Raw genomic sequence first — 287,031 nt, forward strand, 5'->3', positions numbered from 1 at the left:
TTAAATGATACACTGAAAGTATAATAGTTGCCTAGGTACAAACCAGTTATAGAATAATGCATACAAATGTGCTACAGACTACATGTGACAATTCTGTTTAGCTTCTATTTTGATTATTTTATATCAGTATCCAAAATGACAAACTCCAGCATTTTTTCTTAACCTAGTCCTGCATGATTGCAATTCCTGAGGTAAACAGTGTCCACTACCAACATCCCTGCATGTAAACTAAATCCTCTGAGAAGAATTCAGATATTTATACTCCCCATACAATACAATGGAATTCATAATTGTAATCAGGTACTATAGATTTCATTTAAAAAATGGAAATGAGCCCTTATAATACTTCTACATCTGTATATGTAATTTTAGCCCACCAATAGGGCCTCTCAAAATCCTTTGACTTGTAAAGTATGGTTTAAAGCAATTTCTTTAATAACTTTCTGCATTCAGATAAAAATTCTTGGTTAACCTGTAAGGACTGAACCCTGACTAGCACCAAAAATAAAATCAAGTTTCAATAATTTCCAAAAGCAGCACAGAATCTATACCCTGAAAAGAACACCAGTTCTGTCATCTACAGCCCTTATCACCTTCCCTGTCGAAAATGTTTAAGCTAAATGTTGTCAGTGTACAGGCGCCCATGCAGTTTTGTTCTGAATACACCTTATGATTTGTGCCAATCCGGTGTCTACTATAATAGTTTGTTGTTCTCAGTGAAATCAGCCTGAAGACTCCACATTATAAAAATGTCAATAAATATCAAGGTAGCATTTTAGAGATGGCACTATAAGAGCTCTTACTATTTTTCTACCCCAAGAATAGAAATCGACATTTAATAAGACATTCAGAGCCCATACAAGTAAGGGTTGGCCCTTTCATAGCTCATCTTCTAATTGCACAACTGAAGGCCACATGGAGGTTAAACAATGCCATCTTTTAAAAGGTACTTTCTGGTATTTCTCATAAAGCCTGTCTCTTCATGTTTATTCCACATTCTTCACATAATAAACTCTTTGTTTTACTTACAGCAGAATTAAAAGAATTATTCCCCCACACACACCTTTTAATTAAATCTTCTAGGAGAAGCCAAACTGTCTAAGGAAAGAAAAAGTACGTCGTTACCAAGTTTTTTGGGATTTTGGGGGTTTTTTTGGTTTTTGCGGTACGCAGGCCTCACTGCTGTGGCCTCTCCCGTTGCGGAGCACAGGCTTCGGACGCGCAGGCTCAGAGGCCATGGCTTACGGGCCCGGCCGCTCCGCGGCATGTGAGATCCTCCCGGACCAGGGCACGAACCCGTGTCCCCTGCATCGGCAGGCGGACTCTCAACCACTGCGCCACCAGGGAAGCCCGTTACCAAGTTTTAACGTTCAAATTTAGGTAGTAATTCAGATATTTAAACCTAATTATAAATGCTGAAAAATAGCTAGTTCCACCCCTAAAAACAATCAAACTTTATAGGAATTATAGTTTTTTCTGGTTTTGGTGTTCTTTTAAATTTTTTTTTAAACATGAATGAATTTTCCTATAAATCCACATAATTCCAGCCTGAAGGAAATTTAATTAATGTGCCATGGTAAAGAACAGAGCAGGGAATTCCCTGGCAGTCCAGTGGTTAGGACTCAGAGCTTTCACTGCTGGGGCCTGGGTTCAATCTCTGTTTGGGGAACTAAGATCCTGCAAGCCATGTGCTGCAGCCAAACAAAGAACAGAGCATATGGCTATAAAGACCTGATTTTTTTTTTAGAAGAATTTATAGGGTACTAAAAACCCCTTTCATTTCTCAAAAATTTAGAGGCCTTTAAAATCTTCCTAAAAACAACACATTTTCTTTCAAGTCAAATCTGGTAAGCTAGATGACAGAGTTAGCTTTTATTCACAGATGCAGTAAAACACAGGGGCTAAAGGTTTTGCAGAAACTCACATTTCCACAAAGTACAAATACTGGTGATGAATTCTGGTAACATTAGGAGAATAAACAAGTTATTTAATGCATACAAGTTTATAAAGAACGCACCAAATGGAAACGTCATCTCTTCACTGCAGGAGAAGGGTGCAGGTTTTCAGTGTTAGCGCTCCTCCCCTGCTCCTTCTGTAGGTGGTCCTCTGCAATGAGCAGAAGCAAAGGTCAGTACTCATCCCAAGTAAAAATGGGCAGCAGGCAGACTTATCTACATACATTATAGGATGTTATATATTTAATATTGTGTGGGTTCTTTAGATGGCTTAGGACAATTTTAAAAAGGGTTTTTTTTAAACACTATTGAAGAAATGAGAAATGTTTAGTACTAGGGACTCACTCTAATTTTTCACAAGTGTTTCCTGACTTTTTATTTTTCTTTTTATTTATTTTTGGCTGTGTTGAGTCTTTGTTGCTGCGCGTGGGCTTTCTCTAGTTGCGGCGAGCGGGGGCTACTCTTCATTGCGGTGCGCGGGCTTCTCACTGCAGTGCCTTCTCTCATTGTGGAGCACGGGCTCTAGGCACGCAGGCTGCAGTAGTTGCGGCACACGGGCTCAGTAGTTGTGGCTCATGGGCTCTAGAGCACAGGCTCAGTAGTTGTGGCACACAAGCTTAGTTGCTCCGCGGCATGTGGGATCTTCCCGGACCAGGGATCGAACCTGTGTCCCCTGCATTGGCAGGCGGATTCTCAACCACTGCGCCACGGGGGAAGCCCATATTTTTAAGTGAATAGAGTACACCCTGGAATAAACCCATGGATAACTACTTACAAACTTACACTGTATGTAAGGAATGGGAATTCACAAGAAAGGACTGTGTATTCAATTAGTATTTTGAGGGATGCCAAAGCTCAACTAAAAAGAAAAAAAAACAAAACCAAAAAACTTTTCTTCAAATAGAAATCCTCCCAGCAGCACCCTCTTGCGGCAAGAAGAAAACTAGCATGGTTTACAACTTCCTACCAAAATCAGAAAACCCTCCGAGAAACTGTAGAAAATGTTCTTCAGCCAAAAACAAAACAAGAAAGTTCCATGCAGGTTCAGAGGAGCCCAGAGCCCCTGTGACCACACACTGTGCTCCAGAATAGTAAAGAAAGGGCCCTAGTTATGTCTGCTCCATTTCTTTTGTCCTGGGGGAGAGGGTAGGGGGCAGAAGTATTCTCGATTAAAAGAACCTAAAGAGACTTAACATCCAAATGCGACAAAAATGCAACGCACAGGGACTTCCCTGGTGGTCCAGTGGTTAAGAATCCACCTTCCAATGCGGGGGACATGGGTTCAATCCCTGGTCGGGGAACTAATATCCCAACCAGGGAACTAAGATCCCACATGCCATGGGGCAACTAAGCCTGCGTGCCACAACTAGAGAGCCCACGCACCACAATGAAGACCCAGCGCAGCCAAAAAAAAAAAAACAAAATGCGATGTACAAACTAAATTCCTAAGAAAACACGAACCCCCCCAACCCTAACCCCAATTCCCCAAACACTCTTTACAAGTAAAAAACCAAAACCTTTTAATGACCATTTTGATAACAGGAGACAAATTTAGACAAGTTGTTAGAAATATGCAATTGTAGCACCAAAAATGCACACTAGATTTGCTAATTCTGAGGACAAGTTGCTGTACACACAGTCTTGCTAGTCCAGAGCAGCTCCCCATCCTCAGAGGCAGTGCAGAGTGCTAACACCACCACAGGTCTGGAAAATTCATCCCCCTCAGTGTTAGGCAACTTTGCTGGAAGAACAAGATCAACAATATCCTTAGGGCAAAACCATTTTAGGTTTTCTAGAAAAGTGTTATAAAAGACTGAAGTATGTCACTCATGTACTTCATAAATGTGCAATAATGTTGAGCTGATAATGATTTTCTCTATTATAAAATATCTGGGCTTTTATTTATAGCAAAAACTACCTTGCTTTCAATACTACAAGCACTAATATCAGCAGCATTAATGAACTGGCTACCATTTCAAAGGTGAGTGTGCCTGTTATATAAACCCTCTTCATTTTTTTTTGTACTCTGAAAGCTTTAATAAAAGAAGTGCTTTCATGATGGCAGGCTTTGGACTTATCTTCAAATAAAAGAGAATTTAATTTTAGTGTTTTTTATTTCAGCTGGATGACTTTGTGTAGATAGAAGGTATATAATCTGAATAATTATTTTAATACCTTTATAACTTCTCGATGTTGTCAAATAAAACTTATGTATCTTTCACACAATAAGTTGGAGTTGAGAAAGTAAATGGAATGCCTAAATGTGTTACTGAAACATAAGGCAATTTGGGGCTAACAATTCTTCACAATTCATTGCACAACGAGGTTCCTGTTGTGTCAGTAACATTTTTGATGATCAAGAAAAATAATTTGCAATATCACTGTTCTCCTATTAGTGCACTCATTCTCCTTTCTGAGTCTTCCACAGAATAGGTACCCAAAGCTTTGTTGACTTGAACTCGAATCTTTGATGTCTCCGGTACTTTATACAGACAGGAGCCAAGGTAACCCAAGGACTCTTGCATCCTCTCTAGCACACCCTGCCCCCACCCAACTGGAACTAAAAATACCAACGTCATGGGTTTGCTGTGTTAACATGTGTTAATGTGTACAATATCCACTGGTGACAATTAAAGAGAAACTGGCATTATCATATATTCTTGGCAAGCATGTAAAGTGGTAAAGCCTTTTTGGAGGGGAATTAAACAATATCTGCTACATTTTTTAATATGCATATATTTTGAACCAGCAATTCTACTTCTAGGCATCCACATAAGAAAAATACTAATGCTACCCTGCAATACTGTAAAAGCAAACAATTTAAAACATACAAAAGTAGGACTTCCCTGGTGGTGCTGTGGTTAACAATCCACCTGCCAACGCAGGGGACACAGGTACAATCCCTGGTCTGGGAAGATCCCACGTGCCACGGAGCAACTAAGCCTGTGCGCCACAACCACTGAAGCCCGAGAGCTCTAGGGCCTGCGTGCTGCAACTACTGAGCCCACGTGCTGCAACTACTGAAGCCCACACGCCTAGAGCCCGTGCTCTGCAACAAGAGAAAACATCACAGTGAGAAGCCCGTACACCACAACTAAGAGTAGCCCCCGCTCACCACAACTAGAGAAAGCCCACGCGCATCAACGAACACCCAACGCAGCCAAAAAAAAAAAAAAAAACATACAAAAGTAGATCAGTAAAGAGTGATTAGCAACAGTACTATGGAATACTACAGAAAGAACGAGGTAGAAGCAGATATACATAAATTGATAAAATAAGTGTAAAAAGCAAACTGTAAGATAATATGTACAGGAACAGTGCATATAAATTTAAATACGTAGAAATGACTCCTGAAGGACACCCACCAAGCTGCTAACAGCACTACCTTCTGTGCAAGGGAGGGAAATCAAGGCGCTAAGGAGAGGCAAGGAGGGAGGAGGTTAGAGGGAATTTCACACTATACTACTGTTTAGAGATTTACTCTTGTACCGTGTGTTTTGTTTTGTTTTTTAAGTTCTTGCCAAATAGTAGGCAATAATGACAGTTCCTTACCAATATTTGAAAAAGAAATTAAGAAAACTTCTCCATATTCTTTAAGTGGAAAGTGTACAGGAATGGCAATCAAGGGTGCTGACTCTGCTAAAAATGATCAGCTACAGGCTTCAGATGAGTCAATGAACCTCTTAGTCTTGGTTTTCTCAACTGTAAAATAAGAAGACGGGAATGATTTCTTTTCCAATGTTCCATGGACTTAGAATTCTAAGATATATAGAAGGATAACTCCTAGTAAAGTCAGAACTAACCTGCAAGAGATCACCCTGATTCACAAATATTTTGCTTTCAGATCTTAAGAGACAGAGTAAGTATTTAACATGATCAATATATTTTTTTAAATATTTGCAATTATCTCAAAAAGCCATTAAATACTCCTTTTTTAAAATTTTTATTTATTTTTTATTTATTTTTGGCTGTGTTGGGTCCTCGTTGCTGTTCGCGGGCTTTCTCTAGTTGCGGCGAGCGGGGGCTGCTCTTCATTGAGGTGCACAGGCTTCTCATTGCAGTGGCTTCTCTTGTTGTGGAGCACAGGCTCTAGGCGCACGGGCTTCAGTAGTTGTGGCTCGCAGGCTTTAGAGGGCAGGCTCAGTAGTCGTGGCTCATAGGCTTAGTTGTTCCGCGGCATGTGGGATCTTCCCGGATCAGGGCTCGAACCCGTGTCCCCTGCACTGGCAGGCAGATTCTTAACCACTGCGCCACCAGGCAAGTCCCCAGCAGTTTTTGTGTTTTTTTTGCGGTACGCGGGCCTCTCACTGTTGTGGCCTCTCCCGCCGTGGAGCACAGGCTCTAGACGCGCAGGCCCAGCGGCCATGGCTCACGGGCCCAGCCGCTCCGGGGCATGAGGGATCCTCCCAGACCGGGGCATGAACCCGCGTCCCCTGCATCGGCAGGCGGACTCTCAACCACTGTGCCACCAGGGAAGCCCAACACTTCTTTATAGAAATTATATCTAAGAATTTTGTCTAGTCATCTCCCCACCCCTCACAAGATTCTCCTTCTGAAAAGCATGTTTTTTTGAGGATAAATAACACGGGCTAACTATATTGGATATAAATGGAATTAAACTTTGACTGAAAATCTTAGGAAAAACTGTTCCAAAGATAAAAACAGATAGGAAGAAAATATACTTGCTGATAGCTAAATGATAAGTCTCAGCAAACTCATACCCATGTGCTTTCTTCCATTAGGCTGTCTGCCAAGATGTGGGTTTGGAGGCTGAAGTGAGGCCCCGTTCAGAGATGTATTCTGGATGTCATCCTTAGTGCCATGCAAGAAATGAGCTAAAATTCCATATAAAAGAGGTCTATAGCAGGAAGAAAATCAAAGTCAATTCAATTTGAATAAATAGGAAGAGCTTAAAAATATCTACTCTTTAAAAGGTAGCCTCTGACACGAAAATAGCCAAGTAATTCACCAGACTTAAAAGAAAAAAGATGCATGGTTATTATCCAAATTGCAAACTGTTCATGCATTTTCAAATTTAAGTGTACCATTTAACTCTAAAGACAATTTTAAAACCCAGAGAAATCACGTTAACAACTTAAACCTCACCTAAGCTGAAATACAATTTCAATCAATGCACAGGAATCAGCTTTTTTTTTTAAACTCCAAAGTCCAGTATAAGATTTCCCACTACCTAACATGGTCTGATACAAAACAACTATTCAGTATATACTTATTGGATTAATAAATCCTTGCCTGGGTTCAAATCCTGGCCCTGCCACTTGACCTCAGCAAGTTTCTTAACGTCCCCAGCCTCATAAATGTTTCTTCCTCTATAAATGAGGATAAGCATAGTCTCTACCTCATAGGGCAGTTATGGACGAAATGAGTTAATAAATGTCAAGTGCTTAGAACCATACCTGGCACATATTAAATGGTATATAAATGCAAGCTATACAGCAGTCGGGTAAGAACTAATATTTTAAAAGCTACTTTACAGTTTACAAAACACTCTTCTCTCTCTTCATTTTATCCTCACCTTGTGATGTCATAATCATCATCTCCAATTTATAAATGAGAAAACCACAGCTCACTGAGGATTTGCTAGAGATTGCTTAGATAGTCAACAAACTTTACACTTGAACCCCAAGTCCCATATTCTTTTTTTTTTTTTTTTGCAGTATGTGGGCCTCTCATTGTTGTGGCCTCTCCCGTTGCGAAGCACAGGCTCCGGACGCGCAGGCTCAGCAGCCATGGCTCACGGGCCCAGCCGCTCCGCGGCATGTGGAATCTTCCCAGACCGGGGCACGAACCCGTGTCCCCTGCATCGGCAGGCGGACTCTCAACCACTGCGCCACCAGGGAAGCCCCAAGTCCCATATTCTTTTCCTTACAGCATGCTGCCTGGAGATTTACATTAGTGCCCTTGCACCAATGGAGGCTGCTCTGATGACAATAAAGAGTGGTTTTCCCTTGTTTCCAATATCACAGTTGAAAATATCAATTTAGGATTGTCTTTTTGAGATAATCTATCTACTTATTAGCAGTTGTGGTGGTTCAAAGTATGGCATCCTTTCCCTTCAAAAGGTGGAGTCTAACTGCTCTCCTCTTGAGTGTGAGCTGAACTCACTTCTCAGGAACTGAGTAAGGCATTAAGTGACAGCACTTCCAACTTCAGAGTCTAGGTCATAAATGGCATTGTGGCCTCCTCCTTGCCTTCTCTCTTGGTCATTCTCTCTGGAGTGAGTCAGTTGCCATGTCACGAGGACACTCAAACTGTCCCACGGAAAGGTTCACGTAGTGAAGAACTGAGGCCTCCGACAAGCAGCCATGTGAACGTGCCACATGGAAACGGATCCTCCAGCTCCAGCCAAGCCTTCACATGACTGCATCCCTGGACAACATCTTAACTGCAATCTCATGAGTGAGACCAGCCACAGAAGCCACGCCCAGATTCCTCTCCACTGATAATAAATGTCTGTTGTTTTAAACCACCAACTTCTGGGGTAATCTGTTATACAGCAATAAATAACCAACTATACACAAAAGCAATTTTTCCATACCACAAAGAAACCAAGAGAGTGAGTTTCTCTATTTAATAAGATGCCTCAGCTCTTATAAAAGCTTCATACAGGAATATAAAATAGGTCTCTTTGTCTACTTTAAACCATTGTTTCCCAAAGTGTTAACTGGTCAAAGAAGATTTTTAAATTAAAAAATTCTGTTTTCCAAATTTACAATAAAATTTACTTAAGATTTAAAATTTTTAAGACATATTAGAAAATATAAAACTACCACATTTAACTTGCAGCTTCATGAATATTAAGGTTTCTTTTTTCAAAAATCCTACTTAATGTTTTTAAAGTACAGCTTCACAATGCCTTATTTGCAATTCTGAAAAACAAAAACTCTGAAAACTAATTTTCTTCATAAATTTGGCACAAACTCATTTGGTGGCATGGCTTGACCTAACATAAGGTTATTATACACTTTATCCTACTTTTTGTGAAAATTCTTAAGTTTCACTGAAAAATATTAATGTGACTATTAGTGCTACTTCAGACTTCCACTGGTACCTACACCATACACGTACCACATTACTTTTTAAAAATCTGAAAACTTTTCAATGGAAATGTTTTAAAGCAACATTTACTTTCAGAAAGCAAACTACTGGCAGCGTGACACGAGTTAGAAAAGAAAGTGACTGGAGAGAAACGGGACAGACGCCTCCAGAACTGCACGGCGTAGGTCGTGAGGACAGACAGGCGCTACTGCACAGGTCAAATTGATGAGACTCGCAAAATGACTGGTGGAGAAGTGAGAAGGAGCCAGAAGTGCAAGAGAGCTCTCAGGTGAAGACCTGAATGGCAGTATGAGGTAGCTACGAGGGGGGCTTGAAGAGATGAAAATAATGGACTTGATTTTTTGGACACACAGAGTTTGAGATGCCAGCAGAAACGTGGGCCCGTTAATTCACGAGCTCTGTAAGATTTAAAGCAGAGTCACCAGCGTGGAGACATCATTAAAGACTCAAGACTACATAGAAAAGTGGGCAGGGGGACAAGAGGAAAAGAAAGTTATGGACAAAACTTCGGGGAGAGTGCGCACAATTTAAAGGAACCCTAAAAGAGCCAATGAAGAAACTGTGATGACCGTTAGGGAGACAGAAAAACCAGGACAGTAAAGGGTCATAAAAGACAAATGACAAGAAGAAGTGTTTTAAGGAAGAGTTGTCAATATTACAGAACACTGCAGAAACTCAAGTAAAGCTGAGCTTCTCAAATTGGAAATATATACCCACTCTTAGTGCTAGGGGCCTGGTACAAAGTACAGGTGGCATATGATCCCAGAACACTAATTTTACACAAAGGTTTGAGGGAGAGTTCAATTAAATAGGCATGTCATTTAAAACATTTTAATGGTAAAAAAATTATATCATGAAGTAGAGTGAAAAATTTCAATAAACTTTTAGAAAGAGAAAAACATGAGACTTCCAAGAAATTTCTTACTAGGGGAAAGGTGCTTTGATCTATGTTCCCAGGCCTCCTAGGTACAATTTTTTTCTGCCATTCAGGGATCCTCTAGAAAAAGTTTAAGAAACACTAAAGTAGGAAAAAATCTAAGAAACTACTAGAAGTGGTCACTCTTTTTCAAGAGCATAGTTTCAGTACAAACGGTGAGGGGAGAATTTAAAATGCAGAGAAGGCAAAAGAGGGGGTAATAACAAAATGAAAACAGGGGGTTGATCTTCACTAAGTTCAGTGATAAAAAGGAGTTAAGAGGTATTTTTGGAGAGGGGAGATTTGAGTACATTCCCAAGTTGAAGTGAAGGAAGCAGTTAGGAGGAAGAGTTAAATGTGAGGAAGAAAACAATTGATAGAGGAAAGCCTCAGTTAAAAAACAAAAGGATGGATCAAGAAGCCAAGAGACGTGACCCTTAGGATGAAGCAGGGGTGCTCAGTCCTCTGAAACCACAGGCATTTAGCACCTACTCACAGCTGCACACCGTGGACGTGTGCTAGATACACACTGGGCCCAAATAAATACCTCCTGAATTAAAATGAAATAAAATCACTGCTATGCAATTATGACTCCAATACAACAATATCTGAAAACTTATTTTTTTAAAAAACTTCTTACATTGTATTATCCTTTGATTCTTCAAATGCATTTAGTTCACGGATGAGAAACTGTCTGTCCAATGGAACTATGGGTTGACCAGATTCTGGGGGGAAAATCATAAAACACCGAGTCTTTATTAATGTAAAAAGTAAATAGGATTTTGATAAAAACCACACTTATGAGGTATACACATTTTTCAGATTTTAGAATGATGAAGGCACACGCCAAGGCAGATGCAACTGTATGTGATTTTACGACTTTCAGAATAGCTACTTTGTTAAATACATATTTTAATACAGTTTAACATAAATTTATTTTTTAAATCCCCCAATTTTGAGTTGGGAAAATATTGTTTCTATATACTAGACTTCAGAAGTCCTATTTTCTAAGAAGCCTGTAAATTAAATACACGACAGCGCTGATATCCATTTGGCGGCAATAAATCTAAAAGTACAATGAACACTAATATGAAGTGCTGGCAAGGATACAGGGCAACTGGAACCCTCATACTCTGCCAGTAGGAGAACAAAATGTTGCATCCACTTATAAAGGTAAGCATACACTTACCACACACAACCCAGCAATCCCACTCTTAGCTCTTTATCCAAGAGTCATGAAAACAACGTTCGGCCAAACCTTGTAAATGAATGTTTTATAGCAGCTTGACCCATAATTGCCAAAAACTAGAAACAACCCAAATGTCTATCAACTGATAATAGATAAATCAATACAACCATACAATGGAATGCTATTCGGAGGGGAAAAACAACAGCATGGTCTCAAATGTGTTATGCTGAGTGAAAGGAAAAAGATTCAAAATGCTACATCCTGCATGGTTTCACTTATATGATGTTCTGGAAAAGGCAAATGATAGTTACAGAAAACAACAGATCAGAGGTTGCTAGGGGTTTGAGGGTAGGAGAAGAGGTTTCTACAAAGGGACACGGAATTTTTTGAGGTGATGGAAATGTTCTATATCGTGATTGTGATTGTGGTGGTAGTTACACAACTGTATGAATTTGGTAAAATCCATAGAACTATATACTAAAAATGGTAAAGAATCTTATATGTTGGGCTTCCCTGGTGGCGCAGTGGTTGAGAGTCCACCTGCCAATGCAGGGGACACGGGTTCGTGCCCCGGTCTGGGAAGATCCCACATGCCGCAGAGCGGCTAGGCCCGTGAGCCATGGCCGCTGAGCCTGCGCGTCCGGAGCCTGTGCTCCGCAACGGGAGAGGCCACAACAGTGAGAGGCCCGCGTACAGCCAACAACAACAACAACAAAAAATCTTATATGTTAATTTTACCTCATTTTTTTAAAAAAGCCAAGACACTGTAGAAACTTAACTATTGTCATTATATTCCTTTCTAGGTAAGCACAAGTCCAAGACATCTAATTGATGATATTTTCATATTCTTCTTTTCTGATTATTAATGTATTATATAGCCATCTATAACAAACTGAAGTGAAGATACTGATATTGAAGATCCTTAAACCAATAAAAATCATCAGTCTTTATTCAGTTAAGGTATTAACATTCAGTTAACATTAAATAAAAGATCTAGAATATTAACAAAAGATCTATCAAATGGAAAGTTCCAGCATCACAAATAAGGAATCCATTCTCTCTTCCAAAATCCACTTCATGGTCTTTCTTTGATGAAGCATATCTCCAAGGCACCAAACAGTCTTAAAGCACAGATTACACCTTGAACAAGGGAATCAAGTTATGTACATGCAAGGTGTTTTTGATCATCCTCCCAACCTCCTCATCTCCCCCAGCCCAGAGGCAATGCTGATCCTGACTACTGTGCATATTCTTCCAGTTCTTTTGCTTTCTTAAGAAATAAAATTTAACAGATAAAGTAAATTTCTTTTTAACTGTTGACTCCCTCCCCACAATACCATTTCTCTCCCTCCCATCACTAGAATGAGTTTGGAGTTTACCTTCCTAATCCTTTTCTTTTTTTTTTCTTTTTTTTAATTGAAGTATAGTTGACCTCTTCTTTCTTTTTTTATTTAAGTATAGTTGGTTCACAATATTATATTATATTAGTTTCAGGTGTACAACACAGTGATTTGAAATTTCTATAGATTATCTAATCCTTTTCAGACATCAGGCTTTCACATACATTTGTATACAGTGCCTGATCTATACATGGTAGTAATATTTTGAGGCTTTATCTCCAATGTTTTATATTTTTTAATAAATAATATATATTAAATCTGTGTGTGTGTGTATTTTTAAAGCATATACATAGAAAAAAGACTGACAGCATATAGGATAAAATGTAAAGAACTGTTTCTTCTCAATACCAGTAAACAAGTATTTATTGTCAGTGCCAGGAATTATGGATGATTTTTCAAAGTATGCACCTAGTTTAAGTGTTTATTGAGTTATTTTCCCCTACAATACAATAAACCTCACGAGCACTTGTTCAGGCTATGGAAAGAGCCCATGGGAGTTTTATGTCCCAGTCATGTCCCAGATGATACTGTTGGTAATGGAATTAGATTTCTAGGCTAAACACTTTCTGAGAATTGGCAGAAGGGAAGAGGCAGATTTCGTATCAGGTAACTAACAATAAATAACCTCTTACCTGCTATGAGGACAGACGCTGTATACTTATATTTGTTGAATTCCAAATACTCCCGAATTAATTCATTAATTAGAAGGTTTTCATGAGACAATGATGGTCGAGGTTCACTTTCATCATCAAGAGCATTGAAAACTTCAGCTCGAATCCTTGCTTTTAAATGCCCTAATACTCCTTTTTTTTCCAAGGTGTCCTTTAAAACTGTTAAATATAAAATATTAATGCTTCAGTTACAGAAGAAATTTTGTCATCCTTAGCCAAACTTTGAAGAAAAATGCTTAAAAGGTAAATGGCATAACACACATTCAACCTATACTCTATGACAAACGGAACAATCATCACATTAGCTACCAAAAGCCACATATGTAATAAAAAATAAAGTTCCTGAGTTGAGATGATTTACTATTTTAATATATTTAAGCAAATCCAAGTTTATCCTTCCAACATCGTCACTGTCAGAGGCTGTAGACTGATACACATTCTTTTTTTTTTTTTTTTTTTTTGCGGTACGCAGGCCTCTCACTGCTGTGGCCTCTCTCGTTGCGGAGCACAGGCTCCGGACGCGCAGGCTCAGCGGCCATGGCTCACGGGCCCAGCTGCTCCGCGGCATGTGGGATCTTCCCGGACCGGGGCACGAACCTGTGTTCCCTGCATCGGCAGGCGGACTCTCAACCATTGCGCCACCAGGGAAGCCTGATACACATTCTTTAGTGAAGAAGAAAAGGGGGAGAGAAATATACTTAGCTTACTGGGACGTGAACTTATCTCCCAGTGTCTCATATCTTTTCAAGAATGGTTGTCACTGCAGACAGGTTCTGTATGTCACTAAAACCCTCTGGTCCAGAAAGTAGATATTAAAGATAACAAGTACACTCCAAAAAGGAAGGACTATGTCGTGTCCTTTGTATAAAAACTGATACCCAGAACCCTTGGGAAATGGCCCATTCTGAACAAAAAGGTGGGCTTTTGTTCTGGGGGGTTTGTTTTTTAAAGGCAATTATGAGTTACGTCCTTAAAACAGTAAGATTTTGAAATTGTAAGCCTACTTAGAAATCCAACATGTAACTTTATCAATGTCATCTCAAGGAATCAGGGATATATATGCTGAATGTAATCTAACTTCTTGATAAGCAAGGGTCATTATTACAAATATCAGTAGTTATGATAATAAGATTTAGCTATAAATACTAATATGGATAGGGCTGAATTGGCATCATCCCTTGCAGTGGTCTGGAACCTTTTTTTTTTTTCTCACGTTGTCCTTAATAGCTAAATAACAACTCCAGAGAATTAACACATTTCACCCATAGTGCCTAGAATAGAGAGCTGCCTAGAGGCATTATAATACTGTGCTGTATACTATTGGTGTAATAAATATAGTTTAATACTGTATTATGCTATAAATAAGCACACCACAATAATGACAATTCAGAAAAGGAGCCCAGGGACTTCCCTGGTGGTGCAGTGGTTAAGAATCCGCCTGCCAACACACGGGAGACGGGTTTGAGCCCTGGCCCGGGAAGATCCCACAGGCCACGGAGCAACTAAGCCCGTGCGCCACAACTACTGAGCCTGCGCTCTAGAGCCCACGCTCCACAACAAGAGAAGCCACCGCAATGAGAAGTCCCCAGAACGAAGAGTAGCCCCTGCTCGCCCCAACTAGAGAAAGCCCGCGTGCAGCAACGAAGACCCAATGCAGCCAAAAATAAAATAAAATAAAGGGAGCCCAGGGAGTGTATCCAAGTAGGCATGGACATGAAATTTTTTTAAGCTTTGATAAACAACAAAAACCTGAGTCAGGTTTTGTTGATTAAAGAGATAAAATCTAGACTAGACGTTAACCTTTCTTGGCCCTTATATTTAGATTCATCTCCTCAACCTTTTTTGCAGGTGTGTTAAGAGTAGTTATCACCCAGCCAGACTGTGTAACAGGCCCATAAAAGGAAGGTACAGCTTTATTATATTGGGATCATAACCGAACCTCTGTTCTCCAATTCCATCTTTAGAATTTAGATGGAGAGATTTTTTCCCCCCAATTACTCTGTATTTGCACACAGCACAGCCCCGAACTCAGCAAAGAAATGAGAATTAGTGAAGCTGGAGTTAGGAAACCCAGCATGTCTCATCACTACCTCAGCGGTAGATCACTAACTCCTGCCTCACTTGTCTTCTCCAACATGAGTTCTATGTCTCAGAGGTAGAACCAAGTAAGGTGGAAAAATGTGAGGTGAAAGTGCTTTAAAAAGGTGAAAGCCCATATACGATAATTGATTGGCAAGCATTTTCAATGGGTTTCTCTTTAACACTAAGCACATTAAGAGCTCACGAATGCAGAAAAGCATAAAGGGCTCCCTACATCTGTGTAGGACATCCCTTGTCTAGAGAGTTCTAGGGTTCCATATCATCCTGATCTGCCCTCTATTATCATGCTTATTAAAACACTGTACCATGACAATTTCTTTGGAAAGAGCTTCTTAACCTGGTTTATATTCCAAAGTATCTTTAAATCCTCAGAAGTTGCATGCAATATTACAGGTGATATGTGTTTCCTGGGGAGAGAGTTCACCAATTCATGTCAAGTCTGTCCTTGTGGATAGAGGTATGCCTTTTTAATGATTGTTCATAAGTCCTGGGCCACAAATATACATTTAAATCAATAATTCCTGAATCATATTCTCAAATCATGCTCTCCCCACCAAATCTCTAAGAATCACTGATTTGGAGTCTAAATTCCCTGAAAAATGGAACTGGTTTTACTAGCCGGGCAGCAGTATCACTCAGTAACTAAGACCTGCAGGCCTGGTGCAGCATCTCTAGGTTCTCACTCTGCCTCTTTCTAGCTAAATTACTTTGGTCGATCTAGTTCACCTCTCAGCACCTCAATTTCCTAATCTATGAAATGGGCATAAGGTTAATACACAGAATCAATTAGATAACACAAGGGCTGGGCTGTGCCTGACACATAAGGCTCGATGACTTATAACTATAATCACTATTACTTGTTTGGACATCTGCGTCAAAACTAACGGTGTACAAATGTTCTCAGCTTAAGGACTCGAACCTTTGTGGAACTTTTCCTAAAAACACAGGAGAATGGCCAGGCCAGACACCTTTCTACCTCCACTTTTTCCCAATGGAAAGTCGCGACCCACCTCGCAGGTGGTTGTAAGGATGGAATGAGATAAGCAAGCAAATGGTTTAGGATTGTGCTAAACACAAACAATGGTGGTTTACATATTGTAATCATCAGCCCGGAGGGAAAGGCCGGGCTCACGGCCTCGCCCCCGTCGAGGTCCAGAAGGATGCACCAGAGCCCCAAGGTACAGAACTATAGACCTCTCAGGTACCTGGGGATCCTGGGACCCCTCCTGCAGCTCAAAGGCGGTTTAAACATTGCCCCTATGCAACCACATCCCCTCAGGGCCCCCGCGCGGCGGCCGCCACACCCTCTGGACGCTCCGCAGGCCCTGACGCCACAGAACGACCCCGAAAAGGCTGACTATGTTCCGCGCACCCTTCTTTCGTCCCATCCTTTTCACAGGCTGAAGGCCGACAAAGTTCAGCCGGCAAGCTTCCCATTCGCACTCACCGGCCTTCAGCTCGGCAACAGTCGCCATTTTTCAACGGCCCAAAAGAGCGCGCTTACGCCGTGCGCACGCGCAGCTCCGCCCCGCTCCGCGGCGTGGCCTGTAGCCAATAGGCTCGCCGCTCTCCCCTCCCACACCCCGCTCCTAGTCCCGCCCCTCTTCGTTTACGCTCTCCGTGGTTGGATGGGTGGTGACGGTCCAGAGAGGCCCCACCAATCAGCGAGTGCTCTAGGCGGGCCCTACGGAGGGAGGAGGGAGCGTAAGCCCGGGCTGAGGCAGGTCGGAACCTTACCGGGAGGGCTGCTGGCACACTAGGGCTTAACTTTAGCCTTCATGATTTGCCCACTGCTCACCTCTGCAGCCTCAAGTACTAATTGTTAATAGTTACCAGGGGTCTTCCCTGGTGGCGCAGTGGTTGAGAGTCCGCCTGCTGGTGCAGGAGACACGGGTTCGTGCCCCGGTCCGGGAAGATCCCACATGCCGCGGAGCAGCTGGGCCCGTGAGCCATGGCTGCTGAGCGCGTCCGGAGCCTGTGCTCCGCAACGGGAGAGGCCACAACAGTGAGAGGCCCGCCTACCGCAAAAAAAAAATAGTTACCAGGTATTAAACTTGAGAAGGCATCAGAATCACCTAGAGAACTTGTTAAAACAGATTTCTAGGCCCCACCCCAGGAGTTTCTGATTCAGTAAATCTGGGGTGAGGTCCGAGAATTCCATCCTAACAAGTTACTAAATGATGCTGATGCTGCTGGTCTTGAGGATAACACCTTGAGAACCAGTGTATTAAGGGCTTACTATGAATGAGCCTGACACTCTTATAAGTGCTTTACACGCGTTGACATTGATTTCTCTATTACTACTACATTTCACAAGGGAGGAAACAGTGTTTGAAGACTGCAGAGGCGTAACCAAGACCACCAGCAAATGGTGGAGGTGAGATTTGAATCCAGGCCTCTTGCTCTTCAAAGCCTGTTCTCTCCACTGGCACTTAATACTGGCAATGCACATAAGGAATCCAAGAGCTGTTTGTGAAGATGATTGATGAACGAATAAGCTCTAGCATCCCAAGGAAATGAAGAAAAAGGAACAAGGGAATAATGTACCCAAAACTGAGTGTGAGGTTCTATGATTCCAGTTGTATTTCCAGAAAGGTCAACATTTGTGACCTAGAACACTGCCCTTTAAACAACTAGCCTTAACCCAATAGTAGATTTTGAAATCTATTAGCATATCCCAATGAACATATTTTCAATGAAATGGAATGGAACAAATAGAAAACAGAAGTATTGTTTTTGAAACTTTTGTTTCAGGTCTATATGTGTGTTCTGGTTCCTGGTGTATTTCTTAAAGTGGATGGCAGTGAAAAAAATCTTCACAGCCATTGTAACCTAGAGGAACCCATTCCTATTCCAAACTCGATTCATTTTGACCTCGTCGGACACAGATTTGTTCTGTAACCTTAGAACGGTGCTATCCTGTTGCACTTCCCTATTCTGTAAAGCCCACAGTGCCTGAAATCCTAGCCAGCATCTGAAGAGATTTATAAAGATTAACTAAATTCCGTAGGCAGAATGTTTGAGCTCTTTGGAGAAAAGCTTTTGTGAATATACTGATGAGGAACTCAGAGAGAGAGGCAAATAATAATGATTAATAGTGGTAATCATACAGTAACTATTAACCTCCATTGCCACTCTGTGTGTGGCAGGCCCTGCTCTTAAAGCTCTACTTTAAGTCCTCACCAACAGCCCTATGAGATAGATATGCATAGAGCAGTCGTCTAAACTGAAATCTCATTTAAAATTGTAGTGATATTGGGTAATACACTGTGTTGGTGATGATGTGGTGAAACAGGTATTATTGAGTTGTGGCCAGAAAGTTCGTTCTGGTGTTTCCATAAGATGTTACGGAAACACCAGAACGAACTTTTTGGCCAACACAATGCCATACCTAGCTGGTAGGCAAGGAGACTGGCCCCACCTTCTCAGAAGGCTGTTTGGCATACCTAAACAACCTTTCACATCCTTGGCCCATCAATTCTAGTTCTAAGACTATATCTTACAGTTATACTCATACCCGATTATAAAGGATATGTGTATAAGAATATTCATTGTAGCACTGTTTGCGGTAGACAAAAATCTATATATACCTATGGGAATGGCTGAAATAAAAACAACTGACACTGACAATACCAAATGCGGGTGAATTGGCATATATTGCTGGTAGAAAGACAAAGTGGTACAGTCACTTTGGAAATCAGTTTGGCAAGTACTTATTAAGTCAAACATGCACTTACCATACAGCCCAGTAATCCCACTCCTAGATGTTTACCCAAGAGAAATAAAAACGTATGTCCACACAAAAATTAGTAAGCAGTAATAGCAGATTTATTCGTGATTGCCCCAACTGAAAATGACCCAATGTTTTCCAGCTGGTGAATGGATATAAACTAGCTGTGGTATATCTGTACCATGGAATATAACTCAGAAATAAAGAGGAACCAAACACTCATACACACAACAATATGGATGAATCTCAAATGCATTGTGCCTAGTGAAAGCAGCAAGGCTCAAAGGCTGCATCCTGTATGATTCCATTTATATGACATTTTGGAAAAGGGAAAGTCCTTTTGGACAGGGTATGAAAAGCAGATCAGTGGTGGCCAGGGGCTGGGGATGAATGAAGGGGATGACTACGTATAAAGATGCACTAGGGAGACTTTTGAGGGATGAAATTGTTCTGCATCTCAGTTGTGACTACATGATTGTATATGTTCATCAAAATTCATAGAGCTGTATGCTACTGCATGTATACCTCAATCATCTTGACTTTTAAAAAATACTAGAGGGCCTCCCTGGTGGCGCAGTGGTTGAGAGTCCGCCTGCCGATGCGGGGGATACGGGTTCGTGCCCCGGTCCGGGAGGATCCCACATGCCGTGGAGCGGCTGGGCCCGTGAGCCATGGCCGCTGAGCCTGTGCGTCCGGAGCCTGTGCTCCGCAACGGGAGGGGCCACAACAGTGAGAGGCCCGCGTACCACAAAAAAAAAAAAAAAAAAAATACTGGAAATAACAATATCATCAGTAGGGGGATTGGTTAAGTAAATTAAGGTAAATGAAATACTATGCAGTCATTCCAAAGAAGAGGGAGCTCTAAACATATATATATGTAATTATCAGAAAGACGCATAAATAGAAATTTTTAAAAGCACAGTCCAGGAGACTGTGTGTAGTATGTCACCGATGGTCTAAAGAAAGGGAAAATATTATTTGTTTACCTATGAAACCATTCTCCGTATAATTAAAAAACTCATCCTTCTCTGTGATGACCTAGATGCGGGGAAAGAGGAGGAGGGAGGTCCAAGAGGGAGGAGATATAGGTATGCATATAGCTGATTCACTCCTTCATACAGCAGAAACTAACACAACATTGTAAGGCAATTTTACTCCAATAAAAAAAATTAATACATAAAAATAAAGAGAGGGAAGGTTGGGGGCAAAAACAAACAAACAAACCCAACTCATCCTGAAACTGTGCCTCATAGGATTAACAGAAACTGGTCACTAATAGAAATTCTTGAGTTTGTCTAACAGCTTGCTTAAAAACCCCTCTGCTTGTAGCCCACCTTCACTAGGCAAGCTTGCCTTAATTATTTTGTTCAAATTGCATAGGCAGCAAGCTTCATGAAGCCTAAACAATAAGATGTTTGCCTGAGTTGTTTTCCAGGAACTTGGAGTCAGCTGTGTCTTGTTCAAGCTCAATCAGGCTAAGACTGGTTGGGTAGTCCCAACCCTAAAACTGGGCATGTGCAGGTGTCTGATGAATAACCTTTTGATGTCAGAGGGCCAAAAATGCCACCCTCAGATCGTGCTAAGTGCCTCCATTTTTGAACATACATCCCATGAAAAAGCGTGTAACTCAGATATGTCTGTGTAGAACAGTGATTACCTCACATTTTCCCTACCTCCAATCACCTTTCCCCATATCTAAGACCAACCTTCTTTTTTTAATTAACTAATTTATTTATTTATTTATTTTTGGGTGTGTTGGGTCTCTGTCGCTGCACGCGAGCTTTCTCTAGTTGCAGCAAGCGGGGGCTACTCTTCGTTGCAGTGTGCGGGTTTCTCATTGTGGTGGCTTCTCTTGTTGCAGAGCACAGGCTCTAGGTGCACAGGCTTCAGTAGTTGTAGCCCATGGGCTTAGTTGCTCCGCGGCATGCAGGATCTTCCCCGACCAGGGCTCGAACCCATGTCCCCTGCACTGGCAGGTGGATTCTTAACCACTGTGCCACCAGGGAAGCCCCATCCTTCTTCTTTATCCCATAAATATCTCAAGCCCCTGGCCTTCAGGGAAGTGGATCAGAGATTTGTTCTCCTGTCTCTTCACTTGACTACCTTGTAAATAAACCCTTTTTTTTGCTGCAAACCTTGGCACCTCAGCATTTTGGCTTGTGGCACATCAGGCAAACAAACCTGGTTCACTAATAGCTATACATGGCACACATCTGAAAAGATATACAAGAAAGTACAAACAAAAATTGCCCCTGGGGAAGACTGGATAGCTAGGGGTCAGTGGTCAGAGAGAGACATTCTTTAACCCATGGAGTAATTTTGATTTAAAATTTTAATTATGTGTATACATTACTGTGCACAACCAGCTGTGTGCAGGTGAAACTTGATAGCCCTCCTTTTGACCACATTAAGGGTCTTGACATGCTCAATTCTTGAATCGGGGGGGGGGGGGTAAGTAACACCTCCCTTGACCAATGGGAGCCAGTGAATAATCCATGTCTCAGGTGGACATTTATGAAACATATTCTACATAGTTCCCTAGAGGGTCTCCAGTGGGATTAAGCCCTAGTCACCCAGAGCAGTAACTCACCACTGCACTGATTTCACCTTCTTCCCAAGTTCACTGTCACAGTTCCCCCACTCCAGTTTCTCAGAATTCTTCCCCGCAAAAAACTATTTCCAAAATAATTCCTTGTCTCAGATTTTGCTTTTTGGATTAAACCAAGCTAGGACAATTGAAGGAAATGCAGAGTTCTTGAACGATTCTTCATCATCGCAATGAGGAGTTTCAGCTTCTTGACACAGGATCATTGCAACTGATCACCTCAAGTGCAATAAATGGCAGCTCATGAACTTCATGGAATCTGAATTCACGAGCTCTTATGATGACCAAATGGGAATTTTATTGTTGCAGCTCACTTCTTTGTGTGTTATCATTATGTAATGTTGTACGCTGATGCAAATATTCAATTGGCCAAAAAGTTCATTCAGAGAAGCCGAACAAACTTTATGGCCAACCCAATATATGTAACTGATGTGTACAGAGAGCTTTCCAAACAAGGGAAGGAAGGGTACATAGAGGAAGGACCTGAAATGTTTTCTCGAACCACAGAGACTTGCTTTGGTGTTTTAATAATCTGGTTTCTGGGGTTGGCTGCCTCTTTCTGTAAATAAAGTCCAATTAGGACACAGCCATCGCCACTTTCTAATGTAGGGTCTGTGGCTGCTTTCATGCTACAAGAGTTGAGTAGTTGTAAAAGACCACTTGTAATGGGGTCCACAAGCATAAAATACTCAATCTGATCCTTTAATAAAAAGTTTGCCAACTCCTGACTTCTTGTTTTATGATTTTTCTAGGCAAAGAGTATATTATTAACAAATGGACCATTATTATTTTCAGAGCAATATCCATTAATAATAAACAGAGCAACCAACATTTATAAGCCCTTACTGTGTGCATGTTATTTCACGTCATCCTAAAAATACTGGGACTTCCCTGATGGCTCAGTGGTTAAGAATCCGCCTGCTAATGCAGGGGACACCGGTTCTCTCCCTGGTCTGGGAAGATCCCAAATGCTTCAGAGCAGTTAAGCCCGTGAGCCACAACTACTGAAACCGCGTGCCCTAAGGCCCACGTGCCTCAACTATTGAGGCCACGTGCTGCAACTACTGAAGCCTGAGCCCCTAGAGCCCGTGCTCTGCAACAAGAGAAGTCACTGCAAGGAGAAGCCCGCGCACCGCAACAAAAAGTAGCCCCCACTCGCCACAACTAGAGAAAGCCCTCACACAACAATGAAGACCCAGTGCAGCCAAAAAACAAAAACAAAACAAAAAAAACCTGGGAGGCAGGTATATCATCCCCTTTCATAAAGAAACTGGGGTTTAGAGAGCTTATGTAACTTTCAGGTAAATGGCAGAGTCAGGACGACCTCAAGTCCACTGACCCCTGCTCAGCTATTTTCAGTTAATCCCGAACGAGAGGCACTTCTTCCCTGCCCCTCCCATTGCCCCCGCCCTCTTACCACTGGACCTTTGCATATGCCCTTCCCTCAGCCTGAAAACTTCTTCCTGCTCTCTCCTCTCCCTCCTAGTCGATTCCCACTCATTCTTCAGATCTCAGTTTATATCTCAGTTCTTCCTAAATGTTCTCTGGCTAGAATAGGTTTCTCTTCTCAGATCTATTTTGGGGGCTGGGAGGGGCTGAGAAAAGGGAGGAATATAGAGACAGGAGAAGGCTTTCAAATAGAGATGCACCCCACCTGGTCCCCAAACCAAGGCTCAAGGTCATGCCCCCCTTCTTGAGGGCAGACCACTACCAGTGCCTGGTCCATGCTGGAGTATAAAGGTCCAGACTTCGCACCCCAGCTTGGGACAATTCCGTGGGGACCCCTCAACTTCAGAACTTCCTGTGGTAGGTTGAGGCCTTTCTGGGACCCAGCTTCCTCCTCCCCTCTCCCGACCCCCCTCCCTAGGTGTTGAACCCAAGAGCCCTCCCTAATAATAATCTCACTTGTTAATAATCTCACTCTCCAAGTCGGCTTCTCTGGGAACCTGCCACTCAATCCCACAGACCAGGGTTAGCTCCAATTGCCCTTGGTCCCCTGCCTTCCCCCTTTCTCTGATGACTCATCACTCAGCAATTCCAGTGTTTAGGGCATTCCCTGCATTGCACATGGAGAGCGGCAGGAATGTAAAGTCACAGTCATCCTCAGAACGCCCCAGAATTCCCCCACACTGCACCAGCACCATGGCAGAGCCACCTACATAGGCTGGAGACTCTTTGTTTCACGTCCGGTGCCCACACTGGACTGCTTTGAAGGACAGAAACCTTGCCTACCTTGCTCCTCTCTGGTAGAACAAATATTTGTAGAATGACTGAATGAATGAAGTCCTGCAAGGTGGCTCATTTTACAAATGACACTGAGACTCAGAGACGTAACTGACCCACAACAATTGACTATGAGTGGTGGAGTGGGGATTGCAGCCCAGCCCTTCTCCTCCAGAGGGACTGAGAAAATGGAACCCACGGAGATCATAGGTCCTGATTTCTGCACCGTGGCATATACATAGTTCTCACATTGGAACGTTGTCATGTAGGAGATTTTAAAGTGGAATTTTGGGGGGTAGGAAGAGGCAGTGGCAATTAATGTAAGTCCTTTAGAGGAAGTAAAATGAATCTGCCAGGTAAAATGACATTCTCAAGCCACTGCCAACAGGACATTTTTGGAGGGATGGATGAGCAATAAATTCATTAAATGCTTTGTTTACCAAGAGGGCTAAGGATTAAGGAATTCTTGAGGTAAATCTTGCTGATGTGTTCTATCAGAGGATCCCAGCTGGACCAAAGCTGCTGGTTGAGATCAAAAGAGTTAAGTGTCCCTTACCAAGATTTAGTCACCTCCCTCCTGGTAGGGTCCCTTTTCTTAGGAGCTGCAGGAAAGGTTGTCTGGAGAATGGGGGTGAGGTGGGGAGTGCAGATGGAATTTTACAAATTGGAGACAGCTACTTTATAGAAACGGTATCCTCAACAGACAAGTCAAGGCATCTTTTGAAAATATGACATGCCTGCACATAAGTCATTCACAGCCTGGGAGACTATGGCATCTAAGCTGCTGAGTCAGAGATGGGTCTGAATCCCAGGGGAATTCAAATTCTTTCTGATTCATTAAGGAGGAAAACAGCTACTGTCTTTTTTTGCAATATTGTTGCACTGGGCACAGTGCTAAAAATAGGAGTGACTTATTTTTTAAATACTTGCCTCTTATTAGACACTGTGTGAGACATTTGCATGTATCATGTAATTGAATCCTCACATTATCCCAGGAGGTAAGTATTATTGTTATCCTGCTTTAAAGATGAGATGAGGAAACAAGGCTTCAGGAGGCAAAGTGACCTCTTCAGGTCAGACAGCTGGACTGAGACCTGACCATTCAAACAGTCTGATGCCAAGTCTAAGTGTTGCCAAACAAAGTTTGTGTGCCTGAAGCATAGTAAGGCCAAACAAACCAAAAACATCAGAGTTTGGAGCAGAGAAAGGTTTACTGCAGGGTCAAGCAAGGAGAACAGGCGGCTTGTGCTCAAAAACCTCAAACACCCCAATTGTTTGGGGGGAGAAGTTTTTATAGGCAAAATTTGGCATGAGGGCTGCAGGGTGTGTGACTTTCTACTGATTGGTTGCTACTGAGGCAACAGGGTGGTACTCCAGGGATCTTGTGCTCAGCCTGAAGTTACCATCCTCTCCCCATGTGGGGGCCATAATTCTGCAGAAGAACTCAAAGATATTGTTATATATATATACTCCTTGAGGAGGAACCAGGACGCTGCCCCAAGGCTGCACTATTATTTCTTGACTGCTCCTCCCTTGTTCCTGCATTCCCTCCCTTCCCATATCTGCCCTTTTGGAACTCAGGGAAGGTCAAGGAGACTGAATGAAGCTTATTTCCTACAAACAAGAAACGGGGGACACAGAAAGGATTTGTACCCGGGAGCCCCACAGGGTCCTGCTCAGTTTCACAAAGTTTCCTGTTCCATTCATACAACAAGTGGACAGACTAGTTGATATTCCAGATGGGCTAGACAAACCTATGATGTGTGGTTGTTATAATGAACTTACAGATCCACACAATAAGGACATTTTCATGCTGGAAAAGAAGGTAGGATAAAGATGCTGTCTCGTCCAAAATCTCTCCCAGCTTTCCTAGTCTTTATCTCAGTTAGGGCTTCCGTGTCCTCTCTGAGCTCCAATCACAGTAAAACCGAAGCAGAGAAGGGTCAAGTAACTTGTTCAAGGTCACAGAGGTCACACAGCTGTTTGGGAGAGGAAAATTTCTCCTTTACCCCTTTGGGTTCTTTTGACTGGTCTAATAATGAAATTGACATAAGAGAGAGAAACAGGAGAGAAACAAATCTAATTTTGTACATACCGAGGTCACAAAGGTATAGGACCTAAGAAATGACCAAAGCAGGCTGTTTATAGACCCTTTTAGACAAAGTAACAAGTGAAGGTTACCTGCTTTAAAGCTTTTGGGTAATATTTGTGGAGAAGGGTTTGAAGATTTGTATTTGCTCTTGACAAGTACATTGACCCTTGAGCAACACAGGTTTGAAATTCACAGGTCCAATTAGACAGGGACCTGCACGTCCTGCACAGGAACCACATGATCTATGGTTAGTTGAATCCGTGGATGTGGAACTGCAGATACCGAGGGATGAGTGTAAAATTATAAATGGATTTTTGATTTCTTGGAGGGCTGGTGCTCCTAATCCCCATGTTGTTCAAGGGTCAGCTGTAATCTTAAGGAGGCTGTGGTTTAGAGTTTGGGCAAGAGAGCCCTTTTAGCAGTTTGTATTTTTATTTTTTTTTAATTTTAATTTTTAAAATTTTTATTTGTTTTTGGCTGCACTGGGTCTTCGTTGCTGCGCGTGAGGGCTTTCTCTAGTTGCGGTGAGCGGGGGCTACTCTTCATTGCGATGCATGGGCTTCTCATTGCGGTGGCTTCTCTTGTTGTGCAGCACAGGCTCTAGGCACAAGGGCTTCAGTAGTTGTAGCTCGCAGGCTCTAGAGGGCGGGCTCAGTAGTCGTGGCGCATAGGCTTAGTTGCTCCGCGGCATGTGGGATCTTCCCGGATCAGGACTCAAACCCGTGTCCCCTGCATTGGCAGGCGGATTCTTAACCACTGCGCCACCAGGCAAGTCCCCAGCAGTTTGTATTTTTAAAAGCCCTCAAAAATAAAATAAACTAGGGAATTCCCTGGTGGTCCAGTGGCTAGGACTCAGCACTTTCACTGCTGTGGACCCTGGTTCAATCCCTAGTCAGGGAACTAAGATCCTGCAAGCTGCGAGAGGAAAAAAAAAAAAGAAAAGAAAAGTAAATAAATATATAAAATATCCTCTCTCTTTAGTCTCAAGCAAGTGTGGGCATGGTTTTAGATACCTCCTGGAGTATTTACATTTCAAAGACAAGGTAAGGTTTCCGTCTTCAAGGGACATAGAGAGAATGCAAATTTTCTCCTAAGAGTTTTGGAGTGTATTTATCTATTATCAGAAGTCTACGGTAATTGCTGTTAATTTTTTTCCTTCTTCCTGAGTGCATAATTCAACTTTAGGCCAATTCACTTTAGAGGAGACAGCCTCTAATATCATACCTATCAAATCTTGACTATTAGCCTCCAGCTGAGCTACTTCCTGGTCATTTGCAGGAGGGCCTGGGAAAAGTTCTGGCCACCTGTTTCCTTTGTGAAAGGGGATGGGGGTTTAGACCAGGGATCCATAGATCCAAAAGATCTTCTAGAGGATCAAGGACAGGCTGTTGGGGATAAGGGATGTATAAGAGGGAGGGAAAGGGGGAATTTATGCTAGATTTGGTTTTTAATTTTGTTCTAAATTTAATTTCTGTTCTCTCATCTTATTAAGAGAGTCCCAAAGGCTGGGTGTTATATTTCTTTGTATCCACTTTTTAGTTTGGTCTTTTTATGGGTACCAATGAGACAATTGTTTGAAGATGAGAAAATTGTCAGTTTAGAAGTTTTTCCAATTCAAAGGATCCATTGTCTGGCGAGTAGGGTTTTCTTAACAGCCACCCAACCCAATAAGCCTTTTTATGGCTTCATTGTGGATTCAAGACATAGTCCCAAGGAGAGTGAAAAGATGCAGCTTTCACAAAATCCAGGAAGTTCATTCCCAAAGAGAATCTGAGAAAGCAAAGCAAAAGCTCAGCCAGGCAAGGTGACATCTCTATCCATCACCCTGCTGTATTGGCTCTTGATAACATTCTTACAAATGCATCTGTGGTACCCTTGCAACTCTGATTTCCCACCTAGGACAGCATTGCAAGATCCTGGTTATCTACACAAGCTCTATTAAAATGCAGCACTGGGTGTGAATGCTGGATAGTTACATGGCCTTGAACAAATTGCTCTACTTCTCCGAGCCTTGATTTTCCCATCCATCAAAAGGAGACTAATCGGGGCTTCCCTGGTGGCGCAGTGGTTGAGAGTCCGCCTGCCGATGCAGGGGACACGGGTTCGTGCCCCGGTCCGGGAAGATCCCACATGCCGCGGAGCGGCTGGGCCCGTGAGCCATGGCCGCTGAGCCTGCGCGTCCGGAGCCTGTGCTCCACAACGGGAGAGGCCACAACAGTGAGAGGCCCGCGTATCGCAAAAAAAAAAAAAAAAAGGAGACTAATCATACCCACTTCCTGGGATGTTGGCTACAAATTAGCTAATGCATGATAAGCGCTCAACACAGTTCTTTAGAAAACGGCCTTTATTTGATTAGTAGTTGAAAAACATTAACAGATACAGAAAAACAGTTTAGTCAGCTGGAGAGACGATAGACACTGAATGCCCCCCAAGAGAACTGACGGGAGGAAACGTGAAAGGCTGAGGAAAAGGGGCATTGTGAACCAGAGCCCAACCCCGCCACCCAGGTGAGGCAGGTTATAGCACCTTCTGAAATGTTTAAGTGCCTCAGGCATGAAACCGAATTCCAATTTACTTAGCCCAGCCCGGGGCCAGGGGTACTGGGATGTGTGGGGCGGAATGAGACACATTGGTGGTGGTGGTGGTGGGGGGGTGAGACGGCCATCTTTGACTAGAGAAACTGACAGAAAGGGAATTTTTTCTTTCTTTCTTTCTTTCTTTCTTTTTTTTGCGGTACGCGGGCCTCTCACTGTTGTGGCCCCTCCCATTGCGGAGCACAGGCTCCGGACGCGCAGGCTCAGCGGCCATGGCTCACGGGCCCAGCCGCTCTGCGGCATGTGGGATCTTCCCAGACCGGGGCACGAACCCGTGTCCCCTGCATTGGCAGGCGGACTCTCAACCACTGCGCCCTTTCTTTAAAAAAAAAAAAAAAAAGACACTTTCAGCAAGGATGACAAATAACAGTACTAGGAAATCCAGTTATACAAAAAGAAAAAACAATACTACATCTAGTCTGGGGTAGATACATTTATTTGGGGTAATGTACCTTCAGTGGCACTAATTACACAGTAACTATAAGGTAACTAACATGAAACCATGGAACTGTAACTTTGCCACAGCTGCATGGACTTGGGCCTTTCTGGCTGAGCACATCAAAAACGGGATGCCTACCCTAGAGCTAGGCCAGTGAAATCTGTTAAGGAGTAAAGCTCTGCAGAGGTGACTCACCAGAATACCTTGCAGCTGACAGATAATAGGCAGGACATGTTAGTTATAAAGCAGTTATAACCACTTTATAGTTACTGTCTTGGTCTGAACACGGGTTGGAAAAGAATTTCCAGACATAAGGCAGAATGTAAAGAAGATAGAATTTATTAGAGGGAAGTGTCACTGCCAGAACAGCAGGCTGACTTCCTAGTAGTCTGGGAGACTCAAGCCCGAACATGCGCAATTGATCAGTTTTTATGGCCAGAAAACAAAGTAATGGTCCGAGGTGAAAATTTCGTTTACTGATTGGTCGAGGGACATATACTTTCCTTCTATAGGGTGGGAGTGGGACAGGGCAGATGCCTTTCCTTATTTGGGACAGGTCCCGCTGCCCAGGTGGGCATTGCCCAGGTGGGCTCAGGAATTTCATAACCATCACAACATGGTGGGGAGGGCAAGTAAGAGTCCGATAGGGGGTGTAACGCTGACACTTTTTCAGGCAGGGTTGTCCTTGGTCCTTGAAGCACCATTGTCCTTGGAGCACCATGGTTATAACTTGAATTAGTGCCTGGTGTGTCAGATGGGAGAGCAGAGGGCTGTTAGAGCTATGTCAGAGGAACCCTGGCAGGCCAGATGGTTTGGACATCATCGATAACCATTGTTGACTTCTAAACACTGATAGCAAGATGACTTCTGATATGTAATCTTAGATAAATTATAGATAAATGAAAAAGGCCAGTAATCAGCCGCTAAGATTAATAAATAGCTCTTCGAAATTTACTGCATGAGGGCCGTGCTTTGCAGCACAGTTTCCCAAGATGAAGCGCCCAGATTTTTCCTTCCTATATCTGGCTTGCAGAGCTGCTCTCATGCCCATTTCAAAAACCTCTCTCACTCCATCTTTGGTCTTTGATGCACACCCCATCTACCCCAAAGCTCCAATTCTGTTCGCCATATTTCTGCCTTCCTCTAGTTTTCCCGGCTTCCGCCTTATCTTGGTTAGCTCCCACCTTCTGTGCTCATCCTTCCAAAGATCCTTCTTCTCCCAAGCAGGATAATGGGACAGAGATGACTACTGGAGTCCATTTTTCTGGGATGTTTTCTGATGAATGTCTGATGTTTCCTGATAAATGTCCCTTTATCAGGGCTCTCAGTGGAGAAACACATCAGTATAACATCAGCATCCAGGTAGGCGAGGGGCCTCAGGTGATCTCTTCCTGCCCACCTGTGTTCCACAAAGCCAATTCTGCCTGTTCTCCATCTACCTCGATACCTGCCATGTAGTTTTCAAACACCACATGTACACACACCTTTGGGAACTGGTCCTTGCTAAACACAGTGACAGAGCACACTGGCCAATGGGGAAGACAGCAATTAATCAAATATTTAATTACAAACTGAATAGGTACTACAATAATAAAAAAATACAGAGACAACAGGGGACCTGCCCTGGAATGGAGAGGTGGTTAGGGAAAGCTTCTGTCTCAGAAGCTCTGTAACAAACTATCCTAAAACCTAGTGACTTAAACCAACAACAGTCATTTATGTTGCCCACAAATCTGCAATTTGGGCAGAATTCAACCTGGACAGCAAGTCTGGGCTCCATGTGGTGTCATCTGGGGCACCTTGACTGGGATTGGAGAGTAAATTAATTTACGTTAATTTGAGAAACTGCTCCAGAGAAGCATGGTTTCCAGCACAGTTTTATATCTTGTCAGAACAAAGAACATTAAATAAGTCAGGGATACATTTCAAGGAAAAAAAAGAAAACACATAGGTCAGCATGTATACCGCAAGTCAGCATGAACTTGGCACCTGGGAAGGGAGTCTTATCATCAAAGGAGGACCAGCACTGGCGTCCACGAAGAGAGGCGTTTAATCTTTATTTTTAACATGGACATTTTTTTCTTTTGGTCAATGTGTTCTTTTCTCTAATAATTAAAGCAGATGTACAATGTATGTTTGCTGGGCCACAAACAGGCTATTTTAGTTAGCATAAAATTCAAGTTAACTCATGTATAAGCCAGAATGACTTCCCTATATCTCAATATGTGAACATTTCTTTTATTACTGTCTCTGTAGATATTCATAATCTGGACATTTCATATAAGTGGAGGCATACAAAACGTGGCCTTCTGTGTCCGGCTTCTGTCACTTGATGTTATCAGGTTCTGGAGTCTTCTCTCGAAGATGGCTCACTCACCTGGCCTGTAAGTTGGTGCTGGTTGACAGCTGGGAATTCAGGCAGGGATTTGGGTTAGGGGTCCTAGCTCCTCTCCATCGGGGCCCTTTTGTGGGCTGCTTGGGCTTCCTTGTGGCATGGTGGCTGGGTTCTAAGAGTGAACATCCTAAGAGAATCAGGCAGAAGTTTTTCACATTTTATGACCTAGATTTGAAAGTCACAGTGTCACTTTGATGTTTGCCTCAAGCTCACCTGGATTCAAGGGAAAGGAACACAGACCACACTTCTCAATGGGCAGAGTGTCAAAACACCTTGTAAGAAGAGTGTACCATGGGAGATATAACTGTGGCCATATTTGGATAATAACTGTCACAGCTTCCCTGTGGAAGTGTGACGTTTGACCTGAAAGCTGAAAGATAAGTAGGTGCTAACTAGGCACAGTGGTGGAAGAACAGTCCAGGAACGTGGAACAGCATTTAGGAAGGCCCTGAGGTGGAGCAATGAGCACATTTGAGGAAGTGAAAGCAGGTCCAAGTAACAGGGGCAGAGAGGAGAGACACAAAGTGAATGTGAAGGGGCTGACGGTGGAGGACTTTGTCATGTGCTTTAAACGTCTTGTTTCTGCTCAGGTTCTCTTGTCCATTCTTCCAGAATGGACAGCACCCTAGAGTACCACTTAGGGACAGTTACTCCCCCACCCGCCCCTTTCAGTGGGGTTGCAAGAGTGGACATAAGACCCAGTTCTTACCATTTAGGACATTCCACACACCCCCATCAGCCTCAGTGATTGGTTCAGGAATGGACACATGACCCAAGCAGGGCCAATGAGCTTCAAACCCAAGACATCCCTGCAGCTACTGGACAAGGGATGCACTCTTTCTCTGGGGGTTGCCAGGCGGGATATAGTTGGAAGTGCTGGGTGTCATCTTTGAGTGAGAAGAACCTGACTGAGAATGACACTGAACCTAAAATCAGCCAGTTTTACCAGCAAAATGTGTTTATTTGGGAAAAGCAAAGAACTGCAACTCAAGACGTGCAATCTATGGCAAACCACAGGCATCTCGGGAAAACAAAGGGAGCCTGCTTTTATAGGAAAAAGGAGGGGTGGGGAGTTGGGAGGTGCTGTTCTAAGTGAAAGTTCATTGGAGGAAAGTAGGTGGCGGTGGCTTCCCATTGGCTGAGCTGCAATGTTTCCCATTGGCTGGGCAGTTGCTGAGGGAGGAGAAATTCTTCCTTTGGGCTAGTAACGTAGTTGCGCTTCCTAGTTGGGAGTGCAATTTTCCCTTTTTCCTGTGTGGCGTGGAAGTGAAGGTCAGTGCATGCAAATGAAGGTCAGTGCCTGCAAATGATGATGAGTGGTAATGTATGAGACTTTCTTCTGCCGGCCATTCCTGGATCTAACTTTAGTGAGGTTTCCTTTATTAATTTTCAACGGGAACAAAGAGAAAAGCAGTACCAAGTGATAGAGACTGTGGAGCTCCTGGACCATGATTAAAGCCAAATTTACCACTTGACATTTTAGATACATGAGTCAATAAATTTTGGTTTAAGCTGATTTTAATTTTCGTCACTTGCAACCAAGAGTCCTGTTTAAATTCACCGTTAGGATTTTGGTTATCCTGATGCTTATCCTTCCTGAAATGCTCCAGCACTTCATTTGGCCTCTTCCGGAACTTTTTTTTTTTTTTTTTTTTTTTTTTTTTTTTGCGGTACGCCGGCCTCTCACTGTTGTGGCCTCTCCCGTTGCGGAGCACAGGCTCCGGACGCGCAGGCTCAGCGGCCATGGCTCACGGGCCCAGCCGCTCCGCGGCATGTGGGATCCTCCCGGACCAGGGCACGAACCCCTGTCCCCTGAATCGGCAGGCAGACTCTCAACCACTGCGTCACCAGGGAAGCCCCTTCCTGAACTTTTTTGTGTGTTTGTGATCAATAAATTTTTTTTATTGCTTCTCAGTCTAAATGTCAAGTTAAATTTGTTTGAGATTCAAACAAATTCTACAGAACATTTATAAGAACATTTGTACATAACATTTATAAATTTTCCTTCTTGAATAAAAATAATATGTAATAAAGCCAATTGTCTTGTTGGTCAATGATTAATCAAATAGAAAATACATGACAGTTTATGGGACAGTTTAAAATGTCCAAATATTATGCCCCTGGAGGATTTGTCTAGATTAAAGATCTCCCTCAGTCCTTTTCAGGGGACAGATGGATCTTGGGCATATTTGGGCAGGTTTTTTTAGAGTATGCTAGAGGAACACGTCAAATCAGCAGCTATCTGCCTGATTTATTTTTACTCCCTCCTTAACCCTTCCACTAAAACAAAACAAAAAACCCACCTGAATGATGAGACTTTTTAAAATTGAAGTATAGTTGATTTACAATGTTGTGTTAGTTTCAGGTATACAGCACAGTGATTCTGTTATACATATAGAATATATCTATTCTTTTTCAGATTCTTTTCGCTTATAGGTTATTACAAAATGTTGCGTATAGTTCCCTGTGCTATACAGTAGGTCCTTGTTGGTTATCTACTTAAATATAGTAATGTATATATGTTAATCCCAAACTCCTGATTTATTCCTCCCCCCTTTCCCCTTTAACCATAAATTTGTTTTCTATGTTTTGTATATAAGTTCATTTGTATCTTTTTTTTTTAAGATTCCACATATAAGCGATATTATATGATATTTGTCTTCTGTCTGGCTTATTTCACTTAGTGTGATAATCTCTAGGTCCATCCATGTTGCTGCAAATGGCATTATTTCAGTCTTTTTTATGGCTGAGTAATATTCCATTGTGTATATATCCCATATCTTCTTTATCCATTCATCTGTCGATGGACATTTAGGTTGCTTCCATGTCTTGGCTATTGTAAATAGTGCTGCAATGAACACTGGGGTACAGATGAGACTATTTTTTAATGCAAATCAAGCTGTCATATTGGTAAGAAAATTTAATGTTAAACATAACTGAATATCCAGACACTTGGCAGTTTTAAAAGCTACTCTGCCTGTGGCCCTGGCTCCTTTTCCTTATATTCCCATGATTGCCCCAGGGCTGCCACTAGTATACATGGAGGCCTTAAGCAAATTAGAGAAAAGGCCCCTATGGAAGAACAACTTTTAGAAAAAATTATCTCTTTCCATGGGAAGACTCAACCACATACCAAGAAGAACAGAGGCTGAAATTCAGCCCCCAACTACCTATCCAGTGGGAAGCATTTAGTCAGAGCACAGTGCAAAATAGCATGTAAGTAACCTTCACATCCCCTCCTCCATAGATGGGCATCATTTTTTAAGTGTTGTTGAGATGACCCAAGCTGTTCTGGGTATCACATTCAAGCATTACAATGGTCAGAGGAAAAAAGAGAAAAATTTCCAGAATGTCTCCCAGCAAACTGGGAAGAACTTTCCCAGAAACACTTAGCAAAGCTCTCCTTATATTCCATCAGTCTGAATTGGATCACACTTTCTAATCATTTTTTAATTTATTGAGGTAAAATTCACATAACCTAAAAAATCACGATTTTAAAGTGTACAAATCAGTGGCTCTTAGCACAATCGCAGTGTTGCACAATCATCACCACTATCCACTCCAGAGAATTTTCATTGCACCAAAAAGAAATTGTTCCCATTAAGCTGTCACTCCCCATTCCCCCCCTCTCCCCACCTCAGGCCCTGACAACCACTAATCTACTTTCTATCTCCGTGGATTTACTTATTCTGGACATTTCGTGTATGTAAATGGACTCATACAATATGTGGCCTTTTATACCTGGGTTCTTTCATAAAGCTTGGTTTCAAGTTTCATCCAAGTTGTAGCATGTATCAGTATTTAATTCCTTTTTATGGCTGAATAATATTCTGTTATATGGATAGACAAAATATGATTTACCCAGTCATCAGTTGGTAAACATTTGGGTCATTTCCACTTTTGGACTATTATGAATAATGCTACTGTGAACATTTGTGTACAAGTTAATGTTAAAACACATGTTTTCAATTCTCAGGCAAATATGGAGTCATGGGATTGTTGGGCCATATGGTAATTCTCTGGTTCCCTTTTTGAGGAACTGTTAAACAGTTTTGTTGATTGATTGATTGATTGATTGACTGACTGTGCTGCGCTGCTTGTGGAATTCTAGTTCCCTGACCAGGGATTGAACCCAGGCCCTTGGCAGTGAGAACGCAGATTCCTAATCACTGGACTTCCAGGGGATACCCTGTCAAACTGTTTTCCATAGAGACTGCATTATACATTTCCATCAACAATGTATATGTGTTCCAATTTCACATCCTCGTCAAAGAGGATGTTATTTTCCATTCGTTTTTTACTATAGTTGTCCCCGTGTCTATGAGGAGACATTTCATTACAATTTTTATTTGCATTTTCCTGATGATTAATGATGGTAAGCCTCTTTTCATGTGCTCGTTGGCCATTTGAATATCTTCTTTGGAGAAATGTCTATTTAAATCCTTGGCTCATTTTTGTTTTTTGAATTTTATTTTATTTATTTTTTTATACAGCAGGTTCTTATTAGTTATCCATTTAATGCATATTAGTGTATATATGTCAGTCCCAATCTCCCAATTCATCACACCACCACCACCCCACCCCCGGCTGCTTTCCCCCCTTGGTGTCCATACGTTTGTTCTCTACATCTGTGTCTCTACCTTGGCTCATTTTTGAATTGAGTTCTTTGCTTTTTTGTTGTTGAGTTGTAAAAGTTTTTTTTTACATATTCTAGATACTAGAGCCTTGTCAAATACGGGATTTGCAAATATTTCTCCCATTCTGTGGGTTGTCTTTTCACTCTTTTGATAGTATCCTTTGATGTACAAATGTTTTTACTTTTCATGAAGTCTAATTTACCTATTTTTGTAGTTGTTGCTGCTTCTGCCTTTGGTGTCATATTTAAGAAACCATCGTCAAATCCAAGATCATTAAGATTTGCCTTTAGGTTTTCTTTTTTTTTTTTTTTTTAATTTATTTACTTATTTATTTTTGGCTGTGTTGGGTCTTCGTTTCTGTGCGAGGGCTTTCTCTAGTTGCGGCGAGCGGGGGCCACTCCTCATCGCGATGCGTGGGCCTCTCACCATCTTGGCCTTTCTTGGTGCGGAGCACAGGCTCCAGACGCACAGGCTCAGCGGCCGTGGCTCACGGGCCTAGCCACTCTGCGGCATGTGGGATCTTCCCGGACCGGGGCACGAACCCGTGTCCCCTGCATCGGCAGGCGGACTCTCAACCACTGCGCCACCAGGGAAGCCCAATATTGTTTTTTTTTTTTAAATGCATATAGTTGGCTTTTGTTTTGTTTCTCAGTTCAGGATTCAATCAAGGCTATGTGCTGTATTTAGTTGTTATATCTTTTTAATATCTTTCAGTCCAGAATGATTCCTCTACCTTTTTCTTTTTTTTAATGATATTGGCTTTTTAGGAGAGCCCACATCAGATGTCTAATAGAATGTCCTACCTGATATTTGTCTCATTGTTCCCTCATAATTGGATCCAGGTTAAACATTTTTGGCAAGATGACACATAAGTAACGTGTATGTACAGTCTTTCCAGGGCAATGATGTTGGAATGAATTGGATCCAAACATTTTTGGTTGTGATGTCACTTTGGTCAGTATTCAAATTTCCAGAAGAAAGAATCTAATTGGCCAGGTTGGTTCACTTGCCCACTCCTTGGCCAGAGAGGGAAGGCATTTTGACTGACGGTCTCATCAAGAATGTTCTCAGTGAGAAGTAGGTAGCTCAGCAAAAGAAAACTAAGATGTTGTTGAAGCAGGGGGAATGGATGCTGAGTAGGAAAAAATGACGAATATCCACTATCCCTCTATCTTTCAGTGGTCTCAGCCATTCACTTGACTTCTACTGTTTACTCTATCAAATTCTCAGAATGAAAGCTGACTTCTCTCTCCATTTCCACACCATGTTTACAACTGTCTGCTCAGAGCCTCTACTTGCGTGTCCTAAGGGCATCTAAAGTAAAACTTAATGCCTTCTCCACTTGCCCCTACTCATCCAGCAGAGGAGTTGAATTATCTACAGCTCAATCACCGCCCCCCAGAAACCAAAACCCAAATTCATGACTCAGTGTGCCTAGTCTTGTGGTTTGTACTTTTGTCGCATCTTTTATAGCCTTTCTCTGTTTCATTCCCACATGTATCATCCGAGACTATGCCCAAAGTGTTGTCTGGAATTACAAGTAACAGGGAAGAAACAGCTTTTCATGTTAAACACATTCAGGGAGCATTGGGGGACACAAATTTATTTATCACAGAACTTCTCAGAGCCTTGAATGAGCCAATGTGATTTTTAAAGAGTAGATATTCTTTTCTTACTTTTTATTTTGCAAAATAATTCAATTTATGGAAAAATCTCAAGAACAGCACAATGAACTTCCCAATATTTGTTACCTGGATATATTAATTGTTAACATTTTCTTACATTCTCTCCTCCCTTTCTCTCTTTCTTTCCCTCTTTCTCATATCTATATCTATATCTATACCTATATCTAAACCTATATCTCTATCTATCTATCTATGAGAGAGGATTATTTATATATATGTACATATATATATACACATATATCCTCAATATATATACTCCCTATGTATACTGTCAAATGGTTCAGCAGTAATAACATATATATCTATCTGTATCTATATGTAATTATTGCTGAAACATTTGAGAATAAGTTGCATACATACATAAATACTTCACTTTGTATTTCCTAAGAATAAAAACATCTCATTGTTTCATAAATAGTCCATTGATAAATCCATATGATAAGAAAATTCTTATCTCTCACGTCAGAGGACAGCTATACAATTTGGGAAGTGCTAGTTTACATTATTTCTATAGGCTCTAAACTCAGTGGTTCCCAAACCTGGCTGCCCATTACTGCCATCATTATTATCGAACAGTAAATGCTTATTGTATACAGATGTAAACATTTCACATGAATGTACTCATTTAATCGTCATAGTAACTCTAAATAATAAGTATTATCATCTCTAGTTTGTACATGAGAAAACTGGGTTACAGAGAGGTTGCCCAGGATACACAGCTGGTAAGAAACAGAGCTGGCATTTATAGCCAGACTATCTGAAGGGTATAATACACTTCTCCCAATGATTCTGTTGGGCAAACAGGTTAACTACTCCTCTCACTGATATGAAGGCTTTTGCCTCCTTCTCCTCCAAATTCCAGTTGCCAGATGAATTTACACAAAACACATCTTCTGTTGCTTGTGAGTTAAGGAAATTTTCATTCAGTGGAGTGGTTAAGAACCACGACTTAGAAGTCAGTTCTGGATTTCCATCTTGGCTGTACCCATAACCAGCTCCATGGTTTTGAGCTTACCGAGCATCAGTTTCCTCACCTGGACAGTGAGGGTCGGATCAGAGGAGGAGGTATGGCCAACACTCAGGAAAGGGCTTGGCGATCAATCCATGGCAGCTAATATTTGTGGTTATTGTTATTGGTGGTGGTGGTGTGTTATAAACCCCTCATCCACAAATGGGCAAATTATCAACCGATCTTTGTCTCTGTTTCCTCACCTATAGAGTTGGGCTGTTAATATATTGTCTTCTAGGAGTGTTGTGGGGGTTAGAGAGAGGATGTAGTGTTTCGAATGCTGCCAGGCACATAGTGAGTATACAGTGAATGTTGGTTATTACTATTATTTATTATTTTCTTTATCACTATGCTCCGGACAAAAGGTTCTACTTAGAACAGCTTGAATATGCTCCATTGTTAGCTGCTTCTGTGTGTTTTTCTTTGCTGTGCTCTCTGCCTGGGACACCATCCCCATTTCCCTGTGTCAAAACCCCAATTGTGTCTCCTCCTGTCCCACCAGCAGTGTCCTTGGTGCCAGGGAAGCCTTTCCTTATCCCCCCATTAGGACTTTATTCATCTCATGGGATACTTATTTCCAGCTTTGTATAGAAATCTCTTGTCTCTTCTCCCCGTGAAGGAGCCCCTTTCCCTACTTCAGGTAACATCTAAACCAGAGCAGACCCCATAACCTGTTACCCTAAAGAGACCAGAGCCATTTTTAGAAGGTGCTAGATAAAAGCCTGCTTGGAGTCAGGGAAAAAAACCCACAGATCCCTTTCGTACCTCCCACGTGTCTGTTGCCAAGACTCAGAATAAATGCACTGATAGGGACTGACTCCCACCGTTTAAGGGGCTGCTGCTGAGTAACCTCCTGTCTGAGGAGAGACCTTACCACACCAACAGCTTCATCATTGCCTAATGGGGGCCCTCCCGGATTTTATCAAGGACAAGGGAGCTGGGGAGCCTCCTCCACGCAGTGAAACCGATAGAAAGAAATACAATGGGCAGATGGATTGCTACAAAGGTGGGTGGGCAAACAAGACACACAGGCAAGAAACTTCCCCTGCATGAGATGTTTCAACTGCTTTCTGGGGAGGCAGGTAAAAAACAGTCACCAGAGGCCAAGCCCTCCCACTCTTCATTTGCAAACTTTTAGGCATCTTCCTTAGATAAGCATTTTGGGGGCTCTTGCTAATTCCTGGGGACTGAAATAAACAACAGCTACTGTCCTTCAGAGCCTGCTGGATGCCAGGCCCTTCAAAGGTGTTCTCCCAGTGACTCTCTGCCAGAGTGGCGGGTGTCCCACCCGGCTTTGAGCCTTTCTCTAACATCCCCTTCTCAGTGAGGTGTACCCGGGACACCCTACTGAAAACTACAACCCACCCCACCTCCACTCGGCATCCCTGCGTTCTCAGCACGACCCTCACCACCTTCTAATGTGCAGTTTGATTTACTTATTAAACAGGTTTATTGTCTGATTTTCCTCCCACACTCCACAAGGGGGACAACCACAGGGTGGGGCTGGGGGGTCTTTGCCACTTAGGCTCATTTGGTCATCCCTAGGGCCCACAACAGAGCCTGGATCGTTAATACAATGCATGATCTATGAATCGTTTATCATCGTTCATTTATTTATTTTCCTTTTCAAAAATATTGTTTAGTTTTATATTGAAGTATAGTTGACAATAATTACAATGTCAAATAATTGTCCATAATTAATTGACAATAATTTACAATGTTGTATTAGTTTCATCATTCATTTAACCAGTCCCCTTCTGATGAACACTTGGCTGTTGTAAACCTTCTGCTATTATAAACACACTGCAGTAAACATCCTTGGGCAAATATCTTTGCATATTTGCACATTTATATCATAGTAGAGATTCTTCCATATAGAATTGCTAAGTCAAAAGTTATGGAAAGTCTCAATATTAATAGATACTGCCAGTAGCTCTTCCAAAAAGACTGTTTCCATTTAGACTCCCACTAAGAGTGCATGAGAGGGCTCGCTAGGATTGGTGAAATCCGGGTGGGGGTGGGGAGGATCCCAACTCATCTACACTTGCTGAACCTCTAATATCTGCAAGTGTAGAATCTTAATGTTAAAGGGACGTAAAAATTCATCTCATTCTCCTCCAACTCCCTTCCCAAGGCAGTAATCCTCTCCAACACAGCTTTGTTCTTAATTCTTTCCTTGTCAGGGACAGGGGTCAAACTTCCCTCCTATGGTTTTCAGGATAAATTGCTACTGACAGGTGACTGGGTCAAAATCTGCTTTCCTATAACCCCACCCCACCTATCCCGGCTCCATTCTCAGGAGCCACAAAAAACTGGGCTAATCCTTTTTCCATGTGACAGCTCTTAAAATATTTGAAGACTGTATCAAATCTCCTCTAAGACTTCTTCCAGGGTAAACCTCCCCAGCTCCAGCCAGACACACCCCCTGGATGTGACAGTGTTGACCTGGGGACCCTTTAGGTTAGTGGCCAAGTGTAAAAGCTTTAGGGTTCCCCAGGCTTAAATTCAAGTCCCTGTTCCCACACTTTCCAGCTGTCTGACCTTGGCTAAGTCACTTTTCAGACTTTAGTTTCCTCCCTTGAATAAATTATATAACAATAGTGCCTACCTTATAAGGTTGCTGGCTGGGACACATTCTTACACACACGCACACACACACACACAAATCTAAAACTATATTTTATGATGGTGTTGGTATAAAGACAAATATAATAAAGGCAGGGTTATATTTATTTATTTTTCTTCTGATTCTAAAAGAATTAAAACATTTTCCTGAGGCCTTCAATGTATCGTGGCCTTAGACTGTGCCTTCTATAACTGATGGATACATGGGCTCTGGTAACTGGGGGAGTGAAAAAGAGAAAATAGGCCAAGTATATAAAGTTCTTAGCACAGGGCCTGGATCTTTGTTACTTAATAAATGATGATCAAAAATTTAAAAAAGGACTGTGCAGAGAACAGAGTGTGACACTGAGAACGTTTCCCCACAGACCTCTTTATCAGTGCCTGTGGGCTTTGCAGACCCAGCTTCTGAACACAAGTAACACAGCCTGTGCCTTCTCACCTTGCCCGCAAGAGTCTCGTGAGAGAGTTTGTAAAAAAGATCCAGAGTCTATGGCATTTATGTTAAGAAAAGAGGTGTCTTATCTGCTCAGACTGCTATAACAAAATACCACAGACTGGGTTCGATCCCTGGTCTTATAAACAACAGAAATTGATTTCTCACAGTGCAGGAGGCTGGGAAGTTCAAGATCAAGGTGCCAGCACGGTCACGTTCTGGTGAGGGTCCTCTTCCTGGTTGATAGCTGGTGACTTCTCTCCACGTCCTTACATGGTGGAAGGGGGCAAAGGAGCTCTCTGGGTTCTCTTTTAATCTTTTGTTTTGTTTTGTTTTTTGTTTTGGCTGTGCCACGCGGCATGTGGGATCTTAGTTCCCCGACCAGGTATCGAACCCGCACCCCCTGCAGTGGAAGCACAGTCTTAACCACTGGACTGCCAGGGAAGTCCCAAAGCTATTCTTTTTGTTTGTTTTGTTTTTGTTTTTGGGTCTCTTTTAAAAAGGCATTAATCTCATTCATGAGAGCTCCATCCTCATGACCTCATCATCTCTCAAAGACCCCACCTCGTAATACCATCACATTGGGGATTTGAATTTCAACATGTGGATTTGAGAGGGATAGAGGGACACAAACACCCAGGCTATACCAAGAGGAAATACACATTTCTTCAAAAGAAACCTCTTCAAAAGAGGGTCAAAAAAATCCATGGACTAGTAGAAGATATTTGAAATATATGTAAATGGCAAAGCATTTATACCTAGACTAAATAGAGCTCCCTCAAATCATTAAGAAAAAGACAGTTGATAGAAAAATGGCAAAAGACTTAAGATGCCCTTGCAAAAAGGAAGAAATCGATACGGCTAATAAATGAAAAAAAAAAAGTACTCAGCTTCATTTGTAATCAGGGAAATGCAAATTGAAACCACAATGAGATACCACTACATACTCAACCTACAGCACTTTTTCTGGATACATGTTATATTTTACCATTAGCATGTGTTTTTAAAATGTATACAATCACAAGGTAAACAAAAAATTGCAAACAAACATATAAGTGAAAATTCTCCCTACCACTGGACCTCCAAACCTCCCTCAAAATACATCTTGTTACTAGTGGCTGGTGAGGCCTTTCAGAGACTGTGCTTGCCGTAGCATCTATGCATAAGCAGCCACCTTTCCTCAGATAATTAGTGCCATACTTACATCAATTAGGGTTTGAACAGGGAAGCAGAACCAGTATGAGTCCTTACAACTCATAATAAGGGATTTATTATTGAGATGTGTGGTGATCATCCACCTTCAGATCATGGCTGCTCCAAGAAACTGAGTGAAGACAACCCACAAGGACATAAAACTTGAGCAAACAATACACTAACGTTGTTTTAAACTACTGAGATTTAGGGATTTTTGTTACTGCAGCATAACTGAGCCTGTGTTGATTATTTCAGAGGTCTAAGCCTGACTGTCATCATTGTGGGAGCCAAGTGGGGTTGGGAGCTTGGAAATCTCACCATTTCTAGGTACCCTCTCACTTCATCCTCCTGTTTTCAGTTTCATGACTCACTCCATCCTCTACTTGGCCCCTTCTCAAATCTAGACTCTCTAAAACTTCTTGTCATATGCTGTGGCTGGGAAAGATAGAGTCACCTGCCCTATAGGGTGGAAGAATCCACCCTCTCCTTATACTGACTTCCACACAGTTCTTCAGCTTTTGGTCCCAATTCACCCCAGCCTCCATATATGATGGGCATTTTCAGTTTCTCAGATTCCTCTGGTTTGTCCACTGGGGATTAGCTTAGTTCTTGGCCTCCGTCTCTGTGTTTGGCTAATTCACCTCCCACCTGTTTTCTATCTTCTGAAATTTTGTCAACATTCTTCATCTAATGTTGTTTCCTCCCCTATTCTCCTTTTCCTCATTAGTTTAACCTTCCTTATTCCTCAGTGGTCATTTCAGGGAGGTTATGGGAGGGAGCAGAGAGAAAATGTGTTTAATTTGTCATGACTTACTGGGGTCATGAGTGTTTTCCTGTTCATCCGCTATAGACCAGCATAACCATTTCTGGTGGGTGTGTAGCCTCCCATTATAGGGACATATCCTCCCACAAAGGATATTTGGCAATGTCTGGGGACATTTTTGGTTGTCATAATGGGTTTTGAGATGAGGAGGCTACTGGCATCTAATGCGTAGTAGACAGGGACGCTGTTAAATATCCTACGATGCTCAGGACAGCCCCCACAACAAAGAATTATCTGGACCAAATGTCAATAAGACATTGAGAAACTCAGAAGTTGAGAAACTCTGTTCTAAAGGGTTCCTATTGTCTTCAGGATAAAATTCAAACTCGACAGCACAGCCTACAACACCCCAGCCTACCTTTCCTGCACTTCCCCTGGCTCACCATGCTCCAGCCACAAGCATCTTCTTTCTATCCCTGGAACACACCAAGCTTGTTTCTGCCACAGGACCTTTGCACTTGCTCAGCCTGAATCTCCCTTTCCTGGGTTTTCTGGTTGCTGACATCCTCACTTCAGGTCTCAGTTCAAATGTCACTTCCTTTGTGAGACCCTGACCAACCCAACTTCCCCTCTCCCTCCACCCCCACCCTCATCCTTATCCAAGGAACAGTCTATTATATTTATTGCACTCTTCAAAGTATCAATTCCTGAAACTGGCTGTTTTTCTTCCTTTGTTTATATTTGTTTATTACTATGTTATCTCATGAGAGCAGGGACCTGTCAGTCTTGATCTTGAGCATTTTGCCTGCACATGGTTTCTGCTCAGGAGATGGACAAAAGGTCTTGTTTAGTGATCTTCAAGTATTTTACTTGTGTTTCTTCTTTTTTTTGTGTGGTACACGGGCCTCTCACTGTTGTGGCCTCTCCCGTTGCGGAGCACAGGCTCCGGACGCGCAGGCTCTGCGGCCATGGCTCACGGGCCCAGCCGCTCCGCGGCATGTGGGATATTCCCGGACCGGGGCACGAACCCGTGTCCCTTGCATCGGCAGGTGGACTCTCAACCACTGTGCCACCAGGGAAGCCCTTGTGTTTCTTCTTAAAGAATTTCTAAGAACTCTGTACCCCTTGCATATTTTTAACTTGACATCTAAAGTTTTTTTAAATTTATTTATTTATTTATTTATTTATTTATTTATGGCTGTGTGGGGTCTCCGTGCTGTGCATGGGCTTTCTCTAGTTGTGGCGAGTGGGGGCTACTCTTCATTACGGTGCATGGGCTTCTCATTGCGGTGGCTTCTCTTGTGGCGGAGCACGGGCTCTAGACATGCGGGCCTCAGTAGTTGTTGCACGGAGGCTTAGTTGCTCTGTGGCATGTGGGATCTTCCCGGACCAGGGCTCGAACCTGTATTCCCTGCATTGGCAGGTGGATTTTTAACCACTGCCCAACCAGAGAAGTCCCTAAAATTTGTTTATTGTAAGTTTAAATAGTTGCAGTCTTAATTTCCCAGTTATTATAAATATTGATATTTTAGAATATAATTTTACTTCATACTTTTAAATATACCTATCATCATTTATTTTAAAAAATCCATGAACATAATCATACACCATCATGGAAATAAATGGAAAATCTTGTAGGGAAAAAAAAAGAACAGGCTTTTAACAACTGGAAGTTTTATTTTACCTTTTTATTTCTCCTTGAACTTGTATTTCCATTCTATTTCTCCCACAGACTTCTATCCTAATATTGATATAATATGTGAAAAGTTTTAAAATTAATCACCAGATCATACTTCTCTGCAACAAAATGCTTGTAAGTTATGTTAATATATATGTGTATATATATATTAACGTCCAGTTTCCCTAAGACTCTAATTTTTTTTTTTTACATCTTTATTGGAGTATAATTGCTTTACAATGGTGTGTTAGTTTCTGGTTTATAACGAAGTGAATCAGTTATACATATACATATGTTCCCATATCTCTTCCCTCTTGCGTCTCCCTCCCTCCCACCCTCCCTATCCCACCCCTCCAGGTGGTCACAAAGCACCGAGCTGATCTCCCTGTGCTATGCGGCTGCTTCCTACTAGCTATCTACCTTACGTTTGGTAGTGTATATATATGTCCATGCCTCTCTCTAGCTTTGTCACAGCTTACCCTTCCCCCTCCCCATATCCTCAAGTCCATTCTCTAGTAGGTCTGTGTCTTTATTCCTGCTAAGACTCTAATTTTGAAGAGTATTGTGTGTTGATAAGGCTCTAAGTGTTAAATGGATAATTAATAAGAACCTGCTGTATAAAAAAATAAATAAAATTAAATTATAAGTGTTAAAATTTTTCTCTAAATTATCATTACAACTATTATTTGAATATAATTGATCAAAACAACATAAATATACCACATGATCAGTAATTGTTATACATTGAAAAGTATGTTTTATTCTAAATGAGTCTTTTAATGAGATGGATGGGCTAGTTATTTCTGGTGTTTTTTTGGGGGGTGTCCATCTCTCTGTGGATAAATATTATTTATTGCTGGAATGGGATAAAGTTTAGAAGAAGCGCTATTCTTTTTTTAAATTTTTTTTTTGCTTTTATAAAGTAAATACTGAGAAATGTTTTTCACATAAACAGGAGACTGGAATGGAAATTTTGTCACAGCCAAGTCATTCAATGTCACCCATGTTTTTTTAAAAAAATTTATTTATTTATTTGGTTGCACCGGGTCTCAGTTGCAGCAGGTGGGCTCCTTAGTTGTGGCATGTGAACTCTTAGTTGCAGCATGTGGGATCTAGTTCCCTGACCAGTGATCGAACCCCGGCCCCCTGCATTGGGAGCGTGGAGTCTTATCCACTGCACCACCAGGGAAGTCCCCAAGGTCACCCATGTTTGAATGCCTATTTGCCATACATCACATTATGATTCATTACCAGAAATTATTTGTAATAATCTATTATCCAACAAGTCTTGCAGTGCCTCCTTCATGTTGGTTGGAAGCAAATAGGAAATCATCCGAATTGCAAAAGTATTTGTTACCCAGTCCTTAGGGGCATTGCCTTTTCTAACTACACACTATAATCTTTATGCTTTTGTTCGGCATCCAGGTTTTTACACCACAGCACAACATGCCTTAGTAAGTTTCAAGATGATTGAGAAGCATTTGCCTTACTTTTACAAAGTGGAGGAAGGACAGTTGTGAAGGCGGGAACACCTTGGACGCAGACCCTTTCTCAGGCATCTTAGTTCTAGGAGAGAGAACACACGGAAGCTGAGATCTAAACAGATTCTCTTTCTCCTCTATTGAGATATAATTTCATAAAGATATGTTTTATACAGATATAGTTTAATAAAATGCACCCATTTGAAGTATCCACTTTGATGATGGGTTCTGACATGTATACACCTAATTTCCACTGCATTCAAGACATAGAAAATTTCCATCATTCCAGAAAGTTCCCTCATGTTCCCTTGCAGTCAATCCCTCCTCACCCAGTAGCTCCTATTTCGGGAAGAATGTATACTAGCCTGAATCCAATCAAGCCTTTAGATCTAACATTTACAGAAAATACAGGGGACAGAGGAACGCAGTAAACCATGCCAATGAAGAAACAAAAAAGGAGAAATCCAGAATGTGGGGTATTCTACAGTATAATTGTCTTGCTCTCCTCAACAGGACAATGTTTTATATATATGTAAGAGTGGGGAGTATTCTAGATTAAAAGACACTTAAGAGACGAAACTACTAAATGTAGTACATGATCCTTAATTTTAGGAAAGTAAAAACTGGATCGGACTGAGAGATCCAAAACTCAGCCAGGCCATTCTTCAGGCTGGGGAAACAGACATGATAAAGCTGGCTGCAAAGTTAACAGAAAATAGTATTCCTTCCAAGGACACTCACAGCTTTAAAGTGCCATAGTACCCCCCCTCCCCCTCTTTGAGTGACCACTACTTTCTTACTCGCTGAGAAACTTTGTTCTCTAAAATTATAGAAAATTTGCAGCTTGAAATTCTATGAGTACCAATGACATGCCTTTCTCTCTCCTGGAACCCAGACGCTGAGAAGCTGCCTTGAGTTCCAAGCCAGACACAGAGCTTCAGATAATGGTGTTCTGAATACAGTGGTCCACAATTACTGAACGCTGTAGTTTCGGAAAAACAGGACCCTGGGTCCACTTGGCAGTCCAGGCTGATATTAGCCCTTTTACTCCTAGATCTCTTTGAGCAAATCAAACCCTGCTTCCCAGCTGCTAGCCCTGCTTCCGCCCCTCCCTGCCCAGCCCATGGTCTTGTCGACTGACAAAAAATGAACAGCCTAAAAGCTGAGAATTATGTTTTATTCAATGGACTTTCTGAGGACTCAAGCCTGGGGGGCAGCCTCTCCAGATAGCTCTGAGGGCCTGCTCTGAAGAGGTAAGGGAGAAGCCAGGATATATAGGAGTTTTTGCAACAAAAGCCAGGTAGTTGGATCATCACAAGGTAATCAAAGAAAACCAGGCATCTCAAGTTGATGAATTTAGTGCTTCTCTATGCATGGGAAGATGCAAGAATCTGAGCTCACTGAAATCATTCCTTTGATAGGCACCTTAACTATCCAGGGCCAGTACCCTGCTTTTCTCCACCCTGAATCCTCTCAGGGTGAACAGTTGGAGGTGGCCGCAGGGGCTGATGGCTTGATGGCCACAACATCCTTTGTTTACTGATATGGCAGGTGACATTCTTCATCACAGTCTATTTTCCACCCAGCAGCCCAAGTGATGCTGAAAAAATCAAGTCACACCAGCTCCTCTGCTCAATTCCCTCCCGTGACCTCCTGCTTCACTCCAAGGATAACCAAGTCGTCGCTGGGGCCTATGAGGCCCTATGTGAACTGGCTGCATCTCCATTCCAACGCCCCTGGGTTCTCTGCTCTTCCCCAAGCTTGGCTGTCATCCCTCCACCCAGGCCTTTGATTTAGTGGCCCCCCAAAATCCACCCTCCCTTCGTACATTTACTTAAATGCCACCTCCTTGGCCCGTCTTCCCTGATCACTCAGTCTAGATATCCACCCTCCTGACCCATACTGTACATTTTTCTTCTCAGCATTTAACTATCCTAAGTCATCTATATTAAACTCTGTCCTATTTATCTTGTAAACAGGTAAATCTCTTTCTCTCTCCCACCAGAATCTCAGCTCCACAGTGTGGGCAGGGAATTTTGGTATGTTTTGCTCCCTGATGTAGGCCAAACTCCTAGACCAGAGGTCAGTACAATTTTTCAGGTAAAAAGCAAGGCAGTAAACATTTTAGGCTTTTTGGTCATGCGGTCTCTGTTGCAACTACCCAGTTCTGAGGTTGTAGCATGAAAATAGCCATGAAAAATACATAAAAAGGGACTTCCCTGGTGGTGCAGCGGTTAAGAATCCATCTGTCAATGCAGGGGACATGGGTTCGAGCCCTGGTCCAGGAAGATCCCACATGCCTTGGAGCAACTAAGCCCGTGCACTACAACTACTGAGCCTGAGCTCTAGAGCCCACGAGCCACAACTAGAGAAAGCCCGCACACAGGAACAAAGACCCAATGCAGCAAAAAAAAAAAAAAAGAAATACTTCCATAGAGCATTAAAAAATAAAATACATAAAAGGACGTGTGGGACTGTGTTCCAATAAAACTTTATTTATACAAACAGGTGGCTGGTGGTAGTTTGCCATCTCCTGCCCAGAACACTGTTTGGCAATAAATATTTGCTGATTGAATTGTGAAGGAAGATAAGGTCATGCTCTTATTCTAGGAGGAAGAAGAACCAATTAAAAAATTTCAGGAAACCATAATTCAAAAAGAGACATGTACCAAAATGTTCATAGCAGCCCTATTTACAATAGCCCGGAGATGGAAACAACCTAAGTGTCCATCATCGGATGAATGGGTAAAGAAGATGTGGCACATATATACAATGGAATATTACTCAGCCATAAAAAGAAATGAAATTGAGCTATTTGTAATGAGGTGGATGGACCTAGAGTCTGTCATACAGAGTGAAGTAAGTCAGAAAGAGAAAGACAAATACTGTATGCTGACACATATATATGGAATTTAAGAAAAAAAATGTCATGAAGAACCTAGGGGTAAGACAGGAATAAAGACACAGACCTACTAGAGAATGGACTTGAGGATATGGGGAGGGGGAAGGGTAAGCTGTGAGAAAGTGAAAGAGCGGCATGGACATATATACACTACCAAACGTAAGGTAGATAGCTAGTGGGAAGCAGCCGCATAGCACAGGGAGATCAGCTCGGTGCTTTGTGACCGCCTGGAGGGGTGGGATAGGGAGGGTGGGAGGGAGATCCAAAAGGGAGGGGATATGGGAACATATGTATATGTATAACTGATTAAATTTGTTATAAAGCAAAAAATAATAATAATAATTAAAAAAACATTAAAAAAAAAAATTTCAGGGACTTCCCTAGTGGTCCAGTGGCTGAGACTCTGCACTCTCAATGCAGGGGTCGGGGTTCGACCCCTGGTCAGGGAACTAGATCCCGCATGCCACAACTAAATATCCCACATGCCACAACTAAAGATCCCACGTGCTGCAGCTAAGACCTGACACAGCCAGATAAATAAATAAATAAATTAATTAATTAAAAAACCCTGAGAGTCTGGCAGGAATAATTGGGGAAAGGAATGGTAAAAGACAATTAAAAAAAAAATTCAGATCGTGTTAGAGCAGGGGTGAGATGAGGGGATGGTGGCTACTCGAGGTAAATGAAGTAGGGAAGCCTCTCTAAGGAGATGGCCTTTGAGCTGAGGCTGGGCGAGCAGGGAGCCCCGGCTACTTGAAGCTTCGGAGGCTGAGGGTTCCAGGCAGAGGGATCGGCAGGGGGAAAGATTTGGAGGTGGGATGAGCTTGGGGTGTTCAAGAAACACTGAGAAAGCTCTCAGTGTGGCTGCAGCAGCACAGCGACCGAGGACAAAGGGGTTCAAGATGACATTGGGGATGGGCAAGGACCATATCATAGAGGCCTAGTAGGATTTTTCTTAAAACCACTCTATTTTGCTTTCTTTTTTCATATATATTTTTTTATTGTGGTAAAATGTACGCAACATAAAATTTACCATCTTGACCATTTTTAAGCATATAGTTCTGTGGCATTAATTATACTCATACTGTTGTCCAACTGTCCCCACCATCTGCCTCCAGAACTTTTTCTTCTTCTCAGGTGGCAACTCTATACCCATTAAACACTAAGTCCCCATCTCCCACCTCACCCCTGGCAACCACCATTCTACTGTCTCTATGAACTTGACTACTCTGGGAACTTCATATAAGTGGATGCATACAATATTTCTCCTTTTATGACTGTCTTATTTCACTTGGCATAATGTCTTCAAAGTTCACCCTTGTAGCATGTGTCAAAATTTCTTTCCCTTTTAAGGCTGAATAATATTCCATTACACGTGTAGATGACGTTTTCTTTATCTATTCATCTGTTGATGGACACCTGGGCTGCTTTCACTTCCTGGCTATTGTGAACAATGCTGCTATGAACATGGGATGGGTGTGGAAATATCTTTTCAAGTTCCTGCTTTTACTTCTTTTGGGGGTCTACCCAGAAATGGAATTGCTGGATCACATCCAGTAGGATTTTGTACTAAGCACGATAGGAGGCCAGGGGGGCGTTATGCAGGGGTGTTGCTTCCTTGCTTTAATAGGACTCCTCTGGTTGCTGTGTTGAGCTCTGATTGCAGTGGGGAGGGACAGGGATGGGGAGACCAGGCAGGAGGCTGTTACAGCCATCCAGGTGAGAGACAGCAGTAGCTGGAAGATTCCAGTATGGCTGGGGAGGCCTATACGGAGCAAGTAAATTAGATGATTACAAATAGTGAAAAGTCCTGTGAAATAAATGAACAGGAACATGGTACTCTGATTTCAGGGAAAAACAAAAAGGATCTCTCTGGCATTCTTGATATATGATTCACTCAACTCATGGTCTACCAGGGCTGCTGATGCTTGAAATCCAGATCCCGCATTTTCACCATCAATTTATTTTGTTCATTTTCATTGAGTGGGTTTGGCCCAGGGTCCAGAGCTGCTGGGTCTGAGGGTGTTCATTACTGTACTTGAGCCACAGGTGGGAAGGAAGGGGCTTGGAAAGAAGGGTCGGGGAAGACTTGTGAGTCTGTGGCTGAAAAAGAAGTGCAGAGAGGGTTTGGTGGTTAAAGCAGGGCTGAGTCTCCTCTCTGCCACATCCCAGCTGTGGGATCATGGGCAAGTTATCTCATCCCTCTAACCTTCAGTTTCTGCTCCTGGAAAATGGTATCCTCATTCATTTGGTCTGTCGTCTGCTTGCTTCTCACGAAGGCAGAGATCTTTGTTTTGTTTACCAAAGTGTCTACAGCACCTACATGGTAGGCCCCAATACATATTTTTATTTTATTTATTTATTTTCTATTTCAAATTGTCGTGTAAGGTATAACTTTTTTTTTTTTTGGCTGCACCGTGTGGCATGTGGGATCTTAGTTCCCCGACCAGGGATTGAACCTGTGCCCCCTGCAGTGGCAGCACAGAGTCCTAACCATTGGACTGCCAGGGAATTCCCTAAGGTATAATTTTTTTTTGTTTGTTTTTGTTTTTGTTTTTTTTTTTGCAGTATGTGGGCCTCTCACTGTTGTGGCCTCTCCCATTGCAGAGCACAGGCTCCAGATGCGCAGGCTCAGCGGCCATGGCTCACGGGCCCAGCCGCTCCGCGGCATGTGGGATCTTCCCAGACCGGGGCACGAACCCGCGTCCCCTGCGTCGGCAGGCGGACTCTCAACCACTGCGCCACCAGGGAAGCCCCTAAGGTATAATTTTTACAAAGCAAAACATAGCAAACTTAAGTGTCCAGCTCAATAAATTTTAAAATGTGTGTGTGTGTGTAAACCATCTAATGACCACCAGATCAAGTTATAGAACATTTCCAGCTTTCCAGCAGGCTCTCTTGTACCTCGTCCTAATCACATTCCCTAAAGGTAACCACTATTCTGACATCAATCAACATTTATTAGTTTTTGCCTGTGCTTGAACTTCATCTAAATGTGATCATGAAAAATGTACTCTTTCATGTTTGGCTTCTTTTGCTCCTTATTATGTGTCATGAGATTTGTCCATAATGTTACCTGCATTAGTAATTTGATCTTTTTATTTTTTTGCTGTGTCACATCACAATTTATTCATCTTTTTGACTGTTGATGGACAGTCAGGTTGTTTCTAGTTTTGGGCTATCTGGACATTTTTGGTAGATGTCTTTTTTTTTTTTTTTTTTTGTGGTACGCAGGCCTCTCACTGTTGTGGCCTCTCCCGTTGCGGAGCACAGGCTCCGGACGCACAGGCTCAGCGGCCATGGCTCACGGGTCCAGCCGCTCCGCGGCATGTGGGATCCTCCTGGACCAGGGCATGAACCCGTGTCCCCTGCATCGGCAGGCAGACTCTCAACCACTGTGCTACCAGGGAAGGCCCTGGTAGATATCTTTTGATGGACAAAACCACTCCTTTCTCTGGGAAAGGAGTGGAATTGCTGTGTCACCATGTAGTTGTATGTTTAGCTTTAGCAAAAATTGCCAAATGGTATTCCAAAGTGGTTGAACCAATTTACACTTCCACTAACAGAGGGTGAGTTTCGGTTGTTCTGCATTTTTGCCAAGACTTGGCGTTTTCATTTCAGTCATTCTGGTGGGTGTGTAATGGTATTTCACTGGGATCTTAATTGCATTTCCCTGATGACTAATGATGTTGAGCACCTTTTCATAAAAATAAATATTTGTTGAAATAATGGATGAATAAAGAATTTGAATAAAAATGGAAAGAAATCTGACCATCTCGTACCCCGCTTAAAATCCACAAATGGCTCCCCATCACTCATGCGGCCAGGCTGAAACCCCTCCTCCAGCCAACAAGATCATGCATGCTCTGGCCCCTCCTGATCCCTCCTGCCCCAGATGAGTCCCTTCTGCTTCTGTCTCTGATTCCTGCCACCCAGACTGTCTTCAGGTTCCTCCAGGGACTTGCTCTGTCCTGCTTCATGGTTTTCCATAAGCTGTTTTCTTCATCCCAGAACACAGCCCAGGCCTCATGAAACCAGACTCATCACTTGTATCCCAGTTCAAAAGACCCTTCCTCCAGGAAGCCTTCGCTGACTTCCACTGCCAGTAGGCCAGGACCCTTTAAAACCCTCTTACTCCCACTTTTTCTTCCTAGCTTTTATCATAGCTGTAAATACACTTTATTGGGGCTTCCCTGGTGGCGCAGTGGTTGAGAGTCCGCCTGCCGATGCAGGGGACGTGGGTTCGTGCCCCGGTCCGGGAAGATCCCACATGCCGCGGAGCGGCTGGGCCCGTGAGCCATGGCCGCTGGGCCTGCGCGGCCGGAGCCTGTGCTCCGCAACGGGAGAGGCCACAACAGTGAGAGGCGGCCCGCGTACCGCAAGGAAAAAAAAAAAAAAAAAAAAAATACACTTTATGTGATTATTTGATTAACCTGTTCCCCTCCCATTAAAAAAAAACACTTTAACCCCCCCGCCCCGCAAGAAACCCCAACACTTTAAGCTCCATAAGAGCAGCAACTTTGTCTTGTTTCCAGCAAGACCTGGCGTATAGTAAATGCTCCGTAAGTACTTGTTAAATGTATAAATGTCAAAGCAACAGCCCAAAGAGCATTATAACCTGAAAGTAATTATCCCATAAAAACTCACTCACCCTGAGGGGAACCTGGGCCAATAGAAAACAATCCTATCTCCCTCGCTCCCTCCCTCACTAGGTCCATGGCAGGGCAGTGGCAGGGGGAGGGGGGGCGGTCTCAAGTTCAAGTGTGTGTGTGTGTGTGTGTGTGTGTGTGTGTGTGTGTGTGTGTGTGTGTGTGTGTGTGTGTGTGTGTGTGTGTGTGTGTGTGTGTGTGTGTGTGTGTGTGTGTGTGTGTGTGTGTGTGTGTGTGTGTGTGTGTGTGTGTGTGTGTGTGTGTGTGTGTGTGTGTGTGTGTGTGTGTGTGTGTGTGTGTGTGTGTGTGTGTGTGTGTGTGTGTTGGAAACCATACATCAGGCAGGGGATTAAGGAGGAAAGCTTTGACTCCCAGGCCCCAGGCCCAGCTTCTGTCACTGGCTGCCTGTATATTAAAAAGAGACAGGGCTTCCCTGGTGGCGCAGTGGTTGAGAGTCCGCCTGCCGATGCAGGGGACGCGGGTTCGTGCCCCGGTCTGGGAAGATCCCACATGCCGCAGAGCGGCTGGGCCCATGAGCCATGGCTGCTGAGCCTGCGCGTCCGGAGCCTGTGCTCCGCAATGGGAGAGGCCACAACAGTGAGAGGCCCATGTACCGCAAAAAAAAAAAAAAAAAAAAAAAAAAAAAGAGACAGTATGGCAAGATGGTTAGCATTATAGATTCCTCCCTTCCCGATCAGTCAGCTTGGATTCAAAGTTTGGTTCAGCCACTTACGGTCTACATAATCCCTGACTCTGCCTCAGTGGGCCTCAGTCTCCTCAACTGTAAGATGGGGATAATACTAGTACTTACCTCTTGGGGTTCTTGGGAGCATTACACATGTTAATTCATGTTCATTGCTAACAACTCAGCCTTAGGAAGCCCCATGACTGTGAATGCTTGTTAATTATTACTGTATCTCTAGTCCTCAGTTTCTTTACCTCAAAGGTAAGGATCAATAATCTGATTATTTCCTAAGTGCTGCAGAAAAGGGAGAAAATGTCAAAGCTGCTTTGCCCACAGCTGTTTGGGTTGGAGATTGGAGCCTTCAGGCTATGAGTGCTCTGGAGTTAGACTGGTCATGGGTTCCAATCCCACTTTTGCTACTTGCCAGCTGTGTGACCTTGGGCAAGTCGCTTCACCTCTCTGAGCCTCAGTTTCTCCACCTGTAAAGCGTAGATTAAATAGAGTATCCACCTCCTACTGTTTCTGCGTCAGCTCTGGAGTCAGCAGGCTGGGTAAGCCCGGTGACCCTGGAGAAGTCACTCAAACCTCTCTGCCTCTTGTTTTCTTCCTTCATGAAAAGGGAGTCATAACAGTGAGGGTACAGTGAGGACGCAGCTCCGGTGTCTGGCACTCTCCTGGCTCACAGATGGATCAGTACATTCTATTTCCCCGGTTGTTTCTATGACTATTGCTGTCGTCGTCGTTGTTGTTGTTACAGCAGAATTTGAAAACTGGTCGCGGGGTCTGGGCGCAAAGGTCGCGGCCGCATCTGCAGCGGCCTTCCCCGGGCCTCCTATGAGGGGGTAGGATCGGGCGCCCGAAGGTCCGGGGCCGACCGGCCGGACCGGCGACGTTGAAGCCTCCCGCCGCGGCCCAAGCGGGCCGGACGAGGTGAGCGGGGCGGGGCCGTGCGGGGCGGGGCCGCCGCATCCCCGTGACGCGCCAGCCAACCAGGCGGCGTTGCGGCCCCGGCTCCCTCCGCCGCTGCCTCCCGCCCTCGCAGCCGCCGCCGCCGCCGCCGCCAGCAGCCGGGCCAGTCCGTCCGCCGCTGCCCGCCGTGCCCTAGCCGGCCGCATGGCGCTCCGCGGCTTCTGCAGCGCCGATGGCTCAGACCCCTTCTGGGTAAGTGCTCGGCGGCCGCCTGGGCCGCGTGGGGCCGGCGGCGGGGAGCGGGAGGGAGGGAGGGAGGCCGGCGGGCGGGGAAGCAGGCGGGTGGGGGGAAGCGCCGGGTAGGGCGGGCCGGGCCCGCAGCCCCGGGGACCCCTGCCGCCCCGAGCGCCGGGCTCCCCACCCTACAGCTGGCCTGGGGGCTCCGCTCCCCATCCCGCCCGCGGCCGGCCCCTTCGGGAGTGCTGCTGATGGGGGAAAACTTGGGTGACTCGGCTCCGGGGAAGCAGGGCGTTGGGGAGGGGTTGCCTATGCCCGGCTCTGGGGCTTTTGGGGAAAGGTGAGGGGCCAGAGCCTGGGAGAGGGGGCTGAAGAGAGGGGCCCTTTCCGCTCTGGGGTTCCCTTTTCGATTAAAAATAACCTGCCGGGGAAGGAGGCGCCAGAGGTGGGGGGTGTCTCGCTGCTTAAGTTCCCCCATCTCCTTTGTGGGTTGGAGCCCCCTTTTCGCAAACACCCCGTTACCAAAGGGCTGAGCTGGGGAAGGGCTCAGGCTGTGGAAAGGGGCTTCCAGCGACTGGGTTGAGGTTTTCCCCCTCCCCACTTATTTTGCATGAACATTAGTCTCCTGTGGTTACAAATTTTTTTGTCATCTTTTACTTTCCTTTTGCTTATACTTTGAGGGGAGTTTGGGGGAACAGGGGGAGAATTAGGGAAGTTTGAGGAACAGTCAGGAAAGAAGGTAGGGCTGCTCACCCCTGCTCTGACTTGCCTGACTCTGGGGTCAGGTTTGGGGAGCAGCTGAGGATGCCCAGTATCCTGGTACCAATGGGCGTGCCATTCCACCCCTGAAACGTGAGGCTCGTCTCTGTGGGGACCCCCACCTCCAGGTTTCTTCTGAATGTCCGTTGCTGAGCCTGCTGAGTCTTCGGAGTGCATTCTCTGTGGTTTAATCCCCAGTGTCTTGGGCTTTAGTTTCCCAGTAATGCTATTTGCCTCTTTGTTACAGGAAGCACTCGTGTCCCACCATCTTGATTTTTGGTAAACACGGAATGCAGTTCTGGACAGGATAGTTTTCCCACTTTTGTTTAGGAATCAGGAGAGGGAAACACCCTTGGTTCTTTGGAGCCAGTGATTAGCATCCAAAAATACCTTCTTGTTCTGTTTTGTGGTCCTCTCCTTGCAGGCTGCATTTGGAGTGTTGAAAAGTCATCCTTGAGGGCCCCGTGGGAAAGGCTTTATTTTGGGGAGGTATCACTTGGTAGAATAACAAAACACTTCTGGGTATGTCTCACATTTTCAGGCCAGTGGGATCAGAGATTTACTCTGGGGCTGGAAATAGTCCAGAGCTTTGCACTCAAGGTCCAGGACTAATTGGAGAGCAGACTTATTTGCAAAGTAGGGTTGTACTTAGCAAAGAGAGGAAAATCTGAGGAGTCCTTGCTCCCCATACCTGGTGTAACAACAGCAAGATGATTTCTGCAAGAATCAGATGGGATCTGGTCTAGTGTTGGCTGTGAATACTGGAGTATTTCCTTGTTTATTTTCTTCTCATAAATTGCAGAGGGGAAAAAATAGGTGACCGTAAATTAGATTCTGCACCAGGGTGTATTTTATTGATGGCAACTGGCCTGTTGATGTCTAGTTGATGTCTAGTCAGGTTTTCCAAAGTCGACTGGGCTTGGGGGTGTCCTCCGTTATTTAGCTGAAGAAGCTCATCCGGGGAAACAGTTGTGTTTTTTCTCCTGCAAGGACTTTTGCTACAGAAGTTGCCAGGTGGTTAGCTTTCCCTTCTGCCAGGCCCTGCATCTTTCCCCAGTCTTTGGCCTTGCAGACTTTCCTCTGCGCTTCCTCCCTCTGGATTTGTGGACTTGCTGGATGTCCCAATTTCTGGAGGTGCCCTGGAACCAGAGTTTGAGAGTAGCCAGCTGGGGCATGAGAACTTCCAGGTAGCAGGAGAAACCAAATGTAATTGAAAGCAGGTGACTTCTTTGTTTTCCAGGGCACACACTCAAGGCCAGGAGAGACTGTGTGACCTTGGGCAAGCCAGTGTGCCTCTCTGTGCCTCAGTTTCCTCATCTGTAAAGTGGGGGTGGGGGCCCCCAGAGTCTCAACCTCATGCGGTTGTTTTGAAAAGTAAATGAGTCCATCTGTGCAAGTGGCTCAGCCTGTGCCCTGCACAGAGTTAAGCAATGGTTATTGTTATTCTTTCCAAAGATGAAGTTGTGTGTTTCAAATTGCTTGTCCATCCTTTGGACCCACTTTTTCTTCACCTGGGGCATGGGATTGGGCCACCCACCCAGTCATGCCTGCCTCCTCCCTTGACCAAGGTCATGTGTTTAGAAATCAAGGCGACTAGCCCACCTGAGACTCTAGTCAGAGCTTTGTTCCTGGGCCAGTGCGTGCCTCTGAGCCCCAGGAAATGGCCAGAAAAACCAGCACGTGGAAATAGCCCGTGGTGAGTGTTTGGCTGACTTCCCACCTTCACCCAGGCAAATGCTCTGGGATGGAAAAAGAGGAACTTGGTTATCTAAATGGAAAATAGGGGCTGAGTTCCCCAGCGCTGGGTTTGCCTTTGTTTTTTTTTTTGAGGGTGGTTGTAGGGGGGTGGGTAGGAAGGACTGTTTTGTGGCTGATGTTTAAATGATGGTTGGGAAAATGGGCACGGGCCTCCCCTTGCAAGTTAATTAAAAAAAAAAATTTGTTTATTAATGTGTTGCATGTCCAGTGTAGAAAAATCAGAAAATGTCGAAAAGTAAGTGACAAGTCAGTAAGCAGTGGAGTATGGCGGCTCTGAGCAGTGCTCACATCCCTGGGGTTCAAATCCTGGCTCTGAAGCTTGGGCGAGTTACTTCCCCCTCCATGCCTCAGTTTCCACGTGTGTATAATGAGGATGGTAACACGGTATCAAGAGAATCCTTGGCAGGTGCTTAGAATGTTGCTGCTTGGTATACAGTTAGCACTTAGTACATGTGAGCGGTGCAGCAACTGGAATTTTCTAGTTAATTTTTGCTACTGTACCTGCTGCTGCTGGGGATGAACAGAAGTGGCGGATCTGTGTCATGGTTCATGGAGTCCTGCTAATATGTGGTCCTGGTGCTGATATTTGCCACGGAGCTGCCCTGAACCGTCTTCCACCTGAGTAACCCCCTGAATATTCAATTTAGCTGCTAAAGGGTGGGAGAAAAGGAGTATTTTAGAAACCATTTGAAATTCTTCTTGGGGTAAGGTCTGACCTTGGGGTCAGTCTAATTCCTGGCGTAATTAGCTCCCTTAGGCTTTACAACAATGTAGAATGAGCGGATTTATTTTTCCCCCATCCTTCAAATTTTCTATGGGTGTTTAGACGCATCACTGTGCCTTCCTCCACCTTCCTCTACGCCCCTCCTTCCAGCCTCCTCTCTCCCTTGCGGATTAGAGCCAAAGGGCCCCTGGAACTGATGGGGTCTTCCCCTCTGTCCACCCCACTTCATGCATGTTGAATCTGAGGCCCAGAATGGCAGCGTGACAAGGCGGATGGCTTTAGGAGGAGAAAAGCCATTTGAGAGGCTAGGGCAGGACAAGGGCTAGTTCAGGGTTCCTGGGTTCCCCTCCAGCCTTGCAGAACGAAGCCCCAGTGACCCAACAACAAAGGAGCAGTGATCTCCCAGCTGGACCGGCTCTGTTTGTGATAGTCTTGGAGGAGCCTCACGTTTGGAACGCAGTGGTGGATGGAAAATCTCTTTCCATTCGTGTTCTCAACTTTTTGGAACTAATGTCTCCACCTGGGTGTCTCATGGGTGGCTCCAGTTTACCGCGTCCCACGTGGAACTTCGAGCCCGCTCACCCCAGCCCTCCCCGTCTCATTTGATGGCAGCCCTGTCCCCAGAGGCTCAGGCCCAAACCCTGCGTCATCCCTGACTCCCCACCTTTGCCTCCCGTTGCACAGCTAGATCTGTCAGCAAATCCTGTTGCCTTTTCCTTCAGAATGCCTGCTTCTCACTGCCTCTCCAGCTACTGCTCTGGCCAGAGCCACCACGGGCTCAATCCTGCATTTGGATGTTCCCGCCTCAGTGCGTTCCCTGCTGCCCTCCTTGGCCCCCACAGTCTGGTCTCAACCCCGCAGCCAGAGGGCTCCTGTTAAAGACAGAGGTCACATCCTCTCCCCCTTCTGCTCAAGACCCTGCAGGGATGCCCCACTTCCCTCAGGGAAAAAGCCAGAGGGCTTAGAGAGGCTTACAAGGCCTGACAGCGTCTGGTCCCCTCACCTCTCTGACCACATCACCTGGTACTTTCTGCCTCCCTCACACTGCCTCAGGGCCTTTGCAATTGCTGTTTCCCCTGCCCAGAATGCTCCTGCACCTTCAAATCCTTGTTCAGACAGCCTTTCCCTGACTCCCTGCCGCTTCCTTGTATTCCCAGTACTCTGGCTCCTCCCAACCCCCCCACCCCAACCCAGTACGTACTGCCATCTACACCAAATCTTTTTTTTTTTTTTTTTTTTTTTTTGCGGGCCTCTCACTGTTGTGGCCTCTCCCGTTGCGGAGCACAGGCTCCGGACGTGCAGGCTCAGCAGCCATGGCTCACGGGCCCAGCTGCTCCGCGGCATGTGGGATCCTCCCGGACCGGGGCACGAACCCGTGTCCCCTGCATCGGCAGGTGGACTCTCAGCCACTGCGCCACCAGGGAAGCCCTACACCAAATCTTTTACTTATTTATTTTGTTTACTCCCTGTAAACTTTCACCAAAAGGTCAACTTCACAGGGGCAGGGGTTTGCCTCTGCTGTGTAATCCCAGCACCTGGAACAGTGCCTGGAACATAGTAGGTGTTCAGTAAATATTTATTGAAGGAATGAATGACATGAAGCTTTGGAGTGGCTTGTGAGCTGGGTTGAAACCTCTTTCCAGAGCCCTCTAAGGATGAAATAGTCCCTTACCTCTTTGGAATGGATTCTCAGGTTGAACAAGCCTTCCAGCTTCCACACCCAACTGCTTATATTTTGTCTTGCAAAGGTCAGAACTGAGTCTGGTCCATCTCTTTTTCCAGGACTCAGAGCCTGGCACACTGTAGGCACAATTAACATTTGACTTTGCGTGTCTGAGGTACAAGTTCCTTGGGGGGAGTTAGATCTAGCCCACTAGTGTGCTGCTTTGGCTTTATTTTAATGTTGAATTACTGTGATTGCTAATATTTATAGATGGGAAGAATTCACAGAAAAATCTGCATTTCTGACTTTTGAAAAATCAGAAGATCTGATTGCACAAGGGCCCGTGTTTGTACGTGGTGGTGGTCAGCTGGGACTGCCCCCTCCAGAAGAGGCCTGCTGGCCCCAGATTGCCGCAGTCCCTGCTCCTCCTTATTGCAGCTTTAATTCGTAGGCCTGGTGTCCGTTGCCTTTTTTCTTCGCGCTTTCTTATTACCTGGTCTGCTTCCCTCACTGATGGACCCCACCTGGCACCCATAGGCATTTGAGTCGGCATCTCCTGCTTTGAAGCCCGGCCTTTTGGTGAGGTGACTGGGGCCGCTCTGGCTCACTGGTTTGGTGCTGCTCTAGCTTGGTCATGTTGGCAGGAGGGGGATGGATAAACAAATTAGCAATGCCTGGGGAATTTGAAGCAAGCGTCTAGTTTGTGATGTCGGCTCCAGATTTTCATGGTGGGATAAGGTCTAGATTTCATCAGATCTTAATGGTCAGTAAAACTCTAGCCCATAAAAACTTACCTGAACGTTTTGCCAAAAGAAATAAAGGGCTAATGAAATGGATTGAGATAATGACAAGGACTTGAACATCCTGAGGCGAGTGTTTCCCCCAACCTGGCGTGGTAACTGAGACAGCGTCTCTTCCGGTGGAGATGTGGAACCCCTGCTTCCCTCTTGAAGGCTGAGCAGTGAGGAAGCCAGCGTGGGGGAGGGGTGGTAGGTGTGGAGCAGTTTCTCGTCCTGGGCACTCTTGACCTTTTGGTCCAGATAACTCCGTTGTGGGTCTGCCCTGTGCGCTGTGGGCTGTTTGGCAGCATCCCTGGCCTCTACCCACTAAATGCCAGTAGCACCTCCCTGCTGTTGTGACAACAAAAATGTCTTCAGATGTTGTCAGACGTCTCCTGGGTGGCAAAGTCCCACAGCCGTTGTTGGGGAGGAATCCGGAGAAGAAATCTGGGGCAAGACTTTTGCCTCAGCCCTCCTGCATTTCCTTAAGTTTTTTTTTTTTTTTTTTTTTTTTTTTTGCGGTATGCTGGCCTCTCATGTGGGATCTTCCTGGACCGGGGCACGAACCCGTGTTCCCTGCATCAGCAGGCGGACTCTCAACCCCTGTGCCACCAGAGAAGCCCTCCTTAAGTTTTTAGCCTGTTGAACCTCTCCCATAATTGGCTTATTGGGGTTGCTGTGGAGAAGCTTAATGAGATGTTAAGGAGGTTAAACTCCAATTAGCTAGAGAAGCGATTGCAGCCGTTTCCATGCTGTTTGCCGCTTTCCACCCAGGGCTTTTCTCCATTTGGGTTGGAAGTGGGGTTTCTGACGGCTCAGTCCCAGGGTGAAGTGCTGGTCCTTAGACGTCAGCTTTGAAGCACTGCTCCTTCATCTTAAACTGCCCCAGGATAGGTGGACAATTACAAAGTTGAGATTCTACTTAAGTTTCCCTTTGATTTAATTGTGGGGTTTCATCTCCTGGAGGAGGTTGCCAAGTTCTGGAAAATGGGTTCTAGGTGACCCAGGGAGGGCGGTATCCGGTACCCTCGGGGAATAATTCAGGTTTTATGAGGCTTTTTCCTTCCCTCTCAGTGAGTTGTCTCTCTGAGAACCTCCGTTTACCTTTTATTGGCCTCTTGGGTAACTATTTTTTTTTACATCTTTATTGGAGTATAATTGCTTTACAATGGTGTGTTAGTTTCTGCTTTATAACAAAGTGAATCAGTTATACATATAGGTATGTTCCCATATCTCTTCCCTCTTGTGTCTCCCTCCCTCCCACCCTCCCTATCCCACCTCTCTAGGTGGTCACAAAGCACCCAGCTGATCTCCCTGCGCTATGTGGCTGCTTCCCACTAGCTATCTATTTTACATTTGGTAGTGTATATATGTCCATGCCATTCTCACTTTGTCACAGCTTACCCTTCCCCCTCCCCATATCCTCAAGTCCATTCTCTAGTAGGTCTGTGTCTTTATTCCTGTCTTACCCCTAGGTTCTTCATGATATTTTTTTTTCTTAGATTCCATATATATGTGTTAGCATACAGTATTTGTCTTTCTCTTTCTGACTTCTCTCTGTATGACAGACTCTAGGTCCATCCACCTCATTACAAATAGCTCAATTTCGTTTCTTTTTATGGCTGAGTAATATTCCATTGTATATATGTGCCACATCTTCTTTATCCATTCATCCGATGATGGACACTTAGGTTATTTCCATCTCCTGGCTATTGTAAATAGAGCTGCAGTGAACATTTTGGTACATGACTCTTTTTGAATTATGGTTTTCTCAGGGTATATGCCCAGTAGTGGGATTGCTGGATACTTGCTTGGGGATACCTTCCTCTCTGGAGAGCAGTTATCAAGTGCCTGCGTTTCCCCGGCACGGACAACTTGAGAGTGGTTTTCACAACACTGGAGTCGTTCTCCTGTTCTTCCCGCAACCTTTTCTCACTCGTTCATTTATTCAGTCTTTTATTATTAATTGATCACCTACTGTGTGCTGACACTGTTCTAGACACAGGGAATACAGCCATGAACAAGGCAGACGAGGCCCATGTTCTCATGGAGCTTACGCTGGGGGTGACCAAAATGATTTTGGGTGGCGGCAAGTGCTGCAAAGACGTGAACTGGGAAGAACTGGGGTGCAAGCTATGATAGGGGCATGTCCAGGGAAGGCTTTTTGGAGGAGGTGACCTTTGACCTTTGACCTGAATGGCAAAGCTGGCTGTGCAAGGGCTGGGGGAAGGGAGTCTCAGATAGAGGGAACAGCAAATGCAAAGACCCTGAGGTGCAGAGCCTGTCTCATGAAAATCTTGCCTGGAGCATTCTGCAAAAATCCATAAAGCACTAATAAAATGGCTTGTGGTAATAATAAGGGCTTGGAAATTCCAAGGAAGAAGCTCACTGCAGCTTGGCGAGAAGATGGAGCGTTACTTGCTCCCCGATAGTCATGGGCTTTTGATCCATTTAGGTTTGAATGAGTCTCAGGTTTATATTTTTCAATGAGTTTCATCTGTTTCAGAACCTTAGCTGCACCGTTCAGGGTCAGATCAAGTTGGGATTCCCCACTTGATTCCCCTCCAAAGCCTTTTCAGGACCCATTAAGATGATGAGGTGCTTTTCTTGCATGATTAAGATGACTTTCTATAGATTGCTAGAAAACTCTTCTTTTAAAACTAGATGTTGGAGTGAAGTAAGTCAGAAAGAGAAAAACAAATACTGTATGCTAACACATATATGGAATCTAAAAAAAAAAAAGGTTCTGAAGAACTAGGGACAAGACAGGAATAAAGACGCTGACATAGAGAATGGACTTGAGGACACGGGGAGGGGGAAGGGTAAGCTGGGACGAAGTGAGAGAGTGGCATGGACATATATACACTACCAAATGTAAAACAGATAGCTAGTGGGAAGCAGCTGCATAGCACAGGGAGATCAGCTCGGTGCTTTGTGACCACCTAGAGAGGTGGGATAGGGAGGATGGGAGGGAGACGCAAGAGGGAGGAGATATGGGGATATATGTATATGTATAGCTGATTCACTTTGTTATAAAGCAGAAACTAACACACCATTCTAAAGCAATTATACTCCAATAAAGATGTTAAAAACAAAACAAGACTAGATGTTGAATTGGCCTGGAAGATCTTGCATGGTAACTTTTTTGATTGTGCTATTACTTTCAAAAAATTATCTTTTTTAAAAAGTTATAACTTTTTAAAAAAGTTATAAAAATCCCAGAATAAAACTATATTCTAGAAGAATATAAAGGGAAAGTAAAAGTTTCAGTACTTCCTCTCCCTGTGCTCTGTTTGCAGAAGTTGCCATTCATGGTAGTTTCTTGGGTGTCCTTCTAGAAAATTTCAAGCATATGCAAATATGTATGAAGGGTGAGGGGGTGGGGAGAGATTGAAAATGAGTATCTTTTTTTCTTCCCCAAATAGTTTCTTATTCTAAATAATGTTCTGTATCTGGCTCCTTTCACTAAGAAACCAGTGTTGATTTTCTTTACATGTTAAGTCCATGCAAATTGAAAGAAAAAGGGAATAATACTTTACAAGCCACACTTTCTTCTGTTAAGGACTGTGCTGTGTATTCACCCAGTCCTCCCTCGGTTGCTGTCAGGGTCCTTGGTTCCAGGTTTCAGTGTGATGAACGGTGCTGCCACGAGCACTCATCTTGGTACTGTATGCAAATAGATGTAAATGACAAAGCAGAGTAAATCCCTACCCCCCCAGAAATTGCTGGGGTGGGGGATATGTGCATTTTGAAATCTGACAGTTCTAATTGTCAGGTGGAGCTGTAGTTTATACTCCCAGTAATGGACTCACCAACATTTATTAAGCACCTGCTGTTTGTGGCATTTGAGAGCATTGATCAGGCTGGGAATTGACCAGGCTCATGTTGCTTCCCTGTGTATGAGAGGATTTCGCCCAGCGGAGTTAAACCTTACGTTCCAGTGGATTTGGTCCAGAGAATGATTGGTTTTGTTCTAGTTTTAAAAAGATATGTTTAAATTTTAAACGTTCTTTGACGTCTTTGTTGTTTAAAAAGTGCTTTTACATCAACAATTTAACAACAGGTAAAAGTTTTACTCATAATCTAATGCTAATACAACTAATACATGTGAATACAACTAATGCATGCTAATACAACTAATACATGCTAATACAAGCTAATACAACTCGGATTTAATTTTTACATGTAAACTTTCTAGTTTCATTGTAGAGTTTTTTTGTTCCCAAAGTGATACTCCTTGTGAGAAAACAACGTAGAGATATTTAAATAAAGCATTAACTCTCTCTCTAATCAATAACCAAGCTATACTTCCTGTCCTTTCTCTGTAATCATGGAAATGTTTATAAACATAAATAATATGCTTAAAAATAAAATGGGTTATGTTATAATCATCACTTTTTATTTTTGCTTAACATATGATACATGGCAATACATAGAATCTCACTAGTAATTCCTTACTGAATTGTATAATATAGATTTGCTATAATTAATTCACCCATTTCCCAGCTAATAACATCGCTTGTGTTATTCCCCATTTTTTGTTTCTGTAAACAATGCTCCAGTGAACATTCTTGTACATGGGTTAAAATTATGTAAATTTTAGTTTTTAATGGGTATTGGCTGGTGGTTTTCCAGAAAAGTTGTAGCAAGTACATTCCTAGTGACAGGGACTGAGAATTCCCATTTCTCTGCATCCTTCCTGGCACTGGACATAGCCGAATTCTGTTAATTTGATGGACAAAAAAGATATCTTTTTTCACCCATGTTTCCCTTAGAAGTTAGAAGCTGAGCATTCTACAACGTATCTCCTGGTGATTTGCGTGTTCTTTTCTGTGCATGTCTTTCTTTCAGTGTCCTTTTTGTGCATCCTCACTCTGGTTTGCTTTTTCCTGTTGATTTGCGGGGCCTCTCAGTATATTGGGAATCTTGCCCCTTTGTCTATCATGTGTGTTGCACATAATTTTCCATTGGCCATTGTTTGTTGGTGTGTTAACATCCGATTCTTGTCCAGATTTCTATGTGGTTCTGCAGGTTGCACTTGTAGAGTGTGTACTATTTTCTATCCCACATTTTCATTTATTCTTGTAAGAATTTTCCCATGTTCCTGCACAGCTTTTGTAATTATACCTTTAAATGTCCAAGCAGTAGTTCCTAGTATTGGTAGACTGTAATTTATATAATTATTGCCTGTGGTTTGACATTTAGGTTGCTGTTTCCCCCCTTCTTTTTTTTTTTTTCTTTCACAGAGAACATGTAATGAATATCATATGGGTAGTGCCTGTTGACTTACTTTCTTAGAACATACTCTTAGGAGTGGAGTGAATATCTCAAATCATTGAAAAGGTTTTGTCCTACCTACAGCCTGGATTGTGTTTAAAAAAGTGGTGGCTCAATTCTAGCAGGGTCTCTCTAAGGGTGCCCATCATTATTGTTGTTGTTTTTATGATTGTTAATAGCAGATGACAGGTGCATATTAATGGCAGTGCCTTCTGCAGTCCCTCTAATCAGCTTTATAAGGCTGGAGACCAGTGGCCCAGGGGAAAGCTGGAGCTGCAGGGTGCTGGGGAAGGTGACCTGCTAGTTATAATTTAGATTATCCAGGAGCCCTATGCTAAGGCGTCTTCCTCAAAAACAGTTTCACTCACTCAGGGTCGAGGAGCAAAGACACGTGGTACTTTAGGCTCTGAGGACTGCAGTTGTAGTGTAATGGGGCTCTCCCTTCTTTTACTTTTGTCCACTGAGATCCTTGTGGTCTAGGTGGACCACTTCACACTTGGTGCTGGGGTCAGGGCTGGCCCACTTCCAGCTCATTTGCATATCTGGTGGGGAGGGGTTAGAGAAATGGCCCACCCCCTCAGTCAGACCCTTTTTATTCCCAAAGAGGATATTAGTTGGGGGGGGTGGGGGGGCCCAAGCATTGACAGCTGAAGGCATGGGGATACTTGGGCGAGGAGAAGGTATAGCTCCAGAGAAAGCCAGGGACGTATATGGCTGGGGTCACGAGGCCAGGTTCAGGGGCCTGGGTGCGAAAATCGGTCCTGCCAGTTCCCAGTGTGCGACCTTGGGCCAGTCACTTCACTTCTGGGAGCCTCAGTGTCCTCATCTGTAAAGTGGGGATCATGATCATTCCGTGTATCTCACAGAGTTGGAAAGAAATGAGGCAAGATATAAAGGATGCTTAGCTAAGCGTGGCAGGCACTCGCTGTGGTTCTGCAGGAGGCTGGACAGGAGGGGACAGTGATGGACAGTTGGGGGCAGTGGAGTGGGGATTTCTGGTGTGGCACTTCTCTTCTGGTTTATCACCTCCTTGTAACCTCTGGGCCCATGCAGGCCTTGACAAAATCAGGATGGAGCCCAGAGCAATTTCAGGGATTCAGACTACCGGTCCCCAGCATCTGAGGATTTGGGCTAATTTGCCCAGTTGTTATGCGGTGTCTGTAGGGTGCCCGGGTCTGGATGAGGCATGCCAGGGTGTTGGGTGTCAGCTCTGAAATTGGGCTGATGGGTGGGCAAATTCATTCTGTAGATTTTCTTTGTAGTTGAGGATTAAGAAGACTTGCTTAAGTACTTAAATCCATGGCACAGGAGTGAAGGTGGGCTATGACAGCTGAGACTGCTGCCAGATGCATACTTGGGAAGTTCCAGGTTTTCAGTTACTGTAAAGATGGTCACGATTGAATTACTTAAAGGGACTTCTTTTCTCTTATGCTCTTCTTTGTCTGACATTACAAGAGGTCCAGTATAAAATGAAACAGTACAGGAACCAGTATAGTAGAATGTGAAAATCTTCCATAATTATGCTCTTCTAGAGATAACCTCTTATTGGCATTTTAATTTTCAGTCTCTTTTCTCCGCACGTCCCGAATATAAGATATTTTTTTAAAAGCAGGAACGGGATTTTCTGAAAAACATTCTTTTTTTTTTTTTTTTTTTTTTTTGGTACGCGGGCCTCTCAGTGTTGTGGCTTCTCCCGTTGCGGAGCACAGGCTCCAGACGCGCAGGCTCAGCGGCCATGGCTCACGGGCCCAGCCGCTCCTCGACATGTGGGATCTTCCCAGACCGGGGCACGAACCCGTGTCCCCTGCATCGGCAGGCGGACTCTCAACCACTGCGCCACCAGGGAAGCCCTGAAAACATTCCTTATGTTTCAGTAACTGTGCATCTTGGATTCGACCCATTTTTAACTAACATATTTACTCGGAGGTGAAATGTCAACATGAGCCTAATTAAGTAATTTGCTAATAATTGTTTCCTCTCCAGGCGGTTGGATAGCCTTGTTTTTTTAACTTCTATGTAAGGGAGATCTGGGAAAGATGTGAAGCAAGGTTGGGTGGGTGTCAGAGGGGCATGTTTTCCACCCTCTTAGATGCCCCTTGCAAGAGACAGAGCCTCCGAGGATCGGTGCGCCAAGACTGTGCGCTGTGCGCAGAGGACAGAGCTCTCACCCCTCGGCCCCGTAGCCTGGGCCCATTCAGGCGACATTCTCTGGGTGCTCTTGATTATCCTTGCACTGAACTTGATGCCGGGAGTCAAAGATGTGCAGAGCAGAGCTCCCTGCCACCTTTGAGTTCCAGTCTTATCTGGGGATTGAACAAATGAGTGGAAAATCATAGCTGTGCAGTGCTACGAAAGGGAGCTCTGTGATGTAGTAGGGGGTTTGATCTGATCCAACGAGGGAAAGGAGAGACTTCCTGAGCCTATATGATGTTATAGGTTTGGCTGTATGTGGCATAGACCCTAAACACAGTGGCTTAAGATAGAAGCTAAATTCTCTCTGGTGTAAAAATCCCAGTTTGGTTGTGGCAGCTCTGTCCCTGGGGGTGTCAGGGGCCCAGGCCCCTCCTGTCTTGTTGCTTTGCTGTCCCCGGGTGCTGCCCACATTGTTGACCCAAGAATGTGTACCCCTGGGACTTCCCTGGTGGGCCAGTGGTTAAGGATCTGCCTTCCAATGCAGGGGATGCGGGTTTGATCCCTGGTCGGGGAACTAAGATCCCACATGTCGCGGGGCAACTAAGCCGGTGCACCACAACTACTAAGCCCGTGCACTCTGGAGCCTGCACGCCGCAACTAAGACCCGACACAGCCAAAAATAAAATAAATAAATATTTAAAAAAAAAAAAAAAGAATGTCCACATTCCAGCCAGAGCGAAGGGGGCAGAAGGGTACAACCCAGAAGTCACCCACATCACTCTGTTCACATCCCACTGGCCAGTACCTAGTCATGTGACCACATCTAGCTACAAGGGAGTCCGGGAAATGTAGTTTCTTTTCTGGACAGGCATGTGCCCAGCTGAAGGCATGTGCCCTAATTACTAGGGGTTCAGGAAGAGTGGGTATTGGAGTACAACTAGCAGTTTGCTACAGAGACAAAAGCAGAAGATAAGAGGGTTCTAGGCAGTGGAAGAAGCATGTACAAAAGCCCCAGCTTAACAAGGAAGGCCAGTGTGGAGCTTGGAGAGAGGTGGGGCTGGCGTGAGGAGACAGACATGGACCTCTAGACTTGGATCCTCCAGAAAGTCTTGGTTGCTTGATTTTCTGTCTTTAGCACCAAGGCAGGGGTATTTTACACACAATCCTTACAGGCAGCTTCCTTTCTAGGTGTTGCAAAGAACCAATGACTGAATCAATTCTAGTCTTATTTATTTATTGGCTGTGGTGCACGGGATCTTCGTTGCTGAGCTCTGGCTTCTCTCTGGTTGTGGCGCTCAGGCTCCAGAGTACGTGGGCTCTGTAGCTGCTTCATGTGGGCTCAGTAATTGTGGCACATGGGCTTAGTTGCCCCACTGCACGTGGGATCTTAGTTCCCCGACCAGGGATCGAACTGGCGTCCACTGCATTGCAAGATGGATTCTTAACCACTGGACCACCCGCGAAGTCCCCAATTTTAGTCTTTAGTCCTATTTTACTGGGTGACTTTGGTAAGAATTTATTTTTGTAAATAAAATAACATGCATTGAGCATTAATTCTATGTCAAGTAGTGCCTTCTTTGTAAATACTTTATTTTAGGCTCATGGTAATGCTGGGTATGTGCTCTTATGATCCCTTATTTAGATGTGGAAACTGAGGGCACAGTTAAACTTGCCCATGTTCACACAGCTGGCAAGGGTTGTAGACAGTGTTCAAAGCTTCCAGTTTGACCTCACTGTCTCACCCTCAGTCCCTTGTGTGTAGTCTTCTTGATTTTGACATTTATATCTCACTTCATACCTATTAGGATTGCATTTGGCTCTAAGGAACAGAAAGCATAACTCCAGTGGCCTAGACCTAAAAGTATTTATTTTTTTACGCATCAGGAGGTCTAGTACCTCTGGCGGTTGCTGGCATTGGATTAGTGACCCAGTGGTGTCAGGGCTGACACCATTTTCTTTGTCTTTCCCTCAGGCCCCAGAATGGCTGCCATCACATGTAGGTTCAATGTAGGGAGAGAGAAGGACCACACCAGCCTCATTTATCTCTTTTTATTCAGGGGAGTAAAAATCTTCCCTCAAAGCCCCTCTCCTGGTGCTATAGACTTCTGCTCATGTCTCCTTGGCTGGAGCTGGATCATATGACCACTTCTAGCTACTAGGGAGGCAGGGAAAGTGAGCATTTGGTTTTATGCTTCTTTAGCGGGAGACAGCGAGAGAGAAGGGAGCTGGGAAAGGCTGTTGAGGAAGCTAACCTGTAGTGTCTGCCACCTACTTATTTAGTACTTTTCTTTAAATAAGTTCACTTTTTTTTTAAACCTAAATAAATTTATCCCCAAAGGAAGTTTCATGTCACTTTTGAATTTCTGTGAGGTTGCAGGTTGGTCATATTCTTGTATTTACCTAATAGCTGTTAAATATATGTCACCACTAAATGAAAAAATAGGATATTCTGCAAACTGCCTAGATCAGTGCTTCTCTCCTCCAGGCAGTTTTGGCCCAGGGGACATTTGTCAACATCTGGAAACATTTTTGGATGTCACAACTGGAAGGAGGGTGCTCCTGGCATCCAGTGGGTAGAGGCCAGGGATGCTGCTAACATTGTACAATGCATAGGGAAGCCCCCCAATAACAAAGAATTATCGGGGCCCAAATGTCAAGAGTGTGAAGATTGAGAAACCCTTGCCCAGACTCAGTCCACATGCTGCCATGTTTTGGGCAAGGCCATGATTTGCTAGTCACTTATCACTGTCTGTGTGATTCTGTTTTCTCCCGGGTGACAGTATATCGGTAACACTTTACATCTGTAGCCTGCTTGTACGTTTCAGGCCTCTTCCCACAGCTAATCAGATCTCCAGCAAACCTGAGAAGTATACATGTGGATGTGAATTCAGCATATTGCTGCTCCCCAAGTACCTTATAGAAATTGAGGAGAAGGGAGCTCATGGACCCAGAAGTGGTTGAAATAAAAACCCTTTTCCGAGGCAGATCCTATCTGAGTGTGTGTTTCAGGAAGAACACTGTGCTGGCAGAGAGGATTTCTCTCATGGGGCCAGGCAGAAACCGTGGCCCTTGGGAAAGGGCTGTACGTCCTTTGTTGAGTAGGAGGTTTTATTGCCTCCTCTCTGCCTGGGTTTGGCAAAAACAACCTGGCCTGGGCAAGGGCCTGGGGAAGGAACTGTGGAGACAAGAACGCAGCTGGCAGGTGGAGATTATCAGATCAGGCTGCTGGGAGTTTTGCCCTAGGTGGCCTGGTCAGGTAGCTTGACAGTTACACTCATCCTCCCGCACCCCCATTAAAGTTACTCGAGTTGTTATGGAGCCGTGCTGAAGAGGTGGGGCAGGGTGGTGATTGCCTCTCTCCTAGGATTAGCTTGGCTAACAAGTAAGGGCAGCTTTCATGTCTCCTTCTTGATTCTGGAAACTTAGGGAAAAGCCTCTTGCCATCCTTCATGGTGCAGTAAGATTAGAGAAGAGGCTGGGGCGTTGAGAGAGGCACACCACATCTCATCGAATCCAGGAGGCCGGCAGTTGTGACATGCATCCCAATTTCAGGGATGCTAGGCTATGAAAACGTGGCCAGCAGAGATTGTAGGATGCACTGATCTTGAGATGCAGATAGATGTCACGTGACGAAACATGGGCCTTTGAATTGATGCAATAAGATAATAGTTTCTATTTTCTTTCTGGCCGCGCAGCATGCGGGATCTTAGACCAGGGATTGAACCCGTGCCCCCTGCAGTGAAAGCGTGGAGTCTTAACCACTGGACCGCCGGGGAAGTCCCAAGATAATAGTTTCTGATCCCTCCCTCTTCTGTGTGTTATTGCTCTAGGTCCAGTGCTAAGTACAAGTGAAACCACAGCCTCCCTGCCTCATGGAGGCCAGTTGGGAGATGTTTAGGGGAAAATAGCAACACAGGGAGCCAGTGTAGCCTCCGCTCAGATCCTGGTTCTGCTTCTTGCCAGCAGTGTGACCTCAGTAAAGTGACTTTACCTCTCTCTGCCTGTGTTTTCTCATGTGTGCACAATGGTAGTGCCTGCCTCATAGAGTGCTAAAATTAAATGAGTTTATATACAGTTATGGTGCCAGTCCTATCACTGCGAAGTGCTTTTATTATTACTGTTGCTCTCCATCGTTGTTATTACCATCGTCTTCATCATCATCATCGTTATACAGCAGTCCCTGCTCTGGTCCAAAGTGAAATCTGAGGATCTGGGAGGAAACAGAGGTGGAAAAAGTACAGGACAGCGATGTAGGCCCCTTGATTGGCCCCCAAGTTAGCCACCGTTGACTTCTGGTCTTCCGGGTAACACGGTCTCCTCGGCCCAAGTCAGGGAGCATTTTCATTCTGTTCCTCAGTTTCCGCATCCGTAAAATGGAGACTAGTGATAGGACCTGTCTCCTCATAGGTTTGTTTCAGGGATTAGATAGGTTGAGACTGTGCCTGGGGCTATTTAAGGACTTTCTATGAGGGTACCTAAACCTCTCCAGAAAAACAAGACCTCCCTTCCACCTTCAGCACCAAGCATTTCTGTGATGTGGGATCTTCCCCTAACCCTTAATCACAGCTCTTAGGTGGTTGCAGATGGTGTCACAGCTCTTGTTCTTGGTCTGCTTTCACATGCAGGTTAAAAACCCTCATCAGAGGGCGTAAGCCTGGGTGACCAGTGCCTGTCCCTCTCTGTTGGTGGCCTCTCCAGGGCTGGAGGTGGCCCCGGCTTTGGTTCGTGACAGCTGGGTCATTTTCAGCAGGATCCCCTGCCACTGTTTGCTCAACTCTTGCGTGCCTGGGAGCTTCCTGGTTGTCACTGAGAATGGCCCAGCATGTGAAAATTGTTCCTTTTCTTGCTGTTTGAGTTATTTCCTTTGGGCTTGTGCCCATAACTAGGATTGTTGGGTCACAGGCGGGGACAGAGTCTCTGGCTATTCTTTGCGCGTTTCTGGGTTGCTCTTCAGATAGATTTATTCACCCCTTCTTTCATTTGTTGAACAAGTCTTTAATGAGCACCTCCTGTACGCAGGTGATAAAGGACATGATCCTGCTTTGGAGAGATTACAGGTAGGAGGGAAAGAGAGACACTTAGAACTCAAACGGGAAGTAGTTGATAGTGCAGACATGCAGGGCATTTGCAAAGCTCTGGGGACTGTGCTAAGCTCTTTATAAGTCCTAATGATTCTGTCCCACAGTAGTGGAGTAGAGACTGATGGGGAAATGGAGGCAGAGAGAGGTGATGTCACCCAGCTAGTAGATGGCAGAGCTAGTTTCAAACCCAGGCCATCTGGCTCGAGTCTGGTTGGTAACCCCTGTCCTGTGCTGCCCCATAAACATAGGGGCATGAAGGAAATACATGGGGTTTGATCCTAGTGAGGAACCCGGGAGGGGGGCGCTTTAAACCGGTAGGCCTCTCTTCTCCGGCATCGCTGGAAGGATGTGAAGGAGCTGGCCTGGCCAAGGGCATTCCAGGGCCAGAACAGCGGGTGGGAGCCCCCGAGGTGGGGAAAAACCTGGGTGAAATTGAAGGATAGTGGGGAGGCCATCACAGCTAGAGCATCAGAGTTCAGGGGGAGAGTATCATGGGCCAAAGTAGGGGCACGACCATGCCTTACAGGACCCGGTAAGACTGATGATCATAACTAACAGTCACGGTGCTCGTCAGTCCCAGACGCTGGACAAAACACTTTCCATTTAATCCTCAAAAACAGCCCTATGAGGTTAATAGACTGTTATCATCCCCATTTTACAGATGGGGAAACTGAGGCTCAGGGTGGTTATGTGACTTGCCCAAGGTAATACAGCTCATATGTAGCAGAGCTGGGATGGGACCCCAGCTGTTTGGCCCAGAGTCTAGGCTCTCAAGGGTGGCACCATCTCCACCGTGATGGGAGTGTCCCTGGTTGTCACAATAGTGGCCTGTTGGACAGTAGCCATTGTGGGTGCTTCCAGGTCAGTGGCCATGGTAGGAGGACTCAGGTGGGCCAGAGTGGAGACTTTTCTGACAGACTGTCTCAAATGACTTTGACTAAGCCTGGAGCAAGACAGATGAAAGAAAGTCTCCTTGGGGAGGCTTCAGCATTCTGGCACATGGCTTTATGAGCTGTTATCCTCACTCAGACAATGATAACGACACCAACAATAATAGTGGCAGTAATAATATAGTAGAAGTAAGCAGCAGCAAGTTCAACCCCCAGTGGCCACCCCCTCCCCTAACACTGGTTTTTTTTGTTTGTTTATTTATTTATTTTTTGGCCATGCTGCACAGCATGTGGGATCTTAGTTCCCCAACCAGGGATTGAACCCGTGCCCCCTGCAGTGGAAGTGCGGAGTCTTAACCACTGGACCGCCAGGGAAGTCCTGTAACGTTGAGTGTTTAGTCCAGTGAGAGATGAGTGGCTCAAAGTCAGAGAGGTGGAGTGACTCCCCCAAGGCCACACAGCCAGGAAGCGGTGGTGATAGGATTCAAGGCCTTTAGCTCCAAAGCTTGTGCTTTTGGCCATCGAGTTGTGGTCCTCTTCAGCAGTGCCTGTGATGCTTCTTGGCGTGGATGCGGAACACAGGGTTCAGATTTCAGTTGGGAGTAGAGACCTTGGGACGTGGAGATGGGCGAGCCGGGACACTCTGCGTTGGAAGGCTCTGGGGCAGGGGACTATGACAGGATGTCTCCAAGGGATTGTTTTGAGGATGAGGTGGCTTTCCCAGTTTCCTGTTCTTGGCCCTATTCAAGAGAAGGGAATGAAAAGAGTAAGCCAGGAATTTTCTCTCTCGGTTTCACAATCCCTTGGAGCTTTTGCAGCATATAGGTGATGCAGCACTTTCTTGGTGAGAACCCTAAGTGAACCTCCCCTTTGCTTTGCTTAACTTGTTCAGGCCGTGGCCTGTCCTCCCAGTCCTGTTTGTCACCCAGTCCCCTCCTGGCACTTTGTTCCACTCACATGCCCTAAGCTTGTCCAGCAACTGCCTTCCATCCTGCCATGTCCCCCTCTTAGAACACCGTTCCCTCCTGTCTCCATATTGGCAAATCTGGGCCCCCTCCCCTTAGATTTTACCTACTTCAAGAAGACTGCTGAGTTCTCAAGTGGACATAACAACAATGACAATAACTTCCACTAATAGAGTGGTCACTGGGTACCTGTCTGTTGTCACATGTGTATTTTCTCAGGGAGGCAGGACCTGTAGCAGTGAACCAGCCTGCCTGCGTTGAAGTCTGCTTTGGCCACAAGGCTGTGCCACCTTGGGCAAGTTCCTTTACCTCTCTGTGCCTTGGTTGGTTCCTCGGCAAAATGGGAACAATAGTACCCACTTCAAAGGGTTGGGGGCGAAGATGAAATAATGTGATGTGTGGATTCACTCTTCATGATGACTCTGAAAAGCAGGTATTATTGTCCTTGCCATGTGGATGAGGAAGCTGAGTTTTCTTCCCATTCGCTTTGTGAATTAACCCTTCTCTCTTTTCTGGAAGTGTCTTGCCATTTATGTGTATGTCTTCGATGGCACTTAGTGCTTTCAAAATCCTTTAGCCATTTATGCACCTGTCCTACCTTCTGGACAAAGTTCTAAGCTCCTTGAGGGCAGGATAGGATGTGGATGTTTCTGGTTCACCCCTGTTACAAAGTGGGGCTTAGGAAATGTGTTAAATGAATGGATGGCAGGTGGGTGGGTCTTGAGAGTCACTAGGTGTTGGCAGGAGTGGGGCCAGATGGAAAAGCTGTTAAGACAGTGGATCAAAACTGGGGCAGTTTAGCCTCTAGGGGACATTGACAAGATCTAGAGACATTTTTATTGTCATGACTGGGGGCGGGGCAGAGGATGCTACTGGCTTCTAGTGGGTAGAGGCCAGGGATGCTGCCAGACATCTCACAGTGCAGCCCCACAGCAGAGAATTACATGGCCCCGAATGTCGCTAGTGTGAAGGTGAGAAACCTTAGGTTAAGGGAACAGGTAAAATCTAGTTATAAGCAAGATAACAATGGGAAAAGACATTGCATTAATTCTTTTTTTTTTTTTTTTTGCGGTACGCGGGCCTCTCACTGTTGTGGCCTCTCCTGTTGCGGAGCACTGGCTCCAGACGCGCAGGCTCAGCGGCCATGGCTCACGGGCCCAGCCGCTCCGCGGCATGTGGGATCTTCCCAGACCAGGGCACGAACCCGTGTCCCCTGCATCGGCAGGCGGACTCTCAACCACTGCGCCACCAGAGAAGCCCAATTCTTTTATTTAAACAAGTGCAAACAAGTCCTGTCTAGATGTATCCTCTTCCTGAGGTGATGAAGTGGGGGTCTTTGTGTATTTACTAATTTTTTTGAAGAGTGTTAGGTTCTAAGGACAGCATATATAAGGTGAAAACTTCACGGAATTAAAATGACGCTGGGTGTTATTCATCTTTTTAAAATAGCTTTATTGAGATATAATTCACATGCCAGGTAATTTGCCCATTCAAAATGTACAATTCGGCAGCTTCTAGTATAGTCACAGAGCTATGCATCCATCACCACGACGTCTTTGGGGGGAGAGCGGGATGCAGAAGAAATAATGTATAAAATTAGCAGCATCGGAAATTGCTGGCATTCAGTGATTCTTGACCTATATCCAGGGTTGGCAAACTTTTTCTGTAAAGGACCAAGTTGTAAATATTTTAGGCTTTGCAGGCCAAGAGGCAAAATTGAGCCATGCCATTGGCAGAAGGCCAATTGTCATTTTTTACATTTTAAATTAAAAAAAAATGTGGAATCCGTTCCTAGTTTGGGGGCTGTACAGAAGCAGGCAGCGGGGCAGATTTGGCACATGTTTTGTAGTTTGCCAACCCTTGTCCTGCACAAACGGCAACTCATATGGTTCATCTTAGTCATATATTATACATGATATATACTATATTGCATATTCCATAACAAATGTAATATAAAGTATTAAATAAGATAATATATGACATCGACAAATAAATAATATCTGAAAGAAATATGTAGTGACAGAGTGTGGTGAGTGCCCGAAGGAAACATACAGAGTTCCATGAGGTGGTTAAATGAGGGATTTGTTTGAGCAGGGCTTGGGGGGTTGGGCAGGACCCCCTGAGGAAGGGATGTTTCGGCTGAGAATGGAAGGATACCTCTGAGTTGAAGTCAGGGCAGAAGGAACTGGCCGTGTAAAACCCTGAGGCATAGGGTGGTCCAAGAACAGCAAGCCAGGGCTAGACCCAGAGGCTGCAGTGAGGAGTTTTAGGCAGAGTGTGATGGGATCGGGGTTGCAGGTTGAAGCTCTCCCCTTGGCTACTGTGTGGAGGATGGACTGGAGGAGGATCGGGCCACCTGTTAGGAGACTGGGATGGAATAAACACTTACCAGGTGTGGGATGAATCGAAGCAATCACGTACCTTCTAGCGGTGTGTCACTTTTTTGTTTTATTATTTCAAGTTAGGATTCAAAAGGATTTCTTATTTATCAAAAGGTCGTGGCTAGGGACTTCCCTGGCGGTGCAGTGGTTAGGACTCCACACTCTCAGTGCCGGGGCCTGGGTTTGAGGCCTGGTGGGAGAACTAAGATCCCGTAAGCCACGCTGTAGGGCCAAAAAAAACCCCTAAAATCATGGCTATGTCTTATTCCAGCAAACCCATACGCTCTCATTTCCTTGATGATCTCTCTACCTTTCAGTGGCTAGCTGAGCACTGCCCAATAGAAATATAACACAGGCCACATATAGAATGTTAATTGTCTGGTAGCCACATTTTAAAAAAACAGGTGAAATGATTGTAATAATATATTTTATTAAACCCAATGTATGCAAAATATTATCATTTCAACATGTAATTAATGAGATATTTTGTATTCTTTTTTTTCACCCTAAGTCTTTTAAATCCGGTGTGTGTGCTTTTTTAGCACATCTCAATTTGGACTAGCCTCATCTTAAGGGCCCAATAGCCCCAGGAAGCTGGGAGTTACTGTATTGGACACTGAAGGTGTAGGTGTTTTCTCTTATTTTGTTAAAAATTAAACATTATATAATAATATTATAATATTTATAGAGCTATATATACCTCCAGGAATTACATACTACTTTATTTACTGATTTCCACCCCCAGGTTTATTGAGATATTATTGACGTACAACATATGTAAGTTTAGGCTGTAAAGCATTTGATACACATGTATATTGTGAAACAATTACTACAATATGGTTACTTACCACCTCCATCCCCTCACATTAATTACTTTCTTTGTTTGCATTTTGTGGTGATAATTGTTAAGACCTACTCTCTTAACCATTTTCAAGCATACAATACAGTATCTCATCTTACAACTGGAAGTTTGTACCCTTTGACCGGCATCTCCCCACTTCCCCCGCCCCCAGCCCCTGGCAGCCACCATTCTCTCTAGTTGAGTTCAGCTTTTTTGGATTCCACATGTGAGTGAGAACATCACACTATTTTGTCTCTCTCTGTCTGACATTTCACTCAGCAAGATGCCCTCAGGGTTTATCTGGGTTGTCACAAACTGCAGGATTTCCTTCATCTATGGTTGAATAATATTTCACTGTGTATATGTATGTGTGTGTGTGTATCACATTTTCTTTACCCTTTCATCCATTGATGGGCACTTAGCTTGTGTCCACATCTTGGCTGTTGTGAATAATGCTGCAGTGAACATAGGGTACGGATATCTCTTGGTGAGTGATTGCATTTCCTTCGGGTGTATTTCGTCCTGTTTTAAGGACTACATTCCCACAGGAATCCCTGGGTCAGCGTTTATCTTTAGTTTGGTGACTCTCATTGTGTATCTCCAGGTTATCACACTTAACCTGGGCCACCTTGTTTTCCGCCCTCGTGGCTTACGAGCGATTAAGTGAAGCCCTGTTGGTCTTTGGGTCAGGCTGTCCGTGTTTTCTTTAGCTTAAGGAGTAATTTCTAAGGGAATTCATTGTGTCATTGTTTGGAATAGCAAAAGCTTGGCAGCCACCCAAGTGGTAGGCAGTAGGGACTGTGCAGAGGGGATGGGCTTATGGGGAAGAGGGAGACTGGGTAACTTTTTACTGTTTGCCCTTGTATTTTACACACATATGTACGTAACATATACTTAGTTAAATTTGAGTCATGTGTTGCCTGTTAAAGTGAAATTTAAAGATGGATTAATATTTTCCATCATTCCCCGCTCCCCAAATCATACAAAAGTGTTTCCTAAGCAGCTCCCCTGTAGGGGGAGGCAAGGATGAGCCCGTCCTTCAGGAAGATGTCAGAAGTGCCCCCCGGGCCAGCAGAACCCAGGGCGTCAAGGAGCATGTGCTGTGGAGGCCGAGTTTGATTCAGAGCAGGACCAGGTCAGGATGAGGTGGGGACCAGGGCCTGCCCGAGCTCATGGAGGCCTGCAGGAGTGTCTGCTCGCTGGGGACACCGCTGGTCCTTGTGCCCTGCTGGCTCTGTGCTGTGTGAGTTTCCCATGGCTGCTGTAACAAATCACTGTAAAGTAAACTTCTGGCTTAAAGCAACACAGATTTATTCACTTCTAGTTCTGGAGGTCAGAAGGCCAGGGTGCGGTTCTGTGTTCCTTCTGGAGGCTCTTGGGGAGAATCCATTTCCTTGCCTTTTCTAGCTTCTAGAGGCTACCCACGTTCCTTGAGTCGTGGCACCGCCTCACTTAGACCCCTCTGCTTTGGTCATCACATCTCCTTGTCTGACACCCCCCACCCTTTTCCCTTGTAATTCCCTTGTGAGTCCATGGGGCCCACCTGGATAATCAGGATCATCTCCCATCTCAAGATCCTCAACTTAATTACATCTGCAAAGTCCCTTTTTGTCATGCAAGGCAGAACACCCACTCATTTTGGGGATTGGGATGTGGACATTTTGGGGGGCTCTGGCCAGCACGGTTCCTGGCACATTGTAAGGGCTCAGAACATCTTTGTTGGGTGAAAGAATCATTTGGTGAGGCTGGAAATGTGGAAGGGACATAACAAGAGGTGGATCTGGCAGTGACATTTGTTGACCACCTACTGTGGACTCTGGCTCATGGTTAATTGAGTGCATGTTTGCATCATCTCATTAATATTTCCATTTTACAGGTGTGGAAACTGAGGCTTAGTGGCTTGCCCAGTGTCACATGGTGAGGAGCTGAAACTCCATCTGCCTGATAAGGGGTGTGTTTGGGGAATAGGGCCTCTAACCTTGGTAAGGGCAGGGATTCTCTTAAAATGGGGTTTCTCAGCCTCAGCATTATTGACATTTGGGGCCGAGTCATCCTCCGATGGGCAGCTGTCCTGTGCATTGCAGACGTTTAGCAGCAGCCTTGGCCCCTAGCTGCAAAATGCTCATAGCGTACCCCGCAGCCCCACTCCAGGAGTGACACCAAAAATGTCTCCAGAGCTTGTCAGATGTCCCCCGGGGGAAAACTTGCCTCTGGTTGAGAACCACTATCTGAAAACATAAAGCAGATGATGACACATCAGATCCACAGTCTCCATGCCATTCAGAGTGAGAGTCAGAATCCCGACAATGGCCTGTGAGTCCTGCACAGTCTGTCCTTCCCCAGCTCCCACCTTCCTCCCTGACTGCATCTCCCAGTTTTCTTGAATCATATTGGCCTCTCTATTATTGCTCCCAAATGCCAGACGTGTTCCTATGTCAGCGCCTTTGCACTGGCTGTTTACTCTGCTTGGAGCGCTCTTCTCCCAGATTCTTTTCCCAAATGGCCAGTCGGCTTACTTACTTGTTTCTTTCAAGCCTTTACACACATACGCCTTCTCAGCAAGGTCTTCCCCCTCCTCTGAGTCCTTTTGTTGTTGTTTTTTTGTTATTTTTTTTTTGGCTGCACTACTCGCTCAACTTGCAGGATCTTAGTTCTCAGACCAGTGATCGAACCTGCGCCCTCTGCAGCGGGAGCGCAGTCCTAACCACCGGACCGCCAGGGAATTCCCTCTCGGAGTCTTTTTATTGTTTTTTAAAATAAATTCTGTTTAATTTTATTATCTCATCCTTTTATTTTTTTAAAAAATATTTATTTATTTATTTGGTTGTGCCAGGTCGTAGTTGCAGCATGTGGGCTCCTTAGTTGTGGCATGCCAACTCTTAGTTGCGACATGCATGTGGGATCTAGTTCCCTGACCAGGGATCGAACCCGGGACCCCTGCATTGGGAGCGTGGAGTCTTAACCACTGGATCGCCAGGGAAGTCCCCCCTCTCTGAGTCCTTTTAATCATCACTCACACACACTATATTTTATATAATGCATAGTTTGCGTGTATATATATTTCCTCTAGTTGACTCTGTCTCCTCTCATCAGACTAGACTGTCAGATCCAGGAGGGCAGCCCTTTGTCCTGCTGTTCACTGCTGGGTCCTCAGCACCTACAAGGGTACTCAGTGGATGGATAGATGCTATCCCTTCTTTTTACTGCTGTGTCCCCAGGCATGTTCCTGTGCCTGGCACATGCCTGACCCCTGACAGGTCCCTGGAACATGACCAAATGGAGGATTTGGTGAAGCTCCAGAGTCTGATAAGAGGAGAGGAGTCGGCAAAGGGGTCAGGGCTGGATGGAGAGTGCAAGGACAAGTGTGTAATTTGCCCATGTGCTCACTGGGCGGGCTGGGGTCAAGACAGGTCAGAGCACACTGCCTGCTGCTGACATTCAAAACACCTATGATGGGCAGCCGTGGCTGTTTCCTTCTTGGCACTCGAAGTCCTGTTCAGGCAGAGTCTTACTTTTGCATGTCACTCCTGTCCCTGTCTCGCCAAAGTATCCAAGTCTGCAACTTGGGCAGGGGGGCTCGGTGAGGATTTGGGGCTCTTGCCTGGGCATGGCCAGGGCCCTCCCGGGCGCTGGGGGTAAGACCTGGATGCTGCCCCGCCCCTCCCCCCAGGTTTCTGGGCTTTATTCTTAGCTCTGGTGAGTCAGAGGGGGAAGGAGGGCCGGGGCTCTGCCCCCAGCGTGATGCTGGCACCACTGCCTTCTCCACCGCTGTGTGGGGGCTGTGGCCTCAGGCCTCTCCCAGATCTCTTCCAGGACTGTGTGGGGCAGTGGAGGCTCCCTGCCACCTCTGTAAACAGGATTAATGTCCAGAAGCCCAGCAGGTCCCCTGACCTAACTTGGGCCTCCCAGCATTCTTTTTCTCGGCTTCCCTTTGCTCCAGAGCTGCCCCTTTGCCAGGGATCTCGCACCCGGGATGGTTCTGCATATGGACTTTATAGATGGCCTGTTGCCTCCACGTCCGCCCCTGCCCCTCCACAGTGGGCCCAGTCGTTGGCTGTGTCCTGCAGATCTCCTTCTTTCCTTTGCTGGGGGTGTTGGCCCCGGCTCTGGAACCACCCTCTCTGGGTTTGAATCCAGGCTCTGCCAGGTGCTGCCCGGGTACCTTACGACAAGTCTTCTCACCTCCAGTTGCCTCTGTGTCCCTCCCTGTAAAGTGGGAATAAGACAGAACCTACCTCATAGGGTGGTGATGATGATGAAATGGAACGATGCACACTGAACCCAGAACACGGAGCCTGTCGTTACAGTCAGGGCTCGGTAAGAGCTGCCTTCTTACTGCTGTTATTGCTGTTGTTAGTCTGAGTCTCAGCCCCCTGGGTTTGCACCTTCTACCCTCCCACTCCCAGCCCCTGCCTCCGATGAGGCCGCCCCAGGCAAGCTGAGCACTCACCCCCGCAGTCTGAGTATTGGTGCCGTTATTAATCCTATTTTGCAGATGAGCGGTCAGGGTGGAAGAGAGGAGCTAATTTTCTGAAGGTCAGGAGCCAAGTGAGCAGCAGCGACTAGATTCAAACCCAGGCCCACCGGTTCCAGGGGCCCCACTCTTTTGTGGCTATTGCTGTTGTTTGTATTCCTTTTATTCCCTTTCTCCTTTTTCTCCCTCCCTCCCTTACTTCTCCGTTTCTGAAAAGGTGGACGGGTGCCTGGGTCCCTTCCGCCTGCCTTGGACATGTTTCCTCCGACCTCTGGTTGCTCCTCAGCCTCTCAGATCCTCACCCTGAAACTCTCTGTCCCGTCGCTCTTCCCCTTCATAGCAAGTGTTGTCCTTTGTAATTATGTTTTGATTTGTGACCTTATGTCTTTAATGGACTGTGAGTCTTAAGAGGGCAGGGTCTGCGCCTGCTTTGTTCCCATATCCCCATGATTAGCCCAGAGCTTGGCATGCAGTAGGCACTCAATACATATTCATTGCATGATGGAATGGATGAATGAATGAATGAAAGCTTGCACTTGTGTTTGTTGATTAGTCTCTTGGCCAGGAACTGAAACTGGAGCCTTTTGGGTCATCTCATTTAACCCTCCCGATCACTCTACAATAGGTGGGTCCTGGAATTAGTCCCATTTCACAGATGAAGAAACAAGGGCCTGGCAAGGCCACTGCATTAGGGTAGTGGGGGCAGTTTTGCCCCCCAGGGGCACATTTAGCAGTCTCTGGAGACATTTTAACTGTCACAGCTGGCTGTGTATGTCACTTGCAGGTTATGTGACCTCAGTTTCTTACTCTGTAAGAAAACTGTAAAATGGGTTTAAGTATAGTACCTGCCTCCTAAGGTGGTTTGTGAGGATTAAACCTGATGTGTGCTATTGGCATCTATTGGGTGGAGGTCAGGGATGCTGTTCAACGTCCTACAGTGCACAGGCCATCCCCTCAAAGAATGTTCTGGCCCCAAATGTAAGTAGTGCTGAGCTTGAGAATCCTTGTTTTGGGGCACGTATCTGTGACCCGGAGGAGATTAGAACCCAGACCTTGAACTATCGTTCTTAACCATCACCCTGCATTGCTCACATTGAGTGGATGGGTAGGGGGAGTTGTAGAAGATTCTGTGTCTGAGTCAGCACATTGCTTCTCCATTCTGTGCCCATGAGCTTGGAATCCCCAAGGCCTGAGGACAGTGTTGCCTTGCAAGCTGCCTCTGGTGGGACGGTGGGGCCACTGGCCTCGCAAAACGCTTAGCGCTCCAAGCACCTGGCTGACGGGTGGTGGAGCCCGGGAATTAAGACCTCAAGTGTCAGACAGACTCTCTATGGGTTCAAATCCCCGTGTTGCCTGACTCTTCCTGGCTCTGTGAGCCTGAACCAGTTCTGTAAACTCCCTGGGCCTCAGAGTCCTCACCTGAAAAGGGGGAGTTTTCACATTCCCGACTTTGTAGGGCTGTTGTGAGGTTTAAATGGACTCACGCTTGGAAAACACTTAGCACGGGGCCTGGTGTGGTCACTGTGCTTTTATGATAGGCACCCAATAAATATGTGCTCTCTCTTTATTCCCAGCCCAGCATTTAGAAATTTCTACTCTTAAACTCCTGCTGCTGCTATTTATTTATTTAAAGTGTGAACTAGTTTTGTTTTTGTTATTTTTTAGAGGTAATACATGTGGAGTAAAAAAATTCAAACAGTACAAAAGATAATAAAACAAAAACTAGTAGTCGCCTTCCTCTCACCAGCTTCAGCCCTACCCCCTGGAGATAATCACTCTTCATGTTAACAAAAATGTTAGCTTTTGTTGTTCTTGTCCCCTGCTAAGAAAATTTCCCTGCCTAGGCAAACGTCTATATACTCTTTTATACTAATTTTAAGTGGGAGAACAGTAGTACATGCATATGATAAAAAATTGCAGACAATACATTTGCTACGTGTATAGAGGCATCTGCACTGGGATTCAAATTCTTGGCTGTCCATACTGCTTGCAGGCTGTGTGACTTGGCCTCAGTTTCTGTGTCTGTAAAATGGGTTTAGTTATAGCCCTGCCTCCTGGAGTTGTTTGTGATGTAAAGCCCTTAGATCAGTCCTGGCACATGATACTAAGAACCTTACTGACTCTTTCGCTTTCCATAGATAGTAGAAGGTAGCACACGTTTCTTCATTTGTTTCACGTCTTCGCTCAGAGGACATCTTGGCTCAGAGGCCTTTCCTGTCCACCTGATATAAAAGTAGCACCCAGTGCCCACCATGATCCTCTGTTCCCTTGATTCTTCATCAGGTCATTTGTTGCCTAGACATACATAGAGTTGTTTGTTTATTTGTTTAGTATCTACCTCTTGTGATAGAATGAAACTGAGAATGGAAACCTTATTTACCTCCGAATGGTACTGGCACATAGGAATCTCATGACTAATAGTTGTCCATTGAACTTCCCTCGTGATGCAGTGGTTAAGAATCCGCCTGCCAATGCAGGGGACATGGTTTGAGCCCTGGTCCAGGAAAATCCCACATGCCACGGAGCAACTAAGCACGTGCGCCACAACTACTGAGCCTGAGTTCTAGAGCCCGTGAGCCACAACTACTGAGCCCGTGTGCCACAGCTACTGAAGCCCGTGCACCTAGAGCCCGTGCTCCGCAACAAGAGAAGCCACCGCAGTGAGAAGCCTGTGCACCGCAACGAAGAGTGGCCCCCGCTCGCTGCAACTAGAGAAAGCCCGTGTGCAGCAATGAAGACCCAATGCAGCCAAAAATAAACAAACAAATAAATAAATTGATTTAAAAAATTGTCCAATGAGCCTTAGAAACCTGATGGTTGTAAGTTATTGAGATAATTGAATGGGAAAAGGGATGTTCAGGCCCCAGGGGAACAGCCTGGTACTAGTAGGTCCTCATTACTCAATAGTGTCAGAGCAACTCTGCTTACAGATGCTGGTGATGCTGAGTGGCAGTTCAAGTTCATAATCGCATCCCCCGCCCATCCTCCTCTCTGCAGCTTCCCTCCTGTCCCAAGGTCGGCCAGCTGGGTCCAGGCAAGACCGTTTCCATTGTCTCCACAGGCCCCAGCCAAGTGAAGCTGTGTCGGCAGGCCGGGGCTGTAGGGGCAGCCCTGCAGAAACCTTAGGCTCTGGCCTAGGGCACACCTGGTACCTGGGCGCTCCTCTCCAGAAGGATTGCAGCCCTGCAAGCACCTTGATTTTAGCCCAGTCAGACCCATTTCAGATTTTTGACCTCTGAAACTATATGATAAGAAAAAGTCTGTGTCATTTTAAACCACGAAATCTATGGTAATTTGTAACAGCAGCTGTAGGAAACTAATATAGGTAATTGGTAATTGGTAATATAGGTAATTGGTTCTGAATTTGGTGGTGTTTTGGGGATTCACATCTTCCTCTTGGCCCAGATTCCCTGTGGGTGAAGGCATGTGCTCCAGAAAGCTCTGTTAGAATTCTTATATTACCCATCACTAGGAGTTGGCATCAGGGGTGGGGTGGCTCAGTAGTCAGGCTTCCTAGGTTTGAGCCCTAGCCTCATCCCTTACAGGCTGTGTGATCTTAGGCAGATTATTTGACTTCTCTGTGTCTCAGTTTCCTCATCTACCAAGTGGGGATCAAAACAGAACCTCCTTTCTGGGTGATCATGAAGATTGAGTTAATTCACATAAAGTGCATGGAAGCAATACCTGGCATACAGTTAGTGCTCAGTTAAAGCTAGGTGGTGTTATTATCGATAACAATATAAGATTGTCGTATTAAGAGTATAATGCTATAAACTTCATTTATTTTTATTACTGATGTAAGAATTAAGATTAGTGACAGTAGTCCTTTATTGAGTGTTAAGATATGACACTGAGCTGTATGTATGTAATTTTATTTAAACTGCAGAATAGCTTTAGGAGATGGGTATTCTTAGCTGTTAGTCATAGGTAAAGCTCAAAGAGGTTAAATAACTTGTCTAAGGTCACATAGCGAACAGAGAAGGAAATTGGACCTGTAAGAAAAGGGACAAGGGGACAGATAGTCTTTTGGGGAGGGGAGGAGGGGTGATGGGGAAAGAGAATAGGAAGAGAAGTGGGTTCCAAAAAGTCAACTGAGGCGGTTATAAATAATAGTCATAATCAACACTTATTAGGGCTTTTAGGATCTCCTGTGGAGGAGAAGGTAGTAGCTCCATTTTGCCGGTGGGCTTTTTGAGCCTCAGAGAAGAACAGTGACCTATCCAGCAGTATGCTGCTAGTAATGTTGTATCCCTAAATTCACTCGTGTCAAGTTCTGAATCACGTTGTTATATAAAAGTTGACGTAGTGGATCAGAACTTGTATTACTAGGGTGCTTTGTATTGTAAGTGAGAGCAAATTTATTTCAAACTTGTGTAAAAGTGAATTTATTGGAAAAGTCCAGTGGGAGGGTGGGCTGCAGGTGAAGCTTGATCCAGCAGCCCACAAAACACCAAGCATCAGTTTCTTTCATCTCTGCCTTTCCGATGTCAGCTTCATTCTCACACTTGCCCTGGTGGTGCCACCCCTTCCTCCCCACTCCTAACTCTTGGTGCTTCCCTTATAAATGGCTGAGACACCTGTCAACCCCACATCCTCACTCCGTGTCACTGGGGACAAGAGAGTATGTGTCCTTGTAGTGATTGGATTGACTGGGATCAAGTGCCCATTCTGGAGCTAATCACTAGCATGTGGGTAAAGGACTCTGCTGACTGGCTGATACTAAAGAGGACCTACCCCTGGAGCTTTGCCCCAAGCATGTGGCTGACAAGAGGATTTGCTTACGAACAAGAGCCAGCGGCTGTTACCAGAGAAGGGAAAATGTGTGTGGGCCTTGGACAACGTAAACCCACTGCAGCATGGCCTTTGGGAAAATGCTTTATGTCCTGGTGCTTCGATTTCCTCATCCGTGAAATGGGGATAACAGCAGTGCCTCTTCTGAGGGCTGAGTGATGTGCCTGGCCGATCCGTGCTCAGAATGTGCTGGTTGTCATTATTCATCTGAGAGAGAAGGGTGTGACCTGACACCACACAGTAGAAATTGTATGAACTTCCAAAGCTTGTGGGCCAAGCAGGCTTGGACTTGTTCCCCAGATCCTCGAATGTCAGCACTGGAGGGAGAGGGACATAAATGGATGACGAAGGTGTCCTGAGAAGAAAAGCCTCAACTGGGGGGATCAGGGGTTGCCCTTTCTCTAAGATTTCCATGGGCCGGGTTCCCGGAAGTGCAGAGCCTGGGCCAGCGCTGGTGACTGTTTTCCAGACTCCTGGAGCTGAATTTTGTTTCCCAGTAGTTGGGCTGATGGACGCTCCATTAGCAGAAGCAGGGAACGGTGGTCCGACCAGCTTGATTTCTGAAGCTCCCTGCGTTTGGAGGTAGAGCCCCTGAGGAGGAAGACTGTGGTTAGCTGTCGTCTCTGGGGTCGGGGCAGTCTCAGTGAGTCGTTCTTCCTTAAGAGCAGCTTTCGGCATTCCCTGTTTCCCCCAGAAACCCCACATAGAGGGGGCCCCACTGCCTGTCTTCAGGGGTTCTCAAGGGGATTGCACAGAGGATTCATCAAATTCCTGGCAAGTGAGGGACATGCAGGAGGCCTTTGACCCTGTTACGTCACTGCTGTGACAGTGTTGTGGTCAGGGCCACTATTGGCGGGCGGTAGTGGCAGCGGGGATGGTGCAAGTTCACAGTCACAATCGGATTTCCTCTTTTCATGCCCCCCCCGTCCTTCCGCCTCCCTCCCGTCTCTGCCCTCTCTGTCAGGGCTGGCCACCTGGCTTTAGCAGGAAGCCGCTGTCTGAAGAATAAACCCCTTCCTTTGCTAAGCATTTCTCTGACCTCTCCTTCCCCGGAGTTCTGTGTCCTTAGATGCTCCCCAGCCTCCTCTTGCTCACTTCCTAACTTGAACTTTTCTTTGTCCCTTAAGCTTCCTGACTCTAGGCAGTGCTGGGGTTAGTGGTGGAGATTATTATTAATTATTGGTGTCTGCAACTAATAGCCATCACTTACCAACTCTAGACCATGCCAACTGGTGCAGAGGATGGGCCCATTTGATACTTTTTCGAGGCCTGTGTGTTTTCCTGACCACAACTGGTAAGGAGATTGAGGCTTGGAGAAGTTAAGTGACCTGCCCAGGTTCACATGAGGTCAGAGCCTGAATTTTAATCCACATCTATCAGACCAGAAAGCCAGGGTCATAGCCAGGTTCTACCTTGATGGATTGTTTGTTTTTGTTTTTTTTGAATTTTATTTTATTTTTTTATACAGTAGGTTCTTATTAGTTATCTATTTTACATGTATTAGTGTATATATGTCAATCCCAATCTCCCAATTGGATTGTTTTTTAAATAACAAAGTAGGGGGACTTCCTGGTGATGCAGTGGTTAAGAATCTGCCTGCCAATGCAGGGGACATGAGTTCGAGCCCTGGCCTGGGAAGATGCCACATGTCGCAGAGCAACTAAGCCCATGAGCCACAACTACTGAGCCCGTGTGCCACAACTACTGAGCCCATGTGCCTAGAGCCTGTGCTCCGCAACAAGAGAAGCCACTGCAACGAGAAGCCTGTGCACCGCAACAAAGAGTAGCCCCCGCTCACCGCAACTAGAGGAAGTCTGCACGCAGCAATGAAGACCCAATGCAGCCAAAAATAAATAATAAAAAATAAATTAATTTCAAAAATTATTTTTAAAAAAGGAAATAATGCTGGGGAGGGGAGACATGGTTTGGGCCATTTGTTTACTCAGTAACCTTTGGGTACCTGCTGGGTGAGGAGGAGACGGGTCAAAAGTAAATACGACAGTCCTGGCACTGAGGTCCTTGCGTGGTCCTTGCAGGACAGAGGTATTGACAGACACGTGAGAAAATCGTTGCAATGTACAGGGGGTGTCCTGATGGTTTGGGGAGTGAGGAGGAAGGCTTCTTAAAGGAGGTATCTGAGTTGGGTTTTGAAGGGTGAATAGGAATTTGTTACTGTGGAAAGACTGTGCAAGAAGAGCTTCTAGCGAGACATATCCCAAAGAACCATTCATTTGACTAGCAATTGGGGAATGACTTAAAGGCAGGGACCATGGCCTTCCTGAATCTCCAGTGCCTTGAGCAGTGCCTGACACAGGCTTGATAAATCCTCCTTTGAGTGAATAGTGGAGTTGACACTTTGGGAAACAGGGCAGGAGAAATTGTAGAAGAAACAGATGGGGCTTGAATGTGGAAGGCCTCATGAACCACAGCAAGGATCGGCTCTGAAAGGTGATCCGGAGCTATTGGAGGTTGTTACCCAATAGCAACAGTTGTGGTCAGGGCCACTGTTGGCAGGCGGGGGTGATCAGATCTGTCCCACTTAATATCACAAGTATTTAAGCCTATAACTTTTCCCCTAAGGAGGAGAACCGGACTGCTTTTAAATGCAAAAAATGGCAGGATTTTCAGTTTCACTCATCGTAAAGAGAAAAGAAAGTTAAGCTACAGGGAGATATGTTCCACTATCAGATTGGCAGAGATCAAAAGCTTATAATATATTGTGGTACGGGAAGTAGTTACCCTTGTACCTTGTTAGGTGCAGTATGAACTGATGGTACCCGTTGGAGGCAGTGTCTGTTTAAATTTTATTTTATTTTATTTTATTTTATTTTTTTTGGTGGGGGGGTATGTGGGCCTCTCACTGTTGTGGCCTCTCCCGTTGTGGAGCACAGGCTCTGGACGCGCAGGCTCAGCGGCCATGGCTCACAGGCCCAGCTGCTCCGTGGCATGTGGGATCCTCCCGGACTGGGGCACGAACCCGTGTCCCCTGCATCGGCAGGCAGACTCTCAACCACTGCGCCACCAGGGAAGCCCTCTGTTTAAATTTTAAATGCATACACCTTTTGATCCAGCAGGTCTGCTTCTAGAAAGTTATCTTACAAATATGCTTGCTTTGTGTGCAATGAAGCACTTACTAGGTTATTTATTCATGGCTTCATTGTTTCTAAGAGCAGCCCAGTGCCCAGTCAGCAGGAGGCTGATGATATAAGGTCAAGTCCATCCATACAATGGAATACAAAGCAGCTGGAACAAAGAATGAGGAAGTGTGCAGAGCAGGATGATCTTTCAGATCTGTTATTAAGAGATGAAAGGAAGGTACAGAGCAGGATGTGTGGAGTATGTTTCTCTCCATTTGATAACAGAAAATACGTATTTATTTTTGTTATAGATGCATAAAATATTTTCTGGAAGGATACACAAGAAACCGATACTGTCACCTCTAGAGAGAGGAACTGGGAGGTTAAGGACCAGGAATGGAAGGTGGCTTGTCAGTTCTACTCTTTTTTCAAAAGAAATAAAATTAAGCTATCAAGAATAAAGTAAATGTGTGGCACTGATAGAGATCAGTTTCTAATGTTAAGTAAAAAAAGCAAGGTGTGGAACCGGTACGTATTATGGTACCTTTTGGGGAAGCAAAGTAGGTATGCTATATTTGGAAGAATATGCAAGGTGTTAGCCATGGTAGTTTTGCCTGTGGGTTAGGAGGCGAGTGCTGAGAGTTCAGGAAGGAGGATTTATTTTTCACAGTGTACCATTTTGTGTAGTTTGGGAAAATTTTAGCATGTAAAGTAAATGTATTACCCATTAAAAGTAAATTAATACAAAGAGAGACATGGATGAATGTCTCGGTGGATGGGTGGGTGGATGGATGGATGGATGAGTCAGTGGGTGGGTAGTTGGGTGGATGGATGGATGAGTCAGTGGGTGGGTAGGTGGGTGGATGGATGGATGGATGAGTCAGTGGGTGGGTAGGTGGGTGGATGGATGGATGGGTGCATGGGTAGTGGGGGTGGGTGTATGGATAGATGGTAGATGGATGGATGAGTTGGTGCATGGATGGATGGATGGGTTCATGGCTGAGTGGATAATTATATCTGATGCACGTATGGATGCATAGATAAATAAGATAAATTTGGCTGTAGTGGGGAGGACTAAGTGGGGCCCGGAGGGGCTGGAAGCAGGGAATGGCTAGAAAGCTACTGCAGGAGTCCAGGCAAGGAATAATTGGGGTAAGGATCAGGTTATTGAATTGATTCACATAGGAGCCGAGCTTCTTGTATACCTAACTGTGTATATTAAGTCCCAGCGTTCTTTTCTTACTAGAAAGGCAGATGCCTTTGGAATGAGCTTTTTCTGGCAACTGCCCATAAACTGCTTTGTATATAATAACCACCAACAGTTTAATCCCCATTTTCACCATCACCTTAAGAATTATAAGTGGTGTGAAACCAATTAAAATAGTCTTTGATATAAACTACTCCTCTCCATGCTCATTCTTATTTCCAAGGCTGTCTTCCAGTGCCCAAGTCCAGAGCCATGACCTTTGTCCTTTTAAGGGTTTCTTTGTGTCTACTAGTTTCCTGGCTAAATCCCTTGGTGTATGTTGACCTTTTAAAGTTTACTTTTCAATGATTCCTTGTTCTTTGTTCTGGAAAAATGACCATTTATATCATAGAATAATTAAACCTCTGAAGAACCAGTTTGGGTACTTAATACCTAGGTCTCTCTCTCTCCCTCTTTTTCAAGTCAAATCCTTTTTTTTTTTTTTTTTTTTTTTTTTGCGGTATGCGGGCCTCTCACTGTTGTGGCCTCTCCCGCTGCAGAGCGCAGGCTCCGGACACGCAGGCCCAGCGGCCATGGCTCACGGGCCCAGCCGCTCCGTGGCATGTGAGATCCTCCCAGACTGGGGCACGAACCTGTGTCCCCCGCATCGGCAGGCGGACTCTCAATCAATGCGCCACCAGGGAAGCCCCCCAAATCCTTTTTTTTAACCATGTTAACCATTTCTAAGTGTACAGTTCAGTAGCGTTAAGTATACTCAGTGCTGTGCACAACTCTTTTGAAAAACTCGGAACATATATTTTGATTGATCATCAAATGTATCTTTAAGTGAAATGGTCTGCTTGTTCCCATCATTTTCTCTTCTGTAACGTTCTTTGATGTGTCTTTAAAACTTGCATGGAGTTGTAAGAATCCAGGTTCCTTGGAGTTCCTTGGTGGTCTCACTTATCTGATTGTGGGAAGGCTGTTGGAACCGGAGCTGTCTGGAGGTGTCTGGAGAGCACATCATCCAGTGGTGGGGAGAGAGTGCTGGGGGGAAGGGGCTGCATGGGGACTGGCCAGCTGGGCTGCATGGACCTTATCCAAAGACTGGCTACTTCTAGCTCCTCCCAGTGGCTGTAAGGTGGGAATATGGGCCCAGTGCTGCCAGATTTTCTGATTTTTTAAAAGAGACACTGGAAATCCAAGTTTTACATGAAATTTCCTGATTTTTAAATGTTGGCAGCTAACATAAGATTTTTTTTTTTAAAAAAAAGCATGCTTAAAACACCAACAACAGTAACAACAAACAATCTGCGAGCCATATCAGCCTGGGAGCCACCTGTTTCAGTCCTCTAATTTCATCCCACCTAATTATGGTAGAGATAGGAAATTGAGACCCCAAGATAGGGTAATAACTTTTCCCAAAGTTGTATAATGGTTCAGTGGTCAGATCAGGACTTGAATTAAATTTTCCATTACGGAAGTCTGAAGTTTATTCTTGGGCAGATACAGATATACCTGGTCTATTTATGTATGTATCTATCTACTTATCTATTTGGCGTGTCTCTAATGAAATACAGGTGGCTTGTTAAAAATTAAAAGTAATTAAAACAAATTTGTTTCTGAGGCTGGATAGCTTAGTGGTTAAATGCAGGAACTCCAGAGCTGAATTCCCTGAGTCTGAGTTTGGCTCCACATCTTACCAACTGTGAGATACTGGGCAAATCACTGAACCTCTCTGTGCCTTAGTTTTCCCTCCTGAAAAAGGAATGATAAAGTAATTACAGAATTAAAGGAGATAATACATATAAAGGACTTAGAATAGGGCCTAGAACATAGAACTGCAATTTGGATGTTATCCATGCTGCTGCTGCTGCTGCTGAAGGTGGTGATGATGGCAGTGCTGATGGTGCCGGTGAAAGTGATCGCGATAGCGGTGATGCTGATGACGTTGATGGCAGTGATACAGGGATCACGGTGATGATAATGAAGAAGAATAATAGAAAGTTCTTAATTCACGAGATTGTAAAGTAGGAATGATTTCTATGACTAAACGACGTGTCAGTTTACAGAATACCCTTTAGGATTCCTTTAAATGGCAGTCTCCATCTTTTGTATAATAATGGAACTTACCACAGGTCCCAGAACTTGTCTGTTAGGTGAGATGAGATACACCTTTGTTCGTCGTTCCTTGTTTGTAGTCTTTCTGGCTACGAATCTTTCCAGTTTGCCTGTTCTGCCTGGTAGGGCCTCGTTGTTCTCAAACCCCATGACAGCTAGTTTTGAACTCTTCATGGGCCCCTTGTCCAAGCTCTTGGGGACGTCCTGTTGACCTGTGCCTGTTTGTGTCCTCAGGAGTGGAATGTCACGTGGAACACCAGCAGCCCCGACTTCACCAAGTGCTTTCAGAACACCGTCCTCGTGTGGGTGCCTTGCTCTTACCTTTGGGCCTGCTTCCCCTTCTACTTCCTCTATCTCTCCCACCATGACCGGGGCTACATTCAGATGACACATCTCAACAAAGCCAAAACTGTAAGTCACGTGAGAGTTTATCATGATGTGTGTGTTGTGGGTGTGTGTGTGCTGGGGTGGGGAATGGTGGTTGTGAAAACTGACATGTTCCTTCTGCTTAATTGGCCCTGAGTTCCTTTTACTGGGAGACAGAATAATAATGTGGTGGGTAAAGCCTGGGGCTCTGAGTTCAGACGTGGGTTCAGATATCGGCTCTGCCACTTACTAGCTGTGTGGCTTTGAGCAAATTTCTTTTTTCCTTCCAGTTTTATTGAGATACAATCGACATGCAGCACTGTGTACGTTTAAGTGTACAGCATAATGATTTGACTTACATCGTGAAATGATTATCACAGTAAGTTTTGTGAACATCCACCATCTCGTATAGGAACAAAATCAAAGAAATGGAAAGAAAGTTTTTTCTTTGAGCAAATTTCTTAACTTCCCTGAGCCTCAGTTCCCCCATGTTTATAGTGGGGGTGATAGGATCTGTCTCACGAGATTATCCGGAGGTCTTCCTCCCTGACCAAGGATGTCTTTTTATTTTTTTTAAAAAGATTTATTATTTATTTATTTATTTATTTTTGGCTGCGTCAGGTCTTAGTTGCGGCACGCAGGATCTTCGTTGAGGCATGTGGGCTCTTTGTTGTGGTGCGCGGGCTCCAGGGTGCATGGGCTCTGTAGTTGTGGCGTGCGGGTTCCAGGGTGCGTGGGCTCTGTAGTTTGAGGCACATGGGCTCTAGTTGTGGCTCGTGGGCTTAATTGCCCCGTGGCATGTGGGATCTTAGTTCCCTGACCAGGGATCGAACCCGCATCCTCTGCATTGTAAGGTGGATTCTTTATCACTGGACCACCAGGGAAGTCCCAAGGATGTCTTTTTAATTTAAAAAAAGTTTTTATCTTGAAAGAGTTTCAAACTATAGAAAAGTTGCAAGGATGATACTAAGCACTCCCCCAGCCCTGTATACCCGTTACTCATAGTCCCTGATTTTTAACATTTTGCCATATTTAACATTTTAACCTCATCCTTCTCTTTTGCTCTCTCCATATACACGTATTATTTATTTTTTTCTGAATCATTTGGGAGAAGCTAGCATCCACCACGCCCCTTTACCTGTGATTCTTCAGTGTATCTTTTCTCAAAACAGGGATATTCTCTTATATAACAACAGTACAGTAAATTCAGGAAATTTAACATGGACACAATACTTAAAAAAAAAGCCTACTGTGTATATTCCAGTTTTGTCACTTGTCCCAGTACTGTCCTTTCTAGCACCCCCCCTCCCCCAGTTCAAGGTCATGCGTTGCATCTAGTCACACTCTTTATTTTTCTGTAATTTTGGAAGAACTTTTCACCTTTCTTTGTATTTTATGACATTGGCATATTTGGAGCGCATGGGCCAGTTAGTTTAGAGTCAGTTCCTCAACTTGGGCATTGGGACAATGTTCCCTCATGATTAGATTCAGGTAATGCCTGTCTGGCTGGAAAACTACAAAAGGGATGTGGGGTCCTTCTCTGGTTACATCTAAGGCCTCATGGTGTCCATCTGCCCCTCGGTGATCGGCTTAATTTTGTTCCTCTGGTCAGCGTGTCTGGTTTCTCCGCTGTGCAGGTGCTGGTTTTCCCCTCATAAGGATGAGCTTTCTTGGGGAGACACGTGAAGGGCATGTATACACCTGCTCCTCATTCCACTGTCTCCTCTTGACTTAGCATGTGTCTCAGTCCTTTTTTAAGCCACATTTCCCAAAATTTATTTCCATAAGCCCTTGGCAAACAGGAAAACTTGAGTGATTTTACTGAAGCTGTCCCCTTGCCTATAATACCGCCGTCCAAACCTGTCTCGTCAGACCACAATCCAAGCCTATCTCAACATGCTGTCTGCTCCCCTATCCTCAGCTGGATCTGATGTCTTCCTCTTAGACTTCTGGAAGCGCTTTGTACTTCTCTTGGGGAACAACATCTCCCTTTAAAATGTAAATCAGATTTTATCTGTGCCTTGCTCAAAAAACCTCTAGTGGCTTCTCATTATAGGGAATAAAACCTGGACGTCCTCACAGTGGCCCCGCTTGGTCTGGCTCCAGGCTCCTCTTCAGCCATCTCCTACCGCACCCACGGCTCATGCCACAGCAGCCGCAACCCTACTGAACACATTCCTACCTCAGGACCTTTGCACTTGCCCTCTGCCTGAATTGTTCTTTCCCTCAAATAGTCACTGTTGGCTCTTTACCCAGATGTCACCTGATGGGAGAGGCCTTCTCTGACCGCCCTATCTAATCTGTTTTATTTCTCCTTATATTACTTACTCCTTGCTGGCATTATAGTATGTATTTTTCAGTTTGTTTCTCGCCTGTTTCCTTCCACTGGAATCGCAGCTCCATGAAGGCAGTGACTTCTGTCTGTTTTATTCTGTTATATCCTTGGCATCTTGGCAAGTATGTGGCCCACAGTAGGACCCCAGCAAATTTTGGTTGGATGAATGGTCATCGTGAGAGGCACCCTGTGCAGGCTGCTGGGGTTACAGATGTAGATAAGCCAGAGACTTGCTGCGTTTTCAGGTGCTGGGGAGAATAGTGAGCACACAGAGTCGTGCCTGTGGTGCAGGAGAGATACAGACCAGTGTGGGATGGCCCAGGTGCTGGCTCACCCTACCTAGGGCTTGTCTGTGTTCCAGAGGATACATGCTGTATCTGGAGACCACAGTTGATGGTTTAGGGGGTGGCTGGTGCTCCCAAGGCTGAGATTTTTGCACAGGTGCCGGGGGAAGTTCCGTTGCTGTCCGTTGTAAGATGTGTATGTACTTCTCTTCCAGGCCTTGGGATTTTTGCTATGGATCGTCTGCTGGGCAGACCTCTTCTACTCTTTCTGGGAAAGAAGTTTGGGCAAGCTCCTGGCCCCAGTGTTTCTGGTCAGCCCAACCCTCTTGGGCATCACCATGGTAAGTAGGGGCTGGCACTGTGGAGACCAAAAGTAGTGGCTGGCATTTAGAAATGAAATGATCTCACAGTAGAAATCCAGAAATATAGCTGTGTTAGGTGAATCTGATGGTCTTGTGGGGGGTAGGGAGGAAGGGATGATGGGGCTGAGGCCTAAAGGATGAGCAGGATGTTAAAAAGTTGAAGGGGCTGGGTGTAGAGGATGATCCAGTTGGAGAGAGTAGCATGTGCAAAAGTCCTGGGGTCGGAGAGAGAGAGTGAGAGTTGGCCTATGTGGCTGGGGCAGAGACAGTAAGGAGGGGAGAGCGGGGGAGCAGGAATGGCAGGAATTGCAGAGGGCTGACCCCGAAGGACCTCGAGCTTCAGGGTTAGTGGGTTTTGTCTTGTTTTTCATTCCTGAAGGTGAGTCCTAAACCTTTTTTGTGCCATGGACCCCTTTCTTCTTTGCCAGTCTGGTCTCCTTCTCAGAATAATAATAGAACACATAGGCTTACAAAGGAAACCAATCATACACACATATGTATACATATGAAGATTTTGTGATGTACATTTATATTTTTACTTGAGGTTTAATTTACGTAGGGTAAAATTCACTTTTTTCCATGAACAATTCATGAGTTTTGATAAACAAATATTGTCAGGTGAGTGCCATGTCTACAATCAAGATACAGAACAGCTCCATCACCCCCAAAAGTTCCCTGGTGCCGCCCCAGCGCTTCTCTCCACCTCTTTACCCCCCCGCCCCCGCCCGGCTGCTGCTGCTGTGTTTTCTGCCCCTATCACTTTGCGTTTTCCAGAATGTCATGTGAATGGAACCATGGAGGCTGGAGCAGTTTGAATCTGACTTCTCAGGCCCTGCGGTTCCAAAGATCTTTTTTTTTTTTTAAGTCACTCAGCGTGTTTGATTGTATGGATTCCACATGCACTGTTTATCCATTCTTTGGGTGCAGTACATTTGGGCTGGGAAACCAGTTATCTTTAATCACAGTTAGGAAAAGATTAAAACGCAAAATAAAAATATATGTGCTTCTTTATGAATGCATTTCAAATCAAGACCTACCAGCAACTGTGACTGACGCCTCCTTAATTTCCAAATAGCGATTGACCATACATGATAGTCAGAGACATCTTCAGGTATTTTTTTTTTTTTTTTTTTGCGGTACGCGGGCCTCTCCCTGTTGTGGCCTCTCCCGCTGCGGAGCATAGGCTCCGGACGCGCAGGCTCAGCGGCCATGGCTCACGGGCCCAGCCGCTTTGCGGCATGTGGGATTTTCCCAGACCAGGGCACGAACCCGCGTCCCCTGCGTCGGCAGGCGGACTCTCAACCACTGCGCCACCAGGGAAGCCCTTTTTTTTTTTTGGCCGCCGCTGTGCAGCATGCAGGATCTTAGTTCCCCAACTGGGGATCGAACCCATGCCCCCTGCAGTGGAAGCACGGAGTCTTAACCACTGGACCGCCAGGGAAATCCCTTCAGCTATCTATTTTCAGATACGACTTCTAATGGTGACAGAGCCCCAGGCACTGCTGATGCTATTGTGGTTTGTTGCTTTCACGTGTCATTGGTGGTGCTAACGAGGGAAAGTGAAGCTGTAATTGTTTCCCATCTAAGTTCATGGACCGCTGGGTTCTATCCAGAGCCTGTGCTTGGACCCCAGGTTAAAATCCCCCAGTCCTAAAGGCAAAGGTTCTGAGCAAGGGCATGCCAGGCTGTTCATATTTAAGAGCTGACCGTGGCCTCCAAGTGGAGAATGGATTGTGGTGCAGGAGTGGAAGCTGGGAGGCCAGTAGGGAGGGGGTCATCCGGCATAAGGGGATGGAGGCTGAGACCAGGGTGAGCAGCAGGTAAGCTAAGGGCGGGCCTTGGTGGCAGAGCCAGTGTGAGTTGCTGATGGATAGATGTAGGGAGTGAGGGAGATGGGGGACCGAGGAGGACAGATGAGGACAGACAGACGTGTCTCTGGCTCAAGCAGCTGGGGGCTGAGGGGAGGTGCCCTGGGTGCCCGTAGCTCCACGGGAGTCAGGTTCGTGACTGTGACTGGCGTTGGGGTCTGCCTCCAGAGGGCCGCCTGTCTGGGGAATGGCCGTGGCATTTCCTTCTTTCAAGGAAACACAGTTTCATTGTTTATTTTCTCTTCCTGATCTCTAAGTCACATGTAAAACGGAAGTCATAGCTCCGGGTATCAGGAATGAAATAAAATCCCAATCCGCCCACCACGGTTGTTCTAATGAAGTTTCCTGAAGACAGGCGTGTGACAGTATCAGGTTAAGTAAGTTTCCTGATCTGCAAACTGGGTTGAAAACAGTTGAAAACAGGCTGCACCGAGTCGGTGCGTGTGAATGCCTCCTGTGCGGCGGAGATAAGAGAAGCTCAATACAGGGGAGCAGTTACCACTGCTGCCCAAGGCACAAGAACCAGTCAGCATCAGGGCTGGATTTCCTGATCTAAATCGAGGGTCGGCCTGCCACCTGTTTTTGTAAATGAAGTTTTATTGGCACACAGCTGTGTCCACTCTTTCATGTATCGTGTAAGGCTGCTTTCACACTGCAGTGCAGACTTGAGTAGTTGTGAAAGAAACTCCATGACCCACAAAGCCAAAAATATTTACTCTCTGGTCCTTTAAGAAAAAGTGTGCCGATCTCTGTCATAAGCTGAGCTTTCCCCCGACTTTTCCATCCTGTCCTGGGTCTGTACCTGGTCTGTTAGATTCCCACAGCTCTTGAGTTGGATACTGTTGTCATCCCCATTTTGCAGACAAGGCAGCAGAGGCTCAGAGAGGTTCGGTGACTTGTCCAGGGTCACCCGGCAAGGCGAGAGCAGAGCTGGGACTGGAGCCAGGTCCTTCCCAGGCTGTTCCCAGTACTTCCCACTGGCCCGACAGCAGCCCTCCTCCAGGCCTTGCATCTGCCAGGCTCTGGACTGTGGGAGCCTTGGGAGCCTGGCCTCCTCCTGACGACTCCTGTTGTATGCTTTTCTCTTCCAGCTGCTTGCTACCTTTTTAATTCAGATCGAGAGAAGGAAGGGAGTCCAGTCCTCAGGGATCGTGCTCACTTTCTGGCTTATAGCCCTACTGTGTGCCCTGGCCATCCTGAGATCCAAAATCATGACTGCCTTAAAAGAGGTAAGTGGTGGCCTCAGTTTGCGTCTTCCGTCAGCGTCTCCTGGAAGATGCTTGTTCCTTCTGGCTTTTGTGGAAACCATGCGTTTCCATGGGAACCAGGGGATGGCTATTGCATGGGCCCAGCTTCTTTCCTGAGGATTTCCCTTGCCTGTGCAACCTTTGTTCTAGAACCTTCTTTCCTCAGGGCCCCATGTGTCTGTGTAGCTCTCAGGGGCAGGAGCTGTGGGCAGATGCACACCACCCTCTGAGCCTCTGTCAGCGGTAACAGCCAGGCAGGTTGGCTCTCAGTATCTGTTGTCTGGAACAGAGCAGAGAAGGGAGCAGTGTTTGCAGGGTGGTGGCTTGGGGACCCTAGACTCGTCCCCACGTTGCCTTGGTGCTGCTCTGGCTGGGAAGTGGCTCTCATTGGCTGCCATCCGCTGCTCCCAGGGATTCTGAAGAGCGTGATCTTTCAGACTGTCACTTGGTTCCCTGTCACCTTCTGGCTAATCAGGAACTGGCATCAGGCAAAGGAAGGAAGAGTAACTGCATGTTTGTTGAGCACCTGCAGTGTGCATTTCAGGCAGTCTTTAATAGTGATGGCAGCTGACGTTTATTGAGTTGGTGTTTTCAAAGTGCCAGGCCGGGGACTGAGTTGTTTCTGTGAATCATCTTACTGACTTCTCACAATTACCCTGACAGGGTCTCTCAGCTTTAGCACTAATTGACATTTGGGGCCCGAGACATCTTTGTTTTGTGGGACTGTCCTGTGCTTGTAGGATGTTCAGGACAGTGCCAGTAGCCTCCCACTCCTGAAGAGAAGTGTCTCTAGACACTACCAGATGTTCCCCGGGAGGCAAAATCACCCCCATTTGAGAACCACTGGTCTGTCTGTAGATGGGGAAACTGAGGCACAGAGAGGTCAAGTAAGTAGACAAAGTCCCACGGCCAGAATGAGCAGAGTCAGGCCTTGAAGGTAGGTCTGTTCTGCTCCCAAGCCTGGGGCTCCTCCCCCGTGTCGGCTGCCTGGGCCAGGCAGTGTGGACCACACTGTGACATAACTGCTTGTCTTCTGTTATCTTGCAGGGGGTAGGATCAGGGTGGGAAAGCTTGCCGTCAGGCCTGCAGGCTGAGAGAGTGGGCCTTCTGCTGTCTGCTCTCCCGGCCTCCGCAGGTTGCTTCCAGAAAGTGATCTTTTCTTCCTCCTTCCCTCCCTCTTGTTCAGGATGCCCAAGTCGACGTCTTTCGCGATGTCACTTTCTACATTTACTTTTCCCTCGTGCTGATCCAGCTTGTGTTATCCTGCTTCTCAGACCGCTCACCCCTGTTCTCCGAAACCATCCACGATCCCGTAAGTATGATCACAGATGAGCACAGAGACACGTGTGTGTGCATGTGTGTGTGCAAGAGAGAATACACAGTGCCAGCTAACGTTGATTTGAGCCAGTATCGCCCATCTAGGAGCTCCTTCTGTCTTCCCTGCACACCTGGCGATACGTAACATTATCCTCTCCACTTTACCGTTGGAAAAACTGAGCCATAGACGTGGCTTGGGGGATTTAAGGAGGGAATCTGATTCACAGTTGTTAACTGCTGTGTTTTCCAGCCCGTTGTCTCATTTGGTTGGCATAGTGGTTTTAGACAGTGCGAGTGAACTTTTAAAAATCAGGAAATTTCATATAAGTTCTAACTGTCCAGATTTTCTAGAAAAATGAGAAGTTCTGGCAGCAGTAGGGCTGTTATCCCACATGGCAGCGGTTGGCCAGATTTGAGGAGCATTGCCCTGGTTTCCTTCCGCAGTGCTCACCACTCCCTGCTTCATTAGACAGTCTTGCCTCCCTCACCTACGTACATGCCTGGCCCCTGGGGGGTTTGAGTTTGAGACCCTGGGTCTCTTCCGTCCGCTTGAGGGAAATCCTGCTTGTGTAGAAGGATCTGAGTGGGCGGGGTGGGGATGGCCACCCTTCTGCTGGTAGCAGGAAGTGAACACGGTTATTTATCACCCTTGCCTGTCTTCTTTCTCCCTCTCTGCCTCCATCCATCCTCTTTGCCTTCCTTATTCCTCCCCTTTCTTCCCTCCCTTCTTCTGTCTAGTGCCGGGTGCCAGGCCCCAATCTGGACACAGGGCTGTAGCAGTGAATAAAGCAGAGTTATTGCCACTTGAGGTTTATGTTTTCACGGGCAGGGGCACAAACAGTAACCCAGGAGCCAAGTATATATCCTATCAGTCAGGTGGTGGTAAAGGCTGGGAAGAAGAAAGCGGGGGAAGGAGGTAGAGATGATGGTTTGGGGTCGTGTGTGGTTTTGATAAAAGCCATCAGGGAAGCCCCGCCCCCCCCTCCAGGAAACCTCATTGGAGCAGAGACCTGAAGGAGTGAGGGAGCCAGGCAAGCAGATACCCAGGGAAAGAGGTTCCAGGCAGGGGGGTGGCAAGTGCAAAGGCCCTGGGGCAGAGCTGCCATGAATGTCGCCGGAACAGCAGGAAAGGCTAGTGCGGCTGGAGAAGCGAGAGGCAGGAGGGAGTGAGGGATGGCCTCTGAGAGCTGGGGCAGTCACCTATGGGCCGGGTGGGCTGTTTGGATTTTATTCTGAGAGGGATGGGAAGCCTTTGGAGCGTTCATTTGATGCTTTGTTCATGGTTAGTCATCTGCTAACGGATGAAATTGCAGTGGGAGCAGTTTTCAGCTGTGGTTCTGCTGGGTTTGGCCTGAACCTCAGCAAAAGGCTGAGGCTGCTTTTGTGGGTGATGAAAGGACCTGTGGGGCATCAGCCTGGAGGAGGTGACTGATGCTCCCAGTGTGAGCTTCAGAAACCCGTGCCCTAGAGTGTGTTCGGAGAGGCCCCATTTTCTCATCTCCCTGCTCTGGGAGGAGCTGGGTTGGAGAAATTAGAAAAGTGTGTATGTGTGTCTGTGAATGTGTGTATATATGTGTATTTGTGCACACAGGTGTGTATGCGTGTGGTGTGTGTACGTGCATGCACATATATTTATGTTTACATGTTTTGCATGTCGATGTGTATGAGTGTGTGCATGTGTGTGTTTTTGTGTGTTCATGTGAGTGTGTTTTGCATGTGTATAAAGTTCACAAGGGCAGCAGCCATGTATGAGCACCCAGGGGATCCAGCCCCCGCCTGGCACAGAGGAGGAGCTAAGATGTCTCCGGCCCTCATGTCTGCCGTTCATAGGTGTTTGTGTGCATGGGTGTGGGTGTGTGACAGTGGAGTGTCCCCATCAGAAACATTAGATGTCAGGCTGTTCTGTGGAAATGGGGATCGCACTGAACAAGTCATACCCCCCTGAGTGACTGCAGACCCTGGGGTGCTCTGGGGGTAAACCGAGCCCGGGGGAGGCAGACAGGCCCACGTGGGGATCTCCTGACTCCTCAGGCTCCCTGTGAGGCCTGAGAAGCAGCCTCTCCCACTGGACGGTCCCTGATGCTTTATGGGGAATTTCTGATTTCTGGTCCCCTCTGGGATCCGGATAGAATTCCTGTCTCTTCTCTCCTGGGTGCGTGTGCATCAGGGTGTCTCAAAGAGCTGCCTTCCTCCTCCCATTGTGCTTTCTGCAGTTCTGGGGTGTGGGGCCTTCTCTGCCCGGGTACCCCGACTCTTCCCCCAGCTGTTCTTTTTCTCTTGTGGGAATCGAGGCTCAGAGAGGTTGTCTTGACTTACAGCCTGAATCTGATGGTGGAGGCAACATGGTAACGGAAGGAGAGCCTCATTTTGGAGTCAGGCACACCCTGGGCTTTAATTTCACCTGCGTCCCATTTATTCTTCCAATAGATATTTATTAAGCACCGTTTTTATACTGCGCTTCGTTCTGGGGACACAGCAGTATGTGAAAAAGTGTGGTCCATGACCTGCTACGCTGATCTCTTACTCCATAACAAACCACCCTGAATTTAGTGGCACAAAACAGCAACAGTACTTTGTTATATTTCACAGGCCCGGGCGTTGGCTGGGCTCAGCTGGGTGGTTTTCACTCAGGGTCCTTGCTCACGTGTCGGGTGGTTAGCGTGTTGGCCTCTGGCTGGAGCCTCAGCCAGGGTTGACAGCCCCACCTGGTCTCCCCAAGCTGCCTGGGCTTCCTCACAGCGTGACGGCTGGTCTCTAAGAGTGAGCGCGCACGAGGTAGAAGCTGTGTCACCTTTTAGGACCCAGTCCCGGAGTCACATAGAGTCACTCCTGCCACCCTCTTCTGATTGAGGGAACCATGAAGGTCTTCTGGGTGCAAGGGGTGGGCGCACACAGGCCCCCACCTCTAGATGGGGGAGCGGCCAGGTCTCATTGTAAGAAGAGCATGTGAGGTGGCAGGTGATTCCTGGCCAACTTTGGAAAATACCATCTACTGCATGCCCCCAGGAAGCTATCGTCCCATTAAGCAGCTCAGCAGACTGTGTGACTACAGTTGAGATGAAGGCTGGGAATCAGGTTATGTGACTTTTGGATCTGACTTTGGGCAAGTCGCTCCTCCTTTCAAGACCTCAGTGTCCTGTTCTTGAAAACGGGTTGAGGCTCGATTTGATGCTGGCTGCACCCCCCTCCCTGCCCCGGAACTGAGGCCTGTGATCTGGGGAGGAGGACACTGCTAGGTGTCACCTCTGTTGTCTCCCCGTCATCCTCAGGGCTCACATCACAGTGGAGCCTGGAAGATGGGGTGAGTCCAGTCCCTGTCTCTGTCCCGCCCTCAGAGCAGCAGTCACATGTCACCTGTCCTCAGAGAGAGCAGTCAGCCAAGCCCAGGGTCAGGCGGGGCCAGCATGGGGGCCGGCAGTGCTGACCTTCTCCCCCCTGCTGAGTCACCAAGCTGCCATCCTCCCCAGCTGGCCCCGTGCCTGATGTGTGACTCAGAGCTGTGTCCTGGACCTGCTTCCTGGCAGGGCTGCTCCCCTCTGTGCATCAGGTGGGGCCTGGCTGAGTAGGCCTCGCAGGCTTTCTGAGGCTGTCACCTGTCCCCGACCTCTAGTCCTTTTATCTTGCTGGCCCTGAGGCTACTGCTTAGGATGCAGGGAGGGGGTTGCCATTGGCAGTTGGGGGCATCAGGGGCAAATGTGGCGGATAGTAGACCCTCACTTCTCAAAGTGGGGTCCTCAGACCGGCAGCATCAGCATCCCTCAGGTGCTCATTAGAAATGCAGAGTTTCAGGCCTGCCAAGTCCTGTTGAGTCAGGGTCTCATTTTCACAAGATCCCTGGGTGGTTCATGGTTGAAAAGCACTGGTTTAGCAAATTCTTAAAAATTGCTCAGCTCATTTGGTGTAAGAGGTATTTTTTTTTTTTTTTTTTTTTGTGGTACGCGGGCCTCTCACCGCTGCGGCCTCTCCCGTTGCGGAGCACAGGCTCCGGACGCACAGGCCCAGCAGCCATGGCCCACGGGCCCAGCCGCTCCGCGGCATATGGGATCCTCCCAGACCGGGGCACGAACCCGTATCCCCTGCATCGGCAGGCAGACTCCCAACCACTGCGCCACCAGGGAGGCCCTAAGAGGTATTTTTAATCCTGTTCATATTTTACTGTGAACATTTCAAATCTACAGAAAAGTTGAAAGACGCAGCGAGTACTCCCCATCTACCCACCAACTATATTTTACAAGTTAACATTTTGCTAAATTTGCTTTATCACAAATCTATCTAGCCGGCCAGCCGGCTAAGATTTTTGGTATTTAAAAGTGACCTTGAAATACATTAGTATCCTTCATTCACACACTTCACTGTGCAAATCATTAGCCAGAGCTCAATATCTCTTTATGGTTCTTTTTTTTTTTTTTTTAAAGTAAATTTACGTAATGACATTCCTGAATCTTAAGTTACCATTTGATGCGTTCTGACAAATGAGTAACTCAAACCCCTGTTGAGATACAGAACATTCCCAGGACCCCAGAAAGTCCCCTCCTGCCCCTCATGGTCAGTCTCTACCCCTTGCAGCCCAGAGGCAACTGCTGGGCCTAGAGTGTTAATGAGAGCATTGAAAACTCCATTTTTAATTCCTTTCTCCGTTATGCTTTCGGCCATTTAGTGATTCGGTGTTGTGCGGGGGGCTCCGCCAGGCTTGGAGTACCTAGAAACGAACAGACATTGACCACCCCTTAGGAGAGATGGAGGAGGCGGCGGGCAAATAAGCTGCTGCTGTGGGATGGACAGTGGGGTTCCAGGACAGGGGAGTGCTGGGGACTGCGGGTGCCCGAGGAGCAGTCCTGCACTCAGCCTGGGGTGCCAGAGCCAGCATCCGGAGGAGGGGATGCCTCCATCGCCTCCCGTAAGGTTGAAGGCTGGAGGGTGGATGGGAAGGTGCTCCTGGTGGTGGAAGCAGCATGTCCAGAGGTCCAGCGGTATGATGGAACTTGTGGGTGTTTGGGAACTGTGTGGACTTCTGCTTGGTTGGGTCTCTTGCTGAAAGGAGGATGCAAGAGGCTGGTGACACTTAGGAAAGCCATTGCCAGAGTCCAAGCAGGTTGAGAGGAAGGCTGGCCTGAACAGTGACCCTGTGTGTAGCAGAGCATCAAAAACCAGGAAGAGAGGGGGCTTCCCTGGTGGTGCAGTGGTTGAGAGTCCGCCTGCCGATGCAGGGAACACAGGATCGTGCCCCAGTCCAGGAGGATCCTACATGCCGTGGAGCGGCTGGGCCCGTGAGCCATGTCTGCTGAGCCTGTGCGTCCGGAGCCTGTGCTCCGCAATGGGAGAGGCCACAGCAGTGAGAGGCCCGCGTACCGCAAAAAAAAAAAAAAAAAAAAGAAAAAAACCAGGAAGAGAAATTGGACAAGTTCATGGGAAAAGCACACATCATGTGTGCTGCAGTAGAAGAAATTGTGGTCCTGCGCCCGGAGGAGCTTTATACAGCTGAGGAGCGGCAGAGCCAACGAAGAACACCAGTGTAACATGCTGCACCAACGGATTTCTTCTTGTCGGACGTTTAGGTGGTTCCAACCAATAATAACAAGAGCAGCCTTGTGTTAATAAATAAAAGTAACTTATTTAATCCTCACAGCAACCCAACTTTGAGGTGGAACTGTGAGTCTCCCCCCATTTTACAGATGAGGACACTGAGGTTCAGGGTGGTGTAGTGTCGTCTGAGTTCACAAGGCTGGATTGGGAGCCCTTCCACCAGGTGAGCCCCTCACATCTGAGCCTGCATCAGCATCATCTGGAGGGCTTGTTAAAACACAGATCATTGCTGGGTCCCACCCCCCAGAGCTTCTGAGTCAGTCAGTTTGGGTGGGGCCTAAGCCTTTCTGTTGTTAACAAACCCCCAGGTACCGTGGATGCTGGTGATGGGGCCAGGTTTCAGAACCCCTGGTCTGAGCTACACTGCGGCTCACACGTCCCTTACTGCTGGAGTAACGGCAGAAAACTGAACTAAAAGTAGAATCAAAACCAGAAAAGGTGGGTGGGGACCCAGAGAGTTTCTGACAGAAAGGCCAGAATGCTGAGGGCCCAGACAAAGGTCCTCTGGGTGCCTCGTGTGAGGTCACGGGTGACCAGTTCTCAGAGAACCAGTGCCTGGGTGCTGTGTACCAAATTAGTTTAAACCGCATAGTTTCAGGCCAAATTACCTGCACCAGGTAGAGATGCCAAAGAATGCAGCTCTCTGCATGAACCTCCCTGCTCCTCTTCCTCCGCCTTCCGCCAGGGCCTGTCTGAATTATTCTTGTTTCTTTCTTTTTTTTTTTTTTTGCAGTACGCAGGCCTCTCACTGTTGTGGCCTCTCCCATTGTGGAGCACAGGCTCCGGACACTCAGGCTCAGCGGCCATGGCTCACGGGCCCAGCCGCTCCGTGGCATGTGGGATCTTCCTGGACCAGGGCACGAACCCGTGTCCCCTGCATTGGCAGGTGGACTCTCAACCACTGCGCCACCAGGGAAGCCCTGATGTAATCTCTTATCTGTGCTGGTGGCAGGACCCGGTGTCTGCCCAATGTGACTTCTGATAATCTGAGCATCTGTATCTGGATCCAGAGGAGGGAGGAGAGCTGGGGAGACAAACTTAAGGAGGCTCCTGGATTGTGCACATTAGAAACTGAAGTGTTCATATTGCTGATCCAGCCTTACTGCATCTGGAGGGTGCATTTTCTTGCAAGGGCTGGGATTTTTACTAGCCAGAGTGAGGATTAGTCTCTCCCCGCTGGGCCGTCATTTCTTATGGTCTTCAGGGTAGGACTCCATTTGGGTACAATTGGGTATAAAGGGAATGAATTCACCTTCAGTTACGTAGCTGACAGTTTGCTTCGTTCTTTTCCTTCAGTTTTATTGAGAAGTAATCGACATGCATCACTGATTAAGTTTAAGGTATACAGCATTGATGGTTTCATTTACATATATTGTGAAACGATTACCACAGTAGGTTTTGTTAATAACATCTATTTTCTCAAATAAAAGGAAAAGAAAAAAGCAGTGGTTTTTTTTGGTTGTGCTGCATGGCTTGTGAAATCTTAGTTCCCCGACCAGGGATTGAACCCTGGCCCTCAGCAGTGAAAATGTGGAGTCCTAACCACTGGACCTCCAGGGAATGCCCCAAAGAGCAGTTTTTAACTTTATAAATGTTGAGATGAAGATTGAATAGCTCCACCTCTCCTTCCTCATCCTCTCCCCCCAATTTTATCATATTTTAAATTACATCAGTAATTAGTGTTTGCATCATTATAACAATTGTAAATATTGTTCACTGCAGACCTGTTCGAATTCTGTGTTTACATGTCCCTTTTTTTTTTTTTTAAGTTGAAGTATAATTGGCCTACAATGCTGTTAGTTCCAGGTACACACCATAGTGATTCGCCATTTCTATACATTTACAAAATGATCATGATAAGTCTAGGTTGCTTTGTTCTTGACCCACAGCTGGGCTTGCCTGATTTTGAAACAATGCCAGGATTTGTGAGGCCCCTGTGTGTGTAAGCCTGACACCCTGACAGTTTGCACCGGGCCTCTGTGCAGGTTAGAAAAAGGCATCTGGCCCACTCTGGGTGGATGAGTTTGAGAAAGGCCCTGCGTCCCTTCAGCCCTTGCAGCCCTGCCGCCCCCAGGCCCAGGACTAGCTGCACTTCAGCCCCCACTCGCCCCCTCGGCTGGGTGTCTTTGTGCAAGGCTGACTCTGTGTTGATGCCAAGACTGAAAGAAGGCTGGATTTGGAGGCAGAAGGCCCTCATTTGAGTTCTAGTTCCTCCCCTTAAGAATTGCCATCTTTGGTGTCATGAGGTCTGATGTAAGCAGGGGTCAGCCAACTTTTTCTGTAAAGTGGCCGATAGTAGATATTTTAGTCTTCGTAGAGCACATGGTCTCGGTCGCAAGTACTCAGCTCTGCCACTGTAGCTCAAAAGCAGTTGTGGACAGTACGGAAATGAATGGGCATCACCGTGTCCAAACAAAACTATTTTGCAAGTGACCGGACTGTGGGCCTGACTTTGCCAGCCCTGATGTGAAGCGTCTGGTACAGTTCTTGGTGTGTCATGGTCTGCAGGAAATGGCGGAATTGTTACTGTGTTTACCATTAGTATTCATGTTAATACTGCTAATGTTATTGCTTGAGCTTTTCCTCTGCACCAGGAACTGTCCTGTAAGTACTTCACAGGTTTTATCTCATTTAATCTCATCATCACCAAGTAACTTGGCCCAGGCCCCTCAGTTAGGAAGTGGCAGGGTTGGGATTCAAACCTCCCTCTAACCACCTTGCTTCATGTTGCTTCGCCCATGGACGCCCCCCACGCCTGGCTCCCACCCCGCGGACCCTGTTTTGTTGTTGTTGTCACAGCTCCCACCATGTATAGTTGTGTATTTATTTGCATCTTGGTTTGCTTACTGTCCCTCTCTTCCGAGGCGAGAGGCAGTACGGGGCCGGGACCTCACTGTCTCTTCTGCGTAGCTCAGTCTTGGGTGTATTTAGCCACCTCCTGGCATATAAGCAGATCCTCCCTCATTATTTGCTTAAGAAATAAATGAGTCATTGCCAGCTGTGTCCCGCCCCATCCCCTTCTCTGCCAGCACCTTAGCTTTACACAGTGGGTGGGAACTGGGCTGTAGTTGAAGTGTATTTGTGATTCCCTGACAACCCACCCACTTCCGGAAGAGAAACCAGCCTACAAAGCAAATACCACCACCTGCTCCAGGAATAATGCTGCGGCCTTAGGTTGGAAAAAATGAGGTCCCATGGACCTCATTCCACTTGTCCCTCCTTGCAGTCCCATGAGGTAGGCTGAGCAGTGGGACTGACCGCTTCCAGTTCCCAGATGCGAAAACTGAGACTTTGGGGTGAAAGGACTTGCCTAAGGTCATTCAGCTAGAAAATGGCATAGCTGGGATTTGAACCCAGGGCCATCTGGCTTTAGGTTGGTTTAGAATGTAGGTCTGTGGGCCAGCTGCATCTGATTAAAGACATACTGATGCCAGGGCCCCAGCCCCAGAGAGAGTGATCTAGTTGGTCTGGGCTGGGACTCTCGGCACCTGTGTTTACAAAGCTCCCCAGATGATTCCCGGGCTGGTAGGACTGGAGCCTCCCCATGCCTCATGGCCCCCAGAGTGAAACCTGGTGGTTCTCAGCCCAGGCTTCTTGTTTGACTCACTGGGGAAGATTTTCATGATGGAAACTTTCAAATGTGTACAAATGTGGACAGCATGGTATAATGACCGCCATGGACTATTTACCCTGCATCGCACGTAAACATTTCAGTATGTATCTCTGAAAGATAAGGAATTAAAAGTTTTTAATAACATTTTATTTTGAAATAACTTGATTCGCAAAAAGTTACAAAAATGGTAGAGTTCCTGTATACCCTTCTCCAGCTTTCCGCAATAATATTTCAGAGATAAGGATTTTAAGCAGTGCAACAATAATACCATTATATGGCCTAAAAACGTACTAATTCTTTAATATCATCAAGTATTCCAGAAATCCACCATGGTTGCAAAGTGGTGCAACCTCTTACGTGATATCATTCCTTCATTTGTTAGCGGGACCATTTTATGCAAAGATGCTTCCTCATCTCTTTAGTCACCCTGTGGTGTCATAGACAAATGCTTGTTTCTTTCTTTTCTCTGTTTTCAAAACAATGACTTGGTTCACTAGCATCTTTTCATCAGCGTCACCAAGAGGTTTTTCTTCTTTTCCAGTATCAAGATGAACTTGTGTATTTAAACGTTTGTGATGTGTCTCAGTCCTTTTGACTTACTATCTGTATTGCAGCTCAAATGGTCCCTTTCTGGGCTTGTGGGAGCCACTTCTGGTTGCTTCTGAGGTCTTTTACCAGCCCTCCTCCCGTCAGGTGTGACAAGATGTTCTGGGCTTATCTTGTATATTTCCTGCCCAGTCACTTGGTCAAGGAGACTCTGGGAGTTGAAAACAAAAACAAAAAAGTGCCTGGACCCACCCCAAACCAGCTAAATCAGAATCTCTGGGGGGTGGGGCAGATATGGTATTTTTTTTTTCGAGTGCCCCCAGCCTGGGTTGACAACCACTTGGGTAGAGTGTGTTTGTTCCGTCATGGGGCTCCCCAGCATCTTATCTCTGCAAAATGCAGGAACGCAGAGCAACATCCTCGGCTAATGATCTCATCACTGCCTGGTGACCCCCCACCTACACTAACACTTGTGTTTCAGGATTTAGACCTGAACATATTGGCCATTGTGTGCAGTCTCAAAGGCTCTGTGCTGATTACCCGTTCCTTGCCTGTGTGGCATTGAACTGGAGCTCATCTTTGTGGCTCTGGAAAAGAGGTTCTTTGAAAGTTTGCTTAGAATCTGTTGATGATTTCCCGTTGCTTTTGGGATGGAGACCAAAGTCCCTTATGTGGCCTCCAGCGTAGACTGAGCACAGCCTCCAGTGTAGACTACTCAGGCCCCCTCTTGGTTCCTGGAGCTGCCTATGCTCCCCTCTACCACAGGGCCTTTGCACACACTAGTCGCTCTGCTGGGACTGCCTTGCCTTTCCCCTTCACTTAGTTATCCTCTCCTCATTCTTCAGACCCCAGCTTGACCATCTTCCCTCAGGGACGCCTTTCCTGACCTCTGTCAACTAGATCAGCCCAGTGAGATACCAGTGATCTCACTGGTAATATTGACTTGCCTTCGGGGTATGATCCTTGTCACAGTTGTGGTTTTGTATTTGTTCACGTGATCGTTTAATTAATGTCTCTCTCCGGACCCTGACTGTTTGGGGCTCACATTCTATCTCCGCTGCTTCTAGCTGTTGGCACCCCAAGCAAGTCTTTTCATTTCTCTGCCCCTCAGCTTCTTTAACTACAAAATGAGGATGATGCTTTTACCTACTTCATAGTGTGGTTATGAAGATTAAATGAGTTAATTTGTGTAAAACATTTAAAACAGAGCTAGCTAGCAGAGAGTGTAGCAGGTGGTGTTATTGCCCTGGTTTAGGGTTATGCCTGTTTGTTCAGATTTGTGTACAGGTGGCAGGCACATAGTAGGTGCTCAGAAAATATTTGTTGAATGAGTGAATGAATGAATGAAAGAAATAGGAATACTAGTAATACCACACTTACGGTTCTGTGAGGATATGAGATAATGCTAGTACCTTGTTGAGTGCCTGGCACATTGTAGATGCTCAATAAATATTTGTTGAATGGACAAATGAATGAACTAAAAAGCAGGGACAACAGCAGGGCCATGTTTGTTGGGTTGCTGTGGGGATATAAGATAAGGCCGGTATGGGACGCATTGTACCATTTTTACACATAGCAGACACTCAGGAAACAGTTACCGGGTAAAACTGGAGGAGCTGCCAGGTGTTTCTTTCCAGGCCACTGGTGCTCAGGAGGGAAGCCCTTTCAGGGTGAAAATCAGTGGCATGAGAGTGGCCGCTGGTCCACTGGGAGGAAGAGCAGTCAGCTGGCTGCTCCCTGCCTAGAGCTGGCGTAGATGAGAAGTTTAACCATTCATTTCCCCTTTGCTCCCTACCCTGTGCTTTCTCTCCACTAGAATCCTTGCCCAGAATCCAGCGCCTCCTTCCTTTCCAGGATCACCTTCTGGTGGATCACAGGGTAAGTCCTGGTCCCCAAACCTCGGGCGGCTGCTGGGCCGTGAGTGTGCCACTAGGGCCCCTGCTCTTCCTCCCTTGCCCTTTCCGATGGGGCTGTGTCCTGAGTGTGCCTTCCCTGGGCCGGGGTCTCAGAGACACCCTGACCCCACGTTCATGTGATAAATGCATAAACCTAAACAGCTTGCACCTTTGTGGACGGCTTGGCCTGGGCAAGAAGCTGCACGCTCTTGGCTCAGCTTTGGGTTTGGCTGTTTTTTTGCATTAGGTGTAATTATTGTTGTTGGCATTGTTTCCCCCCATGAGAAAAATAATGCCCGTGCAGCGTAGGAAAAGTGGTAAGAGTGTGGACCAATAGCAACAGAGCACCAGAGGCAGCCGCCGTCCACAGCTCAATATACCTCCTTCTCGCCTGCCTTTTATTTGCACATTTTTTTTTACAACTTTATTGGAGTATAATTGCTTCACAATGGTGTGTTAGTTTCTGCTTTATAACAAAGTGAATCAGTTATACATATACATCTGTTCCCATATCCCTTCCCTCTTGCATCTCCCTCCCTCCCACCCTCCCTATCCCACCCCTCCAGGTGGTCACAAAGCACCGATCTGATCTCCCTGTGCTATGCGGCTGCTTCCCACTAGCTATATCTACCTTACGTTTGGTAGTGTATATATGTCCATGCCTCTCTCTCACTTTTATTTGCACATTTTTTTCTTTACATTGTCAGCATCCTACTGGGGATTATTAAAATCCCTCCCCCAATCCCCAAGCATTTTTCCTTGTCTTTATAAACTTTTTACAAACATTGTGTTTTTTTTTTAAATTTAATATTTGTCTTACTTAACTATTTTTCAGTTGCTGTTAAAGAACAGTGCTAGGACAGTTGGTGTAATTTGAATATGGACTGTAGGTCCTGCCAGCCAGGCTCATATTTCTGATTTTGGTCATTGTACTCTGGTTATATCAGAGCACGTCCTTTCTGTTAGGGGGATGCACACTAATATTTAGGGGTAAAGATGTGTAGAGTCTGCAACCTACTATGAAATGGTTCAGAAAAAAGAAATACTTCATTGTTTTTTGGTTTTTTTTTTGCGGTACACGGGCCTCTCACTGTTGTGGCCTCTCCCATTGCGGAGCACAGGCTCCGGACGCGCAGGCTCAGCGGCCATGGCTCACGGGCCCAGCCGCTCTGTGGCATGTGGGATCTTCCAAGACCGGGGCACGAACCCATGTCCCCTGCATCGGCAGGCGGACTCTCAACCACTGCGCCACCAGGGAAGCCCATACTTCATTTTATTACACTTCGCAGACACTGTGTCTTTTAGAAATTGAAGGTTGGTGGCAACCCTGCATCAAGCGAGTCTTTTGGCGCCATTTTTGGAACAGCATTCGCTTACTTTGTGTCTCTGTGTCACATTTTGGTAATTCTCACCATCCTTCAAACTTTTTCATTATTATGTTGTTGTTTATGGTGATCTGTGATCCATGATCTTTGATGTTATTACTAGGATTCGCTGAGGGTGCAGATGATGCTTAGCGTTTTTTAGCAATAAAGTATCTTTAAGTTAAGCTCTGTATGTTGGTTTTTTTTAGACATAATACTATTGCACATTTAATAGATTATAGGATAGTGTAAACATAACTTTAATATGGGAAACCAAAAAATTCCTGTGACTTGCTTTATTGTAATATTCACTTTATCACGGTGGCCTGGAACCGAACCCGCAGTATCTCTGAGCTCTGCCTGTATGTGTTTACATATGTATGTATCTAGAGACAGAGGCAGATACAGCACACTTAAAATGTTAACAGTCGTGAACTAGGTGAAGGGTAGACAGGAATTCTTTGTAAGATTCCTGTGATTTTTCTCTGAGTTTGAAATGTTTCAAAATAACAAGTTAAAATACTAGGTTTGCTTTTTATCATGAAAGTATTCAAACCAGAAAGACTAGTCTAATAAACCTCAATAAACTCATCACCTGATTTAACGACGGTTAATGCTTTGTCATATTCGCCTTAAAAAATTTTTTTTAAGTAAATTAGAGCCATCCTGCTGTTCCTCCTAAATATTCTGTATGTATCTCTAAAAATGAGGCTGTTTTTCCTGGGTGACCTAACAGTAAAATTAGCAATAATGATTTAATGTGCCCACATGTCCATTATTCCTTATTGAGATATTCCTGAGTTGCGGCCGCCTTCGGTCGCATGGCCCTGCTGGCAGGGAGGGTCGTTGTCCTCCTCCTTCTGACTCTCATCGCCTCCCGCCTTGTGTTTCGGCCACAGGATGATGGTCCGGGGCTACCGCCAACCCCTGGAGAGCACTGACCTCTGGTCCCTGAATAAGGAGGACACGTCAGCACAAGTTGTGCCCGTTTTGGTAAAGAACTGGAAGAAGGAATGTGCAAAATCCAGAAAGTAAGTGCCAGGCATCCTGCCCCGGGGAAGCTGGGCACTCCCTGGGGCGACCCCGTAGCTCCATCCTTCCACCTCTTACTAGCTTCATGGCCCTGGGAGGGCTGCTTCCCTCCTCCGAGCCACGGTTTGCTCATCTGCAGAATCGGGTAGAGTCTGGCGTGTAGCTAAGACAATTTGGGTAGGAAAGAAGAGAGAAAGATGTCAAGTGGGAGAACCATTTTGTTTGCCATGACCCTTGGTGAGCGTGTACCTGGCTGTGTGACCCTGCCCTCCCCGAGTCAGTCTCATTTTCCCTGCTTCTCTCCGTCTGGCATCCTGAATGTTCTTGATGTTTTAAATGTTTTGGTTCAACATGCCACGTCAACTACTTCTTGAGGTGTTCAGCCTAAGAAGCCCCATTTGACGGTGATTTGGGCTGTACTGGATTTTTGTTTTCCAACAGCCTTTATTTTTTGGAGCAGTTTTAGATTCACAGCAGTTCTGAGCAGAAGGTGCAGAGACAGGTGCACCCCTCCCCCGCTGTCAGCATCCCCCATCGGAGGGGCACATTGGTGACAACCCATGAGCCCACATTGACGCAGCATTGTCACCCCGAGTCTGTGGTTTACATCAGGGTTCACTCTCGGTGTCCAGGATTTCAGACTCTCACCGATGAGAGCTGCATGCCAACCCCGAGCTCTGTCATCGGGTTATTTGGGGAATCAGGCCAGGGCCTCCCCAGCACATACCTTATTTCATCAAATATAGGACGTCATCAGTTGTGCGATGCATCATTATTTTATCCACCAGTGAGAAAGAGAAACGGCTGCCGATTAAACCAGGACATGACATTGACATAAGACGCATCCTGCGTCCAGAGGAGCCGGAAGAGAAATCACGAGGGATTTGGTGGCAGGGGACGGTGTTATTACTTCTGTTGTCGTTACAGGGCTGGGCCTGTTGTCCACCTTGGAGAGCTGGTTGACGAGAGCCCAGCCTGGTGTGTGGCCCCGCAGAGCAGCTGGCTTCCCAGGAGAGAGGCCCAGGCTCTAGGTCTGATTCTTCACCTGTTGCAGGAGCGCCCAAGTTCCAGGTCTTCACTCAGGCCGAGGCTGTGGATGGGAATGTGGGACATCTGTGCTGGCCACCAGGACATCAGCAGAGGACTTGTGACTCTGTGCCGTGGCCCGTTCGGGGTGGCCACGGACAGAGGAGAAGTTGTCCCTTGGGAGGTGGATTGAGCTTGAGCCTCTGTGGTTGGGCGTTGTGAGGGGATGGCCGGTGCTCTGTGCACACACGGCTCTGGCCGGGTCCCATGTCTGTGACCCAGTTGGAGGTTCTCAGGCAGAAGTGCGGTCTCTGGTTCCCTTCGGCCTGACCTGCAGCCTCCTTCCTGATGAGAAGGCTGCGTCCCCAAGCCTCGCTGACTGCTTGGCTCCGTCTCCTTCCCACGTTGGGTGGCAGGGGATGCCCACCGTGCTGTCCCCTGGGGCTCACCCAGTGAGCCGGTTGCTGCAGATGTTATAGGAGGGGCTGGCAATGAGGCTTTGTGGGAAGAGGACCGGCCGTACGGCATAAAGCTCCATCATGGGCCTGGCCCTTTGTTGATTCGTTCAGCAGATGCAGTTGATTACTGCTGATGTACTGAGTGCAGTTTAGGCCCTGGGGGTTTAGAGTGGAACAAGATAGACAGGCTCCTTGTTTGGTGCCACTTACATTCCGTGTGGGACACAGGGAGTTGGGAGTCACACACACTGTTGAGAAACTTTGAAGAGCCTTAGTGTGATGACAAGATTAAATGGGGAGATGAGGGTGAGAGTGACTGCGGGAGCTGATGCAGGTTTGGTGGTCAGGGATGGCCTCTCTGAACAGAGATTCGTGTCAAAGGAGGGAGTGAGCTGCGTGCAAATGTGGGGAAAGGGCTTTCCATTTCACGGGAACAGCTAGTGCAAAGGTCCTGAGGTAGAGGTGAGTGTGGCATGCTTATGGAGCAGCAAGGGGCCCCGTATGGCTTGAGTGGAGTGAGAGGTGGGGAGAACAGGAGGAGATAAAGTAGGAAAGGTGTTTGCAGGGATCTCATAGGCTATGGTACTGGCTTAGGGGTTGATCCCAAATGCGGTGAGAAGACTGCTGGGTTTTACACAGGGCAGCGGCATGCCCAGAGTTCTGTTTTATATCAACCAGTTAGGCTGTGCTGGGGAAGGTGGTTTGTGGGGCGAGAGTAGGGGCAGATGGGTCAGTGGCTCTGTTCCCAGAGGCGTGAGCCACATCCGGCCCTGTGACCCCTGTGGGCATGGGTGGGGAGGGGAGAGTCCTGTGCTCTGGGCTGCTGGGTGCCCCAGGGCTCCCGGGGAGCAGGTGACCGCGGCCTGGGTAGGAGGGCTACCTTGGCTTCTTGGCCGAGTCTCAACCTCCCCACCCCCGCCCCCAGTTCTTCTCCTCACCCCTGAGTGACTCCTCTCGGGAGTCAGGTCTGAGCTGCTTCCCCTGCTCCCCTGACCTTTGGGTTTTAAAATCCAGTACCTCATGAGTTTTCATTAGATGACTTTGAGTTTAACAAAATGGAGTGGAGATTTCTCGACTTATGACCTCCCATAGGTTAAGGCCATTTTGGACTGTGGTTCCTGCTGGAATGACTATAAAATGGTTTGGCGGCTCTGGAAAAGACTTGGGCAGTTCTTAAAAAAAGTTAAATAGTTAGGATACCACCCAACCATTCTACTCCTAGGTGTACACCCAAGAGAACTGAAGACATATGTTCATAAACTTTTACAGGGATGTTCATAGCAGCTTTATGTGTGATGGCCAAAGCTGGAAGTAACCCAGACAACCATTAACAAGTGAATAGATGTGCAAATCACGGCGTAGCCATGCAAGGGAACACTTCTGAGCAAAACAACAGAATGAACTATTGGTACACTCAGCCACATGAAAATCTTTAAATAATTACGCTGAGTGAACGAAGCCAGGCAACAGTACATACTAGGTGATTCCATTTATATACAATTCCAGAAAATGAAAGCAAGTCTGTAGTGACAGAAATCAGATCAGTGGTTGCCTGAGGTAGGGGGAGGTAGTGAGATGGGAGGAGAAATTACAGAGAGGAGAGCTCTTTGGGGGTGATGGGCGTGTTCATTATCTTGGTTTCCCTGATGGTCTGACAGGTGTGTAAATATGTCAGAACTCATCAAATTGTACACTTCAAATGTGTGAACTTGATTTTACATCAGTTATACTCCAATAAAGCAATATATAAAAAAGCAGTAGTGTTTAAAGAAAAGGTGACCATTTTATTTAATTGTGTCTATTTCATAAAGGAGTGCAAACAGCAAATAACAAACAAAAACAAAGAAAACAAAATGTTCCAAAATACAGGTGTTACACTATGGTTCCCAGCCTTTCAGACCCATTACCCCCTTGAGTAATAAAGATATTGTAACACCTCCTTAAATGTACTTTAAGGAAATATATAAAAATAACCCACTCATGTATCTTACTTTAAAAATCAACAAAGTGTTCTTGCTCAACTTTAACAGAAAACTAAAAGGCAAGGGATTTGTAATAAAACGTCATCCATGTATGTCTGTGTGTAAACGCTCAGGTACATGCTAGAATAGAGAATGAAGAATCGCTGAGTGCTCATAAGTGGAGCCTTCTCTGTGGCAGCAGCAAATCCTGACCGACCCAGTCTTGTGGTTGTGGAGATCAGAACCGTCATCACCCTCGTGGACAAGTTTTTGCAAAGTGGTGATTCATGCTTGGCAAATTTCTGAACAGAACTTAATTTGCACGCTGACTGCATTTCTGAAAAAAATCGAGGTATATTTAAACTTGCAAAAAAAAATACACTCTGTGTATGGATTTATGCCAAAGCTGGAGTTAAGAGTGTAGATTTAGGTGATTTTGGGACTTCCCTGTCTGTTCAATTGTTAAGACCCTGCGCTTCCGCTGCAGGGGGTGCGGGTTCGATCCCTGGTTGGGGAACTAAGATCCCACAAGCCGTTGGTGGTGGCAAAAACAAACAAACAAACAAAACCCCCCACAGATTTAGGTGATTTTAGGCAGGCTCTTCATCTACATGGATGCCTGGTAGGATCTTGTTCCTTTGGGATGGTCCTGTACTCAAAGAGGGTCTGGTTTCTGGCGCAGTCATTGTGACATCAGAGGGTGAGAAACCCCCTTGACAGCCTGTTTTTGAGAAACAAAAAGCACTCTACGACAACAACAACAAAAAGGGAAAGGATGATCTTGAGTCATTTGTATTTGTGCTCAGCACAGTCAGAACCCTGCCAGGGCTATACCTTCCTTGCAGGGCTGGAGGGGTGGGAGTGGGGAGGTGACTGCCATGCCCATCTGTGGTTTCCAGAACTGTTATCCCGTATATTGTGAGCTCTAAGGAGAATGAAAATGTGAGTTAAGGATGTAAAATCCATTCTCTGCAGTTGTAGGTCAAATCTGCCCTTCTGTGTTATACTGGGTGTTATGGATCAAAGACAGTGCTCAGAGTACATCCAGAAAATTTAGTTTTAATTGAGCTATGATCTTTATAAGTTTGAGATTTTTGCCTTTGCCTCAACATTAGAGATCTTATTTGTTTAACAAATTACAAACGAAGCCTGCAGTAGCTCCTCATGGCCCTTTGGTTGGTTCACGCACCTCCCAGTCTGCTCTCTCAGCCCTGCTCTGGTTACTTGAGGTTCTTGGAAGGGCTGCCTCACCTCTTTTCAAAATCCCTTAGTTCCAGGCCTTGCTCATCCTGTTCCGCCTGCCTAGCGCACCCTTTCCCTCCCCAAGTAGACTCGATCCCTCATCATGCAGGTCTCAGCTTTGATGTCCCCTCCTCCAGGAAGCCCCCATGATAGTCCCCCTCACACAGCTGATCGTTTCTCTCACGGGGCTGCTCGATGGTGGGGCTCTCCCCAGGGCCCGGCCCAGAGCAGGGCATTCGTGGAGGAGAGAGCAATGGGCACCTTTGCCCATATCGAAATCCCCTGGGTAAGCAAGTTCCTTTTTCTTCCCAGCCTCCAGCTTCCCCACCCCTTCCTGTTCCCCTGTCCTGAGCAGTTTTCTTCTGACTCAGACCTTCCCTCTCCAACTTTCCTTTCTTTCCCAGCCAGACCATTCAGGTGCCCTGCTTTCTTCCTCACCCTCCAGGAGCGCTGGCTTCCCTTGGAGGGCTCTTGTTCACTGGGTATTTTTTCTCTCCTGACTCGGCCGTAGCTGGTCCCTTCCACTTCTCTAGACCCCTTCCCCCCAGGCCTGAGCCTTCCTCCTCTCTGCCCTCCTGAGACCTTCTCCCTGGCCCTTTGGCCGCCCGTCTCCTGGCCACAGAAAACAGTCTGGGTCAGTGGCAGCCCAGGCAGGCCCAGGGCCAGGGCCCAGCTTAGGACGTGGTGCAGAAAATGAATGCGGAGGGGGGAGCGACTCAGCCACTCCCTGCCCCCCTGTCCTGCCTTCTTGTCCTCCTTTCCAAGAGGGCATGTGTGTGCTGAATGAAATCATACTAAAATCCCCGCCAGAATCCCAGCTTCAGGGGAAGTCAGTAAAGTGAGCAGGGAAAGAGCTTACCCAGTGACACTGACAACACGAAAAACAGAAATAATCCTCTGTGGTTGGTGAAATGACCCCCCCCAAAAAAATGATGTCCACATCCTGATCCCCAGAACCTGTGAATATGTTACATGGCAAAGGGACTTTGCAGGTGTGATTCAGTTCAGGATTTTGAGATGGGAGACTATTCTGGGTTTTTGGGGTGGGCCTGATGTCATAATCACGAGGGTCCTTATAAGGAGGAGACAGGCGATGAGAGAGAGAAGATGCTGAGCGGCTGGCTTGGAAGGTGGAGGCAGGGGCCACGTGCCCAGGTGTGTGGGCTGCTTTTTTTTTTTCTTTTTTTTTTTTTTGGCTGCGTTGGGTCTTCGTTGCTGCGTGCAGGCTTTCTCTGGTTTTGGTGAGCGGGGGCTACTCTGTTGCAGTGCATGGGTTTCTCGTTGCGGTGGATTATCTTGTTGTGGAGCGTGGGCTCTAGGCGCACAGGCTTAAGTAGTTGCAGCATGCGGGCTCAGTAGTTGCAGCGCATGGGCTCAGTAGTTGTGGCGTGCGGGCTTCAGTAGTTGTGGCACGCGGGCTCAGTAGTTGTGGCTCACGGGCTCTAGAGCGCAGGCTCAGTAGTTGTGGCGCGTGGGCTTAGTTGCTCCACAGCATGTGAGATCTTCCCGGACCAGGGACTGAACCCATGTCCCCTGCATTGGCAGGCAGATTCTTAACCATTGCGCTACCAGGGAAGTCCCTGTAAGCATCTTCTAGAAGCTGGAAAAGGAGGAAACAGATTCTCCCATGGATCCTGCAGGCCCACCTTAGATTTCTTTTTTCTTTTTTTTTTTAATCTGTACAAATCAAGCATTTTATTTATATAGCAAGGAAGCACTCCTTTAGTCTCCATTTAAATACCATACTTGAGATTTAAAATGACAGTTGGCAGTGTACTACAGGATGCTAAATAAGACTTCATCCATATTGCTTTGGATATCTTGATATTTTGTTATATTTTCCATCATCCATTGGAACAATTAGTTCAGCTTCCTAGAAACATTTGAACAGTAGTTAGATGTTTGCCCAATAACCCAGTACCCTCCAGGTTTTTGAAGTGAAGAATGTTACTTGTGCCAGTCAGAATCTGATACGAGTTAAATAATGACGGCTTTGCCAATAAACAAGAATGTACTCTTCCGTGACTAGGAAGGGAGATTTCCACAGCTGACAGGTCCTAGAGATACATGGAGCCACCTTAGATTTCTGACCTCCACAACTATGAGATGTTAAATTTGTGTTGTTTCAAGCCATTGAGTTTGTGTTAATTTGTTGCAGCAGCCATAGGAAATTCTACAACTTCACCCAGAGTTTAGATTTTATTCTGGATGCAGTGGGAGGCCAGCAGTGGAGTTGAGGTTGGGGTGATGCGCTTCAGGAGGATCCCACTGGCTGCCGTGCAGGGACTTGGTTGTTAGGGAACGAGAGTGGAAGGAAATGGGGGGAGTGGGGAGGAGGCCCCGGCGATGGTCACTTGCGTGGGTCAGAGGCTGTGGTGATGGAAAACGTGGATGGATGACTGCACACATCCCGGGAGTGGGATGGACACCACACGTGCCTGACTGGAGCTGGGAGCGTGGAGGAGAGGGGTTCAGGGATGATTCCCATGTTTCTGGTCCTCTCCTGGGGTGAGGAGCATCGAGGGGAAGGATACGGACTTGACAGAGCCCAGACCAGTGCCCACGGTTTGGAGTGGGGACGGAGGAGGGAGCCCAGGCAGGCTGGGAGGCTGTGGTCTCCAGGAGGGCGTTTCAGTTGGTCCAAATGGTCAGATGTGGCTTAGATGGGAGAGGCAGGAATCCCCTGTGATTAAACGATGTTCAGTGAGCTCATGCAGCGGACGATTGTGTCGGGTGGACGATGGGGATGAAGCTTGGGTGCACATTTCAGGGATGGAGCCCACGTTTGGCCTTTTGAGGATGTTGCTTTGACTGCATTTTGGGAGAGGGAAGCTGTATGTGTTGCCGCATAACAGGTCACCCCCAAACATAGCAGCTTTAAATAAGAATGAACATTTACTATGTCCCACAGGGTCTCTGGGTCAGGGGTCTGGGATGGGTCTAGCTGGGTAGTTTTGGCTCAGGGTCTGTCATGGCTGCAGTCCTCTGAATCCTTGACCGGGGCCGTGAATCTGCCTCCACGTTGCACATGGTTGGTAAGACTGTGCTGGCTGTTGGCAAGGTCTCACCATGGGGGCTTCTCCAGGAGGCTGGTGGAGTGTCCTCTTGACCCGGCAGTTGGCTTTGCCCAGAGTGAATGATCCATGAGAGGGCAAGAAAGAAGCCACAGTGTTTTCTGCAACCTAATCTTGGGAGTGACACTCTCTCTTCATCATTTCTGCAATATCCTATTACAAGTGGGAGGAGACTTCACAGGGGCATGTATGAGGGTTCCGATTTCTCAACATCCTTGCAGACCTTGTTGTTATCTGACTTTTTGATGATAACCGTCCTAGCGGGTGTGAAGCAGTATTTCATCCTGGTGTTGATTTGCATTTCCCTGATGACTTAAGATGTTAATTAAGCAACATTACATGTGTTTACGCCTTTCGCATGTCTTCTTTTTGCCTTTTATGGTTGGGTTGTCTTTTTCTTATTGAGTTGTAAGAGTTCTTTCTTTGCTCTAGTTACAGGTCCCGTATCAGAGTTTTGATTTGCAAATACTTCCTCCCATTTTGTGGGTTGTCTTTTCGCTTTCTTAGTGGTGTCCTTTGAAGCACAAAAGTTTTTGATTTTGATGAAGTTCAGTTTATTTTTTCTTTTGTTGCTTGTGCTTTTGGGGTCGTATTTAAGGATCCATTGCTAAATCCAGGGTCCTAAAGTTTTCCCCCCTCTGTTGCCTTCCAAGAATTTTATAGTTTTAGCTCTATGTCAGGTCTTTCATCCAATTCGAGTTAATTTTTGTATATGGTGTGAAGTAAGGGTCCAACTCACTCTTTTGCCTGTAGCTATCTATAGTTTCCCAACACCATTTGTTGAAAAAACTATTCTTTTCCCATTGAACGGCCTTGGCAACCTCATCAAAATCAATCAGGTTTATTTCTGGATTTTTAATTCTGTTGCATTGATCTCTGTATATGCTCAACCTCATGCCTGTCTTGATTATGGTTGTTTCATAGTAAGTTTTGAAGTCAGGAAATGTGAATTCTCCAACTTTGCTTTTCTTTTTCAAGATTGTTTTGGCTATTTTGGATCCCTTGAGTTTCCATATGAATTTTAGGATTAGCTTCTCCACTTCTATTAAGAGCCAGCTGGGATTCTGATAGAGATTGCACTGAATCTGTAGGTCATTTTGGGGTTGGCACTTTTCTGTGCCTTTTACATATATTAAGTCATGTATAGGTGAGGTAGGTCCTACTATTTCCCCATTGTACAGATGAGGAAACTGAGGCCTAGAGAGGTTAAGGCACTTGCCTAAAGTCACACAGCTGGCCAGGATCCTGAGTCTGTGGTCAGAGTCACCATGCTAAGCTGCTTCTCTGCAGCGACTGGTTTTCTTTGGCTAGGCCTCCCTGTTGTGGGGGCCTTCTCCGGCCCTCTCCTGGCCGGTGGGCTGAGTGCCTGGCAGACCCCACAACTGCTCCTTGCTCCTTGTGTTCCAGACAGCCGGTGAAGATCGTGTACTCCTCCAAGGATCCCGCCAAGCCGAAAGGGAGTTCCAAGGTGGATGTGAACGAGGAGGCCGAGGCTTTGATTGTCAAGTCCCCCCAGAAGGATTGGAACCCGTCCCTGTTCAAGGTGTTATACCAGACCTTTGGGCCCTACTTCCTCATGAGCTTCTTGTTCAAGGCTGTGCACGACCTGATGATGTTTACCGGCCCAGAGATCTTAAAGTAAGGCCTCTTCCCTCTCAGCCGGGCAGCTCTTCACGTCCTTGACCTTCCACTTGCGACACCCTTCACCCTCCCTTAGGGTCATGTGGCATGCTCCCGAGGGCACAGGGCCAGGCCTCTACATCCTTACCTGCTTTGCCTGATGCTTTGCTTTAATAAACCATCTTAATTAAGGCCACGTTGGTTGCAAGTAACAGAAACCTTACCAGGCTCCCCTGAAGCCAAAAGGGGGAAGATAGAGGATTATCTTGGGAAACCAAAAGCAGGGAAATGTCAGATTGCATGAAAGCTGCAACCTAAACCCAGAAAGGAGGTCACCTCTCTGTTTACGTCCCTCCCTCCCTGCTTCTGTCTGTCTCTTTGGTGCCACATGTTCGTTCTTTTTCCCTCCCTCCGCCCCTTGTGCTCTCTACTTGGTCACTTTTGGGTGATGAGGCAGAGATCAATGCGAGAAGCCTGGGGCTGCGCGCCCTGCCGTGATTACTACCCCCACCCCCCGCCGCCCCAGCATGGGCATCGCCACATGGGTTGGGCTTCCCATCCATAAAACTGGCGTTGAGAGTGCCTGCCTTGCCTGGCTCAGGAGAAGGTCACCCGCGGAAGCCAGAGGACTTGTCCCCACGCGCACGCGTTTCGCGGTCTTTCACGTGGGGCTCTGTCCCTGCTGCCCCACAGGTTGCTCATCAGCTTCGTGAACGACAGGAAGGCCCCAGACTGGCAGGGCTACTTCTACACGGCGCTGCTGTTCATCAGCGCCTGCCTGCAGACCCTTGTGCTGCACCAGTACTTCCACATCTGCTTCGTCAGCGGCATGCGGATCAAGACCGCCGTCGTCGGGGCTGTGTACCGGAAGGTGGGCCCGCAGAACCCCTGGGGGCTTGGCCGGGTGACCTCTCAGGCCCAGCTTCTGGACCAGTGGCATGATGGTGGCCTGAGTGGCCGCGGGCGGCAGGGAGTGACCGTCAGGCCTGAGAGCTTAGCAAAGCTGATCCCAAGGGTGAGCCTGTGGTGTGTCTGGGAGCCCTGGGGTCAGCTGAGGGTAATTGAATTTCTTAGATGGCACTTGATTTGGGGAGATCCAGGTTTGAATCCATGCTCTGCTGCTAACAGTCTGTGTGTGAGTGTGTTCTAGCTCTCCATCTGAACTGAGCAGATGGTATGTTCCTTGGGTGACAGATACTCAGCAGGTATCTGGGCACGGGCAGCCTTAAAGGACCTGGATTACCTGCTCGGTCCCTTCATTTCTTAGCCTCTGGGCCACGTGGGTTAAGAAGAGACTATTCAGCAGGTAGTCAGGAAAGATGGACTTGGTCGTTGGCTCTCAGCCCTGTCTGCAAGTTAGACTCACCCGGAGAGCTTCAGAAACTTCCAAGGACCAGGCTACACCCCAACCAACTAAGTCATGATCTCTGAGGGTGGGACCCAGGCATCAGTATTTCTAAAACTCCCCAGGTGACAGCGTGAAACCATCGAGAGCCAGGATGAATGTGTCCCTCCAGAGTATGTTTGGCGATGCCTGGAGACATTTTTGATTGTTATGGCTGGGGGTGGGGGCATCTAGCGGGTGGAAGCCAGGGATGCTGCCGGACATCCTGAAATGCACAGGACAGGCCCTCAGAAAATTAGCCTCAAATGTCAGTAATGCCAAGGATGAGAAACCCTGGCTGAGACCTTGGTCCTTCAGGGTGATCTGGGGACCAGCAGCGTCAGCATCTCCTGGGGGCTTGTTAGAAATGCAGAGTCCCTATTCCAGGCCTATGAAATCAGAAACTGCATCGTAACGAACTCCCTGGGGGTGCGTACACACTCAAGTGTGTGAAGCCCTGGTTTAGGCGACCTCTGAGGTCCCTTCCATACTGAAGAGCTCAGGACGGGGAGGCAGTGAGTGCTGTCGATAAGAGAGTGGGCTTTGTGATGAGACACATGGGCTGGGAAGGCAGATAAGCCACCAGGAGAGGAGAAAAGAGCAGTGGCCTCTTGACTGTTGAGCTGTCTCCTTCCTCCACGTGGGCCTGGAGGGAGGGCTCTGGGCTGTCGCCTGTCACACTCACCCTCTTTTCCCTCTCCTTTGTCTCCAGGCCCTGGTGATCACCAATTCAGCCAGAAAATCGTCCACTGTCGGGGAGATCGTCAACCTCATGTCTGTGGACGCCCAGAGGTTCATGGACCTGGCCACGTACATTAACATGATCTGGTCAGCCCCTCTGCAAGTCATCCTTGCCCTCTACCTCCTGTGGCTGGTGTGTGTTTGATGTCATTCCCGTGGCGCGTGGGGAGGGGCCTCCCTGTGTGGGCATTGGGGGCGAGTGAGTGGGTGTCAGTGATAAGAACCTCTGTAGCTCACTGGCACTTCTTGCTGTCATTCACATTTTATTTTCTGGCCTGTCAGCCAGTTCCTGGATATTTTATTACTTTCTTCAGTTGTTGGGTTATGTTCTCTAGGGTGGCATGGTATTCATTTGCATTTGTCTCTTCTTGACAGTGTATGTAATTAACAACCCTATAACATATACATTGTATTTCTCCCTCTGTATCGTCCCAAATGCTAACCAAACTCATTTATTCACAAGTCCCAAATTATGTTGGTTAAGAGTCTCTTGGTTGCAGGGGATAGAAATGCATCTTAGAGTAATATAAGCAAATAAAGGGAATTTTATGGGTGCATGTAACTGAAAAGTCCAGGGTCTGGCTTCAGGTAGGGATGGATCCAGGAGTTCAAGCAGTGCTGTAAGAATTCAGTCTCATACTCTCATCATTTCTTAGCCTTGTGTTTCTCTGAGTTGACTTCATTCTCAGTGGGATTTCTTCAAATGGCTTCCATAGTGTTGGGCTTATATCATCTTCACAGATAGTGGTGCCAGAGAAAAGAGATTCCTTTTTGCATTCCTCTTTGTCTCAGCCGGGTCCCAGGGGGTGCTCTGATTGGCTCGGCACAGTCCTATTCACATCCCTGAACCAATCAGTGTGAAATAGGCAGGGTTCTCTGATGGGCCACCCTGGGTCACATGCTCTCTCTCATTGTGGAAGGGGTGGAGGTGTGATTGACAGCCCTTCCACATGGGGAGGGGCAGTTCCCAAAATATAAAGATGACAAGCAAAGATGCTTATAGCCTAATATGTGCCTTATCCTGTTCTACCCTTGGGCCTTTGCACGTGTCTTTCCTTCCACCAGGAATTCCCTTTCCTCTTTCCTCCCTACTGATGGAATCCCACCCAAACTTCAATGCTGTGACAAATGCAGCTTCCACTGATTCTTTTTCCCTCTCAGTTAGATGGACTTCTTCCATCTAGTAGATGTCTTGGGTCTTCTACTTCCCCAGAAAGTGCTGCCATAGAACACTTCTTTTAGAATTGCCTTCAGGGTTGATTTGTGATCCACTACAAAATTGCTTTATTTTAGATGAGAGTTGCTGAATGTGTTAATGATATCTGGGGCCGGATAATTCTTCCTGGTTGAGGGCTGTCCTGTGCATTGTAGGATGTTTAGCCGCATCCCTGGCCTCTCTCCATTAGATCCCAATAACACACCACCTCCCCTCCCCCACACTCCCACCACCGCTTGTGACAGTCTCCAGATGTTGCCAGATGTCCCCTGGGGGAATAGTCCTCCCTGGTTGGGAACCGCTGCTTTAGACCAAAAGCAGGATTTCTCTATTTGACAATCAAGAACACGACATAAGATAATGGGGGACAGCGTGGCTCTGAAATCAGGCTGCCTGGGTTCAGATCCTGCCTCTTCCAGACCTTATTCCTTAATGTCTCTAAGCCTTGGTGTTCTCGTCTGTAAACTGGTGATAATAAGGGAACCTCATCATAGTGATGTTGGGATGATTGAATAAATTAGCACAGGTAGTGTTCCCTGAACAGTACATGGTACAGCGACGTGCTTGGTGTCTTTTAGTTACTATGATTTGCTCTCAGAATTGATTCCCAATGCTTTAGATTGTTGGTAGAAATCACCTTCATGCTTAGAGGTGGATTAATCTTCACTGGGCAGAGATCCATCACAGAAACAAGCGGTAGCAGCATTTTTTTGGTAACTAGGACTGGAGACCCCGAGGGTGACTCCTTGGAAGGGACTAACACGCTTACCCTTTAGTTCCATCTGTCTCAGCTAAGCAAGTGTGCGCTGGATGGACTTCGTAGGCTGTCTCTTTTTATTTGTGTAACTTGGAAGTTGAAAAATGTTGATCTGTATCTTGTCTCAGTCATGACCACTTAACCTTTCTGAGATGCAGTTTCCTTATCTGCAAATGTGATAATAGAACAGTGTACAGGATCTTATCTACAAGTCCCCAGATCAAAGAGCTCTGAAAATTGAAAGTTTTTCTTAACTTATTTGGTGGCAAGGCTTGACTTGAACTGATGTGTGATTTATAATTTTGATTATCCCTCTCGTGGGAATATTCCTATTTTGCTACTGAAAAAAACCATTGCATTTGCTTCTGGAGCACTATGCCAGGGCCCTGTGGAGGTGCGATATACAGGCATATCTACCTGTGTCAGGGGTCCCCGAGACCCCACCAGGTTCGTGATTTGCTAGGAGGACTCATAGCTATCATTTATGACAGCAACATTAGCAAAGTTAGGAGGGAACCAAGGACAAGCTTCCAAGAGTCCTCTCCCCCTGGAGTCACACAGGATGCACTTAATTCCCCAGCAACAAGTTGTGACAGTTGTGACAGCACACGTGAAATGTTACCAGCCAGGGAAGCTCAGGAGAGACCCTGTGCCCGGGGTTTTTATTGGGGGCTGGTCACACCAGCAGCCTCTGCCTGGCACAGACCAAACTTCCAGACTCCCAGAGGGGAAAGGGGTTAATCAGCAGAAACCATATTGTTGATGCAAACAGTTTAGGCGCAGTGAGTCACTCTTATCAGTTCTGAGAATAGTGGGAACCCTCCCAAAATCCAAGCACCCAGGCGCCAGCCAAGGACCTTTGAACAAGATAAGCCGTCAGGTGGGCCGTGTTCACTGTTTTCTGCTCCACATCCTGTTACCTTTCTGAAATCTTTAAGTTCTCATTTGCAAAACTCAATCTGGTCCCAAGGGTTTCGGATAAAGGATTGTGGCCTTGAACATTCTTACAGGGTTTGTGGTACCCCAAGGGATGCTCCCGGATAAATCTGAAAAGTCATGCGGCTACACTGGGTGGCTCAGCCCGTGGAAGCCCCGTGCTAAGGCCTTTGTTCTTGTTCCTTCCATAGAACCTGGGCCCCTCCGTTCTGGCTGGAGTGGCTGTGATGATCTTCATGGTTCCCCTCAATGCAGTGATGGCCATGAAGACCAAGACCTACCAGGTAGGGGGTGTGTCTGCACAGGGCTCCAAGCTGCACCCCTGCCTAAGGCCTTTCCACTTGGGTGTTAGTTGAGTTCCTTCTGCACAGGCCTTGGGGGTCTCAGCCTTGTCTGCCTGTGGGAACCCCCTGGGGAGCTTTAACAAATACTGATGCCTAGGCCCAATTCTGGAGATTCTGATTCATCTAATGTGGGTGAGACCTGGGCATTAGGAGTTTTTAAAGCTTCCCAGGTTATTACATTGGGTCGCTGAGGTTGAGAGCTCCCGAAATAGTTAGACCTCATGGGCCAGTGACTGAAGTCCCATCTGTGACCCTCCAAGAGATTCCTTATTTCCCATGGGTGTATTCCTTTCTGTGTGTGTGCATTTTCAAGAGCTGAGCAAAAATCACCCCTTGCTTTTCTCCCCATTTCCTTATGCTGGTCGCAGGGTTAAACTCCTTATTTTCAGAGATACTTCGTATTTTTAAAGTTTTTAAATACTCAAGTAACAGAGTGAATGCCTTTTCATTATAAAAGAAAGTTCAAGTGGTATAAAAGTGTATAGATTAAAAGGGCATGTCCCCTTCCCTGTCCTCTTTTTTTTTTTTTTTTTAATTAATTTTATTTATTTATTTATTTTTGGCTGTGTTGGGTCTTTGTTACTGCATGCAGGCTTTCTCTAGTTGCGGCGAGCAGGGGCTACTCTTCCTTGCGGTGCGCGGGCTTCTCATTGCGGTGGCCTCTCTCATTGCGGAACACGGGCTCTAGGCGCGCGGGCTTCAGTAGTTGCGGCACATGGGCTCAGTAGTCGTGGCTTGCGGGCTCTAGAGCACAAGCTCAGTAGTTGTGGTGCATGCGCTTAGTTGCTCCGCGGCATGTGGGATCTTCCCGGACCAGGGTTCAAACCCGTATCCCCTGCATTGGCAGGCGGGTTCTTAACCACTGCGCCACCAGGGAAGCCCCTCTTCCCTGTCCTCTTAACCACGGTGAACACATTGAAGCAAATCCTTCTAGAACTTTTTATGTGTTTATATAGAGATCGGACTGACTATATAGTTAGGCTTGGTGTGTATATGTGTGTGTGTGTCGTGGTGTTATCACTATATATATTTTAACACAAACAGGCCCGTTTGGCAGAGTGATTTTATCGTCCGACGCCATGCCTGGGGGATCTTTCTGCAGCATGCCATGTGGTCTGACTTCATTGTCTTGAACTCGTGCCTGATGGTCCATAACAGAGACAGGCCAGAGTTCATTCCTCTGCTCCCCCACTGATGGCTATTTATGATGTGCCTGTGGAATTTCAAATGAGAGAGCTTGGCCGTGCTGGTGATGCCGAAGGAGAGAAGAGTTGCAGGACGTGGGGCTGTTGGAATGAGGTTTGGGGAGGAGGGAGGAGAGGCGTGGGAGGGGCATGGGGCTGTGTCGCCTCTTAGCCTCTTCCCTGAACGGCCCACCTCTGAAATGGCTTCAGTCTCTGGCTTTGACCTCATGTTGCTTAAACTGTCCTCTTCTGTGACCCAGGAATGACATAACACTTAATGATAGGCTTCTCGTGAGCAGGACTAAATGCACTTGAAAAGCTTAGAAAAGTGCCTGGCGTAAGGAAAGTGCCAGGTGGCATTAAAAATATTTAATAACTGGGCTTCTCTGGTGGCGCAGTGGTTGGGAGTCCGCCTGCTGATGCGGGGGACATGGGTTCGTGCCCCGATCCGGGAAGATCCCACATGCCGCAGAGCGGCTGGGCCCGTGAGCCATGGCCGCTGAGCCTGCGTGTCCGGAGCCTGTGCTCCGCAACGGGAGAGGCCACGACAGTGAGAGGCCCGCGTACCGAAAAAAAAAAAATTTAACAACTGTGCAGCATGGGCACCCAAGTGGTCAGAACCAGTGCTGGCTGGTACAGAAACACTTCAGTATTTTAACAACCATGTACTGCCTGAAAAGCAATAAAGAAAATAAGAAAATGGAAGAAAAAAAAATATCATCTCTCGATTTAGATCAGCAGAGTAAGGCATGTGCCCCTTCCTCCCTGGATACCTGTAAGGTTTTTCTTGCCTCTCTTCCTCCCTTCCGAATTTAAGAGGTTTCTCTGATGTCAAATTTAATGTGATTCGAAGCAGTTTTTTTTCCCTTGAAAAAAGAATCCCTTGGAGTGCTCTCAGGGTCAAGAGTTAGGGTCCATAGGGATTGCAGGCCAGCTTTCCCACCCCTAGGACAGCCCATTTTTAATAGGTGGGGTTGTTGAGTGTTGGTCTGATGCCAGGGCCAGAAGTGAGCAGCCAGCCCCCAGGTGTGGTATTGACTGCTCCTCTCTTCGAAGGTGGCCCACATGAAGAGCAAAGACAATCGGATTAAGCTGATGAATGAAATTCTCAATGGGATCAAAGTGCTAAAGCTTTACGCCTGGGAGCTGGCATTCAAAGACAAGGTACTGGCCATCAGGCAGGAGGAGCTGAAGGTGCTGAAGAAATCTGCCTACCTGGCCGCCGTGGGGACCTTCACCTGGGTCTGCACACCTTTCCTGGTGAGTGAAGCCAAGTTTATCCTGGCCCACATTGTTTGATGTTTTACTGTGTTGTCATGCCTAAATATTTTTCAGAAGTCACTGTTTCAGCAAGTCAGCAAGGCCTTCGCCAACCACTCCTTTTTAATAGTGCTACTCCCACCTTTTGTTTTATTCACAGCATTTACAACTTCCAGCCCAGGGATACTCGAAGTAGCTAGTTCAGGAACTGTTGGTTACAGGTTCACGATAACATGAGAAGTTTGTGGTGGACTGTAAACTTCTGCTGTCTGCTTCCTTCATTGAGAAAGTTTTTTTTTTTTAATTAATTAATTAATTTTATTTTTGGCTGCGTTGGGTCTTCGTTGCTCCACGCGGGCTTTCTCTAGTCGCGGCGAGCGGGGGCTACTCTTCGTTGTGGTGCGTGGGCTTCTCATTGTGGTGGCTTCTCTTGTGGTGGAGCACAGGCTCTAGGCGCGCAGGCTTCAGTAGTTGTGGCTCGCAGGCTCTAGAGTGCAGGCTCAGTAGTTGTGGTGCACGGGCTTAGTTGCTCCACGGCATGCGGGATCTTCCCGGACCAGGGCTTGAACCCATGTTCCCTGCATTGGCAGGTGGATTCTTAACCACTGCGCCACCAGGGAAGTCCTGAGAAAGTTTTGCTAAGAAAAAAAAATGTCAGTGAACTACATGCGTGCTTGGTGCCATAGTTGAGCTACATTACGGTATCAGCTCCTTATCTACTGTCATCTGGTCACAAACTGTGGATTGGCAGTGACCTGTGGACCACACTTCAAGTGGCAATGCCAAACATACTCTGAAAGTCACTTATTATTTCATGAATTGTCTGCCTCTCTCCACTAGAATGTCAGCTCCAGGAGGGCAGGGATTTCTTCTGTTCACTGCTGTATCCTGGTGCCTAAAATGGTGCATAATAGGCGCTCAACAAATATTTGTCATTCACTGAAAAAAATTCAAACTGTACAGAAAGTTATGAAATGAAAAGTATATTGTCCTCCCCTCCATCTGTCCCTTTCCTCCAAAGTGACAGTTTTGTATGTCTTTTTAGGGAAAAAAATTATGCATATAGATATTTTTTAAATATTTGTAATATATTCAAATGGACTCATACTTACATGGTGTTCTAGACCTTTGGACTTGATATGTAACCTCTCAGTTCATGCATTCAGATCTGCTTCGTCTGTTTTAATGATGTATGCCTGTCCAGAGCATGGATGTGCTATAGTTGACTTAACCCATCTCTCATTGCTGGCCTTTTAGGCTGGTCCCTCTTCTTTGCAGTTATGACCCACACTGCCCTGGATGTTCCCATATGCATGTCTTGGGGTACTGTAATGGGTCTAATCCCTAGCTGGCCAACTTTGAAAAGTTTAAAGACAGTAGTGTGAGTTAACTATTTTCCAAAGCTGGCCCCAAACCAGGAGACAGTATGGACTGTGGAAACCCTTTAAGCTCAGTTGACAGTTGAGCATGGTTATGGAGGACTTCAGATCATGCCCCCCGCCATGTTTATTTTTTCTCTCTGTCTTTGTATTATTAACTATGTCATTCTTTTTAAAAAATGTTGTGCTAATAAGTATTATTTAGCTATGTTGGCAAATATATATTATGGGAAGTTCCTATGACTAAAACCACACATTTTCATAAATTAGAAACAGAATTTTCTGTTAGGCTACCATCCGCTTCATCACAGCCGAGTTGCAGGTGGAATGTTGAAGGAAACTTCTGCCTTTTCAGTGTTTGTCAAAGTGTATCCATTCTGACACTGGATTTTGTTAGGCTCAGCTTAATGTCTCGCAGAGTCTTAACCCGCACACAAGGCAGTGTGGTGGAAATCAGTGATGCTCAAACTTGTGTGGGCCTCCCAGTCACCTGGAGGGCTTGTTAATAAAATGCAGCTCACTGGGCCCCACTCAGAGTTTCAGAGCCAGTCGGTCTAGGTGGGCCCTGAGCATTTGCATTTCTAACATGTTCCCAGGTGTTGCTGATGCTCTTGGTTTGGGATCCACACTTTGTCCTCAACAGTGGGGCCCATGGACCAGCAGCACCGGCATCACGGGGTTGCTTATTAGAAATGCAGATTCTCAGGCCTCACCCCAGACCAGGCTAAGACAGACCTGAGTACTAGCAATCTCCCCCTGGGTGATTAGTATGCACATTAAAGTTTGAGAAATGCTGGGAAAAAGGAGGAGTAAGCAAACATTTTCTGTATAGGACCAGCTAGCGAATATTTTGGGTGTTCTGAGCCGTGCTGTCTCTGTTGCAACTGCTCATCTCTGCCGGTGTAGTGCAGGAGCAGCTGTGGATAACACAGAATGAATGGGTGTGGCCGTGTTCCTGTAAAAATTACTTTATAGACACTGAAATCTGAATTTTTTTTTTGAAATCTGAATTTTTTACACTCTTCATGTGTCATGAAATATTTTGTTTTTTTTTGATCCTTTAAAAATATAAAATCCATCCTAAGCTCATGGGCCCAGACACAGATGGGTAGACCACAGGCCATAGTTGGCTGAGCCCTGGCTTAGAGGAATGGAATGTTTTGCTGAGAGTCAGGACCCCTGCTGAATTCTCCTGCCAGCTCATGGTGTGACCTGCAGCGGTCATTTCACCTCCCTGCCTCTGGGTTTTTGAGCGTGAAAGATGAAGGGGTTAGGCCCCAGGGATGTGACATTCGGGCCCTGCCCTCCCCCACCCGCATACCACAGCAGACACCCCCGGTCTGTCGTGGTGCTCTCTCCCACGGAGTTACGTTCAAGCAACCCTCCAGGTGACCGCTGCCAATTGACTGGAGTTGGCCCCAGCAGCGACGTCTCTTAGCTGTTCTGAGATTCTGTGTTCCCTAAGATCCCCTCCAGCTCCCCTCCAGCGTTCCAGGCTGGAAGGGTCTGCTGCCTGATTCTTTTCATACTCCAGTCTCTCCAGCTTTCCCCAGGTCCTTAGCGACTCTCTTGGTTTTTTTCAAAAGTAAAAATATAAGACTGGATGGTATAGAGGATGTTCGTTCTATTTTTTTTAAAACTGTTAAATAGTCTCTATGTATTAAATACAGCTGCTAAATAGTCCTTATTGTATCTATGATACATTTAAATTTAAAAACAGAAAGTAATGCATTCGCATGGTAAAAATAGTTAAAGCTGTTCCAAAGAGGGTCTGCAGCTGAGTTTCTCAACCCCAGCGCTGCTGACATTTGGGACCCAATAATTCATTGTGTCTTTGTTGTGGTGCTGTCCTGTGCATTGTAGGATGCTTAGCAGCATCCCTGGCCTCTACCCACTAGACGCCAAGTGGTACCTCTCCCCCCCCACCTCCCCAGTTATGACAATCAATTTTTGGGGGGGGGCGGGTAGGAGTTTATTAATTAATTAATTTATTTATTTTTGCTGTGTTGGGTCTTCGTTTCTGTGCGAGGGCTTTCTCTAGTTGTGGCAGGCGGGGGCCACTCTTCATCGCAGTGCGCGGGCCTCTCACTATCGCGGCCTCTCTTGTTGCGGAGCACAGGCTCCAGACGCGCAGGCTCAGTAGTTGTGGCTCACGGGCCCAGTTGCTCCGCGGCATGTGGGATCCTCCCAGACCACGGCTCGAACCCGTGTCCCCTGCATTAGCAGGCAGATTCTCAACCACTGCGCCACCAGGGAAGCCCATGACAATCAATTTTTGATTGTCTCCAAACATTGCCAAATGTCCCCCAGTTGAGAGCCACCAGTCTGTAGTGAAAGGCACTGCTCTCTCTCTCCGCAGACCTCCATCACCTAGCTTCCTTCTCCATACCGATTTCTTTTGTGTATTTCCAGAGAGAGCCTGCATGTATACCAGCATAACATTGACGCATATATGCAATAAATGTAATCAAACTTAAACATCTCTTTCATTTACTTTACTTTTATGCAAGTGATAGCAAGTCACACAGAAATTCAAGGCATTTGGATTGTATTTTTTAAAATAGGAAAAGATCTGCAGTCAGAAGGGTCAGGCAATAAGGTTTAGTCGGTGGGTTGTGTTACACTTAGGACGAAGGGGACCTTTCCCCCTTTCCCCGTAACCCTTTGCTCTGTACCAGATCCTCTGACAAAACCTGCAGTTTCCAGCTTGTCACCCACACTGCTAACCCTTCCAATATCATCTTCTGCCCTGGCTTCCATTAGGAGGCCACAGCAAGAGATGCTAAGAGTGGGACTGGCTTTTCTTGACCTTGAATTTGCCATTAAGTTTTTGGGTGATGATGGACTTCCAGAGACGGTGTTGGTTCAGCTGTTTGGCATGAAACAGATGAGCCCAGGGGTCAGTCGGGGACCTTGGCCCTGACCGAGACACTGAAGCCTCTGACTACATTAGGATAAAATATGTGGCCTTTGGTTCCCTTGGAAGGTGTTTGCGTGTGCTTTCCACTGGTGAATTCCTGCACTTAAAGGATGATGTGGTGTTTACCCACTGGTAGGTGTGATGGAAGACAGAGGCCTGGGGAGGTCAGGCAGGAATGGGGATGCCATGTGGCAGGATTGATGGGACTGTTTTTCTGGAATATAGAGCCTGGCATTTATCATGTCCTCATGTCCACCTAGTGCACTTTCCTAAAATAGCACCCCTGTCAGTATTTAACATTTGCTCTCTTGGAAGATTTGTGAGCTTCTTGCCTTCTCTGTGCCTTGTATGTCCGTCCCTTCTTTAGAATAATTATCATTCCATATGCTAATTACCTGTTGTGCAGTTCTCTGCTGACCAGAACATACATGGACCTTGTCTTTTTTTGCTTGTATCCCTAGAACATAGAGGACTTGGCAAATGGTACCCACTCACTAGGTGTATGTAGAGGAATGACTGACTAAATGAACGGACAGAAGATTTGAATAAACTGTATTAGTCAGGAACTATCTTGCAAGTGGCAGAAACCTAACGTAGGTCCACTAGAGTAAACAAACAAAAGGGAGGGCTTCCCTGGTGGCGCGGTGGTTGAGAGTCCGCCTGCCGATGCAGGGGACACGGGTTTGTGCCCCGGTCCGGGAAGATCCCACGTGCCGCGGAGTGGCTGGGCCCGTGAGCCATGGCCACTGAGCCTGTGCTCCGCAACGGGAGAGGCCACAACAGTGAGAGGCCTGCGTACCGCAAAAAAAAAACAACAAAAGGGAGATTTTTGAGTCACAAAACTGAAAAGTCTAGGAAGGTGCTGGTTTTAAGCACGACTGGGGTTTCGGTTGTGGCTGGACCTAAGTGCTCCAGCGATAATGTTGGGTATAATTCCTCCTCTGTCTCCCAGCTCTGCTTTCTCCATGTGGTTTCTTTGTCAGATGGGAACTCGCCATGTGATTACAGTTGATTCTGTCATCTCAGTAACCGCAGTAACCATCCCCTTTTCCCATTAGTTCCTGCAAAGCTGTGGGTTTGAGTCTCATTGGTTGTGGTTGGCTGCATGCTTGTCCCTGAATCACTGGGGCCAGGGAGCAGGGATGCTTGGATTGGCCAGGCCTGGGTCATGTGGCTTCTTTGGAGATTGGGGTCGGGTCCGGTATGGGCAGTTCATCTGTGGCTGAAGCTCATGGACTGAGGTTGGGGGAGGTTCAGCTCCCCACAGGAAAACTGATGTGTTGTTACCAGCAACAAGGGTGGATGCCGACCAGGCAGAAGGAACAGATGTCCTCATGGAGAGATGGCAGATTTTTAGGGATTGGGCTGGGGAAGTTGGTTCTGTCATTTGCCCCATTTCTCAGCATGGGGGGAGGCTCTTTTAGCACTTAGAGGTGGGCGGTAGTCTTCCTTGTTTGCGAAGGATTTTTTGCATCCTGGACCCTCACCCTTTATAAGGCTGTAGCAAACCCCAGCTCCCCGGCCGCCTCCACACTCTTGCAGACACTCGTGCTAGAGAGACCCTGGTGCATATATGTTCCCCACTAGACCGTGTGTCTCAGGATCTCCAAGGCTGCCTCACACAGTGCCTGGCACACAGTAGGTGCCCAGTTAATAACTGATGGATGAATGAGTGACCTCTGCTTCCTGGAGAAGCGGATGATGTGGATCTGATGGGGGCCACGCGATGCTTTTCCCTCTTAACGCGCTTCCTGTGCTGCCAGCAGCCACCCTATCAGTTGGGCCAGTGGAGCTGGGATATTCTGGTGGTGAGATGCCTGAGGCCTGATTTTCTCTGTTGCTGAAGAGACACCCTTGAGTGTGTGCTTTCTCGCCCTTGGGCAAATCCATCCACCTGCCTACCCATCCATCCATCCACCCACCCACAAACATTTCCTGGGTATCTGCCATGATCCAGGTGCTGTCCTAGGCACTGATGATAGAGCAGTGAATACTAAAGACAATAATCCGCACGCTCATAGGGTGTTCATTCATTCTAACTGGGAGAGACAGATAATGCACACCAGGCATGATAAATATATAGTATGCTAAACTGTCATAAGTGCTATGGGAAAAAAAGGTTCTGGTGAGAGTGATAGGGAGGGCTTGCAGTTTTTAAATAGGATGATCACGGGACTTCCCTGGCGGTCCAGTGGTTAAGACTCTGTGCTTCCACTGCAGGGGGCACGGGTTCGATCCCTGGTCAGGGAACTAGGATCCCCCATTGCTGCACAGCGCAGCCAAAAAAAAACCCCAAAAAACAAACAACAACAAAAAAAGGGATGATAAGAGCCTTCACTGAGAAGGTGATACTTGAGTCTTAACCTAATGGTGGTCAGGGGCCTGACCAGGGAGAGGGAAGAGTGAGAGGCCCTGAGGCAGGACTGTGCTGCCCCAAAAAGGAATAATCGTGGAGGTAAGCGGGGCTGGAACAGAGGGAAGGAGGTGGGAGAGTGGTAGGAGAGGAGGGCACAAGAGTTCAGAAAAGGGACGTTTATGAATCAGGTGGCCCCTGAGCCTGAGTCAAGACTTTGGCTTCTATACTGAGTAAAATAGACTGATATTGGAGAGATTATTTTTTTAATTTATTATTATTTATTTTATTTTATTTTTGCGGTACGAGGGCCTCTCACTGCTGTGGCCTCTCCCGTTGCGGAGCACAGGCTCCGGACGCGCGGGCCCAGCGGCCATGGCTCATGGGCCCAGCCGCTCCGCAGCATGTGGGATCTTCCCGGACCGGGGCACAAACCTGTGTCCCCTGCATCGGCAGACGGACTCTCAACCACTGTGCCACCAGGGAAGCCCAAAAAACTTATTATTTTTATTGACATATAATTCACCACTTTTATGTGTACAGTTCAGTGGTGTTTAGTATATTCACAAGGTTGGGCAACCATCTCCACTGTCTAATTCCAGAGCACTTTCATCACCCCAGAAGGAAGCCCTGTACTTACTGGCAGTCACTCCCATCCCTCCTGTTCCCCCCCCACCCATCCCCGGGCACCCACTAATCTACCTTCTGTCTCTGTAGATTTTCCTTTTCTGGATATTTCATTTGAATGGAATCATATAACACGTGTGGCCTCTGTGTCTGTCTCCTTTTACTTAGCATCATGTTTTCTGGGTTCGTCCATGTCGTAGTGGGCGTCAGCACTTCATTCCTTTTTATGGCTGAATACTGTTCCTCTGCGTGGATGTGTTTAGAGAGTTTTGAGTGAGGAGAATCTCTGGCTAAGAGGCAGGTACGTCATCACTACCTGGAGGAGGGGACCTGTGTGTGCAGCCATCCCAGGGATTGGGTGTCAGTGGCTTTTTGAGCATCTAACCTCCCTCTTGGCCAAGGATCCTGGAAAATTTCTGTGTCTTCCCTCAGGGTCACCTTGCTCATTAATGTCAGAACCAGAACAGGAACCAGCTCTGCTTTCCAGTGCCTTGTTCTTGGGACCCAGTTAATAGACTCTTTGGAAAAATAGTCCAAGGAGTTTGGACCAAGTCCTGAAACAAGAAATAAAACAGCCACCATCTACTGCATTTTACTGTGCGCCAGGCACAGGGCTAAGCACTCTGCACAAGTGCCTGATTCCTTGCTGCCAGAAGCCCTTTGAATACGTATCATTATCCCCATTTTATAGATGGTAAAACAGAGGCTCCTTTGGAGAGCTGAGGTGACATCACAGTTCAGGGTCACACAGCTGATAAACAGGCAGAGCTTATGGATTTAATTTTTAAGATGTAAGACCTTTTAATAGGTAACAAAGAAATGAGGCAGCTGAGACCCTGTAAATACCCTGGACCTCATCCACACCAGAATCTTGGCCACTCCGCAATCTCCTGATTGCTGGACATCTGCCCTGAGCTCAAGACTGAGGTCCCAGTGTGGAAAAAAGGGAACACTCTTGCACTGCCGGTGGGAATGTGAATTGGTACAGCCACTATGGAGAACAGTATGGAGGTTCCTTAAAAAACTACAAATAGAACTACCATATGACCCAGCAATCCCACTACTGGGCATATACCCTGAGAAAACCATAATTCAAAGAGAGTCATGTACCGAAATGTTCATTGCAGCTCTATTTACAATAGCCCGGAGATGGAAACAACCTAAGTGTCCATCATCGGATGAGTGGATAAAGAAGATGTGGCACATATATACAATGGAATATTACTCAGCCATAAAAAGAAACAAAATTGAGCTATTTGTAATGAGGTGGATAGACCTAGAGTCTGTCATACAGAGTGAAGTAAGTCAGAAAGAGAAAGACAAATACCGTATGCTAACACATATATATGGAATTTAGGGGAAAAAATGTCATGAAGAACCTAGGGGTAAGACAGGAATAAAGACACAGACCTACTAGAGAATGGACTTGAGGATATGGGGAGGGGGAAGGGTAAGCTGTGACAAAGCGAGAGAGTGGCAGGGACATATATACACTACCAAACGTAAAATAGATAGCTAGTGGGAAGCAGCCGCATGACACAGGGAGATCAGCTCGGTGCTTTGTGACCACCTAGAGGGGTGGGATAGGGAGGGTGGGAGGGAGGGAGACGCAAGAGGGAAGAGATATGGGAACATATGTATATGTATAACTGATTCATTTTGTTATAAAGCAGAAACTAACACACCATTGTAAAGCAATTATACTCCAATTAAGATAAAAAAATAAAAAGAATGAGGTCCGGGGCAATTTGTTTACCCCAGGGAAAGCCTTTAATGGCTCTTGGCACCTGGGACTAGCATGAGGTAGAGACTTTTGCCCATCTGCTAGGGTGCACGGTTTTCCAGATTGCTTTGGTGGTGTATACCAGGTGATCTCAGGGGTGATGTTATTAGCCTCCTCCGGCAACACCTGGCACTGCTCGGGGGGCCAACAGGTGGGCGGGGCATGGAGATCCACCTGTTGATCTTTTCCCTCCTAAGCCACGCAGCCCAGCCTTGGATTATTCAGGGGTCCTTCCTTTTTCCTGGCGAGGGAGGTGAGGTGCTGCTGTCTCAAACAACCGAACCTAAATTCCGATTACCTAGGAATTGAAATCCCAGGCCCCACTGCAAGGCTTAAGGCAGGTCTGACTTTGTGGGGAAGGGAGTAGTCTTTGGGGGGCCCTTGGCTGTTTGTTTTCCTTTTTTTTTCTTTTTCTTTCTTTCGTTTTTTGAAAACCTATGTTCCTTTCCTGGGGGTATAAAACCCTATACCCTGAGCTGGAAGGAGCTTTCAACAGTAGCACGAATCCTCCACATCCATTTCACTGATGAGATGTTGGAGGCATGGGGAGAGGAGGTGACTTACATGAGGTCTCGGTGCTCCTATGTGCCCGGGGTCATTCTAGGCCCTGAGGATACAGCCGTGTACAAAAGTCCTTGCCTTTGTGGAGTCTGCATTTCACACTGCAGGAGACAGACAATAAATACCTATAATCTTACAGTGTAAGGTAGTGATAGGTGTTATGAAGAAAAATAAACCAGGATAAAAGGATGGAGGGAAGTAGCAGGGCTGTATGGGGTAGGGCAGCCTCTTGGAACGGGAAGAGGGAGTAACCAGGCCACTGTCTGGATAGGAAGGTCGTTTTGGGCAGAGGGAACTGCAAGAACAAAGATCCGGAGGTGGGATCATGTTTCGTGATGTTGAGGGACCCTGAGAATGCCATCCGGTGTCCCACGGAGAATGTTGGTGGGAATGGCCCGGACTTTTGGCTTCTGGTCATTGGTTTATCCAGTTCGTTCTCTGGGTGTTTAGTGAGTGCCTGCTGTGTGCTAGACACTGTTTGGGCATTTCTGCTGCCTCCAGAGGCCAGTCGTCAGCCCCTGCAGCTCCCCCAGGAGGCTGGAGCAACTTCCCCGGGCGCGTGTCACTGCTTCTGTGACTGGGACTCTGACTTGGCCTTCTGCTTGCAGGTGGCCTTGTGTACGTTTGCTGTCTACGTGACCATTGACAAGAACAACATCCTGGATGCCCAGAAGGCCTTCGTGTCCTTGGCCTTGTTCAACATCCTTCGCTTCCCCCTGAATATTCTCCCCATGGTCATCAGCAGCATCGTGCAGGTACAGGCGAGGCTGGGGAACTTCAGAGAGGGGGGTCTCTGGGGGAAACAAAGCAAAAGGGCATGAAAATGCCCCTGGAGGCAGCTCCCTCTGTGCAACCCGTCCCACTGTGGCCCGGGGGCTTTTCAAGGCCCAGACTAGTGGCCTTCGTGCTTTTTTGGTCCTGCCCCAAAGAGAGACATACGTTTTACTTCTCGACGCACACTCGAGTGTATGAAACCAGTTATTGCAGCGAGGCTGTCCTAAGCTCTGCAAGATTCTTCCTGAAACATCTGATCCTCCTCTATTCTGATCGAGTCTGTTCCACCCTGCCCTACCTTATCCTGTTCTGTTTCTTCAAAAAATGCAGCTTTTGACCCACTAAATTGGTTTTGCAACCCATTCACAGGCCTTGGCTCACCATTTGAGAAACCCCAGCTGGCCCCCCTAGAATCCCCCCAGTCCCAGCAGTGGTTCTGTAATGAGAGGGAACCGCTCAGTCACACTTGCACCATCTGGAGCTCCTGCACTTTGCTGCCGGCAGCGTTTCTCACACTCTTCTCCCTAGCCTTGCACATTTTCCCGTGAAAACCCTTTTCTTAGCCACATAGACACATTAAGATTAAGATTTGGTTGTACAAGCCCTGGTCAAGGTTTTTTAAAAAAAATAAGCAAGTAAAACCCCTTCTTATTACGAACAATTTCAAATATACACAGAAGTGGAGCGAGTAGCATGAGAATGCTGTGTGCCTGTCACCCAGATTCAACATTTTGCCACAGTTACTTTGTCTAATCGTTTTTCTGTCTTCCTTCTTCCCTTAATTCCTTTCTCTCTTTGCCGAAGAATTTTAAAGCAAATCACAGACCTCTTGGCATTTCACCCATAAATACTTCAGCACGAATTTCTTCTTACATAAGTATAACACCATTATCATACCTAACAAAATTAACAGTAATCTCTTAATACCCAGTTCATATTAAAATTTTTTGGATTATCTCAGAAATGTCCTTACCATTGGGCTGTTTGAATCAGGACCTTTGCTTTTTTTTAAATTTATTTTTGTAGAACCATAATTCACATTGTGTTCACGTGTGCAGTGTGGTGATTCGATCCTTGGATATGTTGCTATACAGTTATCGCCATAGTGTCAGCTACACTCCTGTCACGTGCCACAATTATCATTTCTTTTTTTGTGGGGGGGAACCATTAAGTTCTAGTCTCTTAGCAACTTTCAAGTTTATTATACAGTATTGTTGGCCGTAACCACTGTGCCATGCATTCGATCTCCAGGATACGTTTATCTCTCAGTCGCAGGTTTGTCTTAAACGGGGCCATTGCCTTCGGTTGTTTCTTAGGTCCCTTGTCAGCTACGATAGTCCCCCGCCGTCTTTTTTAATACCGGTTGTGGGCTTTTAAAGGAAAGCAAACAAGAACCAAAACCCTTTTTGTTTTTTATTCTAAGGTGTAGGCACTGCAGAACCTTCAGAAATAAGGGAGGATGTGGGCCCCTCTGCACCCAGAGGAAACCACTGTAAGTTAGCCTCGGTCTGTTTTGCAGATGTTTTTCAAAATAACTACACCTTGTCGTTGCTTTCTGTGTAGGCGAGTGTCTCCCTCAAGCGCCTCAGGATCTTCCTCTCCCACGAGGAGCTGGAGCCCGACAGCATCCAGCGATGGCCCATCAAAGACGGTGTGTCCTAGGAGAGTGGGCGGACGCGGGGTCTTACCTAGTCTTCCCAGGAGGGTGAACTTGCACTTCTGTTATCTTGCTTTCTTGCTGAGAGGCAGCCTCCCTGGGCGAGGTCCACCCCTGAGGGCCGGGTTCCAGGGCCTGGGCTTTGATTCCGTACTGGGCAGATGGACGGGCAAATCAAGGATGTTGGAGATTGACCAACCCCCTACCCCCACTAGCTGTGCAGCCTTGGGAAGGTCACTTCAGTGCTCTGAGCCTCACTTTCCCCACCTGGGCAATGGAAATGAAGGTGCCTTTCTTTGGCTGGGTGTTACATGGATTTTTATTGGTAGGTTTGTTTATTTTATAGCTTATTAATTTATCCTTTCCCAGTCAACCCCCCTGAGCAGGGATTTCCAGGCACTTAATAATAAATATTAATAGCACTAATGGTAGTGACCACTTTGCTGAAATGACACTCCCGCCATGCGCGTCCCGTCCTGAGGATGTCACCGTACTCCCCGTCCATTGCTCACTGCAGCTCAAGGAGAGGGGACCCCACCTACAGATGAGGAGACTCACCTGGGTAACTCGCACGGCCAATAAGAAGTAGAGTCAGGATGCACACCTGCAGCCCGTCAGCAGAATCTGTGCTCTCACCCACTGTAGAGCATCTCTGCACTGAGATTTATTGAGCACCTACTATGTGTCAGTCATTGTTCTAAGGACTCTCTGTTTTGCTCACAGCCCTGTGAGGTTGATCCCATTATCAATCCCATTTTACAGATGAGGAAAGTGAGGCACAGAGAAGTTAAGTAACATGCCTGTGGTTCTCCAGCTAGGAAGTGGCAGCACAGGGATTTGAACCCACACAGTCTGGCTCCCGAGCCCAATAGATATGGTCAGAAGAATGAATGTGTGTATATATTGGTAATAATGTGTGAGCGGTGCCTGGCACCTAGCAGGCATTCAGATGCCCTCAGTGACGTGAAAACACCCAGCACAGTGCCTGCCAAACGAAGATCATGGTGGTCGTTCCTTCACCAGTATGTGTGAGAGGCGATCGGCCTGGGGGCCGGGTTCCTCAGCCTCAGTACCACCGACATTTGGGGCAAGATCACTTTGCTGCGGGGGCGTCCTGTGCATTATAGGATGTTGAGCAGCACCCCTGGCCTCTACCCACTAGATGCCAGTAGCACCCACCCCAGTTTTGGCAACTAAAAATGTCCCCAGACATCGTGTCCCTTGGGGGTCAAAGTCACCCTGAGTTGAGAACCACTGCTCGCTGGAATCTCCCTCCCGATGTCCCTGGCCCATGGTCGTCCAGTTTCTGCTGTGTGAGGACCGAGTCACTCCCCCCTTCTCACACACACACACACACACACACGCATGCACGCACACACGATGCAGAATGATGCCATCTGCCAGGGTCAAATTTCCCTGCATAACACAGGGCTGAAATTTGGGGCAGCTGAGGAGGTTTCGAGCTCTTCATGTTGTTCACAGCTCACTACAGGAGTCGCATTGGAAAACCCCTGGGCCTCAGCCCAGGCCTCAGCCCCACTTCCTGCCCTGACAGCAGTCTCCCGAGCGGTTAGACTTTATGTTTACCCACATTCTCTGGGTGCCAGGCGGGGCCCCCTTTGCAGCTCCGGGCCACGTCTTGCAGCCTCTAGCTTGACCGACTCAAGTGGCTTTTCTTAAATTCCTTTAATAGCACCTTCCAGCTTCCTCCTTGTTCTCTGTTTCAGGGGGGTGATGGGGGAGGGGGAGGTTAAGTTAGGTTAACCAGTAACTTCCTCTCTCCACAGTTTTTGTTTCTTTGATGGGTGGGGGAATTTATTTCTTCATTTGACAACTTGAAAACACCCCCATCTTCTCTCTAGATGGTTTTAAGTTGGCTCATAATTGAGTCAAAAGTTGTTTTTGTAAGTGAGGGGCATGGAGTAAAAAGAAAATAAGGGGAGCAAAAGTAGATGAAGGCAGAGGTGCTAGAATCACAGAGGGTCCATAAAACGCAGGCTTCGTCTTAAGCACCCTCCCCTCCTCTGTCACGATGCCCGACTTCCTGTTCCATCCCTGAGTTTGCACAGTTTACAGTGGCCTGTGTTTTAGAAAGACTGGCTTGCTGTGATGTGAGCAGGGTGGCTGGAGGGAGCGGGGGAGAGGAGGCGATGCAGGGAGGTGAGTTAGGAGGCTGCCCTGGAACCCAGGAGTTTCAGGGCAAAGGACCCCGCTTTGAACATAAGGGAGGGGCCCCAGCGGTGTAGTGAGGGCCCTGGGCCAGCCCAAGCTGATGGACAGGCATCTGCATGAGGGCACTGCTTGTGTCCCGTGACCTTGGTTTCTTTACGACCCACCCAGCCAGAGCTGCCGGAACCTCCCAAGACTGAGGGAGGCCCCCAGGGGTCCCCCGACCTTTCCAGATGGTGCAGCCTCCTATCTTTCAAAGGCAGAGCCCTCTCGTGGTTTCCTGCTGCTCTCTGGGTCTGAGGCCGCCTGCAGAGCTGCTGGTTGAAGTTCTTTAGAAACAGTGACTGATGTAACCAGATAATGCCTAGCGTGAGTGGCTAGCAGCTGGAGTTGAACCACTTGATGAGGAAAAGCAAAAAGTAAGAGCCTGCTGTTCACGCTCAGGCCGTGGCTTCATCTACTCCTGACATACTGTCTCTGGTGCTTTCCAGCTGGGGCCACAGACAGCATCACCGTGAAGAATGCCACGTTCACTTGGGCCAGGAGCGACCCTCCCACGCTGCATGGGTAAGTGGGACGTGGAGAAAGCCACAGGGCTCTGGGCAAACACAAGTTTGAATTCCAGCTACGCTCCAGCTCTGTTACCCTGAATAGGTCACCGCCTTTCTGAGCCTCAGTTTCGCTCGTCTGTCAGATAGATCCAGTCACACCTGCTTGGGCTTCAGGGAGAAGCAGCTGAGAGTGTGCCTGGCTCAGAGAGTTCCCTCAGACTGTATGGGACAGAAACCTTGCACAGATAGCGGATAGGTTTAGGCAACAAAGGGAAATTTCTGGTTCACGTAACTGAGAAGGTTCCCTTTCAGGGACACGGATCCAGGGGCTCAGACAATGCCATCAGGACCCTCTCCATCTTGTCTTTGTTCCCCTTCCATCTGTGCTGCTTCCTTTTCAGATGTCCTCTCCCCTCATCATCCAGATGGCCCCCATTGACTCTAAGTGCCCCTCCTACCTCATCAGGAGACCCACTTGCCCCTTATTGGCCCAAGTTGGGTTATGTGCCCCTCCCTGAGCCAGTCACTGTGCCAGAAGAGGCTGAGTGCACTGATTGGCTAGGCTGGGGCTGAGGTGGTGATGCCGCCACTGGCGGCAGGAAGCCTTGGGTCAGCTGAAAAGAATGCTTGTCCACTCACATTTGCTATCAGGATGGATTGTTCTCCATCCTCTCCAAGGTCCCCCAGCTGCCTGGCTTACCCTTTCTCACACCATTTCCACATCTGGGACCCTGCCCACCCCAGTCCTTGTTTTTCCAAATCATGGGATCCAGAGAATTGACCTGATTCCCTGGGTAACTTGTCAGTTGCCTCTGATTTCTTTCTGACTGGAGGCCTTGCCCAGGGGCTCTTTTAAGCCTCCTTAAGGCGTCCCCCAAACACAGGGCCACATGGGACATTTTTAGGGGCCAGGTTTATCCTCCACGCCCCTGAATAATTGCTCTCTTAACCGGGTAGCCAAATTACTGCTGTATTTTATCTGGGGACGTGGGGAGGGGCAAGGGTCAAACTCTCCAGAGAAAAGAATCTGTGTTAACGCCTCCCTTGATGGGACTGCTTGTTTAGGAAGTTCTTTCTTGTGTCTAACTTACCTTCTGCTTGCTTCAATTTTAGCTTTTCTCTCTAGCCCTGCTTCACAACTAAATAGTCTGTACCTGTGCCCCCATCCCTGCCTCCATCCTTCCAGTCTCAAAGACCTTACCTTCTTGTTCCAGTCACCCTTCCTCACTCCTTGAATCCCCCGCAAATTTCTCCATCCAAACCTTTTTTCTCCTCAGCCTATAAAATATTCCTGTCTCGCCTGGACGATCACAGGAGCTGCCTCACTGGGCTTCCTGTTCTGTTCTGGCCCCTTAATCCATTCCCCTCCCGGCACAGAACAAAAGAACAGTCAGTGTGACCACGCAACAGGTACACAGGAATTAAACAATGGCAGCAAAATCCATCACCCTTTCCACCAATATGTTGAAATCATAATAGCAATGGCTGGAAGGCAGCCGATGTAGGTGAACCCAAGGAGGCCCTGGACGTACCCGCTCTTCCCCAGGTGGGTGGAATCCCAGCTCCGACTTTGCTGTCCGCGTTGGAGGGGCCAGTCTTTCTGGCAGTGTTGAGCCTGTTTTATTGTACTTCGATTACTGTTATCTGCCATAGGGCAATTTCTGTAGAGACGTGTTTCTGAAACTCAGATTCACCCCCTGCATGGCTCCCAGCTGGGAAGCGTGTCCTTTGAGGCCCTCTTGGGTCTGGCTGCCACCCACCCGCCTGTTCAGGACTGGCCTTACTTTCCCTGCCTCATCTTGTGTCGTCGACGTGTCCACCCCTGATCACGCCTGTGATTTCACACCCATGGGCCTTTCCTCAGGCCCTGGGTCTGGGGCATGCTCACTCTTCCTCCAGAGTTGGTTTTGGGGTGTCCTCTCCCTTGGGCACCTGCATCATGCCCCCAGGCAAAGCTGATCCCCTCTGCTCGGCCCCCTTATAGTGGCTTAGCCCCTCAGGTCTGTCCCGCGGGATCTGTTCTAAAATGCAGGTGCATAGAGTGAAGTAAGTCAGAAAGAGAAAGACAAATACCGTATGCTAACACATATATATGGAATTTAAGAAGAAAAAAAATGTCATGAAGAACCTAGGGGTAAGACAGGAATAAAGACACAGACCTACTAGAGAATGGACTTGAGGATATGGGGAGGGGGAAGGGTAAGCTGTGACAAAGCGAAAGAGAGGTATGGACATATATACACTACCAAACATAAGGTAGATAGCTAGTGGGAAGCAGCCGCATAGCACAGGGAGATCAGCTCGGTGCTTTGTGACCGCCTGGAGGGGTGGGATAGGGAGGGTGGGAGGGAGACGCAAAAGGGAGGGGATATGGGAACATATGTATATGTATAACTGATTAAATTTGTTATAAAGCAGAAACTAACACACCATTGTAAAGCAATTATACTCCAATAAAGATGTAAAAAACATAAAATAAAATGCAGGTGCATCCCGGCACCTGTCATGGGCCTCAGGCCCAGAGGCCTCTGAGACAGTCCCTGAGCTAAGCTCATCGTAGATGCGGCAGGAGGAGTTTCCAGACCTCAAAGGCTCGCGACAGCCCTGCCTTCTGTCTGTCTCTCCACTCGGGTCCATCCAGCTTGGGCGGGCCGAGCACCCCCAGCTGAGCCCCGGGGTGTGTCGTGTCGTTTCAGCATCACTTTCTCCATTCCGGAAGGTTCCCTGGTGGCCGTGGTGGGCCAGGTGGGCTGTGGGAAGTCGTCTCTGCTCTCAGCGCTCTTGGCTGAGATGGACAAGGTGGAGGGACACGTGGCTATCAAGGTAGGAGGCCTGGGTGGGGGTGGGGTAACTAATGGCCAAGGGGGAGGCCAAGGGCAACATTGTGTTCTCTTTTATGACGACCTTGTTAATCAAGTGGGAACAGCTTCATTCTTTCTCCTCTGTGCCATCCTAGGAGGCAAGATTGTGGTGTCATTTATTTCCCACTGTGTCTCAGCACCTAGAATAGTACCCGGCATGTAGTGGGCACTCGATAAGCATTTCCTGGAGCGTGGTCTGCAGCAAACTCAAACTCATCTTGCAGGATATTTGGGGAATAAAGAGTCCTGGGCTCAAACAAGCTTGGGAAATACTGCATATTCTGATTCCCTCCCTCTTGGAGACTTATAAGAAACATTAATAAAGTAAAGGCTCTGAGAAGTCCTGCAAGGAGAAAAAACCTATTTAACTTTGGTTAATCCAGCATGTCCCAGACACATCTGTCTGCATCTTTTTGTTGTCTGTGTAGCAACTCCTTAAATCCCTAAAATTATAGTCTCCTGGAATCTACTTTTGGGGATGCTGGTTTGTGCCATTGTTTTCATTTCAGAGCAAAATCCTTTGCGATTACATGATGCCCTTGAGCCTAGTGTGCCTTAGAGAAAGCATATATTACAATAGTTGGGTCCAGACTAATGACATTTAGCCGTTGTTTTAAAAAATGACCTGTCATTACTTTCAAATATACATTATAAAGTAAGATTAATGGGCAATGTGAGCTAGGTTAATGGAAGAAAATTCCAAATCACGGTGGGATCCACGTTGCGTTCTGTTTCACTAACCCCGGGTTTCCACAACTGCAGCCCTATTGATATGTCAGGCCAGGTAATCTCTGCTGTGGAGGCTGTCGTGTGCATCGTAGGATGTTTAGCAGCATCCCTGACCACTACCCACTAGATGCCAGTGGCAGCCCCAAGTTGTGACAGCCAAAAGTATCTCTAGACATTGTCAGATGTCCCCTGGGGGGCAAAATTGCCCCCAGGAGAGAACCACTGTTTTAAAGTAAAAATGCCTTAAATACAAAGATATGATGGATCTAAAAAGTGAGCGTGCTTGAGTATTTGGTTTGATAAGGTTATAGATTTATTTGTGACTTGTTATTTTGCCTTGGTAAGGGGAGTGTTAGAAATGTTGTCTAAAACGTTTATTTTTTTCTAAATATTTTAGTTGGTAGGGCTTGTGCATACTGTGTCTGAATTATCTTTGGGTTGTACAGTGAGGCTTTGTGACAGTTTGGCCCCTTTAAGTTAGGAGACTGGAGTCAGCAATTTGGTTATTTATCTGAGAATGAAGGAGAAGAGTTGGGTTACCTGGGTTCCATTCCCAACCTTGTCCTCCTAGAATCCCTTTTTGAAGAATCTTTGATGGCTCCCCTTTGCCTTTCCAGTGAAGCCCATACTCCTCACTAGGACCACCAGCCCCCCTGCCTCCCAGCTCATTCCTGTCTGTCTTCCCCTCACAGCATGTTCCCGTCACACCAGGCTTCTTGTTTTTTGAACTTGCCGAGTTCCTCTCATCTCCAGGCCTTTGCACGTGCTGTTCCTCCGACTGAAATGCTCTTCCCTCTTCTCTTTATCAGACCAAATTATTTTCACCTGTCAGTGCTTGTTTAAAATTTTTTTTCAATTACTAAAATACGTGAAACAAGTGCCCTCCCCCAGCCTTTATTCTTATGCCACTCTTTTTTTTTTTTTTCTTTGCGGTACGCAGGCTTCTCACTGCTGTGGCCTCTCCCGTTGCGGAGCACAGGCTCCGGATGCGCAGGCTCAGCGGCCATGGCGCACGGACCCAGCCGCTCTGAGGCATGTGGGATCTTCCCAGACCGGGGAACGAACCCGTGTCCCCTGCATCGGCAGGCGGACTCTCAACCACTGCGCCACCAGGGAAGCCCTTATGCCACTCTTGACACCTTATATTATGTGGAAATAAAGACAACAACTTTAGAAATGGATAATTTTTATACAGACATCCTTGGTTAAATTTCATCAAGGAAATTTCCTCAACGACTCCTTCCCTGATGTCCAAACTAAGTATCCCCCCCCCCCTTTTTTTTTTTTTTTTTTTTGCGGTTCGCGGGCCTCTCACTGCTGTGGCCTCTCCCGTTGCGGAGCACAGGCTCCGGACGCGCAGGCTCAGCGGCCATGGCTCACGGGCCCAGCCGCTCCGCGGCATGTGGGATCTTCCCAGACCGGGGCACGAACCCGTGTCCCCTGCATCGGCAGGCGGACTCTCAACCACTGCGCCACCAGGGAAGCCCCTAAACCTCCCTTTTTATTTAAAAAATTTTTTTTAATTTATTTTTGGCTGTGCTGGGTCTTCTTTGCTTCATGTGGGCTTTCTCTAGTTGCAGCGAGCGGGGGCTACTCTTCATTGCGGTGCACAGGCTTCTCATTGTGGTGGCTTCTCTTGTTGCAGAGCACAGGCCCTAGAGTGCGTGGGCTTCAGTAGTTGCAGTGCATGGGCTCGGTAGTTGTGGTGCACGGGCTTAGTTGCTCTGGGGCATGTGGGATCTTCCCGGACTAGGGCTCGAACCCATGTCCCCTGCATTGGCAGGTGGATTCTTAACCACTGTGCCACCGGGGAAGTCCCTAAGTCTCCCTTTTTAAAAAAAAAAGTATTTTTTTATTGATGTGCGGTTGATTTACAATGTGTTAGTTTCTGGTGTACAGCAAAGTGATTCAGCTGTATGTGTGTATATATACTCTTTTTCAGATTCTTTTCCATTATAGGTTAAGTCTCCCTTTTTAAAGGAGTTTTTTAAAGTCTCATATTTTTCTCTCTTAGCATTTACCACAACAATAATCAAACCATTTTCTTTTATCATTCAGGTACTTCCCATTCTTGGGAGTTAGGAGGTTTTTGTTGTTGTTTATTTTAAAATTTATTTTATTTTTAATTTCTTTTTCAATTTTTTAAATTGAAGTATAGTTCATATACAATATTTTATAAGCTACAGGTGTACAATATAGTGGAGATAAGTGTTTTGTTCGCTGCTGTAGGCATTTAGTGAATAGTTACTAAACATGTAATTGTAATCTCATCAACGAGGATTTCAGCTCTCGAACTCCTAATGTTGGGGCTAGTATGGGCTCTAATCCCAGATCTGGTGACTGTAGTCCTTTGGGACTCGGCTTCCCTCTTGTTAAAACCATAGATGTGATGAAAATGTCTTGTGAAGCAGGGCCCTCCTGGTGGGTGGGTAGGCCGGCTGCTGTCTTGTTCACCAAGTCTGTCTGTCTTGCTGCCTTCTCCGCTTTCCTCCTAGGGTTCAGTGGCCTACGTCCCCCAGCAGGCCTGGATTCAGAATGTTTCTCTCCGAGAAAACATCCTTTTTGGACGCCAGCTACAGGAACGTTATTATAAGGCTGTGATAGAAGGCTGTGCCCTCCTCCCAGACCTGGAAATCCTGCCCAGTGGGGACCGGACAGAGATTGGTGAGAAGGTCAGTAGGCTTCAGCATGGCCCCTGTATCAGTCAGCTATTGCTGTGTAACAAACAGCTACAAAATCTGAATGGCTTATGATGTTAAACACTTACTCTCCTACTTATGGGTGAGTCACCTGTGACTGGTGACCCAGGCTGGGCTCAGCTGGGTGGCTCTGCTCCATATTGCCGGCCAGCTGATCCTGGCTCCAGGCTGTGGGTTGGCTCAGGTCTGCCCCACGTGGCTTCTTGCTAGGGCCTAGGTGAGGGGGCAGCAGCTCCACAGGAGGAAGCTCTTCTAATGGCGGCAGCAGAAGCCCAAGAGAACAAAAAAAAAACGTGATGTCCCTTAAAGCACACTGTCCTTTCTACCCACAAAGCAAATCACTTGGTTGAGCCCAAAGACAAGGGACCAGGAAGTGCACTCTACCTTTGCAGTCATGTGACTTTGTCACATGACCAAGGGCACTATACAGAGAAGAGGGGTGTCAATGATTCAAATGTCCACAGTTCCTTTCAAAACTGTGATAATGGTAGAAATAATACAATAGCTAACACTTACTGAGTAATTACTATGAGCCAGGCACTGTGCTAAACATTTTACACGTATTTTGTCCTTACAGCAAGCCATGAGATGGGATTTACTCTTAACCCTATGTAATGGTTGAGGAAAAGGAGGCCAAAAGACCTGCCTGAGCCCCTTCCCACCTCAGGGCCTTTGCATGTGCTTTCCCCTCTGCCTGGCTGGCTTGCTCGAGTGCCCCCTAGTGGTTACGTGGTGTGCGCTCGGGGAGTGTGAATGTTCTACAGCTGCACCGAAGAGCTTTCCCATCTTTGCTTTTAGTTACAAGCCAGTGGCTCCACTAGCTTTCCTAGTTGGTGAATGATTTCTTTTATTTGAGGGAAATCTGCAGCTCCTTGGAAAGAAAAAACAAATTACTAGAGTTTTCTGGGTTTTCAAGTAGAAAAGGAGCCTGAGTTATTGCTAGTATAAGTAGAAAATAACTCAGTGAGAACTGAGTTTAAGGATACAGATGCATCTCCTGGAATCCAAGGGCTGGAATGTGATGGGGCTCACAGGCACCTGGGACAGGCAACCTGGTTCCTCCTCTGTCTTTTGTCTCTGCTTTTCTGCGCAGCTTTGTCCCTTTTTTTCACAAGTGTCTGTTTCTGCCACTTGGAGACTCCTCACTTTCACTGTTTAGGTCCCAGTACCAAATTCTGGAGGGAGAGGACGTGATTGGCTTAGTTTGGGTCTGGTGTCTGCCCTGGGCCAACAAGCTGTGGCCAGAGGGACCCTCAAAATGAACCTGGCTGCCAGGACCCCACCTCAGAGCATGGAGAGGTGGGCATCTCTTGGGAGAGGGGCTGGGCAGTTAGCCCATGTCCACTTTGATTCCAGCCAGATATGGAAGTCATGCTGGGTTGTCTGTTGCAGGAGGGCTGTGTGGGCTGTGCGCCCTGGTTCAAATTAGAAAATGGTGCCCTTCCTGCCGGCGAGTGGGACACAGGCTGGACTGCAGCACCCCCAGGGCACAGCCTGCCTTGACTGTGTGGCTTCACCAGTGAGTGATCCAGAGTAAGAACCAGACTCCAAGATCAGGAGCCCTCCCTGTAGCTAGCACTGTGCCATCAGCCTCCCTTTCCCAACTGTGCCGAGTACCCTGCTCAGCAGTGCCCGGAGGCTCAGGTTTTCTCTTTGCCTGTTTTACATTTGAGGCCAAACCCCCGGCCGGGACTTGAACCCACATCGGTGCAGGTGTGATCTCACGCCGTTGCCGCCTGCTCCAACCGTGGGTGGCGGGTGCAGCCCTGAAGGGCCTACGGCTGCCGTCTCCTGCATCCCGAGCAGGTGGCCCCCCTCTGTCTCTGCTTCCCAGGAGGCCCACCCTTCTAACGTGTCTCTCCCCAGGGCGTGAACCTGTCTGGCGGCCAGAAGCAACGCGTGAGCCTGGCCCGGGCCGTGTATTGCGACTCCGACATCTACCTCTTTGACGATCCCCTCTCGGCAGTGGACGCCCACGTGGGGAAGCACATATTTGAAAACGTGGTTGGCCCCAAGGGGATGCTGAAGAACAAGGTACCTGCTGCACGTGTGGCTTGGGGTCTGGGTCTGGCCGTCGCTCTTTGGTCGAGGTGCAGTGTGTCCCCTTTGGGATTCCTTAACTTAACTGGACTCGAGAACATGTTTCTAATCCTTCCCTTGGCAGCCTTCCCGGGACAGCCTTCTTGCTCTTGTCTTTATAGGCGGACGTCCTCGGCACTGACTGGAAGTCATTGCCTCCACTTGGCCAAAAGAAGCCTCTCTTCCTGATTAAATAACGGGGGGGTGGCTTCGCAGAGGGAAATCCCACCCCAAGATCCCCTGTCAGCAGGGAGGCCGCTTTCCCTTCCCTGCTGAGATGGCCATGGGCTGAGGGACAGAGGTTTGAGCAGGAAAACTGCCACCACACCTTAACGTGACAGGAAACGGTTCCTTTCCTCTTTTATTACTTTTCAATTTATTTGTTTAGGGGGATTATAGGGGAGAGAGGTTAACTGGCTCTGTCTCCCCCTCCCCCATTAAAAAAGTAAGACATGCCCATGGGAAAAATGTAGCAAATTCAGAAAACCACGAAGGAGAAAAACAAAAGCAGTTATGCATAATCCCCCCACTTAGAGATTTTTGTATTTCTTTCCAGTCTTTTTGCTGTGTATATAAGCTTTTTAATAGGATTATCACATCATGCCTAGATATAGTAAACCTCATGCCACTTAACGTGTTGTAAGCATTCCCATGCACACCACAAAAATTCTGTATAATTTTTAAATATTAAAAAATATTTTTTGCTGTTGTCAAAGTAACATATGTCCATAGTAACAAAACCAGAGAATACGAGAGTATATGTAAAGTTAAAAAAATGATTCTCCCTCATCCTGCAGCCCTAGCTCCTCTGTGGAAAGCAGGGGCCAGCAAATCTGGCCTGCTGCCTGTTTCTTGGGCAGCCCACCAGCTAAGAATGGTCTTTACGTTTTTAACTGCTTGGAGAAAACCTGAAGAAAAATACTTCGTGACAGGAAAATTGCATTAAACTTACATATCAGCTTCCATAAATAAAGCATTATTGGATCACAGCCAGCCCTCTGTTTATGTCTTGTGTATGGCTGCCTTCAGACCTGGCAGCGACCAGAGGGCCCATAAAGCTGAAAATATTTACCATTTGACCATTTAAGAAAAAGTTTGCCAACTTGTGTAAACAGTTTGATGAACATCCTCCCAAACTTTGAGATCGTTAGATAAAATGTATACACATGTACAAAACTCTGTACTCTTTGGGGAGGGAGAAACTTGAAAAAAATTCAGCTACTGCCTGCACATTTTTTGCAGCAGTGTCATTCTTTTATTCATCTACACATGCATGGTTCCCTCCTTCCCCCTCCTCCAGATCTTTGTTCAAAAATAACCTCCCTCCCCCATAACCCTTGTTAAAATTGCACCGCCCCTAACCACCTCGGTATCCCTTCCCCTTTGCTAACGTGTGCTCAACCATCCAGCACACAGTGTTTTACTTACGTCGGTCATTTCTCCCCCGACCCTGGAATCTGGGGCAGGCATCTTTGTTTCCCTCCCTGCTGCCCCCCGACCCCAGCTCCCGGCACATGCGTGTTGAATGAAAGCACGTGCGGATTGGAATGCTTATGCACGCTTGCATCCCAGGCGCGTGTCCATCTTAGAGTTGAGATCTGTGTCCAGGTGGGTGGAGGGGGGCGGGGAATTTCCCTCCCGCGCGCATGCGCTGATGTGGCTGTGGCTCTGCCCGCAGACGCGGATCCTGGTCACGCACGGCATCAGCTACCTGCCCCAGGTGGATGTCATCATCGTCATGAGTGGTGGCAAGATCTCCGAGATGGGCTCCTACCAGGAGCTGCTGGCCCGGGACGGGGCCTTTGCCGAGTTCCTGCGCACGTACGCCAGCGCCGAGCAGGAGCAGGGAGAGCCCGACGACGGTAGGACCGCGCGGGGCTCCAGCGCGGGTGGTGCCTTGTCCAGCCCCAGTTGTCCCCTGGAGGTTTCCACCAGCCGCCCTGACAGCTCATCAGGGCATCAGATGGGGGGTTGGGCCAGGCCCCCTGAGGAGCCATTTGGAAGGGCTTTCAGGGCTGAATTGAGAGGGGGCCCCAGTGCTTTATAGCCAGGTCAGCAGAGCTGGACGCAGGTCCGCACACTTTTCTGCGATGAGGCTCTGTGCCTATTGAGTTTCAGGGTCTTGGTGGCAAAAATGGAGGTAGTGATTACAGTCTTTCTGGCTCCCAAGAGGCTGTGAGAAGCCAATGGCATTTGTGCCATAATCCAGAACAGATGTGAGGGTCATGAGGCCATACGTGGTGGCAGAGCCTGCAGGCTGGAAGTTGGCAGGACCTGGCTTCGAACCCCAGCTGCTGCTCTTTCCAGCTGCGTGATGTCAGGCCGTTCCTGATAAAGCAGTGTAACAACAGAACCAACCTTCTGGCACTTGGTGTAGAATGAATGTGCTAGATTACTGGAGCCTTTGGCACGGTACCAATGACAGCTGCTGTTATTACTTCCCTGGGAAGCGTGCCCCTCTGATGTCCCCATGCACTTGGCATCTACCAGGTCCAGGTAGACCTGCCCACTTCCCAGCCACCACACCCGCTCTGTCCTCCCAGGTCAGGACTCTGAGAGCAGGGATAGTCCCAGAGGCACGCTTTGAATTCTGGGCTGGGAGCTCATCCTGTCTTTATTTGAAGCAAATGGGGTGAGGCTTCTGAGAATCCTGTTCTCTCTCTTATTAGTTGGTTTAAAATTCAGGGAATTGGTTGGCAGCCTTTCCAGGCTCCCCTGTGTTTATGTCAGATGGGCGTCTGGAATGGATCCTCTGCTGGTCCTCCTCGGAGCCTCGACCTGAGTTAATACGGAGAGGGAAGAGGTCACCTGATGCCTTTTCTGCTTTGGTTTCAGCTGTTGCTAAAAAGAGTGGAACTAAAGAGAGGTCACCTGTCCTACTCCGATCTCCCTCTTTCAGGAGCTAATTACAGACTCCCTGAGCCTCTGGGGTGTGTTTGTTACATGCTTAGTCCCCAAACAGGTCTCAGATTGGCTCTGCCCCAGGGTGGGGCTGCAGGACTGCCTCTTGCACAACTCCTGTGGGCAGAGTTGTCATCGAGGTGTCTGTGATGTAAAGACACACAACAGTGAATGGTTGTTGACTACTTACTGGGGCTTCTGTCCTTGACAGGGGTTATCCTGTTGACTCCTCCTAACAGCTTTTCATGAAAGAGGTAGGAAGTGGTTCCCAGTTCACTGGTGAGGAAGCTGAGGCTTAAGGAAGCTTGTTCCTTCTATGCTTGGGGCAGGCGGGTCCCTGTCCCTGTGAATGGGGCCGATCACTAAGAAAGCTATTTACTATTCATTGATTTAGTCATTCAGTAGATGTTTACTGAGCACCTAATATGTGTTAAGTGATTGTATTGTTTTCCTAGGGCTATTGTAACAGAGTACCATCAGCTGAGTAGCTTAAACAACAGAAATGCCGTCTCTCACAGATCTGGAGGCTGGAAGTCTGAGATCAAGGTGTCAGCAGGGTTGGTCCCTTCTGAGGGCTGTGAGGGTTCCATGCCTGTCCCCCAGCTTCTGGTGGTTTGCTGGCAATCTCTGGCATTCCTTGCAGAAGCATCACCCCAGTCTGCCCTCATCTTCACATGGTGTTCTTCTCCTTGTGGTGTGTCTATCTCCAAATCTCCCCTTCTTATGAGGACACCAGTTATATAGGATTAGGGTCCATCCTCATGAGCTCACCTGAACTTATTACATCTACAAAGACAGTATGTCCATGTACAGTCACATTCCGAGGTACTGGAGGTTAGGACTTCAGTATGTGAATTTAGTTGTGGGGGGGAGTATAATTCAGCCCATAACAGTACCGCTCTAGGTTTTGAGGAGACAGAAGTGAACAAAATATAGGCAAATCCTGCCCTCTTGGAGCTCAGAATCTAGTGGGAGAGAAAGGCAGTAAGCAATCAGCAGATGAAGATGGTGTCATGCAGCATTAAGTGCTGTGAAGGAAAGCACGTAGGGTAATGGGTGGGGGAGTGATGGGGGTTCGGGCAACCCAGGCAGCATGGTCAGGGAAGCCCTTTGTGGGGAACAGTGTTCTGACACAGGGAACAGCACAGGCCTCAGCCCGGCGTGAGCTTGGTCTGTTCAAGGAACAGAGAAGAGGCCAGTGTGGCCACACCGTGGTGGGCAAGGGACAGGGTGGGAGACGAGGCTGGCAGGGGTGTGGGTGGTTACCCTTCGGGGCCTTCAGGGTGAGGAGTTTGGGTTTTGTTCTCAGTGCAGCAGGAAGCCACTGAATGTCACAAAGGGGAGGGCACACAGCGAGAGTGCACACCTTCATTCCTCTATGTTAGAGTTTGTTGGAGTCCTCATAGTTTTTAATAAGTCCCTTATTGAGATATAATTCACACACCATACAGTTCACCCAATTCAATGATTTAAAAAAGAAAAATGCTAGTATTTTATTTGTGCAGCCATCACCACGATCAATCTCAGAACATTTTCACCCCTCAAGGAAACCTCATACCCATTGGCAGTCACTCCCCATTTCCTCCCAGCCCTTCAAGTCCTAGGCAACCACTCATCTACTTTCTTTTTTTTTTCTTCTGGTTTTGAGGCATAATTGACAAAGAGCACTGTGTAAATTTGAGGTGTTCGGCATGATGATTTGACTTACTTACATCCTGAAATGACCACAGTAAGTTTAGTGAACATCTGTCATCTCATATAGATATGAAATTAAAGAAATAGAAAAAATTTTTTGTCCTTGTGATGAGAACTCTTAGTACTTACTCTCTTAACAAATTTCATATGTACACACAGCAGTTTTAATTATATTAATCATGTACGTTATATCTCTAGTACTTATTTTTCTTATAACTGGCAGTTAGTACCTCTTGGCTACCTTCATCCAATTCCTCCTCCCCCCCTCCACCTCTGGTGAACACAAATCTGATCTTTTTTTCTCTTTTGGTTTTTTTTGAAGTATAATTTACCTGCAACACTGTGCTAGTTCCTGGTGCACAATATAGTGATTTGATACTTCTATACATCACAAAGCGACCGCCACACAAGTCTGCTTTCTGTATAGATTTGTCTTACTCTGAACATTTCATATAAACAGAATTCTTTAACGTGGTCTTTTGTGACTGGCTTCTCTCACTTAGCCTGATGTTTCCAAGGTCTGTCTGTGGTAGCTTGCATCAGCACTTCATTTCTTCTGATTGTTGAATTATAGACACACAACGTTCTATTTATTCATTCATCAGCTGATGAGCATTCGAGCTGTTTCCACTTTTTGTCTATTATGAATAGTGCTGCTACAAACCCTAGGGGTTTTAAAAGAAAAGTATTTTCTTTTGCCAGTGCAAGATAGCTGACGCTCCCTCCAGCATTTAAACTCTAGGTTGGAATGAGTTTCTACATGTTCATGCTCCTGTGGTTGGAAGGTTCTGCTGTAAGTCTAAGCTGCTTTCCTCTTGCTGCAGAGTCTCCTTCCTTGGATTGTCTCTTAGCCCAAGTCAAGCCAAGGTCACACGATGGGTGCTGGCAACTTCAAGGTCACTGTATTTCACCGGCCTGCTTGGTGGGCTGCATTTAGGCAAAAATAACCCTCTGTGCTTTCTAAAGTGACATGTGTGGGTTTATCTGAATCTTTTTCCCAGAATGAGGTCTCTGTCTCCCCTTTCTTTCCAGCTGAGCAGGGACTGTCCTTATATCTTGTTGAGTTTTCTCCCTTCCCTTCCTCCCCAGCCGCCCGCATATCCAAAGCAGGTTATGCAGAACATGGAATGCTGCCAGTTAAAAAAATTTTTGTGTGTTCACGTCAGCACTTAATTTAGTGGTGAAAATACCATCCACCACCCTAGCGCCACTGTGGGTTTATTTCCCCAATTCAGCCCCCCATCCCCAAGCTGGACAGGTCACAGAGGTCTTCTGCCCATGGGTCTAAAAATCAAACGCCCTCCCCGCTTTCTTTCCACCTCTGTGGAGGGGCCCTGGCGATAAGGCTTGGCGTCAGGGTGCAGTCTTGCTCAGCTGTAGTCAACTCTGAGTGCCAGTGACCTTGGATTTGTTTGAACCACATTTTTGGCTCCTTCTAAAGGGAAACTTTTGTTTCCTCATTGGATTAATCAGGTCTTTTTTAGAACACGCAGGCTGAAGGACAAGTGTCTGCTGTGAGGGGATTCTTTCTCCCTGGGATGGGGAATAGGAGCTAGGCTTGGGGTCGGGGGAGACTGACCCCTCCCCAGGGATATGCATGATCCTATTTCTAGGAGACTTTTTGTTTGTTGGTTTTGGTTGCAAGGAGAGTTACAAAGTAGTTCATTAACCTTGTACTTGGAAGGTATAGAACATTTTTATTGTCTCTGGTTTCTTTATTAGGAACCTAAAACCTAGGATGGCGGTTTTCAGTAGAGAACATTTGTGCCTCCCGGGGACACTTGGCAATGTCTGGAGACATGTTTGGTTGTCACAGTGTGGGTGGAGGGGGACACTCCTGGCATCTAGTCGGGAGAGAGCAGGGATGCTGCTAAACAACCTGCAGTGCACGGGGCAACCCCCGCTGTCCCCCAGGAACGGAGAACCACCCAGCCCACGCTGTCAGTGGAGCTGAGCGTGTGAAAGCCGCTCTGCTTTGACTTCTCTCTGCCCGGGTGCTTCCCTTGTCATCTTGGGAGAAAAACTTTGATTCCAGCGACCTAGCCGCTTTTCAGAACCTTATTGGAGACATCTCTCAACCTTGTCACTCATTTTTTTCCCTTTTTCAGATATTTTGGGGAATTTTTTTTTTACCTGATTATAAAATCACTATGTGCTCCGTGTAGACAATGGCAAAGTGTAGAAAAGCTCCCTGAACCAGCAAAAAGAACATCCTTCTGCTCTTGCACTGCCCAGAGGGGAACTGCGTTGGCATTTGGCTTCTTTCCCACCTGTCTTTCTAGCCCAGGACCTTTTCCCTGAGAAGAGTAGGGTCCTAGGGTGTGCTTTTGTCATCAGTTCTCCTGTCCCTCTTTTGTTTCTTAACGTCAGGTCCCAGCCACCTCACCATGTTGCAGAAGTCTGTTGTAAGCACCAAACAGCAGCTGGAGAGTCTGTCAGACAGATGGCACATTCCTCCCTGCTGTCCTCAGTGTCCGTGTTTCTTCCCCTTTTGAGTCTGAAGAACTTGGAGGGCCGAGGTGGGAGGATAGGGCTGGGTGATGTAGCCGATCGATTCCGTTTTTGGTCAAAAACCAGCCGTTGACTGTAAAGCAGTGACTTGAATTCTTCCCTCAAGGGGGAGGCTTGCCTGCTGGCTCTTGCCCAAGCTGAGTTCCAGAAACTTCTTGAGAATAAACAGCGAGCCTGCGAGGTGCCCGCCTTGAGGGTCAGTAGCTGGCTGAACACACGGCCCGGGCAGTGCTTATGTGGTTCAAAGGCTGGGATGGTGCCTGGCTTACTAGTATCACAGGCCCGTCCCTGGTGCTTACAGGCACTCAAAGAAGAGTCATTGGGTTGCAAGTTTTATGTCTTTGCTTCTTAATTATTTTATAGCACCCTCCCTCTCCCAACCCCCCACCATTCATATTTTCTCCTTACCCTGCTTTATTTTTCTTTGTAGCATTTAAAACTGCCTGACAGTATATTCTGGATCTACTACTTGATTATTTCTTTTTCTCCCTTGGAACTTAAGCTCCATGAAGGTTTTTTGGTCACCTCTGTATCCCCAGGGCTGAGAACAGTGCCTGATGCATAGTGGATACTCAGGAAATGTGTTAAATAAGTGACTGAATGAGTTGCATCTTGATTGTTTAAGGCATGCCCTGTGTAACCATCGGACATTAACACATCTGTGTATATATCACAGATTGGAAAGAACCATGAGCTGATATTGCCCATTTCTCTCAGGGCTGGTTTAGAAACCATCTTTGTGGGTTCAGGCTAGGAGATGGCACCACTGTGGCCGATATTGTGCCCCTTCTGGCATTGGAAGGTGGCTCTGCCCGTTTACTTGGCCATTCGTTTGTTAATCCGTCCATCTGCTTATCTGCTGCGTGCCACGGGGACATCTGGTACATGAGCCACCATATGAAATGGTGCCCCTTGGATTGTGCAGTGCACATCCTGTACAACCCCACATGGCCATCGGATGCACCAGGTGCTGGGAGTAGAGTGGTAGATAAGACCTAGGAATGGTCTCAAGAGTTCACAGTATGATGGGGGAGACAAACACTAAATAATCAAGGACATCATCGTGCTAAACATGGTGCTGGAGGCGAGCCTGGGGAGCTGGAAGAACCCTGAGATGGGGTCCCCGTCCCAGCCTGGGGGGTCCAAGATGATATCTAAGCCAAGTCACCTCCTCTTCCCCCTTCTCTCCACGTGGAGCTGGCTCAGAGCAAGGTGTTCATGTCCTTGAAGAAGCAGAGGCTGTGGGCTGGTGAGAGGCCTGTGCCATCTCCCAGCTGGCACGCCTGCCCTGCGCTCTGTAATACTTTCTCTCTCTCCCTCTGGTGCCCGGAAAACAGGTGTGAAGACAGAAGGTCTGTCTGCATTTTTCTAGCTCTCTTTATGTTTGAACACTTGCAGCTTTTAGAGTAGGGGGCTGGCCCAGGCAGTGTACTTGTCGGGGATGCACCCAGAACACGTGGGATGGGGAAACCGAGGCACAAAAGCAGCAGGTCCCTCAGCGGTCCTTGCCCCTCACCCTTAAGGAAAGACATTCATCCAAACCCTCTGGGCATTTAAGTGGGGGAACTCAAGGGTAGGGAGTTTTACCTTGGTACTTAACGCTTTCTTGGGTCTTGTGAATTCCCAGGCACCAATGTGATGGATGAGGAGGAAGGTCAGTGACAGCGAGGTGGAGTTGGCTGTGCTTGCAGAATGAGGCTGCAGATGGGCTTGTCCTGCTGTTGCATGCCTGGGAAGGGACCCTTGAATGTCTGCCTTTCCATCCCTTTCCATCATTCATCCAGCATTTATTGGGCGCCTGCTCTGTGCCCGGCTTTGTGGTTGGCCCTTGGGGATACAGTTCGAATCTCCAGATTTCTTACAGGTCGGCTGAGTGACCTCGGCTAAGCTTTACCATCTTTGCAGGTCAAATGACCATGACCAGCATGGCTTGAAGGAGATCCTGGTTGCGAAATGCCTGGCACACAGTAGGTGGACAATGAATGGTAACAGTTTGATTATAATGACCCCACCCATACCTCCTGGGCATGATCAAGACCCAGGCAGGCCAAGACAGCACCGGGGTGATGGGTTCCTGATGGAGTAGCTGCAGGTGGCTGGGGCACCGGAGGTGGGATGTTTCTAAAAGAACTTCAGCAGGAAAGGCTGCCCTGGCCCCCTCTGGTGACAGAAAAGTGTGAACCCGCCACCAGAGCAGACCCCTCCCTCTTGTCTTCTGTAACCGGTACGTGTGGCTGAGGGTCCAGAGAGAGGCCCCTTTTGGAAGCCACAGGAGCCAACTCCAGCCAGTTAAACAAGGGTGTTTACAGGCAGCTCAGAAATCAAAGGCAGAACTGAACAAGCAGGACTCAGGCAGTGGGAACTCTGGGCACGAGACTCCTTTAGGACAGAGCAGCTGGACAGATCTTTGGTCCTGAGGCCACCGATGGCTGAAGGTGCCGGGGGGAGGGGTTCTGATAGGCTGGCCTTGGGCAGGTTCCCCCTTGGCTGGGGAGCCTGGGCATCCTGGCAGACAGGCCTGGGAGACTCGGGAGGAGGGGGACTAAGCCCCTGAAAATAATGGGGTGGTGCGGCACACACGTTTGGTTCCCCTCCTAGGACTCTCAGTCCCTCCCTTGCAGACGAGAATTTTCCAGCTGCCCCAGTTGGCATATCACCTGTGGGCTAACTGGGTGGAGAAGACGGGGAGGCAGCCATGGAGGCCAATGTGGGGGCCTCTACTGTGTGGGAAGCAGGAGGGGGAGGGAAGGTTGAGGCTCCCAGAGGGCCCCTGGGCAGCCGTGCAGGACAGAGGGCTCTCTGAGGCACCCGCCGCAGGACAGGTGTCTCTGGGAGTGTTTTAAAGCATCCCCATCCCTGCACAGAGCAAGACAGTCAAGGCCGGGCTTGGGCCCCAGTGCTGTGCATGTATATGAGCACTGTCTGCATGCGGCTGCATGGGAAGTCCTGCTTGTTATCACTCTTCTTTTCTGTTTGTTTTAGGGTTTTTTTCCAATTTAAAAAAAAAAGGATGCTGATATTTAAAGAAACATTTAAAGCAGTGATTCTCAATCCTGGCTGTGCCCCAGAATTACCTGTGGGACACGTGTAAAAATGCAGATAAAACAGTAAGTGCCTCATCAGCATCTTACATTTACCGAGCACCAGGCACAACCTCATTTCGTCCTCCCGCTAATGAGGGTGGGTGCTGTTGTTGCTCCCATTTTGCAGATGTGGAAGTTGAGGCTCAGAGGTTCATTGCTTCCACAGTACCCACAGCTGGGAAGTGAGAGAACACTTCCCACACGTCCCAGCTACCTGACTGTGCTCTCAGCATGGAGGTTGGCCTCCCTGGCAGAGTCAGTGCAGGGGGACCTGGCTGGCCCAGGGCATCCTGGGTGATTCATTCACAGCCAAGATTGAGAATCACCAGCTCAGAGCTCCTCCCATCAATCCAGGAATGACTCCCAGCCCTGGTTCCCTTCCATCTTCTGTTTCTTCCTGTGGCTGTCGCCTGAGAGAGCCTGCCTTTCTGGGTTCTGCTTTAATTCATGTCACATCAGCATGTTCTCAGGGTCACTGCTGGCTGCGTATTTATCCCCTCATATAACGTCTGTCCTGCATCCCCTCCTCTTCCGGGGTCAGTCCTTTGGAGCCCTACCTTATGCTTCTCTCTCCTGCTTTCTCTGTCCTGGCACCAAAGAGTGAGGAAATCAGTGCAAAGTGGGCGGTAATACACGTATCACTGAGTTGTTGGAAGATTAAAGGAGAGACTGTATTTCAACACATAACAGTGGCTGACAATAAATGTTAGCCACCGTTCTTAAGGTGACGGTGATCATTGTTGATGCTGGGCAGATACTTCTGGGATTGGGGCAGATATCCAGCTGGTATGGTGTCCCGTGGTGGCTGTATCAGTTGTTGAAGTGTTGAAATAGTTCCTTATTACTGGAAAAGCAGCCACTGCCCTAGCAGTCCCAGGTACCCCTTACCCTGATCTTCAGGCCCTCCCCTTGATCCGGCAAACAGAGGGTTAACTCTTGGCTGGGGGCATCTGGGACTCTAGTGTCTGATGCCCTTGTCAAAACTGGTTGTCATTTATTTTAGGTTTCACCCCTGCTTGGGATGCTTGGGGACCAGAGGACTGTGCCCTTTCCCCCGAATGGTTCACTGTGTCCTGGCTCCATTATCTGAGCTTCACACAGCACAGATGCCATCAGCAGAACTGGATTTTACTGGTCGCTTCTGGCACAGGGCACTTGCTCGGGCCCAGGGCCCTTGAGACGGTTGCAAAGCACCATCCCTGCCCCAAGGAAGCTGGCTCCAATATCTCCTGCAACCCAGCTGGGGAACCTGTCCGTGGCTGCAGCAAAGCAGGTCTTGCTTTCTGAGCTTCCGGGAGGCCAGGTTATCTGCCATCTCCCCGCACAGTGACAGGTTTTGGTGTCCAGCTCTTAAAGCCACGATTCCCCCTCCCCGCTTCTGCCAGGCTTAGCAGGTGTTGGCAGGCCAGGGAAGGAGGTGAAGCAGGTGGAGAACGGCATGCTGGTGACGGACGCTGTGGGGAAGCAACTGCAGAGGTAAGGCGGGGGGTGGGGGTGGGGACACCCTGGGGATTCTCCCGGCACCACGTTTCTGCCCCCTGCCTGGCGGTGGCGGGGGGAGAGGAGGGAGAAGGGTGCCCACGGCGAGGCGCACCTACCAAAAAAGGCCTTCAGCTTCTGCCTCCCTCCCAAATCCTTGGGGGGGACTTCACTTCCCAGGGAACAGAGGCCCAAAGGGGAAGCCTGGTTCTGTTCCTGTGAGGTGGCATGGCTCACACAGGCCTCACGATTTACCCATCTGTCTGCGCTTCTGACACTCAAGCTCCCTACATGGTGTGTGTGGCTCTTTGCTCAAGTCACGCAGAGGGGCCTGGAACGTTCAGGCTTTAAGAAGCAGCAGCTGATTCAAAATAGAGTAATAGTGACGGCTGCGTTTTATGCCCTGTTAGGAGCCAGGCACAGTGCCAAGCCCTGTACGGTCTGTGGACCTGGAGGTAGTTACTACCATCTTCCCATTTTACGGATGAACAAACTGAGAGCTGTCCATAGGTCACGCAGCTGCAGAGAAGCTGAGCTTGAATTTGAACTGGAGTTCGGCTTCTGAGCCAATGCTCCTAAGTTCTACACTTCGGTGCTTTAAAGAAGGTTGCTTTTGGTTAGATCATTGGGTATTTGGAGGAGCAGCATTAACTTCCCTGTGCCTCAGTTTCCTCAGTTGTCAAATAGGGTCTTTGGTGCACTCCCCTTGTAGGGTTGAAGGAAGGCTTGTGTGATAACGCTGCCTGTGAAGCCATCAGCACTCAGTAAATGCCACTCAGTTATTATTTGGGTGAACTGGGACCACCTAGGGTTACTTCTTTTGGGGTGGGGGGATTTCACAGAAATGGGCTGGGAAGGAAATTGGCACAAGCATCTGTGCCCCTCATAACCCTGCCCATGGTCCCCTCCTGGGCCTGGTATCATACACGAGAGGTGGACATACTTCCTTCCTTCTCTGTCCCGGTGGTGAGCGCGCGCACGCACGTGTGTGTGTGTGTGTGTGTGTGTGTGTGTGTAAAGCACTTAGAACAGGACCAGTTAGCTGAGATGAGGCAGGCTCCTGCAGGCTGTCCTGGGACGTAGGGGCAGGTGACTGCGAGAGAGAGCCACGGGTGGACTGAGCAGAAACACACAGAACACTGGGTATTTGTTTTCCATTGCTACATAGCAAAGGATCACAAGCTTAGTGGTTTGTCCTCTCGGTTTCTGTGGGTCGAGGCGTCCAGGCACAGCTTAGCTGGCTCCTCTGCTCAGGGTCTCTCACAAGCTGTAACCAAGGCATTGGCCAGGCTGGGGTCTCACCTAAAGGCTGGGCTGGGGAAGGGTCGGCTTCCAAGCTCACGTAGCTGTTGGCAGGGTTCAGTTCCTCAGTTCCTAACTGGCCACAGCCTGGAGCATCCCTCCGTTTCCAGCTCCGTGGGCTTCTCCAACCTCTACACTCGCTTCATCAAGGCAGACAAACCAAGAAGGCAGTAGGGTTGACGACCAAGGTGGAAGTCGTACCCCATCCCTTTGCTTGTGTGGGTCTGAGCCGTGTATACACATGCACACGCACACGCACACGCACCCATGTCATTCCCCAAGCATACACCTCCTCAGGGAAAGAGAGTGCCCCAGGGAGGAAAGTGCTCTGGATGATGATCTGTCATGATCTGCATAAAGCTGGTGAGTACTGGTGGGTAGGAAATGCTTTCTGAATAAAGTCCGCATAAAGGAGTGGTTCTTCCGTGGGGCCCTGGGGCCAGACCCTTCCCCTCTCCGGGTTACCTATGTAAAATCAGAAGGGTGAACTAGTTTGGTGCTTTGGGGGCCCACCTCTGCCCAGGGCCTCCATGCGGTTGACGCCTGCGTGCCTTGCTTCCCCAGACAGCTCAGCAGCTCCTCCTATGGTGGGGACGTCAGCCGACACCACACCAGCACCGCAGAGCTGCAGAAGCCCAGGCCCGTGGAGGAGGACACCTGGAAGCAGATGGAGGCAGACAAGGCTCAGACTGGGCAGGTGAGGGCGATGGCCCGCGTCGCTGTGCGTCCCTGGGGGCTGGGCCCTCTGCGGAGTGCTGGGGTCGTCTTTTTTTTTTTTTTTTTTTTTGCGGTACGCGGGCCTCTCACCGCTGTGGCCTCTCCCGCTGCAGAGCACAGGCTCCGGACGCGCAGGCTCAGCGGCCACGGCTCACGGGCCCAGCCGCTCCGCGGCATACGGGATCCTCCCGGACCGGGGCACGAACCCGTATCCCCTGCATCGGCAGGCGGATTCTCAACCACTGCGCCACCAGGGAGGCCCCCTGGGGTCGTCTTAATTCATGTTTTCCTCACAAGGAGCCTCGAAAGGTACTGTTTTAAGGGCCGGAAACCAGACCGGAGGGCCTAGATGACTTGCCCCAGGTCACAGCTGATGCGTGACAGAGCTGGGATTTGAACCCGGCACTCAGACTCCAGGGTTGGTATCTGTAGTCTCTGCCGTCCTGACCACCGCCTCCTTTGAGCAACTGGGGCCCTTGTTAGCTGTAGGTGACCCGGACGCCTTAAATCAGGGCTTCCCACCTCACGGGGTTCAGTTGTGTGTGCCTTGGTTTCAGGTCATCACAGACTCAGCCCTATAGAATATTAATTATGTAGTCAGAAAAAATTGTTTTTCACTTTTTAATTTCTATTTTTGCCCTTATGATTACAGGCAGATCCTGTTTTATCGTGCTTTGCTTTATTGCACTTAACAAATACTGCGTTTTTTTTACAAATTGGAGGTTTATGGCAATCCTGCATGGAACCCTGGTGCCATTTTTCCAGCAGCATTTGTTCACTTTGTGTCTCTTTGCCACATTTGGTAGTTCTTGGAATATTTCACACTTTTTCGTTAGTATTATAATTTGTTGTTATTATTACTATATAAAATATTATATTGGTTATTATTATACTATATTAACATTATATTATGATATTTGTGATCTGTGATCTTGGATGTTACTACTACAACTCACTGAAGGCCCAGATGATGGTTAGCATTTTTTAGCAATCAAGTATTTTTTAAATTAAGGTGTGTACATTGTTTTTTTAGACATAATGGTATTGCACACTTAATAGACTACAGTATAGTGTAAACATAACTTTTATATGCACTAGGAAACTGGAAAATTCATGTGACTCACTTTATTGCGATATTTGCTTTATTGCAGTGGTCTGGAACCAAACCCATAATGTCTCTGAGGTGTGCCTGTATGTCAGTGAGAAAGTCTCGGCTGGGGCTTTGTCTTTAATACCTGTCTTAGTCCCTTTGGGCTGCTGTAACAGAAGACCATGGTAGAGGTGGCTTAGAAATGACATACGTTGGGGACTTCCCTGGCAGTCCAGTGGTTAAAACTTCATGTTCCAATGCAGGGGATGTGGGTTCAATCTCTGGTCGGGGAGCTAAGATCCCACAAGCCTCGGGGCCAAAAAACCAAAACGTAAAACAGAAGCAATATTGTAACAAATTCAGTAAAGACTTTAAAAATGTTCCACATCCAAAAAGAAAGAAAGAAAAATGACATACATTTATCGCTCATAATTCTGGATGCTGGCAAGTCAAAAATCATGGCACCAGCAGATGCAGTGTCTAATGAGATCTTCCTGGTTCATAAATGGCCATCTTCTTGCTGTGTCCTCACATGACAGAAGGGATGAGGGAGCTCTCTGGGGCCCCTTTTATAAGGGCACTAATCCCATTTATGAGGACTCCACCCTCATGGCCTAATCACCTCTCAAAGGCCCCACCTCCTAATACTGTCACATGGAGTGGGGGTGGGGGTGGGATTAGGATTTCAACTTACAAATTCGGGAAGAGACACGAACATTCCATCTATAGCACTAACAGTCACAAACTTCTCTTTGTAACAAGGAGAGCGGGTTTCAAGTTCTTGTTTTACTGTGTTTTTTTATGATCATCTGTTTTGGGCAAGTGTCAATTTTCTGTTTATGATAGTGATGCAAAGTTTATTTTTAAAATTAAAGTGGTCTTTTTTTTTTTTAATAAGGAGTAGTGTTTTAAAAAGTACACAAATAAAAACGAACCTATGAAAGGTGATACAGGAACGAGCAGGGTTGGGGCACTGTTCTCTCAGATCTACCTTGGACACATCCAGAATTTCCCGGGCCCTCTGTTTCCAGCTCCTTACCTCATCTTGGTCACACCTGTGGCTGGGGGCAGAGGTGGCTGTAGGGTGTCTTCCTCCCTTGCTCTTTGTGACCCTCCAGGGAGCCAGAGAAATGACCCAGAATCAAGGACTTGAGAAGGAAGGGCCAGAGGTGCCAGTCCCATTTAATCCTCACTTAATCCCCACACCACCCAGAGCAAGTGGGTCCCGCCAGTATCCGCATTCTACATGCAAGGAAAACCAAGACCTGGGGGCTTGTAACTTGCCGAAGTCTGAACAGGAGTGGAGCTGGGCTTAGCCCACCCCGGTCACTTCTGACTCCCATGCCCACCTTGTTCCTCAGCTCATGAGGAAGGGTCCCAAGTTCTGCAGAGCACCTCGGGGTCAGCAGGCAGCTCAGCTGCATGAGGGGGCCAGGTGGTGAGATAAACACGTTCTTTATTTGTACACCCCCTCCCCACTCTTTCCGTTTGAAGAACAGAGACTTGGAAAGTAAAAATGAGAAGGAAGCACTCAGTTATACCTTGGACCTCTGTTCTTCCACCTGCTTCCTTTTTGTTTGTTTGTTTGTTTTTGCGGTACGCGGGCCTCTCACCACTGTGGCCTCTCCCGTTGCGGAGCACAGGCTCCGGACGCGCAGGCTCAGCGGCCATGGCTCATGGGCCCAGCTGCTCCGCGGCATGTGGGATCTTCCCGGACCGGGGCGTGAACCCGTGTCCCCTGCATCAGCAGGCAGACTCTCAACCACTGTGCCACCAGGGAAGCCCTCACCTGCTTCCTTTTAACCAGACTGCACCTCAAACAGATGACGTTTATGACCCAAAATTCAGCATGAAAAGCCTGATGTGACAATGAGCACACACACAGGGAAAGATACCTGGAGTTTGTTGAAACCACACCAAGCGGATTGGGTGTGGGGCTGGCCCAAAGCACATTGTCCCTGTCTGTGGTGTTCAGCCACCCTTTGAGTGGCTACACGTAATTACGTAGCCCCCATGCTGGGCTCCATAGGGATATAGGAGTGAAAGAAGCCCCCAACTGTCACCTGGTGGAGTTGGGGAACGGGCTGAGCAATGGGAGGCCAGTTGCGATTGGGAGGAATTGATGTTGGGTGTTCAGAGGACTGGGGGTGGGGGGGATGTGACACTTGGTCGTGGGTGCTAGGCAACACGTCCCATCTTCTCATTTTCTTCAGACTCTTTGATGGCTTCCTGATGGTCCTGGAGTAAAAATCGGAATCCTGGACAGGATCTCTCAGGCCCTGTGTGGTCTGGCCGGTCCCTGTTCTTCAGCCTCATGTTGCTCCAGCCATCCTTTCCTCCTTTCAGGTTCCCTCCTGCGTCAAGGCCTTTGCACATGCTGGTCCCTCTGCCTGGAGTGCCTTTTTTTCCATTTTCACCTGGTTAATTCTTTGATGTCCCTTCCTTAGGGAGAACCTCCTCTGATACCTCCCCACCCTGGGTTAGGTCAGGATGCCCAGTTTTATACTCGTATGAAATCATGTACCACTTCCAGCCCTTCTCTGGGATTATGCATTTATCTGGGCAATGATTTGTTGAGAGCCTGTCTTGCCACTTGACTGGAAGCTCCGTGAGGGCAGAAACCTTGACTTTGCTGCTGATGACTTCTTTGCCAAAGAACTAAGGGGGAGGGGGTCGTGGGCATTAGCACAGGTTAGGGGGCTGGACCACAGAGCCTGTTGAAGTTCCTGACCTTGGGTGGGCATGGCTGGTGGGTGCATTCTGTAAGATGCCTTCTCTCCCTGCTCTCAGGTCAAGCTCTCCGTGTACTGGGACTACATGAAGGCGATAGGACTTTTCATCTCCTTTCTGAGCATCTTCCTTTTCCTGTGTAACCACGTTGCTTCTCTGGCCTCTAACTATTGGCTCAGTCTCTGGACTGATGACCCCATCGTCAATGGGACGCAGGAGCACACGAAAGTCCGGCTGAGCGTCTATGGAGCCCTGGGCATTTCTCAAGGTGGGCCTCCCTGCCCCCCACCTGCTGTTGGCACTTGGAGCCACTTCTATGTCTTGTTACAGGATTGGGTCCCCCAGCTTGTCAGGGTTTTGCAGACCCACAAACCAAACACACATGAATAGTAACTATCACATAATAGACACTGCGGTATTTGTAGAATGAATGTTTCTCGAATGCTCTGTTTCGTGTGACCCTAGGAGACAGAGGGGAGGGGAGCTCCAATATGCCCATTTTACAGATGAGGAAAGTTGAGAAATAGAAGACGACCAAGGGCCCTTGCCCCTCGTTGTTCTGGCAGGGTAATGGTGTTTCTGTAAAGTCTTATTTGTGGACTTTTGCCTGCTGCCTAAAGGTGGGAATTAGTTTATACTAGTGGTTCATAACGCAGGCAGTGTTGTCCTCAGAGGGCATTTAGCAATATCTAGCAATACTTAGAGTTGTCACAGCTTCAGAGTAGGGGTGGGTACTACTGGCATCTAGAGGCCAGGAATGTTGCTAAACATCCTGCAGTGCACAGCACAGCCTCCACAGCAGAGGATGTTCCAGCCCCAGATGTTAATAGGGAGGAAGTTGAGAAATCCTGCATATACCCTTCCTGTGGTCCCATGAAGGTACCTAGACACAGCAGCGTTAATAGTCATAGCTAATGTTTACTGAACACTTACTTGGTGCCTGGTTCTGTTTTAAACACTTTAAGGTGTTTTAATTTATTTTACTTTTGCAGCAATCACATGAGGTAGGAGCTAATGTTTTCCCCATTTTAGAGATGCAGAAACTGAGGCCCAGAGGGGTTAAGTAAGTTGCCCAAAGTCATGAAGCTAATACATGGCACAGCTGGCATTGAGCAAGGCAGAGTGGCTCAGAGCCCATCCTCTTCACCACCACATGACATGGTCCCTGAGCTATGTGTTTATGTGCTCATAAAAAAGATGTTTTTATGATAAGTAAGTGAATACATTCTGCATGTTGAGCATTTCTTGTGTACCAGGCACATTGCCAGGTGGGCCCTTTATGTTCAGCAGTGCTACAAGATGTGTCATTGTCCCCATTTTACAGTTGAAGAAACTGAGGTGCAGAGAGGTTAAGTGACTTAAGGAAGGTCCCATGGCTGGTGAGTGGCAGCGATAGGATTTGGCTCCAGAGTCTGTTGTCCTAGCCCCTGCCTCATGGCTTCCTTCTTTGATCAAGGAGATCAAGATCGAAGCCTCTCTATCCCTGTGAAATCACCTCTCTGAACAGAAAGGGTGCCCTACTGTGGCTTGTTTGGAGGGACCATAAATGTCTCTTGATCTCCAAGAGATGGCTTTGAAAAAACCAGAAGAACAGGCATGGAGTTCTTAAATTTCTTAATCCCTAAAACTCCCTCAAAGGGCTAGGGTCTGTGGCCTTCAGATTATAATTAAGAGAAGATAGAGCACAGAGAGGGTGTGATATTGACCTGGACCCACAGCAGCAATGTCTGTTCCAGAGCTGTGCTGTCCAGTATGGTAGCCACCGGCCTCATGTGGCTATTTGAATTTCAGTTCATAAAAATTAAATAAAATTAAGATATCAGTTATAGACTTACACTAGCCATATGACAAATGCTTAATAGTCCCATGTCGCTAGTGGCTACCACATGGGACAGCACAGATTCATACCATTTCCATTATCACAGAAAGTTCTGTTGTACAGCGCTGGTCTAGAGGATGTGGCATACAGATGAAGAGCATGACGCTGGAGCAGGCTGCTGCCATTGGAACCCCAGCTCTGCTTCTGATTGGCTGAGTCTACTGAGGGCAAAGGAATTCACCTATCTGAGCTTCAATTTCCTTACCTCTGTGGCATGAGTACTAATAGAACTTATACAGGGTCCTCATAAGGATTAGATGCATGTAAAACTCACACAGTGAGGTTTGTGCATACTAAGTGCTCGATTAATAATTGCCACCATTATTATTGTTATTAGAAGCTGGGAGTCCAGGCTGCTTGGTCCACATGTCACGTGGCCACTCGTCCCTGCCCTCAGCTTGGTCCCTCTCCCATCGTGGAATTTAACGCCAGAGTGTTTGTAGGTATCACAGTGTTCGGCTACTCCATGGTGGTGTCCGTTGGGGGCATCTTCGCCTCGCGCCGCCTGCACCTGGACCTGCTGCATAACGTCCTCAGGTCGCCCATGAGCTTCTTCGAGCGGACCCCCAGCGGGAACCTGGTGAACCGCTTCTCCAAGGAGCTGGACACGGTGGACTCGATGATCCCGCAGGTCATCAAGATGTTCATGGGCTCCCTGTTCAATGTCATTGGCGCCTGCATCATCATCCTGCTGGCCACTCCCATGGCGGCCGTCATCATCCCGCCCCTGGGCCTCATCTACTTCTTAGTCCAGGTAAGAGGTGGGGTCTTAGGGTCCAGGATGAACCCAGCTCTGTATCACTCTCCATGTGAGCACAGGGCTCCCTTTGTTTTTTTTTTTTTTGTTTTTTTTTTTTTTTTTTTTGTTTTGCGGTACGTGGGCCTCTCACTGTTGTGGCCTCGCCCGTTGCGGAGCACAGGCTCGGGACGCGCAAGCTCAGCGGCCATGGCTCACGAGCCCAGACACTCCGCGGCATGTGGGATCTTCCCGGACCAGGGCACGAACCCGTGTCCCCTGTATCGGCAGGTGGACTCTCAACCACTGCACCACCAGGGAAGCCCCTCCCTTTGTTTTATGTTTCCTCAGTGTGGGGCTGTGGAGGATGTGCTGGAGGAGGGTTAGATTTATTTTTGTCAGTTTTGAATACCTAAGTGGATTGTTTTTAGCTTGCTATAACCAATATCCTTTTTTCCTAATAATAAGTGTTTTTTTAAAGCTGTAATTTATAAAAGAAAATAAGCTATAGCCATAAAGGCATCTTTATTATTAAAATTCCTTTAAGTATGAAATTCTTTAGGTCCTAAGTCCCCTGCAGATAATGAAGACATGAATAACAGCAACTTAAATATTTTTTTCCCTTGTAATAGAAATCTTGAGGTAGGCTGTTCAGGGCTGGTGTGGCAGCTCCATGAGTTTGTTAATATCCCAGACTCCTTCACTGTGGGGTTTTTTTTTGGTGGGGGGGTGTTGTTCTATCGTCTTTGCCTTCCGTTCTTAAGTTGGTCTCATGGTCCAAGTTGGCTACTGGAGCTCCAGCCATCACATTTCTATTTCAGAAAATAAGCTTGAGGAAGGGGAACAGGGCAAGGGAACATTTGACAGCTGAGTCAGCATCAGCTGTGGTGCTTCCAGTTGACAGATGAGCATGTTGAGGCCCAAGTGGTGGAGCTGGGAATGTGAACTCGTGCCCAATTCGAAAGCTCTTGCTGGTAACTGCAGTGCTACATGGTGCTTTCCTGCCTCTGAGAGGTTAGCTGCAGCACAGCTGCTAGTGGGGGACTGCTGTTTAGATGGGAGCGTAATGACTGCTGCACAAAATAAGAGTAAAACCACGAGGTGCTCCATACCTCAAACCACACTCTGTGTGGCCTGTTCGTGTGGGTCCTGGGAGGCCTTGGCCCAGTCAGCCAGCGCCCAAACCCTCCCACACTGTGGCCCAGTGACTGGTGAGTGTGGAATCAGAGCAGGTCCCGGACCGTCGCTGTGTTCTCTTTAAATTGGTGCCAGCTTTTCTGGAAAGTCATCCAGCTGCATTTACCAAAAATGTTATCCGAGTTCATACCCTGGCTGGACAATTTCCTGAAGGACCCAATTCAAGAGAACAAAATGGGCCAAATGTGACGTTTGAGGCAGCTCAAATATCTGCCAGTAGCAGGGCCTTGAGCACACCATGGAACAACTGGGTAATGGAATGTTATGTGCCTTTAATGGGAGAATTAGGAAGACACTGTTGCGACACCGACAATTTTATTTTTAAACAACAAAGGGAATGAAGTTAGCAAAGGACCATGTTGTTAGCACACTGTCATTATAACTAAGATGAAGTGCATAATGTGTGTGGGCAGGACTGGAAAGAGAGGCACAAAAATGAAAACACTGCCTTTCTAAGGGTTGAGATTATGGGAGAATTTAGTTTTTTAATGGCTTTTAACTGAATATATGCTTGTCCTATAGCCCAGCAGTCTCATTCCTCAGTGTATATGCAAAAGAAGAGAATCTATGGAGCCAAAAAAAAAAAAAAGCTAGAATGTTCTTAGCATCTTGATTCATAGTAGCCCCAAATGTCCATCACAGGAGGATGGATACATACACTGTGGTATATTTATACAATGACTCAGCAGTGAAAAGGAATGAACTACTAATACACACAAGGAGGATGAATCTCAGAGATACTATGTTGATCGAAAGAAGCCAAACACAAAAGAGTACATTTGTGTGATTGTGTTTTTATGAAGTTGAAGAACAGGCGAGTACGATGTGGTAAAAGTCAGAGTAGTGGCTCTAAGGGGTATTGACTGTGAGAGGACACGAGAGAATTTTCTAGATTTTGATCAGGTAGTGGCTGTGCAGGTGTAGATAAACATAAAATCCATAAAGCTGTAAAGATTTAGTGCACTTTCCAGTGGATGTAAGTTGCATCTCAAAAAGTGGCTTGTAAGGGTATATATTCTCTCTCACTGTCTCTCTCGGGAAAAGATCTAAAAGGTTATACGCTGAAATCTGAATAATGCTTATCTCTGGATTGTGGACTTAATGTAATGTTTATCTAATCTTTCTGTCTGTATCACTCCAAGATTTTAAAAAATGGATATACGTTACTGTTTTAACTTAAAAGCAAGTCATTTTTAGAAAAAGGAATGTAAGAGGTAAGATGATGTGGAATTCTATTGGGGCTTCCACATTGCTGGAATAAGGCATTTCTGCCTGTGGAACTGTTTGGCATCCATGAAAATTACCCAGCACGCGTCTTAGTGTCTCGGCTCTCAGCCCACTTCCTGGCACAAGGCAGGTGTGTGTCGGGCAGTTATTTTCACTCATGAGACCAGGCACTGTCTTGGTCTCTGAAAGAGTAAGGTGAGTCCACAAGGTGTTTTATGTCTCCTGGAACAGAGCTTAAAAGGAAAGCTAATAATTATTTTTTTAAAATCAGGCTATTCCTTAACAGAAATAAATCTCAGGTTAGCTTTTTAGAGGAAATAAAATTCTGAGGACATGACAAGTGGAATAAATTGAGCAGGTAAAATGCTTTAGAACTGTTTCCACCCAGGATGAAAGAAAGCCAGGGAGAGGAGGTGATTCCAGGAGAGGGTAATGGGGACGGATGCCGGGGGGCCTTGAGCCAGGCAGGAGGTCTGGATTTCATTTCGCCGCCAGAGGAAGAGATGGCATGTGACCGTGTGCAGGGATTGTCAGAACCACTGTTCGGAGATGGCCCTGGTTGGTGTGGTCCCTGGATGAGTTTTCAGAGTTTCTGGAGCCCCAGAAGGCTGCCCAGCTTGCGGTTCAAATGACCACGTGAGCTGCCATCCAGAAAGAAGTGGCTGACCTTGGAGGCCCTGTCAGAGCCACCTGTTCTGTTCAGTGCTCTCCGTGGAAGGTCTCTGCCCCCAAAATGGCCCAGGGCACCTGGCGCAGGCCAGGAGGCAGGAGGCCATGTCCCTGAGCACCCTGTGTCTGCTTGCCCGACTCTGCTGTTGATGAAGCAGTGTTACATCTGCAGCACGTCCAGGAGAATAAAGGTGTCTTCAGATGACCAGTCCAGCCTGTGTCACAGCTCCTCAGCACTTCCAGTGAGCGACTCCATCTTGTGGACCATGTCTGACGAGCTGAATGCCCGGGGTTAGGGCAGGAGCAGAGCAGATGTGGTCACTGTCCGTGGGGACGGGTGGAGGCAGGGTTTGCGCTGAGGTCTGGTTGTCATAAAGCCACACTGGTTGTCATAAACCCTAGAGGTCAGTGGTATCAGAGGGGCCATGCAGTGCTGAGGTTAGCACTTTGACGGGGTTCAAATCCTAGCTCTGCCACTTCCTAGCCATGTGACCTTAGGGAAGAGGTTGTCTTTAGTTACTCATTGTGAAACTGGAATGGCACCTCGTAGGTTTTTGGTGAGGATTGCATGAGCTGATATATGTGAAAGAACTTAAAACAATCCTAGGACGCTGGGCTCCACGTAAGCGTTAGCTATTACCATCATCACCACCACCAGCAGTATTGTGGGCGCTGTGCCTGCCGTTCGCCAGCTGAGTCGGGACATCCTCTGAGAGCAGCCCAGCTCCAACATTTCGCCCCTGAAAGGATCCAGACGTTCTCCAGTGCAGCCCTGGGAGGCTGGGATGAGGGACCCTGGCCCACTCCCCGTCTGTTCTCTCCCACAGAGGTTCTACGTGGCCTCCTCCCGGCAGCTGAAGCGCCTCGAGTCAGTCAGCCGCTCCCCGGTTTATTCCCACTTCAACGAGACCTTGCTGGGGGTCAGCGTCATCCGTGCCTTCGAGGAACAGGAGCGCTTCATCCGCCAGAGCGACCTGAAGGTGGACGAGAACCAGAAGGCCTATTACCCCAGCATCGTGGCCAACAGGTGGGCGTGGGGCCGTGGGAGGGGGCAGGGGGAGCCTCTTGGTTCCTGGAGGAGGGTGTGGAGCCATAGACTCGGTGCGAGGAGAGGACGGTGTAACCATTAAAAGCAGAAAGCACGGTCAGCACGCAGCTCCAGGGGCATTGGAGTGCAGGGACAAAGAGTTCTTCTGGGGTCAGAAGATACTGCAGGAACCATCATTAGCTGTTGTCCTGGTGTTACAGGATCATCAGTGATGGCAGCCTCAGCCATTCAGTGTTTTTGTGCCATGCTTCTCATCACACCACCCCTGTGTGATGAGTATTGGAAGCAATTTACTTATATTAGGTTGAACCGTGTGAAATTGCCATTTGGGGGATCAAGAATGATTAAATATCATCAATCAAAAAAAGGGGGTAGAAGTTTGCTAATTATTGACGAATCTGGAAAAGTATCCTCCTCACTTGCTTACATCCAGATGTATTTTTTGAGATGTGGGATGGAAAACTCTGGGGAGGGGTAATATCACCCTGGAAATGACCCACTGTGTACAATGTAATCCCATCGTGTAAGACTGGGCAGGGAGATTGTGAATTACTGGAGAGAACCTTGCCTTCCCTTGAAGAATTTTTAGGGAGTTTGTCAAAATCTGGGTGTGTGTGGGAATAGCTCACACCCTGAGGACCAGTCACATAGATCTTAACGCTGTAGTGGAAAAAATATTGATAATACTGTCTTTTCTAGAATGCTTTACATTTTAAAACATTAAAATAATGTTCCTATATGATATCTTATAAAAGTTAGCTTTAAACCAGTAAACCTGTTTATATTTTAAAGGTAAGGTAATACGTTTTAATGTTTCTGAAATGAGGGTGATCTGGGTCTGGGAACCCTTTGGCTGTGTTGAAAACGGTGGTTTATTTCTCACTCCCACCTCCCCCTCTCCTGCCAAGAAGAAAGTTATTTTAAATCAGGGGGTGCCTCATATAGTTGATGATGTCTTAGTATTTAGGAATATTCTGGGACATATTTTAAAAAAACGCACACACGGGTGTATTTTAAAGGTTTCAGTGAGAAAAAGTTGGTTCTTAAAAAGGCAAGCTTCAGTTTCCTGGAAAGGTCACTTCTGGAGAACTCTATTTTAGTTCCTGGGGTTGCCAGATTAGTGAGGGATTCCTGAAATTGTGTCCATTCAGCCCTCCTTCCCCATGTCCCATGAGCAGGGCAAATGAGGCCTCTCTCAGGAACTATCGGGGAATTATTTCAGTTAGCAAAGTGGCCACACACACCCCGCCCCCCCAGCTGTAAATCAAGTCCCTGAAAAGCTGACTCTGGGCGTGCGCGCATGTGTGTGTGTGTGTGTGTGTGTGTGTGTGTGTGTGTGTGTGTGTGTGTCCATCCGTCCCTCTGCCTGTGTCTCCACGTAGGTGGCTAGCTGTGCGGCTGGAGTGTGTAGGCAACTGCATTGTCCTGTTTGCCTCCCTGTTTGCAGTGATCTCCCGGCACAGTCTCAGTGCTGGCTTGGTGGGCCTCTCGGTGTCTTACTCACTGCAGGTAAGAGGGGGTGCTCTCAGGTGGATTTTCCAGTTCTCTTAGTGGGGAGCCAGCCAATTGTCAGGGTTTTGGGCCTTTGCTTTGGATCTCTGTGGGAGTTGGGGAGAGGAAAGGGGGCCAAGTAGAGTTTGACGAGCAGGTCTAGAGCCCAGTGACCGACCGGTGCAGGAGAGAAATTAGATGTGCGGCCCTGATTCCCCCATCAGCCAAGGAGAGTCCTTGATGGCATGAGAGGATGCCCCCAGCTACAAGAGAAATGTACTTAATCCTGTAAATATCCCTTGAAGCACTGCTTTAGCTGCATCTCCCAAATTTTGATACATTGTGTTTTCTTCTTATCATCTGGTTCAAAATATCTCTTCATTTCCTTTCTGATTACTTGTGTGGCCCCTGGGTTATTTTGACATGTGGTGCTTGCTTAAGAGACACAATGTAGGAAGTCTGGCTACAGTATGTGGGGTTGCTGTTTTCTGTACCTTTGTTATCTGAAACATTTCATAATTAATAATGACTTCATGGAAATAAAGCAACTCTCGCTTACTCTAGAAGCTCCGTGTGACTCTTCCACTCACAGGTCACCGCATACTTGAACTGGCTTGTTCGGATGTCATCTGAGATGGAGACCAACATTGTGGCCGTGGAGAGACTCAAGGAGTATTCAGAGACTGAGAAGGAGGTAAAGCAAGCCCCCGGCCTGACCTCTTGGCCATGATCTTCAGTGTGGCTTTACCCAAAAGAATCCTTTGAGCCCTACCATGTGGGCCTTCAATAGGCAACCTCTATCTGACAAAAATAATCTTCTGTTATTTGTTAATGTATTTTGTGGGGGGGACTTACATTATGGAAAATGCATCATACTAATTTTCTCTTTAAATAAGTTTAAAAATTAAATGAGTCGTTTAAAAATATTAAAAGTCAGGAACAAGAGAATCAGTACATGGATACTGCAAAAATCATGTTATTGGTAAGGAAATGACCAAAGTTTGGGAAACCCTGCATTTATTTAACCCAAGTCCTCATTTTATAGATGGAAGAAAAAGGCATGTAGGGAGGGACGATGGCTGGTCTGAGGTCACGCATGGTCCGTGGGACAGCTGGGAGTAGGACCCAAGTCTCCAGGCTTTGGTGCCATGTTTCCCCTAATAACTGCCCACACACCACCTCCGAATAGCAGTAGTAGTGTTAATCCTGGTAATAGCAGTGATGCTTGGAGATACCACCATCCCCACTACTACCAATAATAATAGTAATAGGGACACACATATTGTGCTCTTCTGGGGTGTCAGGGCCTGTACTGAACACTTTACATAGAATAATTCATTTATTCTTTACACAGCCTTATAACTCACATTCTACTGTTATCCCCATTTTGCAGGTGAGGAAATGGACAGAGAGAGGTTAAGTTGCTTGCCTAAGATCACACGGCCGGTAAATGGCAGACCCGGGGTTTGGGTGTGTGCCTTTATGCCGCACTTTATTCCAAGAAAATGCCCCTTGGGAATGAGACCAAAGTGACCCTGGTTAGACTCTGTCGGTGAACTACGCCAGGTCCTTTAATGCTCTGACTCGGTGAACCAGGAGAGAGCATCTGTCAGAATGGTGTGAGCGCCCCCTGTGGAAATAAGAGCACATTACACCAGGAGTTTCCCACCCTACACTGAATTTATCTATTTATTTATTTTTATAAAAGCTTTCGAGATGTAATTCATATGCCACGCAGTTCACCCATTTAAAGTGTGAAATTCAATTTAATTTACTTTAAAAAATATTTTGCTTATTTTACTAGTTTTAATTATTTATTTTTATACTTTTAGAATAAGAGCATATTTGAAAAAGACAAGAGAAAGATCACCAGAGTCCTACCACTATTAAAATATATGTATTTACTTATGTGTTTATTTATATTATGTATGATATTTATTTATAGGTAGAAAGCTCCACCCACTTCTCTCCAGTCCCCTCTGTGTTCTTATAGCATGTCCCCTTATTTATATAAAGGGTGTAAAAAAAAAAAAGTTTATGGGCGAGAAAGGATGGACTTTCTCTTTTATTGCCCTCACCATTCCTCTCCTTCCCTGAAGATAGCCCTGAGCCTGGCCCAGAGCACATCCAGGTGTAGACCTCAGGAAATGCTGAACTGAACTAAGCAGCTTTTCAGAAATAGGGGCTGTGTGACCCCAAGGCAAGTTGCTTTCTCTCTCTGTGTTTCAGTTTCCTCATGTGTAAACTGGGGATAGGAAAGACCCCACTCGTGGTATTGTACTGAGGATTAAACGAGGTAACGTGGTAGAGTGACCTTCAAGTGTTAGCTGCTGCTTTTCCTGTGTGCACTGCAGACCTTAGAAGCCATTGGAGTATCTCACCTTTACCCTTGTGTCTGTCTAGAGAAGACCACTCATTCATTAATTCAGTCCATGAGTGTTTACTGAGCACCTACTATGTGCGCTGGGCCTTGGGATATAGCAGTGAACGAATACAAGAACCTGTCCTTATAGAAGGGATTTCCAGTGGGCGTGGGTGACAAAACAAGCAAATAGGTACTTAAAATGCTAGGAGGTGGGTAAGTGCTCTGAAGGAAAACTGAGGGGGGAGGGGAGAGATGGGCCCAGGGCTAGGAGGGTGACCTCATTGACCTGAGGTCTGCAGCAGGTGAGCAGGTCCAGAGGGTGGTTTGGGGAAGAGCACTCCAGGCAAAAGAAGTCACAAGTGCAAAGGCCCTGAGGCAACAGGCGTGGGTGTTCATGGAACAGTCCAGAATTCAGTGTGGGGAGCATCGTGAGCGAGAGAGAGGGCCGTGTGGTCAGAGGGGTCGTGGAGGCTGCTCACACAGAGCCTTAGGGCACATGAGATGGACTTCAGACTCCTGAACCCCACCCCACCACCCACTGTGATTGCAGGCTCCCTGGCGAATCCAGGAGATGGCACCCCCCAGCAACTGGCCCCAGGTGGGCCGAGTGGAGTTCCGAGACTACGGCCTGCGTTACCGAGAGGACCTGGACCTGGTTCTCAAGCACATCAACGTCACCATCGATGGAGGGGAGAAGGTGGGCGCACTTTGACCCCCACCAGTTCACGGGCGGGCGTAGATTGCCACCAGGCAGATGAAATGAGCTTTGTCATTTTCCCAGTCTGTCCCTGTCCCAAACCACAGGGTGGAGTGGCCTTTTGGGGAGGGGCTTATGGAAGTAAAAGCTGCTCAGAGAGTGTCCCAGCAGGGTTGCAGACTGGTAGCCCGAGGGCCAAAGGAAGCCCACAGATACGTTTTGAAAGAAATCTAAGTTGCAAGTGTTGAAAAATCTGGAATGTTTTATATAAAAATCCATTTCCTGCTTTTCTTGAAAGATCAGAACATGTGGCAACACTGGGCCCATCCTCCTTGCCTGGCTCTTTCTAGACAAGACATGAGCCTCCCAGTTCACCGACTGGTCCCTTCCTGCTCCATTCATGTGCCCACTTGGCCCCATAGGCATTCGAGTTGGCAGTCTCTAGCACAGAAAGACGTCATCGTCTCTGCTAGGGATGGCTCAAGGGACATGTGAAATGGACAGAATTTTGGAACGTATTGCTGTTCCTGGAAGACATCCTTGCCCTGAGACCAAGGGTCCTCCTGGCCGTTTGCCAGAAGACAGTGTTTCATCTCTGAACATACGGATTTGTTAAACTTCCTACCCCAAGGCTCAGAATGTTCCGTTCCCATGAGAGAATTTCTCCAACTTATAACAAGGGGAGGAACAGAGTGGGCGGTGTTCTCACTGACGCGTTATGGCTTATGTTGCATCATGAGACTCTGCTCTGTGAGTTGCTGTCAGAGGGTGGAGGAGCTGGCTTCTTCGGAGCCCAGATGAGAAGGGAGAGTTCTAACTGGAACATCAATCATTGGCCATTAAATGGGGAGCCCAGTTCACTCAAGAGAGGATAAGTAGAGGCCAGGTCATATCCCTAACCTCTTTCTGCTTACTCAGCTGGGACGCAGGGGAATCTGCTTGAACCTTTGAGATATTTCAACAGCTCAGATATTTCACCAGAACAATCTGATTGTTACTTAATATTATCTTGAGTTGAAAATAACTAACTTATAAAAGAGCTGATTATAATTTTAATTTCTAAAAAGAGCTGGAAAAGAGAAGGGAGTCCTTCTTGACCTTTGGCCAAAAACAGCCCCTAAAGGAATGTCTCTGGGAAGCTGCTGAGGGTGGGGGCTACAGTGGGAGGTGGGTTGACCAGATGACTGAATTGCTCTGGGGCTGGTACTTAAAATGAGGGCACCATGGGGCAGGAGGTAACCCCAGATAGCAGCATTCCCACCTCACCCTGGGCCCTTCCTGTCCCACAGGTTGGCATCGTGGGGCGGACAGGAGCCGGGAAGTCATCCCTGACCCTGGGCCTGTTTCGGATCAACGAGTCTGCCGAGGGAGAGATCATCATTGACGATGTCAACATTGCCAAGATCGGCCTGCACGACCTCCGCTTCAAGATCACCATCATCCCCCAGGTGGGGCCGACGGGCTGGGCTGGGTCACGCTGAAAGCGACATGTGTGTATTTTCAGGACAAACCTATCTTTATTCCTACTTTGTTACTTTCATGATTTTTTTTTTTAACTGAAATTATGCTGTGTTTCTTCACGGAATCTCCTCTTAGCACATAAATAACAGCGGGCCTTAAGCAGGTTTCATTCATTCCTTCACTCCTGCCACCCAGTAGGCAGCTTCCTGAGCATCTCAGAGGATCCAGTTAAGATACCGGCTTCTCTGCCGGCTGTCGGTCAGCACAGGGATCTCTGACCCTCCTAAGAGCTAGGCGAGAACAATGAATTTTCTAGACTGATGCCAGTAGGTGGTGATTCCTTAATACGTTGCCTTTTAGTGTTGTTTTGCCTTATATTTCTTCTAAGGTTCTTATTTGGAGGTGGGATGGGGAGGAATCCAAGTACCTTGCAATTAGGAATTGCCCATACTGCATCTCCCTTCCCGAAAGTTCCCAACACGTTTGCATATTGAATGCTCTGGGAAATCTTGCAAGAAAGAAATCTGTTTTATTTCACTCAACCCAGAGTTTTCCAGGCGTTTTTCCCCCATTATTGACATCTTCGGAAGTGGTGATTCTGGGGGACTGTGAAACCCCATTTTGAACAATTCTGGCAAGAACTTTCTACATTGCGCCTCTTTGCCCCACCCATGTCCGCCGTGATGTGAGCCTCACATGTCATCTGCCATCTTCCCTCTGAACAGGACCCCGTTTTGTTTTCGGGTTCCCTCCGCATGAACCTGGACCCATTCAGCCAGTATTCGGATGAAGAGGTCTGGACGTCTCTGGAGCTGGCCCACCTGAAGGGCTTTGTGTCGGCCCTTCCCCACAAGCTGAACCACGAGTGCGCAGAAGGCGGGGAGAACCTCAGGTAGGCAGGGGTGAGGCCCCAACCGGGTCTCCTCGGCTTCAGCTCTCCCTCCGTCAGGGCGTTTGTAGGTTTTGTCTGTTTCCATCTGGTTCAGACCTGGGTTTGAGTCCCAGCTCTGCCACGTGAGCTGTTTGTCTCTTAACCTCTTGGGGCCTCAGTTTCAGTATCTAAGATGGGTTTCAGTCTAGGCTCATTTTACCATGAGGTGTAACCAGGATGGCCAAAACGCTTCCTTGCTTACACCAAGTCCATTCAATGGAGAGTGGCTATCAGTTGTTAAACTTTGGAAAGGCTTCTCTTCCAGTCAGTAAATAGCACTGCTCTGAGCCCTCCCTGTCTCCACCCACTGCCCCAGCTGCTGTGGTTGTGGTCCGTCTCCCAGGCTCCCCAGGATCCACCCATGATCCAGCAACTGAAGTGTTAATGCCTGGCGCAGCAGGGATCCTGTGCCTCTTTCACTTATCCATCACCGTGACAACCAAGCACCAAACCTCAGGTGTGTTCAACACCGCTCACACACTGGGGCGGTCAGCCAGGCAGCTCTGCTAGTCTTGGCTCACGCATGTGGGTGGTGGCCGCTGGCCGTAGGCAGATCTATTCAGCCTCTACTGGGGGCAGTTAGATTCTGCCCCGTGTGTCCCTCATCCTCCAGCAGACCAGCCCAGGCATATTGTCATGGTGATGGCAGAGGTGCAAGAGTGAGCAAAGCCTGGTGTGCAGTCCCATTTCAAGCCTCTGCTGGCCTTATGTTTGCCAGCATCCCATTGGCCAAAGCCAGGCACATGACTGAGTCCAAAGTCCGCAGTGAGCGGCCCCACAGAAGGCATGGATATGGGATCATTTTTGCTCCCTGTTATTTTGGATATCACCTCTGAGCCCTGTGTTGAGAACAATTCTGAGCCTGCTTCTAGCTCAATGGGAAGACCATTCTGATCAATTAGTGATGTCTACCATGGGCACAGATGTGGGGAGTGGAAGTGCTCTCCTGGTCTAAGCAGCAACCAGTGTCTCTTCTCCCTTCTCTCAGTTCAGGCCTAGGCTCAGGGTCAGGGTGGTTTTGACACTGTTTCCTGGTCCTTCTCTCCCGGTCAAGCGTCGGGCAGCGCCAGCTTGTGTGCCTGGCCCGGGCCCTGCTGAGGAAGACGAAGATCCTTGTGTTGGATGAGGCCACGGCGGCTGTGGACCTGGAAACGGACGACCTCATTCAGTCCACCATCCGGACGCAGTTTGACGACTGTACTGTCCTCACCATTGCTCACCGGCTCAACACCATCATGGACTACACGAGGTGATGCCCTGGCACAGAAGGCCTCCTGACCTTGCAGTCCACCCCAGTCACCCATTAGTTCATTCATTCATTCATTCATTCATTCAACACTGTCGTTATGCCTAGTGACAGCCTGAGCTGGTGGAACCTCTCTTTGTCCTGGTTAGTATCAGGCATTTTTTGACATCACTCAATCATTTATTCAGTTAACACGTGTGGAGTACCTGCCACATTCCTGGCTCCGTTCCAGGCACTGGGGACTGAGCAGGGAGCTGTCAGACAGGGAGCCTGCCTAAGGGACCTTACAGATTAGTTGGGGGCTGGGTGCAGAGACAGACAATAAACACAGCAACAAATAAAAGGGAATTGTGCTGGGAAGGAAATATAAAAGGTGATAGAGAGTATTGGGGGTAGCATCACAGGACATTGACATTGACTAGAACTGGGGTTGAGGATGGGCAGCCAGGTGGAAGGCTACTGTAACAGTCCTGGCATAGGGTGTTAGGGGCCTGACCCAAAGCAGGGACTTTCCCAGGTGGGCTCTTGGGGCACGAGGTGCCAACCCCTTCCCCACCCCTCATGTCTGCGTCCCCTCCTTGCAGGGTGATTGTCCTGGACAAAGGGGAGATCCGGGAGTGTGGTCCCCCCTCCGGCCTCCTGCAACAGAGAGGTCTTTTCTACAGCATGGCCAAAGACGCTGGCTTGGTGTGAGCCCAGAGCTGGTACAGCTGCTCAGAACTGCAGGGCCGACATGCCAGCAGCCAGGGATGAGTCAGCATCCTTGGGAACCCAAGCCTCGCGTAGACTGAAACCAAAAAACAAACAAAAAAAGAACAACCCAAAACCAAAACACACAGAAAGCAGCCACCCTCTGGCCCCCTGCCTGGAATTGGCTGTGAAGAAACAGGAGAGACACAGGGATGCAGCGCCCCCAAAACACGCACATCCTTGCCTCTGTTACCCCCACAGACGCACACACTTTCTCACGCCCCTGGGAGGGCACATGTGCTCTCCGTGCTCTGTGGGGAGGTTTGGGCCGCCAGACTTCCAGAGAAATCGGTTGCATAAAACATGCTAGTGACCAAATCCAGCCAACTGCCTCAGATCTCTCCAGCCGAAGTCTGCGGGTTCCAAGCTTTCGAGAAGCTCCCTGTTCCCCGGCACCTCTCTGTCCTTGCCTGGCTCTACCCAGATTCTTGTTTCCCCAAGGCTGCAGTTTGGAGGTGAGGGGCCTGGTGAAGATCATTTTCACACTCGGGCAGTGTCCTGAGGGCCGTGGACGCGCTTCTCACCAGCCATCTGGTCTTCTGGGTGCTCAGACGTGGGAACCAGTGTCACAGTGCTGCCTCCACCGGGACTTGCTTCATGGGCCAGAGGCCGCATGTCTCCCAGCGCTTCTCGTTGATGGGACTGGGCTGGCCTCCGGGTGACCTGGCCCTGGAGCTCCAGGCCGGGAGAACTCTCTCAACGCCGACTTCCCCGCTTGACTGCTCACCTCGTCACCCGCTCCCATCTTTGCCTTGCCTTCCTTCCTCCCTCTTTCTACCTGTAGCTAGAATGGGTTTACGCCTCCAGGTCCCGAAAGAGAAGACCTGCTCATGGTTTCTCAGCATTCAACGCCAAGAGCGCTGGTGCCTCCAAGTGTGAGCAGTTGGTACTGAAAAGAGCCCCGTTGAGTCTCCTCCTCGTTCTTAGATTTCAGTTTCTCACCCGGGGCCTCTGGTTGGCTGTCAGGGGCGGCGGGGTGGAGAACTTGACTTACGGTTACTGAGTCTCTTCTGGGACAAGAAAAGAACCCATTCATGAGTGTCAGTGATTTTCTTTTTCTTTTTTTTTTAAGTACTGCTCTAGGGAGAAAAACAGTCTCAAGACTTTAATTTCTTGGGAGGAAGTACTGGGCCAAGGAGCAGCATCCCAGGGAATGGCCAAGTTGGCTCAGCATCTGATGGTTGGTCCCTGTGTTCCTGGAAGGAAACGGGCAAGTGGGGTCCTTTCTTCAAAGCCCTTTAGGTCCCTTAATTGGAGACCAAAGTGAGACCCAAAAAGCAAAGAGAGGTCACGGCTGCCCCAGGATTCATGCTCGCTATGTGAATTACATTGCTGACTTCAAGCCAGAGAAGCATCTTTCTTCTTTTAGGTGGAAATACATATTTATTTTTTGTAAGTTAAACCATTATTTCACATTAGATAAACCAAGTGTTTCTTGGGGATCTTTTTGTAATGACTTACACTGGAAACGTGAACATTTGCAAATAATTTGCAGTTAAAAAATATTTTATTTCTTTCTAAACGACTGTTCCATTTTCTTTCTAGCGAAGCTTCCTGCCATCTCTCCAGGAGTCGGGATGGGGCACCCTCTCATCTGCTGCTGTCTTTCTCCTTGGCGAGCATGTTGTTTCTAGCGGGAGCTCTTGGGATTGGGAACCTAGAGATTAAGAATCAGGTGGGGTTTGGTGGGGAATTGGCATAGCACGGTGGACAGGGTCTTGCCCTTGTCGTCTGCAGGCTGTGTGACCCTGGGCAGGTCACTTAGTCTTCGTGCCTTAGTTGCCTCGTCTGTAAAATGGGGCTGATCCGTGCCTCCTGGGCTTGTTGTGAAGATGAGCACTGATGTGTGTGTTACGTGCATGGCCCAGGTTGGGTTCTAAGACACAGGCAAGGCAAACATCACACATGGCAAGAATTACCCTTGGAAATCCCTTTGTGGTGGTAGGTCAGGCTAGGCTATGCTGCAGTAACAAATTAGCCATAAACTCTTGGGACATGAATACAAGGGTGTATTTCTCATATATTTCTTGATGAGGATCAGGCGCCTCTCCTTTGGTACGATGACTGACAGATCCAGACTGCTCTGGTTTTATGACATCGCCTCTCAGGGGCTGGCTTCTGGGTCACCACAGCTGGGGAAGAGAAGTTGTGGACGACTCACACCCACTGTTAAGTGTCTCAAACCAGAAGTGACACAAGTCAGTTCCACTCACAGCCTGTTGGCCAGAATTAGTCACATGGCCCCACCAGGCCACAAAGGAGGCAGGAAATGCAGGGACGCATAAGGGAGGAAGCCCCTTCCTGTGGTAACTGATGACATTTCTGAGTTTTGGATAGTGGGAGAGGAAGACCGGGGTGTTGGGATCTGAGTTCGTATTGGTGAGTCTGGACAGTGAGGAATGCCAGGATTTGGGGAGCACATACCCCAGAACCATGGTCCAAGGACACACACAGGTGGAGCGGCCAGCACTGGCTGTGTGTCCCCTACCCGCCCCCTGCCTCCAGGCTGCCTTGTCTGAGGAGCTGGGAGGTGAAGGTGCTCAATGAAAAGCAGCTGCGAGGTTGTCACCTTTAGAATGAGAAGCACTTGGATGTGCCTTGTGGGGAGTCGATTTTAGACGTGGGTGTGTTTCTGTCTCAGGGCCTGGCCTAAACGAGTGTGCGATCGGCATGTGCCTTCCACGTCATGAAGAGGGGCGGGTGCAGCATTAACCCTGAAGAGGGTGAGCCAGGGTGTGGAGGGGGGTGGGAGGGGGCCTGCACACCTGCTCTTCCAGGTGAGTGCCCCAGCGCCGTGGAAGGAGAAGGAAGGGAAGAAGCAAGCTTTGTTGTGCACCTGCTGCGTGCCAGGCCCTGGGCTCAGCGCTTGCACAGCTCTCCTCGTGGGAAGGGAGCCCCGGGCCAGAGAGCATCCCCAGCCGTGCTTGCTTGCTCACCTCGCTGCTCTTCTTCCAACCTCAGGGTCCTCTATCTTTTCCCAGACGTCTGCCTCACGTGCTCCTTTCCCTATTTGACAGGGGCAGCTCTGTGCAAGCAGGGCTGTAATCTCTTTATTTCTTGCTGAAGGCTCATCTCTAGAGCAGGGCATATGGCACGTGCTAGTGACTGCATTCTCCAATCCGGGACTGTGCTGTCCCTGTGCTGGGCCGGGACCCAGAGTGAAGTCACTGGGGCCCTAGAACTTGCCTTTCCGGAGTTGCAGCTTCCTTGCTGGTACAACTGGGATCTTTGTAGCCACCTGGCCAGGTGGCTGTGAGGATGAAGACAGCCATGCCTGGCCCTTAGGATACCTTCATACGTGGTGATGCCATCCATGCATTCATTTGTCTTCATCCATCCACCTATTCATTCCCTCCATCCATCCAGTCATACAGTCAGTATCTATTGACCCCTCCTATGCGCTGTGTACCACGCTGGGTGCAAGGCAAAGCACAACCAATACAAATGCACAGATCTCTTGTCTCAGTTCTAGAAGGAAAGGAGCCCTTTCCTTCCCTTCTGGTGGGATTCTAGAGTGGAATTCAGCTCTTATCCATGAGCGATGTGCTAGAGCTAAAGGAATGTGCGAGAGGCAGTGTTGTACAGTGGTTAGGACGTGGGCTCTGGCACCAGCCTTCCTGGGTTCAGATCCCTACTTACTTACACTCTGTCTCAGTTTTGTCACCTGTAAAAGGGGCCTAATGATAGTACCTTCTTCAGCACAGCATCCTAGTAAGGTGCGGGGTGACGTACCTTCCCCCTCCGATTGTGAGGATTAACTGGGTGACAGGCATTTAGAGCAGGGCTGTGTGTTTGCAGTGACCAGTGGGACTCGGGTGAGGTTTAAGGACTTACAGAGAGAGGCACTGACCAAGGAAGGTCTGTACATAGCTTTCCTGCCTCTTAGCTATGCTCACCCGCCAGCCAGGCCCTGCTGGCAGGAGCCACAGCCAGGGGATTAATGGCCTGGGTGGCCCATGGGCTGGTGTCCAAGAAGCCATGGGGTGGGCCCAACAGCAGCCTTGTTAGTGGGCTCATGCGGGCGCTGGTTCCGCGGCCCACACTGTGCTTCCTGGCAAAACACCTCCCTCCATGAAGGAGGCTCTTGTGGCCCTGGAACAACACCACGTGACCATGCCAAGCACACAGCTGCCACCTTTGCCTGCAGTCGCTCTGCCAGGGCATCAGCTGGCTCGGCTTCAGGAGGAGACATGAGAAGCGCTGTGTCTGGTCCCTTCCCGCGCCTTGCAGTAGGACAGACACCCACACAAGATGACTTGGACTTTGGTGTTAGGCCCAAGGGGAGATCCCCACTCTGCCAGTTACTAGCCAGGTGGCCTTGCCAGGTCACGTCCGCTCACTGAGCCTCAGTTTTCTCATCTGCAAAAATGGAGCAAAATCACTAGTGATGATGGCATTTTGTTGGCATGACGGGGGCAGGCAAGGGATGCAGACCCCTACCCCATTTTGAAGGTATCAAAATGAAATATGGTCACATCTTGAAAAGGGGAGGCAGCCATGACTGGACCTGGATTTAGATTCCTCTGGGCTGAAAACCCTAAGTCAGGATGGACAATCAGAAAGTCCCCATGATGTTAGGAGGTTAATAGGCACGATGAAAAAGTGTTTACAAAACAAAGAGAACAACTCAAGCCTTAAACTGTTCAAAGGAATATAGAAAAAAAAAATGTCCCCATGAGCTGTCTGGGACAGGGCAGGCCCTGTGTCCGGGCAAGTAGGTGTGTGTCCACAGGCCTCTCCTGACACACCAACACAGCCGTTGCCCAGGTATCGGTGCATTTTTGATGGCAGAGACCCATGACTCAACTGGCAGTGTCTGGAGACATTTTTGTCACAACTAGAGGAGAAGGTGCTCCTGGCTTCGAGTGGGTGGAGGCCAGGGATGCTGCTGAACATCTGACAGTGCACAGGATGCCTCCACATGGAATTACCCACCCCACATATCAATAGTGAAGAGGTTAAAAAAAAATCCTGTTGTATCTACCCTCCTCTGCTGCCCCTCAGAGGCCCGTAAACACGACAGTATCAAGAATAATAGCAAACGATTATTGAGCACTTAATTTGTACCCTGCTCGGCTCCAACCCTCTCCAAGTATTAACTTGCTCTCTTCCAGCTGCAGTGCCGGGGGTCAGTGCAGACCCCTGGGCGGCCATAGTTATGATCCAGGGATTTATCTCATTTCTCACGCTGCCCTTTTCAGCTGTGTCCCTGTGACCTCAGGCTTGGCTACTTCAGGCTCTCACCTCTTTCCTGGTTCCTGAAGCCATTTTTATTAGAATGCTGATCGCTGTCACAAACGGGCCCGAGCCTTGTGCGCTGTGTACTGGCCTTCATGGAAGCAAGCGCTGGACCTTGACCCACCCCTGACCTCGGCCTTCCAACAGCGTCTCCCCCACGGCGCCTGGCGGGTGGAAGTGCAACCAGAAAAACCCTACGTGTTCCAACAGCTGCTGGAGCAGATTTAGTCCTGCATTAACAAATGGATGAAATGCACCAAATCCTGAGCAAATTCTCCCGGTAGGGCCCAGAAGACCTGGCTCTTCTCATCTCCCTTTTGGAATTGAACTGTGTGCTGGGCGAGGGCTTGTGCCTGGAGAGGCCCTTCCCTGGTGTGGGCTGTGGCTTGTGCATCTGTTCAGACATGATGCTCCCTGGAGCTCATGCATGAGGGTGAAGTAGCAGTTCTCAGTCCTGGCTGCATGTTGGAATCATTTGGGCTGGAGACCACACCGGTGGTTGTGAGGGCAGGGGGAGGTGGGTGTGGTTACAAAATGGCAATTTGAGGGGTCCATGTGGAGACGGAAGCAGTCAGCATCCCGACTGTGGTGGTGGATGCAGGAACCTGTACATATGATGCAATTACATAGAAGTAAACACACACACACCCAGTGAGCACAAGTAAAACTGGGGAATCTGAACAGGATCGGTGCATTGTACCAATGTCAATTTCCTGATTGTGATATTGAGCTGTCATCTTTTAAGGTGTTACTGTTGGTTTCTCAGGTGAATTCTACCAAACAAAGAAGAACTCACACCCATCCTTCTCAAACTCTTGCAAAAAATTGAAGAGGAGGGAACATTCCCAAAGACATTCAATGAAGCCACCATCACCCTGATACCAAAACCAGACAAAAACACCACCGAAAAGGAAAATTACAGGCCAATATCTTCGATGCATATAGATGCAAAAATTCTCAACAAAACATTAGCAAACCAAATCCAGCAACACATAAAAAAGATCATACATCACAACCAAGTGGGATTTGACCAAGTGGGATTCGACAAAGTGGGATTCACCCAAGTTCACAAGGATGGTTCAACATACGTAAATCAATGTGATAGGCCATGTAAACAAAAGACAAAAACCACACGATCATCTCAATAGATGCAGAAAAAGCATTTGACAAAATTCAACATCCATTCGTGAGAAAAACTCTTACCAAAGTGCATATAGAGGGAACATGTCTCAAGATAATAAAAGCCATTTATGACAAACCCACAGCCAATATAATACTCAATGATGAAAAGCTGAAAGCCTTCCTGCTAAAATCTGGAACAAGACAAGGATGCCCACTCTCACCTCTTCTATTCAACATAGTATTGGAAGTCCTATCCACAGCAATCAGACAAGAAAAAGAAATAAAAAGGTACCTAAATTGGAAGGGAAGAGGTAAAACTCATTATATGCAGATGATATGGTATATAGAAAACCCTAAAGACTGCACACAAAACTGCTAGAGTTGATAAATTCAGCAAGGTAGTAGGATACAAGATTCACATACAGAAGTCAGTTGCATTTCTTTACACCAACAATGAAATATTAGGGAATGTAAAAAAAAAACTTTTAAAATCACAACCCCAAAAATAAAATACTTAGAAATAAACCTCACCAAGGAGGTGAAAGACTTATATGCCGAGAACTATAAAACATTAAAGGAAATTAAAGATGATTCAAAGAAATGGAAAGATATCCCATGCTCTTGGATTGGAAGAATTAATATTGTTCAAATGGCCATACCACCCAAAGCAATCTGTAGATTTAATGTGATCCCTATCAAATTACCCATGACATTTTTCACAGAACTAGAAAAAAATAATCCTCAAATTCATATGAAACCATAAAAGACCCAGAATTGCCAAAGCAACCCTGAAGAAAAAAAAGCAGGAGGCATAATTGCCCAGACATCAGACAATACTACAAGGCTACAGTAATCAAAATAATATGGTACTGGCACAAAAACAGACATACGGATCAATGGAGCAGAATAGAGAGCCCAGAAATAAACCCACACACCTACAGCTAATTAATCTTCAACAAAGGAGGTAAGAGTATACAATGGGAAAAATAGTGTCTTCAGCAGGTGGTAGTGGGAAAGTTGGACAGCTGCATGTAAATCAATGAAGTTAGAACACATCCTCTCACCATGTACAAAAATAACGGCTTAAGACTTAAACATAAGACATGACACCATAAAACTTCTAGAAGAGAACATAGGCGAAACATTCTCTGACATAAATTGTACCTATGTTTTCTTAGGTCAGTCTCCCAAGGCAATAGAAATGAAAACAAAAATGAACAAATGGGACCCAATCAATTTACAAGCTTTTGCACAGCAAAGGAAACCATAAGCAAAATGAGAAGACAACCTGCAGAATGGAGAAAACATTTGCAAATGCTGCAGCCAACAAGGGCTTAATTTCCAAAATACACAAACAGCTCATACAACTCAACAAAAAAACCCAAAACAATCCAAAAATGGGCAGAAGACCTAAATAGACATTTCTCCAGAGAAGAAATACAAATGGCCAATAGGCACATGAAAAGATGCTCAACATTGCTAAATATTAGAGAAATGCAAATCAAAACTACGAGGTACCACCTCACACCAGTCAGAATGGCCATCATTAAAAAGTTTACAAATAACAAATGCTGGAGAGGATGTGGAGAAAAGGGAACCTTCCTATACTGTTGGTGGGAATGTAAGTTGGTGCAGCCACTGTGGAAAACAGTATGGAGGTTCCTCAGAAAACTAAAAATAAAATTACCATATGATCCAGCATTCCCACTCCTGAGTATATGTCTGGACAAAACTATAATTCAAAAAGATACATGTACCCCTATGTTCATAGCAGCACTATTCACAATAGCCAAGACATGGAAACAACCTAAATGTCCATCGACAGATAAATGGATAAAAAAAGATGTGGTACCTAACCCTAACTCAGCCATAACAAAGAACGAAATAATGCCATTTGCGTCAACATGGATGCAACTAGAGATTATCATACTAAGTGAAGTAAGTCAGAAAGAGAAAGACAAATACCATATGGTATCACTTATATGTGGAATCTAAAGTATGACACACATGAACCCATCTGTGAAACAGAATCATGGACATAGAGAACAGACTCTGCCAAGGGGGAGGGATGGAGCGGGAGGTTGGGGTTAGCAGATGTAAGCTTTTATGTATGGAATGGATAAACAACAAGGTCCTGCTGTAGAGCACAGGGAACTATATTCCATATCCTATGATAAACCATAGTGGAAAAGAATATTTTTAAAAAGAATGTATATGTATGTATAACTGAATCACTTCACTGTACAGCAGTAATTATCACATTGTCAATCAACTATACTTCAAAAAAATGTTATTATTGGGGAAAAGTAGTAAAGGGTACACAAGGAGTTTTCTGGATTATTTTTTTACTGCTTATCAATCTACAATCATCTCAAAATAAAAGGTTACTCTGTAAAAGGTACACACACCATTGTTCCAGCCCCAGCCCCAGGGATTCTCATTTCATTGGTCTTTGGTGGAGCCTGGGCACAGGCAGTTTTTTGGGGCCCCCAGGTGAGTCCAGTGGGCAGCCAGGGCAGAGAGCTGCTGTCGACTTTGGCTCCAGGGTAGATGGGGCTGGATGAGCCCTGATGAGGCCGACCTGCGGGTTGCTGTGTCCTCTTGGGTCTGGGGTGATCGGGCATTTTCTCCTCCCAGAGAGCAGAGAGGGGTCTAGACTCAATTCCATGGGGCCACTGATGACCCCGGGTCACTGTGTCTCCAGGGCCTGGCAGACTCTCCGGGTTGGTGGGATGGGAGGAGGATCCAGGGGCTGGGCTCAGACCAGGCCTGATTCCTGCGCCAGCCTGTAAAACAGGCCCCTCTGGGCCAGCAGCTGGGCCGGGCTGCCGCTCTCTGCCACCTGCCCCTCGTCCATGACCAGCACCCTGCAAGGGAGAGGGACACAGCCAGCTCTTTGGACCCCAGCCCAGGGTCTTGGCTGCTCTGAATGCCCAGCGTGTCTGCTCTAAGCGAGTCTGGCTTTCCACGCGGCTTACTGACCCCGACAGCCCAGTTGGAAGCATCTGCTGGGCATGTGTCTTCGGGCTTATCCTTCCCCTGTGGGCATCAGTCTTGCCACCTGTACAACGGGCACTTCATAATCTATTCCAGTGCCCTTCCAGCCCTAAACCCTGATGCCTTCCTCTGCCTGCAGGGGCGCCCTGGGCGCCAGCTGCGTGGGGTGGGGTGTGGGGGCTTACCTGGCACAGTCCAGCACGGAGCGCAGGCGGTGGGCGATGAGTAGTACCGTGCACTGCGCAAACCAGCTCCCCAGGGCGGCCTGCATCTGGCGCTCCGTCCCCGGGTCCACAGCAGCCGTGGCCTCGTCCAGGATGAGGATCTGGGTTTTCCGGAGAAGGGCACGTGCCAGACACAGGAGCTGCTTCTGGCCTAGGCTGGGAATGAGTGGGACAGGCCAGATGTTTGCACATCAGGACTGACCTGCAGGGGGTGCCCACAAATGTGTCCTCATGGCAGCTGCGGGAGTGGGGGATGTGTGCCTGTGTGTCCCCAGACGTGGGTCCCTAGTCTACAGAGCTGGTAGGAATCCCCATCCTGCCATTTTTGAGCAGAGTGACATTAGGCAAGTCATTGAAACCCTCTGGGCCTCAGTTGCCCCATCTGTGCAATGGCTATCTCTGTTTCTATTCTATGGTCTTCACTATGTGCCAGACACATCCTATATGCTTATGTATATTAACTCATAAAGACCACAAAGGTAGGTATTGTGTCAATGAGTCCTTCCTCACTGGGTTGTGAGGATAAGACAAATCATATAAAAGCCATGCATGTCACAGAGTAAACCCTTCTTTTACTCAGTTACAGATGAGGAAGTTGAGAGTCAAGGTCACACAGTCAGTGAGCCCCCAGAGCCTGGAGACTCAAGGGTGTTTGGGGCTGTTTCCTGCCATGTTCAGCTTCCTCTCAAGAGTAAACCCTTTAGGGAACCAGGACCTACTACGGCCATGTGGGTGTCAGGTGCCTGGGCTTTGCTCCAGACTCACCATTTATGGGGTAGGTGAGTTGGCAACTCTCAAGCCTCAGATTCCAACTCTGTGAAATGGGATTAGTGAAAGTGCAGCTTTGAGGATTAAAATGAATATTGAAATGAATATTTCTTACATGCCAGGCACTGTTTGAACAACTTTACACATAGCACTCATTTAATCCTTGCACAGATAGGCAGGTTCTAACTATTATTCCCATTTTACAGATAAGGAAACTGAGGCACTGAAGATTAAGTAACCTGCCCAAGATCCTACAACTATGTCTATGCTCCTGGCTACCAAGCCCTGCTGCCCCTCTAGTGCCATTACCACCCACGGTCCCTCACCGTAACATCTTCTGGGTCAGGTGGGTTTTAGAATCCAGAATGTCTTGACTTTTAAAAAGGCACACACCTGTACATTTGTGTTCACAGCAGCACTATTCACAATAGCCAAAAGGTAGAAACAACCCAAGCGTCCATCAATGGATGAACGGATAAGAAAAATGTGGTCTATCCATACAATGGAATATTATTCAGCCTTAAAAATGGAGGAAATTCTGGCACATGTTACATCATGGATAAACATGGAGGACATTATGCTGTGTGAGATAAGCCAGTCACAAAAAGACAAATACTATAATATTCCACCTAAATGAAGTACCTAGAGAAACAAAGTGAAATGGGGGCTGGTGGGAGGGAAGAACAGAGAATTGTTTAATGGCTACAGAGTTTCGGTTTCACAAAATGAAAAAGTTCTGGAGGTTTATTGCACAATGATGTGAATGTACTTAACACTATGGAACTGAACACTAAAAAATGGTTAAGATGATATGTGTATTTTACTACAATTTCTTAAAGCTTTTAAAGGCGTACACCCTATGTTACTTGACAACCCCAGTGAGCGTGGGGTTAGCACCCAATATCAAACACAATATTTTTGCAGCAAAATAAATGCCGAGTGAGATAAATACAGACCAGAAGTAGCCTTGTGTCATTAGAGGTTGAGTTTTGCCACCAAATAAATTTAGAAACAAATTTAGGAAAAAGAAAAAAAATCTCTTGCTATTCAGAGATTGTGTTGGAGTTTGCAATGGCTGATGAAGGATGGGATTTGTGCTGTGATTAGGAATAGAATGGGGTTGATCATCCTATGTGGGGAGGTGACTTCCAGGGCATATTACCCTGGTGGGGGGCCTTGGCCACACCTGCCTCTCCCCCAGCACCTCACAGGGTCTGGCTGGAGTGCGGCGACCCTACCTCAGGTTGTCACCTTGGTCGGCACACTCGTAGTGCAGCTGGCCCGGCAGGCTGGCCACCGTGGCTCTGAGCTGCACCGTCTCCAGGGCCGCCCAGATGGCTTCGTCTGAGTGCTCGTGTAGCATGTCGAGGTTCATTCGCAAAGAGCCGGGGAACAGGATGGGGTCCTGGCCGGGAGGGACAGTGGGTCAGAGCTGGGCCAGCCATGCCTCCCACCTCTCCCCCTCCCCCCACCTCTGCCCACCCCTCCCCAGGCCTCACCTGGGGGATGATGGTGATCCTGGACCGAAGTGTGTGCAGCCCCACTTGGGCGATGGGGACCCCGTCGATCCATATCCCACCCTCAGCCGCCTCTAGGAGCCGCAGCAGGCCCCCGGCCAGGGAGGACTTTCCTGCCCCTGTCCTGCCAACGATGCCCACCTGCCGGGGGATGGGGGAGTAAGGCCCATTCTGACCAGGCCTGGCCAGAAGAAGGCAGGCCATAGCCCACAGGGTTCCTGGGCATGTCTTTGCTAGATGTTTCCCCTGCACCCAAGACACATCCATCTATCCATCATCCTTTGAGCATCCATCCTTCTATCTGTCCATCTGTCCACCTGTCCATATATCCATTCATCAATCCATCCAGCCTTCTGTCTGTGCATTCTTCTCTATCTTCCCCTCATCCTGATACACCTCTCCCATCTTTTCATCCACTTCCCCACCCTTCCTCCTATTCCTTCATCCTTCCCCTTCCTTCCATCCACACCCCCTCCATCACCCCTCATCTTCCCTTCCATCATTCTGTTTATGTCCCATCCTTCTATGAATCCCCCTTCCTTCTACCCATCCCTCCCTCACACTTCCTTCCATCCCCCTCCTTCCATCCATACCCTCATCCTTCCCTCTGTCCTTCATCCTTCCTTTCACACACCATCCTTCCAACCATATTCCTATCCTGCCTTCCATCTCTCACCCTTTCTTCCACTCCATCCTATCCATCCATTCATCCTTCCATCCATGCCTCTTTCTTCTTTCCATCCAGCCCCCAATCCCAGCCATCCATCCTTCATCCTTCCATCTATCTGCCCATCTTTCTATCCATCCCCCATCCTTCCTTGACACTTGGTGGGGGTTCAACACTGTTTAATAAGTGAACAAAGCATGTGTGTCGCCCATTGTATGACCGGCACTCTTTTAGGCACCAGGAATACAGAAATTAAGGAGTCCTTGCTCCAAAGGGCTCACCATCTGGTCTTGGAAATAGTGCACCTGAGTAAACTTAAATACAGTGTGATGAACAAGCACTCTCTATAATCAGGCGCTGGCCCTGCAGCAATGGAGGTAAGCATGGAGGTGCTGCTGTTCATGTTGCCTGGGATGGGAGTTGATGGGGGTAATCAGAGAAGGCTTCATGGAGGAGAAGATACTTGAGTGGAATCTTGAAGGATGACTAGGAGTTCAGGGAGGGGGAAGATTCCAGGTGAACCACACCAACTGCTAGCCTGTAAGCTCCTCGAGGGCAGCACCATGTACCCACCTGGCCCAGAGGCTGCTGCTCCACAAATGTTGGCTAAGCCCTGGCAGGGCAATGAATGAAGTGGAGAAAGGGCATTGAATGCCAAGCTCAGGAGTTTGGGCTTTACCAGAAGGAAGCTGGGAGAGGGAGGAAGGTCTGGAGCAGGTAAATGACATGCTCAAATCAAGATCACAGGAGAATAGATTGGAGGGGGTGAAACAGGAAGCTGAGGGCCTGGAGCAGTGGAGGGGAGGGCAGGGAGGAAGTGTCGCCAGGTGGGGAGGGCAGAAAAGGATTCAATGAAGCAGCCTGACTAATCATCTGTAAATGAGGTGATATTAGGGGCGTTGTCAGAGTGAAAATGCAAATAATAATGAATAAAAGCATTGGTGAGCACTTCTGTAGCATTTGCTATGTGCCAGGCACTGTTCCAGGCAGTTTCTATGTATTAACCCAGGTAAACTTCTCAACAACTCTATGAGGTTGACATTATTATTCCCATTTTACAGATGGGAAACTGAGACCAAGGCATGCAGTGACTTGTCCAAGGTCAGGCATGGCAAAGCAAGGAACTGAGCCCATGCAAACTGGATAAGTATGTGGAACATTCAGCACCTCACCCAGCATATAGTAGGTGTTCAACTAATGATAGAGAAAGAAGAAAGAAGTTGGGGTGACGCCTCCTCATCTGGGACACCAAGGTGGGTGGGTTTCACCAAGATGGAAGCAGGTTTGGGGAAGATGATAAGTTCCATTTAGGGTGTGGTGGGTCTGAAGACTGGGGGACCTGAGGTGAGGACGTGGAGCAGGCAGCTGGTGCTCAGGACCTGGACCCTGGGTGATGCCCAGCCTGGCCATGGCCCTGAGGCCTCTCCAGCCGCCCTGTGGCCTGGCCACCACAAGGAGGAAGTTGTAGGTGAGCCGCTCACCTTCTCTCCTGCGTGGATCTTGAAGGACACTCCCCGCACGGCCAGCGGGAGCTCGGGTCGGTATCTCAGCCCAAAGTCCCGGAACTCGATCTGCCCCCCACGAGGCCAGGGGGGCCGGGCCGCACAGGTGGCCGGCCTCCAGGGTGCCTAGGGCAGGAGGGGACACTGGGTCAGAGGAGTCTTTCTCCAGGCTTCTCACAAAAGGGCCTTCCTCTCTTACCCTCAGTTTCCTCTTCTGTAAAGTGGGCTTATTTACTGCTATTTTACAGGGTTGTTATGGGGCATGGAATGCAGCAAGGCTAAAAACAAATAATATTTGGTATAGTGAAAATAAAAAAATAATGGTGTTGGCTACTCTTTATCTATTGTTGTTATTAGTCATTATTAATTTTCAAATAATATTCTCTCTTTCGCTAGTAGAGGTAGACACTCTCCTTTTAGTGAAAAGGGCAAGTCTGTGCAGTGGGGAGACCAGTGCTTCCATTTGCTATTCCTGTGACCTTGAACAGGTCACTCCACTCCCTTGAACCTTGGTTTCCCCATCTGTGAAATGGGGCTAATTAGAGTGGTGGACATGTACTGAATGTTTGCGGTGCGCCAGACACTGTATGAAGTCCTTTATTGTGGGATGACCTCTTAGTACACCCAGCACTGTTATGTTGCTGCTATGTTTCTCTACTGTTCCTGCTATTATGTTTCAGTAGTGCTATCATGTTACTGTTGTGCTGCTGTTATGTTTCTATAATGTTGCTATCAAGCTGCTGTTATGTTACTGTCATGTTGCTGTTACTCCTGGTCCCCTGTCACTCAGAGTGCCCTGCCTTGCCATTCAGAGGAACCAGGATTTGACCTCGTCTCAGACCCTACCCTCTTAACCATTCCTGCCACCTTGGCTGTGACTGCAGTCTGCAGTGGTGGGGGCTCTAAAGCCGGTGGCAGATGTCAACATGGGTCCACCGTGCTCTGCTGTACGTCCTGGGTGGTGCCCGCTCCCCCTCCATCTCTTGCCCATCACCTCCTTGGGCGTCTGGGCGTAGTCCTTCAATCGTTCCACCGACACGATGCTGCTCTCCAGGTCTGTCCAGCTGCGAACAGCCCACTGCAGCGTCTGGGTCACCTGGTTCGAGAAGACACCTCAGGACACCTTCAGCAAGGCCACCCCACAGGTGAGGCAGGGGCTGGGAGGCGGGACCCGGGGCAGACAAGGGGGCAGAATTTGGCTGTAGCCACAAGGATCCCTCTTTTCCTTTAGTTGAACTGGAGTATATGGACCAGAAAGGAGCCCTCGGACATCAGCTTATCCAACCCTTCTTGAAACAGGTAGGGAGACAGGACCAGAGAAGGTGTGTGGCCCTCTCAAGGACACCCAGCAGGATCCAGCCCAATGACTTCCATTCAGAGAGGTTTCCCTCCACTTAACACTGATTTCCCACTTGGAACCATGCCAAGCTCCTCCCCAGGGCCTGCTCGCCCTGCCCCCACCCCTTCCCAACCTCATTTCCCTCCAGTTTTGTCCTCACACTCTCTCCAGCCACACCCACCGCTTTCTTGTTGTTCCTCTAACACACCAGTCGCGCCCCTCCCGCCATCCCAGGGCCTTTCCTCCTGCTGTTCCCTCCACCAGGACTGCTCCTCCCCTATTCCCCCACTTCCTTTAGGCCACAGATCTCAAGCCCCCTTCTCAGAGAGGTCTTCTGGGCCATGCAAAAGAAAAGCACCCTCCCCCCAGTCATGTTACTTGCTTTATCCTTAAGCTTAGTTGCCTCAACTGTAAAATGAGGACAGTAATAGTACCCCTGGTGGGGTTGTGGGCAGGATTAAATGAGCTAATACTTACAAAGCTCTTAGAACAATGTCTCATTCATAATGAATGCTACTTACATATATGTATATATATATATATTTTTTTCCTTTACAGATGACATAACCTGACATTAAATATTGTTATTAATAGTTAACAGAATGTTAACAATGCACTGGAAATGGACTCTGTCTACTTTATCTCAATGAGTCTTTATAGTATCTGAAGTGAAGGGATTACTGCCCATTTTTCAGAGGAGCACACCAAGGCCCCGAGAGGGAAGAAGAGTCTCGCCCGAGGTCCAGCCTAGGCTCTTGCAGAGAGCTGTGTCTTCCTCACTGGTTGGTAGTTTGGACTCAGGTCCTTGAAGGTCCCACTGGCAGAGGTCTGTGTCCATTCTGCCCTCACCCCAGAGCCCAGGTTGGGGTGTCGGAAGTACCTGCAGGGCGGCTGAGACAGAGAAGCCCACGAGGCCGGGACTGAGGTGGGCCTTGCTCAGGACTGCGCACAGGGCGGCCGCAAACACCAGCCCGTTCCCCACGAGCTCCAGGTTGGAAGCGAGCCACCTGCGAGAGGACAGGTAAGAGTGGGATCAGTGGGGCCTCTCTGCGCTACCTGCCTTGCTGGGCACAAGGCCTAGACAGTGTGCCAGCTTTAGTGCCCATGGGGTCCCGGCAACGGTCTCCTCCACACCCAGGCTCCACCTGAGCTTGGAGTCGGGGGAGGCCAATGCTGTCCTGTCTCACCTGTGCCCAGCTCAGGACCTGGCACACAGTAGGTGCTCAAGTAAGCTCTGCTGTGCTGCCACTTTTCTGTCCCCAAGCCATGCCAAGCCATGTCCCCTGTGTTCCCCCTGCCTGAATCCGACCTCCATCTTCACGTGGCCAGCATCTTACCCTCACACAGCCAGCTCAAGCATCACCTCCTCAGAGAGCCCTCAGGACCACTCCTCCCTTTTATCACTCTGTATAACTAAACTAGTTAATCAGTCCTTGACTGTCGGCCTCCATCAGCAGGCTCATGATCTCATGAGCTCCATGAGGGCAGCAACTTTGTCTTTTTTTAATTAATTAATTAATTAATTAATTAATTAATATTTCATTTTTGGCTGCGTTGGGTCTTCGTTGCTGTGCGTGGGCTTTCTCTAGTTGCAGCGAGTGGGGGCCACTCTTTGTTGAGATGCGTGGGCTTCTCTTTGCCGTGGCTTCTGCCGAGCAGAGCACGGGCTCTAGGTGCATGGGCTTCGGTAGTTGTGGCCCACGGGCTTAGTTGGTCCGCGTCATGTGGGATCTTACCGGACCAGGGCTCGAACATGTGTCCCCTGCACTGGCAGGTGGATTCTTAACTACTGCACCACCAGGGAAGTCCATCAACTTTGTCTTGTTCATGGCTCTGTCCCCAGGACCCAGCATAGGACTGAGCACGTAGTAGGTTCTCAACAAATATATATTGAATGGATAAGGAAATTGAATTCCTACTTCTTTTTCCTTTTATTGAATTCCTACTTGACCATTCATTCAGCAGATATGTATTCAGCACCTACTGTGTGCCATGCATGCTGGAGATGCTGGGGACACAGCCGCAAACCAAACAGATAAAAATCCCTGTCTTCAGGGAACTCTGGGCTTCACTGCATATAACACCTAGTCCTCTTAACAACCCCACGATGGGAGGACTGTTGTCCCCATTTGACAGATGAGGACACCAGGACTCAGAAGGGTTAGGTACTTGCCCAAGTCCACAAACACAACAAACACCAGGATTGGAAGCCACATTTGCCTGACTGAGGGTCTGCCACTTCCTAGATGGCTGACCCTGGGGGAGTCCCTTCACTTCTCCGAACCCCAGTCTACCCATCTGTGGGATGAAGTAATGTCTGGCTCATTATAGTTGTGCCAATTAAATGAGATACACCCACCATATATGGCGCAGAAATCATTGACCCTTCCACAAAGTAGGTGCTTCCTAAATGTTTGTAAGGTCCCTCCTCCCTAAATGTTTGTAAGGTCCCTCCTCCCTAGGCTAGGACCCCAGGAAGGGGCAGGGCAGGTCACCCAGAAGGCATATGGCATTGAGACACTGCCCACAGCTACAGGGCCTCATAGCCCCAGCTGGCTGGGGAACTGGGCAGAAAGAAGGAAGGAACTGACATTTATTGAATTCACACCCACTGTGTGCTTGACCCTCTCCACACTCTGACACCAGACTGACTGGATTCAAATCCTCACTCCACCATGTATTTGCAGTGTGGCCCTGGGCAAGTTCCTAAATCTCTCTGTGCCTAAGATTCATCATCTATAAAAGAGTCTCTGCCTGGTGGAGTTGTTAATAGGATTAAATAAATTAATCCACAGAGGATGCTGAGGACTGTGCTGGGCATGTGGTAAGCACATTACAAGGATTAGCTATGAGTGTATTTGTTTAATCTCAGTAGCCACTCCATAACTGCAAACTCACTGACAAATGAGGCTCAGAGAGGTTATGTGACTTGCCCAAGATCATCCAGCTAGTAAGTTGCAGTGCTGGGATTTGCACCTGTGTCTGTCTGCGCTCAAAGCTTGTGTTCTTATTCTTGCTTGGTACCAAAAGGAGGCTGAGGATGCTTATGTAGCTCCTTTGTCACCAAGGCAACAGAGGCTGGTCTAGTGGCCTGGCAACAGAGGCTTCTTCCCTTTTGCTGACACCTGTACTTCCTGCTCACCTGCTGTTGGGGATCCCTCAGGCCAAGGTCCATCTGCTCACACTGTGAACCATGTGCACCCGTGGGATCTAGGCTCTGCTTTACCCTCGACTCGCTGTGTGACCTTGAGCAGGCCACTTGACCTCTCTGACCACACAGTATGACCTTAGGTCTCATCCTCTGGGGACACAGAAGGATTATAGGTTCTTCTCTGCCCCCTTCCTACCTGTCAGCCACCAGCCGCGGGAAACTGACTCTCTGGCTTTCATCCATGTGTGCGTCGTTCTGAGCCACAAAGCAGCCCTGGACCCGGAAGGCCCTGACCACTGCTCCACCCTGGAATGTCTCGGCCACATGGGAACACACGGATGAGTACCTGGCTGATTCCAGGCGTCTGAGCTGGCATGAGCTGGCCACATACAGGCTCTGAAGTGGGACAGTGGGGAGCAGAGAGGTCACAAACACAGAGAGACAGTTTGAGAAGCATAGGGAGCTCTGTTACCAGCTTGCTGTGTAAACTTGGGTCAGTGGCTTCTCTTCTCTGGGCTCCAATTTCCTTGTAGAATCAGAGTTCCATGGGTCTTTTTAAAAATCATCTGAGAATCTTCAAAAACTCCCAGTGCCTCACCCCTGAACTATTGAATCAGAATCTCTGGTGGCATCACCTTGGCCTTGGAATTTTTAAAAAGCCTTCGGGTGATTCTCACGTACAGCCAGGATGGAGAAACCCCTAGTCTATAGTAAATATCTCATTCTCAGCTCTAAAGCCAACTGCTTCACTTAGGGCCAGTCATTGTGGAAACAAAGCCACAAAGGGCAAGGAAGGCAGCTTGACAAGTCAAATTCATTCACTTAACTCGAATGTTACATGCCAGGTGCTGGGAACACAATGATGCACAAACAATATATATTGTTATTTGGTTTGAGGTTGGAAGTTGTGTGCAGCTGGCAGGCAGGAAGGAATCTGCATTTGCTGATCACCCAGGCTGCATGCCAGGCTCTTTCCAAATACAGTTGACCCTCGAACAACATGGGTTTGAACTGCACAGGTCCACTTATTTGTGGATATTTTTCAATAGTAAATACTACAGTACTACGTTCTGCACTTGGTTGAATCTGTGGATATGGAGGAACTGTGTATAGAGGGCCAACTATGACTTCTAAGCAGATTTTTAATTGCAAGGAGGGTCAGTGCCCCTAATCCCCACATTGTTCAAGGGTCAACTGCAGTATTCAGTCATTGTGAGATGGGCATTAGTGTTGTTCACAGTTTACAGGTAAGAACACCAGAGGCTCAGAGGGATTAAGCAGCTGGTCTAAGCCTCTATAGCAAGCAAGTGGCAGGACCTGGATTCAAACACATCTCTGTCCGACTCCAAAGCTCTAGAGAAGCAGTTCCTCCCCCAGGTCAAGGGGCTATAGAAAAGACTTGGGATAGTTGTGGAGGGCAGTGATGGCCATGGTTTTTGTCTGGCTACCATGTTTTGTTTTGTTTTTTCTACTTCTGATTTTTGTCTGGCTACCATGGTTTCTTCTACTTCTGATTTCCTTGGTGGGGATGGGGGGTTGGCTGTCAATCATGAGACCTGATCACGGAGGTAGTCACATGACACAGCCCTGCTAGGCAGAGTAAACTATTGCTTTGGTCACAGTGATGAGCTCAGGGATGACACATGCCTCATGAAAGGCCAATCAGAATCTTCCCTGGGATGGATGTGTGAATGCTGAGCTGGAGAAAAGTGCTTTGTGTCGGGGCTTGCTGAGGTGGGAGGCTGTGAGTATAGGGTTGCCAGGGGGCCATCAGACCTGCCCCTGGAAAAGGAGTGTGTGCAAAATTAGGCCAAGCAGAGCTGAGCCAGTTCTTAAATATTAGCATGGATCAGAATTACCTGGAAGGTTCATTAAAACCCAGATTTCTGGGCCGCAGCTCCATAGTATCTGAGTCAGTAGGTCTTGAATGGGGCCTGAGAATGTGCATTTCTAACTAGTTCCCAGGTGAAACTGATGCTGCTGGTCTGATACCACACTTCAAGACCCACTGAGGGAAGATATGGAAAGAGTGACAGCGTCCTAGTGAGAGCTGACCCCCTGCACCCTGGGAGCATAAGCCATTAAATTCTGTTCTTGTGTTTAAGCTAATTTAAGTTGGTCTCTGGTTCTGGCAACTGAAAGAGTCGAGCCTAATACAATGGTCTTTGAGAGCTTGCAATGCCTTCTTGGTTTCCAGATCACTGAGGAAGAGATAGCTGATTTCAGCAACAGCAGCAGGATAAACTGTTAGACATTAAGAACTTTGATGTGAACATTTGGGAGACAGAGATGAGAGTAAGTGTTAGAAACAGACCGTGGTGTCTCTGTCTCCAAGAATTCTTCTAGGGGCAGCTCCTAGATGTCCAGCTGGGCAGAACCTCTTACACTGAGTCCTGCCCAGAAACAGGGGACTGGTGGAGGTGACCTCGGCTGGCCCCAGGAGCCTCTCCAACCTCCCCTTACCTGAAACCCGGCATAGAGGAGCAGCAGTGGCAGGATGGCCACGACAGCCAGTGGGGTGGTCACTGTCACCACGAGGGCAACCTCCAGGAGTCCAAAGGCATACATCAGTAGAGACCGGAGCTTGTCTGGGATGTCCACATCTACTATGTCTGTCTCTTTGGAGAAGCGGTTCAGCAGGTTCCCAATGGGCGTCCGCTCAAAGAAGCCAATAGGAGACTGTGCTACGTCCCACAGGAGCCCCCGGAAGAGCAGGCTGGATGCCCGGATCCCTCCTAGGAGCACTGTGGCCATGGAGGCAAAGAGCCCGATTGCTGGGGAGAGAGAAGGGGTCAAGGCATAAGGGCTGGAGATCCCTATCACCCTGTGGTGGCTATATTATGAACTGGCCACCCTGATTTATCCTTTGATGGGACCACCATGCAGTGGGTTAAATAGTGTCTCCCCCCAAATTCATGTCCACCAGGAACCTCAGAATGTGACCTTATTTGGAAAGAGGGCCTTTGAAGATGTTATTAGTGAAAGAGCTTGAGGTGAAATCCTGGATCTAGGGTGGCTTCTAAATCCGATGACTAGTGTCCTTATAAGAAGAGGAGAGGACACACAGAGACACAGAGAAGAAGATGATGTGAAGACAGAGACTGGAGTGATACACCCCAAGCCCAGGAATGCCAAGGATGGCTGGCAACCAGCAGAAGCTAGGAGAAAGGCATGGGACAGTTTCTCCTTCAGAGCCTCCAAGAGGGACCAATTTTTGCTGACACCTTGATTTTGGACTTCTGGCTTCAGAACTGTGAGAGAATAAAAATTTCTGTTGTTCTAAGCTACCAAGTTTGTGGTAATCCGTTTTATGGCAGCCCTAGGAAACTAATACACCCCCTTCCTCCCAATGCCAATCTGTGTGCTTGGAACAGAGCTGACTTCACTCTCTGTTTCTGGGGTGGGGCAAATTTCATCCCTAGCCAGTCCGAACCACTGGTTCGGATTGGTTCAGGGGTGAACACATGACCCAAGTCAGGCCAATGAGACCTGGGACTTTGCTGGGACTTCTGGGAAGAGGTACTCACGTTGTGGGATACTATGTTAGCACCAGGGGAAGTAGCCTGCTTGGACAGGAAGCTATCATAGAGGAAGAAAATGAAGCTAATCTTCCAGCATTTGCTGGACCCCTGGATCCAGCCATACCTCAAGCTAGTTGCCTATGGATTCCAGTCCCACAAGCCAATAAATTATCTTGTTGCTTAAGCTAGTTTGAGACACATAGTTTTAAATAGTTAGTATATTATACCTGTATAGTTTGTAGCTATATTAACCTCAAATAGAGCAGACTTTAGAGTAAGGAAAGTTATCAGGGATAAAGAGGCGCATTACATAATGATAAAGGGGTCAGTTACTCAAGAAGATAACAATCCTTGATGTGTATTGCCTAACAACAAGGCATCAAACTATGTGAGGCAAAAACTGATAGAACTGCAAGGAGAAATAAATGAATCCATTATCATAGCTGGAGATTTCAACACCCCTCTATCAGAAAAGGCAGAAAATCCAGCAGGCAGAAAATCAGTAAGGACAGAGATGAACAACACCATCAATCAACTGGATATAATGGACATAAACAGACCACTTCATCTAACAGCAGCAGAACACAAATTCCTAAGCTCACATGAAACATTCACTAAGGTAGACCACAATTCTGGACTATAGAATACACCTTAACAAATTTAAAAGAAGAGAAATTACCACGATGAAGAGTAGCCCCTGCTCACCGCAACTAGAGAAGCTTGCGTGCAGCAACAAAGACACAACAGAGCCATAAATAAATAAATAAATAAAATTTAAAAAATTTTTTAAAAAGAAGAGAAATTATACAATGTCTGTTCTCAGACCACAGTGGAATTATACTAGAAATAACAAATACCTGGAAAATCCCCAATACTTGAATATTAACACATTTCTAAGTAACACGTGGGTCAAAGAAGAAACCTCATGAGAAATTTTTAAATATTTTGAACTAAATGAAAATAAAAACACAACTTACCAAATTTGGGGCATGTAGTGAAAGCAGTACTTAGAGGGAAATGTAGAGCACTGAATAAATACATATTAGAAAAAAGAAAGCTCTAAAATCCATCGTCTAAGCTTCTACTTTAGGAAACTAGAAAAAGAAGAGAAAATTGAATCCAAAGTTAGCAGAAGAAAAGAAACAATAAAAATTATAGTAGGAATCAGTGAAATTGAAAACAGGAAATCAATGAAACCAAAGCCTAGTTCTTTGAAAAGATCAGAAAATTGATAAGCTTCTAGCCAGGCTAAGAAGAAAGAGAGAAGACACAAATTACTAATATCTGAAAAATTTTTTAAAGGGACATCACTACAGATCCCATGGATATTAAAAGTATAAAAAAGGAATACCACCAACAACTCTATGCCCATAAATTTGATAACCTAGGAGAAATGGACCAGCTCCTTGATAGACACAATCTACTAAAACTTATGCAAGAAGAAATAGACAATCTGAATAGGCCTATAACTATTAAAGAAATTGAATTGACAATTAATAACTTTCCAAAACAGGAACTGCCAGTCCCAGATGAGTTCACTAACAAATATTTAAGGAGAAATTATACCAATTCTCTACACTCTCTTTCAGAGGGTTGAAGCAGAGGGAATACTTCCTAACTTATTCTATGAGGGCAACATTCCCTAATACCAAAATCAGACAGACAGTACAAGAAAACTGTATAGACCAATATCTCTCAAGAATGTACATGTAAAAATCTTCAACAAAATATTAGCAAATTAAATCCAACAATGTATGAAAAGAATCATACATCATGACCAAGTGGAATTTACCCCAGATATGCAAGGCTGCTTCAACATTTGAAAAATTGGGACTTCCCTGGCGGTCCAGTTGTTAAGACTCTGCGCTCTCAATGCAGGGGGCCCGGGTTTGATCCCTGGTCAGGGAACTAGATCCTGCATGCCACAACTAAAGATCCCGCCTGCAACAATGAAGATCTTGCACGCGGCAGTGAAGATCCTGCATGTGACAACTAAGACGCAGCGCAGCCAAATAAATAAATAAATATTTTTAAAATCTGAAAAATCAATTAATGTAATCTATCACATCAATAGGCTAAAAAAGAAAAATCACCTGATCATATCAATAGATGCAGAAAAAGATTAGACAAAATCCAGTACCTATTCATGATAAAACAAATAAATAAACAAAACACCCCCCCCAAAAAACCTCTCTCAGTAAAATAGGAATAGAGAACTTCCTCAACTTGATAAAGAATATCTATTAAAAACTTAATGGTGAGAAGCTAACCTAATGGTGAGAAGCTTGGTGCTTTCCCAATAAGATCTGGAACAAGGCAAGAATGTCCCCTCTTACCACTGTTCTTCAACACCCTGCTAGAAGTCCTAGTTAATGCAATAAGATAAGGAAGTAAAAGGTATGCAGATTTCCAAGGAAGAAATAAAGCTGTATTTGTTTGCAGATCACATGATCATCTATGTAGAAAATCTGAAAGAACTGACCAAAAACTCCTGAAACTAATAAGTGATTATAGCAACATTCCAGGATGCAAGGTTAGTATGAAAAATTCAATCACTTTCCTATATGCCAGCAATGACCAAGTGGAATTTGAAGTTAAAAACACAATACCATTTACCGCAATACCATTAGCACCCCCTAAAATGAAATATCGAGGTACAAATCTAACAAAATGAGTATAAGATCTATATGAGGAAAACTACAAAACTCCGATGAACAAATTCAAAGAACTAAATAGAGGTATATTCCATGTTCACAGATAGGAAGAGTCAATATTGTCAAGATGTCAGTTCTTCCCAACCTGATCTAAAATTCAATGCAATCTCTATCAAAATCCCAGCAAGTTATTTTGTGGACATTGAAAAATTAATTATAAAGTTTATTTGGAGAGGCAAAAGATCCAGAATAGTCAACTCCGTATTGAAGGAGAAGAATAAAGTTGGAGGACTGACACTATCTAAATTCCAGACTCTGCTAAAAAAAATAAAAACCACAATAATCAAGACTGTGTGGTGTATTATGGGGGGAGTAGCCAAGATGGTGGAGTAGGAAGACCCTGAGCTCACATCCTCCCACAGGCACACCAAAATTACAACTAATTACACAGCAACCACTAATGAGAAAAACGAGGAGACTAACAGAAAAGATCTTCTGGAACTAAAGATATGAAGAATGAAGCACAACGAGATGGGTAGGAGGGGCAGAGACGCAGTATAGTCAAGACCCACACCCCTCGGTGGGTGACCCATAAATGGGTCAATTGCAGAGATGCTCCCCAAAGAGCATGGTGTCTGAGCCCCACATAAGGCTCCCCAGGAAGATGAGCTCTTATGGGAAAATGAGCCCCAGAACACTTGGTTTTGAAGACTAGACTTTCCGGAAAGCCAGGGGGCTGTAGGAAATAAAAACTGCATTCTTAAAGGGTGCACAAAAAAAATGAATGTTCGAGACTCAGGGCAGAAGCAGTAACTTGAAAGGAGCCTGGGTCAGACATACCTGTTGATCTTGGAGAGATCCTGGAGAGCCTTCTGGATAGGCAGGAGGCAACTGGAGTTCACCCTGGGGATACAGATGCTGGCAGCAGCCACTTAGGGTAGCTTATTTTACCACAAGGACACTGGTGCTGGCAAGTGCCACATTGGAATACTTCCTTGAGCTTATTAGCCTTGGGACCTGGCTCTGCCTGCTAGCCTGTTATCACCAGTAGTGGGATGCCTCAGGCCAAGCAGCTATCCAGGTGAGGACAGCCGGCTGGCTGCCTTAGGACTGCCTGAGTGTCCAGCCACCCCAGGACCCAGCCCCACATACCAGTGCACTGGCACTAGCCCTAGGAACCCGGGGACCCTGCAGTCAGCTGTTAGGACCCAGCCCCACCCACTGGCAGGCCAACACCAACTCTGGGACACCCAGGGTCCTGAATCCAGAGATCCCAGGACCCAGCTCCACCCACAAGCAGGCTGGCAGCAGCTTTGGGATACCCCGGACCCCACAGCTAGTCCTGTCAGCAACTGACCTCACCCAGCAGCAGGCCAACATTAGATCTGGGACACCAGCCCTGCAACCAGCCACCCTGGGACCCAGCTCCACCCATCAGTGGGCCAGCACTGGCCTTGGAACCCCTGGGGCTCTGCAGCCAGCTACCTTGTGACCTGGCCCCACCACCAGTGGGTAGCAGCCTCTGCACAAGGAAGGGCCTGGCAACCAACCAGACTAGGGATCAGCCATGACTATCAGACCACCCACAGTAGTCAGCCCACTACAACAGAAGGGTCCATGCATCCCACATAGGGGCAGTCCTAGAGCACATAGCTCTGGTGACAAGAGGGGAGTGTGCAGCTGGGAAATATAAGATGTCTCCTACAAAAAAGCCACTTCTCCGAGATTGGGAAACATAACCAACCTACCAAATACATAGAAATAAAAAGAGGGAATTAGGCAAAATGAGGTGACAGAGGAATATGTTCCTAATGAAAGAACAAGGTAAAACCCCAGAAGAAGAACTAGGTGAAGTGGAGATAAGCCCCAGTAAAGAGTTCAAGGTAATGATCATAAAGATGCTCAAAGAACTTGGGAGAAGAATAGATGAACACAGTGAGAAACTAGAAGTTTTTAACAAAGAGTTAGAAAATATAAAGAAGAACCAAACAGAGCTGAAGAATACAATAACCAAAATAAAAAATACACTTGGAGGAATCAACAGTAGATTAGATGATACAGAGGAACAGATCAGTGAACTGGAAGACAGAGTAGTAGAAATCACTCAAACTGAACAGGAAAAAGGAAAAAAAAAAGAATTATTTAGGAGATCTTTGGAACAACAACCAAGGGTACAAACATTCACATTATAGGGGTCCCAGGAGGAGAAGAGAGAGAAAAGGGCAGGGAACATATTTGAAGACATAAGAGTTGAAAACTTCCCTTACCTGGGAATAAAAGCAGACATCCAGGTCCAGGAGTACAGTCGCAAATAGGAGAAACCCAAAGAGGACCGCACCAAGACACATTGTAATTAAAATGGCAAAAAATAATGATAAAGAGACAATATTAAAAGCAGCGAGGGAAAAGCTACAAATTATGTGTGAGGGAACTCCCATAAGGCTATCAGCTGACTTTTCAGCAGAAACTCTGCAGGTCAGAAGGGAGTGGCACAATATATTAAAGTAATGAAAGGAAAAAAACTACAACCACTTTCATTTAGATTTGAAGGAGAGATCAAATGTTTTACATACAAGCAAAAGCTAAAAGAATTCAACACCAAAAGAACAGCTTGACAAGAAAAGTTAAAGGGAATTCACTAAGCAAAAAAGGAAAGCCCACAACTAGAAATACAAACAGTACAAAAGGAAAAATCTCATTGGTAAAAGCAAATATACAATAAAAGTGCTAAACTGACCACATATAATGCTAATAGGAAGATTAAAAGATGAAAGTCATAAAATCATCTATATCCACAATAAGTAGTTAAGGGATACACAAAACAAAAAGATGTAAAATATGATGTCAAAAACAGTAAACGTGACAGGGAGAGAGAAAAAAAAGCAAGGTTGTTAAATGCTTTCGAACTTAAGAGATCAACAACTTAAAAAAACCACACATACATGGATTGCTATATTTAAACAACATGCTAACCACAAATCAAAAATCTATAATAGACACACACACAAAAAAAGAGAAAGAAATTCAAAAATAACACCAAAGATAGTCATCAAATCACATGGGAAGAGAACAAAAGAAGAAGAAAGGAACAGAAAAGAACTATAAAAACAACCCCAAAATAATGAACAAAATGGCAGTAAGTACATTAAATGTAAATGTACTAAATGCTCCAATCAAAAGACATAGAGTGGGGCTTCCCTGGTGGCGCAGTGGTTGGGAGTCCACCTGCCTATGCAGGGGACACGGGTTCGTGCCCCATTCTGGGAGGATCCCACATGCCGTGGAGTGGCTGGGCCTGTGAGCCATGGCCGCTGAGCCTGCGCGTCCGGAGCCTGTGCTCCACAACGGGAGAGGCCACAACAGTGAGAGGCCCGTGTATCGCAAAAAAAAAAAAAAAAAAAAAAAAAAGACATAGAGTGGCTGAATGGATATTAAAAAAGACCCACATGTATGCTGCCTATAAGAGACTCATTTTAGACCTAAAGACGCACAGAGATTGAAAGTGAGGGGATGGAAAAAGCTATTTATTCCATGCAAATGGAAATGATTATAATAGATGAGTATGAACAATTATATGTCAATAAAATGGACAACCTAGAAGAAATGGACAAATTCCTGGAAATGTACAACCTCCCAAGACTGAACAGGAAGAAACAGAAAATATGAACAGACCAATTACCAGGAATGAAATTGAATAAGTAATAAAAAAGAAAAAACCCAACAAACAAAAGTCCAGGACCAGATGGTCCAGACTCTTTAGAGACGAGTTAACACATATCCTTATCAAACTATTCAAAAAATTGCAGAGGAAGGAACACTTCCAAAATCACTCTACAAGGCCAGCATCATCCAGATACCAAAATCAGACAAAGATAAAACAAAAAACGAAAATTACAAGCCAATATCACTGGTGAACATAAATGCAAAAATTCTCAACAAAATATTCGCAAACCAAATTCAACAATACATTAAAAGGATCATACACCATGACCAAGTGGGATTTATCCCAGGGGTGCAAAAATGGTTTAATATCCACAAAGCAAGCAATGTGATACACCACATTAACAAACTGAAGAATAAAAATCACACGATCATCTCAATAGGTATGGAAAAACCATTTGACAAACTACAACATCCATTTATGATAAAAATTCTCAACAAAGCAGAGGGAATACACCTCAACATAATAAAGGCCATACACAACGAGCCCACAGCTAACATAATACACAGTGTTGAAAAGCTCAAAGCATTTACTCTAGGGTCAGGAACAAGACAAGGATGCCCATTATCACCATTTTTATTCAACATAAATATTGGAAGTCTTAACCACAGCAATTAGACAAGAAAAAGAAATAAAAGGAGTCCAAATTGGAAAGGAAGAAGTAAAACTCACCATTTAGAGATGACATGACACTATACATAGAAAATCCTAAAGATGCCACCAAAAAACTACTAGAACCCAACAATGAATTCAGTAAAGTTGCAGAATACAAATTTAATATACAGAAATATGTTGCATTTCTATACACTAACAGTGAACTATTAGAAAGGAACTTAACAATCCCATTTACAGTTGCATCAAAAAGAATAAAATATCTCGGAATAAATCTAGCTAAGGAGGTAAAAGACCTTTACCTGGAAAACTGTAAGACACTGTTGAAAGAAATTGAAGATGACACAGATGGAAAGATATACCATACTCATGGATTGGAAGAATTAATATTGTTAAAATCCTCATACTACCCAAGGTAATCAACAGGTTCAATGCAATCCCTATCAAAATACCAATGGCATTTTTCACAGAATTAGAAAAATATAATTCTAAAATTTATATGGAAACACAGAAGATCCTGAATGGCCAAAACAATCTTGAGAAAGAAGAACAAAGCTGGAGGTATCACACTCCCTGATTTCAAACTATATTAAGAAGCTACAGTCATCAGAACAGTATGATACTGGCACAAAAACAGACACACAGATCAATGGAACAGAATAGAGAGTCCAGAAATAAACCCATATTATATGGGCAATTAATCTACAAAAAAATATGCAAGAATATACAATGGGGAAAAGACAGCCTCTTCAATATTACTCAGCCGTAAAAAGGAAGGAAACTTGGTCATTTGTAGAGATGTGGATGGACCTAGAGACTGTCATACAGAGTCAAGTAAGTCAGAAAGAGAAAAACAAATATTGTATATTAACACATATATGTGGAATCTAGAAAAATGGTACAGATGAACTGGTTTGCAAGGCAGAAATAGAGACACAGATGTAGAGAACAAACATGTGGACACCAAGGGGGGGAAGCGGGGGGTGGGGGTGGGGGTGGGATGAATTGGGAGATTGGGATTGACATATATACACTCATATGTATAAAATAGATAACTAATAAGAACTTGCTGTATAGCACAGGGAACTCTACTTCACTGTACAGGAGAAACTAACACAACATTGTAAAACAACTATACCCCAGTTTAAAAAAAAAAAAAAAGACATAAGGTTGGATTGGATTAAAAAAAAAAAGACAGCCTCTTCAATAAATGGTACTGGGAAACATGGACACTATATGCAAAAGAATCAAACTGGTACATGCAAAAGAATCAAACTGGACTACTTTCTCATACCATATACAAAAATAAATTCAAAATGGATTAAGGGCTTAAACATAAGACCTGAAACCATAAAACTTTTAGAAGAAAACAGGCAGTATGCTCTTTGACATTGGCCTTAGTAATATTTTTTTGGATATGTTCCCTCAGGCAAGAAAGCAAAAGCAAAAATAAATAAATGGGACTACACTAAACTAAAAGGCTTTTGCACAGTGACATAAACTATCAAGAAAATGAAAAAATCAGCCTACTGAATGGGAGAAGTTATTTGCAAATGATATATCTGATAAGGGGTTAATATCCAAAATATACAAATAACTCATACAACTCAACATCAAAAAATCAAACAACCCAATTAAAAAATGGGCAGAGGATCTGAATGGATATTTTTTCAAAGATGACATACAGATGGTCAACAGGTACATGAAAAGATACTCAACATCACTAGTCATCAGGGAAAGGTAAATCAAACCACAATGAGATATCATCTCACACCTGTCAGAATGGCTATTATCAAAAAGACAACAAATAACAAGTGTTGGTGAGGATGTGGAGAAAAGAGAACCCTCATGCACTGTTGGTGGGAATGTAAACTAGGGCAGCCACTATGGAAAGCTGTATGGAGATTCCTCAAAAAATTAAAAATAGAACCACCATACAATCCAGCAATTCCACTTCTGGATATGTATCCAAAGAAAATGAAAACACTAATTTGAAAAGATATATGCACCCATATGTTCATTGCAGCAGTATTTACAATAGCCAAGATATGGAAGAAACATAAGTGCCCACTGACAGATTAATGGATATAGAAGAGGTGGTATATATACAATGGAATATTCCTCAGCCGTAAAAAAGAAATGAAATACTGCCATTTGTGACAACATGGGTGGACCTAGAAGGTATTATGCTAAGTGAAATAAGTCAGAGAAACACAAATACTGCATAATTTCACTTATATGTAGAATCTAAAAAACAAAGGAACAAGCATAACTAAACGGAAACAGAGGCATAGATACAGAGAAAAAACATGTGGTTGCCAGAGGGGAGGAGCAAAATAGGTGAGGGAGACTAAAAGGTACAAATTTCCATTTGCAAAATAAATGGGTCAGATGTATGAAATATATAGTGTGGGGAATATAGTGAATAATTACATAATATCTTTTCATGGTGACAGATCGTAACTAGACTTAGGTGGTCATCATCTTGAAATGTAGAGAAATATTGAATTGCTATGTTGTGTAACAGGAACTAACATTGTGTTGTATGTCAATTATACTTCAAAAACAAACAAACTCATAGATCAGATTTGTGATTACTAGAGGCGGGGGAATGGGGGGAGGGGGAACTGGATGAAGGCTGTCAAAAGGTACAAACTTGCAGTTATAAGATAACTAAGCACTAAGAGTGTAATGTACAACATGATAAATATAATAAACACTGCTGTGTGTTATGTATGAAAGTTGTTAAGAGAGTAAATCCTAAGAGTTCTCATCACAAGGAAATGTTTTTTCTATTTCTTTAATTTCGTATTTATATGAGATGACGGATGTTCATAAACTCACTGTGGTCATCATTTCATGATGTATGTAAGCCAAATCATTATGCTCTACATCTTAAACTTACACAGTGCTGTAAGTCAACTATATCAAAAAAACTGGGAAAAAATATTATGGTATAGAACTCAGGAAGAAAAGACTCTGTGGTATTGGTGAAAGAACAGACAACTAGATCAATGAAACGGAGATGAACAGGTGGAGTACAGAGAATTTTAGGGCAGTGAAACTATTCTGTATGATACTGTAACAGTGGATATATGTCATTATACATTTGTCCATCCCATGGAATGGACATCCCAAGAGTGAACCCTGATGAAAACTGCAGACTTTGGGGGGCTTCCCTGGTGGCGCAGTGGTTGAGAGTTCCGCCTGCCAAGGGGACACGGGTTCGATCCCTGGTCTGGGAGGATCCCGCGTGCCGCGGAGCGGCTGGGCCCGTGAGCCACAATTACTGAGCCTGCGCATCTGGAGCCTGTGCTCCGCAGCGGGAGAGGCCGCGATAGTGAGAGGCCCGCGCACCGCAATGAAGAGTGGCCCCTGCTTGCCACAACTAGAGAAAGCCCTCGCACAGAAACGAAGACCCAACACAGCCATAAACAAACAAACAAACAAATAATTATTTTTAAAAAAACAAACAACAACAACAACAAAAAACTGCAGACTTTGGCTAACTAGGATGTGTGGATATAGGTTCATTTGTAACAAATGTACCGCTCTGGTGGGGGGATGTTGGTAGTGACGGAGGTTATAGATGAGTGGGGAAATCTCTGTACCTTCTGCTCAATTTTGCTGTGAATGTAAAACTGCTCTAAAAAAATAAATCTATTTTTCAAAAAGGAAGAGAAGATGGGAGGAGATGATGGTGGGGATGTGATGCAGGGCTCTACCTCCTCTGGGGGCTTGGGGTGGGGTGCTGGAAGTCACCAGCAGTCAGACCTTGGGGCTGTCCTCAGCTTGGGAGAGGGGCAGAGTCCAGCGGACCTGCTGCCCCACCTAAGTGCTCAGCTGCCCCAGCATCTGGAGACCAAGATTCTGCCTTTGCTGATGAGGCTGGAAGAGACTCTGAGGCTTCTGTAAAAGTAGGGATGTGTCCTGTCCCCCACTTCCCCAGCCCCATCTTAAGGATGCAGGTCTGTGTTTGGACCCAGGACATTTGCACAGATATTCAGAAAGGACAGGGTGAGCCAGGGAGGTGCGGGCGAAGGAGTCCTGAGAAACCCTCGGGTGGAGCTGGAGGATGGAGAGCGAGGAAGGCTGGCAGGGGTACCTTGGAGGCAGCCCAGGAGCCCAAAGACCCAGCCCCGCAGGGCTGCGTGAGTCTGCCGTCCGTCCACAGTGGGGTCATCTGCCCACAGGCTCAGCCAGTAGCCACGGCAGAAGGAGGCCACTTGCTGGCAGAGGAAGAGGAAAAGGGCGTGGAGGCAGAGTGGGGTGCCCACAGCTCGTAGGTAGGTCAGGTACATGGTAGCCTTCACCTGTAGCACACGTAGGAGAGATGGGGGCAGAGAGACACCCCAGGGGGAGAGAGGAAAGGCCAGGTGGGGCTCCCAAAACTTGCCAGTGGGGCAGGTGGAACCACCATGCAGTACCTCCCACCTGGAGCATCCTCTCCCCTCCAGGCCTGCCCAGTCAGGACCCCCTTCCTCTATGGCTCCCAGATGGCAGTGGGAGCCTTAAAGGGGACAGGCTGTGGCACTTTCTGAGTTTGGAGTGATTTATTGAACACCTACTATGGGACAAACATGTGTCTCCATCCTCATCATAATTCCCACCTGACAGATAGGGAAACTGAGGCACAGAGAGGTTAAGCCACTTGTTTAAAGTCTGGTTCCTACAAATCTGAAATTCTCCATGCAGCTGCAGCTAGAGTGAACTTTTGGAAACATCCACTTGCTGTTGAAAACATCTTGTTGTTGCTAACCTGCCCTGGACTTTCTCTTGCTCTGAGAAGAAATTCTAAACCTCTTGTACACTCTTTCACCTTACCATCTACGCACCATCCGCTGGTTTCATGGGATCCCTTCCTTTTCTCTGGCACCCTAAGCGCCTTCTCACCTCAGAGTCTCTGCCCCTGCTGTTCCCTCTGCCTGGAATGCTCCTCCCCCTGCTCTTTCCATGGCTACTTCCTTCGCATCCTTCAGGGATGTCAAATGTCACTCCTCAGAGCATCCCATCCAGGCAGGTCCCTGATCCTCGGTCGGTCCCTGTCTCATCACTTTCTTTATTTTGTTTATAGCATTTATCACTACCTGATATCACCTTGCTTATTAGCATAATTGTTTTCTCACTCTCTCTCCTGCCCCCCCCACTAGCCTGCAAGCTCCACCAAGGCAGAAACTTTGTCTGGCACACAGTGGGGTTCTGTAAATGTCTTCTGGATGGATGAGTAGGTGGATGGTTGAGTGGGCAAATGGGTGAGTAAATGGGTAGGTGGGTGGGTGGATGAATAAATGAGTGGGTCTGTAGGAGGGTGGGTGCATAAATGAGCGGATGGATGGATGGATGGGTGGCAGATGGGTGGATGGCTGTGTGAGATGGATAGAAGAGTGAGTAGATGGGTAGGTGGATGGATGGGTGAGTGGGATGGATGGGTGAATAGGTGGAAAGGTAAATGGATGGATGGATGAATGAGTAGGTAGGTCGGTGAATGGGTGGGGGATGGGTGGGCAGAGCAGCATAGGAGAGAAGAAGTAGTACAAGTTTCAGATTCAGACTGCCCTAGGTTTGTGTCCCAAGTTGGTCACTTGCTAGCTGCGAGAACACAAACCAATGTCTAAACTCTTTAAGAACCCAGTTTCTTCATCTCTAAAATGGAGTTATCACCATCTGATTTTAGGGTGGTTGTGGGCATTAAGAAGTATGAAGTATCTAGAATCTTACGTGGCACATAGTAGGTGTTCAATAAAGGTGAGTCGTCCCCCCAGCCCCGTCCCCCCCTCCAAGTGCTGTATCTCTTGGGAGGTCCTGAGTCCCTGGGGGCAGCAGTGGCAGTGGATGTGGAGGGGGGGAGGGAGCAGTGGGTGGTTACCCTGCCATATTGCATGCTGTCCTCTCCTTTTGGCTGTGCTGCCCCCTCAGGATCATCTAGGGGAAGCCCTGTCTGGGCCTCAGAAGTGGCGCTGTCCTTCTCAGGGACTAAATTCACGGACCTGTCATGTAGAGGAAATGAGGACAAATCAGTGTCTCTCTTCGTGGGGTGAACACGCCCAACCCTCAGGGCCACTGGAAGCCACTGAGCCACTCACTCTCTCATTCATTCATTCAACTAACGTACTGAGCACCAACTAGGTGCCATGCCCCAGTCCTCCCTCTGTGGTGCCCAGCTAGATGCCACCTATCACCCCAGAGTCAGGCAAGCCTGTTCTTCCGACGCCATCTCACTGAATGAACTTATTTGCCAACTTTGGAACTTGGTTTTCATTTTGGTCTAAGCTTTGCTGCAATCATTTTGCACCTGCTGCTTATTCTCAGATTTGTCAGTCCAGGTTTGCAGGAAGTCAACTTTGCACAATTCAGATGCTGAAGATTTCTTGAATGTTCCTTTTATCTGTGGCTGAGTAGGCTGACAACCTTAAATGTGAATTACCATCTGCTAACTGTGAAACCATGGGCAGCTGACAATCTCTCTGTGCCTCAGTTTCCTCAGGTGTAAAATGGGGATAATCTATGTCTCTCTGTCTGCCTATCTATCTATCTATCTATCTTTCAATCAATCTATTTATTCACCTATCCATCTTTGTGATATTGTGATTTATGTTAAGAAATATATACTTGGTCTTTGACCCCATCCCTGGCACAGAGTTCCTAAAACCCTTGTAAATTCCTAAGTGATAAGAGCCCTAGGAGCATCTTTTGTTCTACTGAGGTGACTCTGGGTGGGCTCCTGGATGGCTCCTGGTTGGGGGCTGGTCACCAGAAAGACTAAGCCATGACTAGAAGCTTGGAATTTTCAGCCCCACCCGCATTCTCCAGAGAGGGAAGAGGGGCTAGAAATGGAGTTAATAATGGATCATGCCCACAGGAGGAAGCCTCCATAAAACCCCAACAGTATGGGATTTGGGGTGCTTCCAGGTTAGTGGACACATCCACATACCCAGAGGTTGATACACCAAGCTCCATGGGGACAGAAGCTCCTGCATGTGGGACCCTCCCAGACCTTGTCCTGTGACTCTTCATCTGGCTGTTCTGTCTCCTTTGTCACATCCTTTAATAAACTGCTAAATGTACGTGTTTCCCTGAGTTCTGGGAGCTGTTCTAGCAAATTACTTGAACTCGAGGAGGGGGTGATGCAAACCCCCAATTTGTCCCCAAGTAGGACAGAAGTTGTGGGAACCCTGGAGACCTACTACTTGCAATTGGCATCTGAAGTGGGGGGGAGCAGACTTGAGGGACTGAGCCCTTAACCTGTGGGGTCTGACATCTCCAGATAGACAGTGTCAGAACCGAGTTGTGGAGAATTGCTTGGTGTGAAGGTTTGCAGGGGGCAGGGGGCACCCATCTGGTGTCAGAGTGAACGCTGTAGTTGTGTGAGAGTAATGGCGAGAAAGAGGGAAGACTAGCAGGTTTTTCCAATACAATATTTATCTACCTACATCTATCTGTCTGTCTATGAACTCTACCTATCATCTATCTATCTATCTGTCTATTCATCCATTCATCATCTATCTGTCACCCTATTTGTCTACCTACCTACTTACCTCTCTACCTATTATCTACCTATCTGGTCTTACTTGCACTGTGAAGACGGCGGGCCGGTCCCGTGTGTGGCCCAGGAGTACTCTGGCTGGCTAGCTGGGATGGGAGGAACTGGGCCCAACCTCAGGGACCGAGGCCCTCCGGTTCCCCCCGTAGTTCCCTAACAGCTGGCACTTAAGCTCACACTCTCTGGCTCCCAGTGGTCTGTTGTTCTGTTTCACAAGGTCACTTTCCATAAAAAGGGAGAGCACAGGAGTCCAGCTATGGCCTGGCTAAAGGGGGCTTGAGAAAAGGGGACAGCAGGCCTCCTCCTGGTGGCCCCCACCAGCACCAAGTGATGCTGATGTCCTTCAAAGCATGAATGACAGGGCCTGGCACAGACATTAACAACTATGGCATGGATCCTTCCTTGGAGCTGGCCCTGCCCCACTCCAGCCATGAGACAACTCTGATAAACTTTAGGGGATTCATCACATCTGAGGGCAAACCGGTCATCCTGTGAACAGAGCATGTGGGGACTTAATCATTGTGGCTAATTGATTGTCAAATAGTCTCTGGTGAATCATCCCACAGCTGAGCCCCATGGTGGGTCTTAAGCAGATGTTCAATCCAGAATGGTTGTGGCCGCCCCCTACCTGCCTGAGATGCAGGTGGTGACACAGCCGCCTTGCTTCAGCCTCAGCTTTTGTGCCCTCCCCAAGCTCTGCACCAGAGCAAACTCACCTCTCTGGTCCACCCTCAGGCCTCCCACCTCCAGCAGAGCCTCTGCGGTCCTTGGCACTGGCCGGGGGTTCTGTTTCTGCAAGGTCAAGGGAGCCGTGTCACCCTGTGGGGGTCGGTACCTCGGGGTCCGGGTGCCAGCTTTGACACCCACTGGCTGTGCAGCCTCCACTCGCTGAGCATCCATTTTCTCTGATCTGCCTCCTCCCCCCTCTCTCCATCCTCCCTGGGTTCTTCCAGGAATATTATTCATTCATTCATTTATTCACTTGGCAAATATAATCAAGCATCTGCTATGAACTTGGGGTTGGGAAACAGCAGTAAACACTGCACATAGTACAACAGCTCGGGTCTCCCCAATACCCTTGCATAAGCAATTTATTGTGTCTGCAATGTTCTTTTCCAGGTAGCTCTCACCCAACCTCAGGTGTCATCTCCCCCAGGGAAGGACCCTCCTGCCCACCGTCCCCCAAGCCGGGAGGGTTCCATCTTCAAGCTCCAGGAGGTTGACACCGTGAACCAACACAGGGTTTTTACCGGGGTGAGCCAGGGCTCAACAGAGGAGCCAGAGCCTGGGACGGGGGACCTGGCTGTGAAACCCCCTCTGTCATGCAGGGGCAGCACACAGCCTGCAGTTGGAGGTTCAAAGCCCAACACTGCCACCTATGAGCCAGGTAAACTTGGACGAGTTCCTTAACTTCTGGGCCTCAGTCCTCATCTATAAAATGGAGCTAAGTACAGTACTGACCCATAGGGGCTAAGTGGTGATTAAATGAGTGAATGGAGAGACCCCTGGCTGTTCTTTATCACTCACTGTGGCTGTGCTTGGATCACTGACTTCACTTCCAGAACATTGTCATTTTTCCAGTGGGCACTGTGTTCTCTGGATTAGTAGAAGCCCTAGCTGGCATGTTGGGGGCCTCTGGCCTCAAGGCACCAAATGACCTCTTTGCTCAGTCTCTGTAGCAGTTTCAAGCACAGACCCTGGAGTTGAACACACCCAAGTTCTAATGTGACCTTGGGCAAATTATTTAACTGTCTTTGGCCTGAGATGCTCATCTGAAAAGTGGCAGCCATAATTGCAGGTGTCTCCCAAGGGTGTTGTAGAGACCAAATGAGACAATGCATGTTTATAGAAGCACTTAGCACAGCCCCTGGCTCATAGAAGGTGCCACTGGCTCTTACTGGGGGATGGGTGGCCTTGTGGGAGAGGCGTCTGCCTCCAGGCCTGGGCCTGCAGGGAGGGTATGGCCAGAGTGCTCCACTCTGGCCAGTGGGATCTGTGGAACCTTCTCCCCAGGGGTGGCAGAAGCCAGGCACAGAGAACCAGCAAAGCCCAGCCAGTACCTCCTTCTCCTCCATCTCCTGGCTGTCTGGCTCCATCCAGAAGGCCCGCCAGGGTCCCCTTCCTGTGCAGAAGCTCCTGGAAGGAACCCATCTCTACAATGGCCCCATCTTCCAGCACCACGATCCAATCAGCCTGGGGCAGGACGTGGAGCGCATGGGTGACGAGAATCCGTGTCTGGGCAGGAAGGGATGGAATTTACACTCGTGCGCTTGACCACTGTTCCAGAGCTGGGGGAATGGGCCGGGAGTGTCCTGGGGCTCAGAGTGGGGAAAGCTCTCCTTCTTGTGCTCCTGCCCTTTTTCTCAAAAATAGCATCTCCCAACAGTGAAATAAAGGGACTCCTTCAAACTGTCCCGAAACCAGAAGACACGGAGTTCAACTTAACCTGGCCAGTGACCTGAGGCAGAGCTGTGGTAGTTTAACCACAGACCCAGAAGCAAGAAATGACTGCTCGGACTTCCCTGGTGGCGCAGTGGTTAAGAATCTGCCTGCCAGTTCAGGGGACATGGGTTTGATCCCTGGTCTGGGAAGATCCCACATGCCACGGAGCAACAAAGCCCATGTGCCACAACTACTGAGCCTGCACTCTAGGACCCATGTGCCATAACTACTGAAGCCTGTGCTCCGCAACAAGAGAAGCCACCACAATGAGAAGCCCGTGCACTGCAATAAAGAGTAGTGCCCGCTCACTGCAACTAGAGAAAGCCCGCGCAGCAATGAAGACCCAGCGCAGCCAAAAAAAAAAAAAAAGAAATGACTGCTGCTGTGAGCCACTGACATTTAGGGGTTGTTTGTTATGCAGCATTGTCACAGCAAAAGCTGACCATTACAAAGAGGAACACTGGATTCATGGAGCATAGTGGTGAGCAGACTTGGGTTAGGACTTTCTCTGCCTTTGCTCTATGCCCTCTGAGACATTTTCCCAAACTTACTGTTCCCTGGAGCAGCCCACCAGGCCCGATGACCTGTCTGAAGACATGCTGGCCGACATGGGCATCCAGGGCTGCCAGGGGGTCATCCAGCAGGTACACAGCAGCCTTCCTGTACACAGCCCGGGCCAGGCTCAGCCGCTGCTTCTGGCCCCCAGAGAGATTCATGCCCTGTGGCCATAAGAGAGAGACAGGGGCCTGCGTCTACGCCTGCTGGGTGAAGCGGTGTGACGGGGGCCGGGTCTGCTCATCAGAGTGAGCTATGGCTCATGGTGCCTGTCCTCTAGGGCCACCTCCAGCTTGAAACACTTGCTCTCAAGCCAACATCCCCCCCAGCTTCCACCCTGCCTGGCTTCTCCCCTTTCCAGACAAACTTCCTGCACCCACTGCTCCCTCCACTTGAGTCTGGCTTCTGTTCCCATTTCTCCACTGATGCAGCCTTCCTCAAGGACACTGGTCACTCCCCTGTTGCCTAATCCAGTGGTAGCTTTTTAGTCCTTATGTTCTTATTTTCTTTCCTTCTTTTTCTTTCTTCCTTCCTTCCTTCCTTTCTTCCTTTATTTCTTTTTTCTTCCATTCCCTTCCTCTCTTCCTTCCTTTTGTTCTTTCACTTATTCATTCATTCCACTCATATTTACTGCATGGCTATTATGTACCCAGCAGTGTTCTAGGCTCTGGGGACACAGCAATGAACAAAACCTCATCCCTGCTTTCATGGATCCTTCACTCTAATGAGGGTGGGGTGGGAGAGAGATAATCAATAAACAAACACATAAAATGTTATCACCTATCAGATGGTGTTATACACCATGAAGAATAATAGAGCAGGGGAAGGGTGTAGGGTGTACTGGCGTGAGCAGGGTTGCTGTGCTGGGTAAGGTGGTCAGGGAAAGCTACTCTCCACTAAGAGACTTGACGGGATGAACCATGTGAACTCCTGAGAAACAGCTTTACGAGCAGACAGAACAGCAGGTGCAAAGGCCCTGAGGTAGGAGCATACTTTGGGTGTTCAAGGAACATCATGGAGATCCATGTGGCTGGAGAGAAGCAGGAAAGAAGGAGCATGATGGGAGATGAAGTCGGAGATAACTGGGGTCAGGTCGTGGGGCCGCGCCTTGTCAGTGATGGTCAGCACTGTGGCTATGACTCTGAGGGGATGGGGAGACCTGGAGGGTTCTGAGCAGACAAAGGACATGAACTGACAGGTCTGAAAAGAATCCCTTTGGCTGCTGCACTGGGATTAGCCTATTAGGGGTGAGGACAGAAACAAGGAGGGCAGCCAGGGGCTCCTGCAGCAATGTGGGGAGAGCTGATGTGGGGACTGGAACATTCTGGATCTGCCTCCAAGGTGGATCCAACAGGATTTGCTGACGAATTAGATGTGGGTGTAAGAAAAAGAGAGGAATCGAGGATGCCAAGGTTTTGGATCTGAGCTCTGGAAGGATGGAGCTTCCATCACCCAGGATGGGGCGAGCTTCGGGGGAGGAGGTAACGGGAAATCACGTTTGGTTTAGGATGTGACACAGCTGGACAGACGTAGCTGGCAGCAGGCACCCACCTCCTTCTGAAACCCCTTTCCTTTGACTGCACGATGCCTCATCCTCCTCCCTAGATGTCCCTTCTCAGCTGATCTCTCTGGCTCCTCCAGACCCTTTCCAGGGCCCTCTCCTCTTCCCTAGAGGAAACCTCACCCATTTACTTAACTTAAACTTCCACTTTTCCACTCTCAATTCCCTAATCTGGAGGTCTGCAAGTGTTTTCTGTAAAGGACCAGAAAGTAACTACTTAAAGCTTCGTGGGCACACCGCCCCACCCCCACTGCCCTGGTCTCTGTCACAACTGCTCATCTCTGCCCTTATTGTGCAAGAGCAGCCATGGACCACAGGTAAATGAATGTGCATGGCTGGGTCCCAATAAAACTTTATTTACAAACCCAGACGGTGGGCCAGATTTTACCTGTGGGTCATAAGTTGCCAATCCCCACCCAACCCATAGCTCCAGATGCATACATCCTGTTTATTGGACATCTCTGCCCAGACCCTTTGGTGAGGTCCAGAGAGGGGAAGCAATTTGACCAGTGTCACCCAGAGAGGCAAGGCAGGAGCCTGGATCACCTCATTCCCAGTTGTTGGAGAGCCCCTCACCACCAAGCCCTGCCACGTCTCCCAGCCTCTCCTCAGTCTCTATTTTCAACCATTCATTCATTAATAACTATTTATTGAGCACCTGCTATGTGCTTGGCTCTGAGCTGGGCCCCTTTTCTCCCCTACCCCCCTGCCCCCCCCAGTGACCCTCCCACCACACCGCCCACAGGTCAGGGTGGCAAATGGCCCTCAGCCGCCATGCCTCCCTGGCCCAAGAAGGCCCTGAGACCCTCACCTGCTCCCCAGTTTGGGTGTGGACTCCTGCAGGGAAGCTGCCCACGTCTGGCCACAGGGCACAGGCCTCCAGGACCCTCTCCAGCCACGGCAGGTCCAGCTCCTGCCCGAAGCACACGTTGTCTACCACGGACATGTTCTGGACCCAGGCCTCCTGCGGCACGTAAGCCACCGGACCCTAAAATACAAGGAGGCTGATGGGGACGGAGGAGGAACGGTGGGAGCTGGGCTCTTGGTGGCGGTGGAAGGCAGCAGGGAGCTCAGCTGTGAGACGGGGAACAGGGAGGGGCAGAGACGGGGACATTCCAGCCAACAGGCAGGGGTGCGGCCTCACCTTGATGCTCACGGACCCCTCCACCTTTGACAGCTCCCCAAGGAGGGCGGAGAGCAGGGAGGACTTTCCTGCCCCCACTGGACCGACGACAGCCAGCAGGCAGCCCTGGGGCACCGTGAGGTTGATCCTGGCAACACAGAAGGGGTGACGTTTCCCTGAGTAGGATTCAGCCCGAGTCTGTCTGGGTGAACCCCAGACGGAGCCAGCCTTGGCTGCTGATGACACACCTGGGGTGGGGGCACCGCTAAGAGGATGTCTGGGGGCCATCCTTCCCTCTCCCGATCCCTGTCTGGCTATGCGAGCAGCCATCCTGCATGTGATCGTACATGTGCCCACATACATGCACACACATGTGTATGTGCACACTTGCATGCATGTACACAGATGCACACATGCAAGCACACATGGGGCACATGTGTCTGTGCACACATATACTACATACACAGACTGCACACACACAGATACACACCCTCACACAAGTGCACATATTCACACATGTGTACACACGGACATATGCACACAACATATACAAAATCCATGCACACACAAGTGCAGGCACACACACAAACATGCTCTCACACACGCCTGTGCATACACACATCTGCACACACGCATGTACACCCGTGTGTACACATGTACCCGCACTCACACAGGGTTTACTGGGCAGGAGGTTTAACCAGCATCTCCTCTTGCCCAGGTCATTGCCACAAGCTCCTCACTGCTCTTCCTGCTTCTGCCCTCGCTCCGCCCCCTTTCTGTGTCATGCAGTCTGTCCTCCATGCACGGGCCCAAGGGACCTGTTCAAACCCAAGCCGGCTCATGACACTCCCCCACTGAAGCCCCTGGCGGTTCCTGTTTCACTCAGGGTAAAAGCTGAGGTCCTAACAATCATGAAGGACACCCAGCATCCCATTGCTGCGGCCATGCTGACTTCCTGCTTCCTAAACACACCTGGGGGGATTGTGCCCTGCAGGTGTCACGTGGCAATGTCTAGAGACACTTTCAGTTGTTATCCCTGGTGTGGCTGCTGCTGGAATCTAGTGGGTAGATACTGGGGGTTCTGCTAATCATGCTACAGTGCACAGGACAGCCCCCGTGACAAAGAACTATCCAGCCCCGAACATCAGCAGTGCTGAGGTGGAGAATCCTGGGTCCAGGCATACTCCTGCCTCGGGACCTTTGCACTTGCTGTTCCCACTGCTTAGAAAGCTCCTCTCCCAGACACGTGCAAGGCTCATTCCTTCCCCTCATTTGACCTCTGTTTAAATGCCAAGCCTTCCCTCACTGCACACACCCCTCCTTTGACATCGTGCTCTGCCTCCCGACCCTGATCTCTCATTTGTGCACCCCCCCACCCCCGATCAGAACATCAGCCCCAAGAGCACAGGGTTCTTATCTGTTTTCCTCACTCTATTCCCAGTTCCTAGAACAAGGCCTGGCACATAGCAAGTGCTCAATAAATACAATGAAATGAGCAAATGACAAGAAACACAAATACGGCCCCAGGTGTTTTCTTTCCCTTCACAGGGAGTTTTGGGGTTGGCTGGGGTTTTCTGCCATAGAGACCCAGCCAAATAGTTGGGGGCTGGAGGTGACAATGACCAGTCTGACACAGGAGGCAAGGAAGCACCCACAGCTGACTGGGCCGGGCCTTGGGGCAGTTCTTGGCCAGGCTTCCCTTGGCATCATCGTGACCAGCCTGGGGACCAGAGAACCATCTCCTCCCTGTTGGGTGAGGCTCAGATGCCCTGTTCCCCCTCCGTGGGCAGGAGCTCTCCCTTTCCCAGCTTTCCCATCCTCCCCCACTTCGTCAACGGCAACAGGAAGGTTGTTACCAGGGAAACCACCTGTACCTGTGCAGGCAGGGAGGGCTTTCCTGGGACCAAGCGAAGGTGCCTTCCTGTATTCTGATGTAATCCTCTCCAGTGGCTGCAGGGCATTAAAGACTAGTTATAAGAGATGCTCCCGGCTGGCCCCTCCTCTAAGAGACCCCCAGGCAACAGGAAATCTCTTCCACTAAACAAACTGTCCCTCCACTCACTGGCTTGTGTGTGACCCTGTGGTTGTCATATTTTCTCCCTGCCGGATGGTTATACAACTCAGGGATCGGCAAACCATGGCCCAGGGGCCAGATCCTGTCTGCTGCCTATTTTTATAAAGTTTTATTGGAACACAGCCATGCCCATTCATTTGTGTAGTGCTATGGCTGCTTTCACACTACAAAGGCAAAGGTGAGCAGTTACAACAGAGAACAAAGGGCCTTGGAAAGCCTAAAATATGTACAATTGGGTCCTTCATAGGAAAGGTTAGTGGGCTTCTGATACAATTTATCACCTGATCCGGGACTCTGGAGAGTGAAGGGAGTGTTATTAATTTCACTGGGACCACAGATGTAACCAGGGACATATGGTCTCCCTATGTCCCTGGGTCTCAGATGTTTTATCTATATAATGAGGGAGGAGCCAGATTTAGTGGTTTTGGACACTGAATACACATTTAGAATCACCCGGAAAGATTTTTTAAAACACAAAGCTCTCCATGGCTCAGCCCAAACCAATAAATGAGAATCTCCATGGGGGTGGGGCCTGAGAATCTTACATCTAATGAGCGGTTGACACCCGTTGACACCCCCCGGACTGGAAGGTCTCTAGGGGAGGGTTGTAGACAAGATGCAGGACGTCCAGTTACATCTGAATTTTGGGTAAACAATGAGTACTTTTTCAGGATAATTATGCTGCCACATATTGCATGGGAGCTACTAAGACTAAAAAAACCTATTTTCTGAGTATGCGAAATTCAAATTTAACTGGGAGTCCTATGTTTTTCTTTGTGAATCTGGCTACCTTACTCTGGGGTCTTGTCCTTTCTTAATGGTCTGGGGTGTGGGGATGCTTCTCCATTTCCCCATCTGTAAAATGGGTGGGTCGTAGAGGTATCCATCCCATAGTGCTGTGGTGAGGAGTGAGGGGGTCACCGCTAAGTAAAGCACTCTGAATGTGCTGGCTCGTGGTAAATACTTGGTCAACATTAGCTGTCGGTGTCTGTGTTAATCTCACTGTCACACACCTTTGGGGGAACAGCAGGGACTGAGACTGCGGGGGGCGGTATGAGGCTCTGGCCGCAGGCAGGTGACCAGGTGTGTCAAAGTCATGACTCAAATAACCCTCAGGGGTCTCTGGTCCAGGGTCCATGGGGCCCTCCTGTGGGGATAAAGGCACGACATCACGGACCCTAAGCTATTTATTGGGCAGCTCCTGAGACCGGGGACCTGCTATCTTTTGGTGGCCCTCAGGGTGATCCTGGTGGAGGTGGGGTGACACAGTGGGGAACGGAGCCGGCAGTGGGGGAGTTACTGCCCAGGGCCACACAGCTGGGCGAGGCAGACCTGGGATTTGAATGCAGAGCCCACCTCTGAATGCCCGCATCACAGTGATTTGGCTGAACAAAGCTTTGCCCAGCTGAAAACGTGCCCAGAGCTGTGAGGAGCCTCAGAAACAGCAATTTTGGGTTATTTAGAGGCCTCTTTGCTGACTTCTTTGGGGTTTTCTGCCAATAATAATTCTAATTATAACTAAAATGCACTGAATGCTGACTTTGTGCAGGGCCCTGCTCTAACTGCGATGCTTCAAAGGACACATTTAACCCTCACAACAATCCTATGCAGAGGTGCTGTAATGATCATCATGTCCATTTTGCAGATGGGAACACTGAGGCTCAGAGAGATTAATAACTGGCCAAGGTCACCCATGTTGGGGTCAGTGCTGGAGCTAGAATTTGGATTCAGGCACCAATGTCACAGGATACACTTCTAATCACCATGTGGGAGATTTCTAGGTAAGCAGCTTGATGCTTTCTTAGGTACAAGGGGAGAGTCCTTACATGGCATCTGTTTCCTAGTCACACGGCCGATGGCCTGGTCTGCACATGCCAGCACATGCCAGCAGCCCCTCAGCTGGATCCTGGCATTCCATCTGTGGGAAGGGGGAGCCCTGCTGCTCCCCTCATCCCTCCCACCCCCTTCCTGATGAACTCAGCTCTCACCACATCTGCAGGACCTTGAGTCCACGGCCTCAGGGTCAATTTCTTCCAGGCAGAGGAAGGCAGCCAGACGGTCAAAGGACACCCGGGCCTGGAAAAACCAAAGCCCTAGGTCAACTGTGCCATAAGGGCAAAAAAAGAACTCAGATGTTGGGTGTCAGGTGCCTCAAGATGGTGGGAAAGCTTCCGGACTACCGAGTCCTACACATTTGCAAGGCACCAACACAAAGCTTTCTAGGTCACGGAAAACGATGCACATGAGGTTGGCACAATGAGGTAGTGGTGACCTCCCACCTCCTTGCTTCCATTCTGCAGACCAGACCCGGGAAGAGGATGGTGGCTTTTCCAGTTGGCCGTCATCAGGAATGATTGCAAACTTTGTCCACCTGGAGGCACCCTCTCCACTCCCAGCCCCAACCCCACCTTCCGTGATGAAAGGATAGTTAAATAGGGATGGCTCAGCTGGACCAATTTTCTCATTTTCATCACACGGTGTGAGTGCAGACAGTAGAGGAAGAGAAATGAAGTGAAATTGCTTTGTATAAAAAGGGAACCAGACTGAATTCTTGCATGTGGAATTGCTGGAAAGGTGAGGCTGCCTATTTTGAGGATGTTTGCTGGCATCTTCCCGCTGTTCCCTGTGCCCTCCCGTCTCTTTCTCTGCTTCGTTTCCTTGCCCCGGCACAGCCTGCTACACCCCTACAAGGCTCCTCCAAGACGGCCTCCCCTCCCTGCCACCTCACCTGGACGACGGAGTGGATGGAGAAGGGCAGGAAAGCCTGGGCCTTGTTGAGAATGTTGAGGACCGTGAGTGTCACGAAGGCCTTCTCAGCGTCCATGGCATTCTCCTCAGCTACCAGAGTATGGACAGCAAACACAACCAGTGCCACCTGGGTGGGAGACACAGGAGGTGACATTGAGCTGCTAAACGTGGCCAGGAAAGGCAGGCCAGCTGTGGTATCTCAAGGGTCCTTGTGGCCACACTTGCCACTTGGGAATGGGTTCCTCTCCACCCAGATCTCCCCCCAAATTCTTCTACTGATGAAAGGAGTTGCACGCGTGTGAACCCTGTTCTAAGAATCAGAAACTCTTGGTTCCAGGCTTCGAGGGACACCACAGTTTTCCATCTTGGTGGCATTTTTGCAGTTCTAGACATGGGTGGAACTTGTGACTCTAGACTCTCTGGGAAGATGACTCTGAAGTTGCAGGTATCAGCAGCCACGGAGGGCTCTAGGTCCTGGTGGCATTTGTAGTTCCAGATGTCACTAGGGGGTGGTTCTGTTCCAGGGGTTGGTGGTGTTTTGGTTCCAGGTGTCATTGATATCATGATCACACTAGGTGCTGGTCAGTCGGTGTGATGGTGACCCTGTGATCCTATATGGGGAGCCCTTATCCCCGCCCCCAGCACTCCCTCCCCTAGTCCATGCTCTGCAGGGAGACCAGAGTGACATCACCAGAAACGTGGACACTTGGAAGGACACCAGAGACACAGAGAAGAGGAGGCTGGAGGTCCTCAAGGCGCCCAGCTCCTGGGCCCGGACACGCAGGACTCTGTCCAGGAAGGCTCCCTCCCAGCCGTGGTACTTGACCGTCCTCACGTTCCTGAGGATGCAGCTGGTGAGCCGCGCCCGAGAGTCCTTCTGCCTCATTTGCTCTTCCTGGGACCAGAGGGAAGAAGAGAGGAAGGGACAGGGACAAGTCCAGGATTTTCCTTCTCTGCAACCGCCGCAAGCCGCCACCACGCCCACCCCACACCTGTCTCCTCCCCACTGCCCTGCACCAGTGCAGGACCCAGGACCTGCAGGCCTCCCGCCCCCGTCCTGCCTGGAGTGTCCCTTCTTCCAATGCCAAACCTGATGGTGGTTCCTCTTCTTGGTGATGAAGAAATTCAGAGGGAGAAGGCTCAGGAAGACAGCGATGGCGGTGAGGGCAGAGGGCCCTAGAAGCTGGAGACGAAGAGCAGGATGTCACGAGACAATTCCAGAAGCCCAGCTGTCAGTACAGGGGTGGGGGGAGGCTCAGACTTGGGCCCTAAGGCAGGGAGGGGTCAGAGAGTCCAATGAGGGCAGCCACCAGGTCATAGAGACCAGGACTCATGGGCTCCTTAGAAGGAAATACCTGTGGAAGATGGAGGCCATCTTCGTTAGGGAGGGGAGACGGGGAAATGATGCACCTCACACAATGGAGTGGGGACAGGGTCATAGTCAAGACGGGTCATGCACCTAGATGGGCAGGGCAAGGGCGGCGCCTGGCTAGAATGGTGAAGACAGACTCTGGAATCGGGATCTGGGTTCAAATCCTGACTTTACACATACTGGTGTGGCCTTGGGCAAGTTACTGACCCTCCCTAAGCTGCAGTTTCTCACATTAAATGGAAATGGAGCTGTTCCCACTGCCTGTAGTGAGTGCTGGTGTCATACAATCAATGATTATCCCTTGACAAGGGTTGCCAGATTTAGCAAATAAATATACTTAACTGCCTGCCCAGTGAAATTTGAATTTCAGATAAACAGCAAATAAGTTTTTAGTATAAGTGTATCCCATGTCATGTCTGGGATATACTTATAATAAGAAATTCTGTTGTTTATCTGAAATTCATCTTTAACTGGACGTCCTGTATTTTGTCTGGCAGCCCTACCCCCCCAGCTTTGTGACTTGGGACAGTTATGTTCCCTCCCTCTTTCGTTTCTCTATCTGGAAAATGTGGAGGTGGCGAGTGGGGTGAATGATTTTTAAGTGGCTGTGATGTGAGATTCCTCCTGAGGTCATTTGGGTCCATTCTCTAGACAAGCCCCACCCCCCTCCTCAGTCTGTGGGCCTCATTTTCCCCTCTCAGCCCCTAAGAATGTTTACTTTCTAATCTTGACGCCCTAGCAAGCCAGTGTTTCATTTATGCAGCAATTGCGCCTCCCAATGGCCAAATGGAGAGATGCCCAGAAGGCAAACACCTGCCTACAGCCAGGGCTGGGAGAGTATTCAAACGAATGTGAACAGCAGGTTAAATAAACTCTCTCTGGCAAAAATGCTACAAATGCTAACTGTAGCAACCCCAATTCCTACCCCTCCCCCTTTACCAGGGTCTCATGGTTACTTTCTGATGTTAGGACCACCTGCCAAGAGTCAGGGAAAGTGATGGGTGTGTTGTCTGCAGTTTCACTTGAGTCACGGGTCGGCCTGCTTAACTGCCCTGCATTTTCCCCAGTGTCCTTCCTCCCTTCCTCTCTAATAATAACAGCTAACATTTATGCACTTGCTGAGCACCCTCTGTATGCTAGGTCCTAGACTGCAAGGTAGCAAGTCAAAAAGTGTTCAGGCCCCAAGCCCTTATGGTGGGGGCACTGGAGCAGTAGCAGAGGTACAGTAATGATGATAACACACAGCTGATATTCTGGAGCATTCCATACTCACTCACAATCAATATGCCGTTGATACACCCACCCAGGGGCCTGTGAAACACAACACATGGGCCAGATCTCTCCTGTTTATATGCCGACCTCAAGCCGTACAGATTGTTAATCGTTCTTACATTTTAAAATGATTGAAGAAAATCAAATGAAGATGATTTCATGATATGTGTAAATTACATGAAATTCAAACTTCAGTGTCCATAAGTAATTTTATTGGAACACCACCAGGCCTATTTGATTAGTATTGTCTGTGGCTGCTTGCACACTAGAAGGGCAGAGTTAAATAGTTTTGAGAGAGACCCTATGGCCCCTAACGTCTAAAATATCTACAATCTGCTCCTTTACAGAAAAGCCTGTGAGCCTGGAACCAGCCCACATGGGGCAGAGCTGAAGAAGATCTTCAAATGAACTGCCCCACCCCCATGCATAACCAACAAGACAATTAAACACCTATAGGGTATAGCTGTGTCCCAGATGCTATCTAAGTGCTTCACAGGTATGAGCTCATTTAATTCCTCAGCAACTCAAGGGCTGGGGCACTTTGGTTAATTACTATCCTCACTTTGCCAATGAGGAAATGAGGCTCCGAGAGGCTAAGTTACTTACCGGGAGGTTTTACAACTAGCAAGTGGTGAAAGCAGGATTTGAACTCAGGCAGTCCCACTACAAAGTCTGTGATTTTAATTAAAAAGAAAAAAGAAAATCCTGCACCACAAAACAGACATAAGAAAGTTAGAAAAAGTTCTGGTGTGGTTTTTTTTTTTTTTGCCTGGTTGGCTACTTTATGCTTTTTGAAAACCAAGTAGTAAAATCTTTCCCCTAAATTTTCTTTCCATTTTTTTTGTTGTTGGTAGTGGTGGTGGTGATGGTGCCCTACCATTACTGGTAACTTCAAAACATGCCTAATCTGCCCACTTGGTACCCCGATATCACACCCAAAAAGTGCCAATGTCATCACCATCATCATCATACAGACGAGGAAACTGAGGCCCCCAGCGGTGAGCATCCTGCCCAAGGTGAAGTGAAGGTCATCCTCGTCTAAGACTTTGCCCATTACGTCAGCCCGCAGTGTGCAGATGGAGCTAGGATTAAGAAGGTGGGGGGGAGGAGGATTCAACTCAAATCCCAGCTCCCTCTGCCCCAGCACACCTGCCAGAGGTAGAGAAAGCAGACGATGATCCAGATGAGAGGCAGCCACAGCCCATTGAGGTAGGTGATGCTCTCGGTCAGCCGCTGCACGTCCACAGACACCAGGTTGACCACGTCCCCCACTGCGCTGGCCTTTCTGGAGCTGCTGGACAGAGCCAGGACCTGGGAGGGGCAGAAGACGGAGACCTGAGTCAGGAAGGAGGGAAGGAGGGGGTGAGGGGCAGTTAGGGAGGCCCATGGAGGCAGGGAGACCCACGGAGGGAGGAAGGGCCCAGGAGGGAGGGAAGCCCACGGCTTGGACTGAGCAAGACAACAGCCACCCAGCAGGCCGGGGTCTAAGCTGTGCTGCCCCTGCTGGCTGAGGCAGATTTCTTTACCATCTGAGCCTCAGTTCACTCATCTGTAAAGTGGGCTAATAAAATCTCCTCAGCTAACCTCCCATTGTGAGACTCCAGGGAGAAGACAAAAATGAAAATACTCTGAAACCCCTAAAGCACTGGACTAATAACAATTAATAACACTACATAAAAACCTTGGATTCATGCTGATAATGGTGGTCATCTGCTGAGCGCTATATCCTAGGCACTGTGCTAAATAAACTAACAGTTTCACCATTTTCTGCGATGGGGCACATTGGACAACTGTATGGAAGAGGTACTGCCATATTTCATTCAATCTAAAACACTGTGGATAAAGTACTGTCTATTTTTGTATCACTATGGGAAAAAAATCAATGCCAACTAAATTAAAACATCTTGATTTCAGAAGTTAAAAAGAGAAAAAGAAGTGAGACTAGAATCAGTGAGATGCAGAATTATTAACCCCATTTCACAGCTAAGGAAACTGAGGCACAGAGAAATTGACCAATTTGCCCAAAGCCAGAGGGCTCCTAAGTGGCTGGGCCAGGATTGGAATCCAGGATGACAGAGGCAAGACATGGGCTAGACAGGGTGTTAGACTGACCCCTGCAGGCATTCAGTGTGCCTCTCAGACACCAAGCTGGTTTTCTGGCAGCCCCAAATTTGCCCTAACTCTGGGGTCACAGTGGACCCCTTCCAGCCTGTTGAATGCTACGTTCTACTGGCAGTCCTCTCTCTGCTGAGTGTGTCAGGGAAGAAGTGAGGGGGTGAAGTGGTGAGCTGGAAATGATCGAGTGTAGAAATTCTGAAAAAAAAATCTTCAAATCTTTACTGAGCACCTGCTCTGTAGGGCCTCACTCTGAGGTGAGTACTGTGATCAACAGAGGCAGGGCACTTGCTCTCTTCAGAGTGGAGTTTGAGCTGGGGAACAAAATTAAGTAAAGATTTACATAGTTCATCCTTTAATAGTAATTATGATGAGTGCCATGAAGAAATGTTTTAAAATATAGGTTTTATCATTATTCAGGCATGGCAAGCCCACAGATCAGGGAAGACTGCCCTGAAAAGAGGGTTTATTATACTCACAGATCTCAAGAGGAGGGGGCATCCCACACTATGAGGGGGCCACTTGGGGAAGCACCAGGATGCTGCAGGGTTGGGGGGGCCACAGGCAAGAGCTTGTTGTGGTTTTCATGGGAAGGTCAGGCAGGGTAAGCAGGCTTAGGATTGGCTAGTTTGAATAATTCCACCAGGCTCTGGGCATAGGAGCTGGGCCTCATTGTCTGGTACCCAGCCCTGGGGCGATTAGGGCAGGGGCTAGTGGCCTAGAGTGTTAGGGCCCAAAAAGAAGGCAGTTGGGGTGTGAGCTCTGGATTGGTCGGCTTGCATGTGAAAGAGATGCTTTCAGATGAGTCACTTAGCATCTCTGGGAACTGGCTGACCCTGGGAGGGACAGAGGGGCAGTCCCTCCAGGGTCAGCAAGACCCCAGATGTCAAAGCACCAGATACAGAAAATAAGACACAGTTAAAACTGAAGCAGCCCAGAGGGCAGAGTGGAGGGGTATGGCCTCATCAGGTGATGAAGGCGGCTGCCCCAAGGGTGGGGACGGGAAGAGCAAAGCCTTCGGGTCATCTTCCTGCAGCCTCAGCTCCATGTGTGGACTCCCAAGACTGGACAGGCCACACCAGCTCCAGTGTGCTCAGGGGGATGTGGCCTGAAACTCAGGAGCCACTCACATGGCCATCCAGGAGCTGATCCCTTTGCCCCCTTCTTTCCCAAGTGACAGCTCAGGTGTGAGAGAAAGGGGCTTACACAGGACTGCCTTGCTCAGATGCTCCAGACCCCAGAGGGGCCAACATCTCTTAGAGCAGCAGCCTCATGGGTTTCGGTTCCAAGGTCCCCCAAGGGGACAAGAATCACTGCACAGAGAGAAGCCCAATGCTATTGCTTACCTCCAGGTATCATAGTTCATTGGCAGAACTTCAAGCCCAGATGAAATTTACCAGTGGGTCAGGGGTCATTTTAATTGTAAGCAGTGTTACCTGGTAAAATAGCTGACAGTCCACCTTTATCCAGTTTCCACACAGCCCGTAGGTTAGCCCTTTATCCTCAGGGGGGTGAGTGTTCACTACATGAAGAGTTGTGGAAAGGGTGCCCAGGCGGTGGGAACAGCAAGTGCAAAGGCCCTGAGGTGGGAGATTGTTTGGCGTGCTTGAGGAACTGAAAGAAGACCTGTGGGGCTGGAGGAAAGTAAAAGAAGTGTGAAGGAAGTGTGTGATGTAATCAGATAGAAGAGGTGCCAGGGTCAGATCACGCAAGGCCTTATAGAAATAGCCAAGAAGGTGAGGGTGTAGTGTGAGCAACTATGAGTAAAGTGATGAATGAGTGTGGTTTTAGGCACTGACGACAGTAACAGTTCAGGAACATTCCTCTTCTTGGCTGGAACATTTGTCTGTAAATTGGGACAGGATGGAGGAGAGAAAAGGCCACGCCTCTCCCCTGGGGCTCACCTTTCTGTACACCAGGCCCGTGATGGCCATTCGCAGCCTCATCTGTAGCACCTTGAGTCTGTACATGTGCTGCTGCTCGAACAGTGTTTGCAGGCAGGCAGAGAGGAACATCAGCATGGCGAGAAGATAGCCCTTCCAGGCCGGGGTCTTGGGGTCACCAATAAACTCCAGGAAGAGGCTGGTGAGAAAGGGCACCCATGGCTATTGCCTCTGCCTAAGCCTGGCCAGGTCTGGAGGACCAGACAGTATGGGGTTCTTTTTCATTTTCTACAAAAATGGTTGCAATCATTTCCCCCACTGTCCACGCTCATTTTCAGCGTGACTTGCGTCTCCTCCAATCAACAGGTGAAGTTTTTACCCCCACCTGTTATGGGCTGAACTGTGTCCTCACAAAATTTATATGTTAAAGTCCTAACCCCCAGTACCTCAGAATATGACTGTGTATTTGAAAATAGGACCTTTAAAGAGGTGATTTAGTTAAAATGAGGCTGTTAGGATGGGCCTTAATCCAATACAACTGGTGTCCCTGTAAGAAGAGGAAATTTGGACACATAAGGAGACACCAGGGGTGCATGTGCTCAGAGGAAAGACCACGTGAGGACACAGCAAGAAGGCAGCTGTCTGCAGGGCAAGGAGAGAAGCCTCGGAAGAAACAACATTGATCTTGGACATCTAGCCTCCAGTAATAGGAGGACAAAAACTTCTGTTGTTTAAATGGGACCTAATTAAACTTAAAAGCTTTTGCACAGCAAATTATGTGACCAAGAAGGGATTAACCTCCAAAACATACAGACAGCTCATACAGCTCAATATCAAAAAAAAAACAACCCAATCGAAAAATGGGCAGAAGATCTAAATAGACATTTATTCAAAGAAGACATACAGATGGCCAAAACGCACATGAAAAGATGCTCAATACCGCTAATTATTAGAGAAATGCAAATCAAAACTATAATGAGGTATCACCTCACACCGGTCAGAATAGCCATCATCAGAAAGTCTACAAATAATAAATGCTGGAGAGGGTGTGGAGAAAAGGGAACACTCCTACATTGTTGGTGGGAATGTAAATTGGTGCAGCCACTATGGCAAACAGTATACAGAGGTTCCTTAAACAACTAAAAATAGAGTTGACCTATGATCCAGCAATCCCACTCCTGGGCATATATCTGGAGAAAACTCTAATTTGAATGGAAACGTGCATCCCAGTGTTTACTGCAGCTCTATTTACAATAATAGCCAAGACATGGAAGCAACCTAAATGTCCACTGAATGGATAAAGATGTCGTATAGATATACAATGGAATATTACTCAGCCATAAAAAAGAATGAAATAGTGCCATTTGCAGCAACATGGATGGACCTAGAGATTATCATACTAAGTGAAGTAAGTCAGAGAAAGACATCAATATGATGTCACTTATACGTGGAATCTAAAAAAAATGATACAAATGAACTTATATACAAAACAGAAATAGACCCATAGACATAGAAGAGAAACTCATGGTTACCAAAGGGAAAAGGGGTGGGGATAAATTAGGAGTTTGGGATTAACATATATACACTACTATTATAAAATAGATAACCAACAAGGACCTACTGTATAGCACAGGGAACTATACTCAATATTTTGTAATAAGCTGTAAGGGAAAAGAACCTGAAAAAGAATATATTTACATATGTATGTATAATATAACTGAATCGCTTTGCTGTACGCCTGAAACTAACACAACATTGTAAATCAACTGCACTTCAATAAAAAAAAGAAAAGAAAGAAATAACAGTAGAAAAGATAAGCACCAGAAAAAAATTGCTGTTGTTTAAGTCACCCAGTTTGTAGTACTTTGTTATGGCAGCCCTAACAAACTAATATGCCACCTCTTGAATCTGGGCTGGCTGTGCAACCAGCTTTGGCCTCACGAGAAAATGCAACTTTTGCTTTGTCTTGGAACCCTGCCAAATGGCCCTGTGAACAAGCTGGAATCAGCCTTTTGAGGATGAGAGACCACCGGCGCAGAGACAAGATGTCCCAGCTGGGACTGTCTTGGACCAGCCAGTCCCCAGCTAGCCCCACAGGTGACTGCAGACAGATGAGTGAATCCAGCCAAGAAAAGAAGAATTGCCCAGCTGAACCCAGCTTGAATTGCTGACCCACAGGATCATGAGCTAAAGAAGTGGCTTTAAGCCCCTCACTTTTGAGAGGCTTTGTTGTAGAGCAAAAGCAAACTGATACAGTCAGGCTAGAATTCATTCGTTTTCCCTCCCCAAGGTCACTCACTTTCTCGTTTAATTGGTCCTTCTTGAGTATCCTTTTCACCCACCCTCAGTGCCCTGAGCACCAGAGGTCTAGGCAGAGGCAGAAGGAGGGCTGAAGGTCCCCTGGCCCTGGAAGGACGCTGTTAAAAGGGACCACCAGCCTCAGCGAGGCACCCAAGGCCTGGACCCACCTGAGGAGCTTGGGCACCGTGAACCTGAAGACATCACTGATGATGAGGCTGAGGGTCCCCAGGAGGAAGGTGGAGCGGCCCACCTGCCAGATGGCCCTCAGCAGTGGGCCCCTCTTGCCCCCTTGTTGCTGTAGGAGGGTCTCCGTCTCTGGGGTCTCCACACCACGGTTTCCTTTCCTTTTAAATGCTGTTGCCTTGGTGTGCCTTAGGGGAGAGGAGAAATCAGCTCTGGGTCCTTGTAATAGACTGAATGTTTGGGTCTCCCCCACCCCACCCCCACCATCACCCAAATTCATGTTGAAACTAATCCCCAGTGTGATGGTATTAGGAGGTGAGACCTTTGGGAGGTGACTGGGTCATGCAGGTGCAGCCCTCAGGAATGGGATTAGTGCCCTTATAAGAAAAACCCTAGAGAGTGCCCTCAGGTGTAACCCCATTTCATACATGAGGAAACTGAGGTTCAGAAGGTAAACTCGTCCAAGGGCACACAGCTGAGAAGTGTAAGAACTGGGATTCGATCCCAGCCTTCAGAGCCCAGCACTTTTTGATCCCTTATGCAGCCCTCCCCTTCCACAACCAGCCAGCCCTGAGGTAGTTTAGAACTGGTTCAGAATGGGTTTAGAATCACAGATGAGGTCTGTGGGCCTGGCACACCTGGTCTGAATGAAACCACAGATGGAAGCTCAGGCAGCCATGATGCCTAAGATCCCTGGCCCGTGATCATCATCAGAGGCCACAGGGAGAGGAAGGGGGAAGGAGGGAGGAGGGAGAAGAGGAGGGGAGGAAGCCAGAGGGTCTTTCTGGAAGCAGGCTGGTCCTAGGCCACAGGGAGAGGCTGGCAGTGATGCAGCTACTGACAGTGCAGTTGCCGTGTGGCCTTGGGCAGGCTGCTCCCCTCTCAGTCTTCATATGCAAAAGGATGGGGCTGGCCCCACTCTCTGAGTCCCTTCCAGCTCTGACAACCTACAGGGTTATCAGAATTTCAGTGCTGTTTTCAGAGCTGGGACCCAGGGCCAGGCACTGGGATCAGCCCTTTACACACACAAGCTCATCAACTCCTCTCGACCTCCCTGCCCCATGGGTGTCATGGGGTCCCCATTTTACCTCGGAGGAGGCTGAGGCTCTGAGAGGTGTGACAGGTGCCCGAGGTCACACATCGAGGACGCAGCAGGGATTTGAGCCCAGATCTTGACTCACGATTCACATAGAGCCTCTTTGTGAGCCCCACGCCCCCCACCCAAAAATTAAAAAGAAAAAGAAAAAACAAACCCTTGATGAGTGCAGGTACCCAGGCCCTCATTAACAGGTCAAGGTCTTGCCCCTCACCCCTTGGCATGGCTTGTTGTTTAGTTTGGCATCTCTGGAGAGTTGTGGCTTGGCCTCCATCATGAGGTGGGCATGCCTGCCGCTCACATCTTGGTATTTGGGTCTTGAATGCCAAAAGGATGTTACCTTCTTATAAAGGCCATCCCTGACCACCCCTCCCCATCGGATCACATCATTTAATTCATTGCCTTCATAGCCATGTTCACTGTCTCCAACTCTCTTCTTTTCTTATCTGTTCTGTTAGAACTCCAGGTGGCTGTATTTTTTTTTTTCGTTCATAAAACCCTTCAATGGTTTAATAAAAACTCTCCATTCCTAGACACAGTCTTGCATGGCCTGGCCCCTGCCCACCTCCCCACTTCATCCTGGTCCTCTCTGGTTTTCATTTTTCTTTCTTTGTTTTTAAATTTATTTATTTATTTATTTATTTATTTTTGGCTGTGTTGGGTCTTCGTTGCGGTGCACGGGCTTCTCACTGCGGTGGCTTCTCTTGTTGCGGAGCACGGGCTCTAGGAGCACGGGCTTCAGAATTTGTGGCACTCGGACTCAGTAGTTGTGGCACACGGGCTTAGTTGCTCTGCGACATGTGGGATCTTCCCGGACCAGGGCTCGAAACTGTGTCCCCTGCATTGGCAGGCAGATTCTTAACCACTGCACCACCAGGGAGGTCCCTCTCTGGTTTTCTTTCAGCTCCTTGACACATCCACAACTTACCTTTCTCAGGACTTCAGCACAGACTGTCCATGGTCTGGAATGTCTCTGCCCTGCTCTTCCCAAGGCTTGACTTCAATTTCAACATCACCTCCTCAAAGACACTTTGCCTGCTGGCTCCAACTAAAGTAGCTCTGGTCCTCTATCCCAGTCCCATGTTTTTTGTCCCAGCATTTACTTCAACTTGCAATTATCTGTCTTCTCCACCAAAAATCAGCTTTCTGGAACAAGAGGCCACAGCTGTCTTGTTTACTGCTGTATCCCCAGCATCAAAACAGGGCCTGGCACAGATCAGACACTGAATCAAGCACTCACTACCTGGGAATAGACTGAACTTTTCAAGATCTCCTCGTGACACTGGACTTCACCTGTTGGTTGCTTTTACTAGAACCGGGTGCAACTAGTCTCTTGGCCCAGTTTTAACAGATACGAGTTTCCTGTTGTCCAGCAAAGCAAACCGCCTAGCCCCACTCCACCTGAATGAGTTGAAGGATCAGTGGTGTGCCTGGGCCTCATTTTTCAGAGAGGTGGGTTGAGACCCCGGAAGTCAGCCTTTTTACCCCCAAGTCCCAGCCAGCAGTGTGAATACCCCTCCACCACAAGCCGGACGTCCAGTCCCTCCCTCCCTCCCCCTCAAGAATCCTCTCAGCATCTCCTCAGGATGGAGGGGAGGGACAAATCTCAGCAGGCAGTCCAAAGGAAAAGTGGTATTTTTAGCACAAGGGGCTATAAGGAACCAGTGTTTACCACCTGGTTTGCTAAGAAATAAGCAAATGTTAATTTTCTACCCCAGTCTTGAAGCCTACCCCCGCCCCCCAGCCTCCCCTTCTGGTATTTGCAATTCAGCCATTCTTCTAACCCTGCGCTCACCTCTCTCCCTTGTCACCTCTGTAGCCCTGAGATGTGGCCTCTCCTTGGCGCCCACAATTTGCCTGGGGTTGGGCCGGTTCGGAGGCAAGGCCAGCGTGGCGTCCGGGCCGCGCATCTCGATGCCAAATGTTGGGTGCTTGTCCTGACTCAGCTGGTGCTGCACACCCACTGGGCTGTGCGACCACTGGGCAAGTGCCAACCAGGGCCACCCCCGCCTCCGGCCCCGCCCAAAGTGGGACCCAGGTGGGTAGACTTTTTGCTTGTATTTTCTTTTTACTTGTATTTCCCCCAGCACCTAGTTCAGCACCTGAATGCATAGGTGCTCAATAAATACTTGTCCAGTGAATGGGAAAAAACAGATGGAGTGATGTGTGCAAAGGGCCTACTGCTTGATATTAATAAAGATTTGTGGAAGGAAGGAAGGAAGGAAGGGAAGGAGGGAGGGAGGGAGGAAGGAAATGATTTGGTTTGGTTGATAGAACCTGGCCTTTGAGCAGGAATACCGAGGTCCAAATGCCCTTCCCTCTGAGCCTCAGTGTTCCCATCCATAAAATGGGGTGGGTGAAGAGACCACTGTGAAAGCCTTTTTCCAGCTGGATGTTTTGCTCTGTTCTGTTCTAGCTGCTCACCCCAAAATTCTGAGTCACTGTGTTCAGCCTGCAGGCTTGGGAACAAACTTCTTCCTTTCTAGCTGGTCTCACTTTCCATCAGGGAAGGTCTCTAGACTGGTGGCTGATCTTTGGTCTGTGGCCCCAAAGCCATTTAGTGCAGGACCCAAAAATGACCACAGGCCAAGGCAGGAGGTGTGAGTGAGTGGCCAGGTGTAAGCTGGGGGACATAAAAGGGAGTGGTGGTGACTGCAGCTCACATGCCCTGTTCAATGGGGAAGCTGCTACCCAGATCCACCCTCCTGTTGCCATGCAGGGATGTGGCCCAGTACTGCCATTCTACTTTAAGAGAGGCCAAAATTCCAGATTTTCATGTGACATCTCCAACGTTTTAAATGTTGGTGACTTATTAAAAAACAAAACAAAGAAAAAACCTTAAACAACAAGACACCATGCTGGCCAAACACACCTGTGACCCTGACTTGGCCAGCAGACAGATTGGTCTGTGACCTCTTAAGATGACGTCCTCTCCCTTCCCCCGAAGGTTGCAAAATATTTTAGAAATAAAACCAAAGTTCTCTTGGTGTGTAATCAGTCAGCTTAGAAAATGCCTGAACCAGATCTCTGTATAACCCTGCCATCCTCCTCTCTTTCTGTCAGTTGTTCACGGATTCTCAAACTGTTCTGGAGAATGTTTCTATGTGCTAGCTCTAACACTGGGTGACTATCATTCCCAGGCTGGCAGGGGAGGGGCCAGAGCTGGGAGAGGGTGGACAAGACCTCCAGGGTCCTTTTGAATTAATTCTGCCACTCAAAACTCACATAAGCTGTACTTAAACTCATAGTACAGCAAAATATGCCTGGGGTGAGAGTGAGAGCTGCTGTTTTGATTTGCTCATTTTACTTACGCCTTTTGGAAAACATACTCCCTTCCTTTGGGGAGCAGCTCCTCCCCTCCCTGTATGGCTCTGAAGGGACCGCCAATTATGGGGCCTGCTCTCCAGCCATGGGATTGGCCCCTGAGAGGCACAGGATTCAAGCCAGCCAATAAAAGGCCTTCCTTGGGATTTTCTATGTGGATGGTAGTAGGGGTTGCTGAGTTGGCATGATACAGGACAGGCATTATGGAGAGACCAGTGCCCAGACAACAGCTGAGCTGAGAGATGGAGGGAAAGAATTTGGACATCATTCAAGTCCTGCATCCAGCCACACCTGAGGCCAGACCTACCTTCTCAACTATGTGAGCCAGCAGACTCTGTCTCTCTCTGGCTCCTTCTAATTTGTGGGATTTAGCAACCTATAACCACCACCACAAAATCATAGAGTATGTAGGGGAACCCTGTAACTCTTCCCACAGAGCTACTTTTGTCTGTGCCCTGAAATACCTGGCTCCAGGGAGGTCAAGCGACTTGTCCAAGGTCATCAACCACTCGATGGCAGGGCTACATTTAACCCGGGTTTAATTAATCCTATTTGAGAGCTTATTTCTCTAGACCAAAGTTTCACAAACCAGGTTCCTCAGGCTCTGAGCACTTCTCAGAAGTTTCCAGAGATGCCAGAGAGGGCAAGAGTGAGGCAGAGTGGGCAGGACTAGAAAGAGATTGAAATCCTCTGGATAACTGATATTGCTGGAACTTTTACCATTTTTAAGAAATTTGCTAAGTTCTTTTCTATAAATCATTTTTTTTTCATCTCCCACAAGCTATGAGCTAGGGCTAATGGCATCCCCCTTGAACAGATAAGAAAACTAAAGGCCAGGAAACTAATCACTCAGGTTAAGTAATAAGTGAGTAGTTGCCTGCATGTTATGCACCATACCTACCTCTCCACCCCCAGTCTTAAAATAGTCCTTCTGTTCCCTGCCTCCATCCCACCATCCAAGCTTCCTTCTGGGAGCCTGGAGAGGTTCCCCCTCTGTCAATATCCTTTTGGAACCTGCAAAGCACTCTGGGAGGAAAAGCATCTTGAGCCCGTCCTGCTAATGCTTAGTGAGGTCAGCTGACAGGGAGGGGACCGTGGCGGTGGAGCCTGGAGTAGGGGCGTGGTTGTATTTGGGGTCGAGTGATTTGCTGACTGAGCTTTGGGCTGAGCTCCCATCTTCCACACACTCACCACTGGGCTGCACTGCAGTTCCTTGTCCATTCCTTTTCAAGCTGGGAAACAAGTTCTTCTGAGGAGTTTTCTCTCCCAAGCGACCAGAGGTCTTTTGGTCCCAGCGGCCTCCAGTAGCCCCTCCAAACTAACCTGTAAAAGAGGATCATCAGAGCAAGCTCCTCCTGTGTCCACCCCTGAAGGGTCCTGGCTTGGTAGCTGTGTGACCCTAGGTAAGTCACTTCACCTCTCTGCACCTCTGCTGGTACAAGGAAAGCAATTTACCTAACTGCACTAACACTGGAGGGCACTTCTCGGTCTACAAAGAACATCTCATTTAATTCTCACGTGAGCCTATACAGTAGATTACTATTGATCCATTTTACAGAAAAGAAAGAAAACAGAGGCTCAGGGAGATTAAGTGACTTAACCAAAGGGTGACATGTGACAGGGGAAATAAACCTCCCTAGGAGTCAGAAGTCCAGAGTTGAAAACTATTACTGTGGAGGAAACCTGAACTCCTCTCTCAGCTTTAAATGTACCCATCCTCCTCCTCAGTCACTGCTCCAGCCACCAAGCCTCAGGACCTTTGCACGTGCACGTCACTGCTTAAAACTTTTTCCCTGCCACTTATTACTTGTCCTTCACCTTTGGCCTAGACGTTATTTCCTTAAAAGCCCACTTGATGACCCCCCACACCCAAGTCCAGGTAGATTCTCCCATTGCAAAATCCTCTAGTTTCCTGAGCTTTTTCTTTATAATGCTTGCTGCAATTATCATTATTTAATTTTTCAGTCTGATTATTTATTTAGTCTTTCTCCTCCACTGGACAGTAAGCTCCATAGGGGCAAAGACAGTACTTGCCTTGATTCTCCCTCTTCTGTATCCTCACATCCTGGCTCAGGGCACAAGATTTGTCAAATAAAAATCACTATTTTTCAGCCCTGTGACCTTGGGGCAAGTCACTGCCCAGCAATGGACCTCAATTTTCTCACCTTAAAATAAGAGTGTTTCCCAGCGCTTGGGACTGGTATATGAGATGACTGTAGTTGGTGCATTGTTGGAGGAGGTCATCGAGAGGATGTGACCACTTGTGGACCTGTGACCTGGACCCAGGCAATCTGAGGCTCCTCCCTCCCCTGTCCTTGGAATGTACATTCTGCCCACTGTTCTCACACTAGGAGCTGCTTCAAGGATGCAGTAGTTAAGTGTTATACCATCTGGACGGTGTATGTGTCTGAACCCTGTTAAGGCCTCTCTGTAAACTGTTGAGACTCTGGTGGGCAGGTGCGGAGATCTACTCATATTGCAGCACTCAAGGCAAGCCTCATATGTAAGTTCTCTTGCTTGTTAACCCTGCCTCCTACCAGTCTGGAGTGGCTGCCTCTTTCTTCCGTCTCTCCAAGCCTACCGTCTATTGGGGCCAGTTTTCAAACCAACACGCACACACAAGAAATTAACGACTGCAGACTTCCACAGCAGGAGTGTTCTTATCTTTTTAGGTCTCTTTCATGTTTCTCGAGACACCAAGGAGAAGGTCTTGTTTGGAGCTGGTCTTGAGCTCCTCTTTGAGACTTTCCAGTTCCCTTTTCGAATGCAGAGCAAACTCAGGCAAGCAACAGTTTGGATCCAGAAATCATTCACAATACTTGGTTTTCACTAAAGTTATTTTTGGTGTTCTACATGGCAAGGGATTCTAGATTTTTCTGATTTTGGTAGCGATAGAAAGTTTCCTTTTTAAAAGGTTATTAAAGTAGAAAAAGTGAGTTGATTTAAAGAAAATTCATTAAGTAAATAGAGTATGAGTGATACTCCAATAAGGCAAAAAGCTTGAAGAATGGTCCATAAGTGCCTACATTTGGGAAACAGAGATGTTTAGCAGATTTCTATGCTCTTTTCACCAATTCCACACCCTCAGAGTATTCTATTCTTCATTTATTTAACAACCACTTTATATAATACTCATTATGGGCCAGATCCTGTTCTAAGTGTTTCACAAACCTTATCTCATTTAATCCTCAGAACCCTATGAGGTAGATGCTATTACGATCCTCATTCTACAAGTGCAGAGACTGAGGCACAGAGAGGTTAAGTAGCTTGCCCAAGGTCACACAGCCAGGAAGTGGTGGGGCTGGGATTCAAATCTGGGTGCGACTGTGATCTGACTGTGGTGTGGTCAGGAGAGGGACCAGTAGGTGGGTGCATCCTCAGTACCTGGTGTGCTGACCCTGGGGAAACATCTGTCTTCTCCACCAGCCTGGGAGCCTCTAGTGAGTAAAGAATTGGTGTTTTACGTCCTCATCCTTGGTGCTTAGCACATAATAGGTACTTATTAAATGTTGGTGGAATGACTAGATAGATAGAGATATGATTTTATTGAGTGCCTTCCATGTACAAACACTAAGCACTTTACATTTAATGAAGGTAGTGCTGTTCCCATTTTACAGAGGGGAAAACTGAGACTCAGAATGCTTGTGATATGGCCAGCTAAGGGACAGAGCCAGGATTCAAACTCAGATCTCACCCCAGTGACTGAGTGGGAATGGGATGTGGATGGTGGACACACTAAAATCTGAGAAGGAAGCATGGAGTCTGGTCTGGAGAAAGCCTGGATGACCTTGGTAGGCTTCGGAGGAAACCTCCTGGGGGAAAAGCTGTGATGACAAATAAGAGGAGCAAATGAAGGTGGGTGCGAGCACCACCCCAGCCCCTTCTCTGCTACTTTACTTACCCAGAAACCCACCAGAACATGGCCTTGGAGGGGAAGGAGGCCCCAGCCTTTGGACATGGATTCTGCAAAGACAAATAATTTAGAAGGGGGAGGACTTGGTCTCATAATCCATGGCCAGTATGTGGTAAGGAGAACCAAGGGCAGGAAGACAGGATGAACTGACCATGAGCTTAATACTGAAAGCACAGACTGAGATGTCCTGCCTACTTATCTACAGTAGATACCAAAGGGCATGGTGCTTCCTAGCAGGCAAGGCAAAAAGGGATTCGGCCACAGAACTGAAAGTGCCTACAAGGTAAGAACGAACAGTTGCTCAGAACAACTTTAGTAATACTGAGACCAAGAAGTTCTCAAAGCAAGGACCATGCATGACACAGACAAGAATGTCCTCAACAATATCCTTCAGTGAATGTGGAAAGGAGGTGAAGAGGAAGTGAGATTTTACCAGCAGCTCCAGGAAGACTGCACAGATTATAATCTTCACCAATAGGGCATGAGAGTGCCCATTTTACCACATCTTTGCTATCGCAGCTTGTTATCAATTTTTAATTTTTTTTCTGCTACTCTCATTGGAAAAAGTCCTATTACAGTTTTAACTTAATTATTCAAATCGTTGAGCATCCTTTTAGATGATTTCTCAGCTCAGCTGTCTTTTTCTCAGAGAATTCTTTCCTGATTTCACAGACTTATTCAGTGTTACCTGTTGTAAACTCTCAAGGACCATGGACTTCTCCTGCAGAGCATTTCTATTGGGCAAGTCACTTTAATCTTGAATCTTTACAACCAGTCCCAGTTGCAATTTTCCACACGTTTGTGTAATTGTGTGATTAACGTCTAGTTCCCCTACTTGGGTGTTAGCTGCATGAGGACAGAGACATCGCTTGTTCACCACAGATCCTCAGTACTGAGCTGGGGCATAGAGCGTGTTGGCAAACTGCAGCACCCAGGCCAAATCCAGCCCACTGCCTGTCTCTTTATTGGAACACAGCCATGCTCCTTTGTTGACATAGTGTCTGTGTCTGCTTTTGTGCTATGAAAGCAGGCTTGAGTAGTTGCCATACAGACACTATATGGCCCACAAAGCCTAAAATATTTTCTATCTTGGACAGAAAGAGTTGGCCAGCCCATGGAATAGAGTAGACATGTAATATGCTTTTGGCTGAATGAATAAAAAAATTAAAGGCCTGTGCTCTAGTTTAACTTCCTTCCATCACTTGGTGGGGGGGGCTGAGATGGAACAGAAGAGGAACAGGGACAAGCAAGGCACTGGGTTGGAGATGTGGTGACTTACAGGCTGCGGGGGCCTTTTAGGGAAGAAGGGGGGTTGATCAGCGAAGCAAGACAGCACAAACTCTGCCATGACCAGAGACAAGTACAGGTAGGTTGACAGGTGGCGGAAGGGGTCACTCCGGAAATCCTGTGGGAGAGAAAGCAGAAGACCCACTGAGTCTGGGCTCTTGAGGAACAGAGATTGGGGAGGGTGTGGGGAAGGGAGGAAGGGGTGGAGGCTGAACAGGGTTTCTGATGCTGGGAGCAGTGCCCAGGCAGGGGGCCAGAGCGCCAGTTTTGAAAGTCAGAACCCCCAGCGTTCCTGGCCTTCTGAAAACACCTGGCTTATGCATATTCTGTCCATACAAATGGCAGGTGGGGTGTTTGCCCTTAGCCAGGTGACAACTGGCTTTAGGCACCACGATATAAGTTGAAGGGACACTTTGCCTTTCTCCTTGTGCAATAAAGGACCCCCTTCCCCTCCCCCCACAATCTCCAGTCCCACTCCCTTGTGGCTAGTGTTCTCTGGTTTAAGAAGGGAGCTGGTTTCATGGAGCATTTACTCTGCCTCGGGCACATGCTGGAGTCTTTACATGCACTGTTTCATCAAGTTCCTCCCGACCCTGACCCCAGCTGGGGTTTACCTGCTCTGTGTTACTCGTTGGGAAACCAAAGCTCAGGGGAGTGATAGCACCTTGATCAAGGCCACACAGATGATCTGATCCAGATCATGAGCTTTTGCTGCTGTGCCATGACTGCTTTTGCATCCCTTGCCCCTTCTGGCCAGAGGACCCTAATTTTTCCCCCTGTGCTCAGGTATGGGGTTTATGCAGAACTGGCTCCATCCCAGGGGGTGGGCAGGTGATGGAGGCCTGACTAATGAGTACCATCTAGTCCCCTGGCTACTGATGGAACGTAAGTCTGGAGCAATTGGGGCTCTTCTTGCCATCCCTCTGGAAAATGAAGCAGAGCCAAGGGACAGAGAGAAATGGAGATCTGGTGGTGTTATCTAAATGTCTGGACCCTCTATGCCTGGAAGGTCCCACGTCTATGAGCTAATAGGTTCCCTTGGACTTTTTTCCTTAAGCTAGTGTGAGTTGAGTTTTTGTGGCTTAAAACAAGAGCCCTAGCTTCAAATCACAATTTTTCTACTAAATTTTTATACTTCTTTGTTTTTATTTTTGTTTTTTGGGGGCAGATAGTAGACAGTTTGATATTCCAACTACATTGTTCCCCATAGTGTCATTTTTACTATCGTTTCTACTGGAAAGTTTGTTCTGAATTTGGGTGAGATGGACTTGGCTCTGCAGACCTGAGCTGCATGACCTTGAGGAAGTCACTCACTTCTCTCAGCCTTAGTCTCCTCATCTTTAAAACAGGACGATTAGAATCTTCACTGGATTCCTGATGTCAAGTGCTTGCCACAGGGCCTGGCACATGGAGCTCCAGAGCATAGGTGGTCCCAATAGTATTATTTCTATGCTGTGTTCCAAACAGCTAACTGATAAGTCAACTGTGGGAACCCATCCTTTCATAAATCAGTGGCTGGCCTGTGGAATTTTCCAATTAGTTACAAAAATTGCTTTGTAAAGAAATCTGTCCTTAAGGACAGAAGGTGTTTCTCTGTCTTCTGCTTTTACGAGCAGGACAGGGTAACCATTTGGCTCTTGAAATGATGACCAGCAGCCTCTGATTGGTTTCCTTATCTGACGTCTTGGGTGAGTGTGCCAGCTATTCAAGGGGGTGTCAACTGGGGAGATTTTGCCCCCAGGGGACATTTGCCATTGTCTGTAGATACAGGTTACCATAATGAGATGGTACTACTGGCACCTAGTGGGTGGAGGCCAGGGATGCTGTGCAACATCCTACAGTGCACAGGACACCTCCCCCCGCCGCCCCCACCCAAAGCAGTATTACGTAAAGGGTGCTAAGGTTGAGAAACCCTTGTTGAGGTTATATATTTTTCTCTGTGCAGATCATGCCCCCTAACATGGAAACGCTGCCTCCCAGGTAGGGAAACAAATATGGGTGAGTGTGCAAAATGAGTGTGTAAATATGGATGCATGGGAGCACGGGTGAGGGTGAGAATAGGTGAGAATGAGGGGAAACGTGCAGGTACATGGAGTCAGAGTGAGTGCAGGTGTGTGCTGGAGGAGGCCATCCAGAGGACGTGACCGCTGGCTGACCTGTGAGCTGGACCCAGCAATTGGAGGCTCCTCACCCCTCCCCTGTCCTTGAAATGTGCATTGTGGCCACACTGTTCCTGCACTAGGAACTACTTCAAGGATGAAGCCTTCCTTGAAAGAGCAATGTGTTGATGAGACCCTCTGGACAGTACATGTGACTGAACCCTGTTAAATCTTCTATAAACTGTTAAGATTCTGGCAGGTGGGTGCAGAGATCAACTTCTCTTGCATCACCCAAGACAAGCCTCGTAGGTAAGTTCCCTTGCTCGTTAAAATCGTCACCTACTGACCTGCAGCGGCTGCCTCTTTCTTTGGTCTCTCCTGGCCCTCCGTGTATGGGGCCGGTTTCTAATTTCACCCGGGAACCTCTGAGGTTTCAAACCAATAGTGTTTCAGTGCCTACGCAGTGTGTGTGAGTGTGTGCATGTGGGATATTTGTGCCTGAGACCTGTAGGAGCTTGAAGGCATAGCCACACCTGGGTGGCAGTAAGTGTGAGTGGACGTGTGCAGGCGAGTGTGTGTGTGCGTTTGTGTGTGATGTTTCAGAGTCTGTGGTTGTGTGATGCGTGAATGGGTTCATACAAGTGTGTGCAAGTGAAGTGTGTGACTTGAGTGTGTAAGACAATGGGAATTTGTGTTGCTAAATAGGTATGGGATGATGGGAACTTCGATGTGAAATGTGTTTGTGTGTCACTTGAGTTTAAGCACTTGTGGTGTGTGTCTCTCTGTGTAGAGAGTAAGCCATGGGTGGAAAGGCGAGGAGGAAGGATGGGACCCAAGGCCTGAAACTGCCCTACTGGTTCCCAGGTGGCCCAGGCCCCCACTTACCCCTTGTGAGGCCTGCTGGGCGGTGCTGGTGGCTGGGAAGAGAAAGCAGAGCAGCCAGTACCCAAAGAGCACCCCGGACGCCTGGACCCCCTTCTTCCTCTCAGCGTGGATCAGGAACACAGCGAAGCTCTGGACCAGAGAGTCAGGTGGGAGGTGGACAGAGGCAGGGAAGGGTGGGGGAAGAGAGGGTAGGGAAGGAGCCCCGCTCTGCCCCATGCCCTCCACCAGGGCAGGAAAAGCAGCACCTAGGGACAAGCCATTAGGTCTGGGGATGTCATTTACCATTGTGGTGAGCCACACGGTGGGGTGTATGAGGAACTCTAGGGCCTGGGGTGTTCCCTGCTGGATTCTCCAAAGAGTCACAGACACGTTGGAGGTGCACAGGATTATGAGGGCGAAGCCAAGCACCTGGGGTAACAAATTTGGATAAGGTTGGTGTGGGGGGGGAGAAAGATGGCGGCCAACTGGACAGTGACCCCACGTCCAATTGGACAGTGGCTCTGGATGGGGCACTGTAACGTACCAATGTGATCATTGAACAGTGCTGACATGAAAGAAAAAGTTGTGAGGGGTGATGCAGCTCAATCTTGACCTGTAACTGTCATATAAATAATGCACCACAAGAGCCCAAGCCAACTCGGTGGCTTCCAAAATGCCAGCGGTGCTCCCACAGTGCACGGGAGGATGCTTTAGGGATGAAGGAACAGCATGAAATGAAATTTACTCTCTAGGTGAAAAAGTTATACCCTCTTTAAGTCTCTTTCCCTCCCTACTATTAAATCAAGGAGGAACTCTCCGTTGGGACTGGTATGTCTCCAGGCCTGCTCTAAGATGCGTTAGTCTCTCTTTTGAACAGGAGAAATCAAGAAAGTGGGCAGACCTGGGCACACTGGAGAAACTATTGAACATTTCAGTTAGTCTCAAGCAGGGGTCAAACTACCACCTGCAGGCTGAGTTTGGCCTCCTGCCTGTTTTTGTATCACCTCTGAGCTAAGAATGGATTTGACATTTTTCAATCATTGAACAAGACTTTAAAAAGTCTAATATGTCATGACATGTGAAAATTATATGAAATGCAAATTCTAGTGACTATAAATAAACTTTTATTGAAACACGGTCACATCTATTTGTTTACTGTTGTCTGTGGCTGCTTTCCTGCTGCAAGAGCAGAATTGAGTAGTGGGGACAGAGACCACATGATCCTCAAAGCCTCAGACATGTACTATCTGGCCCTTTAAGGAAGAGTGTGCCAACCCTGGATAGGTGGTCGGCAACAGGTCAAAAATTTACAAGATGGTATGGGAATAAATGAACCTTGGAGGGCATTCTTGTAGAAGTCTGGAGAACAGGAGGATGAGCAGAAAAGCTCACACTTGCAATGCCAGTGTTTTTCTAATACTGTCAAATAAATACATAACAATTTTATGAACTGTTCTTTAGTACTGCCAGTGGGGAAACACAAAAATCAATGCATAGCTGTTAAACATTTAAAAGGTTCAGCCTAGCATGGCCCTAGAATCACCTTGTGTATCCCAGGAGTGTACACTGCACACTTTGGGGAATGCTGGGCTGTGATGGCCATAAACTGGATGTGTGGGTGTCCGGGGGTGTGTTTGTGGATATATGGTTTTTATTATTACCAGATCTGTTTGGGAGAATCTATTCCACTGAGTTTCCCTCTGTAGCCTCTGGGGTATTGCTCTGTTTGATTAACAGGGTCCTTTCTTGTCCCCATGCTGTGTGCTCCTTGATAAAAGAAGTGTCTACTTTGGGGTCTCTGCCAGGTTCCAGCCTGTTTCCCCCGACCCCCTACCATTGTCTGGTTACAGGCTCCCAGGGGTAGTGGCTACCATTTTGGCCTTGAAGAGGCGGGACATCTGGAGGTAGCCCTTGTCATGGTGGTGGATGTAGAGGAGGTGGATGGGGCCAAGGACCCAGAGGTACATGGGGGGTACCCAGACCCCTGCCGTTTTCAGGAAGCACAGGCTCAGCAGGCGGGCAGCAGCATGCTGGGTCTCCGTCTGGTTCCAGACCTGAGGGAACACCAGGGTGACTCTTATGATGGTACAACGCAGGGGTCCCAAACTCACCTGCTAAGGGGGCCAGGCAACTCTTTGGACCCCTAACATTTACATGAAAATGTGCTAAGCACTCTTTAGAGTACTTCATAATCAACTTCTTTAGCCCTAACCCCAATCTTATGAAGTAGATGCAGTCATACTGATTTTGCAGATGAGGCAGCTGAGGCCCAGAGAGGTTGAGTAAGTTGGCTGATGTCACCCAGTTGGACAGTGGTGGTGCTGGGATCTGAACCAAGGCAGTCTGGTCCTAGAATCTAGGAGACCTGGGCTCTGATGAGTGTTAGGCACAGACTTATAACCACTATAGGAGGTAGGTATTACTGTCCCCATTTCATAGACCAGAAACTGAGGCACGGGGTTGGGGGGTGGGGGAACAGACTCCTTCAGGCCCACACAAGTAGGAAGTGGCAGAGCTGAGTCCATGCTGGCCTGTCTGAGCCCGAAGCTTGTTCTACTGGAGATCGCCATCTGTAATTCTTACCTCAGACCTTCTGCTGGCCTTTCCTTATCTGAGAAGTGTGAATATGAGTTTAGAAGAAGCTGCTTTAATTCTCCCCCTACTGCATCACTGCCACCCTCCCACTAGAACCCTTTGATGAGACAGGAACCAGAGAGGGGTGGGGGTGGGGGTCTTGTAAGCCCCTTTAACAGGGCTGGGTTCTTCGGGGGACCAGCTTGGTTAAGGCGGTCGCCCCGTCCTGCGGTTAGACTGGCAAGTCTCTTCCCCTCCCGGCCGGGAGTTTGGAGGTCTCTTCCCTCCCCTGCCCAAGAGATCTCTCGAACCCGAAAAGGAGAATGGGGCGGGATGGAGACACTCACCTCCGGGCCCGCGCAGGGCTCGCCAGGCGCGGCCATCGGGCGCCGTGCGTCCGTCACTCTGTCTGTCAGACTGTCGATGGGTCCCTGGACAGCTTCCTTGGCCGCGCTCCGCCGTGCAAGGGGCGGGGATTCGAGCGCCGGGATTGCGAGGCCCCGGGCAAGGTCCGGCCGCGCGGCGGGGGTGGGGCGCGAAGGGGTGAAAGGAGGCGAGGTGGAGGGGCGCTAAAGGAGGCCCCAGCAGGCAGCGGGGGAGGGCAACCCGGAGCCCCAGAAAGTGCAGCGGCATCCCCTTATGACCCCCCTTCCCCCTGGAACAAATGTCATCGCAAGCTTCCCGAATACTGTGGACCAAGAATTCCAGGAATTTATCCTGATAAGTGAACCCAACAGGTGTGCACATGTCCAACAACCGGCACGGGGGATGGGGGTACCGCCTGGTTAGTTAGAGCCGCAGTCTCCTCACCTGTGGGATGGACATTGTCTGCCTCTACGGTGGGGGGAAGATTTTAAGATGACTAACAAAGCGTCTAGCACAGTGCCAGGCACACAGTAAACGCGCAAGCGGAGTTAGCTCTTATTAGCATTAGTAGTATTATTTCATCCCTAGGTTACTAAGCTGTGGTTCAAAGCGCCATTCCAGAAATATATTTAATACGGAAATATGGTTGCTGAATGCTAAGTGAAAAAAAGAGATTATAATACAAAATAGCCTGTGATATGTTTTCAAAGGAAAAAAGTATATGCTTAAGTTGGGGAAAGTGGGGAAGGAAGTCAAGTCATTTACCTTCTTCTTCTGGGTCTTAAAGCAAGGTGTGTCCCCAGCCACGAGTTCTTTTGGGAGATGACTCTATGTAACATATATTCATAAATGAAAAGATGGAAATGCTCTAAAGCAGTGGTCATGGGAATCCTAATTTTTCTTTTTCCTTGCTTTCCCTTTTCTATTTTCTTTCCTTCTGCAATGAGCATGTATTCCTTTCAAGATAGGAAGGAAAGACTCAGCTTTTTCAGACCGACAAGCACAGGTGCTCAGTTTGAGTGAAGAATTCAAATCCTTTGCGCTCTCCATGCTGCCCTGTTACTTCTTGTCCTCTTTTTCCCGCCTCCGGCAGGCCTTCCACAGCATGGGTTCCCTGGCCTTTTCCCCTTTCCTTTTCTGAGTTTCTCCAGCCCTGGTCTGGGGCCTAGGCAGTATGCCTTCAGCTGTCCTCCTGCCTGGGAGTTCTGGAGGAGCAGGGACACAGAAACTCAAGGATCTGTCTTGAGGCTGAGTGTGGATGGTCTGCTGTTTACATTCAGATCACGTCTGTTTATTTGAGGTGGTTTTGGTGGAGGCTGATGGAAATTATGGGGAGGCTTGAGCCCCATCTCCCTGAAACCCCCACTCCAGTTGGCATTGCCACAGTCCTAGTGCTTTATTTCTTTGTATACCTGAAGATGAATTTGAGGGGAATGGTGAAAGTTTGAGGGAGAATGGTTAGGAAGGCAGGAAGAACACAGAGGAAGAGCCAAGAACAGAACTCGGGCATCCCAAAGCCTACTTTCCAGCTCTCTGAACAACACATGGCTGTGTGCCGAGCCCTAGATAAGTCCCTTTCCCTCTCTGGGCCTCAGTTTACCATTCTGTAAGATAAGAAGATTCCATAGGCCAGCATTTCCTAATCGATGGCTTTCACTCCCGTGGTGATTTGCTAAGACAAACCAGGGATTTATGTTAGGGACAGTAAAGGGCATCTGTTTCCATTGTAATGATAAATAATGAACCTCAGAAAATAAAACCATTATTTAAATAGTTTCTCTTTATAATTGAACAGATGAGAATCTCACTGTATTTGGAGTGAGAATGCAGAGTGAGAAGCAGAAATCTGATGTGCTCATGATTGAAATCCTCAGTGGGTGTATCGTTGCATTGTAGCCACTGTGAAGGTTTTGACGATTGTGTAGTTTAAAATCATTGTGATTCATAATTGTATTATAGTGCTTGAGTTTTAGCCACAATGGCAAATTTCAGTGGGAAATCTTTTCTTTTACCTCATCATTTAGAAACAAAGTATTAAAAACTATCAAAATAAAGCACTTGATGTTTTCAGGAGTAAAATGGAAGACTTTCAAATATCAGGTCAGAAAAGCAATTTTTGTCTATTTTGATGTGGTGACTTGTAGTTCATCTACACTATGTTATACACTCAGTCTTAGGACAAAATATAACGTGCTGGTTTTGGAACTTATTTGCAGACAAATCATGCATCGTCTCACAGAGCTAGTTCAAAGTAAATCAAACTGCATGCATCTCTTGCTTACTGGGGGAAAACCCTCAAAGTTTGTTTCTATACAAATGTCATTAGAGCTGGGATTAAATAAAATTTAAATACCTTTTAAATATTATGCTGAACTTAAATGACATGTTTTTCTTTAAAAAAAACGAATTCATCATTTATCACCAGTTGACACAAATCCCTAAAAGGGGTTTGAGATTATACTTGTGAAATTTACGGTCAAAAAGATTCGGGAAAGTTGTTGGATACTTCGATCAACAGTCCTTTCCAGTTTCAGTGCTACTGAATTCCAAAGTAGGGTTTAGCTATGTAGTTTATGACTGTACACACACACACCTTGCAACTGCACCTGCCTGACGGTGCGCGGAGTCCTCCAGGCCTCCAGAGGGCACAAGTGGTCTCGTTTTGTTGCTGAGCATGGGCCTTAATTCTTTTGCCTGGGGGAGTGGGCGTGCGGCCGGATCGCGCACGCGCGGCCGTGTCGGGGCGGGGACTGGGCTGTCAGCCGCCCGTGGAGGAGGAAGCTGCAGGCCGCGGGCGGTTTGAGGGGCGGGACCTGGAGGCCTGCGGAGGGTCTGGCAGTAGAGGCAGGACCATGCGGGAGCGCCGGGGCGTGGGGCCGCCGGGGTCGGTGGTGGTGGTCGCCACCGTGGTGCTGCTGCTGAGCGGCGTGGGGCCGGCGCGCGGCTCTGAGGACATCGTGGTGGGCTGCGGGGGCTTCGTCAAGTCGGACGTGGAGATCAACTACTCGCTCATCGAGGTGAGCGCCCGCCCCGCGGCCCGGAGCTCGCTGTGTGACCCCGGGCCAATCGCTCAACTTCTCTGAGCCGCGGTGGCCTCGCCTCTGACACCTAGCAGTTGCCACCAGCCCCCCACTCTGGGAGTCCTTTCCTTTTTAAAGGCGCCGCTCTCCGCGGGTCTCCAATATCTCCTCCCCAGTCGCGTTGGAGTGAGGGTTCTTATCTTGGGGTCAGCTACGGAGTGGGGGCGGGGGCGGGGCCCCGAAGGTATGTGCACATGGGTGTGAGGGACATTTTTGGTGACGATGATGGTGGTCTAAAACTTTTATTAGGTCACGCAAAACTAAGGATCCTGCAAATCAAGACTCCAGATTCTTCAAAACCTAAACTCCAGATCCCCAGAATCCAGGCCCCAGATCTCTTAAAACCCAGTCTCAGCAGGACCCAGACCCCTTAGGACTGATACCCCAGATGCTCAAACTCCCAGGAACACAGACCTCCTGAAACTGAGATTTCTGAAACCTATATTCCAGAACCTAGATACAGCAAGTCTTACCCACACAACAGAGAGTCCCCGCAAAGTTCTAATCCACTGCTCCTCCAACCACCCTGGGGAGCTTTTAAAGAGCATGGATTCCCATCCCAGAGATCCTGACCCAGTAGATCTCTCTTGGCATCTCTGGGGCTGGGAAACTATTTTTAATTTCCCTGGTTTCCCCCATGGGACCCCTTTTCCTCTGAAAATGTAGAGTTGTCAGCTGCCTGTACTGGGTAGTTATTGGAATTACACTAGAGATTTGTGCAGGAGTCTTTTTATTAAGTTGCAAAGCCCTGTTCAGTTAGATGATTATTAGCCTAGTGGAATTATGACCCAGAAAGCTTGTGAGAAGAAGGGAGATAGATGGAGGTAGGGATAGAAAGTCACTTGCAGGACAAATGGGAAGGGACCCGAGGGAGGGCTGGCCTCTGTTTCAGGAGGGTACTGATGATGGGGCAGAAAAGGGAATTGGGGAGAGAAAAAAGGAAGTGGCTGAAAAAGAGAAGGGAGTGGGGACTAAGACCCCAAAGGCTGTCTGTCTGAAAGCACATTGAGCTGCTTCTGTGCAGGTAGCTGGAGGGCTGCGGTGAAGGGTTGGACCAGTGTGTTCTACAAAGTAGGTTACTGAGGATTGGGGGAGGGGTAGGAAGTAGATTCACCTCCCACTAGCTCTTTGACCTGGCCTTGCTCCAAGTCCCAATTTTTATTCCTGTAAGATGGTGTTGGGTGAGAGGCAGCAGAACCCAGCATCATGTATTTTCTAAAGAAGTTAATCAATCGTCACCTTCAAGACGATTGGTCTTAAGAAGTCAGGCGTTTAATGAATCTACCCACTGACAGTGGCAGGGCTCCTAGGATCTCTGGGTGCCCATGCCACCTCCTGGGTTGTGGGCACAGGACATTGCAGAAGCCGCCTGGAAAGGCTTTGCAACTTGTAGTTTCCTGGGGCTCCAGGAGGAAAGTGAAGGCAGTAAGGGGCACTCCCACCCCAAACACTAATAGTGACCTTGAGAGCAGAGGACAGGTTTTGTGCCCCAGTATGAAATGTGTTCCCTGAGCCCTAGGGCTGCCTGTCCAGGTGGTCTGAGACACTCATTCTTTCTTAATTTCTGATTGTGAAATGAGGTGTTTCATATGTGTAATGTATATTGCCATTCTGTGCCCTGACCTGTGCTTTATGCAAGAAATGTAAATAAGATATTTCATAATCATTTCTTGATTGTGTTTTCTGTGTCCCAGTAAAACTACCTTCGCTCTTCTCCAGCTCTCTTCCCTTCTGGGTGTTTTTCCATCATATTCACTCAGTCAGTAACTGTTGAGTGAGCCCCGGCATGTGCAGAAGCCTTGTGTCTGGTGGGGATATTCAGTTCAGTGAACAGAGCAGACAGAAATCCCTAAAAAAGAAAAACTTATTGGTTGCTAATTCTTTAACAATCAGGAGATTTCACATTAAAAACTGCATTCCTGATTTCTCTGGAAAACCAGCTGATCTTTGGGCTGCAAAACTTGGCTTGGGTTAAGTAGCAATCTGTCTCTCTTTAAGTGAATGCCCCTTGATAGGACTTCCATGGCCCCTCTGGACAGCCGGATTTTTAGTCCCTGCTTTAAGTGCATGCATCTGAATTTCTTTATGGCCTGTGAACAAGTTTGAGTATTTATTGAGTACTTACGCTAAATAAGACACTGATCCAGGCGCCATGGAATGTAAGCCGTGGTCACCGCCCAAGGGGAGCCTGCAGTCTGTACGTAATTTCACTGTGTTCTTTTCCTAAGTGCGCACGTTCTGAGTCTGCTGCTTTATACATCTTCTTAGCTGGTGTGACCCAATTCTGTTATCATAGTTACAGATTATTAACATTAAAAGTTTCTAGATGGATGTTACTCCAAGCATTGGAACTCTTTAGGGTAAATAATACAGATCCCTGGCCCTCACCTCAGACCTTCTATTTTAGAAACAGATGTGGGGCTCAGAAATTGCATTTTTTTAAGGTACTTTACAAAAACTTGAAGTATAGTTGATTTACAGTGTTGTGTTTAGTTCCTGGTGTACAGCAAAGTGATTCAGTTATACATATATATATATATATATATATTCTTTTTCATATTCTTTTCCATTAAGGTTTATTATAGGATATTGAAAATAGATCCCTGTGCTACACAGTAGGACCTGTTGTTTATCCATTCTATATATAATAGCTTGCATCTGCTAGTCCCAAACTTCCAATCCAACCCGCCCCAGGAATTGCATTTTAACAAGCCCCTTACTAACAGCAAAATTTGAAAATTTGTTTTAGACCCAGAAACAACGTAGAGACAGACACTAAAATAAACTGAAAACCATTGAAAAAATATGACTTTGGGAGATAGTTTCTAACCTGAAAAATATCAAATCACATTATTTTGGGGATACTTATCATTTCCCTCTGACCTAATGCCTAGTGTTAGTAGCTTCATATGGTAGGTCCTTAGCAAATGCATTTTGACTAAATGCATTCAGGTGCATTATATGTAGCTAATTCTCAACAGTGATATTATGACTTCTCTTTTCTTTCCTTCCTTTCTAGATAAAGTTGTACACCAAGCATGGGACTTTGAAATACCAGACAGACTGTGCCCCTAACAATGGTTACTTTATGATCCCCTTGTATGATAAGGTAAGAGGGGAGAGTACTTTAGTCTTTTACGATGGGAAGTTGTCAGTGTGACCCACAGGGCTGTGCTGACTAGGAGAGTGGCTTTCCCACATGTGCAAATACTCATGTTTTGTAAGTTGTAAGTGGAGTATGGTAATTCTGGCCAAATTCTGGCCAAGCTTATGAACTGGTTTGATTGAATGCAGTGATTCTCAATGTCTCCAGGGACATTTGGCAACATCTGGAGACATTTTTGGTTGTTACAACTGTGAGGGAGGGAGAGTGGTGCAGTTATCTCGTCAGTGGAGGCCAGGAATGGAGCTAAACATCCTGCCATGCTGTATGGGGCAGACCAAATGTCACCAGTGCTAAGGCTGAGAAACCCTGATTTAATAGAACCCTTTACTTGCAAGCGGCTTAAAATATCATTAAAAAGAATTATATAAGTAATATGTGAATTCATGAGCTTTGTGAAAAAAATCAAGGTGTTTAGAAGTTTATGAAGTAAAGTTTATCTTTTATCCCCCAAACCCCCCTCCCTCTGTAGTGATAACCCCTGATAAAAGTTTCAGTGTGTATCCTAGCAGATGACTTTCTGTGTATTTAGAGTTGTACGGATATCCACGAATATACATGCATGTACATATATGCAGATACACAAACACATGTGCACATAGATGGGTATCCATGCATACCCGTTCTCCCACCCCTCATTCTCCCCACATTTCAACTTTTTACTTGGAAATATAGATTCACAGGAAGTTGCAAAAGTAGTTAATATACTGTGTAGTTTTGCTTTTGATTAAAAAAAAATACAAATGGACTCAAACACTAGGCATTGTTCTGCAATGTGATTTTTTTTCCCTGTGGTGGTGTTTTGGCACACTTTGGACATCAGCATGTATGGACCTTCCTTTTAATGGCTGCACACATGTCAGAGGCAGGCCAAACTAATTTATTCCCAATTTCTCTATAGACACAGAGGCTTTTTCCCAGTTTTTAAAATTATTATTACTAACCACACAGCAATAAATATTCTTGAACTTACATCTTTATGCACAATACATAAGATTGATTTCTAGAGGTAGACTAGTTGGGTCTTGAAATCTGTTTTTTTTTTTTTTAAACTATTAAAACATTCTCAAGGAACCCTTCACTCAAGGGTGTATGTAAAATCTAGTTTTAAGAAATGACTTTAGTTCCTGAAGATCTGGCTGACCCTGGCAACCTTAGTCATATGAGGGGTTAACAGGAGACTGGATTAATAGAATGTTTGGAATCAAAAGACCAAGAGCTCTGAATACAGAGTCTTTGTAACTCTTTGATGGGTTAAACGGGAGGTTCGGGGGTTGAGATTTCAGCACATGAAGGGAATCAAGAGCTCACTACCATTTACAAGTACAGAGTTTATGCTTGGAATTCCATTTCAGGTGGGAAAATTCTAGATAATAGGCTAGCACTAAACTAAATTAAACTAGTTGAATAGTCATCAGTTCTTAGTCCTTTGCAGTGATTTTTTTTTTTCTCCTTGTAGGGAGATTTCATTCTGAAGATTGAGCCTCCTCTAGGGTGGAGTTTTGGTAAGTTAACAAATAACCAGGTACACTCTGTAAAGGATTAGGTTATATGCTGAATATTAATTTAAATTGACAGAGTGCATAGATTGTTAAAATATTAAGGATTCCTTTCTAGTGTGGAAGAGGGTTTTTTTTAACCGCCTTGCCCCTATTACTTTAGAGTAGATTGGAGTTACTTTAGACCTACCTTAAGATTTTCTGTCATGTTTCTTAAAGTAGGCATCTTTTCTTGTACCTCTCAGAAAACTCCACTTTAGCAGCTTCGTTCATTAAGTGCCAGTAGAACTTGATGAATATAGAGGTCAGGAGTGGGGACTTTGTTCCTCTTCCAGGATGGCTTCTTTCTTAGCCCCCTCAGTGTTTTTAAAAAAATTTTTTCAGTGAATTAATGGCAACATTAAACATTGTGAGACTTGACATAAAAATCCAGATTTACTTCTCTTAAGAGATCAGAAGATCTGACAGCCTTGGGCCTTACCAGCTCTGTGACGACCTTGGACGAGTTACTTCCGCTGGGTCGGCATCCGTCTTCTCACTAGGGGTCAGGAGAGTAGTAGTACCTGCCTCACAGGCTACTGGAGGATTAATGGACCAGTGTATTTATGTGTTCAGAATCGCTGGCACATAATTGGCAATTAATTAGTAAATACTTAAAAGCAGTCTTTCCGCACACGTACAAACAAAAGCTCCAGACTTTCCTGAGGTGACTGTCTTTTAGCAAAGTCAGAGGAGCGGGAGTGGGCTGGATCAGAAGAAGGGGTCCTGCTGTGACGTGGCTGGTGTTTTTGGAGAGCAGAGCCTTGACGTTTCGGTAGAGGGTGTGTGACCCCAGTTCTGTAGCTTGCGGGGAGACGTGGAGGGCCCAGTTGTTCCTACCAGGCCTGCCTGTGAGTTAGAAGGGGAAGAACTGAGTCCCTGCTGTCACAGTGGCAGCGACAGCCAACTTGCATCTGGGCGACAAGCTCTTTCTCAGTTCACGGCCGGGGGTGCCTGGCTGGTGCGGTCCAGAAAAGCGGAGGGGAGTCAAAGCCAACCCACGGCCAGAGAGACGACAAATCTGCCAGAGACGTCACAGATCGGTGGCTTGCAGGAGTGTTTTCTTTGAATCCCCTCCCTTCTTGTCAGTTCTTTTTCTTTTAATAAGTTTTTAAATTAAATTATAACATACTTTCCGATAACTGTACTCATCACAGGGATATCAGGTGATGAATTTTCACAAAACGAACACACTCATGTAACCACCACTTAGATGACAAGACAGAACCTGACCAGCACCCAGAAGTGCCCCATCCCAGGCACTTGCTAATTGCGCCGCCCGACCTAAAATTATAGATTATTTTGTCTGTTTTGAACTTCATGTAAACAGAATCACACAGGGTACGTTTTTGTGCCTGGTTTCTCTCTCTTGACAATTTTCACAGAATTCATCCTTATTATGTGTTATGTGTTAGTATATTAGTTCATTCTCCTGCTGTGTGAATATCAAGTGATTTACCCCCTCTACTGTTGGCGGACATTTGGGCTGTGCCCCAGTTTTGGCCACTAGGAGCAGTGCTCCTGCGAACATCCTTGTATATATCTTGTGGTGCACACATGTCTACATTTCTGTTGAGTATATACCAGGGTGGAATTGCTGGGTGATAGACTTTTTACATGTTCAGCCCTAGTAGAGACTGCCGGACAGCCAAGGTAGATGTCGCAAAACTTTGCTCTACCAGCCGTGTGTAAGAGTTCAGACCTCCACATCCTCACCAGCACCGGCTGTCAGTCTCTTTCATCTTAGCTGTCCTGGTGATGGAGTGGTGGCCTCGCATTGTGCTTTTGATTTGCATTTCCTGATGGACCATGAGATTGAGCACTTTTTCATAGGTTTCCTGGCCATTTGGATATCCTCTTTTTGTGAGCTGCCTGTTCAAGGTTTTGTCCATTTTTCACTGGTGCTTTCCCCTGTGTATGTGTGTCATTCTTCATTTTACTAGAAATTCTCTCGACTGGTCCATTTTTTCCTCTGCTTCTCACTTCATGGTCTTCCTAATCTTTTTAAAACTCAACTTTAACCCCTGTTATGATGAACTCTTCAGTTTTTTTTAAATTTGACTTAGTTGCTAATATTGAAAAATCAGGACACAGCACATAAAATCCAGATTTCCAGTTCTTGAGAAGGTGGAAGCTTGGGCAGCACTGGGTCATGTGGCAGTAGTTGGTAGAAGCTGTCCCCCTTTTTCCATTTGCGGCAGTCCGCACTTGGCCAGTCTGCTGACTTCTAATCCACCCGGTTACTATGGACATTGGAGTTTACAGTCCTGGTATAATGTGGCCAAACTCCTGTACTTGGTCAGGAGACGGATGTGGAGCCAGACTTTTGGGGTTGAATTTGGGCTCTGTCCCTCACAAGCTCTGTGATTTTAGGAGATTCTTTAACCTTCCTGTGCCCCACTTTACCCCTCAATCAGCTGCAGATGTTACTAGCTACCTCTAAGATAGTTGTCAGGATTAAGTGTACTTAGCTCAGTGCCTGGTCTGTGGTGGGCGTTCAGTAATAAAACTCTTTGGCACTCACTGGATTTTCCATGGGACTCAGATATAGCTCAGCTGCAAGACTGTTTACAAAAGTATATCACACTGTAAACTCTGGTTCCCTTTGGGGTGGGGGAGTGGGTGTAGGATGTAGGGGTGGGAAGGAGACTTTTCCCTGTGTATCTCCTTGTGCCTTCGGATTTCAAGCCACGTGAGTGGCTCAAAAGTGAATACAGTGAAAGTTAAGCAGTTCAATGTTTTTGACGCAGACAGTTTCATCCTGTCCCAGAACTCAGCTTGCTCTTGTGTCCTGTACCCTGTTCCCCCCTCCCCCTGTCATTGGGCAGAGCCAACCACCGTGGAGCTCTACGTGGATGGTGTGAGCGACATCTGCACGAAGGGCGGGGACGTCAACTTCGTGTTCACGGGCTTCTCCGTGAATGGAAAGGTTTGGCATTTGTCACGTTTGCGCTGTGGTACATACTGGGTCTTCTCTTACCTTTAAAAAAGCAAGACGTTTTTAAACTGGGGGCTTTGAGCCCACAAGGGACCCACAGATAAGCTTCAAGAGGGCCTGGGAGCTCAATGAAATTGCATGTAAAACGTAGCAGGTGTTTTTAGGGGCCGGGTCTAGGTTGCTGGTCACTCCCCTGTCCGAGTATAGATGCCAGGATGGCTTTTTAGAGGGACAGGTTCTCAGGGGAGAGTTCCCCCTCCCCGCACCCAGCACCACGGTTGAGATGCGCATATTTATTGCCTTCCTTTTTCTTCATGGTGGGTTTATTCTCCTTTCCCTTGACCCTGAGAGTGAGGGCCTTTGGTCCCGGCTTTTTGTGTGGGTTTCTTGTTAGAGATGGGGACCCTGGGTATTTATTTCGCAGTGGTTTGTAAAATAATTGTGCATCTTTAATTGAAGGTGTCTTAGAGTCAATGAAACAAAGTGTCATTTTACTGTTGCTGTTCCCTGTCCCTGTCCCCAAGCCTCCCTGGGAAGGGTATCCACAATCTCTACTATCTTTTCCAAGGAAACTTGACCCAAAGAAGGTCATGGGCTTCATGTGGGGAGCAGGATGGACCGTGTGGCTGGGAGGAGAACGTTGCTGCCGGGTGGCTCCTAACTCCTCCGTCTCCATGGCAGGTTCTCAGCAAAGGGCAGCCCCTGGGACCCGCAGGAGTTCAGGTGTCTCTGAGAAACACAGGCACAGAAGCAAAGATCCAGTCCACAGTCACACAGCCTGGCGGAAAGTGAGTCATGCGTGTTACGCCCTGCCCCGAGGCTAGAGCCGGGCCCTGATGTGTGGGGAGCTTTGGATTTAGGGAGACCTGGGTTCAAATCCTGTTTCGGCCTCTCAACTTCAGACGGGTTCCTGCCCCTCAGGGCCTCAAGTTCCTCATCTGTAAAATGGAAGTCATTTGACCCATTACATCTAGCATTGATGCACTGATTAAATATGAGATAAATAAAGCACCTGCTGCAGGGCCTGGCACATGGTAGGCCTTCATTTAATGGTTGGGACTGGCTCTGCAGCCCGACAGCCTGGGTTTGAATCCTGGTTCCCCCATTTGCTAGCTGTCTGCCCTGGAGCAAGTTACTTAACGCCTCTGTGCCTTGGTTTCCTCATTTATAAATGAGGATAATCATGGAACCTACCTCTTAAGGTTATTGAGAAGATTAAATTACGATATTATCATTTCAAACTGTCTGGCATAGAATATATGCTTAATAACTTAGCTCAATATAGATTAGCTCAGTTTCGATTTTTAAAAATCATTTTATCATTATTACATCACAATCATTTTGTAGTTGGAACTAATGACTATTTAACCTTGCTGAGTCAAATTTAAAGCATTTATGTAATGGATTTATATCGTTGAGTTGTAAATGTTAATAGATGTGCCAAGATTCATATCAGAATAGTTCCACCTGATGATGTTGAAAGCACGCAAATCACCACTGACTGCTTCAATCCACAAATATGACTAAACTGCAAAATAGAAGTTTGTAATGAGTCTGTCAGTACATCATCCAATTTTTAAATGATGATTGTTGAAATTATATTTCAGTTTTGAAAAATACTTATTGATGCCTCTCCAACCCCCTCCCCGATCTGTAGAGGATCAGAGGAGGGGGTGGGACTTCCATTTTCTCTAGTTTCAGTAATTTGCTGCTGACCGTGCTGGGAAAAGTGACTTGAACTTTCCGAATCACTTTCCAAATCTCTTTCCTGTGCGCTAACTAAACTGACAGTAACGCGCAGAACCGGGATGCTGTGAACGTGAAGTAGAGGCTGAATCTTACCCAGGCCAAAATCCAGTGGCAGTGTCAACTCTTTTGTAGCAAACTGATTTCCAAGCTCTATCCAGTTATTACAGGCAACATTGGATGTAATATAATACCACCACAGAAGAAGAAATTGCATGAAATTTTTCATATCGCTGGAATTAGCCCTTTCATGGTCTGATGATTTGCAAATCTAAAGGGCTAAATGTGGCAGAAACGTGGTAGTAGTACTTCCGTCCTCAGCTCATCCCACTCTGGTCTTGGTTTGTTCACAGCTACTAGAATAATCTTTGTCAGCTTCTGGTTTCATCACAGTTGCTTTGTGCAAGAACCCAGATTGGCTTCTATTTGTGTCTGATAACAGGTCTTAATAAACTCTGGGGTAGGAGTCACGCTCTTTGTCACCTGCCCTCCCCTAGCGCTTAGTGTCATCTTGTGTAAGCGTCCGTCTCAGCTTATCGGGTCTGTCCTCTGTTCTTTACCCACCTCTCATCCCTTCCCACTTCTTCTGCTTTGGATGCTTCCCTTCTCTTCTGTTCATGCCTCTCACTCTGTCAACACACACTTGAATGTTCTGTGACTGATCCTTGCTGAACCACAGGGACTGGTTTTTAGGCCAGAAATTTCTGGGGTTAAGGGAAACATCAGCCTTCCCTCCCATTAGCAAATGAACCCCTCTCCTTGCACACAGCCAGTGCCCAATAAATGTTGTCTGATGAGGATTTGTACAGCGAAGGATTGAATTTCATTTATGCTCATTTAACTGGCTAAGGGCAAGTTCGTGATAACTCAAACATTGTTTTCTTATGCTTCCAATAGTTGTCCTAAAATTAGAAGTGCTCGGGTTGTTGGCAGAAAGTGAAGTGGTATTTTGTATTTCTTAGGTTTGCGTTTTTTAAAGTTCTTCCTGGAGATTATGAAATCCTTGCAACTCATCCAACCTGGCCATTGAAAGAGGTGAGCATTTATTTCAGTTATGTCGATGGCCATGCCAACAGTGTGCTGGTTTGGGGACAAATGTAAAGGTTTTCGATTCCAGATATGAAATGATTTTATGGTTTTTCTAGAAGTCGATGGAAAAACACAATGGTGCTGCTGATTAGTTTGGTGGTACTTATACAGGAAAACTCCCTCCGTGTAGCAGATGTTGCTTATATTGGTTTCAGTTTTAGGTAACAACATTGTCATACTGCTGTGAAATTGGTCTGTTATTAACTGTAGCTATTTTAAGCTAAATCAACACCAGAAGGACCCGATGAGATTATTTTATTGTTCTTTTTTTAGTCTGTAACAACAATCTATAAATACACTTAACAATTTAGAAACTCTTGTACATGTGCCCAAGGAGAATGTATAAGAATGTTTATTGCAGCTTTGTTTGTAGTAGCAGAATACTATAAACAACCTAAATGTCCATTAAGAGCAGAATGGGTTGTGGTTTCATCACACAATAGAATTCTGTATGTCAGCAATAATGAATGAACCAGAGCTACGCATATCAATATGACTGTGCTTAAAAGCATAAAGTTGAAGGGAAAAGGCAAATTGCTGAAGGATAAGGAAATATGATACCGTTTATATAGTCATTAGAAACACTTATGATAATACCACTTATGGATACATTCACACGTAGAAAATTATAAGACACGAATGGGAATGGCAAACAGTATATTCATTATGGTACTGATGTTTGTAGAGGGAGGGAGGAAGGGGACGTGGGCATCTGCAAGGGTCTAGAATTGTATTTCTTCTCTTTTATTCTTTAGCTGGTTGGAACTTATATAGGTGTTCTTTGGTATAGATCCCTATATCTGTTTTTGTTTGACTGAAATAGTTTATAATAAAAGAGCAAAAAAGGAAGAAAAATACTAAGCGAGGTTCTGTAATAACTGTGAAGAAACAAATTGAAGTTAAGACTTAAAGAACATTTTGACAGGCTTAGTTTTTATATTAGTTTTGAGGCTGTGTCTCATTGTTTTGCTAAAGAAGCATCAGTATTTCAGTTTTTACCTTGTAAGTTTTACGCATTTATAATTGATGATATAGTTTCACACCTAGATATGTCTGTATTCTGTTTATGACTTTGTTTTCAGGATTTTTCTCTTCTGGGCAACACTGAAAAATGTTTCATTTAAAACTCCATAGCTTACACATTATAAATAGAATACATTTTAAGGTTTGCATTGTTTGTTAATTGTATACATAAAGGAATTTGAGTTTATTCATGTAAAATTGTGTTTTAAAGTAAAGCAGGCTGTTAAAAGTCAGGATAATGGTTGCCCTTTGGGGGAGTAGTGACTGGAAATGAGCATGAGGGGAGCTTCTAGGGTGCTGGTTCTGTTCTGTGTCTGGGTGTTGGATGCATGGTGAGTTTGGGAAAACCACTGTGCTGGACGCTGAGACTGTGTGCAGTGTTCCCCATGTGAATTATACTTTGACAAAGAGTTTAAAAATACACACATACATACCATTAAACATGGAAAAAATAAAGCATGTTCATTAAAAAAAATTGGAACATACAGAAGAGCATAAAGGAGTGGAAGTGGAAAATCTGGAAGGTGGAAAACTGTAAAAGAGGTAAATTGTTACCATCTAGACGAAATCACCATCATCTCCATTTTGCCACAGTTCCCTTCACTTCATTTTGCGAATTAAAAAACAGTTGTTATGGTACTACACGTGCAATTTTGTATGTTGCTTCCCCCCAGTTAATATTTTAGTGTTAGCACGTCCTCGTGTTGTTAAACGCTTTGTGTTTATTCTTTTGGAAGTTGACACCTTCTCTTGTAGGCGAGCACCACTGTACGAGTAACGACCTCCAACGCCAATGCCGCGGGCCCCCTCATAGTGGCTGGCTACAACGTGTCTGGCTCTGTCCGCAGTGACGGGGAACCCATGAAAGGGGTGAAGTTTCTTCTGTTCTCTTCTTTAGTAACCAAAGAGGTAAGCAAAGAAGAGTGAAGAACAAGAGAGATTGTGGGCAGGGCTGGGGGCACAGGGGATCACAGACTAAGAATACACGGTTTAAAATGCAGGCCAGTCTCAGACTAGAAGACAAACGTACGGTTACCAAAGGGGATAGCGGGAGGTGGGGAGGGATAAATTAGGAGCTTGGGATTAAGAGATACACACACCACTACATATAAAATAGATAAACAGCAAGGTTCTACTGTGTAGCACAGGGCACTATATTCAATATCTTGTAATAAGCTATAATGGCAAAAGAATCTGAAAAAGAATATATATATATATGTGTAACTGAATCACTTTGCTGTATACCAGAAACTAACTCAACATTGTAAACCAACTATACTTCAATTTAAAAAAATTAAATAAAAAAAATGCAGGTCAAGGTTGATTTATAGTTTCAGCATTTAAGAACCTTGTGTTTCTCTGTTGACTCACAAGAAATTGAATGTCTGCACTGGGAGGCAGTGGAATTCAGTGGAAAGTGTACTGGCTTTGAAATCAAACAGACCCAAGTTCAGACAAATCCCAGCTCTTCCTCTGACCAGCTGTGTGAACTTGGGCCACTCTGGTTTCTTACCTGGAGGACGGTGACCATTTTTAACTTTTCAAACTTGAATGTAAAGATTTTACATTCTACTATGTCCTCTGCTCTGTCCTAGGTTTCAGAAATATATATTTTGTGAAATAAAACTTATACAAGTATTTTTAAAAATTAATTTATTTATGACTGTGTTGGGTCCTCGTTTCTGTGCGAGGGCTTTCTCTAGTTGTGGCAAGCGGGGGCCACTCTTCATTGCAGTGCGTGGGCCTCTCACTATCGCGGCCTCTCTTGTTGCGGAGCACAGGCTCCAGACGCGCAGGCTCAGTAATTGTGGTTCACGGGCCCAGTTGCTCCGCGGCATGTGGGATCTTCCCAGACCAGGGCTCGAACCCGTGTCCCCTGCATTGGCAGGCAGATTCTCAACCACTGCGCCACCAGGGAAGCCCCTACAAGTATTTTTAAAGCATGGCTATTTGATAATAATCAGAACATGTAAGTGGAAAAGGAAGTCATTTTGGGTTTTTTCTCCTGGCCTAGGATGTCCTGGGCTGCAACATCTCCCCAGTGCCCGGGTTCCAACCCCAAGACGAGAGTCTGGTGTATTTGTGCCACGCGGTCTCCAAAGAAGACGGCTCCTTCTCCTTCTATTCGTTGCCGAGTGGGGGCTATACTGTGGTGAGTGAAGCCGACTTCCGTTCTGTTTATGTTTGGGACACTTACATCATAGGAAGAGTCAGTGCCATTTGGATATCAAAGGACTGAATGGTTGGCCTGCAGTTCCGTGACCATTTTATTTAGCAGTTACTGAAGATGTAACTCTGTCCCCTCAGTAACAGCTGGGAATAGTGCAAGCCTTTCTCTTGCACAAATCTGAAACAGTTAGGATTAATAGTGTCTCTTTGCCTGCTTTGGACCCCTGGTTATTTGTGGGCTGCTGGATTGAGTGTTAATATTGATGGTTGAATCATGTTATTGGCTCTTGGTAATTAACCGACTTTTTCTTCCAGATTCCATTCTATAGAGGGGAGAGGATTACCTTTGACGTTGCTCCTTCTAGACTTGACTTTATGGTGGAACATGACAGCCTGAAAATTGAGGTAAGGCCTCTCTGTTGGGGTTCCCATCCCTGGGCACAGGTGTTGCAAACGTGTTAAAAAAAAATCAGTTTATCTAGAAGTACTGTTGGAAAAAACAGAATGAGGTACTCTCTTCCACTTCATTCTGGGATCGACTAGATCCTTCACCTCTCTCACATAATGTCTTTATCTTAGAGAATCAGAGCCCTATTTACATCTACTTCATTCAATGAAATATATTTACCAAGTGTCAATGACATATATTTTAGGTATTATTCTAGCGATGGGCGTATAGCAGTGACCCAAAGAGGCAAAAGTTCCTGTTTTTGTGGAAGTCGTGTTCTAATGGCAGAAAGAGATAATATACTTACAAATAAGTAAATAAGAAAGTATATGAGAAAGTCTTTGTTCTTTAGAAACATAAAGCAAGAAAAGAGATTATATGGTTTCAAGGTTAAGATAGGGTTGAGGTCTCATAGGTTGTTCTTGGGAAGGCCTTAGGGTGAAGGTGACTTTTGAGTGACAACCTGAAGGAGAAGAGGCAACGAACTGTACTTACATCTGCGGGAAGAGTGTTTAAGACAGGGAATGGCAGGTGCAAAGGTCCCGAGGCAAGAGTGTGACCAGAAGGTTTAGGGAGCCCCAGAAAGGCCAGGGTGGCTGGAATGGAGCGAGTGAAGAAGGGAGGAAGAGGGGAGAGTGTCAGAGAAATGGTGGGGTAGGTTGTGCAGGTCCTGGTGGGCCATTCTGGGTGACAGTTGGCACCGCTGAAAGGTTCCGAGCAGAAGAAGAGGTGTGTCCCCTCCAGCTGCCATGTTGAGAAGAGTCTGCAGGGGGCAAGGTGGAAGTGAGGGACGGGTTGAGTAGGTGAGAGCTGACAGAGCCCGCAGTGGAATGACAGCTGGGGTGATGGATGGGGTGATACAGGCCCTAAAATAGATGGTAAATGTGTTTTTCATCACAGTTCTGTCTTTAATTACAGACGTAGAAAATGGTTACTGTAGAAAATTTGCTAGATAGAGTAAATCCCCGAAGAAAACAGCAGTCTTTCATAAGTGGACCACCCAGTGTTACAGTTATTGAAAAAATTAAATTTAATCGTTTTCTTTTAATGTTACATTAGAAAGTACTGCGTTAAAGTAGCTTAAACTGGTGGGAGCTAGCTTTTAGGTCACATTCTCAGTGGGGTTCTGACTCTGCCTTTTAAGATTCAGTAAAGCATTTGACTCTAGCGCTGTGCCCTGGAGGGGGGATGGAAGAGTGAAGGTCAAGTCCTTAGTGCTTCAAGGGGCTTGCACAGAAGGATGGGGGCAGGTGAGTGGGGAAAGACATTTCCCAGATCACAACCAAATGCAAGGTTTTAAACAGACATGAATGGAATTTCAGGGAGTGGCTTGTAAGCTGTATGAGATCGGGACCATTGAGTCTTATTCTTTACTGTATTCCTAACACGTGATTTAGTGCCAGGGACATGGTAGGTGCCTAATAAAAGTGATTGTTGAGTGAATATATAATTTAATAAGTGGGTTAACCACGTCTTTTTAGAAGGATCAAGAAGAGCTACCTGGGCTTCCCTGGTGGCGCAGTGGTTGAGAGTCCGCCTATCGATGCAGGGGACACGGGTTCGTGCCCCGCTCTGGGAAGATCCCACATGCCGCGGAGCAGCTGGGCCCGTGAGCCATGGCCGCTGAGCCTGCGCGTCTGGAGCCTGTGCTCTGCAGCGGGAGAGGCCACAGCGGTGAGAGGCCTGTGTACCGCAAAAAAAAAAAAAAAGGGGCCTCCCTGGTGGCGCAGTGGTTGAGAGTCCGCCTGCCGATGCAGGGGATACGGGTTCGTGCCCCGGTCTGGGAGGATCCCATATGCCGCGGAGCGGCTGGGCCCGTGAGCCATGGCTGCTGAGCCTGCGCATCCGGAGCCTGTGCTCCGCAACGGGAGAGGCCACAACAGTGAGAGGCCCGCGTACCACAAAAAAAAAAAAAAAAAAAAAAAAAAAAAAAAAGAAGAAGAGCTACCTGACTAAAGAGGAAGCCATTTTATTTTATTAGAGCTCAAATGCTGTTGCATATATGCGTGCATGCATGCATCCATCCATTCATTCAGGAGTCATTTATTGAGTGCCTACTGTGTAGCAGGTGACTAAGACAGAAAAGGTCCCTATCTTCATGAAGCTCACATTCTAGTGGGAGGTAGACAAACTAGAAGAAACCAAACAAGGACATACCAGATATTGGGAAGGTTTTTGCTGAAGCCTAGAAAGTAGGTTAGTGTGATGGACAGTAACTGGCTGGGGCGTGAGGCAGGGGCTCCCGAGAGAGGGTAGTTAGAGCATCTCAGAGGTGGTGACAGTTTGAGCTAAACCTGAAGGACGAGAAGGGGTGGCCTCTCGCCCGTCCTCTGCAGGTGTGGGAGGAGATCCAGGCTGAGGGAGCAGCCGGTGTGAAAGCCCCTCGTGGGGAAAGCATGCAGGAACCGAAGATCAGGGTGGCTGGAGCCCAGCTGAGTGCAGAGAGCCAAGCCCTGGCCCTCACAAGCGAGGAGGGCCCAGACACATAAACCAAGCGGAAGACAAGACCTGGGAAGGGGCTGCGGGTGGGTGAGCTGGGAGGGAGCTGGCTGGCACGGGGCACCAGAAGGCAGTGTAGGCAGGGGTGCTGAGTGGCGGCATGAGGGGCATGAGGGGGGCTTCTGCGGCTCAAGCACATGACAGCCTCCTCCCTGTTCTTCATCTTCTAGCCTGTGTTCCACGTCATGGGATTCTCTGTCACTGGGAGGGTCTTGAACGGACCTGAAGGAGAGGGTGTCCCGGACGCGGTGGTCACCCTGAACAACCAGATCAAAGGTGGGCAGACACGTTGGGCCCTGGCCTGTTTGCCTGAGCTGGGTTTTGCTCACAGAGAGGAATGGAAAGGAAAGAAAATCTTAACGACTCTATGAAAACAAGCCAGCTTTTGGTCTCGAGTATCCCTGTGTAGATGAGGACTACACAGTTGTTTTTGTCTCATCCTTTGTTGGCCTGTTTTTGTTTTACAGTCAAAACAAAAGCTGATGGCTCATTCCGTCTGGAGAACATAACAACTGGGACATACACCATCCACGCCCAGAAGGAGCACCTCTACTTTGAAACCGTCTCAATCAAAATCGCACCCAACACGCCTCAGCTGGCTGACATCATCGCCACAGGGTAAGGTGGGTGTGCGGGGCCTGGAAGGGCCGGTGCTTATGTTGGCGGCCAGTGGAGGACAAGACCACCTTTGATCTGACCGTGCATTTCTGCCAAGGGTCCACATTCCAGTCTCAGACACCTATGGAGAAACTCAGGCTGGCTTCTTTAGAAAGATCAGAGCTAAGTGTTATAAACTGAATGTGCTTAACTGTTAGCTGCTTCAAGAAAATCATCTTGCTTCAAAGTTAAAGTGGGTTCAAGTTAGAAGAAGATCTGTTGTGCCTGACTTCACATCTGTGAGGCCTGCCTTGGCTTCACTGGAAGATAATGTACTTGGTTGAGAACGTTTGCTGTAAGATGCTTCAGGTCGTTGTCACAGTTCTTCCCACTTTGTTGTACTTATTGTGAGTTGTGAGGGGATATCCCGTGGTTGAATTCCTATAGTTTTATCAACTAGTGGCAGTGTCTAGTGCGGAGAACCCCGGCCTTGGAGTCAGAGTTTGGGTCTTTCTCTTATCCGTGTGTCACCTATAGAATGGGGAGGCTGCCATCCCTCCTTGGCAATAGGTGCTCACTAAACAGTAACTTAACTGGGTGGGGAGTGGTGAGCAGGGTCTGCGTGGAGAGAGGCCTCTCAGAGCAGCGCGGTGCGGATGGGGGCATAGCACTTGGTGTTGCTGGAGTGTAAAGTGCTGGGTGGATGAAGGGGGCAGGTGTCAGAGGGCCTCCTCACTCCCCGTTGGAAGACGGGGATTTTCTCCACCAGGGAGAAAAGTCAAGGGGCCGGTGAACGGTGTGAGCACGGAGGTAACGTGGTGAGGTTTCTGTCTTCAGTGAGACACTGTGGTGCCACGGCTGGGGGGAGGGCCTCGAAGGGGACAGGAGAGGGTGCGGGAGGCCTGAAAGCAGAGTTGACGAGGGCCTGTCTTATGGGGAAGTCAGGGACAGATCGGGAAGATGTCTCAGAGTTCCCAGCCCGAGAGGCAGGATGCCTGTGGACGGGGAGAGGAGCCGGTCGGGGATGAAGCTTCAGTTTTGGCCGCGGCGGTCCATAGGCCCACTAGGTGGCGCTCTCCACCACGTGCTTGGATAGATTGTAAATTGGGAAGACTCGGCCGCAGGTGGCAGCCAGAACCTCGGATGTGTAAGAGCAGGTAGAAGTGGATCAGTGGACCGGAAATAGAATGTCAGCCTTCGAGGGGCAGCCTCAGGAGAACCTGGGGCGGGGGGTTAGGTGTGACCTCCCGACGGTCCCGGAGGTCCAGGAGCTGAGCCCTGAAGGCATGCTTTATTGGCTTGGTCGCTGAGGAGGTGACCGTTGTCTGTAGGCAGGCGGGGGGTCCGGGTCCGGGGTTCAGTGTTGAAAGGCAGGTGAGGAAGCAGAGCACCCGTGGAGCCTGCTGCCGTGTGTGTCGTGGTGGAGCCTCAGGAAGTGACTCCTGGGCTGCAGTTCTCCCTGCTTCCCTCATAAACAGTTCTGAGCAGCGACTCCAGGTGAGCCACCGTGATAGGTGCTGGGTGTGTACAGGGAACCAGGCTAACGTCACAAAGGCAGGGGTCCAGGAGACAGACTGAAGACGAGGAGTCAGTGACGGTAAGTTGGGGTGGGTGTGCAGGGAGAGCTCGGGGACTCCGAGGGGACTTCGTTTAGGTGGGGCGCTGTGGAAGCCGAGACCTTCGGGAGGGCTGAAAGGTAGCCGAGTGGAGGGCTTGGCAGGCAGAGGGGACAGCGTGTGCCAGGGCCTGGAGGGGACAGGGGAGCTCTGGGGTCGGGGTGGGGACAGCCAGCGTGGCTGGGGGCGATGGTGAGGCTAGAGGGCCACGTGGCCTTTTAGCCATCTTGTGGGGATGGGCTTCTCCCCAAGTGCAGTGGGAAACCATTGATGAGTTTTCATCAGTGGAGCCGCGTGGATCAGGGCATTTTGGCAAGTTTTTCTTTTTTTTTTTTTTTTTTTGTCTTTTTTTTCCTCCCGACTGCTGTGTGGAGAGTGGATTGGAGAAAAGCCAGAGTATAAGTGGAGGGCGTAGATGGGAGGTGTGACAGTTGTCTGGAGGAGATGGTGACCGGTGGAACCTGGGACCCTGCTGGCGGGGGTGGGAGGAGGCGTAGGTGGATTTGATGAGTGATATGGAGGCTTTGTGTATCAGAGCCCAGGTTTCCTATTTGAGTATCCGGGTAGATGGAGGAGGTGCCATTAATGGAGATGAGGAAACATAATTTAATTTTATATTTATTTTCTTCTTTAAAGTGGAATATTTGGGTCAAAGAAAGAGAAACAACATTTGTTGAGCATCATTGGAAAAATTCATCATTTTCCTTTTGGCCCATTTGCCTTTTAATTCATTGATATTTCGTACTCTTTCTGTTTTTCCCTTTTAAAAAATTATTTGCTAATTTATTTGAAAATCAAACTCTGACTTCTGTCTAAATGGTAATGAGAATATAGTTGTCTCACGATGCACCAAAATTACTGATTTCTCTTCATTAGTGTATTAAATCCTGATGAAATAATTTATTGACACATCAATTTTTAAGAGCTTCAGTATAACAAAACACTGTCTTACTGGCTTTTTAGTTCTTTTTCTAAACTAAACCAATATATATTTGAGGTTTAGGGTAATTGGACACTTATCTTTAATTGAGAATACGAGCTAAAACTGATCGTATGGTTAAAATATTTAAAACGTAGGCAAAGAGGTTCAACTTGGAATGAATAAGGGGACTTTCCCCCCAACATGGGCACAAATGAAGGGAATATGGAAGGTCCTTGAGAATAATTCCATCAGTAGTCCCTTCCTATCCATTTTCTCTGGTAGTACACAGTAGGGAACCAAAAGGCAAACCTTTGAATCTAGATCAGGGGCTGGCACAGTTTGTCTGTCAAGGACCAGAGAATAAATATTTCAGACTTCACGGGCTGATAAGGTCTCTGTGACGAAACCCACTACAGACAGTTCATAAATGAACAGGCTTGGCTGTGTTCCAGGAAAACTTTATGTGTGGACACTGACGTCATAGTAGCATGTCATTTATTATGTCATGAAATAATCTTTTGATTTTTTTTTCCCCCTTTAAAAGTGTGAAAACAATCTTAGCTCACAGTCCCTCCCGAAGCAGGTGGCTGGTGTGACTTGGCGCGTGGGCTGTGGCGTCTTGCCCCTCACTGTCCAGCCTGAGCCCCCATGGCCGGGCTGGTCACATCCCTTTAGGGAGACGGCTGTGCTTTCCTTCACTCCTGGACTTCACACACACAGCGTTCCACCGCCTTCTTGTTCCTTCTGCTGTTTTTTCTTTGCAGCAGAGTGGGTGTGCCAGCATTTAGTGCGCCCCATAATTATCCAACACTGAATCCGGCATTTTTTATTCTCCTTCTGTCAAAAGGCACAACTGATTTTTTATCTAAAGTGATTCTCTTTAAGATTAGAAAATATAACCTTTAGGCAGTTGAAGAAGCGATTGTGGCCTCCAGCTGTGGGACATTATTACAGTTAAACACACCAACTGACTAAAAATGAAGACGGTCACTCCACGGACGCCAGGCTTCGTTGGTGTTTATTAGCGAGCGGATGTGCCTTTCATGTGCTTCTGGAGGTGTGCCTTGTAGCACTTTACGTGCCGCTCATTGCAGTCTCCAGTCTGAGCCATTACGTTAATAGGGCTTTTCACTTATAAGTTGCTTCTGTGGCTCCTAGCTCCTAAGGAGTTCAGTTAGCTCTGCATTTTTGTTTAACTTAATTACCTTTCCTATTCAGATCTCTCAGATTGCTTTTATCTGTGCATTATATATAATCACAGGCGAGGAAGGCGTCTTTGATAACCCTGCCTTGTTTTATCCCCTGGGTAATACCACACTTTCATAGGCAGCATACAGCTCTTGCTTTTAAGGACTAGTCCACATTCTCAGTTTGAGGCTGCTCCACCGTCAACGACCCAATTATCTGAAGCTTTTTTTTTTTTTTTTTCTTTGCGGTATGTGAGCCTCTCACTGTTGTGGCCTCTCCCGTTGTGGAGCACAGGCTCTGGACGCGCAGGCCCAGCGGCCATGGCTCATGGGCCCAGCCGCTCCGCGGCATGTGGGATCTTCCCGGACTGGGGCACGAACCCGTGTCCCCTGCGTCGGCAGGCAGACTCTCAACCACTGTGCCACCAGGGAAGCCCTATCTGAAGCATTTTTATCATCCACAGATTGTTTGAAAATTGCTTCTGCAGTGGAGGATGGCCAGATGTCACCCAGAACATACGAACAGCCCTGCCCCGGGCCCCGGGCCCTCGCTCTGCCTTTTCCTTATGCAGAAAGAGGTCCAATCGTCTTTCTAAAGGGTGCTTTTAAAACTGGAGTCATTTTGGCTACATTCCTGTCTCTTCATTAAGATAATACTAGTCTTAGGGACGAGGGCTGAAAGAGGGATGCATAGTTTGGGTTGCTAAGCACCTTTCCTGTGATAATTGAGTTCTCATGTTGGAATGAATGGTC

At 47.1% G+C, this 287,031-nt stretch overlaps 4 protein-coding genes and 1 pseudogene across 9 annotated transcripts in view; 2 read left to right on the top strand and 3 right to left on the bottom strand.

Annotated features, from left to right (window-relative positions):
* Window positions 1-1,865: 1,865 nt before the first annotated feature.
* Window positions 1,866-16,787, bottom strand: CEP20 (centrosomal protein 20). 2 transcript variants are annotated; one of them, XR_013811224.1, is made up of 6 exons: window positions 16,759-16,787; window positions 13,173-13,370; window positions 10,592-10,676; window positions 6,677-6,813; window positions 5,508-5,657; window positions 1,866-2,106 (listed from the first exon to the last, which is right to left on the bottom strand). XR_013811224.1 is itself a non-coding variant. In XM_079718629.1 (5 exons), exons 1-5 carry the CDS (start codon window positions 16,784-16,786, stop codon window positions 2,030-2,032), a joined length of 525 nt encoding a protein of 174 aa, XP_079574755.1. In that variant the 5' UTR covers window position 16,787; the 3' UTR covers window positions 1,866-2,029. The 2 variants fall into 2 exon arrangements, 1 of the variants encoding a protein (XP_079574755.1); XM_079718629.1 differs by lacking the exon at window positions 5,508-5,657.
* A 13,123-nt stretch (window positions 16,788-29,910) lies between these two features.
* On the bottom strand, window positions 29,911-56,245 carry LOC307063040 (transforming protein RhoA-like; annotated as a pseudogene). The gene is made up of 3 exons: window positions 55,886-56,245; window positions 38,727-38,745; window positions 29,911-30,519 (listed from the first exon to the last, which is right to left on the bottom strand). The product of its transcript is annotated as a transforming protein RhoA-like (transcript).
* On the top strand, window positions 56,244-191,023 carry ABCC1 (ATP binding cassette subfamily C member 1 (ABCC1 blood group); the record flags this gene model as incomplete). Of its 4 annotated transcripts, none has more annotated exons than XM_079719164.1 (31): window positions 56,244-56,291; window positions 95,411-95,587; window positions 98,377-98,502; window positions 101,483-101,620; window positions 102,825-102,950; window positions 114,514-114,575; window positions 116,856-116,987; window positions 126,157-126,387; window positions 127,063-127,240; window positions 128,466-128,627; window positions 131,595-131,687; window positions 133,988-134,191; window positions 144,423-144,569; window positions 146,152-146,239; window positions 148,906-148,981; window positions 151,662-151,788; window positions 155,051-155,227; window positions 157,121-157,288; window positions 159,012-159,195; window positions 168,909-168,999; window positions 170,869-171,001; window positions 174,902-175,109; window positions 177,164-177,474; window positions 181,377-181,576; window positions 182,980-183,106; window positions 183,681-183,782; window positions 186,004-186,150; window positions 187,440-187,598; window positions 188,337-188,503; window positions 189,597-189,791; window positions 190,373-191,023. In XM_079719164.1, 31 exons carry the CDS (start codon window positions 56,244-56,246, stop codon window positions 190,479-190,481), a joined length of 4,593 nt encoding a protein of 1,530 aa, XP_079575290.1. In that variant the 3' UTR covers window positions 190,482-191,023. The 4 variants fall into 4 exon arrangements, with proteins under 4 accessions (XP_079575290.1, XP_079575291.1, XP_079575292.1 ...); XM_079719165.1 differs by having other exon boundaries at window positions 168,918-168,999; XM_079719166.1 differs by having other exon boundaries at window positions 168,918-168,999; window positions 170,881-171,001.
* Window positions 191,024-199,656: 8,633 nt separating this feature from the next.
* Window positions 199,657-262,280, bottom strand: ABCC6 (ATP binding cassette subfamily C member 6; the record flags this gene model as incomplete). The annotated part of the gene is made up of 31 exons (XM_079719696.1): window positions 199,657-199,765; window positions 200,081-200,275; window positions 202,126-202,292; window positions 202,387-202,545; window positions 204,553-204,699; window positions 205,568-205,669; window positions 206,793-206,919; window positions 209,260-209,459; window positions 211,527-211,837; window positions 223,677-223,884; window positions 225,438-225,558; window positions 227,828-227,903; window positions 229,172-229,346; window positions 230,105-230,272; window positions 232,481-232,657; window positions 232,814-232,940; window positions 234,667-234,742; window positions 236,855-236,942; window positions 237,595-237,741; window positions 238,306-238,509; window positions 238,705-238,797; window positions 241,408-241,569; window positions 244,278-244,455; window positions 246,725-246,928; window positions 252,352-252,483; window positions 255,062-255,123; window positions 256,353-256,478; window positions 259,345-259,473; window positions 259,627-259,752; window positions 261,195-261,377; window positions 262,245-262,280. 31 exons carry the CDS (start codon window positions 262,278-262,280, stop codon window positions 199,657-199,659), a joined length of 4,515 nt encoding a protein of 1,504 aa, XP_079575822.1.
* Window positions 262,281-265,115: 2,835 nt separating this feature from the next.
* The window catches only part of LOC307063813 (BOS complex subunit NOMO1), a gene marked incomplete at its 5' end in the record, with an annotated part of 52,797 nt that continues 30,881 nt past the window's right edge, over window positions 265,116-287,031 (top strand). Inside the window, 11 exons of the mRNA XM_079720125.1 lie at window positions 265,116-265,280; window positions 268,363-268,452; window positions 269,966-270,011; window positions 272,873-272,973; window positions 273,664-273,770; window positions 275,691-275,763; window positions 277,597-277,749; window positions 278,855-278,992; window positions 279,325-279,414; window positions 282,127-282,232; window positions 282,424-282,574. Coding sequence (XP_079576251.1) covers window positions 265,116-265,280; window positions 268,363-268,452; window positions 269,966-270,011; window positions 272,873-272,973; window positions 273,664-273,770; window positions 275,691-275,763; window positions 277,597-277,749; window positions 278,855-278,992; window positions 279,325-279,414; window positions 282,127-282,232; window positions 282,424-282,574 — 1,220 coding nt within the window. The remainder of the gene's footprint in view (window positions 265,281-268,362; window positions 268,453-269,965; window positions 270,012-272,872; window positions 272,974-273,663; window positions 273,771-275,690; window positions 275,764-277,596; window positions 277,750-278,854; window positions 278,993-279,324; window positions 279,415-282,126; window positions 282,233-282,423; window positions 282,575-287,031) is intronic.

The sequence above is a fragment of the Hyperoodon ampullatus genome, assembly GCF_949752795.1.
Source record: "Hyperoodon ampullatus genome assembly, chromosome: 14".
Taxonomy (NCBI): domain Eukaryota; kingdom Metazoa; phylum Chordata; class Mammalia; order Artiodactyla; family Ziphiidae; genus Hyperoodon; species Hyperoodon ampullatus.

Bases quoted from the DNA above. Each gene is read 5' to 3' on its own strand.
- CEP20 (XM_079718629.1), bottom strand. From the start codon at position 16,786: ATGGCGACTGTTGCCGAGCTGAAGGCCG. The intron at 13,371-16,758 runs GTGAGTGCGAAT...TATATTTAACAG, and splicing joins TGTTGCCGAGCTGAAGGCCG to TTTTAAAGGACACCTTGGAA. The intron at 2,107-6,676 runs GTATGAGTTTGC...TGCTCATTGCAG, and splicing joins TAATGGAAGAAAGCACATGG to AGGACCACCTACAGAAGGAG.